Raw genomic sequence first — 238892 nt, 5'->3', positions numbered from 1 at the left:
GAAGTAATTCTGTAAATAGCAGTTCGTCAGATTGAAACTAAACTTGTAACTTATGATTAATTAAACCACATTTAATTAGCTAGCTTACCAGTAATATTTGACCTTGTATACCAGTTCCACTCCAGGAAATCAATTGACTGTTAAAATAGGCATGCAGATGGCACACATTTAAGATTCAGTATTAACCTGAGTCAAGCCTGTGTTATGATTTGATTGAGGGAAAATTTGTTATTTTCTTTTGTTTGTAAATAGATGTATGTTATTTCATTTGTATTGTGATATGTTTTGTTTACATAGTCTATTTGTTATACAGTTTTGATCAGTTCTACAGCAGCAGAATTCTAGTGGTGAATTTTTTTTTTCTTTTCTTTAATGCCTATCGGAATTATATTTTTGTATTATGTATTGTGCTATTTATAGTGCCATATATTGGTCTATTAGTCCAAAATGAATCTTAAAAGTTTTGAATACAAGACTTGTGCACATAGTGTGATATTTTGGTTTAATTTTAAAATACCACTGATATCTCACAGTCACCATAAAGTAAACATACTATTTATAATATAATTAACTGTAAATTATACAGCTTATGTCAGATAGTTTTAAATGGCTGAAGTAAAAAAAATAGATATATAAATTGTTGAGGAGATATTTCAGTCAGCAAGAACTGCATCTATTATCACATACAATCTTATGAGTACAGCTATTTTCCTAATGTATGTAGGGTAAGAATTTGGTTAGCTTGCTTGCTTTGTTTGTATATTGACAATTGTAATTGGAATAATTTTCAATCAAATTTAAATATAATATATATGGGTTTAATAATGCCTGTCTATATTGTTTGCAAATGTCAATCTTGATTACAATGCTTGAGCTAACATTTATACAAACAAAACAAGCCAGTCAAAGTTTTACTATACAAGCATTCAGAAATTAGCTGTAAAACTGATTGCAAGTTATACTGATAGTTCATGGCTTACGAATGTTTTTACTCATAAGTTGTCTTGTGAAAAGTCACAGGTGGATAAAATTGTTATGGTAAGTTTATATGTCAAAACATTGAAGACCTTTTTACATAATATGTAATATCTTTTTTATCAGAAAGAATTTCTTTTTTACATTGTTATAGCTGGCAAAGGTTACCATAGAATAAAAAGATTTTGTGTAAATAGATTGAAGGTTACTAAAAAATGAAGGGTAAATGCGCACCCACCTATGTTGAAGAAATAAAAGTAGTTGCCATTTTTTATATGATTTCACTGAAAACAAACCTTATACTATTGTTATATCTTTCATTTTAGTAGGTTGATAATCTCCGCTGATTTGTTTGGTCTTACTTGTTTGCTCACATTTTCAATTGTAAACTTTGTTAAGTGTTTGGTTGAGATTGCTAATTAAGTCAAAATACACATCCACCGACTTATTTCATTGGTTTAATTAAGTAATTACATGTAATGTACAAAAGAGACAACTAGACTATAGGTTTATATTTAAAATATGACTGCTCTAAGGTTTAATAAGTTATCTTTGTTTATTTTTTCATATTTGATGAATTTGATCTTTTTACAAATAAGAAAGCATTGTTACAACAGAAAATGTTTAGATTGAATATACCAATACATGTGATAACAATGTTTTCTTGTATTTTATATTTAAGGTATTAAATCAGAGGGGGATTTAGGGGTGGGGCCCAGGTGGCCTGGGCCTCCCCTTTTCTGGAATAAATTTGGTTGGTTATATAGGGAATCACTGAAGCATGACAGGAGCAGGCTCCCTCTTAGGCACTCGGTGGGCCACCACTTACGAAAATTTCTGGATCCGCCACTGTAAATCAATAATAGATTTTCCTAAAATTATTGTACTTGGAACAGAATTTGTAAGGTGAACTGTCAATACTGATCTTTACACTTTTGTATGGCAAATTATTTTACAAATCCTGGTCAAGAACTGGACCTATGAGAGATCCAAAATGCTTATTATTGAAGCAAAAGATTTGATTTACATTGCAATTATCAAGTTTTATGTACAAACAAGGGAACTAACTTTGTTCTCAATTGATAAGTTTTATGTGCAAAAAAGGGAACTAACTTTGAACTATTATTTGATTGTAAGATTTATGAATTTATGAGGTAAGATCAGATAAGAGCTGTATACATTTAGGGGATTTACATGTAAAGTAAATTTCAAAGTGACAAACAGTTTGATAGATATGAGTTATGGCACCCCTAAAATAAACCCCCAAAAAACATGCAAGAAAATAAAAACTAAAGCTTCAAGAAACAAGTCTGATAAAAAGGGAGATAATTTTTTTTAGACCTTAAACATGACTAAAAAGTGGGAATTTCTAAACTAAACTATTAAAATTTAGTATACAACACTTTGTCTACAGCAGGTTATACACTAATGGTTCATTTAGATTTTCATTACAGAAAGTAAAGATTGGTGTTGTCAGTTCGGAATTCAGTTCTTCTCCTCAAACCTTGGTCAGTTCTGAATTCAGTTCTACTCCTCAAACCTTGGTCAGTTCTGAATTCAGTTCTACTCCTCAAACCTTGAAAATGAAAAGTTCCTCACTTTGCATACATACAATATTTTTTTTTTTTTATAAAACTTGCATTTGAGATACTTTTACTACACTTGATATTTTTCATGCTAGGCATACAAGTTTATTTGTGATAGAAGAAAGTTTCCAAAGATGTTCCGAGGTTAAAACTCAAAAGCTTTAAAAGTAACAGAGATTATATGCATGCATTTTTTTCCATTTATAATTTGTAGATTTTAAATGAGTTATTTACCATTATAATTATGTAAAATTTTATTTGAAATCCGACGCCTGTTTGATTGATTTTAGATAGGGTGTTTATATATCTATATTATACATACTGTTATTTAATGAGACCTGTATGCCAGAGATGCCTGCAGCTTTATCAAGTGATAATAAACTTGTTGAATTGTTAATGTTTTTGTTTTTATTTACTAAGTATTCTAAGCAATCTAATTTGTCCTTTATGTCTCTGATTTTTGTTGAGCCTGCGACTTTTGTCACAGAAAGCTTTACATAGGGATAGTGATCCGGCAGCGTTAGCTTACTTCTTAAAAGCTTTATATTTTAGAAGGTGGAAGACCTGGATGCTTCATACTTTGTATATGGATGCCTCATGTTACAAAGTTTCTGTCAGTCACATGTCCAATGTCCTTGACCTCATTTTCATGGTTAAATGACTACTTGAAAAAAGATTTTTTGTAAGGTTAAATTCTCTTTTATTATAAGTAGGGATGTCAACTCCGTGAAGATTTACTAATTGATTACTTGTTGGATTTACCGAGCGATACTCAAGTACTCGATCGGTAAAAAAAAATAAAAATGGGAACACAAAGTTATACCCATGTTAAGAATTATGGGTTGGTGGTTTATGATCGTAAAATCCTCAACATTTTTATCTAGGATTAGTCCAAGAAATTTTATACCATTATCAATAGCTCATTTACTACATGTACTAATAAACTCATCAAAGATACCAGGATTAAATTTTGTCTTTACAATTTTACGCCAGATGCACGTTTTGTCTACAAAAGACTCATCAGTATAAACTCTTGAATCCAAAAAAGTTAAAAAAAAAAAAAAAAAATAGGCCAAATATAGTTCAAAGTAAACTGGTAATATTCTAATCAAGTAATTAATAAATATCTATAGAAAAATAATTACTCAAACAACAGTATATGGGAACCGTAAAAAACCACATTGAATGATCAACAAAGGGGTCATGATTAGAACTAACTGATGCCATTAACCATTTTCTGAAACGTTTCGATTTCTTAAATTTGATAGGTAATTAAAACAGTTCTGCTAAATACAATATATGCTCTAATGGAACAGAGGTGGGGAAGTGAATAAGATAAGTTGAAAGTGTAAGCCTGGGAAAATGCACTTGTTCATATATCCTACATGTACCTCTGTTTGAAGGAATTTTAAATTGCAGGTAAACACACCCATTCAAATCTTCATTTTAATTTTATTTATTTCAAAAAAGTTTGTTTAAACTAAAGAAAGCATTAACATACTTACAGGACACTGATCAGTTGAGTATCATTTTGGTAATCGATACTCGGTACTACCAAGCGGTAAGTACTTGTTAACATCCCTAATTATAAGTAATAGTAAATAATACCTTGCAAGGTCCTCATGCCCGTCAGACAGTTTTCACTTGACCTCAACCTCATTTCATGGATCAGTGAACAATGTTAAGTTCTGGTGGTCAAGTCCATATCTCAGATACTATAAGCAATAGGTCTAGTATATTTGGTGTATGGAAGGACTGTAAGGTGTACATGTCCAACTAGCAGGTGTCATCTGACCTTGACCTCATTTTCATGGTCCAGTGGTTATAGTTTAGTTTTTGAGTTTTGGTCTTTTTTTTTCTAATACTTTATGCAATAGGTCAACTATATTTATATGTATGTCAGTCATGCAGGTTTTATTTGACCTTTACCTCATTTTCACGGTTCATTGCTCAGTGTTAAAAGTTTTTGTGTTTTGGTCTGTTTTTCTACAGCTATAAGCAATAGGTCAACTATATTTGTTGTATGGAAGAATTGTTAGCTGTACATGCCTGCCTGGCCTGGTTCATCTGACCTTGACCTCATTTTCATGGTTCATTGGTCAATGTTTAGTTTTCTTGGTTAATGTTAAGGTTATGCGACAGTTGTAATAAAGCTTTATATTTAGGACTATCAACATAATATCAATGATTAGTAAAGACGACAAGCCATTTCAGTGTGTGCACTCTTGTTGTATAGGGTTTTACTATCCTTTCTTTACTGCATCAGAGTGGTGTAGTGGTATTATGTTCACCTCAAGTTTAAGAGATCACCAGTTTAAACCCTGGATGGGTCTAACCAAAGACTTTAAAAATTGTATTTGCAGCTTTGTTGCTGCAATAAGGAGCAAGAACAAAGCCTGGTCGACTCCATGTTAGAATAATGTGTTCGTTTAATAGGGTGACATTTCTTCTTGAGGACTGTTACCTTTTGAGCTAGCACATTAAAAATCAAGCTGTGTGTATGTCTAGTAGAAAGCAGCATTAATATTCAAATTGTTTTATCATGTTCTGGTCTGGAATATGCATTTAATTTATGGCTGGATGTTAAACAGTCATCCGTCTTCTTTTTGGTATTCTTTCCTCTCTGTAATTTGTTTTGCAAGTTGCCATTCTGAATTTTTTTTTATGCCCCGCCGTAACAGAGGGGGCATTAAGTTTTACCCTTGTATGTCTGTATGTCCGTACGTACGTATGTCTTGAAATTGGTTACGTTCTCTAAATTGAGTTTGCCTTAACAAAATGTTATGAAACTTATACACAATGTTTATTTAAAGCTTGTGATTATAGTGTTAATCAAAAATCTATAATGGCTGCCATCATGAAGTGATTGTTTTAACACTGAAAGCCCAGGATATTTATTAAAAGGGCTTCTTCTTAGAACCTGCATCACTGACAGTCATGCCTTATATACTTAGAAGTAAGAGCTTGCTGAAATTTGTTGAATCTGATTTACCTTGTGATATGTTTTCAGATTTAATGATTTTCAACTTCCTGTTTACGGAATTGTTATAGTTGTGATATGATTAATGAGCAGTAGCCCACAGTTTTACTTGCTTTCTTCGTTGTATTCTATTTCACAAACAGGTATAAAAAAAAGTAAAATCACAAAAATACTGAACTTAGAGGAAGATCAATTGGGAAAGTCCATAATCACATGGCAAAATCAAATAACAAAACGCATCAAAAACGAATGGACAAAAACTGTCATATTCCTGACTTGGTACAGGCATTTTCAAATGTAGAAAATGGTGGATTAAACCTGGTTCTATAGCGCTAACCCTCTCACTTTAATGACAGTCTCATCAATTTCCGATATTTTTACATTGATGCGTTAAATAAACAGACGCAATAAATATGTTTTCTTTCAAGTTAAATCTGCCAACTGCTCATTCAAATAAGCAGTTCATCTGTGCTTGTCTTTTATTGTTTGTCACTTCATCAAAATAGAGGATTCTTGGAGATTGGTACGGTACTGCTTGACATTATTACTTTTAAACACTGCTTGTCTGACACAATGTCCACGACACAATGTCCACCACAGGATATTTTTTTGTTAAAGTTTATTAAATAAATAACAACTAAGACCTTCAAATTCAATACAATTTTATTTATCATGCATTATGCAGAAAAATGAAACATCCTCTCTTAACCCTTTAACCCCCAATCCCGCCTGTAGGCGTGATGGTTACAACCATTCTTTGATGCATGATTTTTTTTTATTAGTTGTTAGTGGCTTTGAACTAGCTGTCAGATAACTGGGAGTACTCTCAGATCTGTTCATTGCGTCTTTTTGTGTCGGGATGTATAAGTACCCGGCCATGTCCACTTGTATTTTTGTCCATCTGATGAGTTAAGCCTTTTTCAACTGATTTTTATAGCTCGTTCTTATATTGTACTGTTATACCACTGTCCCAGGTTAGGGGGAGGGTTGGGATCCCGCTAACATGTTTAACCCCGCCACATTATTTGTGTATGTGCCTGTCCCAAGTCAGGAGGCTGTAATTCAGTGGTTGTCGTTTGTTTATGTGTTACATATTTGTTTTTCGTTCATATTTTTACATAAATAAGGCCGTTAGTTTTCTCGTTTGAATTGTTTTACATTGTCTTATCGGGGCCTATTATAGCTGACTATGCGGTATGGGCTTTACTCATTGTTAATGTCTGTGTCATTTTGGTCTTTTGTGGATAGTTGTCTCATTGGCAATCATACCACATCTTCTTTTTTATATTTGATGGCCTGTATGACCCTCCAAACTTTTTTTTAACTGCCCCACCTGACCTGTCAGGATAGCAGGGACTTCAACCAAGCAGTTCATGAACTCTTCTCGGATGTCTGTTTATGAAAATATGGCACTTTGAAAGCCGTTTAAGAGTTCAAAATCGGAAAAACGTGAGAAGTAGCCAAAATCAAGTGGGGGTGGGCATCTTTTAATGGCCACTGTGTAACTAGTAGTCATTGTAGGTATGAACTATTATCGTCAATACATGCATAGGTGATATAGGAACACAAAGAGGTATTTTATACCTATTCCTGTCAGAACAGTAGATGTCTCCTCAAAACACTGACAAGTCTCATATACCATACCACATAGAACAGTAGATATTTCTAAAGAACACTGACAAGTCTCATATACCATACCACATAGAACAGTAGATATTTCTAAAGAACACTGACAAGTCTCATATACCATACCACATAGAAACAGTAGTAGTCTCCTAATAAAACCTAACAAGTCTCATATACCATACCACAAAGAACAGTAGATGTGTCCTATAGACAATAACTAGTCTCATATACCATACCACATTGAACAGAGGATGTCTCCTTATAGACAATTACTAGTCTCATGCATCATACCACATTTATCTATACTAATATAGATACTAAGAGTAGAAAAGGAAATGTTCTACTTGAATGGAACATTTATCCTGCCATACTGGATACTTGATATTTTATGCAAAACTGTATAATAACTATTCTAATTTTATTAACAAACTAATATACTAAGACACCATTGTATACACAGTATACTAATATCATATTCACAATCAATTCTAAATCTATTACATGTATACTGAAAACATATGAAAATAATAATAAATGTATCATTTGGCTTTCTAGGGGGCTACTCATTAAAACTTACAAAAATACTAATTAAAATAACCAAATCGAAAAACACTACCTAAATTAATTAAAAAATAAATTGCCTAAATTATGCAATTTTAAGAACCTGCAGTAGAGCCCTGACAGGTGAAAAAAATTATTTTAGAACCTGACTGGTAGAGCCCAGACAGGTATAAATTTTAAAAATGAGAATACCTGCGGTAGATCCCAACAGGTACTTTTAGAACCTGAGTGGTAGAGCCCAGACAAGTATGAATTTTGAAAACTGAGAATTCCTGCGGTAGATCCCAACAGGTACTTTTAGAACCTGAGTGGGAGAGCCCAGACAAATATGAATTTTAAAAACTGAGAATTCCTGCGGTAGATTCCAACAGGTGCTTTTAGAACCTGAGTGGTAGAGCCCAGACAAGTATGAATTTTGAAAAAATGAGAATTCCTGCGGTAGATCCCAACAGGTACTATTAGAACCTGACATTCCTGCAGTAGATCCCAACAGGTACTATTAGAACCTGACTGGTAGAGCCCAGACGGGTATAAATTTGAAAAATGAGAATTCCTGCGGTAGATCCCAACAGGTACCAAAACTAACTTAATTATCACCTTTAAATAAAACAAAGCCTTAATAATTTATAAGATGTATGAATGAATTGGGGGAAAATAATTTCCCTGAAATTAATTAGGCCAAATTGAATGAAAAACATAAAACTAAAACAAACAAAACACATATTGTTATGAGTAGCCCCTTTTAAATAAACATATAAAAAATATTTGACATTAAACTATGACTATTTAATTTTTTAAGGTGCAGCTGGGGAAACGGTGGGTGGGCTGAATTAATTTTCCACAAGTACAAATATGACTGCTAACAGTGAAATGCTCAAACAACAACTGACCATCCTATCAAAATCATATACAGATGTTTCTCTGATAACATCCATGCTGTCATCCTGCTGTTTCCTATCTATGATCTAATACCTATCCCTTAATCTCTTAATTAAAACAAAACTGCCAAGCTGCCAAGCTGAAAGCTGACCTTATCGTTAATGAAAATAAAACCAGGGAAAGTACATACCCTAGGAATTTATCAAATATGTATAAACTCTAATTTAATTTTTAAATTACCAAATATGGCTGGGAGCGTAGCTATAATCCGACACCCCGAAATTCAGACAGTCCAGTAGTCCGTGTTGCTTATTCCTTAGTTTTCTATGTTGTGTCATGTGTACTATTGTTTGTCTGTTTGTCTTTTTCATTTTTAGCCATGGCGTTGTCAGTTTATTTTCGATTTATGAGTTTGACTGTCCCTCTGGTATCTTTCGTCCCTCTTTTACTTTTACTTATAAATGATAACACTTCTATGTAAATTACTAGACATATAATATGGACCTAAGCATTCCAAGCCATAGAATCATCACGACATGACACCAATTATGTGAAAAAGAATGACTACGGGCAATGACGCGAAGACAGTATACTTATTCACAGCAGAGAAATATATATACATATGTATCTCTGTTCATACACAGCAGACAAAGCAAATAGTGGTTAAGAGTCAGAAATTTAACAGTTTTCATGTAACATAGACATATATCTTGGGTGTTTCAAAGCACCATTATTTTTTTTATTATTCATTGTTTCTATAGAATATATTTGATACTTGGGGTAACATGGTTAATTATTATAAAGCTTGTATAATGGAAGAAAAAGGGTGAACATTTGATTGGTAAACTTCCAGTGATTGTTATTTTCTTATATATGTAATGAAACATTTAATATGTGTAACTTTATATATAGTACTGGACAGGATAAAACTTTACTCATGCCAAATAAACTCATAGATTAAAATTTTGTATTTTCACATTACGCGCGTTTAATCTACAAAAGGCTCATCAGTGACGCTCGAATTAAAAAAAAAGTTAAAAAGGCCAAAAAAGCACGAAGTTGAAGAGCATTGAGGACCAAAAATTCCCAAAAGTTTGGCAAAAGTTAGCTACAGTCATCTATTCCTGATGCAGAACAGCCTTAGTTTTTCATAAATTCAAAGTTGTAATCAGTTTATTTATAATTATGACTATATCATTGATAACTTATGTCAACACAGAAGAGCTAACGAAATTATTATTACGATTGACATACTTGGGTAGGATTGCTACGGATGATTCCGACAACAAAAGTAGGCTTGTTATACACACCATTGTGTAGATAATCAATTTAAATTTACGACATAAGTTTTAGTGGGGTTTACAATGGAGAAATCGGCATACAACGGAATTTCGCCACCGGCTGACATTTTTTTAAATGCGAGTTAAGTACCTTGTGTTATATTAAGGTATATATGGAAAAAAAATCTGAGACAAGTGCCTGTGACGTATACATACTGACTGATAATTTTCAGTGTGAAAAATTATATCAATTTGCAAACTTTCAATGTCTATACAGGCATAATTTTTTTTTAGACAATTAAATAGTGACTACGTGTCGGACTATCGGATTGTCGGATTATAGGACTGTCGGATTATAGGTCTGAGCCCAATATGGCCAATAGGAAACTAGTCTGTAAAATCTAGGTCACCGTTTTGTCAAAAATCCGTATAAAGAGACATTTTAAGGCAGACCTGAATTAACAATAATAATTCGCCAGCAAGACACTTAAGTCCCATATACTCCCAGTTAGCATGAATGGACTGCAGTACTATAGGGTAATACTTGAATGACAAAGAAACACAGTCTGGTCAATATTTACCTCTCAAGGTCGTTTTAAAATCAGAAAATAGACGGAAAATGACCATTTTTCAGTGGGGATGGGTTCAAATCCACGAGAAAATCTTCCACCTCCCACCCCAACCCCAACCCATGCCATCTGCCCCCAAATCTCAATATAGTTTAATAGATGAGCATCAGTTACAGCATCAAGAGTCTGCTAATTTGCATATAATTTGCAAATTTTCAAAAATGCCTGAATTTTCAGAAACCTCTTGGGGGCGAATGAGTTAAAAAGTCCAAAGTCATTATTATAATTGACAACAAATAAAAAAGACAATTAAATTTTTAATTTGTACAATTACAAGAACATACAGCCCCCATAGTAGTAAGAAATTCGTTTGTCATTTCATATCTCTAGTTAAGATTACATGAATCTAGGATAACTAAAATTTTATTTACAGAAATTTGAAATTATTTGTTACGGTTTTCACTTTTTCATTAATTCAGTTCTGAAGAAAGCATGAAACCTGTTTTTAATTCTACCATGTTCATCAAACTTGTGAAAAGTTTTTTTAAATTTACAAAGGTCAACAATATAAAATTTGGCACTTATTTTAAATTTGTTTAACAGACAAAGTTTACAGATAGTCAACTACAAAGTTGTGAAAACCAATCTAAAGCCAAAGTTAAAATAACATTGTTGTTTGAATGGACTTATTGTCAGGACTATTCAACTTTTCTTTCTATACAAATAAAAAATAGCATGCCTTACACAATGATAAACTGTTATAAAAAGAATGTTATTAATAAAAAATCAAAACTTCTGATCAACATAATCATTTTCACATGTTTCAGTTCACAATAAGGTTCTATAGTTTTTAGTTTATCCGATTTCTATATATTAATATGGATTTTCTTTCTCGTCTGCTAGAAAGCGAATAAAATAGCGATCCATTCTTCTTTCTAATTTGTCCATATAGTCTATCACATCCTTGTTCTTTTGTGGTTTAGTATCTAAAAGAGAAGAAGCATAAAGGTCAGACAAGAAAATACCTTAGAAACAAACTCACAAATCTGAGCCCCTTTATGATAAAAAAGATAGGCCTCCTTTCAAAAAAGATTTCGTTTATTTATTATTAATATATGGTTAATGACTATTGTATTTGAAGAATGTTGTGACAGTCATTTGTAATTTTTTCTTCTGAACTGTAATCTAAGATGACTACAATTGTGAAACATAAATTTATATTAGTTTGGTTATCCTACTTCAACCAAATATTATCATCTCAAAAAGTTTTTTCTTTTTTCTTTTATTTTTTAGTATACTTTATGAGGTGAATAATAACATGTTGCAGAAATCTTATAATTTCTTTCCTTTGGGTATGGTCTTTACTAATTCTATGTACAATATATACATGAGAAAATTTATTTTACTTTCTAAGATATGGACCTAAAATTTGAACAGGTTACAATTTGACAGTTAAACCTGGCAATCTAAGTTAATTGGATCATTCTGTGGCTCTAATAATACACAAATGTGCAAATTAGGATCTCAAATATATTTCAACTTCATTAGTATACATTTTTGTTTAGGGGCCAGCTGAAGAACGCCTCTGGGTGCTGGATTTTCTCACTGTTTTGTGTTCTATTGGTCAGGTTGTTGTCTCTTTGACACATTCCCCAATTTCCATTCCCAATTTTATTTAAGTTATAATTATAAATTTCAAATACATCAAATCAGTCATATGAATATGAATTTAGATCTTAGAATAAGTGGGCTCTGAAGATGGTAAAGTTTATAGAAGTTCAAGAGAATATAGTACATTGCATTCATGCACACATCTAGTTACATACCAGGATCTTACAATGTACAAGGTTTTGAGTGGGCATTTCCAGTTGATGCAATTAATTAATAGTGTGATGACAAAGTAGGTTAGGAAGAAGGTTAACCTTTTATTGCTGCTTGGGCACAACTCTTGAGAAACCCAGTGGACCCATAATTTCAATCAAAATGCACAACTGTATTCATGGATCTTGTCCATGAAATAAACATTTGTTTTACTGGTGAACACAAATTGTGTCATTGGGTTGCTGTATAATTGAGGTATACCTTTCATTTCTTTTTAATCATATTTATAAATAATTAAAATTATATCATTGAAAAGAAAATGGTCATTCCCAAAACTGCATTATATCCACACACACACATATAACCCTTAACATATGAAGAAGAATGAAATAAAAAAATCATGTTTTTTATTGGGGGTCTCATTGGGGAGGGGGTTCTGATCCCAGATCAAGCTTATTGTTTTGTCAGATTCCTGAATCCCACTAACAATATGTACTTAAGCAATTTTTTGTAATTTCCCATGACGGCACAATAATTTGACTTTCATGTGTCACGCTTACAAAAAACTCGGCAATCCTGCATCATGCTTAAGACCCCAATTAGACCCACTTTATTGCATGAAAAATTCCTACAATTATCAATATCTTAAAAGAGGGACGAAAGATACCAGAGGGACAGTCAAACTCATAAATCAAAAATAAACTGACAACGCCATGGCTAAAAATGAAAAAGACAAACAGACAAACAATAGTACCGGTACACATGACACAACATAGAAAGCTAAAGAATAAGCAACACAAACCCCACCAAAAAACTAGGGGTGATCTCAGGTGCTCCGTAAGGGTAAGCAGATCCTGCTCCACATGTGGCACCCGTCGTGTTGCTTAAGTGATAACAAATCCGGTAAAAGGAAAAAGTTCTTACCTGTGGCACCCCATATCAATGCCTTAAGTTGACTGAGCAAGAAATCCACCATTTGAGGGTCATCTGACCTACATGAGGGATCCCTCCTACTTTCGGCAAATGCTTCATTGATGATGCTGAGGAGAATGTTAAGTAATATGAACACCACAAATAACACAAAGATAAAGATGTACAGGGATCCAAGTAATCCACTGACGATAAGGACAGTATCAATGTTCACTTTCATCATCAGCATTGACATTAGTGTCTCGGTAGTCCTTATGAATGATGAATATTCATAATCGTGTGGACCAAACAGAAGATATCCACATGATATAAAAGCAACAAATGATACCAGGAACACAATCATGTAATTAATCAATGGCTTTGCCGACTTTTTGATTGTTCCGTATAGCTGTGATATTTTGGCATTGAATCGTACTAGCTGTAGAGTCTTTAACATTGATAAGAACAATACAAAGCCAATAATTATACCAAACAGCTGATCCCATATCACTATTCTTTGTAGGTTGATAAAATCATCTGAAAATATTTTAGTAAAATAAAATTAGTATTATACAAAAAGTTTAAGGTTGAAGTCTCTGTGACTTTCCTTGCAGGAGAAACAAAATCTATACACCAATGATATGTTCCATTTTTTAACATTTGGTACATCTGGTTTTTCTTGCTTTTATGTAGATGTATTTTTTTGTATTTTGTTAAAATCAAATTAAATTAAATTATCTTCTGGTTTCGTTGGTATTGTGTGATTTCAACTGTAATTTTCATTCTGGTCAGATCATCAGTCTTCGTGTTTTCATGTTATTTTCACAATTGAGAAGATAATGTAAATAACCTCATCATAGATACCAGGATTGAAATTTGTATTTGTGCCAGTCAGATGTTTCGTCTTCAAAAGACTCATCAGTGACGCTCATATGAAAAAAAGTTAAAAACAAGTTTTAGTATAAAAAAATGTGTTTTTTTTTCATGAATACCAGATTTTTCTGGATTTTAAAAGTTTACACAAAAGATTAATTGGAAATTTGTATTTTTTTTAACACCTAAATTTGTGCTTCAATTTATTTACAAAATCCATGAAAGTTATCATTCAAAGAATAATCAATAATTATTCCAAAATATTCTTGTTAAGAGTGATATCAAGCTTGTAATGTTACATGTTTCTAAATGGACCAGTGTGCTGCCCTCTAGATATCTATTTCTATTGTATTTTTAATGATTGGTTGCTGTCACCATCGACATGTATCTCACACCTCATTTTATTAATACTTTGTTTACTACACATGAAGAATGGCTAAGTAACAAAAAATCAAAATTATACAGAAAAAGAGAAGTTTTTATTTCCATACTATTGTTTTTTATATGAAAAAATATTTTAAGGTTCATTATAACTGATGAAAATTTGCAGATTGATTCAATCAATGATTGTTTTTGTACTTATAGTAATTTCTGATATAAACATACCTCTGTTCTTATGAAATTTATCCAGAACTAATTTTGTAATTACAAAGTGCATACCATAGAATGCACAACAGATAATAGAGAGAACAATGTTTATAAAGTCAACAACATTCCACAATCCGCTAAAATAGCCTCGCCATCCCTTTTTCCTCAGTTCTTTGATAAATTCTATTAAATAATACAATGTGAATGCTGCAAATATAAAATCAAACACGAACAGGAAAACAGCACTTGGACCAACATATCTGTACATCACTATTGGGTTGACTTCCCAGTACGGAAACACCGAACCAGTTGGTGGATATTCTAAAAGTAATATGACGGCGCAGAATAAATTGACGTTGGGATTGAAAAGATTAAACTCAATAAACAATCCTCTGGTCTTTTTGTCTATCCACTTTGTTTCCTTTATGTATTGTAAAGTGTCATTGGCTGTTTCTGTAGAAGCTCCAAGGTTAACAACATAGCCTCCACCACTGTAGGATGCATAACGACCTACAGTTGGCATTCCGTCAAGGTCAAACGTATCTTTATAGACCCACGCCTCCTCTGATGAGGTATTCATTGTTACCTCCACCCAACTCTCCTCATAATTTCTAGATTCATATGTTTTGGTTCCATAGGATGGATAACAGTCATTCATGTAGTCACGTATCTGTATAGGTGCTTTGCAATCATCTGTGAAAAATAAAGAAATACTGTGGATTCATTATTTTTTGTGGGGGACAAATTAAAGTAACCACAAATTCAAATTTTCAAATTTTTTATAAGGTTGTATACAAACATAGGCAAAAGCACGAAATCAAATATGCACGAAGTTTTTCTCAATCCACGAAGGTTGGTACACACGAAGTTTGGTACACACGAATGTTGGTACACATGAATCCATAGTATATATGATAATACTTCGTTTCTAACAAAACAATAACAAAGCTTATAAATCTTTTCATTCAGCAGTTTTTACCAAGTTCTCATTAAATGTGGGAAGACCGAGGTTGTTCTCTTAGGGGTCATGTAACCTCAAATGAAAAGCTTCATACCACGTTAGGGAAATAATGATGTTTTCTGGGTTCATTTTCATCTTCTTTTACTAAAACAGTACCATTATTAATGCCTTTATTCTATCCTCTGTACGTTCATTAATTTTCTATAAAGAAAAATTTAACAGTTTAAGACTTTCTAATACTAGAGGACCTATTTTTTTAAACATAATCGTTGGAATATTTTTCTCTCTACCTCAGTGAATCTTAGGTGATATAAACTCTGTATGAATCCTTCATCATTCCTAATTCTGCAAAAATTCTTCTAAAGACTTACCATTTCTGATTCTAGCCTGTCTGATCCTTGGTGATCCAAGTCTGTAGAAAGTATTGTCAATGATGAAAGGTGCTAAATCTGTTATAGAATCATTCAACCAACCATTGGAATACAGGCCTGGCAAGACAATATTCTCCATCCATTCATAAAAATCTCGTGTAGACTGAAGCTATAATAAAACAATTCAAGAATATTTAAAATGATTGTTGGAAGTATTTAAATTTTAAAGCAAAAGTTTCTTAAAATGATAAAGTTCAAGGGCGGAAGGGAGTGCAACCCTCTTTTTTTGACGCATTTGAATGGGGACATATAGTTGGACCCCCCTTTATCCTCGGCTGCCCCCCTTTTTTTTAACAATGGCTGGATCCGCCCCTGGTGAAATGTGTTTAAAAAAAGCTGACCTAAAGCAGCACATTTAGGTACATGTATTCAACATTAAAGTGTATGCCAATAACAGTAAACAAGAAGTTAATCAAAGTAGATATGACAAACATACAGAAAGGGCAACAGTTGTATATAAATACACACATATATATATGGGAACCCTCGATTTAACAGTGGAACGTATTCCCAATCTAAAAAGAGCATAAAAGCATTCTTTTTAAAGGTACTTCAATTATAATAGTTAAATTATACACATTTACTTTTGAAAAGCATTCTTTTTCAACAGGGAAAGATACTCTATCATATCAAAATTACTTACATTAGAAAAACTTTTGTCATATTTGGTTGAAGGGGTGATAAATATGTCGTTTAGATTTCTGTAAGTTGGATAAGAATTGGGATCTCTGTTCTCGTACGCCAAGACAGCAACCACACAGAGATAAACCACATATATAAAGATTTTACGCATGACTTCAAACAATCTATTCATCTTGAGTCTGTGTTCTCTGGCTTCTACTATGTTCTCTACATCTACAGGATCATGTACAAACTCCTGACGATGCTCTAAAATAATGCTTAAAGTTATATTCAAAATGATTCAAGCTATTACATGTGAGATAATAAAAAATACCATAAAAAACAAACATTTTTGGTTTCTAGAATTGGTTCCAACTGATGAACCTTTTCATATTTCAAATCATTCAAATGTAAAATGAAGGATATGGTGAACAAAATTGTATTATAGTATAAGATTGCAGTTGTGAACTATCAGCAATATCAATCAACATTGTCTTAATTTAAAGCCAGAAATAAAAATAAAATTGAATTAATCTCCCTGTACTGTTAAAAGAAAATTGTTATTTTGAGGATTGAAAGATAAACTGAAATGTTTTTTATTTTTTTTTACCAGGATACAGCCTTGTCTTTGGACTTTCTCCAATCAAAAACACTTCTTCTACACTGTCGTCTGCATCTACTGTCTTTAACACCAATGCTATTACGATAGCCAAGACAATTACCTATTCAAATTCAGAAAACATTTTATCATCTTTTGCACATATGTACACTGCTATATAAAATTTGAAGTTGTGCTTTGATTGCCAAGGAAACAACTATCCACCAGAGTTCACATAACAAGAAAATTCAGAGAAAATTAGCAATGTCTGTTTGTATTTTTTTCATGTGAATATACCTCCAAATGTTAAATATTCAGTTGTACATACAAACAGGATAGCTATAAAAATATGGGTCAAAATACATGTGACAGACCTTAAAAGTAATACATACTTTGTTCATTGATGAAGGTCATACGATTACCTATATATACAGTGTAACGCGTGTTATCAGACACACTAGGGGACCAGAAAAAAATGTCTGACTAAGCAGGGTCACTGGGTGTTGGATTCAAGGATAGGCATATTTTGGGACCAGAAAAATGTGTCGGTTAATGCAGGATGTTGGAATACTCAGGTGTTGGATTAGGCAGGTTACACTGTAGTTGTTAATTTCTGTGTCATTTGGTCTCTTGTGAAGAGTTGCCTCATTGTCAATCATACTACTTTTGTATGAGGAAAATTATTAAATCTGAACAGCATTATATAGGTTAGTCCATAAAATAATGTTTAAGACAGAAAGTACTATTGAAGTATTTTTTATAAACATCATATATTGAGAACATGGAAAAGCAGTTCTAATAAACATCTAAATGATAAAATAAATGTATAACTGTTATAAAAAATAGTAACTTTTGGCATACAAACCTTTAAAGGCTGGACCAGAATAACCGACTCAATAAACGACAACAGGAAAGAGGTCAGCCATTTCGAAGATTTGTTGGACCCCCATTCCATACTGTATAACACTGTAAAAAAGCCTGCTGCTAACACTGATAGTGCAAACATAACCCAAGCAATATATATACACCAATGTGGCAAAGGGTACTTGGATTTTCCTTTCTTTTTCTCATTTTCTGAATGTTTTCTTTCCTTCTCTATCGTCTTTTCTTCATCCCGAGCTGGTTGTGGCGATGGGGTAAACCTGGTATCAATATTACTTGGGGATGCACAATCTAGCTCCCTATTGAACTGTGCCATACTATCTCGTTTCTTTTCTTCCTTGTGATTGCTTTCCACTTGAACAGTTGATGCATGAGTATGAGGTTTACTCTTTCTAAACAGTGTTATAATCAACAAGTTAAATGGAACTACGATCAAAGTGCCGAACAAACTTGTAAAGAATTCCTGTGATGAGAATGTAAATGGTCCTAGATGAACATTCTGTGATATATCTCCCTCATTACTATCTGACTTATACCACATACAATTGGTGATCATAGTCATGAAAAGAAGTGACAGACAACAGGAAAGTCTCTGAGCTCTAGTGAAGGTGCTATGTAGGGGTCTGGATGCTACAGAGAACCAAAGATGACCATCAGTCATGTCCTTTCTTGTCTTGGAGAAAAATAAGTGACCAAAAGATTGCATTTCTTCAGCACTGGCCACTGGTATCATATGATCAATCTGACCTTGACCTTTATCAAATGCAAACCATTTGTCACATAAAAATGCATATCTGAAAGTACAAGATTAATTTTTTAAATTCCAAAAATGTCTTCTTAATATTCACCATTATCTTATTACCCCGGTAGATTTTTAAAAAATGTAACATATCATTACAAAGATACAAGTCATGTTCATAGAAAATGGCAATTCTAAATCTGAAAACATTTCATTTACCGTTATTATAAAATATCTTAAGTTCATACTGTAAATACTAGCCAGAATGTATATATTTACCTGTAAATACTAGCCAGAATGTATATATTTACCTGTAAATACTAGCCAGAATGTATATATTTACCTGTAAATACTAGCCAGAATGTATATATTTACCTGTAAATACTAGCCAGAATGTATATATTTACCTGTAAATACTAGCCAGAATGTATATATTTTACCTGTAAATACTAGCCAGAATGTATATATTTTACCTGTAAATACTAGCCACAATGTATATATTTACCTGTTAATACTAGCCAGAATGTATATATTTACCTGTAAATACTAGCCAGAATGTATATATTTACCTGTAAATACTAGCCAGAATGTATATATTTTACCTGTAAATACTAGCCAGAATGTATATATTTACCTGTAAATACTAGCCAGAATGTATATATTTTACCTGTAAATACTAGCCAGAATGTATATATTTTACCTGTAAATACTAGCCACAATGTATATATTTTACCTGTAAATACTAGCCAGAATGTATATATTTACCTGTAAATACTAGCCAGAATGTATATATTTTACCTGTAAATACTAGCCAGAATGTATATATTTTACCTGTAAATACTAGCCACAATGTATATATTTACCTGTAAATACTAGCCAAAATGTATATATTTTACCTGTAAATACTAGCCACAATGTATATATTTTACCTGTAAATACTAGCCACAATGTATATATTTTACCTGTAAATACTAGCCACAATGTATATATTTTACCTGTAAATACTAGCCAGAATGTATATATTTACCTGTAAATACTAGCCAGAATGTATATATTTACCTGTAAATACTAGCCAGAATGTATATATTTTACCTGTAAATACTAGCCAGAATGTATATGTTTCGGACCATATGAGTATCTGGACCATACGCATATGGTCATGACCATATGAGTATATACTCGTTTGGTTATAAACGGGCCGGACCATATGAGTATTTGGACCATATAGGTATTTTACAAATATGTACAAGAAACGTTGAAATTATACAATAAACTTTACCATAGAAATAGATTAATTTTATAATTCAAAGGTTACATGATTATACATAAACACTACATATTGAAGCCAAAGTTACACGAGTTAGTTATCATCACTTATTGTGTTCTTGCAAATAGTTTTAGGATGGCATTTGCTACCACACGGTACCATTGCTTTTCTGCATTTGCACGTTCTAGTGGTGCATGAACCTTTGCAATTACACTGTTTGCTAGCAAGGGAAAAGCTAGCCTTCTTAGCAGCTGCGTGCAGAGATATTGAGGTTGTGGACCACTCTGATGTGTCTACGGTGTTATGCAGAAGTTCTAGATCACCAATATCATAATAAGATTGCAATATACCATATTGACAGGACAACTTAAATAAAGTTTGGTCTTTGCCGGTGAGGTCATCTCCTTTGCATAATAAACGTGGAAAATCACCAGACGCCCTATCAACTACCGGTATACGCACAGTAACAAAACAGCCTTTTACGATATGGGCATTCGATTTTGTCATCTTCTTATTGTACTTACGCATGGTGTTTTGAACAGAGTGTTTATAATTTTTCTCCACTATTTGCCTTATTTTGTCATGTGTTGAGTCGACACTTGTCAACGACAATGTTTCTGATACTGTATCAGTTTCTTCTGTCAAAAGATCATGCAGGATTATGCAATCAATATCTGCCTCTATATCAAGCCGCCTACGTTTTGCAACAGAATCATGATCCGTCTGTGAGTCATTGTCCGTCTGTGAGTCTATGTCTGTATGTGCGTCATTATCCGTCTGTGAATCATTGTCTATCTGTGAGTCTACGTCTTTCTGTGCGTCAATGTCGTGCTGTGAATCATTGTCCGTCTGTAGGTCTATGTCGGTCTGTGAGTCATTGTCCGTCTGTAAGTCTATGTCGGTCTGTGAATCGTTGTCTGTCTGTGAGTCAATGTCGGTCTGTGAACCGTTGTCCGTCTGTGAGTCTATGTCTGTTGGTATATCCTCGCTTATAAACATTTCAATTGCTTCTTCGTTGATAAATTCGTCAGTTGTGTTAGTTCCTACAAATACCCCATCGTTTGCCTTTTGACCAAAGACCGCCTCATATTGCCATTCACTTGTAACAATAAATCGGTAATGACCATAGGACTGGTATAAAATGTGTTTACTATAGTATTGACCAGTGAGTAAAATTTACTATATGAAACTGTTTATTTTTATTAAGATAATTGTTTAATTAATTAATTAATCGACCTTTGATAGCGTCTTCTCAATGACGTGACAACTAGAAGGATCACACCTTATTAAAAGTAAAGTCTTAACAGTAAACGTGTTAATTACCCCGACCATACGCGTATGGTCTGACCATACAGGTCCGACCATACGCGTATGGTTCGACCATATGAGTATATACCCATATGGTCATGACCATACGCGTATGGTCCAAATACTCATATGGTCCGGAACATATATATTAGAATGTATATATTTAACCTGTAAATACTAGCCAGAATGTATATATTTTACCTGTAAATACTAGCCAGAATGTATATATTAGAATGTATATATTTTACCTGTAAATACTAGCCAGATTGTATATATTTTACCTGTAAATACTAGCCAGAATGTATATATTTTACCTGTAAATACTAGCCAGAATGTATATATTTTACCTGTAAATACTAGCCAGAATGTATATATTTAACCTGTAAATACTAGCCAGAATATTTTACAGTCTTTTTGTGACTCAAACATGATCAAATCTGACCTGTGACCTTCATAATATTTTTAACTGAGAATCAGATCAATTTAGAAGTTAGAAACAGAAGGTGACCTGAGTTCACAGTGCTTGTGATTACCCTGTTTTATGTGGCAGTTAGAAAGGATGGTCTAAAAGTGACTGACAAGGTTGCATGAGATGCATGCCTTCTTCAGAGACTCAAAATGCATGTGATATTAGTTTTATCATCATTATAAAATATATGTACACTAATGCAAAGGAGGGACAAAAGATACCAGAGGGACAGTCAAACTTATAGATAGAAAATCAACTGACAATGCCATTGCAAAAAAATAAAAAGACAATTAAACAGACAAATAACAGTACAGAAAACACAACATAGAAAACTAAAGACTAAGCAACACGAACCCCACCATGTGGTACTTGTCATGTTGTTTATGTTGAAACTGAAGATCAAATCTTTCAAAATACTAAGCAACAGTCTTTTGAATCTGTTTAAAAACTAGAGGCTCTAAAGAGCCTGTGTCGCTCACCTTGATCTATGTGAATATTAAACAAAGGACACAGATGGATTTATGACAAAATTGTGTTTTGGTGATGGTGATGTGTTTGTAGATCTTACTTTACTGAACATTCCAGCTGCTTACAATTGTCCCTATCTATAATTAACTTGGCCCAGTAGTTACAGTGGAAAATATTTTATAAAAATTTACAAAAATTTACAAAGTTTATGAAAATTGTTAAAAATTGACTATAAAGGGCAATAACTCCTTAAGGGGTCAACTGAACATTTTGATCATGTTGACATTTTTGTAGGTCTTACTCTGTTGTTCATTATTGTTGTTCACAGTTTACCAAAAGCTGCAAAAATTTTCTTAAATTTACCAATTCAAGGGCAGCAACCCAACAACTGGTTGCCTGATTGGTCTAAAAATTTCAGGGCAGATAGATCTTGACCTAATGAACAATTTTATTATTGACAGATTTGTTCTAAATGTTTGGTTTCAGAGATATGAAAATAAAAACCTTTGGGCCAGGTGAGCTAATCAAAGTGATGGAAATCACTCATGGAAAGATTAGAAGAGTAGTTTGAATTATTTCATCTTAAGGTATGGTGGGGAAAAATGAACATTTATAAAGCACTATTGGTGAAAATTGCATTTACAGCAGGTCTTAGAAGGAAACTTGCTTTTCCAGTATGAGGATAAAATGAGCTCAAATTAAATAATATGGGTCTCTTAATTTGCACAATTTTATTTAAACTGCAGTTTATATCTTATCGAAATTATGTTGCCGGTTCTGAACATGTTTAAAAAAAAACAAGAATGTGTCCCCAGTACACGGATGCCCCACTCGCACTATCATTTTCTATGTTCAGTGGACCGTGAAATTGGGGTCAGAACTCTAATTTGACATTAAAATTAGAAAGATCATATAATAAGGAACATATATACTAAGTTTCAAGTTGATTGGACTTCAACTTCATCAAAAACTACCTCGACCAAAAACTTTAACCTGAAGCGGGACGAACGGACGGTCGGACGGACGAACGAACAAACGAACGAACGAACGAACGGAGCCACAGACCAGAAAACATAATGCCCCTCTACTATCGTAGGTGGGGCATAAAAAATGCAAAAATTCTTCTAGTAAATGTTACCAACTATCCTTGTAAGACATAAATCTGGACCAACAGCTTTAAACTTTAAAGTGTCAACAAAAAAAAATTGAAAAATGTTGTTTTGGGGCATTTTGTAAGTTGAAACAGAGGTTATATGGCATTGAAGATTAAAAGTTTCAGAGTGCCTTTTTATCAATTTTTAAAGTATTATTCAACACAGGGCATTGAAAATGTACTTTTTCAACGTAAACCAATTAAAAAACTTATCTTATTGGAATGTGGATTCTTTCTTCATTGCAAAAATATATATTCACTTCTTATAAAGATTCAAATGACTAAAATAGACCTACTGATTGATGGGAAATAAACTGATAAACAATGGTTTGTTATAATTAAAAGTTTTAAAATTTTTAAACCGTTTCAAGCCAATTCCTGATAAAAAAAAGTGTACTAATTTAATTGTTGATTAATTACAGATGATTATTGGCCTTACTTGAATACCTTTTATTTATTCGCGTCATATTTATATTCATATTTCATTTTTTTTAGATCTTGTTAATCCATTATTCATTTATCTTTCAGATATAATTTACAGAATCACCTTATGTAATGTAGATCAAAAGTAATTGGCAATAAATAAATCTATCATCCTTATAAATATCAAATATCTAATATACACATTTGTGTATTTAATTATGAGGTCATATACTTGTGTATTAAGAATTATATGTATAGAGTGGTCTGTATAATTATGTAAGACTGAGGTTGATAGGTAATGTGGTCAATTTGATTGACAGCTTAGGAGGTGGGGCATTGGAATTAAAAGTCCACCTTGTCTCTGATTGTTTAGTGATAATGACAGTTGTCAATCATACTAGTTGAATCAATACCCAGTTACCTAATCAACATGTTTTTTAAAAAGCCTGCACATCAACACACCTTTATGACATACATTCTTGAATGAACTGCTCCAATAATATACCCATTTTTTTTCAGTTTATATGTGTATTATGTGCACATGCATGAGAACCATAGGGAACTATATTTCAGTGTGAATACATCTAGTAACAGTAGCTAACCTGTCCTGTTGTTAGGGAGGCCAGTGCCTAAGTAAAGATTTAGAACAAGTTCTAATCTTTCCAAAAAATAGTTACCTTTCCCCTGTTTGAACATCCCTGACCAGTATCATGTTTAACAACCAATCATCTATCTTGGTATTATCAAGCCAAATCCTGAGGAATAACAGGTTACCCAGAGGTTCAGGTACACTCAACAGGTAATTGTTTACACTGCCACTCAACATTGGCTGAAAAACAAAACAAAACTGGGTCTTACTTTTACCATCACTGAGAGAACAGTATATGGACAATTACTTTAAACTGCTTTTATTAATCATAATTAGTAAGATGAACAAGAGTGCACATGCTGAAATGTCTCGCCTTCTCTACTCTTCATTGATATTATGTTGATTGTCCTAAATATAAAGCTTCATTACAACTGTCACATAAACTCAACATTAACCAAGAAAACTAAACATTGACCAATGAACCATGAAAAAGAGGTCAAGGTCAGATGAACCATGCCAGGCAAACATGTATAGCTAACAATTCTTCCATACAACAAATAAAGTTGGCCTATTGCTTATAGTTTAAGAAAAACAGACCAAAACACAAAAACTTAACATAGAGCAATGAACTGTGAAAATGAGGTCAAGGTCAAATAAAACCTGCACGACTGACATAAAGATCAGAAAATATTTCCATACACCAAATATAGTTGACCTATTGCATATAGTATTAGAAAAAAAGACCAAAACTCAAAAACATAATTTTGACCACTGAACCATGAAAATGAGGTCAAGGTCAGATGACACTTGCTAGCTAGACAAGACACCTTACAATCATTCCATACACCAAATATAATAGACCTATTGCATACAGTATAAGAAAAACAGACGGAAACACAAAAACTTAACTATAACCACTGAACCTTGAAAATGAGGTCAAGGTCAGATGAGACCTGCCAGTTGAACATGTACACCTTACAGTCCTTCCATACACCAAATATACTAGCCCTCTTGCTTATAGTATCTGAGATATGGACTTGACCACCAAAACTTAACCCTGTTCACTGATCCATGAAATGAGGTCGAGGTCAAGTGAAAACTGTCTGACTGGCATAAGGACCTTGCAAGGTATACCAAATATAGTTATCCTATTACTGATATAATAAGAGAGAATTTAACATTACAAAAAATCTTAACTTTTTTTCAAGTAGTCACTGAACCATAAACATGAGGTCAAGGACATTAAACATGTGACTGACGGAAACTTCGTAACATGAGGCATCCATATACAAAGTATAAAGCATCTAGATCCACCTTCTAAAATATAAAGCTTTTAAGAAGTATGCTAATGCTGCCACTGCCGCCAGAACACTATCCCTATGTTGAGCTTTCTGCGACAAAAGTTGCAGGCTTGACAAAAAATCAGTATTTCTTGAAATAGGATTGCAATGGTAGATATTACTTCAACATAGAAATGACCTGTTATGTGTCTAGGAAATAAAGAATAATGTTGTAAAATTCTATAGAGAAAATTTATAATTGAAAATACATGTTACGTACTATTTTTAATTATTTTGACATGCAATCCTCAGAGAAAATGTAATAAAAATATCATTGGAAAAAATGCAGGTAATTTATAGCTAATAGAGATGTAGTATAAAACTGGTCATAATTTATAATTTTGAATCAATACAGATAAACACAGTTACCTACCCTTTTTTCTTGATCTTGCAGTAGTCTGACCTCTGTATCTCCATCTTCCCCACCTAATACAAAGTAGACCTTGGATGTGGTGCCTGAATTCTGTCGTACCCCCGTGTACACTGAGACTTGATAGTGGTAAACATCAGTTATAACATTATCTGTTAGAGGATATATGGCCCACTGAAACAATATAAAAGATGATAAAAAGACATGCTGGAGTTGTCTCATTGTTGAAGGCTGTATGATGACCTATGTTGTTAATTTCTGTGTCATTTGGTCTCTTATGGAGAGTTGTCTCATTGACAATCATACCACATCTTCTTCTTCATATGATGGAGATGTCTCATTGGCAATAATACCACATCTTCTTTTTTATATGATGGCTCCTATGTAAGTAAGCATACTGTACATACTAGGATGTCACTCATTTATATGTAGTCAATAATGTATTGTGCATAAGGAAATATATCTTAATCAACAATATTACAGTTTTTTGTATAAAGAAATAATATCATTGTACTTTCAAGTGATAGCTAGTTTGCTGTCTCCTTGATAATGTCTTTAACCCTGTGGCAACAGTCAACATCTCAAGGCCAATAAATTATCATTACCCTCTTACCCAGCCAATAGGTATAAAATATTGCCCACTTAAATAATATTTGTAGTGGTGTACTACTGAGGTGATTTTATATTAATTATTGGCACCACAGTGCTGCCTAAAGATATATAGACCCCCCCCCCCCCCCCCCCCAGAAAGAGACTAATTTGTATATTGTAACATATAGATACCAGATGCTCCACAGGGCGCAGCTTTATACGACCACAATATTGGGCAATTAGATATTTCTTGCTATTGCACAATACTGTGCAATTGAAAATATTTGCTATTGCACAATACTGTGCATTTGAAGATTTCTTGCTATTGCGCAATATTGTGCAATTGAAAATTTCTTGCTATTGCACAATACTGTGCAATTGAAGATTTCTTGCTAATGCTGAATACTGTGCAATTGAAAATTTCTTGCTATTGCACAATACTTAATATAATAATTTTAGATCCTGATTTGAACCAACTTGAAAACTGGGCCCATAATCAAAAATCTAAGTACATGTTTAGAATCAGCATATCAAAAAAGCCCAAGGATTCAATTTTTGTTAAAATCAAACTAAGTTTAATTTTGGACCCTTTGGACCTTAATGTAGACCAATTTGAAAACGGGACCAAAAATTAAGAATCTACATACACAGTTAGATTCGGCATATCAAAGAAGCCCAATTATTCAATTTTTGATGAAATCAAACAAAGTTCAATTTTGGACCCTTTGGGCCCCTTATTCCTAAACTGTTGGGACCAAAACTCCCAAAATCAAACCCAACCTTCCTTTTATGGTCATAAACCTTGTGTTTAAATTTCATAGATTTCTATTTACCGGTACTTATACTAAAGTTATGGTGCAGAAACCAAGAATAATGCTTATTTTGGCCCCTTTTTGGCCCCTAATTCCTAAACTGTTGGGACCAAAACTCCCAAAATCAATCCCAACCTTCCTTTTGTGGTCATAAACCTTGTGTTTAAATTTCATTGATTTTTATTTACTTATACTAAAGTTATTGTGCGAAAAACCAAGAATAATGCTTATTTGGGCCCTTTTTTGGCCCCTAATTCCTAAACTGTTGGGACCAAAACTCTTAAAATCAATCCCAACCTTCCTTTTGTGGTCATAAACCTTGTGTCAAAATTTCATAGATTTCTATTTACTTAAACTAAAGTTATAGTGCGAAAACCAAGAATAATGCTTATTTGGGCCCCTTTTTGGCCCCTAATTCCTAAACTGTTGGGACCAAAACTCCCAAAATCAATCCCAACCTTCCTTTTGTGGTCATAAACCTTGTGTTTAAATTTCATTGATTTTTATTTACTTATACTAAAGTTATTGTGCGAAAACCAAGAATAATGCTTATTTGGGCCCTTTTTTGGCCCCTAATTCCTAAACTGTTGGGACCAAAACTCTTAAAATCAATCCCAACCTTCCTTTTGTGGTCATAAACCTTGTGTCAAAATTTCATAGATTTCTATTTACTTAAACTAAAGTTATAGTGCGAAAACCAAGAAAATGCTTATTTGGGCCCCTTTTTGGCCCCTAATTCCTAAAATGTTGGGACCAAAACTCCCAAAATCAATCCCAACCTTCCTTTTGTATTTCTATTCACTTTTACTAAAGTTAGAGTGCGAAAACTAAAAGTATTCGGACAACGAAAACGATGACGACGCAGACGCCAACATGATACCAATATACGACCAAAAAATTTTCAATTTTTGCGGTCGTATAATAATTACTTTTTTAAAGTCTCTTTTGTCAGCTCTAATAACTGGAATAAGTAGAAGGAAATATGCCAACAGTACCAAACCAACTGTAATCAACACAGCTAGATTGTCTGTTGAGAACTTGGAGAACACGGTGCTGAAGTCTATAGTGTTAGGTGGTACAAACATGTTCATACCAAAGGCTGACAAGTGGTTGGTTTGACATGCTACACCTGTGGTATTGTCTACTGGTCCAAGCTAAAATAATGTAAAATACACAGTTATAATCCCATACAAACATGTTCATACCAAAGGCTGACAAGTGGTTGGTTTGACATGCTACACCTGTGGTACTGTCTACTGGTCCAAGCTAAAATAATATAAAAAACACAGAGTTATAATCCTGTATAAACATGTTCATAACAAAGGCTGACAAGTGATTGGTTTGACATGCTACACCTGTGGTATTGTCTACTGGTCCAAGCTAAAACAAGATAAAAACACAGAGTTCTAATCCCGTGCAAAAATGAGCAGATGTGGTGAGATTGTCAATGTAATCTAGTGATTGTCAGTCAATATGATCTATTCTATACCCCATAGACCAAATGTCTTGGATGTTGGAACCTATTGATTGCCATACAGACTTCAATAATAAGCAAAACCCATATTGTATAGTAAGCTTTAAGACCTAATCATTACAAAATGTGAAACTAATTCAAATTAAACTAGAGGCTCTAAAGAGCCTGTGTCGCCCACCTTGGTCTATGTGCATATTAAGAGCATACGATACAGTTTTGATCCCGTATTTACAGTTTGATGAAATATTTTTTACCTGATTAAATCAAATATGTAATAAAAAATATACCTTCATGAGTTACTTTTTGAGTTAAATGAGGTGGAAATTTCGAATATTTGCTAAAAATTTGGATTTCTGGCTGTATTTTGCTTTCTAAAGAAATCCATAACTTTTTTTTTTTAAAGATAAACACAATTGTTTTTTGTTAAATAATTTTTAATTTCTGTATTATATAAGTATCCTAAAAATTTATGCATTTTTTATTAAAAAAAAAGTCATATTTATCAAATGGTCATGAATTGAGAAAAAAACGTAATTTTTTGCTGTATATTTATCAAAACTAAAAAAATTGCACTATTTACAGTTTTATTAAATTTGGTCCACATAATCTCCCTTCAAAATGAAACAAAATGTCATTTTAAAAAATAGGGGTCCATGCACTGGTTTTCAAATTAAATCAGTTTGAACAATAAAAATCAGTCGAAAAATGCATCTTTTCCCGAAATGTCATAGTTTGACGTCGCGAAAATAACATTTTACATTAGCAACGTCATTACCTCCCCTGTAACTGTATCGTATGCCCTTAAACAAAGGACACAGATGGATTCATGACAAAATTAAGTTTTGGTGATGGTGATGTGTTTGTAAATCTCACTTTTACTGAACACTCTTGCTACCGGTACTTACAATTTTATCTATCTGTATAGACTTGGCCCTTTAGATACAGAGGAAAATATTTTGTAAAAATTTACAAAAATTTACCAAATTAATGAAAATTGTTAAAAATTCACTATAAAGGGCAAAAACTCCTTAAGGGGTCAACTGACCATTGTGGTCATGTTGACTTATTATTAGATCTTACTATGCTGAATATTATTGCTGTTTACAGTTTGTCTCTATCTATAACAGTATTCAAGATAATAACCAAAAAACTGAAAATTTCTTTAAAAATTACCAATTAGGAGGCAGCAACTCATCAACGAGTTGTCTAATTCATCTGAAAATTTCATAGCAGATAGATATTGACTTGATAAACAAATTAACCCCTGTCAGATTTGCTGGAAATGCTTTGGTTTTAGAGTTATAAGCCAAAATCTACATTTTACCCCTATGTTGTATTTTTAGCCATGTGGCCATCTTGATTGGTTGGCTGGGTCACCGCACACACTTTTTAAACTAGATACCCTAATAATGATTGTGGATAAATTTGGTTAAATTTGACAGAGTAGTTTCAGAGGAGAGATTTTTGTAAAAGATTACAAAAAATTATGAAAAATTGGTAAAAAAATGACTATAAAGTTGCTGTTTACAGTTTATCTCTATCTATAATAATATTCAAGATAATAACCAACTAGAGGCTCTCAAATGCCTGTGTCGCTCACCTTGGTGCATATTAAACAATGAACACAGATGAATTCATGACGAAATTGTGTTTTGGTGATTGTGATGAGTTTGTAGATCTAACTTTACTGTACATTCTTGTTGCTACAATTATCTCTATCTATAATGAACTTGGCCCAGTAATTACAGTGGAAAATATATTCTAAAAATTTACAAAAATTTATGAAAATTGTTAAAAAATGACTATAAAGGGCAATAACTCCTTTAGGGATAAACTGACAATTTTGGTCATTTGACTTATTTGTAGATCTTACTTTGCTGAACATTATTGCTGTTTACAGTTTATCTCTATCTATTATACGGGTAATATTCAAGATAATAACCAAAAACTGCAAAATTTCCTTAAAATTACTAATTCTGGGGCAGCAACCCAATAACAGGCTGTCAGTTTTGTCTGAAAATTTCAGGGCAGATAGATCTTAACCTGATAAACAAATTATCCCTGACAGATTTGCTCTAAATGCTTTGGTTTCAGAGATATAAGCCAAAATCTACATTTCGCCCCTATGTACTATTTTTAGCCAAGGCGGCCATCTTGGTTGGTTTGCAGGGTCACGCCACACATTTAAAAAAACTAGATACCCAAATGATGATTGTGGCCAAGTTTGGTTAAATTTTGCCCAGCAGTTTCAGAGGAGAAGATTTTTTAAAAGAATACTAAAATTTTAGAAAAATGGTTAAAAATTGACTATAAAGGGCAATAACTCCTTAATGGGTCAACTGACAATTTTGGTCATGTTTACTTATTTGTAGATCTTACTTTGCTGAACATTATTGCTGTTTACAGTTTATCTATATCTATAATAATATTCAAGATTATAAGCAAAAACTGCAAAATTTCCTTAAAATTACTAATTCAGGGGCAGCAACCCAACAACGGGTTGACTGATTTGTCTGAAAATTTCAGGGCAGATAGATCTTGACATAATAGATTATTTTACCCATGTGAGATTTGCTCTAAATGCTTTGGTTTTAGAGTTGTAAGCCAAAATCTACATTTTACCCCTATGTTCTATTTTTAGCCATGGTGGCCATCTTGGTTGGTTGGCAGGGTCACGCCACACATTTTTTAAACTAAATACCCCAATGATGATTGTGGCCAAGTATGGATTTATTTAGCCCAATAGTTTCCAGAGGAGAAGATTTTTGTAAAAGATTATTAAGATTAATGAAAAATGGTTAAAAATTGACTATAAAGGGCAATAACTCCTAAAGGGGTCAACTGACCATTTCGGTCATGTTCACTTATTTGTAAATCTTACTTTGTTGAACATTATTGCTGTTTACAGTTTATCTATATCTATAATAATATTCAAGATTATAAGCAAAAACTGCAAAATTTCCTTAAAATTACTAATTCAGGGGCAGCAACCCAACAACGGGTTGACCGATTTGTCTGAAAATTTCAGGGCAGATAGATCTTGACATAATAGATTATTTCACCCCCATGTCAGATTTGCTCTAAATGGTTTGGTTTTAGAGTTGTAAGCCAAAATCTACATTTTACCCCTATGTTCTATTTTTAGCCATGGTGGCCATCTTGGTTGGTTGGCAGGGTCACGCCACAATTTTTAAACTAGATACCCCAATGATGATTGTGGCCAAGTATGGATTTATTTAGCCCAATAGTTTCCAGAGGAGAAGATTTTTGTAAAAGATTATTAAGATTAATGAAAAATGGTTAAAAATTGACTATAAAGGGCAATAACTCCTAAAGGGGTCAACTGACCATTTCGGTCATGTTGACTTATTTGTAAATCTTACTTTGCTGAACATTATTGCTGTTTACAGTTTATCTCTATCTATAATAATATTCAAGATAATAACCAAAAACAGTAAAATTTCCTTAAAATTACCAATTTAGGGGCAGCAACCTAACAACGGGTTGTCCGATTCATCTGAAAATTTCAGGGCAGATAGATTTTGACCTGATAAACAATTTTATCCCCGTGTCAGATTTGCTCTAAATGCTTTGGTTTTAAAGTTATAAGCCAAAATCTACATTTTACCCCTATGTTCTATTTTTAGCCATGGCAGCCATCTTGGTTGGTTGGCCATATCACCGGACACATTTTTTTAACTAGATACCCTAATGATGATTTGGGCCAAGTTTGGTTAAATCTGGCCCAGTAGTTTCAGAGGAGAAGATTTTTGGAAGACGGACAACGGACGACAAGTGATGAGAAAAGCTCACTTGGCCCTTTGGACCAGGTGAGCTAAAAGAATTAACCAATGACTAATTTTTCCATATCCACATATACATTCCTGTTGTATTCACTGTATTTGCTTTAAATGTTTTATGTAATACAGGATAAAGAGATTGTGAGACACATTGAGTAAATGTTCAAAGTGGATAGTGATGTCAAATTTAAAGATATTTTGATGATATATCTCTTTCACTATTAAAACATCTTACTGACTATGCCTTGACTGTAAGAGTTTCCTCTCCACCTATTGCAGTTCAATCAAAATTCTGACAAAATTGAAATTTGTTTTATTAAACGAAATTGTTAAAAATGGTCAGAAGTTTTAACCAACAAAGTACAATGTGATAAAAATAAAGCATGTTTACAAACATATTTAACTTTAATTCCATTTTATTGATATCAAGAAAATTTTGGTAAAAATGAATATACATTACATAATGTTATTGAAAGAGTAATTTAAAGGCTTATTTTTTTTTTAAAATATTTGCTACTAAGGTTTTGTGTGTGCATGTGTGTACTTAAATTATTTGCTACTGATGTTTTTTGTATGCATGAGTGTACTTAAATTTTAAGTTTGATTTTTTTGTAGGCTGTACTAGATAAGGAAATAATGTTTTTTTAATTATAATATTCAATATTTATGTTTACTGTCATACCTATTTATAATATATGATACTTACTTTTACACCTCTTTGACTCCACTGTTTATCCTGCTCAGACCAATAGTAACATCCCAATACAAGAACTGCTACCTCAGCCATTGGTGACACTTCAGTTATATCTGAAAAACACAACCTATCTATGAATTGATAATATTGCATGCAGTAAAATACTAAATGAGGTAATATACATTGGAGATGAAGGTAATATTAGTTTTCAACACAACTGTAATCAACTCTAATCAGCCTTCAGGTCAATTTAGACCCTCATAGGTAAACAACATTTATTTTTATCAGCCTCCCCAGTCAAATTAAGACCCTCATAGGTAAACTATACTTACATTGATCAGCCACCAGTCTAGTTTAGACCCTTACAGGTGAATAAAACTAACTGTAATCAGTCTCTGTCCAATATAGAACACCATAAGTAAACAACACTTACTGTAATCAGCCTCCAGTCCAATTTAGACCCTCACAGGTAAACAACACTTACTGTAATCAGCCTCCAGTCCAATATAGACCATTGTAGGTAATCTTTCTCTTCCTGTCCATAAACCAGATATATCCATTTTAACCAAGTAACTATTGGTGCTGTCTTCAACCTCTGAGTCAGTCAAAATAAAGCCCTTCATATCATATGTATGTTGACTTGGTATACCTCCCTTTCTGACATAATAGGTTATATTAGCAGTTGTATCATCTGGCCTGACAATTAACACTGGAACAACGTTAGTCTCATTTAACCTCAGTTCAATAAAGAACATTGGTGAATCTGTTGTGGCTGATAAATTGACGTATGTATAATTTAAATTGTTTAATCCATTTGGATAGCTGTACACCTCAATCTCTGCGGGTAGATCGGCCACTTTAATCCTTTCCCCGGCATCCTTTAATAATTCAAATGTTGTCACTTGAGATTTGACACTAGAAGTGCTCTGGTCAACAGTGTACAAGTTATCTGATGTCATCATCTATATTGTAAAAATAAGTATAAATATAGTTGTTGAATGGTAAATATCAATGAGAGGAACTAATTAACATATGATAACAAAACAATCATGGACAAAAACTCACATTTTAGATTTAGACTAAATCATGTGAATAAAGTTGTTGACACAAATAAATCAAAGAGCTGAAGAGCTCTGAGGGAAAAGACGGCCATTGTTTCAATTTTTAGGGGGGTATCTTTTGATAGTCTACATACAAAGAATGAGCAAAAGAACAGCTAGAACATATAGAAAGGCTGACAATAATGAAACTAACTGTTGTTTATTGTTATTTCATTTCCTTAGTCAAGAATTCATCATAGAGACAATTTGGACCAATGAGATCTGCATCTTCTAAATCAAAACATTTGATTAAAGTTGGGAGTTAATTATCTAAAATTCAATTGAATTTAACAACTACTACAATATATTTTAGAATTTTAATTATGTACAACTGAACGGCAGGCTAAGACCATTCTCAATTTTTTGTGACAGTATTCTCAAGAAAGTGAGGACTGAAAAATCTATTCAGTTTTAATTTTCCATTGATAAAGTTCCCAGTTACAACTCTCATCACAGGGATACATAGAGAATAATACATGGCAAAATCCGTATCATATGTCGTATCATCCCGAGACATCAATATCAGCCCAAGGGCCTTTAGGCCCGAGGGATGATATTGGTCGAGGGTGATACGGCATGTGATACGGATTTTGCCATGTATTATATGCTTTATCATATATTTCAACAGAAGAGTATTATATTATATGAACTGTTTTCTGATCCCGATAGATTAGCACTGGGTTACCTTCAGTTCTGCTTTTGTCTTGGTTCAAAGCCTTAAAATAACTGCTTATACAAAGCACCTGGGTTACCTTACCATTTGCCTGCTGCTGTTTTAAAAATATTTTGTTTATTATTGTATTTATTTGAGTGTTTTGTATTTTTTATAGTTGCATTTAGTGTGCCAAAAAATACGCAAACTTGATGTTGGTGACGTCACATACAATATGAAAACTTGACGTTCGTGACGTTACATACCAAACAATGACGTCATTAAAAAAAATGACCTATTTTGAGGAAATTTTTTCTTAAGAAAAAAAAAAAAAAAAACTTTATGTAAAAAAAAAAAAAAAAAAAAAGGTATGCGATACGGGTTTTACCATGCGATACGGGTATGCGATACGGGTTTAGCTATGCGATACGGGGTATGCGATACAGGGTAGGTGATACAGACTGGAAAAACAACCTTTATTAGATATACAAAATAGCTGTATTTTGTACTAAATATATGATAAATGTTCTTATAAAATCAAATATGATTGATATAAGATGTGTGAAGTTTGTTTCCAGATCCCACATTTTGATATAATATCTGTAAAATTCATGAATAAATAGCTTTAAACTACAAAAAGCAATATTTAAAATAAAATTTAAAAAAAAATTACCACTACAATAATTATGTTGGTACACAAAATTATTTTTTAATTGATGACTACTTATCATATATATACTTAATGTGACATTTTTAGTGTTCATATACATTAACTTTCTTTTTAGTGGGTAATTACTCATCAATTGAGGTGCTCCTTCATTGGAGAAAGATTCTAAAAACATAACTTTACAGAAAGATTGAAAACTGCAGTTGCTCTCCCCAATCTCAATAGGTATAAACTACAAAAAGCAACATTTTTTTTTTTTTTTTTTTTTTAACCATTTCAATAATTATGTTGATACACATTTTGTTTTTATATAGAAGACTACTAATCATATACTAAATGTCACATTTTAAATGTTCAAAAACATTTACTTTGATTTTAGTGTAAAATTACTCATCAATTGAGGTGCTCTTGAATTGGAGGAAGATTCTTAAAACAGACCTATACAGAAACAATGAAAACTGCCGTTCTCTCCCTTATCTCATGAATCCCCATTGACATTGTTTACCGCGAAAGTTGACCTACATATTATCTGATTATAGCCTCAGATTAAAGCATTGCATGTTGGTGTGTGAATCATCTACACTACAGCAAACATCATTAGGTTTATATTTAACAAATACGGATTTTAAATTAGTATACAAATACTGTGAATGATTTTTATAATGAATAAAGGATATCCCTGTGTAGTGTGGCATTCCAACAATGATGTCACTAGGTTAGATATATATAGAATATTTCGTAATACTGATTTTTCCGGACTGTAAAAGAAACGTATATAGTGTAAGGGAAAGCTCAATATACGATAATTTCATGAGAAATAGAAGGGAAATGTGTAAAAAATGTATTTAAAGTCAATCTGTTCTCCTTGTCATCAATTTCAGTATGACATTTTGAGGGGGTTTCCAAACTATCAAAACAAAATGATTGACGTGAGGGAATGATACTCTGGCCAACCCATTAGGGAATTGACGGCTTGAAGCCGTCTTTCCCCAAAAATCATACATGCCAAGTGACATGATATTCGCGTGTAATACACGCTTTTTCAACGGTTAACACGGCGTGTACACAATTTTCACCACTTAACACCCAATTACACGCTTTTTCATTCTTTTAATTTTTTGGTCAGTAGTGATATTGCTATTCTCAGGTTTTTTCCTTATTCTGCGATAAATACCGAAAAAATTTGAAGTAATTGTTTGGCTGCCATATTGTTTATTTTTCTATATCTGGACAAACAGTAAAAGGTAAGTAGTTTGTGATTAGTTTTAACAATTTTATGACTTTATTTCAAATTCACTTTAATGGGGAAATGTGCACAGAAAGAGGTCGCTTTCAGGGTCTGTACCGTCGTCTAAAGGGCCGTTTGTTAAGTTAAAACAACGTGTACATACCAAGATTCAATATTTATAAATTATATTTTGGAGTTCGATTTTAAATGATCGAGTGACAAGTATTAAACGCAAAAATTTGTGCATTCTATGTTACAATGATAAAAAAAACCAATACATGTGAGAGGAGAAATACAATGTAGCTAGCCTAACGTAACGGTACCCAAATTGCACCTATTTAGCAAAAATAGCAGCGGACATCTTACAAAATTTCCAGGAGACTACACAATTTGTATTTCTATGATTTGATACTATGCACATCTTTCAACATAGGTGAAAATATTAAGATATGCACAAAACGCTCACAGTATTTATCAATAGATGAAGTGTTTACTGAAAAAGCAAAATGTACTGAAACGTCGCAATGCGACGTCATCAAAACGACATCTTTTTAAAATGATCAAATACAATAAGTACCCATTTAAAAAAAAAAGAAGAGTAAGCATGGACTTATATCCAATTGTTCAAAATATTTGAAGAAATAAAAAAAAGCTCTGTTATTCGACTTTTGACGATGCTAATTTAAGCATAGATGCAATTTGGGTACTCCTCATTTCAGAATCATTGATGGTTTGGAGGTCAGTTTAGACCAATTTTTGTATGATTCCATATGGATTAAAAATCGAATTGGTATACCTAGATAATAAAGAAGGATACGGCTATAAAATAAACACAGAATGGACATTATTGTCTTTATCATAAAAAAACGTAGGTGAGAAAACTGTCAAAATAGGTGAATTTTGGGTACCGCACGTTAATTGAATAAGCATTTAACGTGTTTATTTAATGAAAATCAAATTTATAAAACATTTTTCTTTTTCAATTTCAGTTGTTTCAAATCTAGCCAACAGATTTCTACAGGCCATGGGGATGAACATATCACAGAACTGTTGGATCAGCTCTCATAGTTCCAGCTATCTTCTGACTAATTACCCAGTTTTGACCAGGCAATAGCAATGGGAGCAATGGTAGCGATTTTATAAAATAGATGACATTTTACATTGCCAAAAAAACCCAAACATTATTCTTTCAATTCTTGATAAAGCTAATTCAGTCAAATATCAATTCCTACTGTGGGAGAAGCATTTACAATTATAAACAGATAAAGAAATTGACACTGAATTCTGATCAGAACTTGACTATGTTACATTTATATTGTGTGCTGTTATCAAATAAATGTAATTAAAATTGAAACTGGCAGTTGTTTTGAATATGTGCCTAGTGGTGGTGCTTTAAAAGCAACATAAAAGACCACTGTTTAATACAATAAAAGTTTACCGTAGAATATATATTGTTTTTTACATTAACAAATTTGTATGTGAAATTATGAACATTACCACATTCATATTAAAAAGTCTGCATCTACGTCACGCGTTTTCACACGCTTTTTGACATGTCATGTCATGTCATGACATGATTTCCCATTGTCAGAGGTTGGCAAGTATGAAAAATATTTGTGGAAAGTCTACCTGTCACATTTAAAATAGAGTTTAAAAGTTTGCTTTAGAGAAAGAGAAATATATTCTGTGATGGCCAGTTCAAAAATTGACACATTATTTGTACATGACAATGAAAAAGTAACTTTAGACGTTAATGACGGAATTAATCAACGACATAATTTGAGTAAATAATTATTTTCTACATTATCTAACCTCTAAATCAACAGTTTCTAATTCTGTAACTTCCTCTGGTAATGATTTGGTCACTATTGTTTTGAACTCTGCAAAATCCATAGTCATGTTAATCAGACTTAATGATTCTCTCCTCTGGGCCTGGTATTTAGTGTCACCCTCAGCTACATAGATAACAGTTGATGACTCTCCTGCCACATTCCCTTGTAACAACAGGCCCGTTAAATTATGCAGTATATCAATCAGCTCTACGGCAAAATTACCCTAAATAAAAAAAAAACATTAATTCTGTTAATTCGTTCACTACCCTATTCGGCCGTGTATAGCATGCAGTTATGTATAGTCCGCACCCCCTTTTCATCCCCTTAAAATCGAGGAAATTTTTTTTTTTTTTTTTTTTTTTATAAAAGTCCATTTTACTATAAAAATCTATTGAAAGGAACCTATTTATCAATGTATTTAATAAAAAAAAAAAATTGTTATATTTATTTCATGACAAATAATGAAATGGTAAGGTAATTTTAAATATTTAATAATTTTATAAAAGTACAGTTATTAATCAAAAGATCCCTTTTAAAATCAACATTTGTCTAAGTATGTTCAAGCTGATATATAATATAACAGAAATAGCTTGAGTATTATGGAACAAAAGAAAAAAAAGATCAAACATTTATCTAAATTAATTAGCAGTAATCAAAATTTTGAAACTATTTAATCTTATATAATCTTTGAAATTTCGAAAACCGTCTATAGTTGTGTATAGTCCGCATCCCTTGTACAAACTACTTATTTAGGGTAAAAAAGTGCGGACTATGCACGACCAAATACGGTATATATCTACTTCTTAAATGAAATATAATTGGGCATTACCAATTCTGGCTTCATCCTGTAGGATAATAACCAGAATAGGTATCTTATTACAGATCAATATATCTTTTTTAGGGTGGACTTATCCTTCAGGAGCACCTGAGATCACCCCAGTTTTTGGTGGGGTTCGTGTTGCTTAGTCTTTAGTTTTCTAACTAGTTCTAGTTCTATGTTGTGTCTTCTGTACTATTATTGTCTGTTTGTCTTTTTTATTTTTTGCCATGGGGTTGTCAGTTTATTTTCTATCTAGGAGTTTGACTGTCCCTCTGGTATCTTTCGTCCTTCTTTCGGACCATTCATATAGACTCAATGGTCAGTTGAATTTAGAGAGTTACAGATCAAAGGTTCGGTATGTACAAACAGATTAATGGATTGACAGACCCACAAACTAGGAAACATAATGCCATAATGTTGGCAGGGCAAGAAAACAAAAGCAATGCAGATTTGATTTTGAATATGCATTGATGAATGTGTTATCTTTGCTTTTCCTTAGTATTGGTACTGACGATTTCAAAATCTGTTTAGATAGAAAAAAAATTTGGATTGGAAAATCATTTGACCTACCTGTACTAGTTTCTGGTCACAATCTCCTGTGGTACATTCCGGGGGATACTTTGTATTCTGACAAAACCTAGTAACACTTGATAGTAAATCTGTGGAATAATAATATGATGTTTATTGGCTATAAGAGTAATTTTGAACTAGACACTGAAATGCAAAAGGGAAATAAAAATTTGCCACAGAACAAAACAAAAGTTCAAGTTTTTTTCTAATATTTCCCCATTTACAAATTTCAAGATCATTATAGGCTTAGAACAAAGGAAAAGTAATATTAGGTATTCCCTCTGTGTTAAAAAAAAAAGCTAGGCTTGTTTGAAAAAAAATCTATGTCAAATTTAGGTAAAAAGTTTAAAAAAAAATAGAAAAACTTTGGTTAAATTCTGAAGAAAATCATTATCTTTTGAACATAAAGAAGCTTCTTTACAATTATTCAAAAATTCAATGAATGAATGACTGATTTTCTTGCAAAAAAACAGATATAGAAGGGTAAATCAATTTTTGAAAATCATGCAATAGTACATGCTCACATACTAAAGGATCACTTATTAAATGTTTCAAGCCTAATGCCACAGACAAACCTATAGAAAAGTATACATAACTGTAGGATAAATTGAAAATTCATGTGCCATACCTGAAGCCATGTTCTCTTTTTCTTCCAATGACAACATTGGTGACAAAGTTGTCTGTGCAGACGAGACCATACCAGTAAACAAATTTCTCATTTGAGACTACAAAATAAAATTCTAAACTATTCACTATATTCTCATAAAGATGTGAAGTTCCATTACAGGAACCTTTGCAGTGCTTGTGTTTGTTAATATCTCTATAGATCATACATGTGATTCTTCCGGCGGGAGTCAAAATCTCCCGCTTTTCAGACTCTCTTCCGCCCCTCTCGTTAAAATTTGAAATCTTCCCCTTTTTTAAAATGTCAACCTCATAAAAATATCAGTAGACATTTTTGTTCGAAATTGGTATCGGAAAAGTCCAAGAAAACCAGGAATTTATCAATTCCTGTTATTATTTTTGTGTCAAAAGGTAAATAGGTAATTAATCTCGAGTAACCAATGTTAAGGATTAGACTGTATATACAGCAATAAAAGAATTATTGGCAATTACCTGGTGATCAACTGGCAAGTTTAAGACACACACTTGGATGGTTAAAAGTTAAATACTGACAATGGATAAACAACGACTTTAATATGATGCTGTTGAAAACATTGAAAAGTTATATTATTGAATCTCAAAGACAAATGTCTAAATGAACTCAAATATGATATTTTTGTCTACTACATTTCTTGCAGAGCTGACTATGGTGAGTACCCTGATGACTTGACCAACAATTTGGACACAGCTACCACCAGTAACCTTACAGCTCTATATATTCAACACCACTGTTCACTAGTACTAAAATTTACAATCTAGCTTAAGCAGAGATACTTTTCACCAACTATATATGATGGCTGATCACTTTATCTTGAAATATATATATAATAAATAAATATTTGAAAACCCTTATCTTCTATTTCTATCAAGTAAAAATGTCTATGAAGTGTTTTAAGGTATAGAATCATTAACAAACTAGAGGCTCTAAAGAGCCTGTATCGCTCACCTGACTTTACTTGGGTTTTTGAAATCATATAAAAAAAAGATAAAATTTGGCTACAAAGTAACAACACTTGGCCAGCACCTCAAAAGGAAAGGAACAAACATGTTTGGTTTTATTCAATTCAGTGGTTCTCTAAAAGAAGAAATGTGTATGTATTTCTATAGGGTTATATGTTTAACTAAGTCCCCTGTTGGTGGCCATCTTGGAAGATGGATCAGCTACAAAGTAACAACACTTGGTCAGCACCTCATAAGGAACATTCATGCTATGTTTGGTTTCATTCCATTCAGTGGTTCTCTAAAAGAAGTCATTTGTATGCATTTCCCATAGGGTTCTATGTTAAACTAAGTCCCAACTGGCAGCCATCTTGGATGATGGATCGGCTACAAAGTAACAACACTTGGTTAGCACCTCATATGGAACATTCATGCTATGTTTGGTTTAATTCCATTCAGTGGTTCTATGTTAAACTAAGTCCCCCGTTGGCGACCATCTTGGATGATGAATCGGCTACAAAGTTACAACACTTGGTCAGCACCTCATCAGGAACATTCATGCTATGTTTAGTTTCATTTCATTCAGTGGTTCTCTAAAAGACATCATTTATATGCATTTCCCATAGGGTCCTATGTTAAACTAAGTCCCCAGTTGGCGGACATCTTGAATGATGGATTGGCTATAAAGTAACAACACTTGGTCATCACCTCATAAGGAACATTCATGCTATGTTTGGTTTCATTCCATTCAGTGGTTCTCTAAAAGAAGTCATTTGTATGCATTTCTCATAAGGTCCTATGGTTAATTAAGTCCCCTGTTGGCGGCCATCTTGGATGATGGATTGGCTACAAAGTAACAACACTTGGTCAGCACCTCATTAGGAACATTCATGCTATGTTTGGTTTCATTCCATTCAGAGGTTCTCTAACAGAATTCATTTGTATGCATTTCACATAGGGTCCTATGTTAAACTAAGTCCCCCGCTTGCGGCCATTTTGGGTGATGGATCGGCTACAAAGTAACAACACTTGGTCAGCACCTCATAAGGAACATTCATGCCATGTTTGGTTTCATTCTATTCAGTGGTTCTCTAGAAGAAGTTCAAAATTTTAAAAAGTTAACGACGACGACGGACGACGGATGACAGACGCCAAGTGATGAGAAAAGCTCAATTGGCCCTTCGGGCCAGGTGGGCTAATATGGAAAATATGCAGTTTAAGGTAGCAATAAACAGTTAGGAAAATATATTAAAATTTGCCCTTACAAATTTTACCATCCCCTTTTCATTGCTTTCTTGCAATATCAAGCTTCCTGTTTGTGTCATATATGGGCATATGTATGTAATCAGAATCTTCCATAGGTCTTATATCCAGTATATAAAATGGTAAAATATAATTTCTTTTGGGTGTATCCATGGCAACAATCTGCATTTATTTATTATAAAATATTGCAAAAAGGGGGGAAAAGATGTCAAATATTTCCCCAAAATTTGACTAAAAGTAGAATTTCAATTGCTTGAAATAATACCTTTTCTGAAACTGTGTACATATATCATTCAGCAAATCCAATGAAAATCATATGTCTTTCGTCTCATTTTTTTGTAAAATTGCGTCAAAAGGCCTGAGAACACAGTTATTTCGTAGTGCATTTCGTTTAGACAATAAATTCAAATTAAAAAAATCGCACCTGCTCTTTCTCAAAAAGATTTTTACAGTGTAGTGTACTACCAGTGAGACAAATAATATCAAAGTTATAGAAACTTCTACCAGCTCTAACTCAAAATATTGACAATTCTGTGTTAAGGGGGTGTAAAAGTCAGTTTGACAGCTTCAGACGTGATAAAATTTGACCTTTTTGAACTGGACCAAATCACTACTTAACATAAAGATTCAGCACCCAAATTTTTTTAACATGTAAATACATCCCCGTACTTAATTTTTCATGCATTTGATATCAAGAAATAAATTGGGAAAGTGTATCAAATAAAACATGCAAGTTATACACTGTTTACACTAGGGACTATATTCGTAGACAACGAAAACCAAAGGACGATAACTGTGTCCTTGGACCAAAAACTAAGTGTAGAAACAAGAATGTGTCCATAGTACATGAATGCCCCACTCGCACTATCATTTTCTATGTTCAGTGGACCATGAAATTGGGGTCAAAACTATAATTTGGCATTAAAATTAGAAAGATCATATCATGGGGAACAAGTGTACTAAGTTTCAAGTTGATTGGACTTCAACTTCTTCAAAAACTACCTTGACCAAAAACTTTAACCTGAAGCGGATGGACGGACGGACGAACGGAGGCACAGACCAGAAAACATAATGCCCCTCTACTATCGTAGGTGGGGCATAAAAAAGTGTTTGTAAACATTACATTAATTTCTGGAGCGATTGCCGGTCTAGCTATGAAAATATGGATTGTCAAACAGAAAACAGCCCATAAAACATGTAAGAAATAATATTGATGCTCTTATAAACCATCTTTGAAGGCTAAATTAGCACTCAGCTGTCTAAAAATGAATTTTATTACACAATAACTTTCCTATTTGAAAAATCCACAGGGGCCAAAATGCGAAACTAAACTCCTGACTGTATTTCTACCTAAACTACGGCAATTTAAACCTTTCTAAACCCATTGCATAATTTTTTTTATCAATGTGTGGTAACCTGGTATCTCAGAAGATGATTGGATGAATTCAATAGTCCAGTCAAACTAAGATTTAACCTCAAACTAATTGCAACAGACAATGTTTGAGTTCTAATCTATAGCATTATGCCCTTAATATACACAGAAAAAAGTCCCATAAAATCTAACTTGAGGAAAACTCAAAATCAGCATTTTTAATTTCCTATGGAAATTAACATTGGAAGGGGAGATAACTCTGCAAAATTGAGACTTTTATGGTCAATTTTTGGTTGATTTTCTTGAAATCTATGTAAAGTATGACAAGGTTATAAGTTGATATTTGACTAAAATAATAATCTTCTGCTCATGAAATGTACAAAACAAAAGTGTTATGGGTAGTTTTATTTTTTTGGTGCATTTTTCATTAAAGAAATTGCAAATTTGAAGCTTTGTGACCATTTTGAAAAAATAATGTGAAAATTTGGTATTGTTTATATCTATATATTATATTTTTTCAGCATCTAACTTGTCTAAAGAAACTTTAAACCACAAAAAGAATAATACATGCTTAATCATTTTTATTAAATTTGAGATTCTTTACCTTGACATGATAAAATTCAAAAAATGGTCAACTCATGAATTACAAAATCTAGATTAAAGCTTGAAAAAAGATATGAACACAACTTTAGAGTTGTTTGTTAAACCCTAAAGACAGCTAAAAAATCAAGAATCAATACATTCTGATGAATAGAAGCGGTAAAATTATAATTTTGTATCAATTTTTATTGATATTTCTGCCTTTTTTGCAAGAGTTATCTCCCTTTTCAATGCAAATCTCCTTAGGAATTTTAAATGGTGATTTTTTTAGTCTTTCTCAAATAACATTTTATGGGACTTTTATCTGTGTATATTTGGGGTATAATGCTAAAGATTAAAACTTAAAAATCTTCTGTTGCAATTATTTCAGGTTAGGGTCAAATTTATGCTAGATTGACTGGACTATAAGGTCATAGCCTTTATCAGCTCACTGGATGAATCAAAATATGCTAACAGGTGTAAATGAAACTTTGTGGAATGTGGAAGGCACTGGAAAAGGATTTTCATTTAATAATAAATGAAAATTAATTTTTTAATCATAAGAGAAACAGATTCTTACATAGTTACTCGTAGATTATCAGATTTATCCAATCTCAATAATTAAATTATAAATTTTAAAGTCCTCGCTGAAGCTCAGACTTTACAATTGATAATTTAACTATCTTGATTGGATAAATCCCATAATCCATTGGTATCAATGTAAGAGTCTTTATCCTGATTTAGATCAATTTCTCGCAATTTGATTGGCTGATATTGTCCTAATAAATTTCAGTACAATTTTTTATTATGTCAATAGGAATTATCTCCCTTATTTATTATGACAATTGGGATTATCTCCCCTATACCATTGACCTAATAAAAAAGAAATAAAAATTGGGTTGCTTTATAGTCGTAATAATTTTAATTTTTCACAGTATATGATCATGTATGTTTAATGTATTCCAAAGTATCCTTAAGATGTATCATATACTGAGTATTCACATCATTTACTTGTAAATTTTTACTCTGTCTTATTCGTAAAATATCAATAGTATAACAATGCTATTAATATCATGTCATTCACTTATGTATTGTAAAAATGTATGTATGAACTGTAGTTTGAACACCAAAAAGATCAATATTTTTTTTTTAAAAGTGTTTACCTGTGACTCCATAGACATTTCATCAGTAGATTCTGTCAATTTAGAAAGAACTGAAGTCGTCTGTTTCATATGTAAACCATCTTGGATCAGATCTTTATTGTTAAACAAGCTGTTAATAAGTTCATCTTTCAACTAAAATAAATTATGAAATAAGATGCATTTAAATTCAAATTCAAATTTAAAACTAAATCTTTGAGTTGTGCAAGGGACACATGTGTCTGATGTCAATATTTATATTTTTTTATTGTCTTGCATACATAGCCTATTTTTCTATTGCATCTTGCAAAAATAGCCTTGTTTTGAGCGTTTGAATCTCTTATTAACTAGCAGAAGGTCTGCACCAGTATATAATTTTATATCCCTTGAAAAGTTCAGATTTACATGGTTTAATTCACTATCATATAGTTGGTTGCATAAAATAAAGTAAATTAATTCTTCTTTCATTAGATTCAGACAAGGTTTGATTATAAGTGGCTCAGCTGTACAAGAAGAGAAGACTTTTGAAAAAGTTGTTGAATGACGGATGATAAAAGATTGTAAGCTTAAAACCAACCTTTACATCTTTCACATGCGATGTATTAGTATCAGCAAGACCATCACAAAAGGTTAATATACAGGACATATCTCTTTCACGAACACAGACATTATTTTCAAAACCTTCCATAACATCATGACCGCTGTCCTCTGAAAATGGTGTAACCTGAAATAAAATATGACAAAAGATAGTTATTGATATAATCAAAACTCTTATGTAATAATGCTATAAAAGTAATGCCTTCTACAAGATGTAAGCCAAAAAACTCATTTTTTCTCTATTTTTAGCAACAGCAGCATTTTTTGTTTATGGAGCCTATCCCCAAATATATATTTTTAACTAGATTGTCATAAGAAACATTTAAGTAAAGTTTGGTAATATTTCCCCCCACAGTTTCAGAAGAAATGTTTTATTTTCAAGTCTAAGACAGCAGCCAAATGGAAGTCAGCAGCCAATTGATGGAAAAATCTCACATAACCTTGAGAGCCGTGTGAGCTTAAAATGAAAAGGGCTTATATATTTCAAGATACTAATGAGGGTAGTAATGCCCTTTACCGTCAGGTGTCAAGCGGTCATTTTCATCTACTGTTAACATCAAATTGGTTAAATTTTACCATGATTTGTCAAAATATCCTTATCGTAATTCGTCAGAGGTCTCAAATAATTATTGTTACCGTCATTTTTGAGAAAAAATTAACATGTGTTGTCAAAATCAGTCGATTTTTCATTGTCTAAAAGAAAGTGTTCATTTTATCGTCATGCACCAAAAATTACCGTTAACGTCATTTAGCAAGAATTTTTATCGTAATCAGTTATGAAGGTCACCCCATTACCACCTTCACTAATTACCTGAATATCCAAAGTCCAGTTAGTATAACAATTCTGCTTGTCAGTCACATCAACAATGATTCTCACTATGTGATCATATTCCGTCTTGCCTGACGGTAATACAACTCCTGGTGTATCAACCTCTGACCCTGACACTTGGAAAAATGGAACTATGGGATTCTCCACAGCATCCATTACTTGATAGGAGAATGTGAAAGTATAACCATACAGGTAGTTACTGTCTACAACAGGATCTCTAGCTGGTCTTGTACCTTCATCTAACCAGCCTCCACAACTGAAGGTGAACTTACTACTGAAAGCTTGACCTAAAAATATAGTAAACTTAATACTAAATAGGAAGACACTGCAAAGCAAATGTGAAAATTGCTAATGAGGTTAAACTTTTTATTATCTGGCTTCAGACAAAATACACCATGTATCATCAGTACAGCGGATATAGGTACTAACCAAGCGGGCGTGATCGATTTTTACCTCACACGGTAACGAAAAATCTTTGTATTGTTCACATAATATCAATGTGTACCTCAATCTAAACATAATTGCTGTTTTAAGAAATGATTTGGTCATAGGTTGATGATTAGAGATGTCTCATTATTTTCCCAAAACAAGAACGATTACCAAAAACATGTGCAAATACTTGTCAAAGAAGTTGGCACTCGTCTCATCCAATATAATTCTATATTCATTGCAACTCTTTTTCTGATAGGAGGCCACTTTGCGTGTGTAATAAGTATAGTTGTATCAATAATTGGCATTGAAATCTTTCATGCACATGTTTTTTTCGATATTTTATTCCGAAAAGAAGTGTTGTGTACAGTGTTTAGCTGACCACACAAATTCTTCTGTACGGTGCACAGTTAAGTTGCTTATCGAAATTGAAAGTTGGTGTTGACATTCACAACTATTTGCGCATTTGCAAGTTAATTGTTCTTATTATAATATAAAAGTTGTCTTATAAATAGGAAAAAATCGATGCGAAAATTATATTGGAGCAGGAATTTCAGATGTTGAGAAATGTACACTGAATGTTGATAAAACAAAAGAAACAATATTTTCTTTGTTTAACAAAATTGAACATTATACATGCTTTCTATCGTCTATAATCTGGATAAAATATTTGCAACTGGATTTTATACAGTCAAAAATACCAAAAGGACAATAACAATCAAAACCAAGGAGTAAACAAAGACTCATAAAACCAAAAGACATTTACATCAACAGTTATAAATAAGAAATAAGAAACAACAAAAACTCCACTAAAAACCGGGAGTGAAATCAGGTGCTCTGGAAGGGTAAGCATTTCCTGCACCGTATACGTCACCCGTCATGTTATTTCTTTATTCAGTTCAGTAATGATGGAAGGTTATTATGACTAAGGAAGAATATCAGATATGATTTTTGACACACTTTTGTCATAATGGCCAATCAGCTCATGATAGCGACCGTAAAATTTCTGAGTGATGTCCTTAATTTGATTGATTCATAGCCCTCTCTTAGCAACTTTTGAGAAAGCAGTATTCCTCATTCAACAAAATCAACGTACTTTAAGCTAGCTCTAGAGTAACGTATCAATACTCCATATGCTGGTGCCACTGGGATGTTGCTACACAGAAATGGAAAGTTGACTATAGGAAAATTAAAATCATTGCGTTTGTCTTAAATTTTGGTATTTAACCTACCATCAGTAGTCATTTCGAGAAAAAAGGTCTAAATATGAAGATTTATCTGAGTCGATAGTATCTTTAATTTCAAGATATATTAAATGTAAATTATCACTGAATCTATTATTTATTTACTTACCCACAGTAATGTCACTCCAACATGAGCCATCATAAGGAGGTAATGCAACGTGTAGGTGTTTTACAGTGTGAGCAGCTCCAGATTCCAATTGTATTAGATAATCCTGTCCTGGCTTTAAAAAGCCTTTGTTGATCCTTATATTTGCGCCTTTAACACCTATATAAAAATCAACAAAATGGTTATCCAAGTAATTAATAAAAACTTAATCAAAGTGAAGTAACAAAAATGTAATGATAGTATTTTCTTAACTATAACCAATCCTTCTTTTTACAGTTATGAAAGTTTTCATCTTTATATAGCTGATACTGTGAAGTAATTATGTTTGAAGTATACCAATTTTGTGGATTAGTTGTTTAATAATCAAACATCGAATCTTCATAAAATGTATATTTCCATTTCCATCAACTTGTGAAAAGATATCATTGTATTTAATTCATTTTATGCCGTTTACAATGGTATTGTATCATTAATTATGTACAGGAACTATGCAACAGAACTAGAGAACATTATTAAAGTTCAAGTTCCCAGAAACAACAAATGGAAGTTTTTAACGACCTTGACTGGCTATACAGCCCTTGCACGGTCGGTTCCCAGAAACTACAAACATTGGGACTATATATCTGTATAAGGGGAGATAACTCAGATATACAATTTTTTTTAAGGTAAAGGAATACACAGACAATATACATTTAGTTTTGAAATAAGACCCAATTTGATCTTTTTTCTATAGCAAATTAAAAGAGCTAATTCCTCATATCTTGTTTTGATCACATCTAGTAGTTTTATTTCCATTCACCAAAACTGTATTTTCATGTATAATCTGTACATAATCTGAAAATTTTGCACAACCTAAAAAAAAGCAATGTCACACAATATTACTTGTTTTCATATTTTTGAAAAGCATTACATAAACTACATTTTTGCAAAGTTTAAAAAAATAGTCTACTTAAATATACATACCAGTGTCTGTCCATGTTGCAAAGTCCATAATCTCAACTGGACCAACAGCTCCTAGTTTAAATAGTCTCCAATTGTAATCAATACTGAGTCTGTTTTTCATAGTGCAGGTTTCACAAAGTCCTTTGAATCTTACATGTAAAGAAGGACTAACTACATCTACACAGTTCTCCATACATCTGTAAATAGGTTGATTCACTTATAATAGATATATACTGTCAGAGCAGATATTGTCATTGTTTATTACATGTTTTTCAATATACAGGATTTTACATCACCTTTTCAGCACCACCTGACTAAGGTGTTACAGGGTTTCATTGTTTATTTTATGGCAGATTAACTTTTTTCATGAAATTGAAACCTGAACAAAATTTCAGTCTAAAAATACTTTCACATACTGGAAAACATTAAAATCAATCAACATGCATATGAAATCAAATGCAGAGATAAAACCACAATAATTAACCTACACGACCAGGGGCAGATTTAGGTGGGGGCGTGGCGGGCGTGCGCCCCCTACAATTTGCAAAGCATGGGTTGTCCGGACGTAATAACTAGTAAAGTATCCGACGAAAGCAAATGTCGTCGCATTCAATCTGTTTTAACATTCAAACAAGTATTACTATATAAAACAGTAATTTAACAGAATCATTTAACGTGATTACTAATCAACTGACCTTTTGTTTATTTAAGTTCTATAAACATGTTACACTTCAAAGGAAGGTGTCAAACGCGGTACTGCGTTTGATGACAAATATCATAGACTTTTAGCAGTTAGAATAAAACAATTGTGACATTGTAGTTGCAGTTTTAATAAACAATTTCTTTGATAATCGAAGTTCAAAAACATCCCTACATCACTTTCCCACGAAGAAGGTGAAAGTGCCCTACCCGCTATTTGGGTAACCGGTTGGTTATTTCATCATGGCACGACCAAGAAAGCAGTCTCAGTTAGACTCTTTCTTAAGGAAAGATAAAGATTATGGTTCAAGCGAGAGGTTAGTTTGTTAATTTGACTCATTATTTAATATCTCTGTGACAATATATGATTCTCACTTGCAACATGTAAATTTTGCCGAAGCATGCATTAATGGTCAAGGCCCAAACCCGTATGTACTAACGTATTACATGGGATCCCAAGAAAATAAGCACAATGAATATTTTAAGGATCTCATTTTGATTTTAGTGGTTCAAGTGGTCAATTTTTTTTTGTTTTACAGTATGTAAAAAGTCCAGCACGACCTCCGAAAATAGAACAAAAATAAAAACACGTATTATGAATTGATAATTAAATTGTACCAGTAATAATTTTCGTTTTCAATATCTTATATTGGTCAGATGAGCTATCGTCATTTGCTTCGTCTCACTTTTTTATATCGAGAATCAGTTTGTGTACTCAGAATTGTTTCTATTCTACTTTTGTTCAGTCCCGTTTTCTGGTAAATATATAGAAGTAGTCAATAAACAGAAACTAATAGATTTTTTGTTAATATGGTTAATGTAGTCATTTAAATTATGCGGTTTTAGATTGAATCTTTAATTTCTCGCTCATTTTACCACAAATATTTCTCGCCACACTTCGCTTGGCAAGATATCTATCTACATTGCACCCACTCTAGAAGAATATTTCAATAACTTTGATCATTTTAACCTCAAAAAAATTTTCGCCTTGCTCCGCTCTGCGATTTTTTTTTTCTGCGCCCCCCCCCCCCCCCCCCCCTAACGTCAAATCCTGTATCCGCTCCTGACGACCATTATTGTTTATGCATTAGATAGACTAACAATAAGAATTTATATTTAATTGGTGGTCATGTTTTTTGCCAGATTAAAACAAACTTTTAATTCTGTTGTCAAATACATAATTCATTTAATCTTATTAAAGAACCTTAGTGAGCACGCTCACATACCCCACGTCCCCACATTGTCATTGGAGAAATTAAATAAGTATAAGAAAAAAAAATTGTATAAGAAAAAATATTGAATAATAATTTCCTGTCAATATACATAGTATGTCCTTATTATCTACAAAATTTCATGAAATTCTGTTGTGTGTTTTCAGAGGAGTTGAGATGACAAACTGTTGCAGAAGTACATTGAAGCAAATAAGTTCAAAGGGGCATAACTCCTAGAAAAAAATTGAACAGTAATTTCCTGTCGATATGCACATCTACATAGTATGTCCTTATTATCTACAAAGTTTCATGAAATTCTGTTGTGTGGTTTGAGAGGAGTTGCGATGACAAACTGTTGCAGTAGTACATTAAAGTAAATAAGTTCAAAGGGGCGTAACTCCTAGAAAAAAAATTGAATCGCAATTTCCCGTCGATATGCACAACTACATAGTATGTCCTTATTATCCGAAAAGGTTTCGTGAAATTCTGTTGTGTGGTTTGATTTGAGTTGTGATGACAAACTGTTGCAGTAATACATTAAAGTAAATAAGTTCAAAGGGATGTAACTCCTAGAAAAAAAATTGAATCGCAATTTCCCGTCGATATGCACAACTACATAGTATGTCCTTATTATCTGAAAAGGTTTCGTGAAATTCTGTTGTGTGGTTTGAGAGGAGTTGCGATGACAAACTGTTGCAGTAGTACATTAAAGTAAATAAGTTCAAAGGGGCGTAATTCCTAGAAAAAAAATTGAATCGCAATTTCCGGTCGATATGCACAACTACATAGTATGTCCTTATTATCTGAAAAGGTTTCGTGAAATTCTGTTGTGTGGTTTGAGAGGAGTTGCGATGACAAACTGTTGCAGTAATACATTAAAGTAAATAAGTTCAAAGGGGCGTAACTCCTAGAAAAAAAATTGAATTGCAATTTCCCGTCGATATGCACAACTACATAGTATGTCCTTATTATCTGAAAAGGTTTCGTGAAATTCTGTTGTGTGGTTTGACAGGAGTTGCGATGACAAACTGTTGCAGTAGTACATTAAAGTAAATAAGTTCAAAGGGGCGTAACTCCTAGAAAAAAAATTGAATCGCAATTTCCCGTCGATATGCACAACTACATAGTATGTCCTTATTATCTGAAAAGGTTTCGTGAAATTCTGTTGTGTGGTTTGACAGGAGTTGCGATGACAAACTGTTGCAGTAGTACATTAAAGTAAATAAGTTCAAAGGGGCGTAACTCCTAGAAAAAAAATTGAATCGCAATTTCCCGTTGATATGCACAACTACATAGTATGTCCTTATTATCTGAAAAGGTTTCGTGAAATTCTGTTGTGTGGTTTGAGAGGAGTTGCGATGACAAGAAACAGGACTGACGGACTGACGGACGGACGGGTCAAAAATATTATACCCTCCGCAACTTCGTTTTGTGGGGTATAATAAGACTGAAAATAAAATAGTCAGACTTTCATGCATTGAAAAATTACTTTTCAAATGTAAAGTAGTGCAATATATAAAATTGCCTTCCTATGGTACCTTGTATATCATGGATCAATCCTTACCCATTCTAAATTATCAACATTTAAAAAATTCAAACTTTTTTGTTAAGCAACAAGTCTTACATCTCAAGTGAATAAAAGTATCATAAAATGGGTTATTATGGTACATATTTATCTCTGCATTAACTCCTGTAAATATTGTCTATTCAACACATTGGTATAGCTTACTTTAATACTAGTTCTGGTAAATTTGCTCCTAGAATCTTCACTTGTTGTGCTTTGGCTTCTAATCTGTTTCCACTAGTCATCTTCCCAACAAAATAATAATCTGTACCATTCAGTAAGGCATTAGGTATTGTCAAAATTGTCCAGTTGGCATTTGCCAGGTCTAATGTTGGAAAACAGGAAGCTGAACCAATTTCATGTAACACAGTAGTATTTATGTCGAATTCATAAAGACCAGATGAAGGGTACCAGCAATACCATGTGAAATTATACTGTATCCCTTTCAGTGGATAATCAGGATCATAAGACCAGGAAGCATTCATTACCAGTGAGGAATTAGACCTGATAGTACGTAAATCGTCTCCCTTCATCAGAAGTACAAGTGGAGTTTGCTTAATTTCAATGTAAGTAGTATCTGTGTCATTGAATTCTAAATAATTCTGGATCAACACAGTCACATTCACCTGATACAATCCATAGTCTAATGAGTTAGCTGGAAGAATAAGATACGGTAACGTTGATGTGTCTAATGTGACCTCATCCATACTGGGGTCCATAGGACTGATGGTCCAGTCAAATAATACTGTCTGTAAGGGATCACAGTATGTGTCTGACACAGCTCTGATAACTGCATTATCTGATGCATAAACTTTAGTTGGATCTACGACATCATGTGACAAACCATAGATCTTAACATCAGGATAAGTACAAGGAAATTTTAAAATAATAAACATTTTTTTAAATATTTCATATGACACCTCGTTTGATCCATTTACTACCATATTGTATTCTCCTGGTGTGTCAAATTCTAAGTAAAATACAATTGGATTTCCCACAGCATATGTAAAATTCATTCCAAAGTATTCTGGCTTTGACTGACAGAAATAATCTCCAACAAGTTGAGTCTTATTACCCATATCAAAAACAAAACAACTGTTTGTACCAGCTGCATTTAAATTTATATGGTAATAGAATGGATAATTCATTTTTCCAATATGACGTGATAAGACTGCCATACCTAGTATTTTTTCCTGAACATAAATTGTGACATTCTGTTTTTCACTATTAAAAGTACCATTTGCTAATATATTGACTTCATACACTCCAACTTGGTCATAAGATTTTTCAAATAAGTAGCCAGCATTTGGTGCAGTGTAAATATTCTCTGTTGAATTGATAGTCCCATCAGCAAAATCCAGCCTATAGCTGACTTGAGATCCAGTTCCTACGTCTAAAGCTATACTGAATAGTTCACCGACAGGGACATATACTAATCTTGGTGTAACAGTTAAGTTTGTTATTAGTCTTCCAACCATCACAATCTGTGTAAAATTTATCGAACTTACATTATTCCATAGGGTGGCGTGAACCGTGTAGAAACCATTCAATGTGTAATTGTGTAATACGGTCATTGAAGTTTCGATAAATTCTACTGAAAATTCATCTAATGATTTATCATCTCCAAAACTTATATTTAATAGTCCATTTGTTGGTGGCAGTAGAGAATTGTTTATTTTGAATGTAAAATTTACAAAATCATATGGATCTTCTACATCAATTGTAACCATAGTAACATTGTTAACCGGTACCTCAACATAGATGATCTCAACTACTGTCATATTTGACACAGAATTCTCTAAATAATATGTGATAAAGTATTCTCCAGGACTGGTATAGGCATGGATGTTATAATTCAGTAAATTATTAATTCCACTATCATCATCTATGAATAATGTATCTATGAATAATGTATCATTCTGTATGCTGTTCCCAAAGTTCAGGTATATGTATACATTTGAACCTTCCTGGATGGCTAATTCAAAGGAAACATTATCATTGACTTTCACAAACTTATTGAAGTTCAGACTGACATTGAAAATGACAAGGTCAATATATACAATGTGTGACAAATCAAACGGACCTGAAACTGGATTCCATACTGTAATATTCAGATGATGTTCTCCGGTTCTGTTATATATTTCCTGAACAACATTAATTGATATGGTACCATTTGGATCAGCATAAAATGGATTCAACGCCATGATATCATTCCATTTAATATCCATAGAAATATTTGATCCATGAATAAAGAATAAATCTACTGATACATTCTGTCCAAAAATAACTGAATCTGGTGCCTTCATTGATAAGTTTACAATAGGATCAATAGCAATGAGGAGTGATGCATTATATTCCTGAGACAACTCATTAAAACAAGTAACATTGATGTCTGCATGCTGTTCAAAGGTATATACATGAGTAAAGACGAACGGGATAGATGAGTTGGGCTGGAACATGGTGTCATTCGTACCATCACCAAAATCAATGTCACACGTTATTAAAGTACCTTGTTGAATATTTATAATGATCTGTTCAGTAGAATTGGTCGCTACGATCTTGGTATTGTTTATAAGGACGCCCTCTACTGGTATAAATACTGTAACATTGACATAAACAGTGATAGAACTTATTTCATTCATAGCTGTCACTTCCACAAAGTAGAAACCTTGAGTATGAAAGCGAATCTCTGTTGAGTTATAAGATGTGTAATTAAGATTTCTGCCATCACCTGCATCAACTTTGTAACCTGCATATGTCTGGTCATTAACTTCAAATTCTAAACTCAAAGTCTCGTTTATCAGTAAAAATAGTCCTGGGGATGCAGTTACGTTAAACAATATAATTGGCACTGGCTGTATAAAATCCCTCAAACCTGTTGCTTGCTGAATTTTCTGATCATGGAGGCAATCATTTGTAATGGTCAAATTGACAGAATCAAAAATCTGTAAAATATCTTCATCATGGTTTAAACAGTAGCATGTTGATGAAATAACATAGCTGTAAATATAGGAAATATTCTTGCAGTACCATGAACAGTCCATTGAGGGTGATAGATCTATTGCTATGGAAACAGATGTATTGGAAAGGCATCCTGCATCTTGTACTGCAATAAACAAACAAATTACTGTTTAGTACATTTTTATACCTTCGTAAAACTCATTCAAAAAATAACATTCTATTAATTTTTATTCAAACATATTCAAAAAGTTAATCAACAACTATAGTGATGAAAAGCCTTATTTCCTCATTTTGAGGGGTTACTTGGCTGCTGAGTGTTTGTTCCCTATCTTTATTTCCTCATTTTGAGGGGTTACATGGCTGCTGAGTGTTTGTTCCCTATCTTTATTTCCTCATTTTGAGGGGTTACATGGCTGCTGAGTGTTTGTTCCCTATCTTTATTTCCTCATTTTGAGGGGTTACATGGCTGCTGAGTGTTTGTTCCCTATCTTTATTTCCTCATTTTGAGGGGTTACTTGGCTGCTGAGTGTTTGTTCCCTATCTTTATTTCCTCATTTTGAGGGGTTACATGGCTGCTGAGTGTTTGTTCCCTATCTTTATTTCCTCATTTTGAGGGGTTACTTGGCTGCTGAGTGTTTGTTCCCTATCTTTATTTCCTCATTTTGAGGGGTTACATGGCTGCTGAGTGTTTGTTCCCTATCTTTATTTCCTCATTTTGAGGGGTTACATGGCTGCTGAGTGTTTGTTCCCTATTTTTATTTCCTCATTTTGAGGGGTTACTTGGCTGCTGAGTGTTTGTTCCCTATCGTTCAGTGTAATTTATTCGTAAACATCAATAATACATGTTTCAGAACTAAACTATATTTTTTTTCATAAAGCAACTGTTTAAAGTGTAAGTTGAATTCGTGATCATTGATTCTGTAGAGTTTGAGAATTAGATTGCAAATAATAATAAACAGTATACCTTGAAATATCCTTGAGAAAATGATTGGCAACATTTTCCCTAAAATTAATTGTCCCTTATAGAATGTATTTCCTTGACTACTACATATATCAGATATTGATTTACATTGTGGAAAAGTTTCTTGAAGAAAAACTAATTAGGGTAAAGCTAAATAGGAATTAAGTATACAAAAACTACCTGTGCTAAGAAATAAATGAAGGATTAGTAATACATACCTGGGAAAAAATCCAAAAGATATCGTGTAAACAGGTCACAAGATTGGTCAATGTGTGTGGTGTTGGTTGTATTGCTATACAAGTTACAGGTACTATAATATTCGTTATCACAGACCGTATAACTGTCACATTGTTGATCTGTACAGTACTGATAACACTCGTCGCTTGTAACCTCTGTGTATTGTTGTATCAGATCTGCTTCAGGTGTCTCATGGACAGCGTGTCTCCATAATCCCCCTTAAAATTCATTTAAAAAATTAAAATACTTTATCAAGGTCATAAACAAGCACCAATATCAACTTGATTAGAAACTAGAGGCTCTCAAGAGCCTGTGTCGCTCACCTGTTACTGTATTTACTGATGTTGACCATCTTGGTTGGCAGGCAGGGTCATTAGACACTTTTTTAAAATAGATACCCTAGTAATGATTGTGGCCAAGTTTGGTTAAATTTGGCCCATAGTTTTAGAAAAGAAGATTTTTGTACAAGTAATGATGAAAAGTTATTCAATATTGACTATAAAAGACAATAACTCCTTAAGGAGTTCTCTGACAATTTTGGTCAAGTTGATTTATTTGTAGATCTTACTTTGCTGAACATTAATGCTGTTTACAGTTTATCTCTATCTATAATAATATTCAAGATAATAACCAAAAACAGCAAAATGTCCTTAAAATTACCAATTCAGGGGCAGCAACCCAACAAAAGGTTGTCCGATTCATCTGAAAATTTCAAGGCAAATAGATCTTGACCTGATAATCAATTTTACCCCCATGTCAGATTTGCTCTAAATGCTTTGGTTTTTGAGTTATAAGCCAAAAACTGCATTTTACCCCTGTGTTCTATTTTTAGCCGTGCCGGCCATCTTGATTTGATGGCCAGGTCATCGGACACATTTTTTAAACTAGATACCCCAAGGATGATTGTGGCCAAGTTTGGTTAAATTTGGCTTAGTAGTTTCAGAGGAGAAGATTTTTGTAAAAGTTTACGGACGACGGACAACGGACGCCAAGTGATGAGAAAAGCTCACTTGACCTTTCAGGTCAGGTGAGCTAAAAAGGTATTTTAAAACTATTCTTATAATTAAACCCTAGTATGTAGGATATCCTGGTTTTTATAGCAGCAACTGGAGGTCAAGTTGTTTGAGCTTAAAATTCTCATCTTTTCTTAACTCCGGACCATTTAAAGTCTGACATATTATTGTATGGACATTTGTGTTGTGAAGCGTATGTTTACCCGATATATTTTTAAGATCTTTTGTTGTAGGATTGATTTTTCTAATGTTGAAATGGTTTAATAACTTAAGGTACAGTATTTTAATATTTTTACCTCCATTTTGTAGTATTTCTTCATTAAACACTGAAACATCTAGAATGATGAGTTCATCAATATCAAACATCCCAAGGTCAACCAAGTCACCAGTTTCTTGACCTATAATTAAATTCTGCACAAATATTGTAGGAGACGACAATCTAGCCTGTTGTATGGAGAAATCACATATTGCCAGGATGCCATCTACAAAAACTCTTATTCCAAAACTAGGATGCCATGTTATAAACAAATCAGTCCAGATATCGTACTGGATATTAAACCAGGTGGTGTACTCATTTATTGATTGTCTTACATCAACTTGGAAGTATCTTCTGAATGGTAAACTTGTATTACTTGCTGTGTATGTCAAGGCAAAACCTAATCCATCTGGGTTATCTCCTCCTGTTGTCATGATAACTTGATCAACATCAAGATCTTTGACCAATCGGAAGGCAAATCTGATGGTAAAGCCATGAACACATTTATTGATGTCAAAGAAACACATATCTGTGTCCAGTACTGATGTCATATTGATAGAATCTATCCCAGATACTAATCGAGCAGCATTATTTATTACTCCTGTTATCACTGATGAGGTATTCAAATAATTTCCCATGTCATCAAATGAGCAGTAGGCTTCCTTGTGTACAAAGGTGGAATTTTCTGGAAAATGGATAAAATCAAAATTATAATCTTATTATTCTGAAAATACTTATAACAAAATATATATTATAGGTTGCAAATGTTCTTTCATCGAACTATGAATTGCAAGTAAGTGTTACAGCCCTGTCAATTTTAACAAACTGCAATGTAAAGCAACAAAACAAAGAGACTAAATGGTAAAAAATAATTATTCTATTGAATGACTAAAACTCCAACAATTCAGTAGTGTTAATAGTGCAATCATAAAACAACAAGTATGCATACAGTGTTGTCCTTAGATTCCTTAAAATTCAAAGTATTGAAAATCTAGTGTCTACTAATCCAAAAGGACATTAACATTACAACTATTGATTTTTTGACAAAACATGAAGCTATTTTCTGCCATGGTATTGTTATTTTCTTCAACTTATTATTTTTTTATGTTTCTGTACCTTATTCAATTCTGCATTTTTTTTTACCACTTTCCTAAAATTTTATTTTTCCACATCTTAATTTTGTTTTGAATAAATTTATCCAAGTTATATTTAGTAAAATTAGTAAATAAAACTACCATAAAATTGTATAAGATCAAGTTGATTGATGGAACTTCTGATAACCATTAACTCATCAACACCACCCTTCACATTCACTGGTACCCCTGTACTGACTATAGTACTGTCTATCTGTAGCTTTGTTACTGGGTCCAAGCCTGGAACAGGTGTCATAGATCCAAGAATTTCATCAGTCATTAAAATACCATTTACAGTAAACAAAGTTGTTCCATTTATGTACCAAGTGACACCAAGGTGAGACCAAGTTTCTGGTTGAAGGTCAAAAGGGTAGTGCTTTTCAATGGTTGTACCTTGCTTAATATGGAGCCACATTTTATTGGTACGGGAAAAATCGAATGTTCTAAAATCTATCCTAATACCAGTGTTGACGTTCATAATATCAAATACAATGTAGTCGGTTGTGTAACTTGGTGCCATTATCCAAACAAACATTGTAAATCCTTCAAGGCAAGTATTCTGTGAGCCAAAACAATCAAACGCAAATTGTCCAATGAATTCTGTCATAGTAGGAGATGGAGAGTCACTAAATAGAGCATTTCCAATATATCCTTCATCGCACCAGGATGTGCTCACAGCATCAATAGGTATTCTCTTTGATACATCATCAAATGGAAGTTGGAATCTTGGGAAAAATTCATACACTGAAATAAATGTTTCAAACAATTTAAATATTTTTCACATGCAACAAAATTTTTCTTTTTTGAAGAGGAACCAAACAAGGATAGCTTACTTCAATGTTTATTGCCATTGTTGAGGCTGTGTCTGTATAAATAAGGAATATATGGTGAACTCTACAGGTCTTTAAGTTAATTGTGTCATTGGGTTGCTGTCTAAGATTTATACCTGACATCTCATTAGCAATATATAATATATCTCTGGCTATATGACTTTTACACATTTATGTCAATCATCATCAATTTGTAACTACATGATTTTTCCGATAATTTGACATTCTTATGAAAATGAGACTTTCAATCAGGATTTTTTAAAAGAATCTTTACCCATATTTTCAGTTTTATGGATGACAATACATACTTAACAATCAGTTAGCTTTCTAAGCTGTGAACATCATTAGAACACAAATACAACATTTTCTCGTTTGAAATGTTAAACATTTGCCATTCAAAGCCTTTCATCACTAACTTTGCAGTATGAGTTTTACTCATTATTGAAGGCTGTATGGTGAACTATAGTTGTGAACTTCTATGTCATTTGGTGTCTGGTGGAGAGTTGTCTAATAGTCAATCATACCACATCTTCTTATTTTTATATTGCAAATTCTTGTTTGTATATGAGATGTAAAAAAAAAACAACAGTTATTTTTATAACTTTCTAAACTTCATTATTTAAATCAAATATTGTGAATAACATACCATCTTGTTTCAAAGGCAATACCATTAAATTACTAGACTCTGTGAATGTCAGGTTATCCATCATAACTAAAGCTTGGTTTGTGCCGTTTGTTCCAGATCCTAAAGTGATATCGGCAGCTACACCAAAACTCCTTATCGATACATCAGTCATGTTAGTGTTTGAAATGATTGGAACAGCCAGTTCTCCATTCAAGTAAATAATGGCTTGAGAATCTAAAGTTATGCTCAATACAACATACGTCCATGCATTTGACGACACTGATACTTTAGTAGTCATGTAGGAGATCTTGTTACGAACATCTACGCCAAGCAGGTAGTGACTTGTATCAGTTGTTACATATATACTTATACCATGAGAATTCTCTGACTTCATGTTGGAATACACAACTTGTTTCGATGACAGAGATATATTTCCGATCGTCATTAGCCAAAATTTTATCGTTAGTCCATTGTGGCAATAATCAAAGTTAGACATACAGTCATCAGCATGGACCATTTCTATATAAGACTGATTGAACAGCATGCTTTCATTTGTAACTCCTCTGTGTACTAATATTTGACCTTTAACGTCATATTCAGTATCATGTAGATTGGTGCCATTGATGTAGAATGGAGTTTCTTTGACATCTGTAATTATATACACATTCAGAATTGAATACATTTCCTTCATTAATCATCTAAGATCTTACATTAATGTGGTGACATCTTTGAGACTAGCTACATTGTGGCAGTATTGTTCACTCTCAAACAAAATATTAAAACTAACACATTTCATGTTTTTCTCAGGCTCTTGTACAAATGGCAGAAATCCAACAAATTTCAAGAGAATTAAAAAATAAAAATACAAAGTCTCACACAAAGGCCATTAATCTCAATCATTCATTATATACTTTTTTAGTTAATTCAGAATTCTTAGGAGTAAACCGTCTATGAAAGTTTATTTTCATTATTTAGTTCTGGAGACTGTCTTCTGATAATAAAAATGCTTCTGTCCAATTTACGTTAGAATTTTATTCAGGTTTGACAAAGTTAATGATTACTGAAAAAAACACAAACCACAAAATGAACCTAAATGTTGACTCTGCAGCAGACAACAGAGAGTAGGATCACAAAATTTCACTTTTGCAACATAAATTTTGCACCAAGAAAAAAACACCTAAAAATTTCACAGGCATCGGTAGACTGTACACATATCATAATGAGTTATGTAGAAAATAACACTTACACATTGGTTGTTGTTCACATATATAATAGATATTAGTCGAACAAAGAGCATCCTCAAATGTTCCAGTCTGAGAGAATAATCTGGCACATCTAGGCATTGCAAGTGTCCCAGGAAACTGTATCAACGATACATCTGCAAAGTCTGGTACCTTCCCATTTGGTTGTCGGATGGGGAATGCAGCTACAGCCCTTGGTAACTGTGAAAGGGCTACCCATGCAGACTGTTGTGTTTGAAATACTACAAGGTACATAATTTTTATTCAATTTTCTTAAAAAAATTTAAAATAAGAAAAAGTTAAGTTTGTTGTTAAGTAACAAACAACATATATTTAATCAAAGAGAGGAAGAACAGTCATTAAAACATCATTTCTTGCATTTTGTTTTTCGTGTGTGTGTGCATGGTGATTTTGTGTTATGAGTTGGTAAATCATATCCACATGTTTCCAACAAATATTTTTAGGACTCTGAATCATGATGGCACTCCGAACCACAATGGTCACGCTGAGTTACAATGGTTTAATGCTGAAGTGTGAAGTGGCATTGTGACGATATCTTGTTGATAGAAAGATGATATAGGTCTTTGTTGCATTTCAATGCCAATAAATTACTGGCAAAGTGTATTCAATAGAATTGATATATCTACCTTTATATAAATGCATATACCTGAAAACATAAAATCCTGTAAGGCAGTTCTAGTTGCCAAGTTTGGAAGTTGAGCTAAAGTAGCCCCCATACCATTACATGCTGTAGAAGCTGATGTGTATATTGCTGTACCAGTAGATAGATAGTAACATTTGTCAGATACTTTAATGTACTCCCAGCCTTCAGGGCATTCATGTTTCGTACCTAAAAAATAAATACTTATAAATATTAATAAATCACCTTCATCTCTAACCTTTAGATTCTGAAATCAATAGAACTGATCCTATTTTTATGGTAAATAACTGTCCTACACTTGAAAACATATTTTGAAATTAGTCTCATCCCTTTAAAGCCCTCACATGCATATAACATTATTTTTTTTAATGTGATTAATTCGAGAGTATATGTACAACGAAGTTTATTATTTTTCACATCCTTCACTATAAACCTACAAATCACTTTGATCAATAATAAATGTATTTAAACCATTTAACATACCAAAGAGTTTCTTGATTTCAACATCTTCCAAAAAATCATCAATGATGGTAAGTTCATCAATAATTAATTGCCCAACATTGTCTTGTTCATATACTGAATAGCCAATAGTAATTGGTCTACCAACTCCTGGGATGGAGGAAGCCTCTGTAATAGATATTTGTTCTGGATATCTTCCAAAATCAGCAGTGGAATGACCATTTAGTGCTACAATGAGGGTCAAATGTGGATTCCATGTCAAGGTCAAATGTAACAACTGTTTCTTCATTATAGAGAACTCTACAGTCCAGCTGTCTGTTCCATTAAGAACTATCGCACTGCAGTTGAGTTTGGTAACATCTGTCGTGTTGACACAAGACACACTAATACCATTCTCATTCTGAGTAACATCCCCTCCCAACTCAAACAAGGTCACTTTCCCTGATGAGGGAGATACATCAATAATCTTGATCCAGGCAGAGAATGAGAAGCCAAAGAAACAATATTTCACATCGTAGAAGCATTTAATACTCTGTAAACCAGTGATGTTAAAGCCAGTTTGATTGAGGTACAATCCATCGTAGTGAATAACAGGTAGATTGATGGTTTTGTCAACATCAAGGTAGTTAATGGTAGTATTCAATCCAATGGAATTTGTAACAGTATCATTTACATCCATAGAAAAGTAAAATCCATTGTAACCTGCAAAGATATATACCAGACATAAAAAAAATTGCACCTATACAATAATATCTATACATCTATATAATAAGGATTATTATTCTTAGCTTTTTGCATAAATTTCCTCAATTGAAACAACTGTTATTGACCTTATAATTTAATTTTGGATGTAACGCGTCTTCTGATTGGCTGACGTAATTTTGTAATGAGCCCATAGACATAATTTAGACATGTGACAGTGACGTCATCAACGTTTTTTCATGGTTTTCTACGGTTTAAAATGGAATTTAGAATTAAAAGAAATGACTGTAGTATTTTTTCTGTCTATTCGAAATAACATGAAAAATGTGGTGCACACTGTTAAATAACCCGCTACGTGTGTTATTTCTTCATAGACAGAAAAAATATTACAGTCATTCCTTAAATAATATACTGAATACTTACCTAAGTCTAGGTTACATTCCTGAACTGTCTGATTCTGAAAGCTGTCTAATATATCAGGATCAATACTTTCATTCTTAACTCCAGTTAGACCCGCTACCATATACTCATGACAAGACTTCAACACTGAAATGTATATTATAACAGTTATGCTACCATAAACATACAGAACGATTTCAAAACTTAAATTAAAGCAATAGACCTGATACCATTAACAATAGCGGAATTCTATTTAAATTCCCTGCTTTTAGACCTGGCCCGAGAACACAGTTATTTCGTAGTGCATTTCTTTTAGACAATAAATTCAAATTAAAAAATCGCACCTGCTCTTTCTCAAAAAGATTTTTACAGTGTAGTGTACTACCAGTGAGACAAATAATATCAAAATTATAGAAACTTCTACCAGCTCTAACTCAAAATATTGACAATTCTGTGTTAAGGGGGTGTAAAAGTCAGTTTGACAGCTTCAGACGTGATAAAATTTGACCTTTTTGAACTGGACCAAATCACTACTTAACATAAAGATTCAGCACCCAAATTTTTTTAACATGTAAATACATCCCCGTACTTAATATTTCATGCATTTGATATCAAGAAATAAATTGGGAAAGTGTATCAAATAAAACATGCAAGTTATACACTGTTTACACTAGGGACTATATTCATAGACAACAAAAACCAAAGGACGATAACTGTGTCCTTGGACCACCTCATGGCAAGACGTACCCAGAAATTTAGAAACAATCCTGGTAAACTTATCGATCCTTTAAATAAACTTATTACAAAAGTTTACCAATTCAACACTGTGATTAAATCATTGAATATTGTTTTTATTGGTATTAATATTGATTTTCTTATCAGTAAATTAAAAGCAAAAATAAATGTTATTGTTATATACATATACACATTCATGGATCTGCAATCTGTCGATACCTTATCTTGGCATTGCACAAGGTCATGTTTTTCTCTGACTGTATATGATGTTTTTTCACTAAAACCATTGGATATTGGATGTGTACTGATTGACAATTTAGTCTAGGACGCATGATTTTTTTATTAGTTGTTGGTGGCTTTGAACAAGTTGTCAGTAATTGCGAGTACTCTCAAATCTGTACTAAGTGTCTTTCTTTTGTTGGGATATACTTCCACTCTGAGTTTTTTTAGATGTATTTCTATTTGTATCCATCTGATGAGTTAAGCCTTTGTCAACTGATTTTTATAATTCGTTCTTCTGTTAAACTGTTACACGACTGTCCCAGGTTAGGGGGAGGGTCGGGAACCTGCTAACATCTTAAACCCTGCCACATTTTGTATGTATGTGCCTGTCCTAAGTTAGGAGCCTGTAATTCAGTGGTTGTCGTTTGTTGATGTGTTACGTATTTGTTTTTTGTCTATTGTTTTTTGTACATAAATTAGGTTCTTAGTTTTTTCGTTTGAATTGTTTTACATTTGTCATTTCAGGGCCTTTTATAGCTGATTATGCTGTATAGGCTTTGCACATTGTTGAAGTGAGGGTACAGTGACCTATAAATTTCTGTGTCATTTAGTCTCTTGTGGAGAGATGTCTCATTGGAAATCATACCACATATCTATATTCAACACTGTATTCTGCACAGTACTAAGTATATTCAGGTTTCCAAAAGTCATTTTTATCTAATACTGTTAATTCATTACTATTACTCTCATGGGATCCTAATTTTCATGGATTTCATTGAATCCACCACAAAAATATGTCACCCTCCCCCTCCCCCCCCCCCCCCCCCAACAAAAAATGACCCCACAAGGGTAAGCATAAAACAATACCTACCATACATTCCAGAAGGTTCTGTGGCATAAGGAAAGAACTTCAAATCATCAATGTCAAACATGCCGACATCACCAATCCTCAGGAAGGAGTTTCTGTACACAGGTATTACACGATTCGGAACAAATGTGATAATCCTGGCACTAGGTAGTAATATCTGTGAATTTATGTACATATCAAACTGCTGAAGGGTGAAATCAGCTGACAAGACAATGTGTGACCACTCAAACAGGTAGATATAGAAATCAAACACAACCTTAGTCTTGTCGTACTGCAATGACAGGTAATATTTGTCGAGGGTGGTGCAATACCGGATTCTGGTGTACTCTATTTCACCTTCAGTGTGTGATCGTACTCCAGAATACAGGAAAGTCTGATCTTGGTAAAAGTTTCTAGGATACAACCACAGAGATAGGGTAAATGAACTTCTGCAGGCATCTGTAATATATACTCACTGCACAATATAACTTAAGAATTTTTACACTTTATTATTGTACAACAAGTTTCTATAAGAATATTAAAAATACTTCCAACATTCCAATCATTATGTTTCCCTCAAAAAGTCTTTGACATCATTTGTGCATCTATCGGGCATAAAATCTATATTACAATGCTGAGGATAGGGGTAAATATTCTAATGGGGATATTTCCTTATGACTTCTTAGGTAAATGTTATAAATGATAAAATAAATATATTTCTTTTGAGAGGTTTGGTTTATGAACATACAGGCACAATGACTGTGTAAGTTCAAGGATGAAGGGATCCAATTAGCCTATAAAACATTTAGATGATGCTAGAAATCAGTGTTTCATAAAAAAAAAAAAGTAAAAAAAAGAAGAGTTTTACATGTAGTGAAAACGATCTGAATCATACTTATTAACCGTAACTTTGTAAAATATAATGGACTAGACCCACAACCCCTTTTTTCTGAATCTATGGATAACACCATGGGTTGCTTAAAATTGAAAATGGCACCTTATCTGTTGAAGGACAAGACCTGCATGGTATTTTAAAGGGCTAAGAATCTCAAAGAATCAGAAGCAACAAAGCATCAATAATTATAAATGTAAAACTGCAAGTAGATAGTTAAAATTTACAAATACCATTATTAGAGAAACAGTTCATCATTTGCTCTGGTACTTGTATGGCAGGAACCAGTCCTGCTGGGTTATCTATCTTGGCTGCTGTGAGGAATAGAGAGTTTCTCCAGTAGGTCTCTACCAAACTGTTATCTACTATCACATGGACATTGGTCTTAGATTTTGACTTTGGTTCATTGAAGTCTATATATCTTGGTGTATCATCTAAAGGCAAAAATAACAGAATCATATAACTAAACAAAAGTTATAAAAAGACAAATTAAAAAAAATTTAGGAAGACATTTGCATTTAAATTTCTTCAAATAAGGATCAGAACTTTCCAATTAAAGAAAATTCTTATTATTGCAAATGTTTCCACATTCTTGGGAAAGCTTATTAATAAATTAGAAAAAAAATAGTTATAGAACCAGTTCTTTATCAATAATCTTTTAGTACTAGTAGTTAATTTGTACACCACTGCTGTACTTGTAGGATTTTGAAAACATGATCATACATTATACAAAAGTTAAAATTTTCATAGAATAAGATGTATTCATGATTTGAAAATACCCAATATGCATTTCACTAAAGCTTTTATGGTCCCTTTTGATTTTCATAAAAACAGTCAAATTGAAAGTTTGAAAAAATGCTCATAATCTCTAACAAGGTACAGCTATTCTAAATTAGCAAAACATACATCTAAGAATCATACCTATCATTTTGTTTTCCCAGTCTTCCTTCAGATTAGTACCAAATTTTAAATCTTTGATCAGTAAAGTGGAATTGTTTTCCAATGTGCAGTCAGCAATAGCCACAGATGATGACATACTGTCGTTTACAGTCGCTGGAAACACTGGCACATGTTTGGTAGGGGATACAGCATGCACCAGATGGAAATTTATGAAGAATTTCAAGCTAACATACTTTTGCCAGACAATGTTGATATGATTCCATTCTTTGTCCAAAGGCACAGGTAGTTCACTGTATGTCACATAGTTAAGCTCTTTTACTGTTACTGAAATGGCTGTTTCACTAAAATCAAAAAGTCAATGAATATCAGAGAGTATCATTTAAACTGGCACTTGGAAGTTGAACTATTTTGATTTTGCTGTAAGATGTAGACACCCTTACTTAATATACATTCCTATACAGTTCTGAACAAATTTACTGTCTCACATCATATTTTAATACTTCTATTTTTCGGTTTGCACAAGTCAAGTCTTTCTCAGACTTATTATGATGTTGTTACACTAAATCTATTGAATATGTACTGATATGTTTTATACTTTGTAATAAAATTGAGAATGGAAATGGGGAATGTGTCAAAGCGACAACAACCCGACCATAGAGCAGACAACAGCAAAGATTTACTTAATTGTTGGAACTAGCTTTGAACTAAATGTCACTAACTGTGAGTACTTTTAGATTGGTACTTAAAAAATTGTTGTACTGTCAAACCTGTTTTAAGAGACCACTTAAGTGAGAGCAAAAAAGTGGTCTCTTAAGACAGGTGGTCTTTTAATACAGGTTCAAATTCATTTGAAATGTACTACAGAGGGATCTAAAATTGGTTGTCTTTTAACACAAGTTTTTTGCTTAATACAAGTGATCTCTTAAAGTGGCACTAGTTGTCAAATTAATGGTCACCAATTTGACTCAAATTCTCATATTTGATTTATAACAATGTAAAACATTTATCCAAACTATCAAAAGTCTAAAATAAACAGTTTAAAGAGCATGGGGTATATAGGTTCGTTTCGTGTGTATTTTTATAGTCCAGACGCCATCTAATTAACTATCGATTTGACCTCAGATGACCATATAAGCGATGTAAACATAAATAAAGATATGAATAGATTAAACCAACACGTGCAATTGGATTTTTATAGGTCTGTATGATTTGATTTTATAGATTAAAAATAGATGTTTCTCATTGTTTTTAAACAAATAAGAATGATTTTATATGCATCGAATTAGTAATCAAATGATTTACTGTAGTTTCACTTTATTGTTGACATTCTTTTTCTTTAAATAACCAGTACACATACAATGCATTAGTTGTCAATCTCTAGCTAGGGGTTAAATTGAAGTTCACATGAATATGGATTTAAAGAGGTCGACTCATTCACTTGCAAGGGAATAACTAATTATCAATGTTTCTTAGCGTAATTTGACAAAATTGAACCTTTTGGGCTGCAAAAAGCCAATTGCTATTTCACTATTTCACTTTCATTATTGATTGAACAGAAAAAAATCAAACTGTATTTTTTTTATATATCTTGTAGCTAGTGCCCCTTTAAACAGGTTTGATTGTATTTACATTAACTTACTTATTATTTGTAACAGATATTATCATCCCTGTTGTACCATCAGTTACTGTATCTATGACAACACAATCAGTAAAGTTGACAATATACAGCCAAAATGAGACTCCAAAACTATGGTGACAGTTACTAAGAGATTGAAGACAGCCATCATTATTTGTTACAGTGTAAACTAGTGCAGAGGATGAAAAGTTACCCTTATGTAAGACAGGTCCCAAAGCTAGGTCATTCAATATTGTTATATTTTCACTTGATGTAAGTTCAATGATAAAACCATCAGATTTTTCCCCATTTATAACATTAGTTGTCATATTATAACCTGTCATGTCAAATTCGTAGGTTTCTGGGATGTATTCTGAAATACAAAAATAAAAATTATTGTGGAGAATGTAGTCATTCAGAATGTGTTATTGGTATTTTATGTCTTCTTTTATACAAAAGTGTAAATAAATTAATTTTCCTTGTTTACCTTGTTTAAAAAGTTATAAACTTAAACGCCATCTAGCCTTTGTTAATGTAACAAAGGAGTAGGTCCAGTAAGACCTCTTTTTGACCCTAAAATATAGCAGTTTTACGAAATAGTTAGAATGTAAACTTTTGGTTATTTTTTGGAAAGTCGAAAGCTTCTGCTACATAAATATTGGTTGTTTTTGACAATACCATTCACTTATATTGGGTACTAGCATGCCTAATTTCTGAAATCTTCACAATTTTAGCAGTCTTAAATGAAAGTTGCCGCATTTGTGTTCATTCTTAATATTGAAATGTAAGTTGTATTTGATGATAATACATAACATAGATAAAGGTTGAGGATGAACACACTTTCATTTTCAACAAAAACCATCTGAAAATTGACATTTTTTGGCATATTTGATAGATTTTTCATAATTAAGCTTGAATCGAAGCGTTTTTAATAAGTAAATCAGTTAAAATCTTTCACATAAACTTACTGAATCAACTGAAATAGACACTAAAGTGTTTAAAAAGTGTCCAAAATATTTCGTCAGATGAACCTGAAATTTGAGTCCAAGTTCAGCCCTTACTGGACCTACTTCTTTGTCTTCCACCTTAAATCAATCTTTGCACATTTTCAATTTCAAATTATACTTATTATCTTGTGTATTGTTTAAAATAGTAAATGAGGTTTTAAAACATATTATCTCCAATGAGAATTTTTAAGCAACCCTTTTCATATAATTCCCTGTTTTGTTGATTAATCATTAATATTGAGAATGGAAATAGGGAATGTGTCGCAGAGACAACAACCCAACCAAAGAGCAGAAAACAGCCTATGACCTTCAAGACAGCGAGAAAATCCCACATCCAGAGACAGATTTCTATACTGAACCCATTCTATTTCTGATCTTACTTTCTCTGTCATATAGATCTGTTACACCAGCAGCATTCATACCATTATCCATAAAATGTACATTGTCTATACTGACACCTCCAACTAACTGACCTGAAACAAAATATGGCAAGTTAATTAAAAAAAAAAAGTATCCAAAAAGGCAATATATAAACAACCCTCTCTCTATATATATATATTTAAGGAATGACTGTAATATTTTTCTGTCTATGAAGAAACAACATAAAAAATGTGGTGCACACTGATTAACGCTCATATGTTATTTCGAATAGACAGAAAAAATATTACAGTCATTTCTTATAATTTAATTCTAAATTCCATTTAAACCTTAGAAAACCTTGATAAAACGTTGATGACGTCACAGTCACATGACTAAATTATGTCTATGGTCTGATAACAAAATAACGTCAGCCAATCAGAAGACGTGTTACATCCAAAATTAAATTATATATATATATATAGAGAGAGAGAGAGGGTTGTTGTCGTATGATATGTTTTATTTACATGCAACTAAGAGGAAAAAACGTCAAATAATACATTTTATTACTATCAAAATGACATCTAAGCTAGAGCTCACAATTTCAGACAATGAAATATAGAATTTATCCCTTAAAATTAATGGGGCAATCCAAGTGTATTGAATGTTAGAAACAGTAATCTTATGACAGTTATTTATACATACTGTGTTGACAAATTGCACATGTATACAATGTACAGTCAAGTTTCTGTAAACCAGTCGATGTGATTCCTACACAGTTACCAGTCCCAGATACGAGAGTATCAAAATATGTAGATTCACCAGTAGAACTCCAAATATAGCTACCACTGCTTAGAATACCATCTGTTAAACAAGTTCTTCCAACTGAAAGGCAAAAGAAATATTGTTTTTTATTATAATAATTTTCAGTGACATATTCTAGCTGTTGCTAAGCTATTGCAATCTTGTGCTATTTACTCACAAAACTTCTAATATATTTGAGCTTATTTATAAGAAAAGGTGGGCATGCCCATGTTTGCAATAAATTGGATGAAAAGGCGAATAATTTTAATGTTTACAAATGCGTGACACTGGGGCTGTATGTCTTAATTTCCTTATTCTACATATTCTGTATGGTAACACAAATGCACTTTTACTAGCGACATGTAGCAGAGATTGGCGGTGGCAACTCTTCCACTACAGTACTGTTATTCCGATTCTAATGCATTACAAAAAGAAATAATACGTTAAAGCTTGAAAAAAATGTATAAATTTGACATACAAATAAATTCTACAAAACTTCATGACTGATTTTGACGCAAAGACGTCATGGCTAAACGTGACATCATACAAATCTAAACTTACAAATTGAGGTTGTTACTTTACCTCTACAATCCAAATTCAGATAAAATTACATTAAAACAGTGAATTCTGGTAGGTGTTGTTTTATTTTCGATAATATTGTAGTACATTTGTTGATCCAATCAATTCAAAATGGTGAGTCTCTCCTTAGTTACGCCTGGTCAAGTGTGGATTTGGCGTTAACTTTTAGTCAATGAAAAAAAATTCTTACATAAAATTGCATAAGAATTAAGGTCCTACCTTGAGCAAGCAGTTGTACAAAATCAAATATTTCAATCTATGTAACTTTGATAGTATGACCCTAATCCTTTACTTCATATATTTTGTTAAAATTGTTAACATTCCATCTTTACTTAAATGTCATGCTAATAAAATAAATTGTTGTCTTTAAACTCACCCAAATCAAATGTAGTTCTAAATTCATCAACTTCTGCCACATTGTTAAATGTAAGTAGCTTAGAACCAGCAGTACACTTTCCTGTGGTAGTTACATCATGGATAGATATACATCTATTGTCAAACTCCTCCCATGATGGTGAACATACAGATTCTAAAACGTAAATATGTACCAGTATTTATTTCAATTTCATGTATATATATATTATTCACATATACCCTTGTATGTATAAATATATTTAAACACATTTAAATGGTTATATAAGATCTGTACCTATGGATAAATAACAGCTAAAATTACAATTTTCTTATTAAAATTGATTGATTGCATAATGTCCAGTGGCAATTATTTCATGCATATTCAGGACAAGATATATGAGGAATGTGTCCATTTGTAAAGAGGCATAACTCTAGAATGGTAAAAGTGACACCACAAAAATTCAACCTTGATCTGTGTTTTGTGGAAATTAGCATTGCATAAAAGTTAACATTTGGTTGAGGCAAACTAAAGTTGAAGAACGGATACAAAAAATTCTGCAATTTTTTCATTTGTAAAGGGGCATATCTTTAGAACAGTAAAAGTGTAATACCAACATTCTTTGATCAGTGTTTTGTGGAAATTTATAAGCAATGTGTGTAAGTTTCATAACATTTGGTTGTGGCAAACGGAAATGAATAATCCAGCAATTTTTCCATTTGTAAAGGGGCATAACTCTAGAACGGTAAAAGTGACGCAACCAAAATTCAAATTTAATCTTTGTTTTGTGGTAATAAGCATTGTGTATAAGTTTCAGGTGTCATACCACCAATTACTCCCTCCAATTTGGAAAATATTAAAAAAATAGTGCATTTGATGTCATTGCTCACTTAAACTAACCAACAAATTGGCAGATATGAAACTTTTGGTGAAAGAGAAATATACTAAGACCATTTTAAGCTAAAATTTACTTACAAAATTGAGGATTAATGCACTCCATAGTATACTAATTTAAGATTTCCAGAAAACCAGGGGTTATTTTTAGTGGTACCTCTTTTTCGGAAGACCTCTTCTTTTTTATATGATTTTAAACATCTGTTGAAAATTGGCATGTAGAAAGCTGATATATGTATGATTCAGGATATACCTGGTTTCTATGAAGTTAAACTTCAGGTAAAATATTTAGAAAGCTGTGAAAATTGCAAAATTTGGTAGAACAGATAGGGACTGTTAATTGGTTGAGGCAAACTAAAGTTAGAGAATGGAAACAAATTTTAGGACGTTAGGACGTACAGACTTACAGACATACAGACGGACAAGGGAAAAACTTAATGCCCCCTCTGCTACGATGGGGGCATAAAAACAACTAATACAATAGGTAGGTTCTACAAAGTAGGTTGACTGGGACAAAGAGTGGGAAATTTGAAATGCCACTAGAAATGAGGTTACGTTTGACAATGGAAACAAATTTAGTATTGCAATAGGCCACTTAAGCTCATCAGCAAAGAGTTGTTGAAAGGTTTCTTTGATATGCAAAGAGCATGGCTCTGTTTCTGCATGAGGCAGTGGTCTTAATGTCCCAATTGTAACCAGACATGTCTGCATGTCTGTATCCCACATATCCAATGGACACCCTACTTCAGCAAAGGTTTTACTGCCTGTTAGAAGAACTCCAAGTGACCATGTTTTACACCCCATTCACCTATGGGGTCTTCTTTCTACAAGGATAGAGTGGTGGGCGCATATTCGCCATGGACACAAATTCGCCGTTTTGCATTTTTTTCTGTAAAATGTGTGTGCCTTTATCCAGTACTTGCCTGAATAGATGATAAAGTTTTTTTGTAATGTTTGAACAGTTGCTAATCCTCTTTACCCCATTTCCAAGGTTTTTCGCACTTATAAAGAAATACGCAGGTGTTTTAAAACAATTTCTTGCTATTATGCAAGATTTATATGGTAATTATGCGCAGTCTTACAGTAAATTAGTGAGAACAATCGTATAGGAATGATCTTTTAAGCTTATTTATGTAATTACAAACATTTGTTTTTATAATATACCAGGATAATGAGGATGGTCATATCATACATTGTGGCGAAAATGTGTCCACCATGGTACACGAAAACTTGATTTCCTCATGAGTTTGTGTCCATTTTTAGAACAATTAACCAATGTTTTGAAGATAATTCCTGTACCAACCAATTTTTTCATAAAGTAAAATTTCTGAAACCTACATAAAAATTCCAAATATTTGAATGCAGGTCGAATGGAAGTGGGAATGAACGAATTATGTGGCGAATATGGGTCACTCACTCTACTTATGTTTCAATTGATTGAACAGCTGTATAACACAGTATACTGTAAACCAATTAATTTTCACCACTGATTTATTTTTGTGACTTTTGCAAAGAGAAAAGTAACTCTTTTATAAATCAATGCCAATATATACATCCTGATTCTTTCCTTATTTAACTACATCAAGCAAATTTAAAAATCGCAAAAGTGGGATAGAAGCAAAGAAATATATTATGTCAAAAAAAAAAGTGGACTACAATTATCAATCTATTAAAATTTTCTCATTTAATTTTTCATGTCATATTTTTCAATTTAGGTTTTCTCAAAATCTGTGAAAAAGACTTACTTGCAGGTTTTTCACAAATAACAGGCCATGTCCCAGAACAAATTATGTCTCTCCATGGACATTTTCTGACACTACAATCTATCACTGCACAGCGGTTTGTGGCATAGTTGTTCAATGGAGGTGTTGCCCATTTTTCAAACTTCAAAGGCTGTAGATCTCCATTAGTAAAAACTCCAATACCAGAATCTGCTAGGGTCCTAAATTTGGGTCCTATGTGTGCCGTTTTGGGCAAAGGAGATCCACTAAAATAATAAATTTCAATTTTATTAGCTAAGCTGTTAGTGAAAATATGTATTGCTGAATTTCCTTATTGATAAAAATTAATTAAAAACTTGTTGCACTGATATCTTTTGTACATATGTATAAATATTTAATTTTATACCATAAAGCGGGTTATTTTTTCGCAGGTGTAAAATTTCGCGACTTTCATTAAAAAAGATGTTCAAAATATTTGGTGGTTATTATTTTTGTGGATAAAAACTTTGATTGATACCTTTGCATCAGCTCTTTTAAATTGGCAGAATTTATTTTTGCAATTTTGTTCCATCATCAAAAATAAGCGAAATTTAACACCCCGCAAAAATAACCTGCTATACAGTAATTTGGATTGGTGATAAATTTTTGTCACTAGTTTTCACACTGATGTTTTTTTTTTTTTTTTTTTTTTTTTTTAATCTTTTCATTTATTTTAATTCAATATTTATATTACCTATAAAGTAAATTGGAAATAAATCTTTGTTCTTCTTCAGAATCAATCTCTAAGACTATGGCTCTGAACCCGGAACAGTGTATGTTTGCATTGGGGCCTGTGTAAGATGTGGTGTTGGTAAATAAATAACAATGTCCATCAAAGTACTCCCATCCGTCGTTACATTTTAAACCATCTTGTATCCCTAAAATAATAAATTAAATAAGATGTAAATGAACTCATAAAAAATTGGAATGCCGGGCTTGAGTTTTTGTCTACAAAAGACATCAGTGATGTAAGAATCAAAAAAGTTAAAAGGTTCAAATTAAGTACAAAGTTGAATAGCATTAAGGACCCAAAATTCCTGAAGGTTTTTAACTAGAGGGTCACAAAAGTCAAGCTCCATCTTTATCAAATATAGTTCAATATATAGGACGATTCTACTGGTGTTTTTCTTGACCTGGATTAAAACACATCAGCACCTTTTATAATAAATATTCATACCATAACTGTCATCTGTTTAGTGCTAAAATTTCAAAAATATTTTTTATGCCTTGTGAACATAAAATATTAGTTCTAAATCCATTAATCCATTCACTCATAATGGTTAAATGCAGCTTAGGTTAAATGCAACAGAAAACAGAAAAAAGATGGAGACTAGATTTGTCAAAGCGACACGAATGGTCCCGTCCCAAAAAGTTGAAAAATCTGCAATTTCAATATAAACACATGTGGACATAAACATGATGGTAGTCTCACATATCAAACATCAGCTCAAAATCTGGAGGAATATAGAAAAAAAATCTGTATAACTGTGGTATTCAATAATTTATCAAAGTCCAAAGCCTGTAATTTCAGCAAAAATTAGGGGAGAAGAACTAAACTTTACCTTGATCTGTAACTCATCATGGTTAACTCACATACCAAAAATCAGCGCAACATCTGAAGGCGTTTAGAAAAAAAGACTGTATAACTGTGATTTTCAACAAATTCTCAAAGTCCAAAGCCCGTAATTTCGGCATAAATTAGTGGAGCAAAACGAAACTTAAACTTGATCTGTAACTCATCATGGTTAACTCACATATCAAAAATCAGCCCAATATCTGAAGGCATTTAGAAAAACAAGAGTGCACACTCTGAAATGTCTCGCCTTCTATACTAATCATTGATATTATGTTGATAGTCCTAAGTATAAAGCTAAGCTTTGTTACAACTGTCACATAAACTTAACATTAACCAAGATAACTAAACAAAGACCAATGAACCTTGAAAAAGAGGTCCAGGTCAGATGAACCATGCCAGGCAGACAGGTACAGCTAACAATGCTTCTATACAACATATATAGTTGACACATTACTTATACTTTAAGAAAAATAGACCAAAACACAAAAACTTAACACTGTGCAATGAACCGTGAAAATGAGGTCACGGTTAAATATAACCTGCTCAACTGACATAAAGATCATAAAATATTTCCATACACCAAATATAGTTGACCTATGGCATATAGCATTAGATAAAAAGACAAAAACTTAACTTTGACCACTGAACCATGAAAATGAGGTCAAGGTCACATGACATCTGCCCGCTAGACATGTACACTTAACAATCATTCCATACAACAAATATATTAGACCTATTGGATATGGTATGAGAAAAACAGACCAAATTACAAAAATTTAACTATAACCAGTGAACCATGAAAATGAGGTCAAGGTCAGATGACACCTGTCAGTTGGACATGTACACCTTACAGTCCTTCCATACATCGAATATACTAGCCCTATTGCTTATAGTATCTGAGATATGGACTTGATCACCAAAACTTAACCTTGTTCACTAAGCCATGAAATGAGGTCGAGGTCAAGTGAAAACTGTCTGACAGACACGAGGACCTTGCAAGGTACGCACATATCAAATATAGTTATCCTATTACTTATAATAAGAGAGAATTCAACATTACAAAAAATTTGAACTTTTTTTTCAAGTGGTCACTGAACCATGAAAATGAGGTCAAGGACATTGGACATGTGACTGACGGAAACTTCATAACATGAAGCATCTATATACAAAGTATGAAGCATCCAGGTCTTCCACCTTCTAAAATATAAAGCTTTTAAGAAGTGAGCTAACGCCGCCGCCGCCGCCGGATCACTATCCCTATGTCGAGCTTTCTGCAACAAAAGTTGCAGGCTCGACAAAAACTGTATACATGTAACTGTGATTTTCAACGATTTTCAACAAATTCTCAAAGTCCAAAGCCCGTAATTTCGGCAAAAATGAGTGGAGCAGAATGAAACTTAAACTTGATCTGTAACTCATCATGGTTAACTCACACACCAAAAATAAGTCCAATATCTGAAGGCATTTAAAAAAAAACTTTGTATAATGGTTTGTTGCGGAATTACGAAATGACGGAATTACGGAATTTCAGAATTACAGAATTTTGGAATTAAGGAATAAGGGAATATCAGAATTTGGACAAGGGTAAAACTATATGGCACCGACAACTTCGTTGCGGGGCCATAAAAATAATATTAGGAAACACTGAACATTCATATACTGTAAATTCAGAAATTATTGTATGCATTTATTATTGCGATTTTGTCATTTAAGACTAAAATGCGATTTCAATTTTCAATTTTTGGCAATAATGAAAACATTTTCTGAATTTTACAGTATGTACTTACTTTTTTGTGTAAAAAGATCCATCTTCAATGATAATGAATATGTTACTTACTTGTGGAAAATGGTTCTTGTGCATTCTCACATAGCCCACCATAACCTGTGAAATTGGCATTATTATCCTTAAATGTGTGCATCTCTGCAGTTCCACAATCTGGGTCACATGTGATTGCTGTGTAGCACAAGTCTGGAGTATTAAGTAAAGGATCTGGATTGGTTACCCAAAACTTATATGGTTGCCGTTTTCCATCTGTATTCATAAAAAGCTTTAACGAATAATCCATGTGGAAATCATATGTTCCCAAATAAACAGGAGCAGGCCTAAAATAGATAAGGTTAAAAGAAAAATCTGATTAATTTTTGCTATAAAAATTTTAAAATGATCAACTTTATATATTATATCTTAATCAATATAAAGATAATAAGAGACTCACTCGGCCAATACACATAATGTAAAATGACAACCATGAAATAGACACAATGGGTGCATCATGTGAAGCAGGATCTACTGACAGAGCACCTGCAATTACCCTGTGATATTGGTGGGTGGGTGATGTTAGGTATTAGGTTTTCTGTGTTGTCTTTTATTCACTTAATCTTTTTTTGCCATTGCATAATCAGTTTATTTTTCTCCTTATTGGTTTGAATGTCTCTTTCTATTTTTTGTCTCTTCTTTCAAGAGTTCTTTCTACAATTGAAGTAAAAAAATAACAATATTGTTTTGAGACAGCAATACTACTTTTGTATAATGGTGATAGCATAAATGGCTAATAAAATTGTAAATACTAACTTGTCATAGAGTAAAGTCTTAACAAAATTCAATTCTGGTTCATCTGCAATAGCCACCAGGTGTCCTCCCTGACTTCTACATATATGCTCATGATCCCAATACATCAAATACTGGTCAGTATATTTGTAGCAAGAAGTTCCATACTTAGACCACCCAGGTGGACACATTACTGGAAACAAACAAAAAATAAAGTACAAACTTATAAAAATATCAAGAATGCCTCTAATAGAACAAATGTTTAAGACATTTAAGACGGTGACCTATAATTGTTAATTTTCTGTGTCATTTGCTTTCTTGTGATGAGTTGTCTCATTGGCAATAATATCACATTTTTTTTTTATAATTATGAAATTGCTTTAGTCATTCCTACCATTAGTTCAAACCCACTTCCTCATCTTTCTCACTATCTGAATTGATCATGAATTATGGGTCCAATTAAATCAATGAGTTCACTGCATTGAAGAACATAGGAATATTTATTTTAAAGTTTGATAGGAACCTTTTCCCTCATTTCTAAAAGAAATGAGTCTTTTAAAGTAATCTAAAATGATGGGTTGTCTAAAAATGCTATTTTATTTTTTCCAAATCAAGGTCATTTCCAAAATCAAGGTAATTTTCCTACATGAGCAATTTCTGACAGGTTATCAAACAGAAACCTCTGCGTTTCTTTATAGTAAAAAAAACCAAAAAGCTTTTCAAAAATTATTTTCTATAGCAATTCAATCCATTTTATTATTCCCTTAAACATGAAGGACAATTTAATATGTGTATTGTCATCAAGAATGTCATTTGTCATTTCTGTGATGTCAGAAAAAAAAGCTTAAAAAAAACAAACATTTTCATACAAAACAGAAAGCCCTGGTTTTCAATGATTAATAGAAAAAGTTCCCTGGAATTTTTCGGAGTCTATGACTTTTACCAATTGCTAGCAAAATAGAGAAAAAAATGTCTAATTATATATGTTATGTTACTTTAATGTACTAACCTGTTCCTAGATACCTTGCATTATTTCTAACAGTAACACCATCTGAAGTTGTTCCTGTGTTTGTAAGAACCTCAACCAAAGATCCATTTACATACAGTGTTGGTGTGACTGGTTGAGATATAACAAGTACAATATGACACCATTCCCCTAGTGTTACACTGAACTCAGCCGAGTACATATTAAGACTGTTAAAAACTACTTTCATCTTTTTTATAGGTTCATCATAAAAGAGTCGAAATCCAGCACTGTCAGAAATCTTGCATTCAACAGAGAATATATCTACTGACTCTGATAATGTTACGGGTAATTTCGTCCATAATGATATAGATTTGTCACTTTGCCAGCATTCTTGGAGATGCATACATGTGGAATTCAACATATAGTTATCAAACTGGTAAACAAAAGACTTGTATGGTAATATGAAACCATTGCCATCAATTCCGGGGGAGTTCCATGGATTTGGCTCCACGGACCATGGTTGAAATGAGGTCCAACTCATATCCTCTTCAGCTTTTTCCTCATAGAGTATTTCTGAAATGGTATAGAAAAATAGCAAAATAAACTAGTTATCTGAAACAATAACAAAATAAACTTGTTATCTGAAAAATTGAATAGGCAACTCATAAACATTCTTTTTTTTTTCAATTCAAAATAAACACAATTTCATCTGTTCCATCAATTGGAGCAGAAGTAAATGTTATTAACAAACAACACTACAAAAATACAAAAGACAACTTGCATTGTGTAACTGTTTGTCAACATAAAAATAGTGAGATATCAATCCCCACAGCACTATGAAGATCACAATATTGATAAAAGATGCCTTATTGGCAATCACAACACATCTTCATATTTTTATATTTAGTCACAGGGATTTAACAAACCTTTAATCTCTTCTAATAATGAATTATCCGGAGGGGCTGGTACAAAGGTGATATTCTGAAGTCGGAGTTTGGTATCACTTGTATTATGCAGACTAACAGCTTCCTGTATAATGTTCACCATACGAACCATGTAAGAGACAGCTGCCAAGGTACTGTGGAACATGCCATTCACATATAAACTAATGGTCTCATTTCTGTCAAAATGTATTAATAGATGAGTCCAGCTTTGGATGTTTACTGCAACCACTGATTCCACAGTTTCTGTTAATGAGGAGTGAATAATTGTGACAGTCTGATTGGCTAGATTGTAAAACACACACAATCCTGGACTTAACACATGCTTTTTAAATGAACAGTCTCCTGAACTAAGTATTACTGTGTCTTCTGCTGTTGTGTTTACTAAGAACCAAAATGCAATGGTAAATCCATCAGGACATCGGTATCTTTCGACCAAACAGTTAAAGTCAAAATCAGTGGATATATTCATTTCACCATATTTTGTATATAATGTTGGATGGTACTGATCCTTGTATTGGATATGAAGTGATGAACCTGAATACAAAAATGAAAAATATTACTTTTCATTTAATTATTTTAAGAATGATCTAATAAACCTTGGACTTTTGTAATCAGCTTTTGTAATACTTTTGGCTGTTAGTTAAACGTGATCACTTTATAAATCTCACTGCGGGTGTTAGTCAAACTAGACCACTTTGAATATTCAAAGCATTGGTTGCAGTCAAACAGTAAAATTGAGAATGGAAATGGAGAATGTGTCAAAGACACAACAATCTGACCAAAGAGAAGAAAACAGCCTAAGGCCACCAATTGGTCTTCAATACAGTGACTACTTTGAATATTCCTACTACAGGTCAGGAACATACATATTGACGGGACTTGACAATATCTAATTTTAGCTGATTTAATCGTTATGTCATGGTTTATAATTGATAGGATACAAAAACGAACATGTATAAAATAGGTACTTGCTATTATCTTAATACTTTTTGATAATATCATTAAATCAAAGCGCTTACAGCACTGAAGGCAGTTAACCAAAAACCAAGGCAAACATTATTTTGAAAACTGAGGTGCTTCAACATTAAACAATCATATATAGTACATTTATGTTTATCTAATGAATTAATTAATAAGGCAAATAATTTATATGTTATCAAGGTTTCAAAAGCAATGCATATATCAATGTATATTTTTTATGGAGAGTCTGCAGTGGTACAAGTTTGCAATGATTGCAGTTCATGTTGTTCTACCTGGTAGTTAACATTGGTTTTAGTTGACTGCTAGTAGTACAAGTTGACTTAGTACGAACATGTAATAGTATGAATGGACTGGTTTCCCTGGAAAGAAAACTGAGTTTGTGTTCTATAGTACACAAGTTATGAGACACGAATTAGACAAATGTTCACTACTACAGGGATCAAAGGTGAGGTCTGACTGACCTGCCCATAGTAAATGTAAATTATTTGTTATTTTGTCCCATACATGGATACATATGGTTGAGGGGTGGGATCTCGACGGTTTTCAAGTTCTTAAACAGGAAGTGTTAGGGCGACCCTAGGGACTTCCCCTACATTTCATTTGATTTGTTATATTGTCCCATACATGAATATATATGGTTTAGGGGTGGGGATCTCATCAGTTTCCAAGTTCTCGAACAGGAGGGGATAGGGTGACCCCAGGGACTCCCCCGTATATTTCATTTAATTAGTAATATTGGCCCATACATGAATATATATTGTTTCGGTGTGGGGATCTTGACGGCTTCCAAGTTCTCAAACAGGAGGGGTGGGGTGACCCCAGGGACTTCCCCTATATTTCATTTGATTTGTTATATTGTCCCATACATGAGTATATATGGTTTGAGGGTGAGGATTTTGACCATTTCCAAGTTCTCAAACAGGAGGGCATACAGTGACCGCAGAGACTTCCCCTATATTTCATTTGAATTGTTATATTGTCCCATACATGAATATATATGGTTAAGGGGTGGGTATCTCAACGGTTTTCAAATTATCAAACAAGAGGGGGTTGGGTAACCCAAGGGACTCTCTCCATATTTCATCTGATTTGTTATATTGTCCCTCTGTTTCATTGGATTTTTCATATTGTCACAAACATGAATATATATGGTTCAGTGGTGGGGATCTAGACCTTTTCAAAGTTCTCAAACAGGAAAGGGTGGGGTGACTCCAGGGACTCCCCCTATATTTTTTTGATTTATTATATTGTCCTATACTTGAATATATGGTTTAGGGGTGGGGATCTCGACCGTTTCCAAGTTATCAAACAGGAGGGGTAGAGTGGCCCAAAGGACACCACCTACATATCATATGATTTGCTTACATTCAGTTATTATATAATATAGTTGCATTATTTGTAAAAATAAAGTAAGAAACTTCTAGCTACTTTAATTTACCCTTCAAAATTGAGAAAAAAATACCACTTCAAAATTGCAGTAATATGTTTACACTTTAAAAGCATCTCACAGGCATTATCATCATTTATCACTGATAAAGAAAATTTATACTGTGACCATGAACATATATATTGTGAGATATACTGTTCCCAGCTGTCACATTGTATTGGATTTTGACATTAAAATTTGTCAAAAAGTAGTTTTGAGTTTCTGTAAAATATTTTCTGCTTTTTCTTTGTTTTACATACATCTTTTGGTTTTCAATCCTAGTGTTTATATTCATTTTCCATGCATTGATGTATTATGTCACCTGCCTGGATTTTTTTGTAGTTGATCGCCAAAACCCGGAATTATCCTTATCCACTTCAGGAATCAGATCCGATATTGTAATTTTTTTTTGTCTTCACGGCAAATGGATAAGATTTTCTTGTATTTACACATTATTTGTCAGCGATTTTCTGTATAAAGCTAGCAGTTGAACAAAATGAACATCACTGTCATGAATAATAATGATGAAAATAAGTTTTTAGATCGTTTATTTGGAAACTTTGGTGAAAAGGTTTGCATATTTCTTACTTTTTTTCAAGTGGAAGGTGACTCCATCAGGCGTAGCTAGAAACAAAGTCAAAATTTAGCTTGCAAAAGTGGAAGGTCGTGGACACCGCTAAATTTGCACCCCTGCCTCCAAAATGAAAAGATTATAATTTCTTCTTCTAATTTGAAATTGCTGCTAACAGCATGAACAGTTGAACTTATATAATAGACTACTGACGTAGTTGTACTACGTATTGATGACAAACAATATTTCTACGACTTTTGTCATTTGGGAAATCTAAATAACTTTTCTTAAGAGATTTTCGGCGATTAAATATTTCATACAATTGTTCTTTGACATCTTAGCCAAAAGCACAGGTCATAAAAATAATAAACTACACAAGGATTTTTAATGAGCACTACTTCCTTTGTGTAACTTCAAAACTTTTGGGTGATTCGACGATCATTTAAGGTTTTTCTGGTCATATTTTTTGTAATCCAGAATAAAAGTATTAAAAAAGTGTCCAATTAGTTATATATAACATAGTAGCCAGCTAGTTAAATAACAATGGCAAGTATTTCAGCATTTATTGGGTAGAACACAAATCTAGGATGCTCGCATAATGCGGCTTAACTGCATAAAAATATCATTCCAACTAAGTAACGAGTAATGCCATTGTATCATACTTGTAATCTGTCACTTCAAACTTGTCATTATTGCATTTATTTCAATACAAAAGGGTACAGAATGCAAACGGGTAACAAAACACTGGCACTGATGCCATACCCTATAACTGCGAATTTCACAAACCATTATAAAACTTTTCACATCAAAGAAATCACGCTTTAATTGGTCATTTTATTTGTCAAAATATATCTACTTGAGTATAAAACTTGTATTTGTTAAACTTTGAAACTATGTGGTTAATTTATTGAGCAGTTCCGATAATTTTTCAGTAAGATGTTTCCAAAATTCATAAATCTTGTGAAGTCTCATAAAGTTTAGGATTCTATCAATTCTATATTAAAAAGCCTATCAGATTCATTTCCTGTTTGATATACAGTTCCCAGTATTGGTGTCTTTAAAACTTTTTTTTACAAATTAACAATTTCAAATAATTAAACCTATTGTCTTACCAGTGTATTTGATGTCATAATCATATAATTCACAGGCTGTTCTTGCTTTATCTTTTCCTCCAACCCCAAAGTCCACTCTCCAATTTCCTTTATTACTCAAGTCTACTTGACCAGCCCACTGAAATGATAGGAATGGTCAAATTATTTTCAACTGTGAGAAGCTAAGAATAATATGAGGTAGTTGCTACAATGTTATAGGTTTTTTTTTCAAACTTCTTTATGAGGCATGTGTGTTTTACTCATCATCATACTTTGGGTATTCAGATGTGCAAAATTGCTTGAATTTGTGTGCTCCTCAGATAAAAATTTAGGAAATGGTATGGTTCTTTTTAGGCTCAACTAGAATATGTTTGACAAAATCTTGATGAAAACATTATTCAGTATAGGTTTTTATCATTTTCATGTTGTTAAAGGCTTTAAAGGGCCATAGTATATTTGTAACACTCTCAAACGTGTTCATCCCTCCTAGAGTGTCTACCAAAACAAGTCCATGTCACTCAAACATGTCCTTAAAATCCCAACCCAATTGTGTCCAACAATTCTTATCTGCCCAAATTTATCCCCTTTAAGGCACCAAATAATCTCCTGACTTTTAACGCTAATATGACTTCTGTGATAACAATAACGTCTACTGCAAAGGGACTCAGTTGAAAACATCTTTTTTTTGGCTGGAGTCCAGAGACATAAAAAGGATGATTAAAGATACATCCAATCATTTTTACAAGGAATCTTGGAATAGAGATAATTTTAATGTTCAATACACAAAATGCTTGACAAAGGCAAAAATAAAAACCTAATTTTTTTTTTTAAAACATACAAATTTTATTTATTCCAATTTTTTTCTCATCCTGAATATGTATGAAATTTATGTCACTGGACATTAAGCTATAAAATATCATATTGACTACTATTTGTATTTCAGTTTTTAAAAATAAATTCTAATTAAAATCTGTACTGTAAACTTAATTTCTGATATATTTCTATATAATTTCATACTAGTAAATAGTCCTAAACATCTTTATTATTTCTTTTTGTAACCTATTTTTTTATGTATCAACTTATATTAAGTAATATGAACAATGTTTGCAGACTATGATGGTGTTTGGAAGGTTTTGATATAGCACTAACAATAAAAATATTATGCTTTCATTTACTTGAATTGACAGTAAAACAATAGGCTAATTTTGACTGGTATAATTATCCAAAATTAACAGTAAATATATTTATGTGCTATATGCGTAGTTATTTTTAGTCGCGTAGTACCTATTGTAAGGACCTGTTTGGATTTTGCGGGTAGTATATAAGAAAAGGATCACATTTTTTCAGTTATTGAGATTAGTTGGTGACCACGTTGATTATTACCACAGTGTAGAATTGTTATGTAATTCAGAAATCAATTGGATGTGTACTAATTATGGGCCGCTAATTATGATATTTGTTTATTTGTAGATATTCTGTAAGGCCAGTGTACCATGAAATTTTTTTAATTAGTGGACGTAATGTATTTGCTTTCAGTGAATCCTATGACTGTGTTTGTGGACAGTGAAATGATGATTTAGCTTGTATTATGTTTAATAAAATGACATGGTCACCATGCTGGACAAAATCAGAAATGTGTTTCTTATTTTATACAAATAATGATATAGTATACAGTTTGGGTTTGAAGTAGGTTTCAGAAATTATGTAGCGATTATAATGCACATAAATACTTTATATTGTTGAACAAGTGAATTAGAACATAACAGGTAATTCTTTGTCATGTCCAATGAATTCCAACAGGCCTCAGATGATTTTGATTGATTTTTAGCTTTCCAGAGACAAACATTTGTTGCATGTTAAGGACAATGTCAATATACGTACAATAATCAATTTAATGCTTATGGTAGCCAAAACCCCATTTTACAACTTACAGTTACAGCATTTACACCTTGTATAATAAAGAACCATTTTTTCATAACTTGATGGACACATTTGGGCAGGGATCCTGTTTTTTCATACTTTTTGGGTCATCGAACACATTTTAAAAGCTAGATACCCTAATGATGACTGTGGCAAAGTTTTGATAAGTTTGGTCCATCTGTTTAACAGGAGAAGATTTTTATGAAAGTTAACAGACAACAATGACGAACAACAAACGACAGACAAGGAGCAAAGGATGCTAAAGGTTGAGAAAAAGCCAGGTATAAAGAGTTTACTGGTTATGGAGTTGATATAGATCAAGCTTATTAAACTAATGTAAAATGTAGATGGATGGGGAGACAAGGTTGATATTTGGACTGTCACAGGAAAACAAGCATCAGATTATCAGATCCATACCTCTCCAAAGGGACAACTATTTATCTATAGATCCCTCCAAAGAGTTGCTAGGTTTTTTATTATGCAGGAAGTGTGACAAGAGATATTAATATGTAACAAATAAGATTAGATGTCGCTGCTTATAAAAATATTATGCACAGGCAAACTTATGGCAATTCTGCCAAGATCTCACTTAAAGACAAATGAAGTCCAAAAACCATGTTTCAATACCACAGCTTCCCTTTTTGTTGTGATTAATGGAGCCGCTTACCTTAAGCCTGAATTCCTCACCTAACAAAATTATCCTTAAATTGCTCAAGACAAGATTACTTCTGACAAATTAGGCATTGGATTGTTTATTTATCATTACTTCCCTGAAGATTACCTTCCAAGAGGAGGCATAGTCTTTATTGTCCCAGTTAGCCAATTCTAACAGTTTTTTGTCATCTTGCCTTTATTTATCATTAAAATTCTCTGAAGTAACATTTACCTTCCAAGAGGAGGTATAGTCTTTATTGTCGCAGTTAGCAAATTCTACCAATCTTACTTCCCTTCCAAGAGGAGGCATAGTCTTTATTGTCCCATTTAGCAAATTCTACCAGTCTTTTGTCATCTTGCCTTTAGTTATCATTAATTCTCTGAAGTTACATTTACCTTCCAAGAGGAGGCACAGTCTTTATTGTCCGGGTTAGCAAATTCTACCAATCTAACTTACCTTCCAAGAGGAGGCATAATCTTTATTGTCCCAGTTAGCAAATTCTACCAGTCTTTTGTCATCTTGCCTTTAGTTATCATTAATTCTCTGAAGTTACATTTACCTTCCAAGAGGAGGCACAGTCTTTATTGTCCGGGTTAGCAAATTCTACCAATCTAACTTACCTTCCAAGAGGAGGCATAATCTTTATTGTCCCAGTTAGCAAATTCTACCAGTCTTTTGTCATCTTGCCATGCGTTACCAGGTGTTTCCACACCTAACCAAGCCTCTGGATTGGTCAGATTAACATCATTCCAGCCATTGTAACTAAATAAACATCATAAACAATATATAAATATAGAGTTTTCAGTTAGCTCAAGACACTGGTATCATTGGCAATAAAATAACTATCCGCTAGAGTGAAAATGAAGTGGATATAAGCAGTGAAAAGTTACTGTTGATAGCCTTCAACAATGAGCAAAACCAAAACAATATACAAAGCTACAGAAGGCATTACAAAACATGAAACTTTTCAAATAAGAAAATCAAGGCCTGATTTACTATACAACAATTAACACATTAGATCAAATGGAGAAATGTACAGCCTGATTTTGTTATAAGACACAGATATAACCTTATAAAGGGACATAACAGTTTTACTAGAGATCTGTAAAAGTGAAGACACAGAAAGTCAAATTTGATCTGGTATTTTATAGTAGTAAGCATAATAAGTATAAAACTCATAATATTTGGTTGAGGCAAACTGAAGTAAGTGCAACAAAAATTTGTAAGGGTTCCACGGAACCCAGTGTCTTGCCTACTTTTGCTGTTAATCGCAGACTCAACAACTAGAGGCTCTAAAGAGCTTGTGTCGCTCACCTTGGTCTATGTGAATATTAAACTAGAGGCTCTAAAGAGCCTGTGTCGCTCACCTTGGTCTATGTGCATATTAAACAAAGGACACAAATGGATTCATGACAAAATTGTATTTTGGTGATGGTGATGTGTTTGAAGTTCTTACTTTACTGAACGATTTTGCTTCTTACAATTATATCTATCATGAACTTTGCCCATTAGTAACAGAGAACTATATTTGGTAAAAATTTACATAAATTTACCAAATTAATGAAAATTGTTAAAAATTGACTATAAAGGGCAATAACTCCTTAAGGGGTCAATTGACCATTTAGGTCATGTCGACTTATTTGTAGATCTTACTTTGCTGAACATTATTGCTGTTTACAGTTTATCTCTAACTATAATAATATTCAAGATAATAACCAAAAACAGCAAAATTTCTTCAAAATTACCAATTCAGGGGCAGCAACCCAACAACCGATTGAACGATTCATCTGAAAATTTCAGGGCAGATAGTTCTTGACCTGATAAACATTTTTATCCCCTGTCAGATTTCCTCAAAATGCTTTGGTTTTTGAGTTATAAGCCAAAAACTGCATTTTACCCCTATGTTCTATTTTTAGCGGTGGCGGCCATCTTGGTTGGTTGACCAGGTCACGCCACACATTTTTTAAACTAGATACCCCAAAGATGATTGTGGCCAAGTTAGGATTAATTTGGCCAAGTAGTTTCAGAGGAGAAGATTTTTGTAAAAGATTACTTTAATTTACGAAAAATGGTTAAAAATTGACTATAAAGGGCAATAACTCCTAAACGGGTCAACTGACCATTTTGGTCATGTTGACTTATTTGTAGATCTTACTTTGCTGAACATTATTGCTGTTTACAGTTTATCTCTATCTATAATAATATTCAAGATAATAACCAAAAACAGCAAAATTTCCTCAAAATTACCAATTCAGGGGCAGCAACCCAACAACCGATTGACCGATTCATCTGAAAATTTTAGGGCAGATAGATCTTGACCTGATAAACATTTTTATCCCTGTCAGATTTCCTCAAAATGCTTTGGTTTTTGAGTTATAAGCCAAAAACTGCATTTTACCCCTTTGTTCTATTTTTAGCCGTGGCGGCCATCTTGGTTGGTTGACCAGGTCACACCACACATTTTTTAAACTAGATACCCCAAAGATGATTGTGGCCAAGTTTGGATTAATTTGGCCAAGTAGTTTCAGAGGAGAAGATTTTTGTAAAAGATTACTTTAATTAACGAAAAATGGTTAAAAATTGACTATAAAGGGCAATAACTCCTAAACGGGTCAACTGACCATTTTGGTCATGTTGACTTATTTGTAGATCTTACTTTGCTGAACATTATTGCTGTTTACAGTTTATCTCTAACTATAATAATATTCAAGATAATAACCAAAAACAGCAAAATTTCTTCAAAATTACCAATTCAGGGGCAGCAACCCAACAACCGATTGACCGATTCATCTGAAAATTTCAGAGCAGATAGATCTTGACCTGATAAACATTTTTACCCCATGTCAGATTTGCTCTAAATGCTTTGGTTTTTGAGTTATAAGCCAAAAACTGCATTTTACCCCTATGTTCTATTTTTAGCCGTGGCGGCCATCTTGGTTGGTTGACCGGGTCACGCCACACATTTTTTAAACTAGATACCCCAATGATGATTGTGGCCAAGTTTGGTTTGATTTGGCCCAGTAGTTTCAGAGAAGAAGATTTTTGTAAAAGTTAACGACGACGGACGCAGGACGACGACGGACGCAGGACGACGGACGCCGGACGCAAAGTGATGGGAAAAGCTCACTTGGCCCTTCGGGCCAGGTGAGCTAAAAAAGGACACAGATGGATTCATGACAAAATTTTGTTTTGTTAATGGTGATGTGTATGTACATCTTACTTTACTGAACATTCTTGCGGCTAACAATTATTTCTATCTATATTGAACTTGGCCCAGAAGTTTCAGTGGAAAATGTTAGTAAAAATTTACAAGTTTTATGAAAATTGTTAAAAATTGACTATAAAGGGCAATAACTCCTAAAGGGGTCAACTGACCATTTCGGTCATGTTGACTTATTTGTAAATCTTACTATGCTGAACATTATTGCAGTTTACAGTTTATCTCTATCTATAATAATATTCAAAAACAGCAAAATTTCCTTAAAATTAAAAATTCAGGGGCAGCAACCCAACAACGGGTTGTCTGATTCATCTGACAATTTCAGGGCAGATAGATCTTGACCTGATAAACAATTTTACTCATGTCAGATTTGCTCTAAATGCTTTGGTTTTTGAGTTATAAGCCAAAAACTGCATTTTACCCCTATGTACTATTTTTAGCCATGGCGGCCATCTTGGTTGGTTGGCCGGGTCACGCCACACATTTTTTAAACTAGATACCCCAAAGATGATTGTGGCCAAGTTTGGATTAATTTGGCCATGTAGTTTCAGAGGAGAAGATTTTTGAAAAAGATTACTAAGATTTACGAAAAATGGTTAAAAATTGACTATAAAGGGCAATAACTCCTAAAGGGGTCAACTGACCATTTCGGTCATGTTGATTTATTTGTAAATCTTACTTTGCTGAACATTATTGCAGTTTACAGTTTATCTCTATCTTTAATAATATTCAAGATAATAACCAAAAACAGCAAAATTTCCTTAAAATTACAAATTCAAAGGCAGCAACCCAACAAGGGGTTGTCCGATTCATCTGACAATTTCAGGGCAGATAGATCTTGACCTGATAAACAATTGAACCCATGTCAGATTTGCTCTAAATGCTTTGGTTTTTGAGTTATAAGCCAAAAACTGCATTTTACCCCTATGGTCTATTTTTAGCCATGGCGGCCATCTTGGTTGGTTGGCCGGGTCAAGCCACACATTTTTTAAACTAGATACCCCAATGATGATTGTGGCTAAGTTTGGATTAATTTGGCCATGTAGTTTCAGAGGAGAAGATTTTTGTAAAAGATTACTAAGATTTACGAAAAATGGTTAAAAATTGACTATAAAGGGCAATAACTCCTAAAGGGGTCAACTGACCATTTCGGTCATGTTGACTTATTTGTAAATCTTACTTTGCTGAACATTATTGCAGTTTACAGTTTATCTTTATCTTTAGTATTATTCAAGATAATAACCAAAAACAGCAAAATTTCCTTAAAATTACCAATTCAAAGGCAGCAACCCAACAAGGGGTTGTCCGATTCATCTGACAATTTCAGGGCAGATAGATCTTGACCTGATAAACAATTTTACTCATGTCAGATTTGCTCTAAATGCTTTGGTTTTTGAGTTATAAGCCAAAAACTGCATTTTACCCCTATGGTCTATTTTTAGCCATGGCGGCCATCTTGGTTGGTTGGCCGGGTCAAGCCACACATTTTTTAAACTAGATACCCCAATGATGATTGTGGCCAAGTTTGGTTTAATTTGGCCCAGTAGTTTCAGAGGAGAAGATTTTTGTAAAAGTTAACGACTGACGACGGACGACGACGGACACCGGACGCAAAGTGATGGGAAAAGCTCACTTGGCCCTTCGGTCCAGGTGAGCTAAAAATGAGGAAAAACATCAATAAAAATTTCCCTCTCGATACTGTCTTTTGATTGAAAGAAGCTTTCAAGTTTGGTAAAAAAATCCAGGATAGTTTATGAATCTAATAAATGTTTTATAAACTTTAACTGCAGACTGTATGTAATGTTAACTGGAAGAAAAACTAAGTCCATTTATAAGTAAAATACGGAAATAGTGAATTCTTTTTTTACAAAATTTACTTCTGAATAATAACCACAGGGTGAATGTAATGTTTCCTCGCAGAAAAACTAAGTCCATTTATAAGTAAAATACGGAAAAGTGGAAATTTATTTTTACAAAATTTTCTTCTTGATACTATCTTAGGATCATAAACAAGCTTCTGTCCAAGTTTGGTATAAATCAAGGATAGTTTATGAAAGTTATTAAAATTTTAAAAACTTTAACCACAGAGTGAAGGTTATGTTTCCTCGCAGAAAAACTAAGTCCATTTATAAGTAAAATACGGAAAAAATGGAATTTTATTTTTACAAAATTTACTTCTGGATACTTTTTTATGATCCTAAACAAGCTTCTGTCCAAGTTTGGTAGAAATTCAGTGTAGTTTAAGAAAGTTATTAAAATTTCAAAAACTTTAACCACAGAGTGAATATTTGTGGACGCCGCCGCCAACGGCGCCAACGTCGACTGAATGTAGGATTGCTTAGTCTCGCTTTTTCGACTAAAGTCGAAGGCTCGACAAAAATTTTAAAAAATCAGCAATTTTTCCATTTTGTAAATTTAGATTTGTAAAAGTGAAGCCACCCAAATTCAAACATGACCTGTGTTATGTGGTAATAAGCATTGCATATAAGTTTTATATTATTGGCAAACTTAAGTGAAAAATGGAAACTAATTTTGGGACATAGAAGTTAAGCCACCCAAATTCAAACATGACCTGTGTTATGTGGTAATAAGCATTGTATATAAGTTTAATATTATTGGCAAACTTAAGTGAAAAATGGAAACTAATTTTGGGACATAGAAGTTAAGCCACCCAAATTCAAACATGACCTGTGTTATGTGGTAATAAGCATTGCATATAAGTTTTATATTCTTGGCAAACTTAAGTGAAAAATGGAAACTAATTTTGGGACATAGAGATGGAAAAGGGTAACTATAAAAAACACCAAAGCACAAGTTAATATATAGTTTGTATCTTTATCTTACCTCACAGCACCTAACAGTAGTTGATTATAAATATTACTCTCATCAACAGGTGTTTTTGGCATGATGTTATAACCTTGCTGATGAAGACAATGAAATCTGCTATTTTCATAGACTTGCTGATCATTATCATAGCTGTAACATACTCTTGGGTCCAATGGATTCCTTGGCATACTATCCATACAAATCTTCTCTGAAAAATTACAGATAAAATGTAACAATCCCAAGTTAAGTTACAGTTCAAATTAAAATACTGTATTACAGTTTTAAAGTTTAAATTGAAATCGAAAATTCAAATCTTGTTATTTAGATCAGATTTCTGCAAGTAAATTTTGAATATGGAAATTATGTGTGATAAAACATTTGCAATATGGACCATAATTTGCTATTGGGCTCGTTTCCTATAATGATAAAAAAGTGATAAAAATGTGTATTACTGTAAGAAAAGTTGTAACTATATCTAAAGATGCCTTTATTTTTATCAACATACAAGTGTATGCTACTCTTCCCTAGAAAAAAAATTGAAATTAACAAATTTCAAACATTATACGACCATATTTTTGTGTCGTTTCTCGCGTTACTTTTCACTTCCGAAGTGCATAACGCTGACTGATTTATAGATAATCGTCACCGGCAAATTCGAAACTTTTGCTTTCAAATAATAAAGAACATCGACCAATAAGAATAGTCAGAAGAAAATGCAGAGAACTATAAGTATTTCTGTAGCAGGTGTAAGAATACTAGCGTTATTTTGGTTTCCGATTTCGTAACGCTGTAATCTGATTTGTTGTAATAGAATTCTTTATAACAATATGCAAATATGAACTCTCGCGAGATGTTCAAACAGGTAAATCAGAGATGATTTACATTCTAGTTTTGTTCTTCGTAATAATTAAGTTAGAAAATGACGTTATCGTTATGCGTTACATTTCACACGAAACAGAAGTCCAGTTATTTCCTTTTTTTTATTAAAATTGTTTTTGTCGTTAAGTTCTAATCATTTCCGGTCATACGTGAAACATGTGATCAAGCCCTTACGGCTGGATATATGAAATACTAGGTCTAAATATTGTTTTTGTTTCCAACGGGATGTTAGCAAACATAATCTATAGACTTGTTTCGTCTTGTTTAAAAAAGGAAAATACAATTTTCAAAGAGATTGCGCCAGGGGTCTATTATTTTTCCTATGTGCATAATGTTACATACGATCTTGTGTGAAAATAAATGCCCAATGACTTGACAAAATCGATTTCAGATTTGACAGACGTTATAACACACTTCGTTTCCGGAAAACGATGAAAGGGTCCTTGGAAAATTCAATCGACATTACGTCTCTTATCATTGTGCCGATGTTCGTTGGATTGATTTTGCTTCAGCAGTAAATATTACTGGATATTTTAGGTGAATAAAGATAATTTAATAAAAAATACATGTTAATATACCGTTACACTTGGAATGTACAAAGTATCTTTGTCACAATTTTTAATTATTTTTTTTTATTCATGTTCTGCTAACACTTTTCAGAAACGCAATAAACTTGTCAAAGGAGAAGTAAACTTTTACCATGCATGACTTGAAAGGAAGTACTTTATTGATTTTAGCCCACTAAAGTAGGTTAAAATGTGGAAACCATGTAGATGGTGTACAGGTCACAAATATCACATGGTGCCTATTTTAAAGATTTTAATTACAAGTTAAAAGTTTTTTTCTCTACTGGATTTAAAGAATTTTACATTGCCAATGATTTGGAATAAATTGTATATAACTGGAATTTCAAAGCCAAATATAAATACATTTTTTGGGCTAGAACATCAAGATACAACGATTATGGTATCCTGTATCAATGAAGAAAATATGGAAATTTCTGAATAAATTGTACTAATTGTTTTCAAAACAAGCACATATTTAAGAGTTTTATAATACTGTTACATTTAAGATGGATTTTAAGAAAAATTATACTGTTCAGATTATTTTAAGCAGATTTTGCAATAAAATAAAACTAAAAAAATGCTTTCGGTTTCTTATGGTTTCCTGTCGCGTTTAAAAAAAACTTTAATTTAACATTGAAAATAGATTTTAAATATTATCATGAAGCAAGTAACACTAGTAATGGTGTTCATTTATGTCTTTTGAAATATATTGTGCAAAATAAAGAAAACAAGAAGTAATTGTAACAGGATGCTGTTACGAAGTCTCCCAAACAAAGCTCCCATAACTCGCCATTCTTATGGTCCCATGTTCATTTGATTTGATTTTTTGTCCCATACAAGAATATATATGGCTTACGAGTGGGGATCTCCACCATTTACAAGTATTCAAACAGGAGGGGGTGGTGATGACCCCCAGGGACTTTACCTACATTTAATTTGATTTGTTTTATTGTCCCATACAAGAATATATATGGTTTATGGGTGGGGATGTTGACCGTTTACAAGTTTTCAAACAAAAGGGGGTGGGGTGACCCCCTCGGGACTTCCCTTTTATATCATTTCATTTGTTTTATTGTCCCCTACAAGAATATGTATGGTTTAGGGGTGGGGATCTGGACTGTTTACAAGATAATAGCACATTCTCAAATTGAACAGGGTGGGGGGCGACCCCCAGGAACTTCCCTTTAATTTCATTTAATTAGCCTTGTTGTCCCATACAGGAATATATATGGTTAGGGATGGGAATGTTGACCGTTTACAAGTTTTCAAACAAGAGGGGGTGGGGTGACCCCCTCGGGACTTCCCTTTTATATCATTTCATTTGTTTTATTGTCCCCTACAAGAATATATATGGTTTGGGGTGGGGATCTGGACCGTTTACAAGATAATAGTACATTCTCAAATTGAACGGAGTCGGGGTGACCCCAAGGAACTTCCATTTAATTTCATTTGATTAGTTTTATTGTCCCATACAAGAATATATATGGTTTAGGGGTGGGGATGTTGACCATTTACAAGTTTTCAAACAAGAGGGGGTGGGGTGACCCCCTAGGGACTTCCCTTTTATTTCATTTCATTTGTTTTATTGTCCCCTACAAGAATAAATATGGTTTAGGGGTGGGGATCTGGACCGTTTACAAGATAATAGCACATTTTCAAATTGAACGGGGTGGGGAGGACCCCCCGGGGACTTCCCTTTAATTTCATTTGATTTGTTTTATCGTCCCATTCAAGAATATATGAGGTTTAGGGGTGGGGATCTGGACCATTTACAAGATAAAAGCATATTCTCAAATTGAAGGGGGTGGGGATGACCCCCCAGGAACTCACCCTATATGTCATATGATTTATTTTATTGTCCTTTAATCATTTCTGAAGACTACATGTATCTATCACTTACAGTTTTCAAGTTATATTCATTTGAAAATTTTAGAAAATAAAATCCCATAGGGTTCTCCCTTCTTTCTGCCCCCTACAATACCCCTTAATAGACCCCAATGCACAAACGAAAGATCGATGGCTCACCTAGACATATTAGTCTAACATTCTATGAAACCCTAAGTTAATCTGACCAGGGGTTTTGGAGAAATGCTGCGGACAAGTTCATTTTTAATGTGGCGGAAGAAAAAGAAAAAGAAAAAGAAAAAGAAGAAGAATAATAAAAATAATAAGAACTGAGCAAAAACAATAAGTCTCCAAACTTTGTTTAGGAGACTTAATAAAGATTGGTTTCCTGTTTGGTTTCCTGTCACGTAAATGGTGAATCAAAATGTATTAATTTTTTCTTGAAAAACTCAATTGTTCCATTAATACTATTCTAACACCAACACAACCCACAGAATAAAAGTTAAAGCTTTAGAACTTATAAAAAAGGATACAAAAAGAAACCAAAGGCCGAATACCAAATTATGGTCCATATTCATTAATCGATCAATAATAATTAAAAAAAAAAGACAATAAGGACAATCTTCATAATTTCCTTATCATAAGTTTTCGTAGTACTTGCCTTTTTATAACATTGTTGTACAAAATTAATTGGCTTTTATCTTCAAAATATAAAGATTGCGATCGAAAGGAGGTGGCTGATAATTTTAGCATGGTTACATATTGAATTAAAAAAAGATATAGCCTTAATAATAATTTTTGCTTTTTAAAGTTTCTCTTTATTGATCATACATTTCAAGGTAAAAGGCAAATTTGAAATGAAAATGAATAAGGGCAATAACTCTTTCATCTTCGCTAGCCAAGGATTACTATCCACTCCTGTTCTCTCCACCCTTGGCGGATTGAGCTAAAATTTTGGAGACACAAGGTAAGGATTTTTATTGGTTGCAGTAGAAACTCTCTGCATCCAATCAAAAAGCGCCTGTAACATGATCACATGTAAATGTAGAAAGTGTTTGTAAACAATTGCCACGTATTTATTGTGAAACAAGTCTTTACATCACTAAACATACGACTATGTTAAGTGACAACTCAAATGTTTTTAATCAACTAATAGAAATTCCTGTGTATGCTTTATGTATATAATGTATTCGGAATGGGCGTGATTTTAATCTTCAGATAGATGGCGCAACATTGATATCACAAATGTTAGCTCAATCCGCCAAGGGTAAATATAATGGGAGTTGATCATAACCCTTGACTAGCGAAGATGTAACTCTTTCAAAGAGTCTACTGATGTCTTCTTTGATAACCTTCGTCTTCTTTGATAACCTTCTTGTAGATCTTGTCTATATGATTATACATGTATGTTTTTTTTTCAAATTTCTTTCTGTCTATTATAGATTTCAAAATAAAAGTGGTGATGGTAATGTGTATGTAAATCTTTCTTTACTGAACATTATTGTTGCTACAATTATCTCTATCTATAATGAACTTGGCCCAGTAATTACAGTGGAAAATATTTCCTAAAAAGTTACAAAAATTAACAAAAATTTATGAAATTGTTAACAATTGACTATAAAGGGCAATAACTCCTTAAGGGGTCAATTGTCAATTTTGGTAATGGTGACTTATTTGTAGATCTTATTTTGTTGAACATTATTGCTGTTTACAGTTTATCTCTACCTATAATAATATTAAAGATAATAACCTAAATCTGCAAAATTTCCTTAAAATTACTAATTCAGGGGCAGCAACCCATTAACAGGTTGTCCAATTTGTCTGACAATTTCAGGGCAGATACATCTTGACCTGATAAACAATATAACCCCCATGTCAGATTTGCTCTAAATGCTTTGGTTTCAGAGATACAAGCCAAAATCAACATTTCACTCCTATGTTCTATTTTTAGCCATGTCGGCCATCTTGGTTGGTTGACTGGGTCACGCCACTCATTTTTTAAACTAGATACCCCAATAATGATTGTGGCCAAGTTTGGTTAAATTTGGTCCAGTACTTTCAGAGGAGAAGATTTTATGTAAAAGATTACAAACATTTACGAAAAATTGGTCAAAATTGACTATAAAGGGCAATAACTCCTTAAGGGGTAAACTGATAATTTTGGTCATGTTGACTTATTTGTAGATCTTACTTTGCTGAACATTATTGTTGTTTACAGTTTATCTCTTTCTATAATAATATTCAAGATAATAACCTGTTGAAAATCTGCAAAATTTCCTTCAAATTACTTATTTCGGGGCAGCAACCCAACAACCGGTTGTCCGATTCATTTGAAAGTTTGGCAGATAGATTTTCACTTGATGAACAATTTTACCCCCATGTAAGATTTGATCTAAATGCTTTGGTTTCAGAGATATAAGCCAAAATCTACATTTCACCTCTATGTTCTATTTTTAGCCATGGCGGCCATCTTGGTTGGTTGGCCAGGTCACGCCACACATTTTTAAAATTAAATATCACAAAGATTATTGTGGCCAAGTTTTGATTAATTTGGCCCAGTAGTTTCAGAGGAGAAGATTTTTGTAATGGATAACTAAGATTTAGGAAAAATGGTTAAAAATTGACTATAAAGGGCAATAACTCTTAAAGGGGTCAACTGGCCATTTCGGTCATGTAACTTATTTGTAAATCTTACTTTGCTGAACATTATTGCTGTTTACAGTTTATCTCTATCTATAATAATATTCAAGATAAGAACCAAAAACAGCAAAATTTCCTTAAAATTACAAATTTAGGGTCAGCAACCGAACAACTGGTTGTCCGATTCATCTGAAATTTCAGGGCAGATAGATCTTAACCTGATAAAAATTATCCCCATGTCTGATTTGCTCTAAATGCTTTGGTTTTTTGAGTTATAAGCCAAAAACTGCATTTTACCCCTATGTTCTATTTTTAGCCATGGCAGCCATCTTGGTTGGTTGGCGGGGTCACCGGACACAATTTTTAAACTAGATACCCCAATGATTGTGACCAAGTTTGGTTTAATTTGGCCCAAAAGTTTCAGAGGAGAAGATTTTTGTAAAAGTGAACAACTACAGACGATGACGACAATAGACAACAACGACGACGCCGTACTCAAAGTGATGAGAAAAGATATCTTGGCCCAGGTGACCTTAAAAGGTACCTGATGTTCTGTACACAGAAAAAGCCACTTTGCCACTCTTAGCATGATAACAAGATTGTTACCTGATGTTCTATACACAGTATAAGCCACTGTGCCACTCTTAGCATGTTAACAAGATAGTTACCTGATGTTCTGTAAACATTATTAGCCGCTGTGCCACCACATTCTTGTGTTATATTGCCCACACACTTTATGGTACAGTAATGGTTTTCATACAGTCTTCCATAATTCCCACGAGAGTTTCCACATCCACAGGTGTCACCATTCTATACATAGACGATTAATACAGTTAAAAATTAATGCAAAACATAACTAGAGGCTCTAAAGAGCCTGTATCGCTCACCTTGGCCTATGTGAATATTAAACAAAGGACGCAGATAGATTCATGACAAAATTGTGTTTTGGTGATGGGGATGTGTTTGTACATCTTACTTTACTGAACATTCTTGCTGCTTACAACTATCTCTTTCAATAATGAACTTGGCCCAGTAGTTTCAGTGGAAAATGTTAGTAAAAATTTACAAATTTTATGAAAATTGTTAAAAATTGACTATAAGAGAAAAAAAAAATATATCACCATGGCTTAAAAAATAGGGGGTCAATTGACCATTTTGGTCATGTTGACCTATTTTAAGGTCTTACTTTGCTGTACATTATTGCTGTTTACAGTTTATCTCTATCTATAATAATATTCAAGATAATAACAAAAAAATGCAAAATTTCCTTAAAATTACCAATTCAGGAGCAGCAACCTAGCAACATGTCGTCTGATCCATCTGAATATTTCAGGGCAGATAGATTTTGACCTGATAAACAATTCAACCACAGTCAGATTTGATCTTAATGCTTTGGTTTTTGACATTTTACCCCTATGTTCTACTTTTAGCCGTGGCGGCCATCTTGTTTGGATGGCCAGGTCACCAGACATATTTTTTAAACTAGATACCCACAAGATGATTGTGGCTAAGTTTGGATTAATTTGGCCCAGTAGTTTCAGAGGAGAAGATTTTTGTAAAAGATTACTAAGATTTATGAAAAATGGTTAAAAATTTACTATAAAGGGCAATAACTCCTAAAGGGGTCAACTGAACATTTCAGTCATGTTGACTTATTTTTAGGTCTTTACTTTGCTGAACATTTTTGCTGTTTACAGTTTATTCTCTACCTATAATAATATTCAAGATAACAACCAAAACAGCAAAATTTCCTTAAAATTACCAATTCAGGGGCAGCAACCCAACAATGGGTTGTCCAATTCATCTGAAAATTTCAGGGCAGATAGATGTTGACCTGATAAACAATTTAACTTAGTCAGATTTGCTCTAAATGCTTTGGTTTTTGAGTTATAAGCCAAAAACTGCATTTTACCCCTATGTTCCATTTTTAGCCATGGCGGCCATCTTGGTTGGTTGGCCAGGTCACCGGACACAATTTTCAAACTAGATACCCCAATGATGGTTGTGGCCAAGTTTAGTTCAATTTGGCAAGGTAGTTTCAGAGGAGAAGATTTTTGTAAAAGATTACTAAGATTTATGAAAAATGGTTAAAAATTGACTATAAAGGGGTCAACTGAACATTTCGGTCATGTTGACTTATTTTTAGGTCTTTACTTTGCTGAACATTTTTGCTGTTTACAGTTTATCTCTACCTATAATAATATTCATGATAATAACTGAAAACAGCAAAATTTCCTTAAAATTACTAATTCAGGGGCAACAACCCAACAACAGGTTGTCCGATTCATCTGAAAATTTCAGGGCAGATAGATTTTGACCTGATAATCAATTTTACTCCATGTCAGATTTGCTCTAAATGCTTTGGTTTTTGAGTTATAAGCCAAAAAATGCATTTTACCCCCATATTCTGTTTTTAGCCATAGTGGCCATCTAGGTTGGTTGACCAGGTCACCGGAAACAAATTTTAAACTAGATACCCTAATAACGATTTTGGCCATGTTTGGTTAAATTTGGCCAAGTAGTTTCAGAGGAGAAGATTTTTGTAAAAGTTTACAGACGACTGAAGACGGACGATGGACGCCGGACGAGGACGGACGAGTGACGCCAAGTGATGAGAAAAGCTCACTTGGCCCTTCGGGCCAGGTGAGCTAAAATAGGACTCTTTGGCTGAGTGGTCTAAAAGAGGGGCAAGAGATGTTAGAAGGACATTCAAACTCATGTTTGAAAAAAAAGAAAAAAAAAAAGATATCACCATGGCTTAAAAAGTAGTCTAAGTAGTATATCCCTAGCCTGTCAACACCAAGGGTCTGAGTTTGAAGATGCAAACAGAACATTTCAAACTATTTTCAAAGCTATTTTATTTTTTTGCAATAAGTATTTCAAATATATCTTTTGTTGTATCATATAAGAAAGGTCTTACCATAATTCCAGCATAACGATATCCTTTCAGTAAACAATGATTAACACACATTTCCACAGTCATAGCCCCACTATTTGTAAACACTTCATGAGGAAGGTCTCGTTCAAATGGTGTCAACTCTTCTTTGTAACAGCCTTCATATAGATTATCATCTAAAATATCAAAAACATCTTTGTTAGTTCTAAAAGAGTTTTTAGTAGATACCAAAGGAATCATAAACCTCTTGGATTTTTTGATACATAAAGAGCCATGCAATAGTATGACTTTAACAAAATATTTTATAATTGCCAAAAGTTTTAATTCATTTTCCTCTGCTTTGAATACTAGCAGTGAAATTCATGTTCTACGATTGGACTCCTGTTCTCGTATTTGATTTATAACAATGTAAAACATTTATTAAAGTTATAAAAGTCTAAAATAAATATTATACTGGGCATGGGCTTGATAATATGTAGCTTCATTTTGTGTGTATTTTAGTCTAGACATCATCTAACTAACTGTCGAGTTGATCCCCTGAAGACCTTTGATTGCTATATAAGAGATATAAATATCAACAAAAATATAAAATAGATATCAGACTTTTGCATTCGGAATTTTCTATTACTGTTTTATATTATATTATAGATTAACAAGAGTGTGTCCCCAGTACACGGATGCTGAATCCATACTATCATTTTCTATGTTCAGTGGACCTTGAAAATGGGGGAAAATCTCTAAACTAGAGGCTCCAAAGAGCCTGTGTCGCTCACCTTGGTCTATGTAAATATTAAAACAAAGGAAGCAGATGGATTCATGACAAAATTGTGTTTTGGTGATGATGATGTGTTTGTACATCTTACTTTTCTGAACATTCTTGCTGCTTACAACTATCTCTATTTATAAAATGAACTTGGCCCAGTGGTTTCAGTGGAAAATGTTAGTAAAAATTTACACATTTTATGAAAATTGTTAAAAATTGACTATAAAGGGCAATAACTCCTTAGGGGGTCAATTGACCATTTCAATCATGTTGACTTATTTGTAAATCTTACTTTGCTGAACATTATTGCTATTTACAGTTTATCTTTATTACAGTTTATCTTTATCTATAATAATATTCAAGATAATAACCCAAAACAGCAAAATTTCCTTAAAATTACCAATTCAGTGGCAGCAACCCAATAAAGGATTGTCTGATTCATCTGAAAATTTCAGGGCAGATAGATCATGACCTGATAAACAATTTTACTCCTTGGCAGATTTGCTCTAAATGCTTCGGTTTTTCAGTTATAACCCAAAAACTGCATTTACCCCTATGTTCTATTTTTAGACGTGGCGGCCACCTTGGTTGGTTGGCCGGGTTACCGGACACATTTTTAAAACTACATACCCCAAAGATGATTGTGGCCAAGTTTGGTTTAATTTGGCCCAGAAGATTCAGAGGAGAAGATTTTTGTAAAAGATTACTAAGATTTACGAAAAATGGTTAAAAATTAACTATAAAAAGCAATAACTCCTAAAGGGGTCAACTGACCATTTCGGTCATGTTGACTTATTTGTAAATCTTACTTTGCTGAACATTATTACTGTTTACAGTTTATCTCTATCTATAATAATATTCAAGATAATAACCAATAAAGGGCTGTGCTTTAGCGCATGATACGCCCGTTGCTCTTTTTGTCTTTTATGCTTTAAATGAATTTATATGATCAACTAGAAATATATATACAAATCAAAAGGGATGTTACATTAATATATTCACCAAAGTTTCATAAAATCCCCCTTTTTTAAGTATAAAAATTCATTACTTAAGAAAACGTAAAATCTAAAATTTATAAAAATGGAAAGGGAGCTTATGTCAATAGATATAAATAATTTATCAAAGTTGCATAAAATTTTGTGAAAGTGTTAGTTATTGTCCCAAAATTGGAAAATCCCCCCTTTTTTAAGCATAAAAATTCATAACACGGAAATGTAAAATCTGAAATTTATAAAAATTGAAAGGGAGCTTACATCAATAGATATAAACAATTCACCAAAGTTTCATGGACATTGGTGAAAGCCTTTTTGAGTTATTGTCCGAAGTGTTGAAAATCCCCCTTTTTTTTTATGAATAAAGCCCCATAAATCCAAAACTTAAAATCTGAAATTTATAAAAATTGAAAGGGAGCTTACATCAATAGATATAAACAATTCACCAAAGTTTCATGGACATTGGTGAAAGCCTTTTTGAGTTATTGTCCGAAGTGTTGAAAATCCCCCTTTTTTATGAATAAAGCCCCATAAATCCAAAACTTAAAATCTGAAATTTATAAAAATTGAAAGGGAGCTTACATCAATAAATATAAACAATTCACCAAAGTTTCATGGACATTGGTGAAAGCCTTTTTGAGTTATTGTCCGAAGTGTTGAAAATCCCCCTTTTTTTATGAATAAAGCCCCATAAATCCAAAACTTAAAATCTGAAATTTATAAAAATTGAAAGGGAGCTTACATCAATAGATATAAACAATTCACCAAAGTTTCATGGACATTGGTGAAAGCCTTTTTGAGTTATTGTCCGAAGTGTTGAAAATCCCCCCTTTTTTATGAATAAAGCCTCATAAATCCAAATCTTAAAATCTGAAATTAAAAAAAAACAAAAGGGAGCTTATGTCAATAGATATAAACAATTCACTTAAGTTTCATGGAAATTGGTGAAAGTGTTTTTGAGTAATTGTCCGAAGTGTGAACGACGGACGGACGGACGGACGGACGGACAGACGGGCGGACGGATGGACGGACGGGCAGACAGACGGACGGACAGACGGACGGAAGGACAACGGTATACCATAATACGTCCCGTCTAAAAGGCGACGGGCGTATAAAAACAGTAAAATTTCCTTAAAATTACTAATTTAGGGGCAGCAACCCAACAAGGGGTTGTCCGATTCATCTGAAAATTTCAGGGCTGATAGATCTTAACCTGATAAACAATTTCACCGCTGCCAGATTTGCTCTAAATGCTTTGGTTTTTGAGTTATAAGCCAAAAACTGCATTTTACCCCTATGTTCTATTTTTAGCCATGGTGGCCATCTTGGTTGGTTGGACGGGTCACCGGACATATTTTTTTAACTAAATACCCCAATGATGATTGTGGCCAAATTTGGTTTGATTTGGCCCAGTAGGTTCAGAGGAGAAGATTTTTGTAAAAGTTAACAACGACAGACGACGACGGACAACGGACGCAAAGTGATGAGAAAAGCTCACTTGGCCCTTCCAGCCAGGTGAGCTAAAAAATGACTATAAAGGGCAATAACTCCTTAAGGGGTAAACTGACAATTTTGGTCATGTTGACTTATTTGTAGATCTTACTTTGCTGAACATTAATGCTGTTTACAGTTTATCTCTATCTATTATAATATTCAAGATAATATCCCAAAACTGCAAAATTTCCTTAAAATTACTAATTCTGGGACAGCAACCCAACAACAGGTTGTCTGTTTTGTCTGAAAATTTCAGGGCAAATAGATGTTGACCTGATAAACAATTTATCACCTGTCAGATTTGCTCTAAATGCTTTGGTTTCAGAGATATCAGCCAAAATCTACATTACGCCCCTATGTACTACTTTCAGCCATGGCGGCCATCTTGATTGGTTGGCAGGGTCACGTCACACATTTTTTAAACTAGATACCCAAATGATCATTGGGTCAAGTTTGGTTAAATTTGGCCCTGTAGTTTCAGAGGAGAAGATTTTTTAAAAGAATACTAAAATTTTAGAAAAATGGTTAAAAAAAGACTATTAAGGGCAATAACTCTTTAATTGGTCAACTGACAATTTTGGTCATGTTGACTTATTTGTAGATCTTCCTTTGCTGAACATTAGTGCTGTTTACAGTTTATCTCTATCAATAATAACTTTCAAGATAATAAGCAAAAACTGCAAAATTTCCATAAAATTACTAATTCAGGGGCAGCAACCCAACAACGGGTTGTCCGATTTGTCTGAAAATTTCAGGACAGATAGATCTTGACCTAATAAATTATTTCATCCCGTCAGATTTGCTCTAAATGCTTTGGTTTTAGAGTTATAAGCCAAAATCTACATTTTACCCCTATGTTCTATTTTTAGCCATGGCGGCCATCTTGGTTGGTTGGCCGGGTCATTGGACACATTTTTTAAACTGGATACCACAATGATGATTGTGGTCAAGTTTGGATTAAATTTGCCCAGTAGTTTCAGAAAAGAAGATTTTTGTAAAAGATTACTAAGATTTATGAACTAGAGGCTCTAAAGAGCCTGTGTCGCTCACCTTGGTCTATGTGAATATTAAACAATGGACACAGATGGATTCATGACAAAATTGTGTTTTGGTGATGGTGATGTGTTTGTAGATCTTACTTTACTAAACATTCTTGCTGCTTACAATTATCTCTATCTATAACAGTACTTTCTGTGGAAAATGTTATTGAAAATCTTCAAATTTTAAGAAAATTGTTAAAAATTGACTATGAAGGGCAATAACTCCTTAGGGGGTCAATTGACTATTTTGGTCATACTGACTTATTTTTAGTTCTTACTTTGCTGTACATTATTGCTGTTTACAGTTTATCTCTATCTATAATAATATTCAAGATAATAACAAAAAAACAGCAAAATTTCCTCAAAATTACCAATTCAGGGGCAGCAACCTAACAACCGATTATCCGATTCATCTGAAAATTCCAGGGCAGATAGATCGTGACCTGATCAACAATTTTACTTCCTGTCAGATTTGCTCTTAATGCTTTGGTTTTTGAGTTATAAGCCAAAAACTGCATTTTACCCCCATGTTCTATTTTTAGCCATGGCGGCCATCTTGGTTTGTTGGCCGAGTTACCGGACACATTTTTTTAACTAAATACCCCAATGATGATTATGGCCAAGTTTGGTTAAATTTGGCCCAGTAGTTTCAGAGGAGAAGATTTTTCTAAAAGATTACTAAGATTTACGAAAAATGGTTAAAAATTGACTATAAAGGGCAATAACTCCTAAAGTGGTCAACTGACCATTTTGGTTATGTTGACTTATTTGTAGATCTTACTTTGCTGAACATTATTGCTGTTTACAGTTTATCTCTATCTATAATAATATTCAAGATAATAACCAAAAACAGCAAAATTTCCTTAAAATTACCATTTCAGGGGCAGCAACCCAACAACGAAATGTCCGATTCATCTGAAAATTTCAGGGCAGATAGATCTTGACCTGTTGAACAATAATACCCCATGTCAGATTTGCTCTAAATGCTTTGGTTTTTGAGTTATAAGCAAAAACTGCATTTTACCCCTATGTTCTATTTTTAGCCATGGCGGCCATCTTGGTTGGTTGGCCGGGTCACCGGACACATTTTTTAAACTAGATACCCCAATGATGATTGTGGCCAAGTTTGGTTAAATTTGGCCCAGTAGTTTCAGAGGAGAAGATTTTTGTAAAAGTTAACGCAGGACGACGACGGACGACGACGGACGCCGGACGCAAAGTGATGAGAAAAGCTCACTTGGCCCTTTGGGCCAGGTGAGCTTAAAATGGTTAAAAATTAACTATAAAGGGCAATAACTCCTTAAGGGGTCAATTGACCATTTCGGTCATGTTAAGTTATTTGTAGATCTTACTTTGCTGAACATTATTGCTGTTTACAGTTTATCTGTATCTATAATAATATTCAAGATAATAACCAAAAACAGTAAAATTTCCTTAAAATTACCAATTTAGGGGCAGAAACCCAACAACAAGTTATCCGATTCATCTGAAAATTTCAGGGCAGATAGATCTTGACCTGATAAACAATTTAACCCATGTCAGATTTGCTCTAAATGGTTTGGTTTTTGAGTTATAAGCTAAAAACTGCATTTTACCCCTATGTTCTATTTTTAGAGCCATGGCGGCCATCTTGGTTAGTTGGCCAGGTCATCGAACACAGTTTTCAAACTAGATACACCAATAATGATTGTGGCTAAGTTTGGTTTAATTTGGCCCAGTAGTTTCAGAGGAGAAGATTTTTGTAAAAGTTAATGACAAAGGACAACGCCGGACATCGCCGGACGACGCCGGACAACGCCGGACGCAAAGTGATGGGAAAAGCTCACTTGGCCCTTTGGGCCAGGTGAGCTAAAAAAGATCAAATCATTTGGAACATGTGTACTAAGTTTCAAGTTGATTGCGCTTCAACTTCATCAAAAACTACCTCTACCAAAAACTTTAACCTGAAGCGGGACAGACTGACGAACGAACGGACGGACGTACGTCCCAATGCAAAGACCAGAAAACATAATGCCAATAAATGGGCATAATAATATATGTTAATCATCATTTTTACGTGTATAAGAATGATTTTTTGTGGATCAAATTAGTCAATCAAATTTGACATTAATTCCTATTTTTACTTATTAAGTTACATACACCTTTTAATATAAAAACAATTATCAATTGATCAATAAATGTTCTTGATACCAAACTTGTCCTGATATAGTCATAAAATGAAAAATATGTCTGACAGAAAACAATCTTTTATCTATGTGACAAGTATGATGGAACTTATAACCATGGTAGCAGTGGTAATAAAATAACAGCAATTAGCCGCTTCAGAATCTAATGCATTCTGGGTAATATTTTCAGAAGCGTACACCAAGAAGTTGTGTTTGGTTTAAAATGTTCTAAACAATGGAAATTCAATCAATGACGTAACATGATTTTCATTTCGGTGTATGAACAATGAGATTACCCATAGTCCTTTAGAATCTTAAAAGGCCAATCGTTCACTTTTTAATACCTACTGGCAACAAAGGAAGTAATAATCTCTTTTTGAAAGAAAACTATTTTAATAGTAGCATACATACCACTTTGTTTGAATACTGGGTCTTTCTCACATATAAATCCATGAACAATCCATATTATATCACGAACAAATATTCCAACATTATCTAGATCCAAATGAAATCCTCCTTTATCTTGATTATATGGAGTAAATACTGTAGGCCTCTTGGTTTTAATATCAATCACTGTGTCAAATATATAAGAATAGTAACCTATATTCCACTTTTTTTCCCTGAAAATATAAGAATAGTAACCTATATTCCACATTCTTTCCCTGAAAATATAAGAATAGTAACCTATATTCCACATTCTTTCACTGAAAATATAAGAATAGTAACCTATATTCCACATTCTTTCCCTGAAAATATAAGAATAGTAACTTATATTCCACATTCTTTCCCTGAAAATATAAGAATAGTAACCTATATTCCACATTCTTTCCCTGAAAATATAAGAATAGTAACTTATATTCCACATTCTTTCACTGAAAATATAAGAATAGTAACCTATATTCCACATTCTTTCCCTGAAAATATAATAATATAATATAATATATTAGTATCACCTATTTCTGGAATGTTTAATGAGAGTCTTGGAACATTGTTTTATTTTGCTGTTAGTTAAGGTTATCATATCATTCCAACATCTACTTTCATTTTATTTGCATGTCTATTTATAAGTACAATATAACTCACGATGTAGGAAGAATTTCCATCACATTAAATATTTCTATGAAGCTTTTAATGGTAAGAAGGTTTGATCTCCTGCTCCAACAATAGTGAGCTGCCATGGAATAGTCCATTTTTTTATCAGCTCTAGCATCAACACATTTGTTGTTGATGTACCTCCATGGCGGTGGACATTCTGGAATAGATAATTTTGTGAACACAAAATTTATAAAAAAAAAAAAAAAAAAAAAGAACTAAAAAGAATAACAAGACAATAAGTAATTTACACTTCAACACTTGTGTTAAGTCAGAAAGTGTAGAATAAATACTTGTCATATTTGGTATGTTTTGTAATAACTCCAAATTAAATAAGATATATAGCAAATCCAAAATGGTCATGATTACTAAATATGATTTAGAAAATGGTTTCTTGTGTGACTATTTGTTCTTTCAGTTATGCCAACATTTGAAATCAATCATAACTTAGGGTACTTTAAATACCTTGTTTATTTACAATTTAGTTTGAATACAAAAATAAGGATGTGGTATGATTGCCTATGAGACAACTATTCACCAAAGTTCAAATATTTTTTTTTATTGAGAATTGTAAAATCTTCATGTTTTTATTTCTGACACATTATTTAACATCAGCAAATGAATTCAATCAAAAACTTTCACAAAAAGCTAGTCCTGAATGAAATGATAGTTGATATTAAAGATTACCTTTTCCACTACATCTTGGTGAATAAATTACTCCATCCCTTATACCTCCTAAACATGCCAGATCTGGATTTGAACATAAACCATCTGTTGAACATGGCAGGTTTGCAAAATCAGAAGCAACTCCAGCATAATCTGGAATATAACAAATATCTTATGACTACACAATATATTTTTTTCTTTTAGCTACAGTTTATTTAATCACTCTGAGAATAGACACATTAATCTGGAAACAGTATACCTAACGGGAAATGAATCTGATACGCTTTTCAGTATAAAATTGAAAAAATCTTGAACTCCCTGGGACTTCCTGAGATTTATGATTTTGGTAGCATCTGACTGAAAAACTATTGGAACTGCTCAATAAATAAACCACATAACTCTATAATTGTAAATAAATACAAGTTTTATCATTTAGAAGATATATTTTGTCATATAAAATGACTAAAATAAGTTTGATTTATTTGATGTGAAGTGTTTTATAATAGTTTGGAAATTTGTAAATCATCGTGGCAATGGCCACCATTTTTTTAATACCTTGTTTCCATTCTGCACAGTTAAGTGACAGAATACAAGTTTGATACACTAGCATCTCTATAAAACTAGTTTGAATGACATTTTATTGATGTTATCAGAATTTTTTAGGATAATAGTGAGTCCATTTTAATCACATGTCTGTTTCCGTATTGTATCTTTATTTACGATGGCATGACAATAAAATCGACTACAATCAGGTAGTGTCAAGTCCCGTTAATATATATGTTTCTGCATTAATCAATAATCTTGATAAAAATAATTTTAAACTATAATTACAGATGTACATAGTCATAACTTGTACAGTGCATGAATAACAAATTGCAACTATTATTTCAATATTTTTTATCTATTCTAAAGACATATAACCATTAAAACTCAAAATACTATTTGAAAACCAATTTTCAACCTTGTGAACTCTGACCTGTTGATTCCAAAAAATTTCTACTTCAAGCAAGGGTAACTCACAAAACCACACAAAAAGATGAAAGGACAAACAGAGTTGACCGATTTAACATATCTAAATTCTGCCTTCATGACTTTCAACACGAACAAGGCCTTGAATTTGAAAAAAAAATCAAAAGAACAACGTAATTAATGATTTTATTATACCAGTGAATTCAAGCATCTTCTAGTATATCAATTTCTATCAGACTTCTGAAACAAATAATTTTTTATTTTAATATGAATTCAACAAAACTTACAATAATTTTTAAATCTGTGAATGTAATGATTTATTGTATACCTATAAATTTCTGACAGATGTAGGGATAAGCAGAAGTACATGTCATAAGGTCAAATTTTAAATTCAATTTAATTGGATTAACCATCAATACAGCTCCACATTTGGCAATTGTTGATGATTCTTGAGTCTTGATATACTTGTAAGCTGGCACTGTCCCATCGACCCACTGAAACTCGCCAAAATCTATATGATGAAGTCCTACAAAGGCGTAATCTCCGGCAGTCTCATTTCTAAAATACAAAAATAAAATGTTTGCATTTTACAAATCAGTTTACCAATGTTTTATTATGATTATCAGTAGATTAGGATCTTGTTTTTGCTTTAATATTCTCTTAGACTTGATTACTGATACTTTTGTTATTTGCTATTTCCAAAAGTCTTAAAAAAGAACATTTGGAAGCAAGCTAAATATATCCCAAAAAATACACTTATTTCATACCAGCAAAAGTTGTTCTCCCTGAAAGAATAATGCTAAGGATTAGACCATTTACATAATGTCACGATTAGTATGTTAATTCTATTTTCTATCTCAATGCAGTATAAATAGAGATTGTTCTGTCAATGTATGCATATGTTAATTTCTCTTTTGTTCACATATTCTACCCATTTCTAATGTCTTGATCTTCGATGTATTGACCTAACCAATAGGAGCTTTTGTTCTCATCTCTCACTTTTTAATCCTCTTTTTAATAATGAATCCACAATATTTTGACATTGACCTTGAAAAAAGGATCTCAACATCAAAAGAAATTCTCCTTTTGTTATATAAAGGGGTGAACAAGCTAAAGTAGCAAGCTTTGAGTCCAGTGACAACATCAACTATAACAATTTAAATCTTACGCTAATTGACTGAGTATATAACTATCTGGGACATTCTCTAACGTAGCAAGCTTTGAGTCCAAAGATTCACAGTTAGTCTGTGCTGTGTTAAAGTCAACAGCAGTGGTCTGAGTTTGGAAACATTTACTCTTGACCTGTATCCAACCATTTGGACAAGCCAGACCTGTAAAAACATAATACTTTAGATTAATGTACATCTATAGAATAGTTACAATCCAATAACATGATATACTAATATACTAAATTTCTACATTAAAGCATACAACTTGTTTTCCTTTCTTTGCATTTTTGTCAATTCTAATAAAATTCTAACTTGAATGGCATAAGATGCGGCAAAGCATCCTTGTTTTATTGTAGTATATAACTAAAAAGACTGGCTATTTCAAGTTATAACAAGAGGCTGTCACAACGACAGCAAACCGGATTTATTAATATTTATTTGTGTCCTGGCAATATCACAAGAACCATTACTGATGAATGGTGAAAGTGAAAATCGTCAATATCAAATTTGACCTCCATTTTGTCATCAGTATCAACATATTAAAATTTGAAAAGCTTAGATTGAATGGTTCAGAGTAAATGCAACAACGTGAATGGAAACACCATTTTACAATCTTTCAAGAACCATATCGCCTGAACGGTAAAAGTCAAAATCGTCATTATTGAACTTGACCTCTATTTTGTCATCAGTAACAACATATAAAAATTTCAAAAGCTTTGGTTGAATGGTTCATGAGAAAATGCACGGACACGACTTGAAACACCATTTTTCAATCTTTCAAGAACCATAACTCCTGAACGGTAAAAGTCAAAATCGTCATTATTTAACTTGACCTCTATTTTGTCATCAGTTACAACATATTAAAATTTGGGAAGCTTTGGTAGAACAGTTCATGCGTAAATGCACGGACACAACTGGAATCTCCATTTTTCAATCTTTCAAGAACCATAACTCCTGAACGGTAAAAGTCAAAATCGTCATTATTGAACTTGACCTCCATTTTGTCATCAGTAACAACATATTAAAATTTGGGAAGCTTTGGTAGAACAGTTCATGCGTAAATGCACGGACATGACTGAAAACTCCATTTTTCAATCTTTCAAGAACCATAACTCCTGAACGGTAAAAGTCAAAATCGCCATTATTGAACTTGACCTTCATTTAGTTGTCAGTAACAACATATTAAAATTTTAAAAGCTTTGGCTGAACGGTTCATGAGTTAATGCACGGACAACATTTGATTGCCGCCCGCCCGACCGCCCGACTGCCCAGCCGCCCGCCGTACATCCCCAAATCAATAACCGACATTTTTGTCACAAAAATCCGGTTAATAAAAGTTGTACAATGTCCCTGTATATGCACATAATTTTAGGCCACACCAATTTAATTTAATAAATTTTTTTATTTAATTTGCAAATTTTTGAGGCGAAGCTTAAAAAGTAAAGGCGAGCGATTATAATTTTTTTTGTAAACATAAAATAGTAGGTTTTGACTATATTAAAACTTGATTTATCACTTGTACCTTGACATTTCTTTAATTTATGAAGTATTTTTTCCCTGTTCAATAAGAAATAATTGAATAATTAATCTGGTCTATGTATGTATGACTGACAATGAGACAATTCTCCATCCAAGTCATAATCAGGTTCAGAACAACCCCTTAATGTTATAAATATCCCTTTTATGAGGGGTCATATAAGTTATAATATATTTTTTTTGCAAAAACATTTTTAGTACAAAAGGGCTAATATTTTCCCAAAGAACTATACTATCTATATGGTATTAAATGGTCAAAACATGTCCAAGAATTTTGTAATATTGTTACCACATTTACTTTAACAGTTTAATATTATTCAAAATAAGTGGATCCCTCTTTTAGAAAAGTTGTTTAAGATATAATGTATTTCTCCTTTTTTGAGTAAAAAATTCTAAGTTTTCAAAGGTTTTGTATAGTAGCACTATACAAATCCTTAGTATTTCTATTTTCTTTTCTACAACAGTAAACATGGTAACTGAATGACCCCTTCAAGGCCCTTGTCTCAGGGATAACCTGATAATAACAAACATAGGTCAAAGTACGGCCTTTTACACAGAGCTTTGATCCAGACCAAACAGCAAGCTATAAGGGACCACAACTTAATATTGTACACAATTCGAACAGGAAAACCAATGATCTAATTTATATTTCCAAATGGGAAAATACCAATGAACCACATCAACAAACGATAACTGCTGAACGACAAGTCCCTGAATCAATCAGGACAGGTGCACAAACCTTCAGCGGGTATGACCATCAGCATACATTATAATTGCAGTTGAAGGCAATTCCTTCAGAAGTTCTTTGCACTTTATTTTAACAACGAACATTTTTTGATAGGGAATATAAGTCAGGGGGAAAGAAACCAATGTTTTGTTCTGTACAGGTATTTCCGCTGTTATATATTTATTTCGGAGCACTCCCACTTGGAATAAATTGGTTTCATGCTAAAACAAATATTCTCACAGATATTTACAGTGTTGTGGGGTGCTAATAGGTTTTAAATCGTTATATAAAGGTTATACTGTGATTTTAAAAACAAATGTTGAGATCTTTTTATAATATTTACAAAAAAAGGTGCGGGAAATGGACATGATTACATATTAGGATGCGGGAAGAGGGAATATAATAAAAATTAAAAAATTTTGTTTTGAAAAAAATAGGTGCGGGCCAGTTTGTCGAACAATGAATTAAATTGGTGTGGCCTTATCTATCCAGGGGGAATAACTCTAAAAAGTTTTTTTGTTGTTCTTTAAATAAAAAGTGTGTGGGAGAGACAAAAATAGCTCTACTTAAAAATAAAACTGAGCTAAAGTAAAGAAAAATCTTTAACATCAAGGAGGAATTGAAACTATACTGAAACATAATCATGCAAATAATTCTGACATCAGACTCGGATTTCTCTTGAACTGAATTTTAATGTGCGTATTGTTATGCGTTTACTTTACTACATTGGTTAGAGGTATAGGGGGAGGGTTGAGATCTCACAAACATGTTTAACCCCGCCGCATTCTTGCGCCTGTCCCAAGTCAGGAGCCTCTGGCCTTTGTTAGTCTTGTATTATTTTAATTTTAGTTTCTTGTGTACAATTTGGAAATTAGTATGGCGTTCATTATCACTGGACTAGTATATATTTGTTTAGGGGCCAGCTGAAGGACGCCTCCGGGTGCGGGAATTTCTCGCTACATTGAAGACCTGTTGGTGACCCTCTGCTGTTGTTTTTTATTTGGGCGGGTTGTTGTCTCTTTGACACATTCCCCATTTCCATTCTCAATTTTATTAATAATATCACAACTCACTTGCAGCTGCCTTTTCACATGCATATGGATGGGTTGTACTGGTACCAGTACTGTTCAGTGAGAGGTCATTGAAGGTCAGGGTTACAGCCATGCCATACATAGCACTTTCCATAAAGCTGATATTTCCCCCCAACCTCTCAGACCAATACCATGTATTTGAGTCAGAGTATAGACCTATCCAAATATCTGATGAAGATGATCCTGTATGATTCCTAAAAAATAGTAAAATAAATGTTTATCATAAATGACAAACATATTGTATATTTAAGTTTATGAATTTGTCAAAGTTTGCATACAAGCCAATTAAAAGTATATACCTTCTTGAACATTTAATTTCTTGGTTTTTCTATAACAAAGAAATTCACAAAAAACTGTATCCACAGTAACGTCTTTGAACTATTTTTCATTGGGTACTCATTATCATGAATTACATTGGTGAAATAAAAATTTAATTTGTCAATCTCCTTAGCAGGATTTGAATTCATCCTTCTTTCTGTTTGTGGCAACTTACCTTGCACTGAACACAGTTATATCATATTTAAGCTTGTACAACACTATATTTGAAATAAATTACTGTTTTCACAGAGAAATTCATGTAAATAAAGCAGAAAAAATGTACATGAACAGTTTTTTTCTGTACAGGGAATATATACTTTTAGCCTTTCACAGCTTCAGGGGTAACTATATTGGGTTTTGATGCTAAACAGGGTGTTTGTCTGTTGTAAAAAATAATTAACTTAGCATGTAGTTTATTAATCCACAAAACTTGTCCCACCCAGATCCTCCCTTATTTGATGTTGAATATTAAGGCCAGTGGTACAAATAACCAGGTTGCTATCCCTTTGGTGCCCAAACCTAATGCTCAAGAGTTACAATGCAGGTAGGCATTTGATTTATTCTAATCAGAGTTAAGTAGCGGGACCAAGCCATAAGCTAACTGGTAATTGTATTAAGTACAAACTGAACAAACACAGGTTTGGGAGAAGAATCACAGTTTAATATTTTCTTTGCATATCAACACGCAATAAACATATTTACAAAGAAAGCAAAATCAAATTGAAAAGCTGTGGTACTCCAAAATAATCCCAAACCTGAGAAAAGTTAGTAATTTAGGTTCATGCATCAGAAGGATGCTTTTGACTTAGGGCGGATGCAAAGGCATTCATGACTTGCTGTTTATGAGAAAAGGAAGGGTCTAAGTAACCTTTGTATGCCTCACTTGTCCCCCTGAGCCTGGATGAGATCTGATGAAACTCCACATTCCAAAGCGAATATAGCACCACGCCTTTGAAAGCTATGACCAGAGTAGCCACTGGTGTCCAATTCTAGCTGTGATAAGGAATGCTTAAGCATTTGAAGAAACGTGGAATATGTTAAAGGGAAAAGATTTTAACTACCACTGATCTTCAAAATCAAAATCATATTAGTTTTTGGGCAGCAGGCTTAGTTGCCTTTTTCTCTTTTTTTAGAAAGTCAAATTTATTTGTCCCCACTTTGGCTGAATTTGATGCTGGTAAGCACCTCAGTAGACAAGACATTGTTTTTCAGACTAGCGGCACTTTGTTTCGCATACAAAAGCCAAAGACAATACAATTTGCCAACAGATTGTTGGAAATTCCACTTCCCAGAATCCTGAATTCCCCTCTTTGTCCTTCTTTTACATGGTATAAAAAATGGGTTTGACATTGTTCAAAATGATTTGGCTTTAATAAACATATCAGCAAAAAATCACCCTTCAGCACTTCCTTCAAGTCCCTTATATAAAAAAGCTCATCAACAGATTTTAACTGAAATTGAAAATTGGAATGATGAGTTTATTGAATCTACACCCAAAATTATCAGTCCTTTAGGTGTCATTCCAAAACCTGATGGAGGTGTAAGAATAATTCATGATTGTAGCAGACCACTTGGGTCAGCTGTTAATGATTTGGCAGGGGATATGGAAAAACAAGTTTCAATCTGTTGATGATGCAGCAAAATTAGTAACAAAATATTGTTTCATGGCTAAAGTCGATTTGAAATCTGCTTACAGATCTGTAGGCATCAGTCGCTGTAGTCAACAGGTAACAGGTTTACAATGGACTTTCCCTGACGGTCAAACCTATACCTTTATTGATAAAAAATTACCTTTTGGCTCAAAATTACCACCTGGAATTTTTCATAGACTTTCACAGGCTATTCGCCGCATGATGTCAAACAGAGGTTTTACCGTTATTGCATATTTAGATGATTTCTTTATCTGCGTACGCACTAAGCAGCGCTGTGCACTTTGCCTAAGAGTCTTGATTGACTTGCTGCGCAAGTTAGGCTTTGCAATAAGTTGGTCCAAGGTTTTTGATCCTTGCCAGAAGTTAGTATTTTTAGGTGTGGAAATAGACTCCACAACATTGGAATTAAGATTACCTTTGACAAAACTAGAGCAGTTAAGGGCAGAATTAGCAGAATTTAAGCAGCGCAGGCATGTTTCAAAGATAATTAACTTAGCATGCAGTCTCGTAATTATTGGGGTTTATTTCATATCTATATATGTGACAACTTTGCAACAGAAAAACAGCTGATTTGCAATGTATTCAATCTAAATATCATTCAATTTATCAAGAAGGCCTTTGCTTACCAAATATTTTTAATATGATTAAACTCTGTGGTAGTGTAGACATTCATCAACCCAGAATTCTGTGAATGACAGTTTGTGTATGCATCCCAGAATGTTGCTGGTGAATCATATAATCTGTAACAGGTTTTATTAAACATGTACCATCCTGGTTCACATAAATCTGAAATTCAAATTAAATTAAAATATCTTTACTACTTTACTGATTTCACAAAGTCACAATGATTAATATTTCTGATTTACATGTAATTTTGTCTAAATTGTGTAATAATCTCCTGTGACTTCTTTCAATATTCTTCTTTTAGCATAGTTAGTGGTCATCCTGCTTGTAATTCAACTTTGCACTCAGCAGATTTTTCTATGTGGTTCATATGATCATATATTTATTACATCTATGATATTAGACCGTTGGTTTTCCCATTTGAATGGTTTGACACTAGTAATTTTGGGGCCCTTTATAGCTTGTTGTTCGGTGTGAGCCAAGGCTCCGTGTTGAAGGCCGTACTTTAACCTATAATGGTTTACTTTTTAAATTGTTATTTGTATGGAGAGTTGTCTCATTGGCACTCACACCACATCTTCCTATATCTATGATCTAGATATGCCAAGGGGAGGTTTATGACCAATCAAAACTGGTTTAACACCAAAACGCTTTGTACTTGCACCACTGTTAAGTCAGGCTATCACGACAAACTTATTTGTCTTTATTATTGTGCATATTCATTAGGCGTTGCCCTTTCACAATACAAATTAGCTTAAACAATTTTAATTCCAAATTGTAGTTTGAATTCATCCCTAACAAACTGATCAACTAAGAAATATTCTAGCTCATTGCTTAAGTGAAAGGCTGTCAGTATGAAGCAGGTGCAGAATTGTACAAACTATTCTTACTATCATAGGCTGGCAATTATTTGTCAGTGTCCTGAAATTTTGGGAAAAATGCCTTTTGAATCAGAAGTTCTCATCAATTTTCTTTTAGAAGCTAAGTGTTGTTTGTTGGTGTCCAATATATTTGGTAATTTCTGGTAAATTCTGTATTATTTGTTTTGTATCTTTTTCCTATGATATAATGAACAGTCATTTAAAATGTTGAATTAATTCACACAGAATGCAAAGTGAACAACTTTTTTTAGTGTTATCATAACGATACAAACTTCTGCATGCTGGATGTCTAGGTGTCCATGATCCTGTGGCTAAACATTCAATCTTCCCATCATGGTCGGCTACTACTTCTTCCCCAAAGATGTCACATTTAGCTTGTAAAACATCACCAATATAGTATGCGTCTTGACTTTGTCTTGTTTTTTCTTCAAATGTTATTCCTTGAAGAACAGGTGGGTTTCCACATACTGTAAACAAAAATTAACATTTCTACATAGCATGAAAAGAAAATAATGGTGTAAAAATCGGTTATAGATGTAATAAATTTCAACTTATATGTGTTATAATTATCTGGTCCAGCCTGTGCATAACGGTTAAAGTACGAGATTCTGTTCGGCTTCAGGAACATGAGCTCTTCATGGTCTGGTCTTACATCCAATTGTGTTATGGGCATGGACCAGAATATAGCCTTTGTCTGCTGGATGCATATCACATATACACATACTTTACATGTAATTCTCTCAGAAACCCATGAGGGGGTGGGTGGGTCCAGAACAAGTGTATCTGGATTAATAGTAAAAAAATGTACTAAACTTATCACAAATATATAGATTTGGTCATGAAGACGTATCATCTGCCTTTATTTATTAATAAGAGTACATACACTGAAATGTCTTGCCTGCTTTTTTTCATTTATAATTAGATGATAATGATGAGATTAAGGTTAAATAAACCCTGCAAGATAGACATGTTCACCTCAAAATCAAGCCATATGCAAAATATAGATGACCTATTGCATTATGTACCTGATAAACTGACAGAACCATGAAAACTTAACATTGTCTATTGATCCATGAAAATGAGGTCAAGGTTTGACAGACATGTACACTGTACAATCATTCCATACACCAAATAAAGCTCAGCAATAACTTATAATATCTGATTAATTGACATAACCATGAAGACTAATTAACATTGACTAAGAACCAAGAAATAAAGGTTAAGGTCATATGAAACCTGACAGACAGACATATACAGATAGTTATTGTTGCCAATTACGTTAAAAAAAAAAATATTCAAATAAAATCTTTACATTTTAAACCATTTAAAAATTCCATTCAGTGGGTATAATTACTTCAAAATATTTGGTTAACAGGAATCAGAAATAAAAGTTCTGTTTTTTTTTAAATGAACAAATAGACAAATAAATACTGTTTACCAACCACTGTATGTAACTAAAGTTATTTTTGTGAAAATATTAGTACATACCAAATAGACGTGTATACACCTCAAAGTCTACATCAGCTGCATAGGTTATAGTATTGATATTTAGAATTGTATGGATTATACACGTCCCAATGCCACCTCTGTAGTCAAACACTGTACAGTTGTTCTCATCCAGACCACATTTCTGTGCACATATTTCGTAGGATACATTGGTATAAGTAACTCCGATATCTGATGTTATTATCTTTTCATCTGTCTTAAAGTACATATCAACATCAGCATCTGAAAACCATGGTCAATTATAATGAATATTTCAAATGAGACAGCTGTCTTTTAATCAAAGTGCTTGAAAGCACTGAAAGGTAAAGATTGCTTTAATTTATCAGTGGGAAGCAAAATTAAACATTGTATTGTATAAAACATCAATTGTAGTTATTTCAACTATAATCATAGACAATGGAAGATTACCCCACTTTTAAAAATTACTTTAACAATGACATCATTGATATTTTTTAGAACAGATATTAGATTCCAGCACATTGTACAAACTATGTAATATTCCTAAAAATTATACCATCATTTCATAACATGAATATCTGATCATATATTTCATAGATAAACATCTATATTGTTCATGGATAGGTTGTATAGAAGTTTATGATCAATGCACTATATTTTGTGTATCAAAAAGGTAGTGATCAGCCTTGGAAGATTTAGATATCAAGTCAGTCCCATAAGGTTTTGATTGCATTTCATACAATCTTTACCTAAAAATCAAACAAAGAAGAATATTCTAATACTAAGTATAGTTTTCTGTGTGTTGATTGATTAATGGAGTTAAACATCACTTTCAAAACACTTGGCCACATCATGAAGGCCAGTCTGTACTGTATTGGTGCAGAAAGTGTGAGTTTGGGAGAGAACCATCTAACTTCATAAGGAAAACTGGAATCCTAGTCAATTATACATCTTACAACTTCAGTCTTGACAGTCTAATGATCACTGTCCATGGACTACTTAGACTACTGACAGCCACTACATTGTAAAATCAAATCCATTTACAGCACATGCTTTCTTTTACTAACAACCTTTCAACAGTTGATCAATTTGAAGCGATGATTTCGAACTGGCACAAAATTGGTATATTAAAAGGGCACTGTCAATTATATAAGGTAATAAAAAAATAAAATCTATCCCTTCTTTTGAACAAAAAGTTTCAGTCAGACTTTCATAATAAAAAAATTAAAGATGATGTGATATGATTAGCAATGATACAACGTACTATCTACACAAGACCAAAGAAAATTATTGGAATTTGTTATATGTATCTGAATACTAAATTTATATATATATGATTTTGCAACTCTTCATTTTCTATGTCAAATAAGGTCCTGAATACACTACTGTTATACCTTAAAATATTATATTTACCTTGTAGTGAAGAGGAATAAGCTCCAGAAAGAAACAATAAATGTTTTGCATTACTGGCTTCAGATATTGGTAGTTTACTCCACAAGTGACATGTGCCCTGTCTATACACACTTAACATACATCTAAACCTTGTTTCTTCCGTACATTTCACCTCACAATCATCAACAGTAAATATGTTGTGATACATTTTTTGCTTGCTTGTTGTACCAACTTTGTATATTGCATCAGGCTGACGTTCAAATCTACCTGTAATACAGTAAGTTTAAAGTAATGAAACAAGTGTACACTTTAAAATATTGTTCCTCCTGATAAAACTGGTGTAAAAGTAAATCTATGATTAAATGAACTGTAAAACTGAATTCAAGGTCAAATGACACCTGTCATTTATACAAGTACTTGTAAGGAATGCACATTCAAAATATTTACTTTAAGAATTTTTGACAGACAGACAGACAGACAGACAGACAGACAGACAGACAGACAGACAGACAGACAGACAGACAGACAGAGCGCATGATACCCCTTCGTCTTGTGTCTGAAGACATTAAACAGGAATGTTTATCTTGGAATAAACATACCATTGCATAAAGAAACTAAAGATGTTGGAACTACCCAAATGGACCAATTCACAAAAATAGCTTGAAGCCAACTGTAGAAATGGAAATTTCAGAATGAAAGTCTGTATACCTGTTATAAGCTCGAAAATTTAAAGTCCTGTAGTTTTGGTGTGTAAAAAATTCAATATAACTTATTTTCTTTTAAAAAATTTTTAATAGTTCAAAGCCCATAATTTCAAGCTAAAAATATACTCTGAAAAACAAGTTATCTACCAAATATAGTTGACCTATCATGGTAAATCACTGACCTTCACAGTAAGGTGGTTCTTTATCCCATCGTCCAGTTGGTAAACAGGTCAACGTTGCTGAGGTATTTCTAGCAATCCGACGATTTGATGGACATTCATATGTTACTGTATCACCAAAAGATCTCCCCGTAACTTTTATGACAGCATGTTTCACATAAGGAATTGGATCACAAACTAAAAGGCAGAAAAAAAACATTATTCTCTCAGGTAGTTTTAATCCAAAATTATAATGTAATGCCTCAGCCTCAATTTAGTGTATTGGTTTTAAGAAAGCACTTTATACATACATCTAGTTGTTATTTTTCTCCTTTTTAATTGTTTTACATTGTTCATGGTGGGTCCTTTTATAGCTTTCTATGCAGTATTGGTTATGCTTATTGTTGTAGGCCAATAGTTAGTTTAACTTGATGGATGTGTCAGATTATCAAGAAAAACAGCACCTAATTACACATCATAACTTCCTACAGCAGACTTTCCATTCATGTTACTACTATATGTAATAGAGTACTTTCCTTATTTATACCACTTTTATATTTATTTTATCTTCTTAAATGTTATTGTAAACAAGAAATGTCAGGTTTGTCACGGTTTTTTAAAACGTCTTGTTGTCATCACTTCAAAACATTTAAATTCAAAAACAGTAACTCATCCTGGAGACAAATAATTGGTTAATCTAAAATTCATTCATTCATTATAAGAGGATGCTGTTACAAAGTCTCCCAAGCAAATTGCCTTAAGTATAAACCCTGTTGAGAAACCCATGACTTTAACATGACGTACTGTGGACGTCCGTAAGGAATTTTATTTGTAGCGTCATTCTTTTGTTGTTGTTACTCTATACCTGAATGTGGCTTCTGTAATACAATTACACAGCTTACAACTTTTGTTTTCCTTCACAATAAACCCCTTGGACGTTCCCTATTATTCATTCAAATCATCTTGCAGAAAATTTATGGTTTTAGGACTAAGATCACAACTATTCAGAAGATATAAGGTAGCACTCCACAGTTAAAAAATAAAATTAAAAATTTACCACCAAAATGTTTAACATCTTCTATTTCTGAATTTGGGTCCTTTGTACTTTATTTGGCCTATTCAATTTTTATTTTCTTTAGCTATATATATAGCAGCAATAAATGAAATTAGGCATTAAGTTTAAATCCTAGGCAATAAGCTAACGCCTAGGCAGTAAGACTATTGCCTAAATGATGTTAGGCATTAGCCTTAAATCCTGAAAAATATGTGCAGACATTAAGCTTAATGCCTAAAATATAAATCCGGGTAAAAAAAAGACAGTTATTCATTTAAATAAAAATATATTTGTTACATAATAACATTATAAGAATTGAATTAAAATATTGATAAAATTATATTTGTTAGTAGGGCCTTTTTTTTTTAATTAGTTGGTTTACGGATCCGCCGACCCGATTTTGTTTAAAAGTGAAATAAAATTAAAATTTTGATTTCGTGTTGTTTTTTATTCCGCCGACCCGATTTTTCGAGTGCTGTGAATAAAAAAATTCGAGGCGTTCCAAAACGTTTTGTCTGTGTCAATAAAGCGTTTGTAGTGAACGGCGTATTTTGAAAAGCTTCGAAATGACGCAGACGAATTCAAAAACCCAACGAGGGAGGACCATGGAGTCTGACGGCTTCATCTACTTTCAGTTGAATAGGATCATGAACACAGTTGATTATCAAACATTTCATAAATCAAAGAAATTTGTTTATGTCAAGTATATTGTCCTCAAAAGATTTTTGGGTCAAACATGCACATATATTCATACGTGAAGACCACGTGCACCTTAAATGTGATGGTATTGTGTTCACCTGGAGAGTGAGAGATCTTGGGTTTGAACCTTGACCCGGTCAAATCAAAGACTTAAAAATTGGTATCTGCTGCTTCTTCGCCAAGCACGCTGCAATTGCAATTATTAAAGGAGTCAGAATAATGTGTTTGGGTAAGGTAACATATCTTTGGGGGAACTGTTACCTTGTGAGCTACCACATTTAAATTCTGGCTCAGTGTGTCAGTTTAGCATTTCATTTCTCATTATCATATTCTCATCCTAATTATGCATCTGATTAGCCACTAGACATTAAACAACAATTGACCATCCATCCATCAAATGCAAAGCATATCAAGATAAGAGCTAAACTATTTCTCCTCCTCAACCCCTGTAATGTCATGAATGAACAGCATTTTTTTTTTTCCTCCAACTCAAATTTTTCAGAACAGTTATACGTGAACAAAAAAAAAATCTAAGATTGCTATTTTATTTTTATTTTTTTTACCTCCTCCGACCCTAACCTTTGACACTAGTTGTCCGTAAACCAACTAATTAAAAAACTAGAGGCTCTAAAGAGCCTGTGTCGCTCACCTTGGTCTATGTGCATATTAAACAATTGAGGACACAAATGGATTCATGACAAAATTGTATTTTGGTGATGGTGATGTGTTTGAAGTTCTTACTTTACTGAACATTCTTGCTTCTTACAATTATATCTATAATGAACTTTGCCCATTAGTAACAGAGAAAAATATTTGGTAAAAATTTACATAAATTTACCAAATTAATGAAAATTGTTAAAAATTGACTATAAAGGGCAATAACTCCTTAAGGGGTCAATTGACAATTTAGGTCATGTGGACTTATTTGTAGATCTTACTTTGATGAACATTATCGCTGTTTACAGTTTATCGCTATCTATAATAGTATTCAAGATAATAACCAAAAACAGCAAAATTTCTTTAAAAATTACCAATTGGAGGGCAGCAACCCAACAACCGGTTGTCCAATTCATTTGAATATTTCAGGGCAGATATATATTGACTTGATTAACAATTTAACTCCTTGTCAGATTTCCTCTAAATGATTTGGTTTCAGAGTTATAAGCAAAAAACTACATTTTACCCCTGTTCTATTTTTAGCCGTGGTGGCCATCTTGGTTGGATGGCCAGGTCATCGGACACATTTTTCAAACAAGGTACCTCAAAGATAATTGTGGTTAAGTTTGAATTAATTTGGCCCAGTAGTTTCAGAGGAGAAGATTTTTGTAAAAGATAACTAAGATTTACAAAAAATGGTTAAAAATTGACTATAAAGGGCAATAACTCCTAAAGGGGTCAACTGACCATTTCGGTCATGTTGACTTATTTGTAAATCTTACTTTGATGAACATTATTGCTGTTAACAGTTTATCTCTATCTATAATAATATTCAAGATAATAACCAAAAACAGCAAAATTTCCTCAAAATGACCAATTCAGGGGCAGCTACCCAACAACTGCTTGACCGATTCATCTGAAAATTTCAGGGCAGATAGATCTTGACCTGATAAACATATTTACCCCAGTCAGATTTCCTCTAAATGCTTTGGTTTTTGAGTTATAAGCTAAAAACTGCATTTTACCCCTATGTTCTATTTTTAGCCGTGGCGGCCATCTTGGTTGGTTGACCAGGTCACGCCACATATTTTTTAAACTAGATACCCCAAAAATTATTGTGGCCAAGTTTGGATTAATTTGGCCCGGTAGTTTCAGAGGAGAAGATTTTTGTAAAAGATTACTTAGATTTGTGAAAAATTGTTAAAAATTGACTATAAAGGGCAATAACTCCTAAAGGGGTCAACTGACCATTTCGGTCATGTTGAATTATTTGTAAATCTAACTTTGCCGAACATTATTGCTGTTTACAGTTTATCTCTATCTATAATAATATTCAAGATAATAACCAAAAACAGCAAAATTTCCTCAAAATGACCAATTCAGGGGCAGCAACCCAACAACAGGTTGACCGATTCATCTGAAAATTTCAGGGCAGATAGATCTTGACCTGATAAACATATTTACCCCTGTCAGATTTCCTCTAAATGCTTTGGTTTTTGAGTTATAAGCCAAAAACTGCATTTTACCCCTATGTTCTATTTTTAGCCGTGGCGGCCATCTTGGTTGGTTGACCGGGTCACGCCACACATTTTTTAAACTAGATACCCCAAAGATTATTGTGGCCAAGTTTGGATTAATTTGGCCCGGTAGTTTCAGAGGAGAAGATTTTTGTAAAAGTTAACGAGGACGGACGACGCCGGACGCCGGACGCCGGACGCCAAGTGATGGGAAAAGCTCACTTGGCCCTTCGGGCCAGGTGAGCTAAAAAAGGCCTAGAGGAATAATTAATTATTTGCAATTATTTTCAGTGAAATACAAAATGAATCCGTGATTTTGAACTGTCTTTGTGGCATTGATCAGCATCTCATTTTCTCTTGGTGAAGATGATGGATTTTTTTAACTAGAGGCTCTAAAGAGCCTGTGTCGCTCACCTTGGTATATGTGAATATTAAACAAAGGAAGTAGATGGATTCATGACAAAATTGTGTTTTGGTGATGGTGATGTGTTTGTACATCTTACTTTACTGAACATTCTTGCTGCTTACAATTATCTCTATCTTTAATGATCTTGGCCCAGTAGTTTCAGTGGAAAATGTTAGTAAAAATTTACAAATTTTATGAAAATTGTTAAAAATTGACTATAAAGGACAATAACTCCTTAGGGGGTCAATTGATCATTTTGGTCATGTTGACTTATTTTTAGGTCTTACTTTGCTGTACATTATTGCTGTTTACAGTTTATCTCTATCTATAATAATATTCAAGATAATAACAAAAAACGTCAAAACTTCCTTAAAATTACCAATTTAGGGGCAGCAACCCAACAACCGGTTGTCGGATCCATCTGAAAATTGTAGAGCAGATAGATCTTGACATGATAAACAAATTAACTCCGTCAGATTTGCTCTAAATGCTTTGATTTTAGAGTTATAAGCCAAAAACTGCATTTTATCCCTATGTTCTATATTTAGCAGTGGCGGCCATCTTGGTTGGATGGCCGGGTCACCGGACACATTTTTTAAACAACATACCCCAAAGATGATTGTGGCCAAGTTTGCATTAATTTAGCCCAGTAGTTTCAGAGGAGAAGATTTTTGTAAAAGATTACTAAGATTTTAGAAAAATGGTTAAAAATTGACTATAAAGGGCAATAACTCCTTAAGGGGTCAACTGACCATTTCGGTCATCTTGACTTATATGTAAATCATACTTTGCTGAACATTATTGCTGTTTACAGTTTATCTTTATCTATAATAATATTCAAGATAATAACCAAAAACAGCAAAATTTCCATAAAATTACCAATTCAGGGGCAGCAACCCAACAACGGGTTGTCTGATTCTTCTGAAAATTTCTGGGCAGATAGATCTTAACCTGATAAACAATTTTACCCATGTCAGATTTGCTCTAAATGCTTTGGTTTTTGAGTTATAAGCCAAAAACTGCATTTTACCCCTATGTTCTATTTTTAGCCATGGCGGCCATCTTGGTTGGTTGGCCGGGACACGCCACACATTTTTTAAACTAGATACCCCAATGATGATTGTGGCCAAGTTTTATTAAATTTGGCCCAGTAGTTTCAGAGGAGAAGATTTTTGTAAAAGTTAACGACGACGGACGCAGGATGACGACGGACGACGACGGAGGACGGACGACAACGGACGCCGGAGGCAAAGTGATGGGAAAAGCTCACTTGGCCCTTCGGGCCAGGTGAGCTAAAAAGGGGGAGGGGCTTGACTTGAAAAAATAAACGAATAATACTAATGAAGGCAATTTGAGAATTTTCATAAAATATAAATAAAATAATATTTGTTGAGGAGAGGGATAATTAATCATTTGTAATTATTTTCAGTGAATTACAAAATGAATCCGTGTAGAATGGTGATTTTGAACTGTCTTTGTGGCACAATGATCTGCATCTGTTTTTCTCATATCTTAACTTTTGACCAGTTCAAATCAGTGGAAAACATTTCAAATAATGATTATAATTATTATATAGAATCGTCCCTTTTTTATTGGTACAATCAATTATTTTAAAATATTTTTTAGTTTTTGTAATACCACACAAAAGTACCAGTTAATTATGTTTTAAATGAAAAGTACTAAAATTTGAAGATCTGTCAAATGAATGTATATTAATATTAGTAACATAAATAAGAAACAACTTTATATCAGGATTACATCACCGAAAATACCAAAATTCTAGAGTTGAATTATTGCCTGAAATTATGTTCGGCAATAGGTTGAATAATCATCATCAGATTTCAGGCAATAACTTAATGCCTAGGTGTTAGTTTATTGCCTAGGATTTAAGCTTAATGCCTGATTTTACTTAATGCCACTAACATATATACACTGGTGATTCTGATGTTGACAAAATGCAAAATTTTAATCCTAATATGTATGATGAGTTTATTTATAAAAATATCTGTGACATAAAATAGTATAATTATATATAATAAATGTTTCACCTGCTGTTTTCCAAATTTCAGCACTAGTTGCTATGGTATATAACTGTGACTGAAGGTCATACAGTATACACTCCTTGGTTGTAGGTGAATAGTAAAACGCCTCACACAATGTTTCCTCGTAGCATTGTACAGCACACATCTGATTGGTTGTCTCTACTGAAGAGGTTATTAATGTACCTTTTACTGTTGTTGCACTTACATCTATATACCGGTACTTTTCTGCTAGTAAACCTTTATAAAGAAAAGTTAAAATAAACTGCAAGAAATATTGTCAAATTCTCTAAACCAAAGTTGTTCCAGAGTGTAATAATTATCAAATGGGCCTTTTAAGTATCAACATAATTAATAGTTCCACAATGACTTAAAACTTGGTGAACAGTCTAAAAAATGGTCAATCATCCAACTTGACCACCACTTGTTTTATAAGTAAACACAAATTCAAATTGAAGAGCCTCGGTTACATAGATTTTTAGTTTTTTTTCATTGAGACAGTTACAGCTGCCCACCATAAAAGACTGGCCTGTCCATATGGTACACAAAAAATAACATGATTGCTGACAGATAAACTGGTCACAAAATGTTTTTATTTTTTTTGCAAAAATAAATGCAACGATTAGGTTAAAGGGAAACTTCGCAAAAAAATGAAAATTTTATATTAAGTTTATTTGATATAAATAATCATATATTCATTAAAATTATTGTTCAATTCTTCTAGATAAGTGATTAAAATAAAAATTAAAATCCCACTATCACTTCTCCACTTATCGCCATTTTGACGGCATCTCCGATACAAATTGTCACGTGATGAGTATATTTGAATAAAATATCTGAATACCACAAAACTAAAAAACAAGCATGGCATATCGTATATTCAGTATCAAAATGACTTGTCAAGCGTAAGGATGTTCAACTCGAAGTTCACATGGCATAAGCTTACACACTTTCCAAGATCCTGCAAAAAAGAAAGAGTTGTACCAGACGTGGATGATTAACCTTAACATAACACCAACCAACTCACAACAAGTTCAAGAAAGTGTGTGCAGACCATTTTGAAGCATCTTGTTTCGATAGAAATTTGATAGTATTTATGATTTTTTTCTCATGAATGTTTTTATTGCTATTTCGTTCCAAGCCTGGTTGAAAGGAAATTGTCAGATTAATATAGTTCAGTATTTCTGCATTCATGCATTAGTAACAGATTTTGTTGTTTACAAGTAGAAGTTTAGTACACGGATAAAAAGTCACAGACAAAAAAATTGTTGAATATATACAGGAAAAACATCTTCAAATATTATATTATTTATTACATTTATTACATTTTAAGTTTATGAACTTGTTTACAAGCCTTAAAAATAAAAAGATATTTGATTTCAATCATGCAAAGGATATATATTTATAGGGACAATGAAGCCATTTAAGGTACCTAGCCACTTCGGCATTTTGATTTTATAACAATTATTTGATGTCATTGATATTTATTTAATAAATTCTGTTTAAAACTTGCTTTAAAAATAATATTTCAAGAACAAACCAAAAAAAGAATAAATTAATTTACGTTTTCTCGTTTAAAGAAAAATAAACTCGAAACTGAATTATGACGTTTTGTTCTGTGTCTTTCTGTCGTAAATTCACAAGTTCAATGAAGTATATATTGTTTAGGTGCAAAACAACTTATGTATACATATAAAATTACGTAAAACATTTAAAGGGTCATTTGTTTAATATAATAATGGTTTAAAAATAAGACTTTATTTATTTACATGTAGTATAATTACAGATGCTGTTTAACCCCCCCCCCCCTTCCTTTTCCATATTGTGCCATATAAAAGGTTGAAGAGGTGATAGGTAGATGGGAGCATATGTCTTCCCCGATTCGTGTGGAAACTTAATAGATCTTACCGCCCCCTTGTTATACTTTATAGCTGTCTACTAGGTCAACGCAGTTGCGTAGTCCTACAAGTTAAGGCTGAGCAGTTTCGGGATATAAAATGTCGACAGCTAGGCTATCGAAGTTTGTAATGATTTATGGTCAATCGTAGTAGGAGTATTTTTTCTTTCTAAATTTATGATAACAAGATAATAGATAGGAATACATCTAGTGGGGCGGACAATAATTTGGAAGTTGCAAAAGCATAAATATATTCTTAATGAGATTAAAAGGTATCTGTAGCGGCTTTAGACTTTTCGAAATGCTTGCCAAAAAAACAACCTTTTATATGTAATAGATTTTATTCATTTCGGGTACTTCTAATATGAAAACCGATCTTTTGAATTATTGCCAGAGGTCATGTAATAGTGTCACATTCAGGTATTCTAGTGACTTCCTGCGGGCTAATAAACTGGTGACATTACGCATTTCAGGTACATGCATCGTTTCCCAGCTGTTTGACCCAGGTGTGCACAGGTAAAAGTGCCATCGAAAATGCTGTCAGGTGTATTATACATCCTGTTAACAATGTATGTCCATAACCTGATTGAAATACACAAAGCCGTCCAAACATGAAATTAAGAGTTTAAAATTTATATCTATATATATATACAGGCTGATTGATTCTGACATGTGCAAAGACAGAAATAATAAGACCGTAAATTATTAATTTTGACTTCTGTTTCAAAATTCATGTGTAGAAGATTATCTGGTACTGGGCCATGTAAAATGATTTTTTTTTCAAATTTCAATTCTACTTTTCAGGGGCGGATCCAGCCATATTAAAAAAGGGGGGTTCCAACTATATGTCCCACTTCAAATGCATTGATCGGCAAAAACAAAACGGGGTTCCAACACCAGGAACCACTCCCCCTGGATCCGCCAATGCTTTTGTACACAATAGCTTACATAATGTTTTGTCAGCTTGTTTTATTTGCTTAGCAAATGTTTAATTTACGTTATGCGGTCTAGAGTTGTGATGAATAGTTTAAGAAAGAAAAAACATACTGCATCATTTTACAACATCGTTTGGAGTAAATCCTAGAGAATTTAACCGAGAGATTACGGATGACTATCTTTCATACTTTCTTGTCCTATTTCCGATATGAGCGGGCGCATTTACGAAATATTTTGCCTATTAGAAAATTTGCGCCCATTTATTTTCTACATTTGAAAATGCCTGTACCAAGTCAGGAATATGACAGTTCTTGTCCATTCGTTTTTGATGCGTTTTTTTATTTGATTTTGCCATGTGATTATGGACTTTCCGAATTGATTTTCCTCTGAGTTCAGTATTTTTGTGATTTTACTTTTTGTATGTGAAGAGACAAGCATGCGCAATTATGACACGAAGATGATACTTAGTTCGTGGCATGTCTCTAGAACGTGCGGTAATCGTTTGTCTGACCCAGCACACAAACTGACGATAAGCCATAAGCCTGCTTTGTATGTTAATAAGTACGTCTGGAGCTCTCCCTCCCTTCCAGTAAGACAAAGTTAACCTTTAAATTTTCTGTCAACATTTTTGATATTTTCGTTCAAATAGCTGAAGAATTAGTATGTGGTGAGAATTAAATTATTTTGATAAGGACATTACTTCCTGAATATTTTAAAAAAAAGAAGATCGCTTAGAACGAGCCTTTATATAACTGCAATTGGTAATTACTATCTATTTCAAAAATTCAGAATTCTAAGAATTTTTAATTCATTTACTCGTGTTTATAAGGACTTCATTATTCATAAATTTATTCAATTAAATTAATTCAGTATTTCTTTTTTTTTAACAAAAAATATTCAACGTCAATAATATATTTAATTAAACTGAGCTCATGGAAAATATTAAGATTCCCCCGTTTATCATTCATACGAAATGTTGTTCACACCTAGAGGAGTGAACCGTGACGGCTTAAATTCACTGAGTAAAGATCAAAAGATTCAAAATGCTAATCTTTTAATTAACTTGAATTTAACCACGCATTCAACAGGTAGTCACTATGTGTCAAAGTACAGTACACATTGTATTTGTGGGGCCGTATTTGCACACTACAAATGTACTAGCAGCACATATTTACTAGCCTGACGTAAAAGGTAAAAAGTACAAACATGCATTTTTAAAACACTACCAGCTATACATGTTAGTTCAAAATATCCGTCGGAAAAAAAATCATAAAAAAATATTTTATATGATTTACTTGTATCACTATAATCATTTCAGAAAATATTAAAATATAAATCGTACATTCTACTTTAAAGCTGAGCGCTGTTCCATCTTAATTATTAGTTGGTTAATAGCTACACCAAACGTCGTCTATGCGCTTTAAATAGCGTTATAAGATGATTAACGATTAAGATTTAAAATGAGATTATTTCCACTCCCGGCATGCTTAAAGACTTAAACTACGTCACATAAGTCAGGAAGTTCGAAGAAATAAAATTATTAATTCTTAATTTTCTCCTTTATTGCTGTTCATATCCAGATAAAACTTGGTGAATATGTTTTTTATGGTATTATGGACATAATTAGCTGATAAGTAAAAATTCGCGAATTATCCCTTTAATAACATTGAAATACTTAGCACTCTCTAGTAAGAATTTAAAACCATAACGTTAACTTACTAATACATTGAGGTATTGAGTCCCATAATGATACTCTATTTGTCTCTCTACACTTGATAAAGGGATAACTAAGACCTCCTACAACATATCCAGTGTCACATGCATACAGATATTCCTTTCCCACATGTTCTCCAACTGCAGCTACTGGAGGGACTATAGCATTAGAGACTGGAGGTATTGGTGAACATACTGAAATCGAATAAAAGATACAATACATGTACAGTAGTTGTCTTTGTTTATGTAATATATACGTGTTTCTCGTTTCTCGTTTTGTTTATATAGATTAGACCGTTGGTTTTCCCGTTTGAATGGTTTTACACTAGTAATTTTGGGGCCCTTTATAGCTTGTTGTTCGGTGTGAGCCAAGGCTCCGTGTTGAAGGCCGTACTTTAACCTATAATGGTTTACTTTTTAAATTGTTATTTGTATGGAGAGTTGTCTCATTGGCACTCACACCACATCTTCCTATATCTATTTTAAATCATTTTATTATGTAAAAAAATGCTCCAAAATTTTCCCATTTTTGCTCAAGAGAAGATAACTGACATAGGAGAAGTTATGATCAGATAGAGGTATTCATTTTCAACTGCTGGTCGAGGTTCCTTTCCGAGAGTATCACCAGCTTATAGCTATTAGTCAGCATTTTTGTGTTGACTTGAAATATCATTGATTATAGGTCACAATTACAAATCAACTATTTACAAAACTTTGAATTTTTCAAAATACTACAGATTTTCTAGCCATGGAATATATTATCTTAGCTATATTTGGCAAAACCTTTAGAATTTTGGTCCTCAATGCTCTTCAACTTTATACTTTATTTGTCCTTTTAACCTTTATGATTAGAGCAACACTGACGAGTCTTTTGTAGACAAAATGCTCATCTGGCATCTAATTTGTTTAACCTGGTATCTAGGATGAGTTTATATTATATATAATAATGGTACATATACTTACAATGAGGTTTTTCACATACTATTTTGTCTTTAGGAATTGCAGTTGTTAAAATAGTAGGTAAAGACTTTACGTAAGAAGTTTTAACCCAATAACCAATGGGATTCATAATGACTCCAATCTGTGCTGAGGTATTGTCGAATTCAAAGTTAGTATAAGTTAGTGATGATTCTTCACCTAACCAAACATAATCTTCTGTACGAAATTCATCTACCAGTCCAATGAATCTGTATGAAGGACCTAACCTGGTAAAGTAAAAGACAATTTGATAATTCAAGTTTGTTAATGGATATTTTCATATTTAGAATCAAGGTGGTACCCTACACCTTTCCTTAATAATACAATGTGATTAAAACGTTTAGCTGATTTTACAGAGTTATCTCCCTGTAGTGTTAGATACCACCTTAAACAAAACTTCCTATCTGAATTATTTATCAAGACAGGTGAGCTTAACAAGAAAAATGGGAGCTTCTTTTAATTAATAATTAAGTTTGGAGGAAATTAATTCATGAATACTGAAGTTTGTAAACCCCACACCTTCAGAAAACCCAGTTTTGTCCTATTTCAATTTTCCAAGTTTGAATTTGAGCTCAAAATGTACCTTAAACCTGAGAAACATGAAAATGGCCTTTGGTTGAGGAATTTGTTGAATCAACTTCAAAATTAAGGTCATAAAGTTGACCCATAAAAGAAAAGAGATCCAAATAATGGTATTTTTGGTAATGACCGTAAGGATTACGGTCCTGCATGGTAATTGGGTTAAGAACTGTAATTCCAGAGAACTCTCAATGTACACTGGACAGACATACAAAGAAGTTGCATATCTCCTCTGCTTTATCCTCTGTTATCAGACTTTTGGCATTTTTGATATATGCCAAAAGTTTGAATATTCTATTTATTTGTATCACCTTTACTTCTGTATTCACATGACAAAGCATAGTCAACAGGCTATCATAGGCTTCTGCTGTTGTTGACTTCGGAGCTTTAGAAAGCCAATTTTCATATCAACGAAGGTACATTGGGGAAAAAAACTCCTTTTGAGTCTGGTCTATTCAGAACTATATATATTAACACATTTTCACTAAAATGTAGCAACTTTACTGAGGAAAACAAAAGAACCATCTTCAAGTATATTTTTTTAACTCTTTGGTCATATTGTTCAGGATAATACATATAGCAAAAAAACTCACAAACAACTATCAATATACAGTGAAACCTGGCTTAACCGAATCCTGTATAAACCGTTAAAACCTGTATAAACCAAACATGTTCTTAAGCAACGTCATATCAATTTGTATGCGTTATGAACCTGATAAAACCGAACATCAGCCAATACAGAACAAAATGTTTAGTCCCTAAGAGATTTGGTTTAAACAGGTTTCACTGTAGTATTCCTTTTCAATTTCACCAACATACCCTAACTGTCTAATAACTTCATTTGTTGCTGCATCAGGTATAACAGCCATGTATGCCTTCAGTGCTCCACAATGAACTGCCGGATCACTATCTTCATCTACATATGATGAACCCATGTAATTCTTCTCGTCCATAAAGTAACAATGGCCGTCATGTTGAACCCAGGACACTGGACAGCTAACAGGACCTAGTACAAAATTTATTAATATGAGCTGCATCGGATAGAAATCGACCTTATGCAAATGAATATCAATACCTGTACATCTTATTTTGGGTGGAAAAATCTCTATGCAAAGTTTGTAACTGTTTGAAAATTGAAAATTGAGGTGATATACAAGATAAAAGAACCAAAAAAAACATACCAACAATCAGGAATGGGGTAATTAAAAATGTAATGGTAATTAAGTGTAATGCATTACAATTTTCCATGTAATTGAATGTAATGTGTAATTGAGCATTTTTTTTAATTACATGTAATGGTAATTTAATTAATTATATTGAAAAAGCATGTAATGCTCAATTACTTTTGAATTACATTTCAATTACATGTTCTTTTATGGTGTGCCAGATAGAATTTGTGTTTAATAATATAAGTTGTAAAATTGTATGTATTTTTCAAATATTGATATCACATGCTTTTTTTAATATATGAAGCTTGTAATTTATTTCGAAGTTTTTATATCATTTATTTGACCTACAGATTTTTTTTTGAATAGTCTAATTATAGTCTATAATTTAAAAAAATGTGAGAATCATATGTTAGTGTTGTTTAGATTTTAAGAAAGATCTTTTAACTAAATAGATTGATAAGTAATTAATCACCTTGTTAAACAAAAGCAAAAGAAAATGTGTCACTGTGAAACATCTTTCTTTAAATAGACAGTTATTTAGAATTTAAAATCACTGCATACAATCATTTTGTCAAATAAGTATATGCAAAAGGATTATAGAAATAAAAATTATCAGCTGTAAAAACAAACAGCAAGTAATCAGATTAAAATGTCCAGAGGCAATGTCACTATTACATGTATTTTATCTAATTAGCAAAATATTGCTAATATTTAGCCATTATATACATTGTTTGTAATAAGAATTATTTTCAATATTGTGACAAGCACACTTTTTAATATTTTTAAAGTAAAATAAAAAAATATTTTTATTTTTTTATAATTTCTTTATTCATATTATGTTTAATTCAATTGAGTTCATTTCTGAGATGTCAAAATACCCCTTGATGTATTGGCAAGTTAATAGGAACAAATTCCCTCCCCTTTCAATATAATGATCTTCTAATCGTAAAACTTCCATGTTCTGATCAAGCAATATCTAGCACATTAGCTCCCGTCGAAAGACTATTTACAATTGCTGTTTTCAGACCAGATAAATTCAGACTAGATGACAAAACATTAAAATAAATAAATTAAATGATTATCAAATGCAATGTTTAAACTATGCTTACATGAATATTTTAGACATGCATTATATATACATATAAAATATTGTTAAAAAATATCATGATGAAATGTAATGTGTAATTTAAATAATTACTTTAGTAAAGTAATTTTAATTTAATTAATTACATTTAAAAAATTGTGTAATGTGTAATTAGTGTAATTGATCATTTTTACAATGTAATGTGTAATTTAATTAATTACATTCCAATGTAATTGACCCAAAGTCTGCCAACAATCATCTTTTATTTTGTATTTGAATGTTCTATCAAAGTCTTATCAATGTACATGTATACATGCACTTCCATAAAGTTGATATCTATCTGAAGTAGCTCATATATTTTTTCAAGTTGTAATAACTTTTGGTTAATTTTGTATGAAATTGAATATAACTAACTGCCCATTGTTGAGGAGCTTGAATTTGCCTGCTTAACTTGCGCATGCAGAAAAATAATACACTAATGTCTGTCATCTTTTTAATTTTGAAGTAAATAAAATGTTGACACAGAAATATGTCTGGCCTGGCCTGAATGTAATCATGCAAGTATAATACAAATTTTAAAATTAAACGGGCAATACTTTAACATGTAGTATTCAAAGCCAATAAACCATGATTAAAGGTGCAGGGTCAAATAATCTCTTTTGAAAAGAGATGTCGAAATGATAATACAACTGATTACTAAATATCATTAAACTGACCTTATCGCAAATTTTTTAAGCAAACTATATGCAACCTTTAATCAGATCTTATCCCAAACTTACACATTATGGACATAGCCTAAGCTGCAACCACCACTGATGTCCCTACAGGAAACAAGGTGTCTTAGTATCACCTCTTTAACTTAGTGAGTAAGAATTTGCGGGCTATACATGATGCTGATGATGATACAGGGCAGTTAAATGCATTTGTTTATAGAAGACTCGAACACTTTAAGGTGAAATTGAAAATTAACCCAAACTTGTGTAAAGCTGGTAAAAGTAATATTGAGTAAGTTTCATTATGAAAAAAATCCTATCACTTGGTCTGAGTACACAGTTATCGTCCTATGATTTTCGTTGTTCATGAATATAGTCCCTTATGTGGACAGTGTGTTACTTACCAATTTTTTTTATACCCCTTCCAAATGTATTTCTTCATGTTTTATGCCTCAAAAAGCAAGTAGGGGGATGAAATTACACTGCAAATAAATTTGGGTCCTGAAGTTTACTATAATTTTGATATAATTTGTCCAAAAAGTAGTACAACATACTGTAAAAGTATTTTTGAGAAAGCGCAAATGGGATTTTTTTCACGTTCATTTCTTGTCCAAAAAAAATGCACTATGAAATAACTGTGTACTCGAACCATTTTACATTTGAATATACCTTCTTAATATGGAACCTAATAATGTATAGAATTTCTAAAAGGATACTTTCTCAGATAGATAAAGAAATAAATATCAGGAATTCATAAAACATTTCATATTTGTCAATGCATTAAATTAAAGACTTCTTATTTAATAAAACTGACACCAGCAACATACTTGTCTGACATATTGTTGACAAGCTCCCTGACATTCCATTCTGGTACCATCCACTCGGACACGTACATGTATCACTAATGCATGTAGAGTTATTCATACAAAACTCAGCCATATCATAACATGGTCCTTTACCAACAGGTTGAACTGAAAAAGAATGGAACAAAAGTTTGTCTTGAATACCAAGTCATATTTCTCCCCTTTCTCTTTTGTCTGGTGTGAAATGAGTGTTATAATTACCATTAAGTATAAAAACTGGTCCATTTGAAAACAAGATGGTACTTAATAGCTAAATGTCCCCTGCCTCTGTGTAAATGATGAATAAACTAGTATGTCCAGTACAAAGTTGTACCACTAAACATTATGTTTCCATCCACATGACATCTTTTATATCAGTGTCACATGTGACCTTGACATTTAACCTACTGACCACTGACCACAAAATAATGGGCTACTTCTTTGAACTTTTATATGGTTAAATTTTATTCTAATCAAGCAGGTGAAACTCTGGTTACCTTTAAGAAACCATTTATTCTCTATTTTTAGTTACTGTGACCTTTACCTTTGACTTTTTGACCCTATATTTAATAGACTTCTTTACCTCCCCTATATCTTTCCTTCTAATCAAGCACGGAAAACTCAAGACATCATCCAATAATCATAAAACACACTGATGGACAGACTGCAGGACAGGAATATGGATGGATGGACAGTCAGACAGACAAAGCAATAACTATATGTTCCCAAAAAATGTTCTATGGGAGATATTTTGCAGGAAGCATAATTAAATTGTCAAAGTCCCTTTACTCCTGAAATTATGGTTGAATCAGAAGGATGGTATAATATCATCAACTACACATGATGGCAAGAAATCCTACAAAGTATGAGAGCAGTCTTGAAGGAATTGAGCCCACAATGTGTGAATGTGTCTATGGCATGGTGTCAAAATACTCCATACAATAGTCCAAATTACCATAACTCTGTTTAAAACTCTCAAATCAAACTGATAGTCAAGAGACAAATTATTCTTATAAATATGCAAACTTTCTGTCAAAACCTGCTCCAAGTATTTTGCTGTTTTGAATGAACTGACAGACAGACGATGCCAAGAGGCCCTAGCAATTTGGGACAAAAAAAGAGAAGAAAATAAGTCTTTTAAAACTACTCATAGTTTGAAGCAATGCAGGAATATCTTTCAGTTTCAACTTTATTTGTTCAAGTTTTGAAATCACAAAACTCCACCAAAATTTTATACAAATACACAATGTAATATTATAACACAAGTTGAACATTACTTCACTTTAACAAAAAGGCTAATATGCATTTACTTTTCTACAATGGCTAGAGGTATAGGGAAAGGGTTGAGATCTCAAAAAAACATGTTTAACCCGCCACATTTTTGCACTTTCCCAAGTCGGGCGCCTCTGTCCTTTGTTAGTCTTGTATGATTTTTAATCTTAGTTTCTTGTGTATAATTTCGGAGTTTATTATGACGTCCATTAACACTGAACAAGTATGCATATTTGTTTAGGGGCCAGCTGAAGGACGCCTCCGGGTCAATTGAAGACCTATTGGTGACCTTCCGCTGTTGTCTGTTCTATGGTCGGGTTGTTGTGTCTTTTAACACATTCCCCATTTCTATTCTCAATTTTTATGTTATCTGCCAAGGAGATACACTAAACTGCAACATGTCAGCCCAATTATAAAATAAACCTACTGATTTTGGGCAATTTTTTTTTAAAAGGAATTTTTTTTTCAATTAGATAATCTTTTTAATAAATTACTTGTGAAATTGTTCAGTAGTGCATGATACATTATACATGTTCAGTTCTCAATTTATACAAAACTTCAAAGGTGTTTGTATTCTGCTATCTCATATTGTATTTTCTTGTAGTCTCATATTGTAGTTTCTTGTAATGTTCTATTGTATTTTCTTGTAAACTCTTATTATATATTTCTTGTAGTCTCATAGTGGGAATATTATTTCTGTAGTTTCAGTAGGAGGTTGTGTAATCTTTTGTTTGTGTAACTGTTGAGGGATCCTGATATAGCAAATCTCAATTAAAGTCAGCATGGAAATATGATAGCTAGCCCACATAAATGAGCAAAAAAGACCAAATAACTGCTCCAAAACAAAATGCAAACAAGGCAAATATAAGGGGTTTCTGTGTGTAAACCAAAACATAGTCTCAGCAAATCATACTGGCTTAAAGCAGAAAGACAGTTAGAATAAATAATAATATTTATTTAAAAATCATTTAATTTTGACCCTTGAGAAACACTCAGCATACAAACGGAATTTTGAGTTCCTGCCTGAGCAAGTCAGCTTGCAACCTTCAGTGTAAAGAAGAACCTGCCTACCGGACAATGCCCCAGCCGGGGAATGTGAAGCGAGGGTTCTCCACTTAGGTGATGAGACTAGGCGTCTCATCGGCAGCCAGGTAGTGCAAGGGTCTGCCTGGGGGATAGCCCATGTACTAGTGAAGTAGCAGGGGTCTATCAAACTGGCACTGGAATAAATTTGATAAAATTTGTCCCCGAAATGCTTGAGGATGAATGAAATTTTAGAAATGACCAGAGATAAAATTCCATTAAGGTCCAAAAACTCAGATGGAAACAGATGAGTGCCCCCAAGGATTTAGGAGTTTGGATTTATTCACCTTCAATAAAGTCATGAGAAAGAAAAAAAAATAATAATGAAAATAATGTTACATACTGATTCATAATAATGTTACTAAATGTATTACTAATGATATTTAGTATTTAAAGAGTAGAAGTTAATGTTAACAATATTCATTTACCGTACATCATTATAATTAATTTTTTTCAATGCTAACAGAAATTCAGCTTTTATTTTTTAATTTTTCTTCATTCGTTGGTGTTTGTCTTTGTGTTTATACCAATAATTCCATACAACATGAAGTTACTCACTTGGTAGACATTCTGTAGAGGTAACATCATCAAGTCCCAACTGGTAAAAGTAAGGCTTACAAATACATTTTTCATCGATACATTCTGAATTCTGCTTGCAAGGATCAGCTCCAAATCTCGAACAGTTTAGGGATCCAACATTCAACACTAGAAATTTTCAAAAATGAATAGAATTCATATATAAAACTCTCTGCAAAATTCATACAAATGAAGATACAATAAAACAAGCGACATACCTATGCCTGTATCACTCACCTCTTAGAAAAAATTGTCAGTTTAATGAATTAAAAATTTCATATGCACATAATATAGTGACTTTTTTTTGTTGCTGATCATTATTGCAATTTGCAAGTTTAACCTAATTCCAAGAGTTTCATAGATAACAGCCATAACTACAAAATCAATAAGAATCAACATTTCAGGGGCAATTACTCCAAAAGAGTAGTAAATTTTCTGAGTTGATAGTTCTTGTCATGCTGATAACTTTTGCAGTTTACATGTATAATAGTTTTCAAAAAAACAGCTAAAAATGCAAAAATTAGAAAAATGTATATTAAAAAAGATATTTAAAGGGCAATAACTCTAAAACAAGTCCACATATTTATCCAATTTTATTAGAGAAACATCTTGTCATAAGGATCCTTCTTGCAGTTTACACTTTTAATTTAGTTCTTAAAAAAGTTTTTACAATAATGATCAACAACTGCTAAAATTAGAAAAAAATAAATGGGGAATGTGTCCATGTGACACAGATGATAACACCACTGGCATACAAAATTATAAAGGGACATAACTGAAGCATAAAAATGCCACTACCAAAATTCAAACTTGATCTGTGTTTTGTGGTAATAAGCATTGTGTAAAAGTTTCAAAGCATTTGGTTGATGCAAACTTATGATAGATATGGACACTGATGCAAACTTATGATAGATATGGACACAAATTTAGATTTCTTTTCCATTTGAAAAGGGGCAAAACTTTAATCTAAAACAGTAGAAGTGACGCCACCAAAATTCAAACTTGATCTGTGTATTTTGGTAATAAGCATTGTGTATAATATTCATAATGTATATTTGAGGCAAACTTAAGTTAAAGAGCAAAAACAAAAATTCAGCAGTTTTTCCAATTGTAAAGGAGCATATAACTCTAGAAATAGTAAAAGTGACGACACCCAAGATCTAAATATTTTCTGTGTTTTGTGGTAGTAAGCATTGTGTATAAGTTTCATAACATTTGGTTGAGGCAAACTTTAGTTAGAGATAGTGATTCAGGGGCAATAACTCCAAAACAAGCTATTCGATTTTTCTCAAATTTTCAGGGTGGATAAATCGTGTCATGTTAATCATTTTTGCAATTAGACTTTTAACTAGCTCATATAGTTATTCTTTAAACAATGGTAAAGAATGCCAAAAAGTTTTAAATCAGTATTTCAGTGTACTAACTCCAAAACAGGTTGAGAGATTTATGACATCATTTTTACCCTGACAGTTGTCCGCTGATTGCTCTAGTTTTTAAGAGATGTTGGCCAAAAACTGTAATTTGACCCATATGTTCTATTTTTAGACACATCAAAGTTGGTTGATTAACCCAAATGAAAATCCCAAACTTATAGTTGATATCCTACAGATGAACCAGACAAACTTTGGATTCTATTCAAATAGCCGTTTCAAGGTGATGATAAAAGCTCACATGGTCATTCGGGCCAGAGGACCAGGTAAGCTGAAAATGTTGAATAGATATAAGCTAAATTTAAATATTTTTTTTTATTTTAAAGGAGAATGTATGTTTTCTTACAAATTTGAAAATTATACTCTTGGCAAACATGTGTAATTTAGTGTTTCCTACAGGTGGTTTTGGCGTGTAATGGCGCCCTGCCGCGATTTCTCGACGCCCTGCCCTTTTTGGGGAAAAAATTTGGCGCCCTGCCCTAGTTTTGTCGAAATTCCTGACGCCATGCCTTTATGGTACTGAAAGACATATTTCATGAATACCGCTCGAGTTATTTCCCTTCAAACGTAAACAAAAGTTCACTAGGACGCCATTTTGTAATCGATTTCGTAATCAGCTGATTAGCAAACTGCAATAGATTGAATAGTGAATACAGATACTAATCACGCGTCCTGATTGTATCCCCCAAGTCCCAGAAACATCGTTTTGCCTAGAAGATTAATGATATGACATTGTTTTGACCAGAAACTAAACCGGAAAACGATTTCAAAACATCGATTGCTTAGATCAATATTTTTGACAGCTGATAGATTTCTAATTTACATAATATACATTGTTTGCATGGTTGAACAAGCCAATGAATGGCGATCATGAGACATTTGTCAAAGTGAAAAGTAAAAATTCTTTGCAAACTATTTTTAAATACAAATGCTTGACTGTACCTTAAATGAAATGAATAAAAATCCAAACTAAATTATTAAAAGCAGAATAATCCAGAAAATAAATGAATTCCTTGATGAAATGTTGTCTTTTTTTACAAACATGTACATGATCATTTTAGGCGGGAAAAATACTTGGGAAAACACCTAAGTAACAGACAACTATTTCTGGCTATTTATAGACATTTAAAATAAACAGCTGATATGGTAGTGCCATGAAAGTAGTAAAACTTGGTGTATCTATATTAATTTAATTTGGAAAAGGGTGTAGAGGGGAAGGGGTTAATTTGTAAAGTTATTTTTTTTTTGTAATTTACTAAATTTTGGTTACTAAAAATGACCAGACAAATTCTTTAAGTTAATCATTTTAAATAGTCCATTCATATTTAAAAAAAAAAACCAACCTATCACCCTGATCTTTTTTATGGAACTCTGGCTTTGGCAAACCAACATTTTTTTTCAATGTGGTCCCACATCAAGAATATGATAGACCCAGAAAGAAGTCTGTTACATGTATATATTTTGAACAATAACTATTAAGAGGTCATTAAACTAGTATTTTTTAAATGAATCCATTTTATAGAAATTGCCTGTTTATGTTAAGTAAGTGCCCTAAAATTGTTGTCTATCGCGCTTAATGTGCCCTCTGAGCTAACAATTACCCTGCCCTTTTTAAAAGCTGCAGGAAACACTATAATTGTGAGATATACTAAGACAGGCAAAAAAAACACATATGTACTATAATCCTTACAATTCTTTTTACAGATGTATGGTTTATAAGTAAGTTCAGAAAATCTTCCACAGTCAGAACTGGAATACCACATTGTATTGGTATCATTGCCTTCAAATACCCTCTTCAGGGCCACACACTGTCCAGCACCGGATGGTTCAAGATCTGGTGCCCACCGAGTATATGTCCACTGTGAATAAGGGTTAGATGACCAACTATAAAATCCATTCTGTAAAATAAAAGATACACATATAAAACAAATAAAATTCCTTTGGCGACTGTGAATTCATTTGTTTTCGTAGGTACCAATTTTCATGGATTAAGGAAAATTGACACTTTCTTGGATATCTAATTTCATGGTTTTGCCAAAGTCTGAATTATATTTATAAACCAAATAGAAAATTTTCAATTCTTTGAACATTCAAATTCTTGGAAAACTTATTGGAGTTGACAACAAAGACCGCTTTCAAATCATATTGGTGCAAAATGGCTATACCTTGATGTGTGGTAATATATTGATCATACCAGAAAATGTGTATAGTCATCCATATGATAATGGAATCACATGTTCTTTGTCTTTTGGAAGAAATTTTGTATTTCAGATGTTCATCCTGAAAATTTATTCTTCCTAAAGCAGACTTTATATTACTGTGTGATTTATTAGAATATCAGAATCATTTTGAGGACAGATTCACCAGATTTGACTACAAGTTTTATACAGTTTAATGTTTATTTCACCCAATGCATTTCATATGACAACTTTAGAGACCCACATGTTTATGTTTTTAATTTAAATTTTGAAAAGCTTGTACCTTAAACACAAACACACAGAACTATCTTCAATATGCCATAATTTTGATGCATCATTCTTTTTTATCCAAACAAACCTTTATTATGAAAATCATATAAAGATTACACACCATTATCCTTGCTCTGTAATTTTGTTCTAAATTTCACCATATAACCCTTTGTAGGTGATGCTTATAAAAACATTAAATTTACCATAATTCTACAGTTACCACCACTCCAGTATAGTTGATTACTGTTATGATCAAGTAGTGTCTTTATAAAATCCATTTCCTCCACACTGTAGACCTCTATCAAGGTTGCACCATTATTTAGACAAACAGTAACTGCTGTTAACCAGGGAACTTTCTTTTCAATAACTCTGTAGCATGATGTAGTTTCCTGTTCCCAGCCCTGATCACACTGTAGGCCATCTATTTATAAATACATATGCCCATATTATAAGAAGTACATACAAAGTAGACATCTATTTATAAATACATATGTTCTTATGGTAAGAAGTAAATACAAAGTTTTCAAATAAAATGCTAAAAGAAAAAGAAAAAAATTTACCAAATTTTCCTATCTTTCTGTTTCTTCTTGGTTTAACTTGGTAACATTAATCATGGCAGCTTTACAGTTTTGTAGACAAAGTAAAAAGAAGAAAGATATTTGAATTCTTTCCACATACTACCAGAAACATTTTGAACAAAAAAATGTCACTGATGGACGGACAAATGAGGACAAATGCTTACTTCATTCATTGTAACTGGGCAATAATAAGAGCTATTGTATGTCACTGCACCTGCCCAAAGTCAGGAGCCCATTGTTCAGTGGTGGTTGTTTGTTTTTTTACATAGATAAGACTGTTGGTTTTCCTGTTTTAATTGTTTTACACCAGTCATTTCTGGGCCCTTTATAGCGTGCCATTTGGTGTGAGCCTCTGCTCCTTGTTGGAGGCCATACTTTGACCTATAATTGTAATGTTTTATAAATTGACTAAGATGGCAATTTGTCTCATTGGCAGAGGCACTCATATCACATCTTCTGATTCATACAATGAGATAACTATCAAACAGTTCAAATAAAGTGGATGTATGCAACTATAGATCATTGTATGGCCTTCTACAATGAGCAAAACATGTACTGTAAAATCAGGTATACCGGTAAGGTGAGTTGAAAAACAAGAATGTGTCCATAGTACATGGATGTCCCACTCGCATTATCATTTTCCATGTTCAGTGGACCGTAAAAATGGGGTAAAAACTCTAATTTGGCATTAAAATTAAAAAGATCATATCATAGGGAACATGTTGTTCCAAGTTGACTGGATTTTTTCAACTTCATCAAAAACTAACTCGACCAAAAACTTTAAGCGGGACAGACTAACAGAAGGACACACAGACCAAAAAACATAATGCCCATAAATGGGGCAGAAAAAGGTTGAAAACCTACCAAATACACATTTTGGAACATTGCTCCAAGTTCCACTACTAGAACATGTTAAGAAGTCATCGTACAAATCTGGTACTTTAAATCCAGTATTACATGTGTAATCCACAGTAGTTCCTACAGGTGTCACTGATGGTAAATTTGTTAGACTTCCAGATAATGGATTAGATGGCAACCTGCATTCTACAATACAAAATTGAGAAAAATGAAGAACAGAAACACTTTTATTACCGTACAAACTTAATGTAATATAGAGGTTCCAAGTTCGAGCCTGTATTGCTGAACTGGTATTTTTGCATAATATTGATAAATACAACAACAATATTTTGGTTTTCAAGATAAAAGTCAAAGCTGCATATAAACTGTTGTTATAAAATTGTGTCTAACCTGTATGTAATTTTGATATTATACATGTATAATACAAAATAGTTTAATTAAAATTACAATAATTCTACAAGTAAAATATGTAGAAAAAGAAGGACGAAAGATACCAGAGGGACAGTCAAACTCATAAATCGAAAATAAACTGACAACGCCAGGCTAAAAATGAAAGAAGACAAACAGACAAACAACAGAACACATGACACAACATTGAAAACTAAAGAATAAGCAACACCAACCCCACAAAAAACTAGGGGTGATCTCAGGTGTTCCAGAACATTCAGAACATTCAGAGCCATCTTATGCAGTTTTACAATATGTTTTATGGGATAAGCATGGATTGCTGTATTCCAATAGTCTATTATGACATACGAGTAAATAAAATCCATATTTATAATATTCTTACCTTCGCGATACATATGTTCATTAGGTGAATCATTATTGTTTCCCGGGGCTATGGTACTGTATAACTTGCAGGTCAGGGTATCAGGATAGTAACTTATAGACCTACAGTTTTCGTTGTACTGACATTTAAGATAACATGCCATATCATTTAGTACTAGGTCATGTTCTATCAATGGTATCCTTCCTACATTGTCTTTGTTAGATTGGTAATAAGAGGAATCTGTAGAAAAAAGAAAGGCATTTTTACAATATATATTAATGGATTTATTTTTAAATTGAATGATTCTTTTAAAATTCATTGAAGTGGAAAAGTGTTGACCAATGCTCATTAATTGTATGAAGCACAAAAGCACTTATTATTAAAAATGTGTGCAAGAACAATGCTTTTACAATAGGCGAGTGACTTATTTCAAAAAGACGCTTAGTTAACGACTTTAATGCACCCACCTAACACACGGCTGAATTATATATCATTCGAAAGCTGTTAATCTATACTTTCTGTTTTGCCCGGTCGTAAAAAAATCGTACGGTGCAATTTTTGTTAAATCAAGGTCAAAGGTCATGAAAAAACATTCCAAAATTTGCGATTACTAAATAAAACGCCATTTTCTAATTCTTATACCATAAACTTTTCCAAAAGATCATATGAACTTTATGGAACATGATACAGAATTTCCAAATCAAACAAAAAATAAGAGATTCGATGCGCAAAATTTCCCGAAAATTGAAATTTATCGCAAATCCTAAAAAAATGAAAAATTATCCAAAAGCAAAATATATCTTGGGGAATCGATATTTGTATGCTAAAAAAATAGATAAATGTATATGTTTTAGGTCAAGGAATATTTGTTTTGTAATTTTAAGATGCAATTATTAATTAATGTTCATGGAACAGCCTTCTATTGAAGTGTTTGCAGTTGCCCAAAAATCTGCCATCTGCAAATAGCGATCATTTTGTTAATCTATGTTAAAATAGCACATCGCTAATTGTGAATATCAGGGAGAAGAATGATTTTCCATAATAAAAGAAGGGGTATTTAAGTAAGAAAAGAATAAATGTGAGGTAATTGAGGTTAAAATATGTTTTTTACAAAGTCAAACTTTTTTACTTTTTGTAATCATGTTCAAATGCAAACATTACTTTGCGACTAAATCGTAGGCAACATTGAAATAAGTAACCCTGTTTAGAAACACTTGGTTGTCTAAAGCGGGATGTAAACGGACTAGATAAAATGCGGCTGCTTCTTGTTTAGTTTAAAATCGTGTTATAGTAAGTCATATTAAATGTGTTTAGAAGTTTAATCGCTTTAATTATTTGAATAAAAGATGCTTTGAGCATTTTCTGCATAAGCTTTAAAAATACAAATGCATGTCATTGTGTATGTAAAACACTATAAGCAGTTGTGAAATAACAAAATGAAAAAGTTAAATACCCTTCCTGACCTCATAAGATCATTCGCTGTTTTAGGAGTGTTCGTTTTCATGGTATGCTGTGTTTTTTGGACTGTTGTTCGTCTCTTGGACTTTGATTTTATTTTGTTCACGGTTTTTTAAATTAACTTTATTTCATTCATGGTTTGAGATGTTGATTGTCCCTTTGGTATTATTTTACTTTAAAGACATTAACTTGCAGTAATGAAAATCGGCCAAAAAATCACCTCAAAGTATAAAAGTGAAGAAGATTAACGCAATAAGACAAATATCCGCGAAAATAACTTAATTTGCTCACGGTGATATATATATAGAACAAAATCGTTATCATGATACATATAGCTACATTGATCTATAATTTTTTAAACCTTTTACTACTTGAAAAGTGACGAAATATATCAAAGGGACATCAAACTCATAATTAAAAACGAACTGACAAAGCCAGGCAAAAAATGAACAAGACAAGCAACAGTATACAAAACACAACATATATAACTACAGAGTGAGTTACACAAACCCCCAAAACAAATTTGAGTGAACTCAGGGGCTCCCAAAGGGTAGGCAGATCATGTTCCACATGTGACACCCGTCTTAGTTTAAACATATTTATTTATAGTGGATTGGGAAACAAGTTTTGCAACTTAAATTAATCGCTTTCCACTTTGCGGGTGCGAGTGCTGCCTTGTAGCGGCATTAGCCTGCTCTTTTTCCGAAATCTACAAAGGTGTGTTTAACGTGCAAGAGATATGGCTCTCTTTTAACATGGGTCAGTCATTTATCGTCCCCTTCCGACGGACTTTCATCGTTTCCTCAAGACCATACTCGCAAATGGTGTCAAGGAAGAGCCGAAAATTCAGTCCCTGAAATTTTCATCACGGAACGGGAATCGAACTATGAACTTTTGTGTTAGTAGTCCGATGCACTAACCACTACACAACAGCTCTCTTTTACCCGTCTTGTGGCTCATGTATTTCCAAACTCGGTGCCAAGCTATATTCGGTTGGTGACATTCACGGCAGAAATGACGGCAATTTGGTTACGTCGATGGAACTTATCAGTCGTCATCTGACGAAACAGATATCTCATAATTGTCAACCAACTCGTAGTGGCGTCCATGAAATTTTCAAAGGGATGATTCCAACTTTGCATTTGAACTCTGGTTTAAAACATGTTTAAACCACCATTTTTCTTCAAATGTCCTGTACCAAGTCAGACACATGGCAGTTGGTATCGAATAATCTGTTTCTTTGTATGTTGGCGTTTGTTTTTGTAGCGGTTCTGTGTTTCTGTTATATCGTTGTGTTCCTCTTATAGTTATGTGTTTCCCTAGTTTTTGCTTTGTGACCCGGATTTATTTCAGTTACTAGTAAATCGATTGATGACTATTGAATAGCGGTATAATATAGTTGCCTTTATTTCAGAGGAGTTGAGGCTCAATGAAATTGGTCTCCTCCTTTAGTAGTGTAGATATGCCGGCGTTGCTATAATGTTGTTACATAGAAATGAAAAGTTTATAATTTGGTAGTAAGGGGTGTTTTTATGGGTTGTTTTATGCTCATCTCTTTTGTCGTAAAACTTGTTCTCAACCAACCCTCATCATCGATTTCAAGATACGTGATAGAGTAAACTATATCTGTTGAGTCTTTTATTTTCAATTTCAATGGAAAATACGAGTCCAACATTATCACAAAGTTTGCACTATTCAGTGAGATGACATCATCTATATAATGGAAAGTGAAGTTTCAAGATAATGATAGCTTCTTTTCAGTCGTCATCAGAAACTCTTGTATAAAGTCATCCTCGTATGAAAAATGAACTAGTCATTCAAGCTTTTCAGGAAGTCTAGTTGTAACTAGAATCGTTGCGTATTAAATATATATATTTTTTCTTCAAAATTATTCTTATTTGATGAATTAATGCATGTAAACAATGAACAACGCAATTTAAGCAATCAAGTAGTCAAGCTTTATAATGTGTTTACTAGTTTTTGACATTCTTTGAAATTTCAATTTTCATCAATTTATTTTCTATTTATTTTGGTCAAAATTTTCAATTCACATTAAATAAATAAAAGGTCTTTTCACTACATCAATATTTATAATGAAGCTTCAAATCAAACAATTAGAAAAGTCGAAATATGTTTATTTTAGTCTGGTAGTTATAATGCAGATTGCAATCTCTTAGTTTTACCCCCTTTATTTCAAGCATTAAGATGATTCGCGCACATATTTTTTTACTCTAAATTTTTGAGATTCTTAAGAATTTGTTTATTAAATCTTATATTGACCACATACAATGTTTAAATAGGAAGAAATGCTAAAAAGCTGTTTTTTCGCAGATGGCGGTCTTTTGGGCAACTGTATGCGTTGTTATGATTTGCTGTTTTATTAAAAGTAAGCATAATTTTAGGAAATTTTATGATGTCAAAAACTTCTTTGATAGTCATTACAGGGTTTTACTTAGTTTTAATTGATTAGCATTTGCACCAGAAAGAAAAATTTAGGTTTTCACTCATTTTGTTAACTTTAACTCGAATTTCAGGAAACATGTGCTCTCTGTCAAAAAAACGCTTTAAATATTTAAAAATGCATTTGAATAATGACTGTTAATCTCTCTGCTAAAAGTTTAAATTGTTTGCATATGTGAATTTAGTATATAAAAGTCATATTATGCAATCAGGCTGAAATCTCAGAAAATATGCACTTATTCGTCCTTCAAGGCCTTTGATCTTGATTTGACGGAAATAGCACCGTACGATTTTTTTACGACCAGGCAAAACAGATAGTACAGATGTGTAGCTTTCAAATGATATATAATTTAGCCGTGTGTTAGGTAGGTGCATTAAAAATTTAATTTTATGGTTAAAGTCACTTGCCTACAACCCTGTTAAATTATAAAATAAGTCTTCAATTTTTATAACTACATTGTTATGGTACAACCATGGAATTAAGAGTTTTTTTTCCATTTAAAGCAAAGATAATGTTGTTAAGAGCTGTTATAGTATTAAAGCTTATTGTAATAGCTCGAATTTATAATATATTAGGATAAAACCTCCATGCAATGTAGATATAAAATATGTGTCTCTTAACATTAAGAAAATATGTCTCTTTATATTTGTTTTGGTTTTTTTTGTTTATTTTTATTTTTATTTTTGTATTTGTATTTTTAAATGTCTGAGCTGGTATCATTCCTGTATTGGAATTTACACCAATAACATTGTTTGATTTGATTTGATTTGATTTTTTTTTCTTTTTGCTTTTTCAATGTATTATTTTAACATTGTCACTGGAAGCACAAGCAGTCATGGCAGTTAAATTTCATAGGGAAATAAAATATGGTATTGGAGTTTCTCAATATTGTTGTCAGACAATTAAAATTTCTCAAAAAACATTCATGTAATGTAATTATCTAGAGATAAAACTAACTGTGTAATAGATCAATGTTATAGAACATATGTAAAAAGTATTAAAAAAAAAAGGCACTTTTCACCTTAAATAATAATTTCTCAAATTTTGTTTTAAATATAATAGTTTATTGGTGTACTTATTTTTGTTTTAGTAATAAGAAAATATCATGGAGATCATCAGAATAGTGTTTGTTGTCTAAATTTTACAAGTATGAGTGATGTATAATAAAAACATGTAAAAATAGAATTTTCCTTTTGTTGCCATCATTGATCAAGACGTTACAATTATTTTGATGTTTTGGCCGCTTTTTACATTATTAGTGCAAAAAGGCTATTTACAGCGAGAGCTTTTTCAAATATTCTAACGAAACTAGTTCAAAAATTAGAAAAAAGGTCTTTAAAATAAAATCTATCCTTGTTGATTACTACTAAAAAATCATTCCATAATTCCTTACATTTTTCATCAAAATCAAAAATATTGCTTAGTTACATATATTTTGCCTTAACCAAAACTTTATCCTGATAACGAATGGACAAGCAGATGGATGGATAAACTTGCACATATGTAGACTCAGACCAGGAAACTTTATGCTGTCCCTTCTATCATATTAAAATGAGGCATATACATCAATATAAATATCTTTTTTTTTATATGTATACCTGTCATGCCTGTAAATGTACTAAATATTCACTGTTCAGGGGTAAAAAACAATTAGAGTTGTTTTGTAGAGATCAAAAAATAATATAATCTACTGTCAAAATGCTACTTCAAATTTCAACCCTCAAAATGTTTAAAAGTACTCACAATCCACCAGTTGACATATTGATGCTGTATTGGCCCATTTAGGGTCACAAGTGGCAGCACCATATCTGACTCCTAATTCTGATATTCTCTGATAAATACAATCGTCGTCTCTGGACCATCTGCTTTGTATTGGTGACATCCATGGTATTTGTGTGAGGTCAGTTACATTGTAATGAGGAATACCATGTGCATAGAAACTTCCATTCTCAAACTTAAATATTGACCAGAAATTTTTTCCTGAAATTAAAATCATTTCTACGTTAACTACGTTGCTTACTCTTACCTATCTGATTTTAACTTTCAGGCTTACTATCAAACTTTCTTCTTACCACAATAAAAGAAAGATCTCATTCATGTTTAATAAAGAAAAATCATAACAGTCATCAGATAAAAATATATAGCCAGAGAGGGAAATAGAAAAAAACTGAGGTCAGATGTACATAAACTCCTTGTGTCCAATCCACATACCATATATTGTTGACCAATCAATACAGAATATTATAAATTCATTTATTTTTGTGGATACCAATTATCCTGAGTTGAAGGAAACTTACACTTTCATGGATATTTAATTTCGTGGTTTGGATAATTTCTGCCATAACAAGGCTACGTCAGTGGTTGTCGTTCGTTTATGTGTTACATATTTGTTTTTCGTTCATTTTTTTATATAAATAAGGCCGTTAGTTTTCTCGTTTGAATTGTAGCTTTTATAGCTGACTATGCGGTATGGGCTTTGCTCATTGTTGAAGGCCGTAGGGTGACCTATAGTTGTTAATGTCTGTGTCATTTTGGTCTCTTGTGGACAGTTGTCTCATTGGCAATCATACCACATCTTCTTTTTTATATGAAAAAGTTGCGGTTCACCTGTACCAACGAAAATCACGAAAATTGGTACTCAACGAAAAATAATGAATCCACAGTAGTTAGGATCATGTTTGATACTGCAAAGTAATACAAAAGTCTCACCAACATCGACTGTGGCAGTAGGTAAACAAAAATGTAGGTTCAATAAGGCACTAAAATGGCCCAATTTTTTTAGCTTAAATTTCAAATTAAGATTCATTGACCAATATCACAATGAATCATAGCTCATACATTGACTAGATAGGAAATAAGGTTTTTTTTTTGAAAATTTACGTTCCTGTGTTTTATTAATGACGTCACAAATAGTACCCATTTTGATTTTCCACAAAAAATCAATGGAAATGGGTAAATTTCGATTGGTTAATTGACAGGAAACACAGAGCACATATGTTGACAAAAAAGATCTTTCAACATAATGTTTAAAATGACATTTTGCATGTCTAGCTTGAATATTTAATTTGTTGACACCGTCTCTTTTTACTGGTCGTAAATTCAGCTGAAATCTGATCGATTTTGTCAAATTTCACCAAAATCTCTAATTAAGACCTATTTGGGAAGTAAAAATCTACAGGGAAGTAAAAATCTACGCTCTTAATAAAACTTTGACAGTAAAAGTTCTTTTTAACTTTTGCACATGTCTTTCAGTCAACTTGAACATTGTTATCTTGTTACATTGAACTTTATAATCAGGCCAAATATGACCCTTACCAATCTTACTCCTTTACATTTTCAAATTCTTTTCCTGAAGTTAGTATTTATGGAGCAATAAAAAAACAAAAGAGAAGTTTAAAAATATGATTCTACTTTATATGTTGAAACATCCTAAGTTCCTGTTTATTTTTTTTTTAGAGTAAACATCATGTTTTTTTTTTTTATATTTGTTACAAGTGAAGATCATAAAGAAGCTTTAAATATTTGTGTCATAAAAATATAAGAAAAAATGATAAAGAAATTACTGATGTTGTTAATTAATTTACCCAAATATCCAAAGTAACTATGTGTGACTGTCATTGAGAAAATGGGTCCAGATGAGATTTATACATAGTTTTTTGTATTTTTTCAAAGCTACTAATGTCAATGAATGTGCTTACCATGAATACAAAATTTTATGATGATATCTCAACTGGTTTTGAAAATACAGCATGTTCATATTCGGCATGCATTTGCGTAAATTATACATAATCAGAAAATATTATATCAAAATGTTGACTTCCATTTGGAGCTTAACTTACCATAACCAGACCTGCCAAAATTTGTAAACAAAATATCTTCCCAGTCTTTAGTAAATACTGTCAGTAAACTTCCGCCACGACTTTCACATTCTGTGGCCGACAACTCCCACGACTTTATATCTTGATGTATCAACATAGTGTCCTTTACACTTACTTTCACTAAAATAATAAAATAAAACTATTGTGGATTCATTATTATTCATTGAATACAAATTTTCATGGATTTCGTTGGTACAGGTTAACCACGAAATTAAATATCCACTTATATGTAAGTTTTCCTTAATCCACGAAAATTGGAACCCATGAAAATAAATGAATCCACAATATTTAAGTACTGTCCCTCTTACAATTTCCAATGTCAATTACAGTCACATTAAAACCACATTTAACAATTTCTATTACCTTAAAATAAGCACCAATTAGGCTGGATCTTTACTTGATTTAGTACTAATTTATATTGCAATTTGAATAAATCATATTAAAGATTTACTTCTGGCTGTTGTGGGAGTGACTTCTTTTTCAGCTGATTGGAATTCAAAGATGCTGTATAAGGAACTCTCCAGGGTGGGTCTCATTGGGGTCTAAGCGTGACGCGGGACTGACGATTTTTTATTAGCGTGACATGTGAAAGTCAAATTATTGTGGCGTGAAAACAGGAAATGAAGTCTAGCAGGACACAGAAAATTACAAAAAAATTAGAATTGCTTACGTACATAGTGTAAGCAGGATATGGGAATCTGACAAAACAGTAAGCGGGATCTGCGATCAGAACCCCAAATGAGACCCCCTCCTCACAAGACATTATTCTATCCATGTCAAGTTTACACTTCACAGGCAGGTATTTGAGTTAAATAAATGATAGCTGATATGTTTCTTTTGTTGTAACTACAATCCTGTTCCCTTTTTCATGAATGTGACCTACAATTAGACTTATTACAAGGTTTGTACTAACATGATCAACACTACAGGTGCCACATGTGAAGCAGGATCTGCTTACCCTTCTGGAGCACCTGAGATCACCTACAGTTTTTGGTGGGATTTGTGTTGCTTAGTCTTTATTTTTTTATGTTTTTTATACTAGTATTTTTCTTTTTCTTTTTGAGCCATTGTGTTGTCAGTTTATTTTCGATTTACAAGTTTGACTGTCCCTCTGGTATCTTTTACCCCTCTTTTTTTAAATAAAAACTCATCATAGAAGCCATGTTGATGAGCATATCAATCATCATGCTCAAAATAAAAATCTTTGATTCAGAGTAGTCTCTTGTCCATTATTCCTGTAAAGTTTTGGAAAGATAAGAGGAGAAAGATAAATCATCATTAAACTTGATTATTTTCTCAAATAGCCATGTTTGTTATGCTAAACTGGTATGAGGCGCTGTTTTACATACCATTAAATCCAAAATAAATTGATGACACAGAGATGTGTCTCACAATTTGTTATTTTGATGGTATAATGAAAATGTTGAAAGTAAAATATTGAAAAATGTATGCTATTCAAATCATGAAAAGTCAATGAATCATGACTGAAGGTGCAGTGCCAAATAACCTCCATGAAAATGTAAAATGTCAATGCATATAAAAATGTATACCAAATACTATTGGCTCTTCTTAAGTAGTTCTCTTAAACTAACCTAAACACAAACTTTACCTTGTAAATCATGCAAAAAATTCAAAGTTAATGAACCATGATGTTAGGACTCATAGGAAATGAGACTTGCAAATACCAATACAGCTGCATACCCAATATCACTTACTTAAAATTAGTTGCTCATTTTAAATTGTTCTAATGACAATCATTAACTTGTAAATAATGCAAAACATTCAAAGTCAATGAACCATGACTGAAAGAGGAGCCAAACGTTCTTACCATTTCCACAATATGCCATAGGATCATTTTTCACTCCATACTGAGTTAGTGGCCCTGCACAATAACATTTGGAGTTCCAGTTTGTACACACAGCATTTCCAATACACCAAGAATCTCTGAGGCATGATGGTCCTCCAATTAGTACTCCTGTTCAAAATTTTAAAAATTCTTGTAATATTTCCTGCTTAGGGTTGTTCTAAATAAACACACATTAGACATAGTGAAGTCTCATTGAAATCTGGACTGTAGTCGGATTAAATACAGCAAATATTTACGTGAAGTTCTAAAAATTGGCCTCAATAGGAGGTGACCCCATTTTGATAGTACCTTCCATGAGTACCCTGTATGTTTCAATGGAACATCTCTTAGTTAGCACACATGTTACTGACTTCTGAACCTATCACTGAATATTTGTTAATTTAAATTGGAGATTTGATTCTTTTTTTATCTAAAGTTTTTCTTAATTTCTTACATTTTACAAATTTAATCATGATTTACAAACTAGAAGCTTTCAAGAGCCTGTGTCGCTCACCTTGGTCTATGTGCATATTAACAATGGACACAGATAAATTCATGACAAAATGGTGTTTTGGTGATGGTGATGTGTTTGTAGATCTTTCTTTACTGAACATTCTTGTTGCTACAATTATCTCTATCTATAATGAACTTGGCCCAGTAATTACAGTGGAAAATATTTCCTAAAAATTTACAAAAATTAACAAAAATTTATGAAAATTGTTAACAATTGACTATAAAGGACAATAACTCCTTAAGGGGTCAACTGACAATTTTGGTCATGTTTGACTTATTTGTAGATCTTTTTTTTGCTGAACATTATTGCATTATCTCTATCTATAATAATATTCAAGATAATAACCAAAATCTGCAACATTTCCTTAAAATTACTAATTCGGGGGCAGCAACCCAACAACAGGTTGTCCGATTTGTCTGAAAATTTCAGGGCAGATAGATTTTCACTTGATGAACAATTTTACCCCATTTCAGATTTGCTCTAAATGCTTTGGTTTCAGAGATATAAGCCAAAATCTACATTTCACCCCTATGTTCTATTTTTAGCCATGGCGGCCTTCTTGGTTGGTTGGCTGGTTCACGCCACACATTTTTTAAACTAAATACCCAAAAGATGATTGTGGCCAAGTTTGGATTAATTTGGCCCAGTAGTTTCAGAGGAGAAGATTTTTGTAATAGATTACTAAGATTTACGAAAAATGGTTAAAAATTGACTATAAAGGGCAATAACTCCTAAAGGGGTCAACTGACCATTTTGGTCATGTTGACTTATTTGTAAATCTTATTTTGCTGAACATTATTGCTGTTTACGGTTTATCTCTATCTATAATATTATTCAAGATAATAACCAAAAACAGCAAAATTTCCTTAAAATTACCAATTCAGGGGCAGCAACCCAACAACGGGTTGTTCGATTCATTGTTCGAAATTTTTAAAGCAGATAGATCTTGACCTGATGAACATTTATCCCCCATGTCAGATTTGCTCTAAATGCTTTGGTTTTTGAGTTATTAGCCAAAAACTGCATTTTACCCCTATGTTCTATTTTTAGCCATGGTGGCCATCTTGGTTGGTTGGCGGGGTCACGCCACACATTTTTTTAAACTGGATACCCCAATGATGATTGTGGCCAAGTTTGGTTAAATTTGGCCCAGTAGTTTCAGAGGAGAAGATTTTTGTAAAAGTTAACGAAGACGGAAGACGACGACGACGACGGACGACGACGACGACGGACGCCAAGTGATGGGAAAAGCTAACTTGGCCCTCTGGGCCAGGTGAGCTAAAAATATTATGGCATATGCTCTTAAAATCAGGAAATTTATACCTCAAGACCAGAGGCTAACATGAATAGGTAAAATAAAACATTTGGGTGGACAGTTGAAACAGGCATGCCGAATCTTAGGATCTGCTTTCTTTTTGACAATTTGACAAAAACTGATGCTTTTAATTTTTGTTTTGTGGAAAGACTTTATTTATACTGAATTTGCAGTTGTTACAAAATTTGTAAAGCTAAAAAACAAGGTTTTCTGGAACACTGCTGCTGACTGCTAAACACTTAGTCTATTTGTTAGTAAAATGCAGAATTTAAATTACTGTGGATTCATTAATTATCGTTGAATACCAATTTTTTGGACTTTGTGGGTATGGGGAACCATGAATTTAAATGTTCAACAAGTTACAAATTTTCTAAAGGAATGTATGCAGACTTTGCCAAAAACATAAAATCAAAATTAGTACCCAACAAAATAATTGAATCCACAGTAAACTTTTTACCTCAGATGATTCTTCTTGATAAATGCAAATAATCAAGTGTGTGAGTATTGTATTAATAAGAACTCACATTCTGATTTCTGATAGATATATCTTAATTAAAATTTTCTGAAAACACAAAAATCAATCTGGTATTTTTTTTCCATTATTCAAAAATCCCAATTATATATGCACATAACTAAATATCGATCTTTCATTAAACTTACTTCCTTTCTTACAAATGTAAGAATGATGGGTAGTACAGCTCTCTCTTTCAAAATAGAAGATGCCGTTGTCTGCTATCAAGGAGATGCATTGATTCTCAGTAAAGTCAGTCACATTACCACCGTTCCATCTTGTATATTCTATTTCCTGGTAGTTGTGTTTCCAATAAAACAACGAATCCTATGAAGTAAAAAATTACACTAATGAGTACAAAATTAACTTCAAATGTAATTAAAGTTAAAAAGAAATTTTTAGTAAACAAGAATGTGTCCATAGCCCCATCCTCCCTATCATTTTCTATGTTCAGTGGACCGTGAAAATGGGGGAAAATCTCTAATTTGGTAATCAAATTAGAAAGATCATATTATAAGAAACATGTGTACTAAGTTTCAAGTTGATTGGACTTCAACTTCAACAAAAAATACATTAACCAAAAACTTAAACCTGAAGCGGAACAGACAGACGAACGGACGAACGAATGGCAGAACGAACAAACAAACTGACGCACAGACCAGAAAACATAATGTCAATAAATGGGGCCACACTTAAAAACATTTTGGTTTGCCCAAACCCTACCCAATGGTTGAGACAGTGGGTAGGTAGGTAGGCATTTTCTTTTTTTTTTTTTTCTTTTTCAAAAAAGAAATTGAAGTATCAGATGTTTATTAGTCTTCATGCCTATTTGATTAAAAAAAAACTTCTTCAAATCAGGACAATAAAAGAATTTGAGTAGGCAGTTTTTTTCTGGGTAGGTAGCGTTTGGGCAAACAAACCTATTATTTATTATGGCCTGGGACATAAAAACTAGAGGCTCTCAAGAGCCTGTGTCGCTCACCTTGGTGCATATTAAACAATGGACACAGATAAATTCACGACGAAATTGTGTTTTGGTGATCGTAATGTGTTTGTAGATCATACTTTACTGTACATTCTTGTTGCTACAATTATCTCTATCTATAATGAACTTGGCCCAGTAATTACAGTGGAAAATATATTCTAAAAATTTACAAAAATTTACAAAAATTTATGAAAATTGTTAAAAAATGACTATAAAGGGCAATAACTCCTTAAGGGGTAAACTGACAATTTTGGTCATTTGACTTATTTATAGATCTTACTTTGCTGAACATTATTGCTTTTTACAGTTTATCTCTATCTATAATAATATTCAAGATAATAACCAAAAACTGCAAAATTTCCTTGAAATTACTAATTCTGGGGCAGCAACCCAACAACAGGTTGTCTGTTTTGTCTGAAAATTTCAGGGCAGATAGATCTTGACCTGATAAACAATTTATCTTCATGACAGATTTGCTCTAAATGCTTTGGTTTCAGAGATATAAGCCAAAATCTACATTTCGCCCCTATGTACTATTTTTAGCCATGTCAGCCATCTTGGTTGGTTGGCAGGGTCACGCCACACATTTTTAAAACAAGATACCCAAACGATGATTGTGGCCAAGTTTGGTTAAATTTGGCCCAGTAGTTTCAGAGAAGAAGATTTTTTAAAAGAATACTAAAATTTCAGAAAAATGGTTAAAAATTGATTATAAAGGGCAATAACTCCTTAATGGGTCAACTGACAATTTTGGTCATATGACTTATTTGTAGATCTTACTTTGCTGAACATTATTGATGTTTACAGTTTATCTCTATCTATAATAATATTCAAGATAATAAGCAAAAACTGCAAAATTTCCTTAAAATTACTAATTCAGGGGCAGCAACCCAACAACGGGTTGACTGATTTATCTGAAAATTTCAGGGCAGATAGATCTTGACCTAACAGATTATTTAAACCCATGTCAGATTTGCTCTAAATGCTTTGGTTTTAGAGTTATAAGCCAAAATCTACATTTTACCCCTATGTTCTATTTTTAGCCATGGCGGCCATCTTGGTTGGTTGGCAGGGTCACACCACCCATTTTTTAAACTAGATACCCCAATGATGATTGCGGCCAAGTTTGGATTAATTTGGCCCAGTAGTTTCAGAGAAGATTTTTGTAAAAGATTACTAAGATTTACGAAAAATGGTTAAAAATTTACTATAAAGGGCAATTACTCCTAAAGGGGTCAACTGACCATTTCGGTCATGTTGACTTATTTGTAAATCTTACTTTGCTGAACATTATTGCTGTTTACAGTTTATCTCTATCTATAATAATATTCAAGATAATAACCAAAAACAGTAAAATTTCCTTAAAATTACCTATATAGGGGCAGCAACCCAACAACGGGTTGTCCGATTCATCTGAAAATTTCAGGGCAGATAGATCTTGATCTGATAAATAATTTTACCCCCATGTCAGATTTGCTCTAAATGCTTTGGTTTTTGAGTTATAAGCCAAAGACTGCATTTTACCCCTATGTTCTATTTTTAGCCATGGTGGCCATCTTGGTTGGTTGGCCGGGTCACCGAAAACATTTTTAAACTAGATACCCTAATAATGATTGTGGTCAAGTTTGGTTAAATTTGGCCCAGTAGTTTCAGAGAAGATTTTTGTAAAAGTTAACGACGCCGGACGCCGGACGACGACAGACGACGGACGCCGGACGCCGGACGACAAGTGATGGGAAAAGCTCACTTGGCCCTTTGGGCCAGGTGAACTAAAAATGAAAAACGAAAAACATTTATGAACCACATCAACAAATGACAACCAAACATCAGGTTCCTGACATGTATTTTAATGAAGTATTCACATAAGATTTGACCAAATGACAAAGATGCGAACAACTACAGGTCAGCATACAGTCTTCAACAATGAGCAAAATACAAAACTACATAATTTGCTGTAAAGTCTTGGTACAGTTATAATAAAATTAAAATTTGAAACAATTCAAGAAGAAATCAATGGCTTGATTTATACATCAACAAGAGAAGTGTAAAGCAAAATATTGTCCTTTGATATACTGTCCCAAAAACAATATTTGCTTAGTACCATGAAATTTTGTCACCATCTATGAAATACTGTCCAGAAGAAATTTTATCCATGAAAACGCACATGTTCCCAAAAGCTGTATAAATGGACTCCTTCCTTAATTTAATAAACCGAACTAGAAAACCAATGTGATGTCATTGTAGCATAACTATTTGGGGGTAGGACCTCATATACTGCAAGCAAATGGAGTACATCGATGTAGATGTAACAACATGCTAAACATCTATGAAGCATCAAATGTACTTATTTCAAAGTTTCCTTCTAATTATTCAAAAATACCGTTGTGTGCAAATAACCCTGTTGCAAAAGATGCAAAGTTTGGCTTCCTGACATATTTTGTAGGACAATAAAAAAAATGTTAATCATACTTTAAAACATACATTATTGAAAAAATCAAAAGTTGTTCAAAAGTTTATTAACAAAATCTGTCAACTTTTTATTATGATATGCAGATTTGATAATAATTTAATCAAGTAATTAGTGGTAGGAACCATAATATTTAAAAAATTTGTGAATTTTATCGTAATTATTTACAATAAGGGTAATCTACAGGTCAATATAGTGTGTACTCTGTGATTGGTCAATTCTATTAACATCCAGTGTTCTTTACAGAGGGTGGTAAAGGATTATTTTCATGCAACGTGTTTTGCCATTTTCATTTCACATACAGCCGTGAAAAAGGTTCATTATTCACCATGTTTCGTGAAATGATTAATCAGTAAAAAGATCAACGTGCAAGACATTTTTAATTGTTTGTTCATCATGAAATGGCAATTTATTTTGCATTCTTCCGTGCAGATACCCCCCCCCCCCCCCCTTTATGCCACTCTTTACAGTTTTTCCCTAGATTGCCTAAGGCACAAATTTAAAAATGTTCTTACAGTTCTGACATTAACATTAGCTCCACCTGTCCAGAACGTTGTATTTTGGTGATAATGCAGAAATTTGTCAATAAAGAGTGCCTCAGTTTCTGAATTGATGTGCACACTATGTGCATTGTAAGGATCACATGACTGATCAAACCAGGAGACATCAGCAGCAGACTGTATCTGGTAGCAACCACCACTGTACTCATACCAGCCAATGGGACACTGTGATGCTGAAATTATGAACAAAAGATTAGTTTACATACCAGCCAATGAAACACTGTGATGCTGAAATTATACACAAGAGATCAGTTTATAAGGTCATTCATTAGCAGCAGACTGTATCTGGTAGCAACCACCATTGTACTCATATCAACCAATGAAACACTGTGATGCTGAAATTATACACAAAAGATTAGTTTATAAGGTCATTAGCAGCAGATTGTATCTGGTAGCAACCACCACTGTACTCATACCAACCAATGAAACACTGTGATGCTGAAATTATACACAAAAGATCAGTTTATAAGGTCATTAGCAGCAGACTGTATCTGGTAGCAACCACCACTGTACTCATACCAACCAATGAAACACTGTGATGCTGAAATTATACACAAAAGATCAGTTTATAAGGTCATTAGCAGCAGACTGTATCTGGTAGCAACCACCACTGTACTCATACCAACCAATGAAACACTGTGATGCTGAAATTATACACAAAAGATCAGTTTATAAGGTCATTAGCAGCAGACTGTATCTGGTAGCAACCACCACTGTTGACTCATACCAACCAATGAAACACTGTGATGCTGAAATTATACACAAAAGATTAGTTTATAAGGTCATTAGCAGCAGACTGTATCTGGTAGCAACCACCACTGTACTCATACCAGCCAATGAAACACTGTGATGCTGAAATTATGCACAAAAGATTAGTTTACATACCAGCCAATGAAACACTGTGATGCTGAAATTATGCACAAAAGATTAGTTTATAAGGTCATTAGCAGCAGACTGTATCTGGTAGCAACCACCACTGTACTCATACCAGCCAATGGGACACTGTGGTGCCTTAAAACAATTAGTTTATAAGGGCATTTTGTGAGGTTATCATTGAACCAAGTATTATCAGCTCACATTATGTACCAGACAGTATAAGTAGACCTGATGTGGTTAGATTCATCAATCATAAGTCCAATTTCACAATAAATATACATCTAAACAAACAAAAATTGTATCACTTTCAAAACTTTATGAAAGTAAAGTGTTCTTTACACAGTTTTTTAATCTTTGTTTGTTTAAGGTATATATGGTCAAATTTTGAGTATATGTTTAAAAGTGACTAGGCAAACAAAATAAAGCAGCTAGTGTGCATTAGTGTATTCCTCTTCAGCATTATTGCATTTTATAGTTTTTTAGAGTGAATTTAGGCATTTCCAAATGCTTTACCTACATGATGTACATGTTGTAGGTTCATCAGATATCTTCTAACATTTTTTCAGGAAAACTTATATAAACAGGCTTTAATTTTAACTTGGAATTATTTTTGATTATGGAATTTGCATTATTTCTTCCACTTGAAATTTGTAATAAATACCATGTTTATCATGTTTATTCTGTATTAAAACACTTTCTTTGCTGTATTTGGCAAAAATTTTAGGAATTTTGGTCCTCAATGCTCTTCAACTTCGTATTTAATTTGACCTTTTTCCCATTTTTGGATTCAAGCATCACTGATGAGTCTTTTGTAGACGAAACATGTGTCTGGTGTAAATACAAAACTTAATCCTGGTATATATGATAAGTTTATCTATTACAAAGATAGCACATTTTCAACAGAATGTACTGTGCCGCGCACAACACTATCTATAAAAAAAACATTGTATGGAAAGTGTTATGCACTGCTCAAAACATTATAAATTTATAATACAAAAATAAACATGGAATTTATTGAAAATTTTAAGCACAAGAAGTTATGCAAATTCCATAATTAAAAATAAGTCCAAGTTGAAATAATAGCCTGTTTATATCTAAGCTTGTAAGAGATAATGCAATGAAAAGTATTGTTTTCTGTAGAATTTTGTGTTCTTTGATGTAAAATATGTCAGCCTAGGTCATCTGAAAATGCTACTGAAAGAGGGAATTTAAAATTCTAAGCAAATTATTGCCATGCATTTTTTAAACCAGTAATTTTTCACTCCACGATCCAGACACATGTAACCATAGATGTATAAACCCATGAATATGCATCTTTTATCAGAGATATTAAGCAAAATAAAATAATATGGGCGTTTCCTTTTACATCTTTGAAAAAAAAGGAAAATGTAGGTCATGTACAATGTAGGCAAGGCCGTAACTACCATTGAGGCAAGTGAGGCAATTGCGCCTCACTAAAATTTAGACACTGATTTTTTTTATATATATATCTAAATATAATAGTCATTTGTTGTTCTGTCTCAACCTTAATTTCTATAACTTGATATTATTCCTTTTAAATTATTCTTCCTGGATATATAACTCAGCATCACAACGGGTGATGTTTCTCGATTACATTAACCTAGTAACGATAATCATCATGGATCTCTGGTTAAAAACAGGCTCTTGCAGAAAAAGGAAAAGCGATACTGAATTTAAAGAAGGAATAATTCTATTGTTGTGAACAGAGTCTGAGTATTGAATATAACTTCATTAGAACTAATCCAAAAACGATAAGTAGACTGACAAATCAAGCTGGGCATCACAAGGGTCAGTTCTGTCTGCGTATTCATTACTCCGTTTCACCAACTTTTGATAAATCAAGTACTGGGCATCATGGCAAGGAGGCATTTTAGGCAGGGATTTTTTATATCTTACACATTTTTTACATGTATTCTATGGGAGGGAAATTCTGACTTTAACAGTGCTTATTGAAAAATTACCACAAAAACTTTAAGGTAGGCTATTTCTATGCTTAAAAATAGGGTAGGCAAATAGGTAGGGAAATAGGAAACAAACATGTTTTTTTATTTGGCCAATATATAAGATATAAGAGTTATTTTTTTCTGATTGTATGCTATCTTTTATTTCTGTTATAATCTTTAAAACAGCAGCGTTGTAGTATGAATCTTTGAGAAAAGGTTACACAGTACTATAAATGTATGTGTTCCAGACCGTATGAGTATTTGGACCGTACTTTTTCAAAATACTCATACGGTCGGCTGATATAAGGAAATTGGTCAAGTTTATTAGATACAAATGCATATAACAGATCAACAGAACTTAACTCTCAAATTAATATAAAAAAGTTCAATTGTAATTGAAATAGAAACTTTATATGTTAATACATGTAACTATTTCAAAAATTCACGCTAATTAAATCTGTTAACCTCTTGTATTTAGCATGTCGATCAGTAATCCATTAATTGAATTATGATAACTGAAATTGAAGATATTGTAAGTAAACATAATGTGGAAGGACAATTGGTGTTTTAATATATTTAGCAACTTCACAAAATAATGCAAATGCAAAGGAACATGCATGAACTGCCAACATGTAAACCTTAAAAAATATTACGTTACTTGTGGTAGCAAGTGTCACCTTGAACGAGAGTACCAAAATAGGTTTCATATATACAATTAAACATATATTTAATTTCAATTATTCGTTTGTTCATTTTATCCATCTACTAGTAATTGTAATAAAATAACAATTTGTAAAACTAAAAATAAAGATTGTGATAAATGTTTGTTTGAAGGAGTAAGTTCATATGATCCAATAAAATGTATGGTCAGCTCGTACTGGACCATACGCGTATACTCATACGGTCCGACCGTACGCGTATGGTCGGACCGTACGAGTATACGTATACGGTCCAAATACTCATATGGTCTGGAACATATGCATTGACATTGTCTTAAACTGTTAAAATAAAGGTAGATAACTCCATTTTGAATTTTTGTATTATCTACATTGTATCTATCAATCTTCCCGTCAAGGAGTGGACTCATTTTTGAGTGTATATACTCCAGCTATTTATTCGCAATGATTTTAAAATCACATATTCTATTAGTTCCCCTGACTGTCAATGGTCAAGTCCTGCCTTGAAACTTTCCTATGTGCATCAAAACTATCAACGGCCATTATTCCTTTTGATAACAATTTTTAAATCCAAATGACAGGGATAAGCATCACTGACATCAGTAGGACTAATCAGTTACCTGCTGCAGCATCCTCCTCATCATGGACTTCTTATTCCCCATAACACATCCGTGCTAACAACAATAACTCATTTAAATATCATAATGATTCTAATCAAATAACAAGGCATCAAAAAGATTCAGGCAATCCTTTCTAATTTTTCTAATGTGTACCTTTTCGAGTATATAATAAGATCAAGTTGTGAAAGGGAACGAAACGAATATAATAAGATCAAGTTGTGAAAGGGAAGGAAACGAATATAATAGTCACAAAATCTGAAAACGCCAAAATCACAGATCTGTATCTGTATACGTATTTCCACTTGGTCAGGGGCTATGGTAGGGTGGGTTCTGGGTGTTTAGGGCGGCCAATTCCAAATAGGTCGAGCTCACTGTATAACATCATATAAATCTCAAACACTTCGGAGTTCCTGGGTGTATTTTGCCCATACGTGCAAAGAACATTATGCAGAATGCTGCAACAGATACGTATTTATGGGTGTGCCGGTACCGTGCCAATATAGATGTGCGATAAAATCTTTTACCTTTTAAAGACAAGTTTTAGAACTATGTAAACAAACATATGACAATTGCCATTACATATACAGTGCGTGTCTATATCGTAAACGTCGCACAAAGTGCTATTAAATATATAGATACGACGAAATCTTAAAAAATCTTGTTTGTTTTTAGATTTTATGATGTGAAAAGACAATTTCTATGCGTGGAATAAATTTTTAGACAATGTGAACGTTTTATTCAATTTTAAATTAATGAAAAGAAAAGAAAGTGTTTTTAACTTCTTTTAGATCCTTAGTCCATATTACGAAAGGCGAACTATTTTAGATTTTACTGCTGCAAGTCTGTTATTCTTTTTACCAGTGCGAACGTGATAAAAGTAATTTATTTTACAACATTTATCTTTTAAGAATGAACTATTTTACTACGTAAACATATATAATCCCCCTGTATATATGTCCGGTAACTAGCCTAACAATTTTAAACGCAACTAAGAATACATACAACAAGATACTTGTGCAACTACAAAAGTGATCCTGTATATATATTGGTGGAGGATAGCATTATTCAAAATATAGTGTACATATATTCCTACATTTATGGTGGTGGGTTTTGTTCTACATGCCTTAACGGTGTGGTTGTCCTACAAAGGATGTGAATATTTGAAAGAAGAAGAAAAAGTGGCGGATCCAGAACTTTTCCTAAGGGGGGGGGGGGGGGGGGGGGGCGCTGACTGACCTAAGGGGGGCCGCTCCAGTCATGCTTCAATGATTCCCTATATAATCAACCAAATTTTTCCCACGAAAGGGGGGGGCCCGGGCCCCTCAGCCCCCCCCCCCCCCCCCCCCCTGGATCCGCCTTTGATTTTCCCACTTCTGTATAGGAATGGATACGTCACAGATTCCTTTCCATTGGCGGATCCAAGGGGGGTCCGGGGTTGGAACCCCCCATTTTTTTGACCGATCAATGCATTTGAATGGGGACAACTCATATATAGTTGGAACCCCCCCCCCCCCCCTTTTGTCCTGAGGAGTGCGGATTTAAACTCCTCGGTTGTAGTGACGCACACTACCGAATCATCTAGGTGGTTCCATTCAGAGTACCGCAGTGCGCACAAATATAGAGTATTTGTACTGGTCAGTCTTACTGTTTGGAACTATGACCGCTCGTTTGTTGTTACGGACTTGTTTGTCTATAATGTTCTTGGTTACAAAGTTATCGAATGTTTTTGCCTTTATTTGACGTTTGGGTCTGTGGAATATAATAATTTCGTCTGTTGGAAGCGCTGGTATCTTCCCCTCAACCACTTTGAAAAAGAAGATCAGTCGTTGTTGTTGTCGTCTTGATTGTAGTGACGGAAGCTGAAGTTATGATAGCATTTTGGTCATACATCCTTCATTCCTTGATTTGTAGTCTTTTGTAATAAATCTCGCTCCTCTTTTTTGTATAGATTCCAATTTATCGATGTCTTTTTGGGTATATGGGTCCCAAATAATTGATCCATACCCCATAATAGATCTTACGAGAGCTATATATATATATGCTGTTTTCCGGCATTCCCATGGGCAATGTTGTAGGTTTCTCTTAAGGAAGCCTAGCGTGGAACTGGCTTTGTTGCATGTGTTTGTTAGTTGTTCCTTCCATTTAAGATCTTCTTGAATTTGTAGCCCCAGATAAGGATTTGATGTTACTTGTTCCAGAGTGTGGTTGTTTAGGTTGTAGAACCGCTGGCTTTTATTTTTCAGACTAAGCATAATGACGTTAAGCACGTTAATGCGTCAATACCGTGTAATCAACCAGTCCACACTAATAAACAGTTTTTCTATAAAATCATAACAGTTAAGTTATATAAAAGGAGTAGGTCCGGTAAGACCCCTTTTTGGCCCCAAAATATAACAGTTTTACAAAATTGTTAGAATGTGAACTTTAAGTTATTTATTGGACAGTTGAATATGGCAAGCCGTTCTCGTCAAAACTATGTTTAAACCATTTTCGAAAAATTGACACACTGAGAATTACAACAAAGCACACTGAGATTTAAAAACTTCAAAACGCACACTGAGAATTGAAAATTACACACTGAGAATTGAAGATTACACACTGAGAATTAAAAATTACACACTGAGATTTCATAAAGACGCACTGAGATTACAAAAATGAAAAACGCACACTGAGAATTGAAAATTACACACTGAGAATTGAAAATTACACACTGAGAATTGAAAATTACACACTGAGAATTGAAAATTACACACTGAGATTTCAAAAAGACACAATGAGAATAAATAAACTGAAAACACACACTGAGAATTTGAAATTACACACTGAGAATTTAAAATTACACACTGAGAATTTAAAATTACACACTGAGATTTGTGCGCACTTTTTATGCGCATATATCTAATTAGCATACTTAATCTGAATCTATTACAAGCTTAAAACAACAAGGGGACAGAACTCGTTAGTCCTTCGATTTGGTTCCAAATTATTAATAAAAAAAACTTTAGAAATACAAGAACAAGAAAAATACCCACTTCCTCTTACAAAATATAACCAAATGGTGAAAAACATTATTAAAATTATAAGAAAACATTGGAACAATCTGCAAAAGAATGCAGTGAAATTTTTACTCAAGTGTCTATTATAGCATATAAACGTAACAAAAATATGAAAGATTAACTAGCGAAATCAGGGAAACAGTTGGAAGACTTTTGAAAAGGGACACATGTTTAATTACTGGTAGTAATGATCTGAATTATAGGCAACAAACTTATGAATATGAGCGATGTTAAGTCTTGAAATTTATAACGAATGTTAGTTGAAGGAATCGCATTTCATTATAATAACAAGAGTTCTTGAGATCAAGATATGAATCTGTTGAATTATTCATCTCATGAATATTCATTAGTAATTTGCATATTAATCTCAGTGTGTATTTTTGAAATCTCAGTGTGTAATTAACAATTCTCAGTGTGTGTTTTTTATTTTTTTAAATCTCAGTGTGTAATTTTGATTTCTCAGTGTGTTATTTTAGGTTTTTAATTCTCAGTGTGTATTTTTTTTCGAAAAAAGGGTTTAAACATAGTTTTGACGAGAACGGCTTGCCATAGTTGAATGCTACTGCTACATAAATATGGGCTGTTTTTGACAATACAATGCACATATATCGGGTTGTAGCACCATTAAGTCATGCTAAATTACTGAAATCTTCAAAATTCTATCATTTTAGTTAAATTTTAGACGGTTTCCTTGTAAAACGAAAGTGGCCGCATTCGTGTTTATCCTTAATATTGAAATGTAAGTTGTATTTTATGATAATACATAACATATATAAAGGTTGTGGATGAACACGGATGCGGCCACTTTCATTTTTGACAAAAACCATCTGAAAAGTGAGGTTTTTGGCATATTTGAGAGATTTTTCATATTTGAGCTTGAATTGGATCGTTTTTAATGACTAAATCAGTTAAAATCTTTCACTTATACTAATTAAATCAAGTGAAATAGACACTTAAGTCTTCAAAAAGTGGTCAAAATCTTTCGTCAGATGAAACTGAAATATGAGGCCATAATGAGTCCTTACCGGACCTACTCCTTTATATACATAGACTAGACAGGTAAGTACTATTCCGAAAAATACTGCAAATTTGTTTTATCATATTCAACAATAGTATAAAGTAAGGACAACATATTGACAAAACGTCAAAAATATCACGTCAGACTTAACAGACTATACACATAATAATCTTATCAGGGGTGTGTGTTCTTCAAAACAGTGTTATAATACATCCGGAAAATTCGAATGAATGATATGCTTTATATATAGAGTATTACAATATCACTGAATATGCGTTCCTGTAACGACCAACGCTATATTTTGGAAAAAACAAATAGTGTTCATTATGGTAAGATTTAGGAAAATGTTAAGCTATCAAAATTTATAGATTTTAAAATATAAGATTATATGATATTTCGTTTGTGTAAATTATGCTCACAAAAAAACATAGATAAACCAAATTAAAATCGAATTTTTGCAGCACTCACACCTCATATAAAAATGCAACGGCTTCTGACAAATGTCTTGCAAGATGTCCAATGTCGGATATCGACGCTTTTTACAAATAAACTGTCAATTGCGACGTTATTTATTGAAGTTTCAGATTTGTTGTTTAGATGAGGTTCTTTTTTAAGTTGCGAAAAGGTTGTGTATTACGATAGGATAAAAAATCATCTTTTTTCAAATTTTCAAATTTGGGAAGCGTAAAACTGCGATTTTTGTATTTCTCTACAACAAGATTCATATGCATAGAAAACTTGAAAGGGAAAATAAAATTGGGCCTGACGCGTGGCTATATACCTCTCCTTATCATACAAAGCTTATAAACTTTGAATATAACTAACCTTTCATTTCTTAATTTAATCGTTCCGTTTTTAAAGAAAGTAAAGTGAATTTTATGACAAGACCCGTCTAACTTGTAATTCCCGTCAAACATTTTAAATTAAAGCAAAATATATATCTTCTTTCTTGACATTTGTGTATGTTTCCTCTAATTTCGTACTGGTTTATTTTGTGCAGGGGTCTATCATGAGGTACAGTATCGAATGCCTTGGAGAAATCCAGGATTGCTATGTCTACCTGGTTTCCTGTGTCGTATGACTGGAGAATATCGTGGATTGTGATGGCAAGTTGGGTCTCGCACGGATATCCAGATCTGAAGCCGTGGTTTACTGATGTCAATACGTTATTCTTTTCTATGTGTTTTAGCATGTGTCTGCATATTATATGCTCAAGTAGCTTACAGGGTACTGAAGTCAGTGAGACGGGCCTGTCATTTTCAGCCGCATGTCGGTCTCCCTTTTTAAATATACTAGAGATGTTGGCATGTCTCCATTCATCTGGTAGTGTACCGCTGTCTAGGGATAGCTGGAGTATTGAAGTCATTATTGGTGCCAGATGTTCGGCGCATTGTTTTAATACTCTATTTGGTATGTTGTCTGGGCCAGATGCTGGGTTGATATTTTTCAGCAGCTTTTTTACTCCTTTTGTTCTGATGGTGATTTGAGTTATGGAGTCTTTTACCCTGATGTTTGGTTTTAGTAATGTTTTGGTTGTTTCTTTTGTGAAGACAGACGCAAATTGCTCCAGTAGAATTTGTGCCTTCTCTTTGCTGTCATTTATGAGCTGTCCTTGTCTCTTTAGTGGTGCAACCCCGATTTTGTCTTGTTTCCTTCACTTGAAATATTTTCAAAATGGTTTTGAGTTGTTCTTGTTCATTCCTTATATGGCGTTGTTAATTTAGTTGTGTTTTGCTTTCCTGATTTCTCTCTTGCAGGATTTTTGGTAATGGCGGTAATTAGTCCAATATTTCGGGTTTTTTTTGGCTTGGTTGTACAGGTTTTGTTTTTTCTTCAGCATTTTCTTGATCTTGTGGGTTATCCATGGTAGTCTGTTGTTTGACTTGATTTATTTTAGATGGAATACTTTTGTCTAGGCTGGCAAAGAGGTGTTTTTTGAATGTCAACCAAACTTCGTTGACATTTTGATTGTTTTGGATATTATTCCGTATTTGAGTTGTCAGTGAGTCGATATCTTTATTTACTTCATCCCAGTTGGCTCTTGCCCAAGTGTATACTTTTCGAGGGTTGGATTTAGAGTAGTACGGTTTGATGTCAGTGTCGGTTATGATGATGGCGTGATCAGATATACCTGGTATGTGCGTTGATATTTTCATTAGCGACGGATTTGTTGTAAATACAAGGTCCAGTAGAATGTTTTTCCTTGTTGGTTCCTCGTGGAATTGTGTAAGATCGAATTGAGTTGTAATGTTTATGAGTTAATTGTTTTTGAACTTCTGGATCTTGCGCATCTTTCTTTATTGAGAGGTTGTCACACATTATGTCTGGGCAGTTGAAATCGCCTGCTAGTGTGATGTTACTGTTTTTGTTTTCCTCTGTGATTTTTCCAGGTATTTTTCAAGTTCTTCTAGTTGAACTTTGTTTCTATGTGGCATGTAGAATGAGCCGACGATTAGATCTTGTGCTGTTTTAAGTTTGAGCTTAACCCACTCAATCTCGCATTTTGTTATATATTGCGGTTGTTCGGTGCCGATCATGCTGTTATGGACTAATATGAAGAACCCTCCCCTAAGGTTCCTCTGTCATTCCTGTATGATGTACAATTGTCAGGAAATACTTCTGCTGATTTTATAGCATCTTTAGTTGGATTCTTTCCTGGTTTTACTTCTTTTAGCCAAGATTCGGTTCCTGTTATGATATCTGGCTTTATGTATTGTATTGTGGTTTTAAATTCAGAGGTTTTGTCTTTAATACTTCTGCAGTTTACCGTCATGATTCTGAGATTTCTTTTATTGCTGATGTTATAGGGTGGTGGTGTTATATCCTTTGAGCTGTTTTTTGTTTTGTTTATATCAGAATGGTTTTTGGTTGTTGATTTATCATTTGGGCTGCTTGTTATTAATGGACTAACTGATGAAGAGAAAGAGTCCATGAAGCTTAGATCTGTTGTTAATGGTTCATAATAACTTATGTTTTCTATCTCGTATGCATGATAGGTGAAGGAAGATATGCTAAAAAAAGATAGGAATACCCAGCGGAGGACTCTCGCAGAAGGCTATGGTGATGGCATAGAGAACGTTTGCTCCATTTGGAGGGGAATTGTGATTAAATCGTTATAAAAGATCTTCCACAACAGACAATTAATAATTTGCCATAAATGATAAATGGCGATGACACCGTCACGTGGTTCAGTCTGTTTTTTCGCACTTTCCCATTTTTACCCCCTCTATCCAATATTCCTGACAGTTTTTTGCCCCCTCTATCCATCATTCACAGTTTTTTGTATCCCCTATATATGCGATGTCACATTCGAACAGGTTAAATACATGTATACTTGACGTGATGGTACCCAAATTGAACATATTTTGACAGGTTTTTTTTTTCGCCTTAAAAAATCATAAATATAGTACAGTTCAAGATCCCTGCTCATAGGTGTTGACATTAAAGTTAGGATGTAAGAAAATCTCGATTAGTCTAGCTAGTTTTCAATCATAGTTCTTAGTCACGCCTGGGAACAGTATATCTGTCAATGTGTATGTTCCTGGTCACACGAATCTTTTAAACAACATAAAAGATCATTTAACAAAATTATTCAATTTAAGTTCACTTGAAAAGAAAGTGATGCCGTCATTCTGACAACTGACTTAAAATACACATTGGCAAGAGGTATATATAGGGAAAGGTTTGAGATATCACAAAACATGTTAACCACGCCGCATTTTGCCGCGGCATGTCCCAAGTCGGGAAGCTTTAGCCATTGTTGGTTTTGTGCATTTTTATGTTCATTTGTATGTTTCGGAGTTTTAGCGTAACGTCCATCTCGCTGAACTAGTATACATTATTGTTTGGGGGACAAGCGAAAGCCCGAGGCGGGATTTTTTTTGCTGCGTTGTAGACCTATCCTTGGGTTGCTTTCTGCTTTCCAGGTCGGATTGTTGCCTCTTAGACACATTCATTGTGTTTCCAATTTCTTCTATTCTACGTGTTCTTGACATAGATGAAAATAAAAATTGTAGACTTGAAACTATGATGAAGAATAGATTAATGCTAATAAGTACTTCCTCTCGTCAGACTCTACAAATGCCCACTCTGAATGACCGGGCAAAATTATCAAGACAAAAAAAGCTGTATATAATTACAACCAATCAAGAACGAAGTAAGGTCAAATGACTAGGGATGCGATATTAAAACAAAAGCCATAGATTTTAAATTGTAAATGCACAAAACGTCATGTTCTCGAAAAAATATAACTTTGGCATTCCTAGGTCGAAAAAATTAGAGAATCTTAAACTGACCACATTGTGACATATAAGCGATAGCAAAGAAGTCATGCCCAATACTAATCTTCATAAGAAGGAACTAAATTACGACTCTACTTTGGAGTAGGAAGGAAACCTATGAGACATATCCACCGTGTAAAACATAATGAAACGGGGGAGGATACATGCAATGGCAAACAACTTGACTATATGGACAATGGATTCAGCAAGGGAGGGGCTAAAGTTTTTTAATCAAGCACTCTTCGGCTTTAATTAGTTTATTTCCGTCATGTCAATCTGCATTTCAAAACGCAAGTCGTGTTTAACACAAACAAAACGTTAATATGGATGCCTTTATTTTGAATAGAATTTTGAAACAAGATTTTCAAAGAGATGCATCTTCGCTAGCCAAGGGTTACGATCCATTCCCCTCATCTCTAGTGGATCTTAACCCTCGCTAACGAAAATGAAAGAGATGTAAACTCAATCTCTATGTTTCAAGTGTGTGTTATTGTCTACCCACTATCTAGTAATGCAACACAGAACTGTCAACCTTCGTACATGTATCAGAACAGATATTTACCAATAATCAGCTTTTCTGCATTTTGAATGTGTTATATCTGCCTCTTTTTGGTATTTTCCGCCTTTTTCAAGTCACAATTTGATTTTTTTTCGAAGTGAGCTTTACAAGTAGTGTGTAATGAGACGGTTTTTGGTACTGAGGATGGGGATGGGGCTACACAATACTTTTATATTGTGTATAATAGATGCACGGTGACCAGTTATATGTTCAAATCTCGATTGTTGGTAATGATACGATTAACACTTCTCCTTATTTTATATTACCCTGTTATGCTTATTGTGAAATTATGATCATATGCCTTACTTACCATATGTTACACAGGCTGGAGCTAGGCTCCATCTTCTATCGTATCCACACACCATGGTGTCGTTTTCTTGTAGGATTGGTTCATAATCCTGACTGCACTTCATTCCACATGTAGAATTGTATGTGGTATTACTTAAATCTTTTAAACTGCCTTCATTTGGAACATATGGTACTACACAACCTGTTATTACATATTTGGAACATACTATTACACACAATCACTGGAAAAATATCTTAAACATAAAGTGATTCAAAACCTGTGGTAAAATATTTGGAACAGAAGGTAAAATATGGCAAGCCATTCTCGTCAAAACTATGTTTAAACCATTTTTCGAAAAATTTACACGCTGAGAATTACAACAAAGCACACTGAGATTTAAAAACTTCAAAACACACATTGAGAATTGGGAATTACACACTGAGAATTGAAAATTACACACTGAGAATTAAAAATTACACACTGAGAATTAAAAATTACACACTGAGATTTCATAAAGACGCACTGAGATTACAAAAATGAAAAACGCACACTGAGAATTGAAAATTACACACTGAAAATTGAAAATTACACACTGAGATTTCAAAAAGACACACTGAGAATAAATAAACTGAAAACACACACTGAGAATTTGAAAATTGAAATTTGAAATTACACACTGAGAATTTTAAATTACACACTGAGACTTTAAAATTACACACTGACTTTTTATGCGCACATATCTAATTAGCATACTTAATCTGAATCTATTACAAGCTTAAAACAACAAGGGGACAAAACTCGTTATTCCTTCAATTTGGTTCCAAATTATTGATAAAAAAAAACCTTTAGAAATACAAGAACAAGAAAAATACCTACTTACTCTTATTACAAAATATAATCAAATGGTGAAAAATTTTATTAAAATTATAAGAAAACATTGGAACAATCTGCAAAAGAATGCAGTGAAATTTTTACTCAAGTGTCTATTATAGCATATAAACGTAATCAGGGAAACAGTTGGAAGACTTTGAAAAGGGACACATGTTTAATTACTGGTAGTAATGATCTGAATTATAGGCAACAAACTTATGAATATGAGCGATGTTAAGTCTTGAAATTTATAACGAATGTTGGTTGAAGGAATCGCATTTCATTATAATGACAAGAGTTCTTGAGATCAAGATATAAATCTGTTGAATTATTCATCTCATGAATATTCATTAGTAATTTGCATATTAATCTCAGTGCGTATTTTTGAAATCTCAGTGTGTAATTAACAATTCTCAGTGTGTGTTTTTCAATTTATTTCATCTCAGTGTGTCTTTTTAAAATCTCAGTGTGTAATTTTGAATTCTCAGTGTGTGTGGTTTTTTTTTTCAAATCTCAGTGTGTAATTTCGATTTCTCAATGTGTTATTTTAGGTTTTTAATTCTCAGTGTGTATTTTTTTTCGAAAAAAGGGTTTAAACATAGTTGTGACGAGAACCGCTTGCCATAGTAAAACACAACCTGTGGTTTTTGCTTGTAACTTTTCATTATCAAAATAAGATGTTTACTTGTTTTATCACCATTCTCTTTATAAATCTATATTTAAAACCTCACTCGCAATCGGATTAAAAGTTATAATCATACCATTTATAGTAAAATATGTGTAAGCTGTAACTGTTACTTCTGTTGTTATTACTGTTGTAGGAAAACTCGTTATTTCAGTTGTATGTTGAGTTGTGAATTCAGTTGGAAGCTGACTGGTGGTGGCATCACAAACTGTACAGTTTATGTACATATTTGTACCATTAAGGGTGCATGTGGTATTATCAAATGGCAAACATACACTGATATCAGAACAATTGGTGAAGGTGCAGTTCGAAACACCGCCTGGTAAGCTACACGAATCAAACTCGCAAAAAGTATCGTTGCACAAACAGTCAACAATACCACAAGTTGGTGTACACTGAGTGAAATATCCCTGTGTAAATGTCCACTGTGTAGAAGGCCCATTTGTGTCTGTCAATGATACTGTAGGGAACGGTGTGGATATTTTTGGAGCGGACCCATTGACAAAACTGGCTTCGTTGTAAATGTAGCATATCCCGGCGTCGTGACTATATCCAGTACAGCTTAGATCCACAGCACAAAGTCTGGTACAGTCATCTGCGGTCGTATTGTTGATTTCACCATAAATATGTGGTGGGTTCAATAACATCACTGTTTGCTCCTCAACAGGATACGTAACTACAAAAACACTTCAGAATAAACAAAAGATAACTGTAGATGGCATCTTACATCAGTAAACTATATGCAGTTATGTTCAATTTTTCAAGCTCTTACCCTCTCTATAAAATGTGTGGATGAATCAAACAGAAACAATCATAGGTCTACCACCACCACCAAATTCTCAAAATAAAATAATTCAAATATAACATAAGACAACTTCTGACGAGGTTCCTGACTTTGTCAGTCACATATAAAACTCACCTAGCTGCACATTGTCACAAACCATGTCAGTGGTTGACTTCTGTCTTAATGTTTTGTCAATTAGGAATTTGGTATTGATGGCAGCTCTTGGATTATTAATGGTTTACGTGTAAACATCATTTTTGGCAAAAGGGCGATTTAGAGTTTGTCATTATCATTCTAGTATTATGACGATTTAGAGCTTGTCATTATCCTTCTAGAATATGGGCGTTTAAGAGCCTGTTCATAACTTTCTAGCATAGGGGCGAGGCAGAGCTTGTCATGAGCTTTCTAGAAAATATAGAAGAAGCAATTTAGAGCTTTTTGTGCTTTTTATAGACTTGGGACAATTTAGACTATTATAATAGGCGATTTAGAGATTGCTTTAACACATGTATATGGTCGAAGACCTATAGATGTTTTTCTTGGTCGTGAAGCGTCATTGACATGTACGCTACAGCTTTTTACACTGCTAAAACGTATACATCTTATCTAAGGATATGAAAATTTAAATAATTTCCAGTTAAAGTTAATCATCTTCAAGTTGTGAGCAAAAATTGCAAAAGTCCATTACCGTTTACCTCATTTAAAATTCGACCTGACAAAGTTTTGACTGTAATATAAGAATACACTTTAAAATCGATAAAGATAATTTGATTAATTCCAGCAGAGACATATAATATATATATATTGTATTAGATGCCACTGATTTCAGTTACCTTGAAATTTGTGACACATGACATGAAGAAGAGTTGTACAGATTTCTGGGTAGAATGTTATACTGAATGGCATCACTTCCATAGCAAGACAATCTCCTGTTTCCATCCCGGTATAACCACTCTTCCAGTTGATAGAAACATTTGACGCATGATAAAGATTTCCTATCCATTCATCTGATAATGACGGGTCACGTTTGAATCCTGTCCAGAAGCTAATCTCCGGTACTGGTGAAAGAAAGTTGAATCATTATTTTACATTTGTATGTGTCACTATACGTGAGCTACAATAAACGATGATGTTCCTTCAATCCTTATTAAACGTGTTTGTTTAACTTTATTATGATAAGTTATAAGCAAAAATTATTTTCAAGAAATTTCTATAGCCTTGTCCTGTTTGAATTTGTCCATGTGAAACAATTTCTGTGTGTGTGTGTTTTCGGGTCTTTTTGTCATATGTTTTGATTTTTTATCACACTTACTGAAATAATAAATACAGAGAAATAATGAGATACCGAAACAATCAATGAAAAACTATAGAAAGATAAAAGAGATAAACACAAAACTCCCAGCTTTTGTAAATCTAAATATTTAAATTGTGTGTTGAATTTTCTTACTTGCAATTGGTGATGTTTCCAATGTTAATTGGATCACTGCCTCTATTTCCGTTGTATCTAACGGAGAGGCCATGATACTAAAGTTATCGTTACATGCAGAGTATCCAGCATCCCATCCATGTTGTTGTGACAGTTTTATTAACTCGTGTCCGTTATATACTCCCCAGGGAAACACATAGGAACCTAAAATTAAGAAAAGAAATACAAAAAAGGATGATATTGGTTCTAATAAACTCACTATAGATACCAGGTTTATATTTTTTTCACAACAGACGCGCTTTTCGCCTATGAAAGACTCATCACACTTGAAAACAAATGAATATCTAATATTCTCATCTCATGGCTGATAATATTGCAGATTAAATTTCCAAATGTTGTGCTCAGTGACAAAAATATCTATGTTGCGAGATGAATTCAATATGTAATACAATAAATACACTTAGAGGAGATATTATGCTCACACTCGGTTAAAAATTTAAGAAATAAAAATATGCATGTTGGAAATTAAAAAAAATCATATTCATCTAATAATGATGCATTTCCCATTTGGTAATAGTGGTAAAGTTTAAATTCAAATTCAAAAGTACAGTATCATAAATTTTTGACTGAGACATAAACAGTTATATAGTAATCGAATTTACGTACACGAAGAGTAACTGTTAATTCGATAGTTTATTTTTAATAGACAAGCAAATTAGATAAATAAAGAATCTCCTTTTCTGGAGTTAAAAACACTTCACTACAAACAATATTGGCTAAGAAATTTATCCTTATACTTCTATTGACAAGGTGCCACATCAATGCCTACTTTACAAGTTGGAATATAACAGGTTTAATCCTAAAACGTTTACATTTAAAGTCTCCAATATCCGTGTTAAAGTTGCTTTTAATATTTAGTATTATTAAGTGGACTTTGAAATTATTAAGTTTTATTTTTTAATCTGTCACATTATAATCTGTGTCCCTTGAGTATAGACTGGCAATTCAAAATTATCCTAACCCATAAGAGGCTTTTTCTTATTTTCTCTCAAGGACAAGTACATACATGGAAAAGGTTTTTTTTCTTTTTTTTCCCCGACTTTAAATATTTTATTTTACTACTGGTTGTGAACAATGTCCCTTAACGCTACAACAATATAGAAAAGGTACTGCAAAAGCAAATTTAATATCGATATCAGTTAAAGTATAAGTCAAACTTACATTAAAGTCTATAAACATATATTTACACCGTTATATTAACACATACCCAAAATATTTATATAGAAAATAATGCATACTTACAACTTTTATTGAGTGTTAATTTTAAATACAAATTGCACAGCACAACATTATATTGAGTGTTATTAAAGTAAAAGCAACAGTAGTATACCGCTGTTCGAATTTTATAAATCGATTGAGAGAAAAACAAATCCGGGTTACAAACACATCAAATATAAGAGGAGAACTACGGCACAACAGAAACGAACTATTATATAACTCTGGTCATTTTCCTGACTTGATACAGGACATTTTAAGAAAAAATGGTGGGTTGAACCTGGTTTATTGGCATCATCATGTGCTTTATCAGTTATTAAAATCGAGTCTCGGTTGAAAACAAAAAAATACAACAAAAAAGATGATTTCTCCCAATTGATACGATACTCCCGGGGATCTATTTCCTATCACGATTTCCTTGATAGAGGGCTGCTGCTCACAAGGAAGCTATTAAACCAAGAGTTTCAAATGTTGAAGTTGAAATCATCCCTTCGTAAATTTTACGTACGCCATCACGAGTTAGTTTACCGTTATGAAATAACCATTTCACAGATGATTTCGGATATGTTGCTTAAGTTGTAACTACTATCCCCTTCCCTTTTCACGAATGTGACGTACCGAATTATACTATTTACCTGATATGTAATAACATAAGCAACACGATGGGTGCCATATTTGGAGCAGGATCTGTTTACCCTTCCGGAGCACCTGATATCACCCTAGTTTTTGGTGTGGTTCGTTTTGCTTAGTCTTTAGTTGTCTATGTTGTGTCTTATGTACTATTATTTGTCTGTTTGTCATTTTTTAGCTATGGCGTTGTCTGCTTATTTTTTTATCTAAGAGTTTGACTGTCCCTTTGGTATCTTTTGCCCCTCCTTTAAAGTCGAGGAACAGTAAATGGACTATGTCACAGATTTTAGTCAAACTTTGCATATTGCATACAACTTTGGCATTACTGAAAAATCGGAAAAATAATGCATTCATCTTTTTTAATTTCTGAAATATGAACGATCGAATCATTTCGAAATAGATGAATATGTGTATATGGAGAGCACATAAAAATTCGCAAATAACGATATTATATTAGACATTTAATCATCCAATCTATAATTTCAAATCCATAGATTGTTTTTAAAACTATATTTGTTGCTGATACATTAATTTCCGCTTTAATGATATAGATTTTAAACCTCATACCTTTTGTTAGCTTTTATTCGTGTGTTTCTCTGTCCTATATGTTCTCCCATTTATTTGTATTGTAGTCTTGTCATGTAATGTTGTCATTTAAATGTTATATTTAACATTGCCATAAAAGCGGGAGGTTTGGCATGCCACAAAACCGTTTCAACAAACCATTTTTTTCTTAATGTCTCATTGTTATATTATATGTCGTTTCTGTGTGTGTTACATTTTAATGTTGTGTATCTGTTGTGTCGTAGTTCTCCTCTAATATTTGATACGTTTTCCTCAGTTTTAGTTTGTAACCCGGATTTATTATTATTATTATTATTATTATTATTATTATTATTATTATTATTATTATTATTATTATTATTATTATTATTATTATTATTATTATTATTATTATTATTATTATTATTATTAATTATTATTATTATTATTATTATAACATAGGCAAAGAAGCATCTCTCATGAACTATTGACTTGTAAGTGAATAATTTGACCTCATTAAATCCGTATAAGTAATGTTAACTTTAATTGATCCCTAGAGATTGATAAGACACAAACTAGGCGTGTTCATTTATTAAATGGAACAGATGTCAACATTGGAAGTGAAACAAGGATAAACCATTTCGACTGATTCGATCTGGAAAAACTCATTCCTATACATGTAAAAACTTATATTAACGTGTGTGTTTTACTTCAAATATGAAATCAAACAGGCCTAGAAAAACCGAATTGCACGAAATCGCAATCTATTTATTTCTGTGTTAATATTTATATCGGGTGATATGACCATCGGCATTTTTTGGAGGTTTATTATATGGCGTAAAGACTTCAATATACATGAAATGCTATCGAGTTAATGCATCTTAAATTGTTTTAAAAGTTTCCTGCTCGAACATCTAACAATGTTATGTAATTAATGTACTGAGATATCACCCGCACTCGGTTACTTTAAGAAATGATAATCAACTGCAAACACGCATACATTCTATGTATGTTGGCGTTTGGTTTTGTTGCAACTTAGTGTTTCTGTTGTTCCGTTGTTTTCCTCTTATAGTTTCCCTCGGTTTTAAATTGTTAACGGCTTTGTTTTTCGCGTAGTCGATTTCTGACTATTGAACAGCGGTAAAGTATTGTTGTCTTTATATTCTTTACTAAAGGAACCTACAAATATTATTTTAAGAAATATGATAGGGGATATGAAATAATCAATTCAGATGATAATAAGTATATGCAATTATACATTGTACAGCCTTCCAAAAAATGAATACTAATTATCATTTGGTAAAACATTACAAGATTTTTCACTCAACTTGGACACCTTTATTAACTGCACAAACTATTTGCTTTTAAGTAAAGTTCTAACTTTTTCGTCAAAACCAATTGTTAGAAATTACTTCAGGAATAAGAAATACATTATTCCAATAATGCGGAATAAAAATATAAATAATAAATTTCATATTCATAGCACAAATAAGCTAGGATGAAATGAAAATTTTCTCAAATCTGAATCTCTTTTCATTGTTTTAATGTTTAATTTGCGAATATTATTTAAAAAAAAGCCAAACAAAAGAGATATTTCGGTACTCCATTTACTCCTTGCAACACAAATATTTTTGTTTTCATATGCAAGTTATTTTATTTAACGGCATTTTGTCCAAAAATATATTTGTCTTTCTGATTTTTTTTTCGTTCATATCTTTATACAGGATTTATTAATAAAAATCATTAAGCCTTTAATAAAATAAGTCCTTAAATTTCGAAAAAAATATATACATATATACATATATCAACGATTCTAACAAGTGAAATTTGTTGTAGAATAAAAATAGTTATTAATAATAAATAGATATTTTTCAAAACGTATTTTATGAACGATATATATAGCCTTTTTTCAAATATGTATTCAATTTTATACAAATATCAAAGATATGTAGATATTTTTCAAGAAGCTCTTTTATACAGATATCAAAGATATATAAATATCTTTTTCGAAATCTTATTTTATACAAATACCATTGCAAATTTAAAGTATTTTCCAACAAGCATTTTAAAAAAGATATCAAAGATATATAAATTCATACTTTCCGAAAAGGGTTTTCGAGTATGATGTACATGCTTTTCTGTTATAAACTACATCACCGTTTTTATGATGTGGTTTTTTAAGGACTATCTTAACATATATTTTTTCTTAAACAGCAGAAAGTAGCACAATTTTGTTATTCTTAAACTGACATTAATGTACGATGTGTTGTATTATACAAAATAGCACCATTCGCCCATTCAAATATATCAATATATAAGTCACTGTCATTTACAATAACGTGATTGAAAATAAAACCGTGTCATTCTAACCGAAACCTTCAATGACATTCTATTATTTATGATATCCTTTCAAGTAAAACACTCGTTAGACCACATTTATAAGATACCAATATGTGCTTTCGGAAGACAATTTTACATTTTTCGAGAATACAAAACAATAAATATATATTTGAATGAATACTATATATCGCTGAGAAAAAAAGATTTCATCATGAAAGCAATGACGAATGTGTTCAACTGAAAGACCATTTAGAATTTAAGACGTAATTTCTGTATGCGTTCTTCCTCACGGGATAACTTGAATATATATTACATACGTTTTTAAAGGATTTGGTAATTTTGATTTATTTCTCTTTCTGGTCAGCAATATTGAAAAATTAGTTATAACATTTAGGCGTAATGTCTAAGTGTTTATGATACCGAAATAAATTGATGCGTCCTACGTACCTGTAAAGACAGCATATGTGAAAAACAGAAGAAAGAATCTCATCCTGCAATTTGCAGCGTGTCAGGTCTTATAGCATTATATCACTTCGACGGAAATCGGAAAATTGAAAAAAAACAATTCTTTGGCCGTACTATATCTGTTTATTATATAAATTAGTATTTATTCAAATAAACGATATTGATTATCAAATGGCCCTTTCTTTCTTCATCGACCAGTACCAACTGTGTTAATTAAATTATATTAGAGTTATACTTTATGTGTTTACTTCGTTTTTAGATATTGTTTGTCAATTTATAGATATACTACTTGTAATCCGCAACTGTTAAATACAATAAAGAAGGAATATCCCAAGATCAACCTCACAGTTGCATTCGATCTAGCTTCATAAATTTTTGGGAAAACTAAAGAATTCTTTTTACAAACTTAATTGATTTTTTGCATATAATTCTGAAAACTGTTAACAATGACGACGATAAATCCCCAGACAAAATTTATTATATCTCTTAATGCACGACAAACACCCGTGACATCCATAATTAGAAATGATATTTGTCAGTTTTAAAGTTATATTCAAATAACTAGATCAAAAGTAATCAAATTTTGGTAGTATTCAATGTCAGTAGAATATTATATATATATGAATATCGTAAAGATTTGTCAGTACACTATATTGATATAGAATAATTTTTGTCAGTACTCTCATCTCTTTAACATTGTCAGAAGAATCAATGAATAAAGTCATGAAAGTATATACCTTTTGTCAGTACACTATACGCATAAAGTACACCGTTGACAGAAAAAAAAACATGACTATCGTATACATTTGTCAATACATTATACGAATATACTATACATTTGTAAGTAGAATATATAAATACATGATACTTTGTCAATACACTATATGAATAAAGTATACCTTTGTCAGTACACAAATATTGTATAGTATACAATTGTCAGTAGAATATATGAAAAATTTATGCAAATGAATATAGTACACCTGGTGTGTATGGATGGAGATAAACACAAATGGATAAGCCAAACAAGGTAAGACAATGTTTGTCTGCAGAATACGTCTTTTGTGTATGTATGCATCTGCAGCTTTGAGCGAATTAGTCTGCTTATCCTTTTAACTTTCTATGTTTTTAAAAGAGATGTGATAAGGCTATGTTTCTTTTCATGTGAAGAAAAATATCCTTTTAAGTGTGGTTGTTGTCCATTTTTAAATTTACCAATTATCATGTGTAAATTCATTTTAAGTCAAACATACAAACTTTAATTAATGTTTTGCCTCAAGTGTCAAATACTACAGGCAAATCAGTCATTGTCTTTTATTAAAAGAGGGACGAAAGGGATACCAAAGGGACAGTCAAACTCGTAAATCTAAAACAAACTGACAACGCCATGGCTAAAAATGAAAAAGACAAACAGAAAAACAATAGTACACATGACACAACATAGAAAACTAAAGAATAAACAACACGAACCCCACCAAAAACTAGGGGTGATCTCAGGTGCTCCGGAAGGGTAAGCAGATCCTGCTCCACATGTGGCACCCGTCGTGTATTAGTGTATCGGAGAAGCAGCAAATGCCCTTTTAAGTTTTGGTTTGATCGATGCGGAATAGTGTCCTTAAAATATCAATGAAGTTCAATTTTATAAATGTTCATATCTGAATTTCCGCTAGCACATCAGTAGATTACTTGATTTTCATGTTCATGATTTCTTTTTTAATGGATTTTGAAATTTTATATTTAAATCTGCTGATTCATCTGAGAAAAATAAGAATTATGTTATGCATTATTCTGCAGCGACATTCTTTCCTAAAATTCTTTCAATGACTTTTTATTTTTGTAAAATTATTAAAAAATATCAAAAGGTTGAACAAAATTAAACTCAAACCAGAAATTCATTGGTGATTTAACAAAAAACATACTTAAAATCTCTTTTATCAGAAACGGTACCCGTTTTATTGCACCAAACCCGAATTTTGGAAGTGAGTATCTCTCCAGTGATGATCGAGACCAAAATATTTGAAACTCCAAAACCGAAAACAAGCGTAGAAGAGCTGATAAAACGTAAAACAAGAACCGGGAAAAGGAATCAGAGCTATGCACGAGAGAGATACATTTCTTAACCTAAAATAATTTGAAGTTCGAAATCAAAACTATTTTTTTCAAAGTTTACTTTCATATTGAAATTTTTTGTTTTACATGGTTACAGAAGTAAATTTTTTGATAACAGCTATCTGAATACACACTTTGTACTTTTAATTGCACAATTGTTTTTTTAAATCAAATTTTCATACTCTGTTATTGGTAGTCAATAAATGAAGTAGGAAATGCTTTCATATAAACCTTTAAAATTTGGGACAAAGTCTTTCAACAGTCAATAACGTTGTAGGTTCTGATCGATCAAAAAACGTCAGGCAGCTGTTTATAATTTTATATAAATATATGTTTAAGTAGAGCAAGGTGAATAATAAATTTTACATACCTGTCAAACTGCTTATATAATAAATTCCAGTTAGGAGTCATCTGACGTATGGGTGAATTTTTATCAAAATATTTTTTATCGTTAAGGATATGTGCAATTCAAAACCTTTTGAAATTCTCGTTTCATTCTTATGAAGTAATGCTATAAATAGACTTATAACCAGATATAGTCCATGTTTTCCATGTTCTTACAGACAAAAAAATAACAAAATTCGGCTAATCTAGTATAGTTGAGGTAGTTTATAATTAATTAGTTATGTACTCTTTACACCACCTGTCACATGTTTTGAGTTTTGAATCATAAACTGTCAGTTTGTCTAGTATTTGTAATAATCTCCGCTGTTTTGTCAGAAAATATTTTAACTACTTTCCAAGTTTGACAATTTCAATGCCACAAGCTTCAATGTGTTTGATTCTGTTGAATTACTTAGTAGTATCTGTACTGGATTGTGAAATTGTGACAGTAGTTTTGGCAAAAGAAATAACACATCTCTTCTTTTTTTTTATATTGATATGAATATCTGTCATTTGTTTCTAGGGAATTGAGAATACAATGATTGTCTTGGTAACATTGGTGTTTTTCGCAGAGCCACAGTATTTCTTTTCTCAAATCTTTGGAATAATAACGGATTTTATTTGAGTAAATGCATTTAAATCATGCCACTCTAATTTACAATTTACAATTAGAGTATCTATATGAAATGCATTTATGTCCTGAACTGGTGAGCAATATACTACTTTTTATTCTGTTGCAAACAGATTTATGATTGGAGTACCTGTTTGCAGGAATATGAAATTCATTCCTACATTATTGAATGCCCACTCCGTCATTTCCACCTGATGTTTCGCCCTTGAAAGTGCATCTGGTAAAACATTTTTTTTCCCGGATGGAGACTGCACAAATAGACACTTGGTTCTGAATGCACCACTGAAAAAGTTCCCATAGTCGTTAAATGACTTATTGACGAAGCTTATAACACTTGTATTGTATGACCTTCCTAAAAATAACTATCTCTCATACTTATTGCTCAAATGAAAAATTGACCTTGGAGTTCGGTATTTTTGTTACACTTTTAACCAATGTTGGTATCAGAAAATCTCACAACATACTTCACAAACGGACAATGTGTCCTTTGCTATCAATCCATCCTAAAGGGGCATAACAGCAGTTAACTCTTCACTGTCATCTTTATAACTTTATAAATACCATATTCCAACCTTAATTCGCATGCGTCAGAACAAAAAGGGTTCTTTGAAAAGGCAGTGCGTAAATTACTCATCGTAGTTTTCAAGCTTATTTCGTCTAATTTGAACATTTGGAAGACGACTCCTTTATGATATATGAAGGAAAAGCAATAACACTAACACAGTGTAAATAATTAAGGAGACGGTTTAGCGGATATACTGAAGTGAACAAAAAGGGGCCCAAAACCTCATAAAGTTTGAATATACCGTTCCGAAAAAATAAGCACATAAGCCGTCAAGGTTATTCTCCAAAGAGTTCAGGCGTGACCAGTCAGCAACAGTTACACTCTTCTGTGTATGGATCAGTGACTTAATCAAGATGGAAACCTTAAAGCTTTTTGATATTTTTGTTTTGAGAAATAAATATTAATTTGGACCGTTCACGTCGAACAGAAGTGACGTTCATGAAGAAAAAAATCTCTTTTTTTCAAATTCAAATAATCCCACAATATCAGTCCTTTTATGTGTTTTAAAAACATACGCAAAACTTCTCCGTGCTGTTTGGACGTTTTTGAATAATTTTGAGCATTAAAATGGTGAGAAAAAAAACGAAAAAAAAACAACATATATGTTTGTCTTAGTCGGATACCAGGCCTCGCGGTCATAAAACTTTCGAGCATGATTTTTGTACTCAGACTCGAAAATCAACCAATCAAATTGCTGGATTTCATGTTTCGAGCATGATTTTTGTGGTCCGAGCACAGAGCAAAGTTTTATGCCTTCAAGGCCTGGTATTTCTGAGATATTCTGGTACAGCATATTTATCATGTTGTATGATTGATGTTGCTGTCTTATTATCATACACTCTGAAATTCAAATATTCTTTTGATTTTGCTGTTGTTACATAATGATGTACATTAACATAATTAAGTGCAATGAAAAATAGAAACTCAAAGTATTTCGTTGGAATAAGAAATGAAAATAAAAGCATGATAGTTTTCTGTTTTAAAATAAGACATAACCATTTACTGAGTATCTAAAAAGAAATTATATGGAGATTAGTGTGACGCTTACAGACTATGATACCATACTGTGACACCATATTTAGTCACTGGTGGCCTGTACAATACATAATAATTATCGAAAAATAAGAAACAGTTTGCTTAAAGGCGAAGCAAGGTGTATTCAGGTCATTAAAGAAGGAGTTTCTTGTTTACCAAAGGCATTAAGATTTCCATTGAAAAGTTTTAGTGCAGTTGAATCCCGCAGAAACTTATCAATGGGAGACTTTTGTTGGTTGCCTACTCAAACTTTAGCAATCGTTTAAGAAATTATTAAATGTTATAAAAATAGATGTACTCTATTTTGTACTTGATCATATATTAATATAATATACTCAAAGGTGAAGAAAATTGATTGCAGAGTTTGGTATTCATTTTTATTTTGACCATTATCAGTAATGATCAAGCCAAAGTTCCCGTCACACAATATGCAAATACATAGAATCATAACAATTGATTCCCCTATTTTGGTATGATAAATGATACATATTAAAAGTGGAATCGAAAAAATAAATCTAGAGGAAATATTTTGAAGTGATTGTAAATTCAGATAGAAAAAATTCGGACTAAGCAATTAATATGGAAGTGATAATGTATTCCTCACAAAATCACTGTCGTGTCAAAACAAGCGCCTGAAAGGTTGCACAACAAGTGAAAGTTTGTGCTTAACGAAGAGTGGCCGGTGTAAGACAAAGACACTTTACATTTTGAATGGCTGAAATGAGAGTTGAACCAAAAAATACAAGATAAAAAAGTCCTGTTTATAAAACCCCGTAACAATCTAGATGACAATGACGATAATTAATATCTGAATATATAAGCCTTCTTATAACAAAATATCTAGCTTTTTCATCTAATCCTTTATATCTGTTATATCAGCTCTTATGGATTAAGAGGTATTCCAGGAATATTTTTGATTTGCATAAAAATATTTATATAACAACATTGAGATCAGAATGATGATACACCACACAGCTTCCTGATTTGTTCAAAGGATATCCAGAATATCAATGACCATGGTCCCTGAAAGAAATGAAATGTAAAATGTATTCATATGTCAAAATAATTTAATACTTTTGATATTGATATGGTTTTTAGAAACAAGAGCTTTGATTTTCTTAGTATTTAATTTTTGTTTGATTGATTAATTCTTGTATGCAACAAACCTTATTTAATCATAAAATTATTTGACAGCAAGCTATATCACTATTTGTGTATATTTTGTTTTAAATATAAATATAATTACTTTCATTTAATTTCCCATTTTGTTTGCAATAAATAAAAAATCATTACAATAAACTCCATCAATAAAAAACTTTCAACTATCATTCTTTTATGCGTGTGAATGAATAGAAGTTAAGGGTATATGTCAATGAGACCACAACCTAACAACACAAAAATCACAAGAAACCAAGAATTTAACAAGTAGATATATTAATTTATTCGCTTATTCAGCCTAGATAAAATCGCTGCTATAAATGCAGCACTCGTCAAACGATTCCTGACCCATTTCCTGTTACAAATGTAAAGATTAGAACATGTGATACGGGGACGACTATTGGATATACGAGGGAAGGCCAGCAGGGTTTTTTCCATACTAATAATTTATTCTCAACTATTGCTACTCATGCTTTTTGTTCCCGCTGACTTGTTTTCATTTTTGCATACATTATTTTTTTCGTATTTTGTGTTGCAGAATATTCATGCTCGTTGGTTTTCCCGTTTGAATGGTTTTACACTAGTAATTTATGGGCCCTTTATAGCTTGTTGTTCGGTGTGAGCCAAGGCTCCGTGTTGAAGGCCGTACTTTAACCTATAATGGTTTACTTTTTAAATTGTTATTTGTATGGAGAGTTGTCTCATTGGCACTCACACCACATCTTCCTATATCTATCATCTTGTCTTATTTTCAGTTCCTACCAGCCCCAAAAAACAAAAATCAAATGGTCGTTCCGGTGTTAAAATATTGAAAACAACACGTTTAATAATTTATTGCGTCCGAAGTGCTTTTTTTTATTTACCTTCATCAGGAACGCTCAAAGCCAAACATTTGAAATCCGAAGATGTATAAGTACCGAAACTGTTGAAGAGCTATATGTTAAAAATACCAAAAACAAATAGCCAAATTCATCTAAAGCCAACTTTGCCTGCGGGAGTTGAAACCTTAGTTTCTTAATAATTTCAAAATTTATAAATGGACAATTTCAGTAAAGTTTGTTAAATCATGTCATTACCGAAGTACTGACTTCTGAGCTGATGATACCGTCGAGGACTGATAGTCCACCAGCAGAGGTATCGACCCAGTGATGTAGAAAATTAAAAACAACACGTTTAATAATTTCTTGCGTCCGAAGCGCTTTCTGGAATTACCTTCATCAGGAACGCTTAAAGCCAAACATTTGAAAAACCGAAGATGTATAAGTACCGAAACCGTTGAAGAGCTTTATGTCAAAAATACCAAAAATAAATAGCCAAATTCATCCAACTTTGCCTGAGGGAGTTAAAACCTTAGTTTCTTAATAATTTAAAATTTAAAAAACGGACAATTTTAGTAAAGTTTGTTAAATCATGTCATTACCGAAGTACTGACTACTGAGCTGATGATACCCTCGGGGACTGATAGTCCACCAGTAGAGGTATCGACCCAGTGATGTAAAAAATTGAAAACAACACGTTTAATAATTTCTCGCGTCCGAAGCGCTTTTCTTGATTTACCTTCATGAGTAACGCTCAAAGCTAAACATTTGAAATCCGAAGATGTATAGGTACCGAATAAGGCAACAGTAGTATACCGCTGTTCAAAACTCATAAATCCATGGACAAAAAACAAAATCGGGATAACAAACTAAAACCGAGGGAAAAGCATTAAATATAAGAGGAGAACAACGACATAACACTAAAATGTAACACACATAGACAAAATCCCACGAGAATAATATATATAACATCAAAACCAAATACATGAATTTGGGATAGACAAGTACCGTGACACGTCTTATCGCAATGTGAATTTACACTAAAAAATAAGAGAAAACAAACGACACAACGTTATAATGTAATACACACAGAAACGAACTATAATATAACAATGACCATATTCCTGACTTGGTACAGGGCATTTTTAAAGGAAAAAATGGTGGGTTGAACCTGGTTTTGTGGCATGCCAAACCTCGCACTTTTATGGCCATGTGAAATATAACATCAAAATGACAACACAGGACTACAATATAAATAAATTGGAGAACACAATTGACAAAGAATCACACGAACAACAGCCAACAAAAGGCAACAAGTTCAAAATTTTAATACGCCAGAAGTGTATTTTGTCCACACAAGACCTATGTGTGACGCACAGATACAAAAGTTTGAAAGCCGAAACGAGTACAAAGTTGAACAGCATCGAGGACCAAAAGATCAAAAAGGTTGTGCCAAAAACGGCAAGGGTTTTCTGTTAAGTTACCAGAAAATCCCTATAATTTAGAGTAATTTATACTTTTGCAAACAGTAAATTTAATAAAATGAATATTCAAAAGATGTACATGATAAAGCTGAAGTATTAACTAATTACAGGAAACAACTGAAATACATTTACATAACCAGACATTTGAAACACAAAAGTAGACACATCCGAATACGTTTAAACCTCTACGCCAAGTGACGTCCTATTTGAAACTGAAAATGACGAAAAAATGACGTCATTTGAATTAGTAAAACAGAGCATCAAAAAATGAAAAATGACGTCACATAAGAATGAATAAGATAGAATTAGGATTAATTTAAGATTATATATTTGAACTAAATACTGATATTGCATTTAATAACAAAGCACATTTTAATTCTTATTTATATAAAACTGAGGTAGCAATTAACTATATTATAAAACTATGTCCGGTTTGCTATAAATCTAACTTCAAACGTAAAATATCGTACTGATTACTTTGAACGAAATCAAATCTGATAAATGAAGGCGGTGATTAATTTTCTTTACCATAACACATAAATATAATAGAAAAGACGTCAACACATTTGACAAAATCCGATGAGAATTACAAATATTACATTAAACATTTAAACTAAATACATGAATTTGGGATGGATAAGTACCGTACCACGTCTTATAGTAATGCGAGTTCACACTCGGCAAAACAGTCACAATCGGGAATAAGTCACGTTTGGTAATTAAAAGATTAGACGACATTATGACAAAACACAATCTACCATGTGGTAAAAATGTCCTTAGCTAGTTTGGTCAACGAAACATCGTATGGATCCACCAAATCGTGATGGTGTCCATAAAATTTACGGAGTGTCAATTTTAATCTGTCCTCCTCATAACTTTGTTGGAGCAGTTTCTGCGTAAGGAGCACACTCCTGTATATGAAGTCCGTATAGTGTGAACAAGCACGAGAATAACGTATCAATTGTGATATGTAAACACCATACGAAGGGGCAGAGGGTATGTTACTGCTGAGAAATGGGAAATTGATAATTGGGAAGTTGAAATCGTCCCGTTTATCATAGATTTTCGTGTGAAGTCGTCCATCTACGTCAATATTGAGGAAAAGATCAAGGTATGAAGCAGTCCTTCTAGTATCAGTGGTATCCTTAATTTCAAGTTCACTTGGATATATGAGATGTAAGTATTGGCTGAAATATGGGTTATTCAATGATAGAACATCATCAATATATCGGAAAGTAAAATTAAAGAATTTCGCAAGGTGCTTTTTCTTTTTCTTTTTTACCGAAACCGTTGAAGAAGAAGGCCTATTATGGGTATTCTTAATTTTTGGTAAGGTGGTTATCTAGCAAACATTATATATTGGATTTCAATGCTCTTTGAATTCGTGTTTGATTTGGCCTCCCCATTTTTATATGATTGGAGCGCCATCAATAAGTCTTATTGAGACGAAATGTGCGTTGGGTAACACATTCTTAATAAACTTGATATCTTTGAGGAAGGTATCACTTTTTAAAAGTAAATATCATATCAGTGAAAATCTAACTTTTTTTGATGGGTCACGACAATGTAATGAAAATTTTCCAAAAATATGGATTGATCATCTACAAACTGTAACAAAAAGAGCCTAAATTTGTAAACTTAAAGCCAAATTCCTGACCTGTGAATATCAAGACTAACACTAGTCTTGACCTGTATTTAATGTCCATAATCATATTTAAAACAGTATTAATAATAATGTGAAGATTTGAAGAGACCATGTTGTTCAGATGAATCAGTGCAAACTTTGCCATGTGATTATGGACTTTCCGAATTGATTTTCCTCTAAGTTCAGTATATTTGTGATTTTACTTTATACTGACTTCAAGCGGACTCAATTGAAATAAGATATTCATGTTATTGTTCATAACATGTAAACAAAATTAGCGAAAAACGTTTATTATAATTTCCAGCTGATGATTCACCAACCCTTAATTTACACATTTCTCGAACTGTAAATGACAACTTCGAAATATTTTGAGATTTTTGACCAACAGGGACCCAAAAAAGAATTACCCAAATCATTTAAAGTTCAACATTCCGGATCGAGTTTGAACCTTAGCTTCTACATAATTTCTTAATCTTTTAACGGCGAATTTTCAAATAGTTGCTATTAGTTATGTTAGTGCTGAAGCACCGACTACTTTAAGATATCTACAAGTTATCTAAACATTGTGCATTGTTGATGTATCATTTTTATTAGTATAATCTGTGGACCAGAAATTGCGTATCCGTTCGGTCGGTGTATGTTAGCCATGTTGGGTTTTTTTTATCCTTTTTCGGCTTATGTTTTATTGTCCTTTCGTTTAGTATCTTCTTTTATCTGTTTCTTTTTTCCCTGCAACTTGAATAAAGTTAAATTGATTTATGTTGAATAATATTTGTTTCATGAAAGTTTTTGCAGTTCTTAAGATCTCTAAATAATAGCTGTATTTTAAATATTGAAGAAAAGCCTTTTGAAACTTACAAGTCTTCCCCATATAGGTAAAAATCCTTTGTATAGAGCTAAGAACCCTTCTTGATTGACTGTCTTCACCAAACAATCCACTGATCCTGAATATAATTTACCTCTGTAATATAAACAGGAAAAAGAAATCACTGCTGCATTACATTATGTTAAAAATCAACTCAATATCGACATATACAAACTACTGCAAAATACTTAGGTAGACGAAACGCGCGTCTGGCGTACTAAATTATAATCCTGGTACCTTTGATAACTATTTACACCACTGGGTCAATGCCACTGCTGGTGGACGTTTCGTCCCCGAGGGTATCACCAGTCCAGTAGTCAACACTTCGGTGTTGACATGAATATCAATAATGTGGTCATTTTTATAAATTTCCTGTTTACAAAACTTTGAATTTTTCGAAAAAATAAGGATTTTCTTATCCCAGGCATAGATTACCTTAGCCGTATTTGGCACAACTTTTTGGAATTTTGGATCCTCAATGCTCTTCAACTTTGTACTAGTTTGGCTTTATAAATATTTTGATATGAGCGTCACTGATGAGTCTTATCTAGACGAAACGCGCGTCTGTCGTACTAAATTATAATCCTGGTACCTTTGATAACTAACTACAAACATATTTCTCCTTTCTTCCATAATGTTTTATTGTTTTTCTTTGATGGCCCTTTATTTGTCTGAACATCTTGACCTATATATTACATTACATGATTTTAATCATAATTATTTTTTTATTCCATAAAAAATATAATCACAAAAATACTTAACGCCAAGGAAAATTCCCTAATCAAATGGCAAAAGCATAAGTTTCAAAACACCAAACGAATGGACAACAACTGCCATATTCCTGACTTGGTACAGGCATTTTCTTATGTAAAAAAAATGGTGGATTAAACCTGGTTTTATAGCTAGCTAATCTATCACTTGTATGAAACTTGCATAAAATTCCACTGCATCGACAACGACGTGTGATTTTTAGTTAAAAGCGTCTTATGCATTTATGTATTTATACAACTTAGGCTTTTATTTTTTATATATATATTCGAGCTCCTGGCGAAGGAAATCCAGGAATGTGGTACGGACGCACCAATTTATAACGTGCTATTTTCCATAAGTGGAACTGGGCCAATAAAGGCAACAGTAGCAAACCGATGTTCGAAATTCATAAATCGGGTGTCATTAGCAAATTAGAACATAACTAAATTGTATTTTCTTTTCAAGCGGAATATTAAGACACACACACGTCATCTTTAAAGAAGTAGCTCCTCACTATCCTACTACCTGTCGATACATTTATTTTTGGCATTGCACAAGTCATGTCTTCTTTGACTTTTCACGACGTTAAAATACTAAATCCCTGGGATGTGTTTTAGTTGAGTTTAGTCTCTGATGCATGATTTTTTTTATTATTAATTGTTTTGGCTTTTTACTAGCTCTCAGTAAATAGGTATCGCAGATCAAATTTATTCGTTCGTAGTGTGTTAATTTACGTTTTTTGATTAAGTTCGTATTTTTTCTAAGTTATGATGTTATACTATTGTTTCAAAAAAGGGAGAAGGTTTGGTAACATTAAAACCCCTAAACCTGCTGCAAATGTTTGCACCTGTCCTAAGTCAGGAATCTGATGTACAGTAGTTATCGCTTGTTTCTGTAATTTATACGTGTTTCTCATTTTTTTTATATAGATTAGACCGTTAGGTTTCCCGTTTGAATGGTTATTTTGGGGCCCTTTATAGCTTGTTGTTCGGTGTGAAACAAGGCTCCGTGTTGAGGGCCGTACCTTGACCTATAATGGTTTACTTTTATAAATTGTTATTTGGATGGAGAGTTGTCTCATTGGCACTCACGACACATCTTCCTATATCTATACCATCAAAAACTGAGGCAAACACATCAAATATAAGAGAACAACGACACAACAGAAACACTAAAATGCAACACACACAGAAACGAACTATAAGATAACAAAAGCCATTCTCCTGACTTGGTACAGGACATTTTAAGAAAAAAAGGTGGAACTGGACCTGGTTTTGTGGCAAGCCAAACCTCCCGCTTTAACGATTATGTTGAATATATAACACTAAAATGACAACAATGCACGACAGGACTACAATACAAATAAATGGAAGAACATACAGGACAGAGAAACACAAAAGTAACCAATACAATAGATCATTACGATAATAGTTATTAAAGGTACCAGGCTTATAATTAAATACGCCAGGCCATTGCTAGTTCACGTTTAGTACCCCAGTGCATCATTAGCTAAGAAGTCATTGTTTCGGTACTGAAATGGTTTTATCATACTTTCTGTATTATTTGTCGATATATTTAAAAATCATTTAGAAACTAAGGTTACAACTTCCTTTATTTGGGTTAACCTTATATGAATGGGCCATTCTTTTAATTACCCTGTTGATATTCGTGTATTTATTCATCATCGACACTAACATTTTTGGTTTGAGTGTTCAGGAAAGAAATAAATACAGAACAGCGCTTTGGTAGAATAAAATTTATAAAGTGTTACCCTGAGGTACATGAATCAACTCCACTTCAACTTCACATGAACAACCCAACGGGTGACACCTATGGAGCAAGATTTACATATTATTCCGGAGCACAAAAGAATATACGAGGATTACGTCGGGTTTGTGTCTTTAGTTTTCTGTGTTATGTTTTACCGTCTGTTGATTTTCTTTTTTTTGTCTGTCTTTTCGACCAAACTGGTGTCTGTTTTTTATTTTTTACATTTCGTATGATCTGCTGTTGCATTTTCTTTCAACTTGCAGTTATCCGCCCTTATACTATTAATCATAATAGCGGCAAACAAATGACATCATTTGAGTACCGAATTGTGTTTTGAAAGTCAGCAAGAATAAATAAAACTAAATATGGAAAAGTCTTTTGAAAAAAAATTAAAATATGTGATTGATAAATATAAAGGTTTATTCATGGTTCGTTTTACAATTAGATCACACATTAATTTAGTACCTACTGCACATAATGATAAATACCTTCCGTTTTCTGTTGGTTGATTCATAATTCTAGTTTTTATTACATCAGCTGGAGTCCCTAAGATGGCCATTGATAGTCCAGAACAGGTACTAAAATGTTGATTATATTTTTCTAGTACTTTACAAAATCTACTGTAGTTGTTAAACGTATGTTAATTTATATCACATGCTTTTTTCATAACAGAGACCGACACATTGTCAAAAACGAACGCTTCGGGATTGGTAGATATATTGCTAAATATTTCAGTACAAAAAAGATAATTTCTTTGGAATCATGTTATATTGACAATATAGGCCTGTACTTTGATAACGGATCATATCATACGAAACATATTTTAATCTAGCCTACCATCAACGTCACTAAAAGACACTGATATGGTAACTAAAGAATTTGAATTTCACCGTGAATCCCACTTAACCTCCTACATCATTCACAAAAGAGTTTATGATAGTAAACAACTCTCTTTTCACCTAGAAATTGTAGATGAAAGGTTACCATCTCTATACTGAGCACCTAAATTTATCATCTCAAATTAAGACTTTTCAACGGATTTGTTCTTACACGAACAACATGACAGGTGCAAAATGTGGATCAGGATCTGCCTACCCCTCTGGAACACCTAAGATCATCCCACACCTGGTTTTTGGTGGTGTTGATGAACAAGTGTTGCCTCAAATATAGTCACTTGGACGTTATGAGATTGTAAGCACAAACGTTTAAATATCAGGTCCGCATTACTTTTAAACGAATGATATCGTTTTCTGTTTCGTGTTACCTCCTTAATGATGAGTCCATAAGTTCATGAGCATAGAAGTATGGGTAAACATTTAATTGCCTGACTGATTCGACATGACGAAACGTTACGATTTATTACTGTCAAGCTACTAATCAAGTATAAAGTCTTTCAATAGATCACGAATAAAGTGATTATACGTTAACAGTAAATGGTGCATACTGTAGTAAAAGAAATTTAAGAAATGAAAACTTTTAAATCCGTTCTATCAATACATGTCGATATTACACCCACGGTCTCAGTGTTGACAAACAAGGGTAGAGTAAATTACATGACCATACTGGGCTTTAAATAATTTATTACCCTGATATTGTATGTGTCACCCAATTATCTGTCAAAGATGTATACTGTAAAACTCCATGTTTTACTGTATCATATGTTGCTAGATCTAAAAAAGTAAATTTTAAAAGTACGTATATGTTGGGTACTAGTATAAGATGGGGTTTTATGGCTCATACAATCCATTATTTGTGAATAATTACAAAATGGACGGTGTCATGCGATCGAAATATGTTTATGAAAGTTCGCTAAAATCCTCAAAACAGTTGAAATAAATTAAAATACATTTCTAGCGAATTATTAACAGGAATTTTAAAAAGTGTTAATCACAAAAACAAACCAAAGCATTCTTACACAATTCCTTAAATTTAAGCATCTGTGTTTTAGATGGTGTGATTTCTTACAAAAATGCTATCTACATATGATCTTGTAGAGTGAGCTAGAAATCGGACGGATACTTAGTTTCCTGGAATGGTGAATATTCCTCCTGACAGGACACTCGTCACGGATTTTGGTGGTATGTATATTGCACAGTCGTTTTCATCAACTATATAGTATTATATAGCGAAAGATATCAAGGTTACATTCAAAACACATACATCGAATGAAAACTGACATTGTACTCTAACGAAAATTAAAAACGGAAAGTCTCTTCACAAGATTAAACACATTAAATGAAAGGAAAAACTGTGATATTCTTGACATGATCAAGCATTTTCTTATGTAGAAAATGATGAATTGAACCTGGTTTTAAAGGTAGCTAACCTCTCATTTTTGCGACATATTCAGTCGCATAAATTCAATTATATGTTAGAACAACTAAAATCATATTTAAAAATTTGAGAAACAGCACTCAAAATTGTGTTATAATCTTAATCAATATAAACGCAAACAACTATGTCACTAAAGAAAAACAAATATCCTGTAAGTGTTTCTCCCGTTTTAATGTCAAAAATAAAACAAAATACCGCTAAAATTACAACACTCCGTGACTGTAATACAATACAAATAAACCCATAAACACACACTTCAGGCAATGCATAAATTATACAATAATATATAACAACATGTAAACCACAAAATAGCAACGAACACCTCCCATGAATTTACGACAGAACACTTAAAACGAATGATGTAAATATAAGAAAATTAAACGAGAGGAAAATATTAATGTTACTCTACCTGATATACACAAACAACCACGTTGGACAGAACAACTATTCCAACAGTCTACACAAGGCTAGTTATAGTATTTTAAGTATGATATACAAATCATTGCAATCATTTCAGCTAATAAAAACAAAACAGTAATGTACAGATGTTATTTAAAACGTTAAAAATCACAAGATTAAACTCCATCTTTACATAACTGAATTATTACCTCCCATATTGATTAGTGCTGCTCTCTGAACATTTGGCACAACGCCTCTATAGAGACCTCTAAAACCTTCCTCTGTTATTATCTTTCGAAATGCCTGAGTCGTACTTTTTACTCTAGAAAAAACATTTATAATATGATAATGCTTAAGCAGGTGAAATGGCACTCGAAAACAAAAACGTCAAAGCAAAGCTATGATACATACAAAGGTATTTCTTACACAAATTAAAAGGACCCTAAAGTACAATTTATTCTGTGGAAATTACTAAAACCAAATCTAAACCAAATTGTCATTCATATTATCATACTTTTGACTATTCATGTTAACAAGCGTCTGACTATTCATCATAACATGCTTCCGAGAAAAAAACAGATCAATAATATGAAATAAACCTGTGACTGTGAGAATTTGATTCTTATACATGTATTTCATCTATTTAAATCGAATTTAGAAATGGAAATAGGAAGAATTTATTCTTTACCAATCGTTTCGGGAAATCATTCTCCCAATGATACTGCCATAAAAACAAACACGCAATATGAATTTTATATCAATTGTATAACAATTTTCCTCATATCAAAAGCTAGTTAATTAATTAAACAAACGTTTAATGTACCTTGCTTATCTTGGAAAAAATATTGAAACTGTTTGACTATTTTCCGGATTTGTAATAACATGAGCAACAAGATGGGTTCCACATGTAGAGCAGGATCTGCTTACCCTTCTGGAGCACATGAGATCAACCATAGTTTTTGATGGGGTTCGTGTTGTTTAGTCTTTAGTTTTATATGTTGTGTCTTGTGTACTATTATTTGTCTATTTGTCTTTTTATTTTTTAGCCATTGCGTTGTCAGTTTATTGTTGATCTACGCGTTTGACTGTCCCTCTAGTATCTTTCGCCTCTCTTACATATCATTTCACAACTTTTAGAACAAGTTCAAATTGAAGACTGCAACACAATAGAAACCCTTTTATCAATAATATCATCATAATTCAAATGAGGTAATGAGAATATAACCATTACTCATGTTAATACCAAAATCGGTTATATACATAAAAGGCTGGCTAAATCGGATTATCTTATTGTATCAGTAATATCATTTTTCTTGGTCAATTCAATTCAATGTCATATTTGGACTGAAACTTATAAATTATATAAAACATTAGACCAAATGACATGCACTTTTAAGGAAAGATAGCATCTGTACTAAGATATCAAATATTGGTGCATTTTTTGTTTGGATGGAGACAGATGACCATGGTGTAAATTTCAGATTGATGAATGGTTTTAAAAGACCATAATTAAGTTTAGATAATGTGTACTAAAACTACACTCAGTATGGATAAAAATGATAAGTTGTGGATTGTTTGACATTGGGACTGTTTACTTACACAGATTAAATAACATATGAATACGCAACAATAGGATAACGCACGGTCTTCAACAATGAAGGTCTAAGTGAAATATTGTAATTTAAAAGCAATGCAAATTGAAAACCAACGGTCTGATATACAATGTTACAAAACAATTAACTAGATAAACATTAGACAGACACAAGCCAACGACAACCACTGAAATCAATATACTTACCAGGTATGTAGTCTGTAACTAATTATTACACAACTGTTGAGTTGAATTCGATACATATTTTAATAATTATCTATAAAAAAAAACCTTTTTTTCATTTTGCATACTCTGATCTTTTTATTACCACCCCTAGCTTTTGGTGGGGTTCGTGTTGCTAATCTTTAGTTTTCTATGTTGTGTCATGTGTCCTATTGTTTGTCTGTTTGTCTTCTTTCATTTTTAGTTAGGAGTTGTCAGTTTGTGTTCGATTTGTGAGTTTGAGTGTCCCTCTGGTATCTTACGTTCCTCTTTTATTGTAACAACACATGGTAAGTATTGAAGAACATTGAATTTAAGCTACAAGTAAACCTTCTAAGCATAATTGTTGCTAGGTTTCACTCACCTTGGAGGTTTGCCCTCTAACCTTCGTCGACCTTCCATCTGCATCTGCACTTTGACCAGATCTGTAGGACTAGCAATGAACTGACCCATAGCACCTGCTGTAAGGCCTCCTAATGATGATTTCCTATTTCAAATTTTTCAATAAAAACAAAATTGATAAAGTACCTTGTGTAAATAAATTCATTCAGTTTTAATTTTTAAATCCAAATAAAGAAAGAAAAAAACATGGGATCGATGGCTAGGGATTCTCAGAATTAAGAAATGGAGTTAAATCATTGAGGTATACTTTCTGATGTGCACGAATAACCCTTGATGAAATTTCATACTAGTTTCTAGGTGGAAGATTGTCAAGATGGGGACCATATCAAAATGGGTAATAAAAAAAACCAGATGAACAATTATGGACTTGTTGGATAGAGACGGAGAATACTAAAAGGTAACAAAAAAACGAACTCCGAGAAAAGGAATTTGATGCGACTGTCATACAAATGAGAGGTTTAGCACTATAAAACCAGATTCATTCGACCATTTTCTATGCCTGTATCAAGTCAGGAATATGACAGTTTTTATTCATTTGTTTGATGTGTTTTATCATTTGATTTTGCCATTTGATTAGAGACTTTCCGTTTTGAATTTTCCTCGGAGTTTAGTATTTTTGTGATTTTACTTTCCCTAATCAAATGGCAAAATCAAAAGCTCAAACACATAAAACGAATAGATAACAATTGACACATTCTTGACTTGGTACAGGCATTTTCTTCAAAAAGTATGTAAAAAATGGTCGTTCATAAAATCGAAAGTCGAAAGATGAATCGTCAACGTCATGGCAAAAATCGATGAAACGATAAAAAATAACCAAATACTAAAAAGAAAACTGAAGACTTAGCAACACGAACCCCGCACAAAAACCTACCGGGATAATATACCAATTTGATTATTTGCATATTAGTTGAGTAAATTTCTATATTCCAAAGCGAAAACAAAGTTTTATGATGGATCTAAAGACATAGAAATTTACACTATCAATTTTCCATCGATTACTAGTAATTAACGGAAAATTTATCGCATTTATTCACAACAAACTATATATAAAAGGAATAAAAAGCAACTGATAGCCTTAAACTTTATGTCCGAAGAAAAAGAAACCGTCGAAAATAAATATTTAAAAGAATTAAAAAAAACTTACCATACAGGAAAGCTGCCATCTGAATTTTTCTTGAGAATCTTTTCCCTGATGATTTCATAAAAAGATATTCTACACCCGGTATACACTGTAAGTGATAAACGAGTTATATTATTATGCAATCGAACTTTCATACAAATACCATATTTAAGAACAAAACGTATCGATCAATTGTGTGTTCATCCTCAATTTATGTCAGTTTGTATTGTCCATCAATTGTATAATGTTCAAAAAGGACTGTTGTGTTCCTTGTTATTGATAGTACAGTGCAATCTGCTTATTCCGACGCAGTGGGGTACCAGAAAAAAAATATCGGATTAAGCAGGGTGTCGGAATACTCAGAATTTTTCTGCTGGGATAGGCATATTTTGGGACCATGAAAATGTGTCGGTTTAAGCAGGATTCTGGAATACTCAGGTGTCGGATTAGGCAGGTTGCATTGTATATAAGAAAATTTACAAAAAAAAAGATATGTTTAATATGCAGACGGACATTTAAGATGAAAATGTGATCTCACCTTCAGCCAAATCAATAAGCATGGAAATGTTGAAAAATTGACCGTAATATTGCTGATAAATGAGGAACGAATTCACTGTTCTTATTAATAAGCAAGATTTTATCCTACATTAAACATCCGTCCATGTATACTGAAAAGAGATTTTTTCGAGAACTGGCTAAGAACGAATTTTGTTTTATTCTAATATCTTAATTTATTTACTTTCGTAAGACTTACTTACATAGATGTCTGTACAAAGCTGGAGTAAGACCTTGAAAGAGTTTAATGGCACCCTCTTCGCTTCCTGAAGAAAACATCTGGAACGCGTGTATGTTACGTATATGTTATCTCATCGTATTCTTATACCATTTGTATACTCAAGAATTAAGTATGCAAGTCCTAGATTTAATGGAAATGGCACTTAAATTTTCTTTTTCAGAGCGTAAGCTTATAATACGATTTCTTAAATAACCTCTAGAAAAATTAGTTTATTTCCTTTACATTCTCAACTCAAATCATTGCAATTTTTAAAATACAAGGTTTTTTTCTAATCATAGAAATCAAGTTGTAAATTATAAGTGAATAAGAGTTTTTGAATATTGGTTACCTACTGTTGCCTCTTTATTACCAAAATCAAAAGAAAAAGAGTTAATAAAAATTGTCAGGCCTCATGAGCCAACTCAGATCCGGTGGTCTAAGAAGGTCATCTTTTGTACCATGAGCCTATCAGCACTGAAGTAATGAGCTAAGTAGGTGGCAAGTGTGTTTGACTCCGATCTTAATTGATGAGGATTGTCAATGTTCCTGCCGAATGTCGGTGGTTGTCTGTGGTAATTCCGGATTCCTCCTTCAATAAAAACTGGCCACCACACAAAAAGATAAGATTATTAAAAGTTGCGATTTACACAAAGAATCTATCAATTAATACAATTTCAGTAATGTCTAATTAAGTTATTGAGGATTGACTCATATTAAAAGCAGGCTTTTATTTGGTCTTATGATTATTATGAACTATCATAGTCAGTAGATAGGATTACACCCTAGTATTTAGCATACAATACGATAAAAGGTTATATGCATTGTCACAGAAGGTTATTGTGTATACATTCTACACTGTTTTATCATTGAATTTGTTTTACATTCGTTTGTTCTACTAATACTTGCATATCAAAATAACCACCTTTCCTGTGTTATATCAAAAATCCTACAGTTTGAGTTAAACGGTATACCAATTACCTATACCAACTATAGTTTTGACCATTCCTCTCTTCTGTCCTGCGACATTGTGTCCACCCACATGTTTCTCACCCTGGATCTGCAATCTGGTCTTTGTCAAATCTAACGGATATGTTACTGATGAAAAAGTAAAAAAGAAATAGATAAACTAATCATAGATAAAAAAAAATTGTAATTCGAATTATGAGACATATATTCAGGCCAACATAATCATACGACTGTATAAAGTATCCGTGTATGCTATTACAGTGCGCATGATGTATCGAAATAAAACAAATTATGTAAGATTTATGATGGATAGCAAACGTAGAGTTATCATTTCCATGATATAATCGATAAAACCTCTCAAACGATCTCCATTCGTTTTTTCATTAAATATAATATTATAAGAAGGCACATGTCCAACATTTAGTTTGAACGTTTCTTGCAAAGTTAAATCCGGAGGGCTAATCGGATGCTACGAATCCATCACGTGTTATTGACTTTGGTATTGACTTTTAATACGAAATACACAGCTTTCAAAGACCAGGAATTTTTTGCTGGATTTGCCCATGCATTCAATATCGAAAATCTTAAAAAAAAACTTGTGCAGGACACGAAAACAAATGTATGAAAACCATGGCCGAAAGAAATATTGTATAGTTACTAAATTATTCTGTTTTTTATAGAATGCAGTCACAATTTTGTTCAATTATAATTTATCAAAGTTCATTCAGAGGTGATTGTTTAATATAAACTCCCAATAATTTTGTTTTAATCGTAGATAACTATTATATAAATACACTAAACGTGATCATTTGGAAAATAATTAAACTTTTAAATGTTTTAACCTCAAGGTTGCACTTTGTTATCAAAGCTGATATGCAAACCACGCCTCTTTTGTATATATTATATTCATAGATATGTTAATTTGTTAGCGTATTGGTTCCCAGATATGATCTCTGTGTGTCATCTCATAGAGACATAACTTGCGAATGTTCCCAGTATAGAAAAACATGGTAGCGCATAGAATTTAATTCGTATGAGGTCCAATTGAGAATGTCGGTAGGGGTAGTATATAATTTTAATATAAGTTTTAACTCTAAGAAGTTCAAGGAATCTAATTATATGTTGAAATATGCCGCACAGCCCTATATTTTGACTTTTGAATAAAATAGTAGTGCATATCAACTTTCCGTTCTGGGATATAATTTTCACGAAACTTTATAGAAAAAGTGGCACAGTTTTAGCCGCAAAAGGAGATCCTTTGGGAAATTGCATTGTCTATATTTACAGAATTGCAACCTCAAGAGCTATTAAACTCTTCAAAATATGTTTTACATATAAAAAAGAAGTTGTGGCATAATTGTTTTTGAGACAACTCTCGACCAAAGACCAAATGGCACAAAAACTAAATTAACAACTATAGTTCACCGTTTATAATTAATTCGTCGATTTATATCTTTAAATAGTTTTGTAACTATTTTTCACAATAAATGTTTAATGCTTTTAATCTCATTTATATAAAATCGTTAGTTTCGCCGACAATCCTTCATAATAGAAAAAAAAGGTACTATAATTTACAAATATATAAATATAAATATTAATGTACCCACTTGACAATTCATGTCAGTTTTCAGAACAACAATTGTATCTATCCTGATCCATTTTACTAACACACACACACCTGTTTCTGCTATAATCGCTGCAATAGATGACAGGGTATACGTAAACCAGAATGAATCTGCGTTCACTAATGCTGACTGACGATCTCCGCCTGTCATTGTTAACAGTCACAGGTAAAAAAAAACAGGTATCTAAAGTTAGAAGCTACTAACTTGATGATACTACTGACCTTCTGTTGACAGTCTCTGGTTAATAACTCGGGTATCTCACGTAATACCCTATACTGACCTGACGATACATTTAACCTTTTGTCGTAATTGATAGTCACTGGTAAAAAATACGGTTTTCTTAAATTAGAAGTTATTCACTTGATTATTGCATCATATACACGCCGACATGTACTAGACTTACAAAAAGCTTTTCGGTAATCAGCTTCGGTTTGTAGGACAACATAAATAAAGGCAACAGTAGGATACCGCTGTTCGAAATTGATAAATCGATTGAGAAACTAATCCGGGTTACAAACTAAAACTGAGGAAAACACATCAAATATGAGAGGAGAACAACGACACAACAGAAACACAACACTAAAATGTAGCACACACAGAAACTATAATATAACAATGGCCATTTTCTTGACTTGGCACAGGACATTTTAAGAAAAATCGTGGGTTGAACCTGGTTTTGCGGGTAGCCAAACCTCGCGCTTTTATGGCAATGTTAAATATAATAAGTCGTATATAAGCTTTGCAAATTAAGCTTTACACTGAATAATTTCATATTCTATCTCAGTGAATTGAAGGATTTATGTATTAAATATATATATATATATATATGTTGTGTACAAGATGTAAGTTTGTACAAATTATAATTTGTACAGGGTTTTTGTACAAGTTATAAGATTTTTGACACCTACCTTCTTGCAACAGGTGATACAGGTTTAACATATAAAAAGTACCAGTGTAATGTTTTCAATTCAAAAAAATATACGTCAGCCTAACATTTAGTGCTATTATCAATTGCCTTCAAACTGGAAATGAGGATACCTGAATGGTTTAAATTCTAATTTTATTTTTTTCCTTATACCATATTCATATCTATACAAAATCTTTGTGTGGTCTTATAATGTTTTTGTATCAATGCTCAGTATTAGACTGTTCATGAAGTTGTGAAAAATTGACAGAAGTATGCGGAGCATAAGACTGTGTGCTTGCATCATCCATTTTTGTTCAGCAGGTCACAAAACACTGATAACTTGTACAAAAATTCTGTACAAATTATAATTTGTACAACATTACAACTTGTACACAACATATATATAAGTACCTCTGAGTCAGTGACAACTCTACAACAGATGTATCCATCGGATCGCCATCAATGATGGTGATACATGGCTGTGTACATAATGTATATACAACTCGTCTAAACATCAACCCAACAATGTTAGATCTGTAAATTTCCTTTCGCAAATTTTTGGTTCTTCCCTCGCCGGGATTCGAACCCATGCTACTGTGATATCGTGACACCAAATCGCCTGCACTTTAGCCGTCCCGCTAGACCACACGACCACCTGGGCTCTCAAAAAAGAGCTTTCGCTGGCCGTGTGTTACCTTTCCTCGTCAGTTTTAATCTAGCGGCGTACTACAGTACATGATATATAAGGCATGAAGATGTTATTGTTACAGATCAGCTAAATTATCTATAGTAAAGGATCCTACAAATTAATGTAATATACAGTCACAGAAAATAATTATATTTATAAGTACATCTGAGTCAGTGACAACTCTACAACAGATGTATCCATGGGATCGCCATCAATGATGGTGATACATGGCTGTGTACATAATGTATATACAACTCGCATCACCATCATTGATGGCGATCCGATGGATACATCATACCTTTTTCATACCTTTGTTCAAATTAAGTAAGCCAGATAGATAGTTAATCTTAGAAGAATAATTCAAAATTTAACGTTTGGTTGTATTTTTGAAGTTTCGGTGAATGAAGTGCATGCTTCGTGAAGAATATATTGTCGTTTAAACAGTTTTACACCATTCCAAGTAAAGAGATATAGGGAGATGTGGTATGGCTGCCAATGAGACAACTCTCCATCCAAGTCAACACAATTTATAAAAGCTTTTTTTTATACTTATCAATATCAAGAATTTTTTCTTCTTTAGCTAATTGTAGTGAAAAAACTCATCAAAGATACCAGGATTAAAATTATGTATGCCAGGCGCGTGTTCGTCTACAAATGACCCATAAGTGACGCTCGAATTAAAAAAAGTTAAAAACGCCAAATGAAGTACGAAGTTGAAGAGCATTGAGTACCAAAACAAAGTTTTTGTCAAATCCAAAAAATAATTGCCAAATAAAACAAATGTTATTTTTTCTGGGGAAAGAAAATCCTTAAAGTATTTCAAAAAATTAAAACGTCTTTTCAGTTCCAACGTAATATAGCATTCGGCGCCCACAGTGACGTCATTAAAGTAATCGATATGACAATAGGAAAGTTATTACTTATGAACGTCATTAGCCCGGGATAATTTTCAGTTCCAACGTAATATAGCATTCGGCGCCCACAGTGACGTCATTAAAGTAATCGATATGACAATAGGAAAGTTATTACTTATGAACGTCATTAGCCAGGGATAATTTCGGACCACGCTTATTTGAAATCATTAATTAGACTTTTTAACGTAAATGTACTCACAAACTTCAACACGATGGATGCCACTTCTGGAGCATAATATGATTATCATTTCAAAGCACCTAAGAATCTAAGGCTTAGATCAACCTTAATCTTTTTGTAGGGTTTGTGTTGCTCTGTTTTTTTAAGTCTATGCTTTGATTTGTGAACTTGTTTTCTTTTCCTAGTCTCGTTGTTGTTCTCATTACCAGAAATTCCATTTATCGCTATTTGTCCATTGTTAAAATTTGCATTTGGAGAAAATTTTGCCGTGCCATATTGACCATTATTATTTAGAGAATGTGGTTTTTTTCGGGAGATCCTTTATTTTTTATCAAATGTTGTTTATCCAAGTTTCTGCAGCTTTTCCTCATTTATGACGTTGGTTTTTTTTCTGTTACTAGGACTGTAGCCAATTACCGTATCCTGTTTGAATTATACACCCAGGGCGCTAATAACTTGCTTTTGTATTATCATGAGCGCACGTAGTCACTTTAAATTTGAAAATTGCGTATAGAAATGTATCTTATATTTAGCCAGAAAATTTCCTTATCTTACAAATCACATACCCATATAACATGAATTAGAATAAAATTGAACACCGAAACTTGGAAAATAAATCATTTATTCGTTAAATGTTTGGCAACCTACGAATAGATTATCATAATACAATAGATCAAGTTATGTATCAACATTGCTGGAATACATTTACATATAAAGTTACTTTTTCTTAACTTAAAGAAATATAATAAAAACAAACAAAAAATCACGGTAACTAAACATACATATGTAATTATAAGATTTATAAATTTGCCAGCATTGATATCAATAATAATAATAACCCAACTATTAAGAAAGCAAGTTGTACAATTCTTTTAAAATGCATTAAATATATCTATTATGACCTTCTGTTTTTACTATACAACATTACAATCGGTATACTACTGTTGTCTTTATTTACAAACGTAAATGAAAATCAATCCTATATTGCAAGTAGAATTTGGTGTTTCTGAAGCACAGTACCTCTAAATTTACCGTCATCCGAACTGCTTAAACACAATAATTTGAAAACCAATTAAAAATGCACCAAAAATATCCAATATTACCTAAATGTACTCCCGTTCAATAATATTTTAAAATAAGTCAATGTTCAGAGAACTTCTAATTACTTGTTGTTCAAATAATTTTTGAACGAACATCGTAAATACTAATATACTTCAGAAATTTACCCAAAAGAACTTACTTTAACTAAATCTAACATAAACAGCAGCAGTTGTCCTTTTCTAGATTTAGACATTTCAATTTTAAACGGGAAACTTCATACTAAAATTTACGACAAAAGAGACGATTTTTCATTTCCTATTGTTAATTTTCCTTTTTTAGACGGCGATGTGCCTTTGGCTCCATCATACGGTGTTTATATATCCCAACTCGTTCGGTTTGCCCGTGTGTGTTCTGATGTCATAGATTTTAACGAACGTAATCAATGCATCACTGGGAAATTGTTGTCAGGGATTTCGATACATTAATTTTTTTATTTTTTTTTAGATTTCTTTTTTTTTAACAACATTATATATTTATTCATCAAATATGCTTGTTACATTGTTACACCAAGAAACCAAGCTTTTCTTGATGCATCCTGTAATATTCCACCGATTGCCCAGGTTAGCAATCAGCTGCTGGTATATATGTATATATTATAATAATATGTATAAATTTCTTGAAATACAATTATACATTTTAATACATTATGTTTATTCTATCAATCGTCTAAACTTCTTTTTAGTGACTTTAGTAATGGATTAAGTTTCATTGTTCTGTTTTCGTTGTATCTTTTTATGTATTCATAATTCTCGAACAAAAATTTGATAAACATTTACCTTTGTCAATTTCTGATTAGATACATAATATGATTTGTATATGGAAAAAAAAGATTGATAAAAAATAATTCAGACCAAAATAATTTTTGTCAATACCATAAATTACTTAAAACTTTTACTAAATTCTTTCATAGATACAAAGATTTGATTAGTAAATTTGGCCATACCTGTAGAAAACTTATTAAAAATGGTATTTCACATCCTAAATTTTATGGTAATATTGTACTTAAAGCGAGGAAATCGCTATGTGATCCGTGTAAACTCATAACCTTTAAACAAACTTATAAGTAAGAGTTATCGTACCAATATTGTAATTAGATCTCTGAATATAGTTTACATTGGCACTAATATCGATTTTGTCATTAGCAAATTAAAACATAACTAAATTGTATCTTCTTTTGAGGCAGGATGTATAGAGACACAGACACGTTAATTTTTATCTCTATAGAACTCGCTCCTCACTATCCTACTACCTGTCGATACATTTATTTTTGGCATTGCACAAGTCATGTCTTCTCTGACTGTTCATGACGTTAAAATACTAAATCCCTGGGATGTGTTTTAGTTGATTTTAGTCTCTGATGCATGATTTTTTATTATTAATTGTTTTTGGCTTTTATCTAGCTGTCAGTAACTGCGAGTACTCTCAAATCGTATTTTCTTGTTAATTCGACCTGTTGATACTGTTTATAATGCTTTTTTGTTATTTTATATTTATATGGATCTTGTCTATATACCAGCTTTGATTATTTGGAATAATTCCAAATTTTCACTTCTTCTTACTACATTTGTATATACTTCAAGATTTACCTGTATTATTAAAACCGTTTTTTTTTCTAAAGTGAATATTTTCATAGGGTTAAATATTTCGCAGTGGTGTCTTGCCATGGCTTTGTTTGGACTTGTTTGTTTGCTTTTTGGCCTTGAATGTTTGTCCCTAATATTTTATTAACTGTGTATTTGCATTCAGATATCGCCGATCAAATTTATTCGTTCATAGTGTATTAATTTACGTTTTTTTGATTGAGTTAAGCCTGCCAATTGATATTTTATCGTGTGGTTTTCTATGTTGTGGTGTTATGCTATTGTTTCAGAAAAAGGGAGAAGGTTTGGATCCATTAAAACGTTTAATCCCGCTGCAAATGTTTGCACCTGTCCTAAGTCAGGAATCTGATGTACAGTAGTTGTCGTTTGTTTATGTAATTTATACGTGTTTCTCGTTTCTCGTTTTTTTATATAGATTAGACCGTTCGTTTTCCCGTTTGTATGGTTTTACACTAGTAATTTTGGGGCCCTTTATAGCTTGTTGTTCGGTGTGAGCCAAGGCTCCGTGTTAACCTATAATGGTTTACTTTAAAAAAAAAAAATTGTTATTTGGGTGGAGAGTTGTCTCATTGGCACTCACACCACATCTTCCTATATCTATATAATATATAAGTACACCTGTAGATTTCTAATTCCATGGTTCAAATCTTCAATTCGCTATTGTAGTAGTCATTGCCATTCCTGGTTCAAAGTTTCAGATAAATCTCCAATCAAGCATCCCTGCGAAATAAGTGGTTGTCATGTTCGTGCAAGTGTGTCGATAGAAAATTTGCACCAGAAATGGCAGACTATTAAAACAACGTTTGATCAATAGAATGAGAAGATGCTTAAAACCAGTTATTCGAATAAATAGTGGTTGCACTCGGTATTCGACATGGTTTAACATCCGTCACATAAAGACTTTTTCGAAAGAAAGGGCATTGTACTATGAAACTTTTCTAATTGTTAGCAATCAGAGTTAAAAAATCTCCATGTTTAGCACCCAAGACATCCTCTGCATTGAAACAAGTTGCACTTAATATATAAAAATCGTTATTTGTCTTCAACCATTTCACATCCTCTTGTTTGACAAAAAATGTACTTTACTTAGATCGTTACTTTTCTTCTAATCTTTTTTTGCAAATATTGTACTCAATTGAGTTAATTATTTCTCTTCGACCATTTAACTTCCTTCAAGCCTGTGACTTTGTCAGTTACTATAAAATGGCATAATTTATATACATTTGGGGCCAAATATTATAGTATATATTTACAGGGGTATAATATGCTGTAAGTTTTGAACTTTTGTTTGTATGAGTTTACAAATTGTAGCTAGATTTGTTATGTTGGTGCTTTTCACCGAGAATAGCCTGAGTGTGCAGTCTAAACATGCAATAAAGAATACAGTAATATGTTTAACATTAACAACATCTCTGGACCTGAAAAAGCAAACAAAACAAATGATAATCTTTCAAATTGGTGGGTCTAGGAAATGACGGTCAACAAAGTCTTTTTGTAAGGATTGAATGAAATCCAATTAATAGAATTACATAAAAAAAACTTATGTCCATAGCTTTGTAGGGTGAAAATTAAAATATTTTGTAGAAATCTGATCATCAAAATTCCACTCATATATAGACTTTAACATGTACATCTAAAGTAAATCATTCAAAACTCACGTCATCATTCTACCAGTCCTGTGTTTGAGCTTTTGATATTTGATTAGGGAAATTAGAATTACAAAAATCTTAACTCCGAGGAAAATTCCCAAAGGAAAGTCCCCAATCAATGGCAAAATCAAAAGCTCAAACACATTAAACCAATGATTAACAACTCTCATATTCCTGACTTGGCACAGGCATTTTCTTACGTAGAAAATGGTGGATAGAACCTGGTTTTAAAGCTAGCTAAACATCTCACTTGTATGACAGTCGCATCCAATTCCAACTTTCCTTTCCGTTTTGAATTTTGCTTGGGAGTTCAGAATTTTTGTGATTTTACTTTTTAAAACTTTTTTCCTATTACATTAAAAAGGCTTCAAAACAAATACCCTATCTTCAGACATAAAATATGTTTGCACAATTAATATCAACCAAATGTTCAATACCTAACAATTTAATGGAACACATTGCAATCCATTTTTGTATATATGTTTTAATTTGGGTTTATATAATGTTATAATCAATAAAAAACGACTCTTTTTAACCTTTCAGTTTGTTTTAGAATGACTAGGTAAATAACAAAAAATTCTTAATTTTAATAGTCAATTCATCATTCAACACTTATCTGGCAAAATATCAATTTTTTTTTCTCAAAACATAAGCAGTTAAAGGTCAATTATAGACAAACACAATATTTGTTTACATTTTGTTTACACAGCGATTAAAATGATTTAAATAAGTAGTCTTCAGAATGCTGAAGAAAGAATAATATTTAAGTTGCTGAAATTATTGATCATTAACGAATGTATAAGTCTTTAAACAAGACCATTGTGCTACGACTTGGTATATATATAAACAATGATAATTAGTATTGACCCTGATCATGCCATGACCATGCTGACCTTGACTGCCTGTAATCGAAAACTTGCATAATTCCTAGACAAAGACCATGGAAATTTTCGGTTTCTTATTACACCATTGATAAGAAATAAAACCTACACAAGTTGAAACAGTAGCCCATAAAACTAAAATTTAGTGTATAAAAATTTACTGCCAAAAATGTTTTTATTATAATAAAACTTATTTTATAATATTAGAGTAACATTACATTTCATAGAGTAACAAACCACACCATCATTTGCTAATTATACATATGCAAAGTATGAATTCATATAACATAAAATCAAACAAAAGAATGAAACTCCAACATACAGCAAACATCCAAAGATAAAGAAAAAGAAAACTAGATAACAAAATGGAAAAAAAGAGATATGTTGTTTTAAATCATGCCATGGAGTATCTGTAAGTAATGATTTCCCAACTTTAAAAAAACTAAGAACACACTATCAAAATATATGCGTATGTTAAAACATCAGTGTTTAGGGGTACTTAAATGCTGCTATGATAATAATATCTATCAAAATGTTAAAAATAAATAATGATGCTCAACCATTTTAACCTTTATAAAGGAAAAAATAAGAACATATTTTATCCAAATCGTTATCATATAAATATTGAGGACACTGTACTGTTTTGTTCATGATTTTATAGTATACAATGAATAATTATATATAAAGTTAAATAACAATCTTGGCAAACTGGAAAAAATGTATGCCGTACTTCTTTCAATCAATGTGTATATCAATTTACCAAATCAAAACTAGTTGAGAAAAATTTAAAGCTCAAAGAGTTAAAATAAATAGGAAAATTCCATTCACCTATTTCATTGTTTTATTCCATATCAATACTGCTGGGTTTTTTTTACAAGATGACTATGTAGTAGTGAAGACATGTTTTGGTAGAATTAATTGAAAATTTTAAAGTGACATAAAGTTAGATATCTTATTCAAAAGTATAATTCAATTATACTGTTATGGTTAGCTGCTAAAAAAAATAACAAAAATTTGACCATCATATGAATAAAATATAATGTAAATAATAAATGTATAACTATATCAATGCAAACACAAAATATATACAACAAGAACGTGTCCACAGTACACGGATGCCCCACTCACACTATCATTTTCTATGTTTAGTGGACCGTGAAATTGGAATAAATTCTCTAATTTGGCATTAAAATTAGAATGATCTTATCAAAGGGAACATGTATACTAAGTTTCAAGTTGATTGGACTTCAACTTCATCAAAAACTACCTTGACCAAAAACTTTAACCTGAAGCAGGACAGACAGACGAACGAACGGACGGATGGACAAACGAACAGACGGATGAACGGACTCACAGACCAAAAAACATAATGCCCCTCTACTATCGTAGGTGTGGCGTAAAAATATCCTATTTATTTAATGCTCAAAACTTATTTGACCTGAGTATAAAATTACATCAACTATAATTACACATGCCAAAAAGATGTTAAATTAAAATTGTTTAAATGTCTTTGCCCATTAAGGGATGTGTCATGATTGCCCATGGTACAATAATCTACCAGAATCCAAATGAAGTGGATGTTAGCAACTATAGTGTCCAAATGGAATAATACAAAGAGCTAGTTATAAAGCAAAGTTAAATGGACTTAAATGTATTCACTATTGCTTGCATGAATCCAACGAAGGAACCGACAAAACTAGTTAAATCTTAAACAAGATTATTAACATTGCTATGATGCATAAGGTTTTTACAGGAATTTGCAAGCTACATATCAAACACTTATAACCATTCATTTAAATCTCTAACCTAGAAGTCAGAATCCCTTATAGATCTTTATCAATTTTATCAATGAAATATTTAAAATTCAAATTCTTCCATATTTAAAGCAAGCTTGGAAACAGAAATGTTTCTGCATGTTGTAACAACCATACAATTACTGGAAATCAAACTTTCAATGGACACATAAATAATATAAACATGGTAACTTATTTTTTTTTTTTTTTTATTAAAGCTCCACTAATGAGTCTTTTGTAGACGAAATGTTAATCTAGCATACAAAACTATAAGCCTTGTATCTTTGATGAGTTTATTTTCAACTTGACTGAAAACATATAATTTTCAATAGCATATCACAGCAGGTTTCTAAAATTACATTTGATTACCACAACTATGAACTTCAACCTACATTCTTGTAACTGAAAATATTCAATATTCAAAATAGGTCGTACATAATAGCAATATATATAAGTATATATTTGCATTCTAAAATAAACAGAATTGGCTGAATAGTCATATAAATAAAAACCAAAAGTTACACTTTTGGAGATAGAACCCTATTGTTCCTAACTAAACATCAAAGTCTCTTTGATAGCATAAGGTAAATAAACAACTTTTACCTTCTACTGATTCATTGTAAAGGAAGAGGTGAGTGTTCGTTCTATTCATCTGTATTGTCCTAGACAAACGAAGGAGTAAGAACATATCATTATTTGCTTATTTCAAAAGAGGCCTTTTACAAACACATTTCACATTAGCACTTACTTTAGTGATGGCTGGTAGGGATAAACCGATGGAATAGGTCACCATTTAAAGCATATGATATATGATAAGGTTGAGAAATCAGATGAAATATATGACAACTCTTATTGAATATCTGAAACAAATCAGATGTCTTGTTTTTCATTCGATTATGCAAATTAGCTTGTTAAAAAAAACAAAAAGACACAATTCTGAGAAGTTTAAAATGTATTTTCTGGTGTCCATTGAACATAACTAAAAATCTTCTTTAGCTGGTAAAGTTTTAACCACCCTGCTGGAAGATTTTAAAAATTTTGCATGTTAAAAAATTGTTTTTCTGTGAGCCTGGTAAAAAACATGATAATGATAGCTATAGGTATATTTTGTCAAAAATAGAACAAGGTATGTATTGTTGCTATTTGAAATATATGAAAAGGTTGGTTCTGTCAGCTACTCACACTACCTTAAAAGGATTGAAGTGATGTCATATGCTAATATCAATTAAGAAGGTATGAGACATGTAGCTACTAATCAATCATTTTAACAACAGTGGGCTGTTTATCAAAGCCTATTTCAAATTTGAAGGTCATAGTTTTAAATGAGGTCAATTGATATAACAGGTTTTATTCAATAAGAGACTCATGAAAAATGTCTGCTTAAACATTTTACAAACATTTCTGAGGGTAAATAAATAAAGTTAAATGTTTTAAAAAAATATATAATTAATGAAAATAGTTATGACATGAGGTATTTCAGGAAATATCAATCCTTTGATGCAATTATTAAATAAGAAATGGTGAAGAAATCTATATAACAGTTAATTGTACTTTACATGATAGTCAATGAAAAATGCTTTTTAAAAGTTATTAGGAACAAAATAATATATAAATTTAAATCTACTGAAAATAATATGTGGTACTAAATTAAATTATATTTAGTATATTTCTTTGATTGTGTGATTTTTTTGGTTCCTGATATTTTTCGGACAAATAGAACTGATGTGGTCAGCATGTTCTAATTCTCTTATTGGTTATACAAATATGACATTAAATTTCTCTTCCTTTCTATACAACCCCCCCCCCTTTTCCATCTCTATCCATAACTGGTTGAACCAATGCTTTGTTACACATAACTTTTACTTCAATTGGCACTTAATCAGTTGTCCTGACGATTTTAATCATGCCTACAGATATTGATCTGATTTCGGCACATTTGTCCATAATAGTGACTTACAAATTTACTATGTGTTATTTTCCCTAAGCATTTATTATTATAGAGTCCTATTTTTCAAAAACTAGACTGTTTTTTATATTATTATTGAAAGGACAAGTTTTAATATATTTCCTATTCCCTGAAATTGATCGAGAAATTGGTGAGAAAATAGTAAAACTATATGACGACTGCAAAAGAACATCTGCAAAAAGTTATCTATTCCAAATATCTTTCGCTTTGACCAAAAAAATTTAAACCTGAAATTTGGTAATTATTTTAAAACATTTTCATATAATGCAAATTTAGAACTTGGATTCTGTATATATGTACCTGTATGCAGCTTTTTCTAATATCACAATCATAAATGTCAATTCTTAAAAATTGCAATAATAAATGCACACAATAATACTTGACTTTACAGTGTTTATTTATGTAACAAGTGTATATATCAGTTATAAATAATCTGCTCACCATAATTAAAATCACAGCTTGAAATCATGAAAATTGTATAAAGATGAACTGCATGATTTTTCTGTTTATATTTAAACTCTATTAATGTTTTTGATTTGCATATTTAACTACACTGAGATCAGAATGAGGATGCACCACATAGTTTCCTGATTCCTTCAAAAGATATCCAGAATGTTAATGACCATGGAGCCTGAAAGAAAAAAAAACCAATATTAAATTTCTAATATGCAACCTTTGTTTAAATACATTTTTTTTAAATTAAAGCTTTATGCATGGGATTTGTGAGTATTTACATTCAAATGAAGCACTAATATAAACAATATCACTTATCAGGGCTGTTCCAAAAATTAATGTAAGGGGGGGGGGGGGGGGGCAATCTTTCTTAAATAACCACCACCCGTCAAATTTTAATAAAAGTGCCTCATCCCCCCCCAATACAATTAATTCTGGAAAAACCCTTGGTCCAAAACAAAAGTTTTTTTTTTATCTTTATCACCATTTTTTTTTTATCTTTATCACCATTTTTCTTTAAATACAATTCATCTCACAAATTACTTTTCAAATGCATTCACTTCTTTTAAACCCCACAAAAAAAATTGATACAACACTTCTAATCAAAATATGCAATAAACATCTAATATCATTACTGATGTGTATAAATATGAAGTATTTTTCTCTTCTAAATATAACTGATCTTGTCATTCTGTCCAGTTTGCTTTAAACAGTTTCTTTAAATCTACCATCTATCAAAAACCCCTCCTATATGGAGTCAACAGACAATTTTGTACATGTTAATGAATTGGTAATTTCAGTCTTGCTGATCATGTTTGCTTCTTACAGTTTCTCTCCATCTACTATAGTTACCCAAAAATTACAGAAAGAGGTTAAAATTCTTTATTAAATAGTAATAACTCCTGAGTCAATTTGGACCATGTTGTCTCAATATTACTATTTTTTTCCCCATATAGTGATTTTAGGCTTAAAAGCTGTATTGTAGACTGGTGGGATCATCTGACAATTATTTAACAAGATACTCATAAGATAACTATTCCCAGTATGTCATACAAATAAAAAGCCAACTGCTTTATACATGTTATAAGCAATAAAATATAAATGGTCAGAGCTGAATTAGATACAATAAATAAACAGGTAACTTGAGTTGGGTTAAATTCGGGTATGAAAATAGTCGGTCAACTTACCATTCTTGCCCATATAGGCAAAAATCCTTTATATAAGGCAAAGAAACCTTCCTGTCTGACTGTCTTAAACAAACAATCCAATGTACCTTTATATAAAGTACCTCTGGAAATAAGAAAGGATATATACAAATATTTATTACACTATCAGTTATTACTTTATGATAAGGTACAAAATTCAACCAGAAAAATCGATTCAGTTTGGCCCCAGATGACTTTTAAAATGTTTATATCATTGAAAAAGCTCCAAATTATCTCCCTTTGGTGCAAAAATGTCATTTTTTGGCTTTAAAATTGAAATATCTTTTTTAACTCATCGGTGACCTATACTCTTTATTATTGTTTTCAAATAAGCTGTACATAAACTAACTAGAGGCTCTAAAGAGCCTGTGTCGCTCACCTTGGTCTATGTGAATATTAAACAATAGACACAAATGGATTCATGACAAAATTGTGTTTTGGTGATGGTGATGTGTTTGTAGATCTTACTTTACTAAACATTCTTGCTGCTTACAATTATCTCTATCTATAACAGTACTTTCTGTGGAAAATGTTATTGAAAATCTTCAAATTTTAAGAAAATTGTTAAAAATTGACTATGAAGGGCAATAACTCCTTAGGGGGTCAATTGATTATTTTGGTCATACTGACTTATTTTTAGTTCTTACTTTGCTGTACATTATTGCTGTTTACAGTTTATCTCTATCTATAATAATATTCAAGATAATAACAAAAAAACAGCAAAATTTCCTCAAAATTACCAATTCAGGGGCAGCAACCTAACAACCGATTATCCGATTCATCTGAAAATTCCAGGGCAGATAGATCATGACCTGATGCACAATTTTACTTCCTGTCAGATTTGCTCTTAATGCTTTGGTTTTTGAGTTATAAGCCAAAAACTGCATTTGATCCCATGTTCTATTTTTAGCCATGGCGGCCATCTTGGTTTGTTGGTCGAGTTACCGGACACATTTTTTTAACTAGATACCCCAATGATAATTATGGCTAAGTTTGGTTAAATTTGGCCCAGTAGTTTCAGAGGAGAAGATTTTTCTAAAAGATTACTAAGATTTACGAAAAATGGTTAAAAATTGACTATAAAGGGCAATAACTCCTAAAGTGGTCAACTGACCATTTTGGTCATGTTGACTTATTTGTACATCTTACTTTGCTGAACATTATTGCTGTTTAAAGTGTATCTCTATCTATAATAATATTCAAGATAATAACCAAAAACAGCAAAATTTCCTTAAAATTTTAATTTCAGGGCAGCAACCCAACAACGGAATGTCCGAATCATCTGAAAATTTCAGGGCAGATAGATCTTGACCTGATGAACAATATTACCCCTGTCAGATTTGCTCTAAATGCTTTGGTTTTTGAGTTATAAGCCAAAAACTGCATTTTACCCCTATGTTCTATTTTTAGCCATGGCGGCCATCTTGGTTGGTTGGCCGGGTCACCGGACACATTTTTTAAACAAGATACCCCAATGATGATTATGGCCAAGTTTGGTTAAATTTGGCCCAGTAGTTTCAGAGGAGAATATTTTTGTAAAAGTTAACGACGCCGGACAACGACAGACGACGGACGCCAAGTGATGAGAAAAGCTCACTTGGCCCTTCGGGCCAGGTGAGCTAAAAAGTAAAATCACAAAAATACTGAACTCAGAGGAAAATCAATTCGGAAAGTCCATAATCACATGGCAAAATCAAATAACAAAACGCATCAAAAACGAATGGACAAGAACTGTCATATTCCTGACTTGGTACAGGCATTTTCAAATGTAGAAAATGGTGGATTGAACCTGGTTTTATAGCTAGCTAAACCTCTCACTTGTATGACAGTTGCATCAAATTCCATTATATATAAACAAACAGACATAATAGGTAAAAATGTCAAAAATAGGGGTACAACAATCAACATTGTGTTATCATCTTAATCACTATAAAACAACAAATGTAACGAAGAAGCACAAAAAGGCATACATCAAATTAACATCCTCATTTTGATTATATTATACGATTATATTTGTCTATGTAAAATGCACCCATCAAGGAAGGAGGGTATGGGTACTGGTGTAAAATTGCGCGTTTGAAATTCGCACAGGTAGACTAAATAATTGTAAAATTTAAGCGATTTCTGTAATTTAGTTCTTTTTTTATTTCGATATTTCCTCTATTTCTCCTATTAGTACAACAGAAACTAGAGCCTCTAAAGAGCCTGTGTCGCTCACCTTGGTCTATGTGAATATTAAACAATGGACACAGATGGATTCATGACAAAATTGTGTTTTGGTGATGGTGATGTGTTTGTAGATCTTACTTTACTAAACATTCTTGCTGCTTACAATTATCTCTATCTATAACAGCACTTTCTGTGGAAAATGTTATTGAAAATCTTCAAATTTTAAGAAAATTGTTAAAAATTGACTATGAAGGGCAATAACTCCTTAGTGGGTCAATTGACTATTTTGGTCATACTGACTTATTTTTAGTTCTTACTTTGCTGTACATTATTGCTGTTTACAGTTTATCTCCATCTATAATAATATTCAAGATAATAACAAAACTAGAGGCTCTAAAGAGCCTGTGTCGCTCACCTTGGTCTATGTGAATATTAAAGGAAGCAGATGGATTCATGACAAAATTGTGTTTTGGTGATGGTGATGTGTTTGTACATCTTACTTTACTGAACATTCTTGGTGCTTAAAATTATCTCTATCTATAATGAACTTGGCCCATTAGTTTCAGTGGAAAATGTTAGTAAAAATTACAAATTTTATGAAAATTGTTAAAAATTGACTATAAAGAACAATAACTCCTACCATTTCGGTCATCGTGACTTATTGTAAATCTTACTTTGCTGAACATTATTGTTGTTTACAGTTTATCTCTATCAATAATATTATTCAAGATAATGACCAAAAACAGCAAAATTTCCTTAAACTAACAATTCAGGGTCAGCAACCCAACAACGGGTTGTCCGATTCATCTAAAAATTTCAGAGCAGATAAATGTTGACCTGATAAACAATTTTACCCCCAATGTCAGATTTGCTCTAAATGCTTTAGGTTTTGAGTTATAAGTCAAAAACTCCATTTTACCCCATGTTCTATTTTTAGCCATGGCGGCCATCTTGGTTGGATGGCCAGGTCACCGGACACATTTTTCAAACTACTAACCCAAAAGATGATTGTGGCCAAGTTTGGATTAATTTGGCCAAGTAGTTTCAGAGGAGAAGATTTTTGTAAAAGATTACTAAGATTTACGAAAAATGGTTAAAAATTGACTATAAAGGACATAACTCCTGAAGGGGTCAACTGACCATTTCAGTCATGTTGACTTATTTGTAAATCTTACTTTGCTGAACATTATTGCTGTTTACTGTTTATCTCTATCTATAATAATATTCAAGATAATAACCAAAAACAGCAAAATTTCCTGAAAATTACTAATTCAGGGGCAGCAACCCAACAACGGGTTATTTGATTCATCTGAAAATTTCAAGGCAGATAGATCTTTACCTGTTTAACAATTCTCTCCCATGTCAGATTTGCTCTAAATGCTTTGGTTTTTGAGTTATAAGCCAAAAACTGCATTTTACCCCTATGTTCTATTTTAGCCATGGCGGCCATCTTGGATGTTTGGCCAGGTCACCGGACACATTTTTTAAACTAGATACCCCAATGATGATTGTGGCCAAGTTTGGTTGAATTTGGCCCAGTAGATTCAGAGGAGAAGATTTTTGTAAAAGTTAACGACGACAACGGACGACGCTGGACGCCGGACGACGACGGACACCAAGTGATGAGAAAAGCTCACTTGGCCTTCTAGGCCAGGTGAGCTAAAAACAGCAAAATTTCCTCAAAATTACCAATTCAGGGGCAGCAACCTAACAACCAATTATCCGATTCATCTGAAAATTCCAGGACAGATAGATCCTGACCTGATCAACAATTTTACTTCCTGTCAGATTTGCTCTTAATGCTTTGGTTTTTGAGTTATAAGCCAAGAACTGCATTTTACCCCCCATGTTCTATTTTTAGCCATGGTGGCCATCTTGGTTTGTTGGCTGAGTTACCGGACACATTTTTTTAACTAGATACCCCAATGATGATTATGGCTAAGTTTGGTTAAATTTGGCCAAGTAGTTTCAGAGGAGAAGATTTTTCTAAAAGATTACTAAGATTTACGAAAAATGGTTAAAAATTGACTATAAAGGGCAATAACTCCTAAAGTGGTCAACTGACCATTTTGATCATGTTGACTTATTTGTAGATCTAACTTTGCTGAACATTATTGCTGTTTACAGTTTATCTCTATCTATAATAATATTCAAGCTACATGTAATAACCAAAAACAGCAAAATTTCCTTAAAATTACCATTTCAGGGGCAGCAACCCAACAACGAAATGTCCGATTCATCTAAATATTTCAGGGCAGATAGATCTTGACCTGATGAACAATAATATCCCCATGTCAGATTTGCTCTAAATGCTTTGGTTTTTGAGTTATAAGCCAAAAACTGCATTTTACCCCTATGTTCTATTTTTAGCTATGTCTGCCATCTTGGTTGGTTGGGCGGGTCACTGGACACATTTTTTAAATTAGATACCCCAATGATGATTATAGCCAAGTTTGGATTAATTTGGCCAAGTAGTTTCAGAGGAGAAGATTTTTGTAAAAGATTACTAAGATTTACGAAAAATGGTTAAAAATTGACTATAAAGGACAATAACTCCTGAAGGGGTCAACTGACCATTTCAGTCATGTTGACTTATTTGTAAATCTTACTTTGCTGAACATTATTGCTGTTTACTGTTTATCTCTATCTATAATAATATTCAAGATAATAACCAAAAACAGCAAAATTTCCTGAAAATTACTAATTCAGGGGCAGCAACCCAACAACGGGTTATTTGATTCATCTGAAAATTTCAAGGCAGATAGATCTTCACCTGTTTAACAATTCTCTCCCATGTCAGATTTGCTCTAAATGCTTTGGTTTTTGAGTTATAAGCCAAAAACTGCATTTTACCCCTATGTACTATTTTAGCCATGGCAGCCATCTTGGATGTTTGGCCGGGTCACCGGACACATTTTTTAAACTAGATACCCCAATGATGATTGTGGCCAAGTTTGGTTTAATTTGGCCCAGTAGATTCAGAGGAGAAGATTTTTGTAAAAGTTAACGACGACAACGGACGACGCTGGACGCCGGACGACGACGGACGCCAAGTGATGAGAAAAGCTCACTTGGCCTTCTAGGCCAGGTGAGCTAAAAACAGCAAAATTTCCTCAAAATTACCAATTCAGGGGCAGCAACCTAACAACCAATTATCCGATTCATCTGAAAATTCCAGGACAGATAGATCCTGACCTGATCAACAATTTTACTTCCTGTCAGATTTGCTCTTAATGCTTTGGTTTTTGAGTTATAAGCCAAGAACTGCATTTTACCCCCCATGTTCTATTTTTAGCCATGGTGGCCATCTTGGTTTGTTGGCTGAGTTACCGGACACATTTTTTTAACTAGATACCCCAATGATGATTATGGCTAAGTTTGGTTAAATTTGGCCAAGTAGTTTCAGAGGAGAAGATTTTTCTAAAAGATTACTAAGATTTACGAAAAATGGTTAAAAATTGACTATAAAGGGCAATAACTCCTAAAGTGGTCAACTGACCATTTTGATCATGTTGACTTATTTGTAGATCTAACTTTGCTGAACATTATTGCTGTTTACAGTTTATCTCTATCTATAATAATATTCAAGCTACATGTAATAACCAAAAACAGCAAAATTTCCTTAAAATTACCATTTCAGGGGCAGCAACCCAACAACGAAATGTCCGATTCATCTAAATATTTCAGGGCAGATAGATCTTGACCTGATGAACAATAATACCCCCATGTCAGATTTGCTCTAAATGCTTTGGTTTTTGAGTTATAAGCCAAAAACTGCATTTTACCCCTATGTTCTATTTTTAGCTATGTCGGCCATCTTGGTTGGTTGGGCGGGTCACTGGACACATTTTTTAAATTAGATACCCCAATGATGATTATGGCCAAGTTTGGTTAAATTTGACCCAGTAGTTTCAGAGGAGAAGATTTTTCTAAAAGATTACTAAGATTTACGAAAAATGGTTAAAAATTTACTATAAAGGGCAATAACTCCTGAAGTGGTCACCTGACCATTTTGGTCATGTTGACTTATTTGTAGATCTTACTTTGCTGCACATTATTGCTGTTTACAGTTTATCTCTATCTATAATAATATTCAAGATAATAACCAAAAACAGCAAAATTTCCTTAAAATTACCATTTCAGGGGCAGCAACCCAACAACGAAATGTCCGATTCATCCGAAAATTTCAGGGCAGATAGATCTTGACCTTATGAACAATAATACCCACATGTCAGATTTGCTCTAAATGCTTTGGTTTTTGAGTTATAAGCCAAAAACTGCATTTTACCCCTATGTTCTATTTTTAGCCATGGCGGCCATTTTTGTTGGTTGGCCGGGTCACCTGACACATTTTTTAAACTAGATACCCCAATGATGATTGTGGCCAAGTTTGGTTGAATTTGGCCCAGTAGTTTCAGAGGAGAAGATTTTTGTAAAAGTTAACGCAGGACGAAGACGGACGATGACGCCGGACGCCAAGTGATGAGAAAAGCTCACTTGGCCTTTCGGCCAGGTGAGCTAAAAAAGGACATTAACAAAAATGTATTAAGACCTGCAAGCCCCCTTAATGTTATTTTATGGTAGGTATGAAATGCTGTTTAAAATGGAAATTTAGACTATAATATTTTTGAATTGTTTGTAGATTTGTCCTGTTAATGATTTCATAGTTCCAATATAGTTTCCGCAAAAAATACATAAGTGGGTAATAAAGGCTTTCAAGTGTAAAGGACAACTGACAATTTCAGCAATCTTAAGGTTGCAGTCTTGTAATTGACTGCTCCATAGGCTTACATGCTAAACAGCTGATCTTTGAAAATAAAAAAATAAAAAATGCTATATAGAAAAAAAATTTCATAATCATATCATGTATGTACTAATGTGAAATTGTGATTTAATCGAAAAAAAAGTGGGTCATGCCACGAAGAATAAAAAGTTACGTAACCCTGAAGTCAAAACATTTTTTTTCTACTTTCTGTTTGCTGTTTTTACTAGGCCGCACAACTTCCAGTAAACATGATATCCTTCCACTTTCCTGGATTGATATCCCCAAAAAGATGAAAGAATTTTTTTAAATCTATATTTATGTTTCAATTCAGCATAAACCTATAATCAAACAGAAAAAATTGAGTCCAGAAAAAAATTCAGAAAAAAATGGACTATTTTGTTTCCCTCCATGTTTTGACATGCACCGGAAACTGGAGTTGTAATGCAAGACTGGTACCTTAACTTATTTGTCAATCATTTATTGATCATAGTTTTTGTTCAGGTACAACTTTAAAGGGTGCACAAAAACAAAAATGAACTGTAATGAAGATAATATTTACCTTCCATTTTCTGTAGGTTGATTCATAATTCTAGTTTTAACTACATCAGCTGGTGTTCCAAGTGTAGCTGCAATTAATCCGGAGCAGGCACTGAAATTTATTACACAAAATAAATAACAGTATTTGAAAAAAAGGTTTACTGTAGAGGGAAAACCATTTAAATTGTGCTTATCATGTTTTTGTGTGATGGGTTGATGAAACTAGAGGCTCTAAAGAGCCTGTGTCGCTCACCTAGGTCTTGTGCATATTAAACAATGGACACGGATAAATTCATGACATAATTGTGTTTTGGTGATAGTGATGTGTTTGTAGATCTTACTTTACTAAACATTCTTGTTGCTACAATTATCTCTATCTATAATGAATTTGGCCCAGTAATTACAGTAGAAAATATTTTCTAAAAATTTACAAAAATTTATGAAAAATGTTAAAAATTAACTATAAAGGGCAATGACTCCTTAAGGGGTCAATTGACTATTTTGGTCATGTAAACTTATTTGTAGATCTTATTTTGCTGAACGTTATTGCTGTATACAGTTTATCTCTATCTATAATAATATTCAAGATAATAACAAAAAACGGCAAAATTTCCTTAAAATTACCAATTCAGGACAGTAACCTAACAACATAAAATACTTTTGTACAAGAGGCCATCCAATATTGCAAGCACATTTGCCACCAAATTAGGATACTTTGGTGTATCAGAAAGAAGACCTTCATTTTACCTTGATATTGTATGTGTCACCCAGTTATCTTTTAGAGAGGTATTCCGTAAAAGTCTCTGTTTCACTGTATCATATGTTGCTAGATCTGAAAAAGAAGTAGTGAAACCAAATGTTTATTTCAATCTGTCTTTATATCCTTCTTTAAATACTAAATCCAAAAAATGACCACATAGGTTTAGATGGATTGAGTTATTCAACCATATACAGGTATGAAAAGTTTTACTCAAGTTAAACCAAATTCTGGAAAATATCAAGATTTTATATACATGTATCACCATATGTAAATTGTTAGACATGTGATGCATGTTTCAATGCTGAGCAAAGAGCAATTTGTATGATTAGATATAATCCAACATCAAAAACACTATGAACAAGAATGTGTCCTCAGAACACGAATGCCCCACTTGCACTATCATTTTCCATGTTTAGTGAACCGTGAAATTGGGGTAAAAACTCAAATTTGGCATTAAAATTAGAAAGATCATATCATAGGGAACATGTGTACTAAGTTTGAAGTCGATTGGACTTCAACTTCATCAAAAACTACCTGACCAAAAACTTTAACCTGGAGAGGGACAGACAGACGAACGGACGGACGGACGAACAGACGCACAGACCAGAAAACATAATGCCCCCCTACTATCATAGGTGGGGCATAAAAAATCAAGTTTTGTGATGTAGGGAATTGAACTTTTTATTTCACTTAATGCAATAATAAATACTGTTTGTACTGATAGGAGATGTGCTTTTGAAATTCTATGCATTTCATGCATTTTTCTGGGGACAGTTTATTATGCATGTTTTCCAACTAAATGTATCAAATAAACGATAAATTGACTAAATTCTTAATTCCATATCAACTTCAGTAATGTGATCTTATACTAAAGGGCAACAACTCCTGGCCAACATGATACAACACAACAAGCTTACAAAAAAATATTTAAGGATATAAAACTTGGATCTTCCCTCTTGCAAATACATCTTAAAGAAAAATGTGTCCATAGTACACAGATGCCCCACTCCCACTATCATTGTTTCATGTTCAGTTGACCGTGAAATTGGGGTCAAAACTTTAATTTGGAATTAAAATTAGAAAGATCATATCATAGGGAACATCTGTACAAAGTTTCAAATTGATGTGACTTCAACTTCATCAAAAACTACCTTGACCAAAAACTTTAACCTGAACTTTGCACTATCATTTTCTATGTTCAGTGGACCGTGAAATTGGGGTCAAAACTTTAATTTGGCATTAATATTAGAAACATCATATCATGGGGAACATGTGTACTAAGTTTCAAGTTGATTGGACTTCAACTTCACCAAAAACTACCTCGACCAAAAACTTTAACCTGAAGTGGGACAGACAGACGGATGAACGGACAGACAAACGAACGGATGCACAGACTAGAATTTTTTTAAATTAACCCTACTTACCTCCCATATTTACTAATGCTGCTCTCTGTACATTTGGCACAACACCTCTATAGAGACCTCTAAAACCTTCCTCTGTTACTATCTTTCTAAACGCCTGAGCTGTATTCTTTACTCTGAAAATTCAGTAATATTTTATAGAAATATGACATCTCATGTTAAAATGAGCACAGAGTTAGACATAAAAGAGCTATTTCTTTACTTTAATATTCTAAACCCAAGTTATTATTGATCAAAATGATCAAAACTGTAAATATGACAATAAAATCCGCTCACCTTGGAGGTTTACCCTCTAACCTTCGTCGACCTTCCATCTGCATCTGTACTTTGACCAGATCTGTAGGACTAGCAATGAACTGACCCAAAGCACCTGCTGTAAGGCCTCCTAATGATGATTTCCTATTTAAATATATTTTCAAATGGCAAAACAAACCAGGCAACATTTATCTATATAGCTTGGGAATGATGACTTTAAATGACTCATGAACATGATGAAATTAAATTACTATACCTTAATTTTATACAGAATGTCTTTCGTCCTCATTTTTAAATCAAAAACTTCTAGTGGTACAATACTGTGACTTCATTTATGTTCGTGGGTGCCAATTTTTGTGGATTGAAGAAAACTTGCATTTTTGTGGATATTTGTTTTCACGGATTTGCCAAAGTCTTCACACAGCTTTATAGAAATATGATGATTCATTAACATATCATATCGTTGTTCACAAAATCCACGAAAATTAGTATCCAACAAAAAATAATTTAATTTTGGATGAAACATGTCTTCTGATTGGCTGACGTTGTTTTGTTTATCAGCTCAAAGACATAATTTAGTCATGTGACCGTAACGTCATCAACATGTTTTTATGGTTTACCCTGGTTTGAAATGGAATTTAGAATTAAATTATAAGAAATAATATTTTATCTGTCTATTCGAAATTACATAAAAAATGTGGTGCACACTTTAAAATAACCTTCTACGTGGGTTATTCAGTGTGCACCACATTTTTTATGTTATTTCTTCATAGACAGAAAAAATATTACAGTCATTCTTTAAATAACGAATTTTCAATATAGCAATCAAAAGGATTTTTAAAGGAAAAGGTTTCTTAAGAATAGACTGTTCACTGTGAAAATATTATATCTATTTTTATAAATATTTATTGTTAAAGTCAAATACATACCATATAGGAAAGCTGCCATCAGGATTTCTTTTTAAAACTTTTTCTCTGATGATTTCATAAATAGACATTCGACATCCTGTGTACACTGTAAATGAAAAAAAAAAACCCATAAGGTTAAATTATTTTTGCAGACAAACATTTTCAACAATTATCATCTTCAATGTATATATAAAGGTGCCAAAATGTAAACTTGTTAAATCACTGGCAATGTTTCTAATATAACTATACCTTTTCCTGTCTCAATATGAATATTTCATATAATTTATATATCGTTACAGCTAATAATATACATTAAACCATAATATATGTTCATTGGATACCAAACCTATATGTAGCATTAGCATAGGTTCAGTCTACCATGAAATCTGGTTCAAATAGCTAATTTGGCATAATTCTCAAAAATGGTCATCACAATGAGCATATGTAAAAAGTTTAAAGTAGATATGCCAACATAGTTATAATCCATGAGTGATGTGTTTACAAAAACAAGCTCAGATATGAAGATATCACCAAAATAGTCTAGATAAGTACAGTTGCATGACATTTTCTATTTCCTACCTAGAAATTATGTTAAAAATTCAGACAACTGAAACAGAACACCTGAATCAGCTCCAGATCTGCAGGCTTTAAAATAATCAAAAACCAGGATAAGTACAAATGTACATTTTCATAAAATTTATAAGTCCTATATTAAGTACTTACCAATATGTCTGTACAGAGCTGGAGTAAGACCTTGAAATATTTTAGTGGCACCTTCTTCCCTTACTGGAAATAAATTATATATATATATTAAATTGTCTAATAATAAAATACATTGGAGTATTGACACTATTGTTTGTTAGAAATTATTGAACCCTCAAGAGTTGTCAAATTTTAATGCAAAAAATTTGGTAACACTTCATAAGTTTTAAAACTGTTCCAGTGGTTAGTAATCTTACATTTAAAAGAATAATATACGATAAAGTAAAATGAAAGAGATGTTTAAGAAAAAAATGCAGTTTTAAATACATGTCTCACTCTGGTACAACTTTGAATGGTGTTTTAACACAAGTACATGTACTAGACAACTAATAACTCAGGAACTAATGAATAAAGCAAAATTTGAATTATGAAACCTAAAAAGCTCAGGCATAAGTATAATGCCATGTTCATTTTTTTGTTGCAATGGAGAGTTATAAAAAAAATGTAATAAATGGAGGAGAGTTACCTCCCATTATATACAGAAATCTTAAAATATATTAAAAGGAATTATTTCAAAGTATGAATATTTATTAAGTATGACAAACAAATGAAAAAATGTAATTTTCATCCGAGAAATATCTCAGAAGCGCATATAGATGTACTTTGTTATGCTGTGGTTTAATTGGCTGTTTGAGTATCTTTAGAAATTAGTATGAACTAGAACACACTCGCGAAATCGCGGGCATATATAATACAGCTTGTGAACTGTTGTAGGATGATTTTTTGTAAAAGATATTATGTATGGAGTATTTCATAAAAGGTATCAAAAGCCCTCTCCCTTTTTCCAAAGTCCGATATTTGTTTCCTTTCTGTTAAATTCAATTATTTTCTTGTTTCTGACCTCAGACCACAATTATTCTTCTCCTTTGCTACAATGCTTCTTTTGGTAAAAGTCAAAACAAATTAAAAATTTGCACCGTTTCAAACATGAAATAAATGTAATTTAACTGCTTATATATAGATCATTATTAGTCATAAAATATGCTTCTAGGACAATCCTCTTTTGAGAGCCTTATTAACATACCAATGGTAGAATATGAATCATGTTTAAATGACTTAGACCGACTTAGGCTAATTTGAGGGGTGGTCGGAGGGTTCCTGATCCCGAAATCCCGAGCTTAAAATCATGAAATCCCGAGATGCAGAATTTAAAGAAATTTGTATCCCGATATCCCGAAATCGAAAAATATATTACCGGATTCCCTCAGAATCAAACCCCAAATCCCGAGCTTAAAAATACCCGATCCCGACGCTCCGAAAAAGGTCCTGCCTCCCTCTAATCTCTACCTTACTTTCATTTTTGCCAAATCACTATTTTCCCTTTCAACCATAAAGGAGTAGGTTCAATAAGACCCTTTTTTGGCCCCAAAATATAGCAGTTTTAAAAAATTGTGAAAAGGTAATCTTTTAGCTATTTACTGGAAAGAAGATTGATTCTGCTACATGAATATGGGCTGTTTTTGACAATACAGTGCACATATATCGGGTACTAGCATCATTAAGTCCTGCTAAATTGCTAAAATCTTCACAATTTAAGCATTTAAGTTAAATTTTAGACGGTTTCCGTCTTAAATGAAAGTGGCCGCATTCGTGTTCATTCATTATATTGAAATGTAAGTTGTATTTTATGATTATTCATAATATATATAAAGGTTGAGGATGAACACGGATGCGGCCACTTTCATTTTTGACAAAAACCATCTGAAAAGTGACGTTTTTTAGCATATTTAATAGATTTTTCATATTTGAGCTTGAATCGGAGCGTTTTAATGACAAAATCAGTTAAAATATTTCACATAAACTAATTGAATCAATTGAAATAGACACTTAAGTGCTTAAAAAGTGTTCAAAATCTTTCGTTAGATGAACTTGAAATTTGAGGCCAAAATCGTCCCTTACCGGACCTACTCCTTTTTATGTCCAATTTATGGGCATTATGTTTTCAAGTCTGTGCATCTATGCGATCGTTTGTTCGGTCGTCTGTCCGTCTGTCCCGCTTCAGGTTAAAGTTTTTGGTCGAGGTAGTTTTAGATGAAGTTGGGCATGTTTTACTTATTAATATATATGCAAGTGGTATGACCCCTTAAATAGTAAACATTTCAAAGAAAACAGTAGACAAAATCAGGGACTTTCTATACTAACATAGAAAGTCCCTGACAGAATACAGAGAGTCTCTATATATTAAAGTAGTATAATCGTAGTTTACATGTAGATAAACGCCAAAAATAATTGTCCTCTCTAAGGAGGTATAATAATTGTGGTTCTTGCAATCTAAACACCATGATGTGAAACGCCAAAAATAATTGTCCTCTCTAAGGAGGTATAATAGTTGTGATTCTTGCGATCTAAACACCATGATATGGAGAACGCTCTGAATGGCTTATTTATTTTTCATTTTTGTTATCTATCATACGATTGGTTGTACTTGTGTCACATGTTTAACTTATTTTAATATATATAGGCAACTGGTATGACCCCTTAGATAGTAAACGTTAACATTTCAAAGAAAACAGTAGACAGAATACAGAGAGTCTCTATATATTGAAGTAGTATAATCGTAGTTTACATGTAGATAAACACGAAAAATAATTGTCCTCTATGAGGGGGTATAATAGTTGTGGTTCTTGCGATCTAAACACCATGATATTGAGAACGCTCTGATTGGCTTATTTATTTTTCATTTTTGTTAT

General features: G+C 32.7%; 5 protein-coding genes across 5 annotated transcripts in view; all 5 read right to left on the bottom strand.

Moving 5' to 3' along the window:
• Positions 1 to 10760: 10760 nt before the first annotated feature.
• LOC139489613 (uncharacterized) lies at positions 10761 to 86759 on the bottom strand. The gene is made up of 43 exons (XM_071276210.1): positions 86650 to 86759; positions 82542 to 83093; positions 81658 to 82188; positions 80673 to 80841; positions 79938 to 80203; positions 77219 to 77402; positions 76510 to 76751; positions 73895 to 74047; positions 72841 to 73020; positions 72159 to 72251; positions 70796 to 71144; positions 69178 to 69497; positions 68490 to 68690; positions 67389 to 67823; positions 65585 to 65707; positions 64484 to 65161; positions 64007 to 64189; positions 63345 to 63581; positions 62120 to 62746; positions 60746 to 61387; positions 59551 to 60195; positions 58223 to 58459; positions 54248 to 57188; positions 50630 to 50805; positions 49670 to 49825; positions 47870 to 48174; positions 47039 to 47185; positions 46486 to 46617; positions 41135 to 41231; positions 40507 to 40595; positions 39097 to 39339; positions 34122 to 34599; positions 33650 to 33750; positions 28599 to 28823; positions 26270 to 26440; positions 24645 to 24796; positions 18124 to 18934; positions 17271 to 17382; positions 16683 to 16927; positions 15980 to 16148; positions 14666 to 15340; positions 13202 to 13723; positions 10761 to 11442 (listed from the first exon to the last, which is right to left on the bottom strand). Exons 2-43 carry the CDS (start codon positions 83026 to 83028, stop codon positions 11330 to 11332), a joined length of 15042 nt encoding a protein of 5013 aa, XP_071132311.1. The 5' UTR covers positions 83029 to 83093; positions 86650 to 86759; the 3' UTR covers positions 10761 to 11329.
• Positions 86624 to 131644, bottom strand: LOC139489855 (uncharacterized). Its single transcript, XM_071276702.1, has 17 exons — positions 131354 to 131644; positions 124997 to 125170; positions 124132 to 124377; positions 122743 to 122982; positions 121527 to 121721; positions 120376 to 120535; positions 117762 to 117973; positions 114425 to 114587; positions 113585 to 113814; positions 112309 to 112440; positions 111613 to 111781; positions 110941 to 111149; positions 104100 to 104251; positions 101848 to 101989; positions 95268 to 95457; positions 89824 to 89965; positions 86624 to 86767 (listed from the first exon to the last, which is right to left on the bottom strand). Exons 1-17 carry the CDS (start codon positions 131490 to 131492, stop codon positions 86624 to 86626), a joined length of 3039 nt encoding a protein of 1012 aa, XP_071132803.1. The 5' UTR covers positions 131493 to 131644.
• A 599-nt stretch (positions 131645 to 132243) lies between these two features.
• On the bottom strand, positions 132244 to 158622 carry LOC139489854 (uncharacterized). The gene is made up of 13 exons (XM_071276701.1): positions 158538 to 158622; positions 158048 to 158206; positions 155952 to 156188; positions 150311 to 150529; positions 149527 to 149706; positions 148288 to 148505; positions 147307 to 147514; positions 144169 to 144315; positions 141241 to 141384; positions 138267 to 138453; positions 136854 to 137095; positions 135897 to 136085; positions 132244 to 132305 (listed from the first exon to the last, which is right to left on the bottom strand). The coding sequence occupies exons 1-13, from the start codon at positions 158620 to 158622 to the stop codon at positions 132244 to 132246; spliced, it is 2277 nt and encodes a 758-aa protein (XP_071132802.1).
• Positions 158623 to 194102: 35480 nt separating this feature from the next.
• On the bottom strand, positions 194103 to 211486 carry LOC139489611 (mitochondrial uncoupling protein 4-like). Its single transcript, XM_071276209.1, has 10 exons — positions 211343 to 211486; positions 209677 to 209793; positions 208682 to 208744; positions 207948 to 208032; positions 206763 to 206885; positions 204795 to 204907; positions 203438 to 203522; positions 202341 to 202430; positions 199326 to 199428; positions 194103 to 194385 (listed from the first exon to the last, which is right to left on the bottom strand). Exons 1-10 carry the CDS (start codon positions 211437 to 211439, stop codon positions 194314 to 194316), a joined length of 948 nt encoding a protein of 315 aa, XP_071132310.1. The 5' UTR covers positions 211440 to 211486; the 3' UTR covers positions 194103 to 194313.
• Positions 211487 to 223346: 11860 nt separating this feature from the next.
• The window catches only part of LOC139489610 (mitochondrial uncoupling protein 4-like), a 19872-nt gene continuing 4326 nt past the window's right edge, over positions 223347 to 238892 (bottom strand). The window contains exons 3-10 of the mRNA XM_071276208.1: positions 236164 to 236226; positions 235462 to 235546; positions 234554 to 234676; positions 234281 to 234393; positions 232844 to 232928; positions 232119 to 232208; positions 224608 to 224710; positions 223347 to 223598 (exon numbers count right to left, since the gene is read on the bottom strand). Of these exons, the coding sequence (XP_071132309.1) occupies positions 223527 to 223598; positions 224608 to 224710; positions 232119 to 232208; positions 232844 to 232928; positions 234281 to 234393; positions 234554 to 234676; positions 235462 to 235546; positions 236164 to 236226 (734 nt within the window). The 3' untranslated portion in view covers positions 223347 to 223526. The remainder of the gene's footprint in view (positions 223599 to 224607; positions 224711 to 232118; positions 232209 to 232843; positions 232929 to 234280; positions 234394 to 234553; positions 234677 to 235461; positions 235547 to 236163; positions 236227 to 238892) is intronic.

Source organism: Mytilus edulis, chromosome 9, assembly GCF_963676685.1.
Source record: "Mytilus edulis chromosome 9, xbMytEdul2.2, whole genome shotgun sequence".
NCBI classification, from domain to species: Eukaryota; Metazoa; Mollusca; class Bivalvia; order Mytilida; family Mytilidae; genus Mytilus; species Mytilus edulis.
Note: the sequence above shows the minus strand (reverse complement) of the source record. Positions and strands in the feature narration are given on the sequence as shown.

Excerpts from the sequence above, each read along its gene's own strand:
- LOC139489613 (XM_071276210.1), bottom strand. The coding sequence starts at position 83,028 with ATGAATATATCCACTGATTTTGACTTTAACTGTTTGGTCGAAAGATAC. Across the intron at positions 63,582-64,006 it reads ACAGGATTTTATGTTTTCAG|TATTTCAAACACAACAGTCT; the intron begins GTATATGCATTT and ends TGTACCTTGTAG. Across the intron at positions 13,724-14,665 it reads TAAATTTCATAAGAACAGAG|ATGATTTTATCAACCTACAA; the intron begins GTATGTTTATAT and ends AAATATTTTCAG.
- LOC139489855 (XM_071276702.1), bottom strand. The coding sequence starts at position 131,492 with ATGTGTGCTGTACAATGCTACGAGGAAACATTGTGTGAGGCGTTTTAC. Across the intron at positions 111,782-112,308 it reads ACCAAGATGTAGTGGAAAAG|AATGTCCACCGCCATGGAGG; the intron begins GTAATCTTTAAT and ends TATCTATTCCAG. Across the intron at positions 104,252-110,940 it reads CCCAGTATTCAAACAAAGTG|ATGATAATCTATATGAAGGC; the intron begins GTATGTATGCTA and ends TTGATATTTTAG.
- LOC139489854 (XM_071276701.1), bottom strand. The coding sequence starts at position 158,622 with ATGAGACCCACCCTGGAGAGTTCCTTATACAGCATCTTTGAATTCCAA. Across the intron at positions 150,530-155,951 it reads AATATGTCAACTGGTGGATT|ATTCCTCTTATTACCAATCT; the intron begins GTGAGTACTTTT and ends TTTTTTCTACAG. Across the intron at positions 137,096-138,266 it reads GAAGTTATTAGACAGTTAGG|GTTAGGTCCTTCATACAGAT; the intron begins GTATGTTGGTGA and ends TTACTTTACCAG.
- LOC139489611 (XM_071276209.1), bottom strand. The coding sequence starts at position 211,439 with ATGACAGGCGGAGATCGTCAGTCAGCATTAGTGAACGCAGATTCATTC. Across the intron at positions 199,429-202,340 it reads CAACCAACAGAAAACGGAAG|AGGTAAATTATATTCAGGAT; the intron begins GTATTTATCATT and ends TTTATATTACAG. Across the intron at positions 194,386-199,325 it reads TACCTATATGGGGAAGACTT|GGACCATGGTCATTGATATT; the intron begins GTAAGTTTCAAA and ends CATTTCTTTCAG.